The 288,358-nt window shown below is 39.7% G+C and overlaps 2 protein-coding genes across 10 annotated transcripts; one reads left to right on the forward strand and one right to left on the reverse strand.

Moving 5' to 3' along the window:
- Window positions 1–31,610: 31,610 nt before the first annotated feature.
- Window positions 31,611–115,421, reverse strand: DTL (denticleless E3 ubiquitin protein ligase adapter). 9 transcript variants are annotated; one of them, XR_015554343.1, is made up of 20 exons: window positions 115,254–115,421; window positions 110,601–110,726; window positions 109,700–109,798; window positions 108,591–108,652; window positions 108,386–108,506; window positions 97,123–97,188; window positions 95,779–95,891; window positions 94,719–94,792; window positions 93,242–93,345; window positions 92,826–92,930; window positions 89,959–90,071; window positions 84,219–84,308; window positions 81,498–81,633; window positions 71,011–71,843; window positions 69,002–69,112; window positions 45,314–45,424; window positions 45,131–45,198; window positions 43,406–43,520; window positions 40,918–41,085; window positions 31,611–40,464 (listed from the first exon to the last, which is right to left on the reverse strand). XR_015554343.1 is itself a non-coding variant. In XM_087439403.1 (16 exons), exons 1-15 carry the CDS (start codon window positions 115,303–115,305, stop codon window positions 69,014–69,016), a joined length of 2,193 nt encoding a protein of 730 aa, XP_087295529.1. In that variant the 5' UTR covers window positions 115,306–115,421; the 3' UTR covers window positions 67,081–68,658; window positions 69,002–69,013. The 9 variants fall into 9 exon arrangements, 2 of the variants coding, with proteins under 2 accessions (XP_087295529.1, XP_004424948.1); XR_015554345.1 differs by having other exon boundaries at window positions 45,314–45,427; XR_015554341.1 differs by having other exon boundaries at window positions 45,131–45,424.
- Window positions 115,422–115,621: 200 nt separating this feature from the next.
- On the forward strand, window positions 115,622–207,234 carry INTS7 (integrator complex subunit 7). The gene is made up of 20 exons (XM_004424887.3): window positions 115,622–115,853; window positions 128,243–128,372; window positions 129,184–129,330; window positions 135,725–135,862; window positions 142,030–142,076; window positions 145,317–145,516; window positions 146,003–146,125; window positions 162,717–162,834; window positions 167,548–167,682; window positions 170,370–170,467; window positions 173,990–174,229; window positions 175,841–175,978; window positions 176,969–177,175; window positions 186,753–186,947; window positions 187,504–187,607; window positions 188,682–188,750; window positions 194,865–194,997; window positions 200,639–200,737; window positions 202,068–202,253; window positions 205,450–207,234. The coding sequence occupies exons 1-20, from the start codon at window positions 115,760–115,762 to the stop codon at window positions 205,735–205,737; spliced, it is 2,889 nt and encodes a 962-aa protein (XP_004424944.1). The 5' UTR covers window positions 115,622–115,759; the 3' UTR covers window positions 205,738–207,234.
- The last annotated feature ends 81,124 nt before the right edge of the window (window positions 207,235–288,358 follow it).

Below are 288,358 nucleotides of genomic sequence, written 5' to 3' on the forward strand. Positions count from 1 at the left end.
CTATGATATTTTTGTGAAGGGTATAAGGTCTATGTCTAAATTCACTTTTTTTTTTCACATGTTGATTCATGGTTGTTCCACATAATATCTTTGTATATATATGTTTAAATAAATTTTGGAAGAAAAATATTGGTAACATCCTAGTAACTTCTCATGGCACAAAGATGGCTACAGAGCAGTTTGGGAAAAGTTGATCTTCTAAATAAAGACCCTCCACAGTCTTGTCCCTCCCACCTTGGTAGAATTGGCCCTCGAGACTCTCCCTATACATTCAGTCCTCCACCCAGACTGAGCTACAGGCTGCCCTTTTCCATCTTGTTTCCGCCAAAATGGCCACTTCTAAAAACCCCTTCGTCCCAGAAGTTCAGCTTTCACAATGGAAACCTCCCTGGCTGCAGTAATGTCTATTTCCTCTGGGCTAACAGGATCTTCTACTTATACCTCTGGTATAGCACTTTTCCAATTGTATAATGGCTGGTTCTTGATCTGCTTTTGCTCTACCTTCTAGAATCTGTATTTTTCTTTTTTATAACACCCCTTTTCAACTTATGAAGCATATTTCCTCCCTTTTATCACCAACTAGGTAGGTGGGCCATAGACAGATCCATTCAGGTATAGTCCTGCCCTGCCTGGGAAACAGTCAATGTGAGGATGGCCATTTGGCTCTCTCCAGACTTGTGTATTTTGGGTACAACAAAAATATTTGTGGGACGCAGGCAAAAGCACACAGTGTCCCATGTACATATGTCTAAATATTTAAAAGTTATGAATTGAGACAATAAATTGTTAAATATATTTTCCTACCTTGACAAATACACCTTCATAATGACCTGGAAAGCACAAGTTCAAACACAGATTCTTGAACTCCTTTGAGGTCTGCACTGGAATGGAGTGGTGGAGGAAATGATGACTCCCGTTCTGCCCTTACCTGTCCCTGCTTCTCTTCCTGCCCCTGGCCCTCTCTGGGGGGCCTCATGTGCAAGCCTGTGGGTATTCCAGCCTGTAGTCCAACCTCTGTCCACATCCTCTGCAAACGGCTGCCCCGAGCCACCTTTCAGGCCCAGAGATCACACTGGCAGTGAGGTTGGCCCTGGGAGGATGCACCTGGGGAAAGGTCACACAGGTTCTGGAGACAGAATCAGGGAGAGCCATTTGTGCAGAGGATTCTGGTGTCCCAACTACCTGGAGCATGGTCTAGAAGGGGAGGTGGGCTCTGAGTGGCCATGTCTCCTTGCCCCTGAGGATTCCTCATCCAGTGAGGAGAGACACAGCTGAAGGAAGCACGTTTCTCAGACTTTAACGTGCATGTGAATCACCTGGGATCTTATTTAGCCGGTCTGGGGTGGGGCCTGAGATTCTGCATATCTAACAAGCTCCCAGGTGATACCAATTCTGTTGGCACAAGGACCATACTTTGAATAGTAAAGCTCTAAAGCATGGGCCCAAGGCAGGGGTCCTTCTTGCCTGGGCAGACTAATACTTTTAGCAAAAAAAGATATATTTGACAATAATTTAATCACCCATGAATAAATTACCAATAGAACTTAGTACACATTCAAGTTACACAAAAATAATGTCTGCGTAATACAAATTTGAATGTGGCATCAATGCCTACACTCGGGGGATTCTTCAGTCTAGCATGACCAGGTGAGTGTCACAGTGTTCAGCCCTACCAGTTGGCATTTTCTTCCCCTTCTTGTACCCTGTGACCCCTTCCTGCATGCGGCTAGCCTTGCATCACTCACTGACCAGGTACTGACATTTCTATAGGGCTTTGCTGTTCCTTCTGCAGACACTTACAAACACATTTTCTTACTTCTCCTCATCATTTACTCCACTCTTTTCTCCCATGTGCTTCCCCACACTCTCAGCACATTTCTTCTGGCAGTTTCTCCAGCAGACTTGCTGCTTTTCCAGGTCCTTTTGCCCTTTGCCCTCTGCCCTCAAGCCCACTTGATGAGCCCGTGCTGCTTGTCCTACAGCTGCTGCCTCCTGTACCCAAGCTTCCTGACACGCTCCCCTTTCTTGATGCTGGAAAGCCCCTTCCTCGAGGCTCGCCTTCTGGTGTGTGGAGGCATCTTCAGCCCATTCCACCTGGCAAGAGAAGATATTTATGTCTTTCGGAAACCTCATCATTGGGGCAGGAAGCGACCAACTTCCTGGCAAAGAACTCCCAAGAACATCTTTCCAAAGGGAAAAAAGAGAAAACATATCTCTGACGTACATGGATGGTTTCCTCACTTTTAATTGGCCCTGCCCCAGTCCAGTGATATGGCTCAAGGCTGAAGAGCTGCTGGTGGTGACAGAGGCCCACCCATGTGACCCCCTCAGGCTCAGGGCCTTGGATGTGGCAGGTGTTTAGCTTGCCTCGATTGAATCAAGTTGAACTTCCTGGGGCTAGAACTTTGTTTCCTATTTACTCTCTGCTCCTGTTGATCCTTTCACAGGGCGCTGCCAAATAAAGTTAATGCGTAAAATTAATTTTTTGCTGCAACTGAGGATTCAGCATATGTCAGAATGCTGAGTCGAGCAGATCATGCCACAGGGTACAGAGAGAGAGGCAAACTTTCTTTAGAAAGAGGAATGGTGTAACATGGAGCCGCACATCACCCTCTGCCTTCCGCATACACACAAACCCACCAAAAACCGAAAACCAAAAGAATCTTCTGTGTTGACCAGAACACGTGAGATCTTTGTCTCAGGGTTATGTAAGAGATGGCTTTGGGCGGGCAATAAAGAGGCTCTTTCTAAACAGAGACATGTGATGTAAAAGGACCAAAAACTGGTGTTCTGTCTATGGTTATTGTAGATGCTATGACGGCATGCTATATTCTAGCAATGACTGCAGGTGAAATCACTGCTGACTTTGGTGTCATTTTAAATTATTATTATTGTAATAATGTTTTTCAAATGTGCCACTCCAAATTCTAGTAGTCAAAGGTGTGCCTCCAGCTCAAAAACATTAGGAAGCACCACACTACTACCATACAAGACTCCAGAGGACTAGCCCCAAGGGCAAAATTGAAACAGAAGCATCAGTCTTCAGGGTATAATTCCCTCTTCCTGCTACAACCTTCTTGCCCACCATTGCTGGCTTCACCTCCACGCAGAAAACTTACTGCTCACTAGTTCTTTCTCCCAGTATTAGCAGTTCCAAGATATTGTCCAGCTAATCTAATTAACTCATCCATGCTAACATGCAAATAGAATTGGGCCCTCCCTTCCATTCAATGTGCATTTTCTTGGTGGTCTCAGAAGATCCCACCTCTCTAGTGCTTGTGAGGGTAGAAGACTGATACATGAGGAAACCTTGGCAGGGGAGATATTTCTGCACAGGTGTGGTCTTGGGACCCTCTTGTTCTATCCTGGAACACTGGCTCTTCTCTATACACAAGTGGTGCTCCTTGCTGTTATTTGCCTGATGGGTTGGCTGATTGACAGACTTTTCTGGGTGACAAATGAAGGTCAAAGGGTGTTTTCCCTAGCACTGTCCTTTAGGATAGTGTTTGGGAAGTTTGTCCTGGGGGAGTGTCTGGTGTAGCCACGGTTCACATCTAATTCCCTTTTCACATGAGAGCCTGAAGTGTGGGCCTTGCTGAACCAGGTGGCTTTCCTTTCCCCAAATCAGGAGATTGGGAGATGTATTATTCACCTGTACTGGTTGGACAGTTTAAGCTAGTTGATTTCTATGTATCCCATCTGTTCTTTCTTTATTTTCTCCTCTTTGTCTGTCTTCTTTTGGATTTACTGAGCATTCTTTCATGATTCCATTTTATCTCCACTATTGGCTTGTTAGCTGTACCTCCTAAAAATTTTTTGGTTTTGGTAATTGCTCTCAATGGTTTACAACATACATCTTTAACTTATCACAGTTTACCTTCACATAATTTTATAATTTTATATCACTTCACATATAGTGAAAGACATTTACAACAGTATACTTCCATTTCCTCCCACCTATCTTTTGTGCTATATATAGTTTACTTCGACATAAGCTATGAACCCCAAGATACATTGTAATTATTTTTGCATTAATCAGTTATCTTTTAAAGCGATTTAAAAGCAAGAAAATTTTCTCTTATATTTACCCTGCTATTTATCATTTCTGCTATTTATCATATCTTTATTCCTTTGTATAGATCCAAATTTCCTTCACTTTCTGCCTGAAGAACTTTCTTTTTTTTTTTTAAAGATTTTATTTATTTATTTTTCCCCCCAAAGCCCCAGTAGATAGTTGTGTGTCATAGCTGCACATCCTTCTAGTTGCTGTATGTGGGACGCGGCCTCAGCATGGCCGGAGAAGCAGCGCGTCGGTGCGAGCCCGGGATCCGAACCCGGGTCGCCAGCAGTGGAGCGCGCTCACTTAACCACCAAGCCACGGGGCCGGCCCTGAAGAACTTTCTTTAACATTTCTTCTAGTGCAAGTCTACCGGCAACAATTTCTTTTGGCTCTTCTTTGTCTGAGAAAATATTTATTTTGCTTTTGTTTCTGAAAGATATTTTCATAGAGTACAGAATTCTAGGTTGACAGTTTTTATTTTCAGGATAGTAAAGATATTGCTCCACTCTCTCTAACTTGCAAAACTTCTGGCAAGAGGAGTGTTATCATTCTTGTCTTTGCTTCTCCGTACATTGTTTTTTCCTCTGACCACTTTTCATTTTTATCACTAGTTTTTAGCAATTCGATTATGATGTGCCTTGATGTAGTTTTCTTTATGTTTGTTCTGCTTGGAGTTTATTGAGCTTCTTGTGAGTTTACAGTTTTCATCAATTTTGGGAAAATTCCAGCCATTATTTTTTCAAAATTTTTTTCTATCTCTCTTGGGACTCAAATTACAGGTGTGTTACACCACTTGATATTGTTTCACAGATAACTGAAACTTTTTTTGTAGTCTTTTTTCTTTGGACAATTTCTATTGCGATGTCTTCAATTCACTGATCTTTTCTTCCATGATATCTGATTTGCTCTTAATCCCATGCGATATATTTTTCAGTTCAAATATTGTATTTTTCACCTCTAGAAATTTCATTTGGATCTTCTGTTTCTCTCTTCATTGTGTTTCTGTTTTCCTCTATCTTCCTCAGCATGTGAGGCACGTTTACACAGCTGTTTTAATGTTCTTCTCTGCTAAATCCATCATCTCTGTCATTTCTGGGTCTGTTTCTACAGACTGATTTTTCTTCTGGTTATGGATGGTATTTTCCTATTTTGATGTGTGCTTGGTAAGTTTTGTTTGATTGCAGGATATTGTGAATTTTACATTGTTGGGTACTGGATTTTACTGTAATCTTTTAAACGGTGCTCTACTTGTTTTGGCAGGCAGTTGTTACTTAGAGTCAATTTGATTCCTGCAGGGCTTGCTTTAAGCTTTGTTAGCCTGCGTCCTGAGCAACAGCAAGTCACGGGCTAATTTAGCCCCACCACTCACCACTCTGACAATGCCCTTCTCAGGACTCTACTTGATGCTCTATGTATTATGAAGTCTTTCCACTCTGGCTAATGGGAACAGAAATCTGGGAGCTCCAGGAATTTTGAGGACTGTTGCTCTCCATTGTTGTGTGTCTAACCCCTCCACTCCACCGATTTATGCAGCTTTCTGTCACGTGCACAGCCCAGTACTCAGCCAAAGGCTTGATCTGCAATCTTTGGAGCTCTCTCTCTGGGCAGGTCCCTCCTCTCTGATAAGCTGCCTCTCAAACTCCAGCCATCTTGGCTTCCCTGAACTCCAATCTCTCAACTCAGTGAGGCCACCAGGCTCTGTTTGGGTTCCCCCTCCCCACGCTGCAGCCTAGAAACTGCCTCCAGCTAGTAAGCTGAAGCAATCATAGGACTGACTTTTTTTCTTTTTTTCCTTTCTTTCAGGAACGACAGTCCTGTACTGACTATTGTCCAAGGTCTGAAACCACTGCATCATAGTTTGTCCAGATTTTTAGTTGTTTAAGGTAAGAGAGTAAATCCCTGTAGTCCCTGTTACTCTATCATGGCCAGAAACAGTTCTCTCAACACGTATTTAATTATATCATATTTGACATTTTACATATGATGTTTTTACTTAATAGATTTTGGTCATTTTTTCATTTTATTGCATAATTTTGGTAAACAGCATTTTAAATTGTGTATCCATTCATTCACTTATCAAACAGCCATCAGTTGCGTAACTCCTATGCTCTAGGCTCTGGATAAAGCAGTGGGCAAAATAAGTAAGATCGCCACTTCCCCAGCGCTTTTACTCTAGGGGAGGGAGACAGGCAAAAGATAAGAAATAAATGAGCAAACCATAGAGCGATAAGAGCCGTACTACAGGGAGATATGTTGAAGAGTGACAAGAGCGGCTATTGAAGATGAGTGTTTAGGGAAGTCCTCTCTGAAGGATGATATGAGGGCCGGCCCTGTGGCTTGGTGGTTAAGTGCGCGCGCTGCGATGCTGGTGGCCCGGGTTCGGATCCCGGGTGCGCATCGAGGCACCACTTCTCCGTTCATCCTGAGGCCGAGTCCCGCATACAGCAACTAGAAGGATGTGCAGCTACGACATACAACTATCCACTGGGGCTTTGGGGGGAAAAAATAAAATAAAATAAAATCTTTAAAAAAAAAAAAAAAAAAAAAAGGATGATATGAGATCTAGGTCCTGAAGGAATTTAGGAGCAGCCATGTACCGAGTGTTCCAGGCAGAGAGAATGTAAGTGCAAGAGCCTTGGGAAGGTAGCAAGCCTGGTGTGTGGAGGGACAGAGGGGAGACCAGTTTGGTTAGAGGATGAAGAGCAAGGCGGGAGAGTGGTTCCAGATAAAATCAGAGAGGTAGACAGGGGCCAAGGCTTTGTGGGGCAAAGAATGCCATGCAAGTGCGAAATTTATTTACTTAATTATACTATTACATAATTGACTTACTTATTCCTGTCTTGTTGAAACCTCAGGTTTTTGCATGTTAAAGTGTTTTATCATAAATGACACTGCAATAAACATCATTGTTGTTTTCTATACTTAGAATTGTTTCAATATGGCAGAATTCCAGGACTGGAATTAGAGTCAGAGAGTATGTAGCAGAAGCTGTTGGACCTTTGGGATCCCTTTTACAGTCAGGGGTGTCCTTCCTCCAGCTGCTGCAGGCGCTGCTGATGACTCACACCTCAGACAACTGGAGCCACCTCCCTGCATGCCTGGGAACGACACCCCTCCACAGCCTACAGCCAGTGACTGGCTGGTGTGGAGATATAAAAGTGCCCACCTCCTTGCCTCAATGCAGGATAAACTCTGCGGTGCCATTTATACTCTAGAGCTCCTGGAAGGACCAGGTTGAGGCCACATTTCTCCTGAAGTCACATTCCTCTTTAGCGTCTTCTCCTTCCTTATCCTGCTCCCCTCCCTCCCTTTCGGGTGTCTTCTAGAGCACTTCCCACAAACGCCACCTGCACAAGAATCCCCACATTAGGATGCCCCTCTAGGGAACCTGACCTAAGACAGGATATGACCCTTTTGAAGATTCCTGATTTACTTCTTATTAAAAACTCTATTTTTAGAAACACTGTGTCCACTGAAGACAATTTGCTATTTACCCAGTTACTGTGAAGGGTTGGAAGCACTTGGAGGTGGCTGATGGGTAGTTGAAGGATAACTAAAGGTGGTGAGTTGAAGGACTAATTGTAGCTGATGGCTACATGTGGAATGAGGATTAAGATTCCACTGGATTTGGACAGGTTAGGAATATAAGATTGTGAAGACTTAGGAATAGCCAGACTCAACCTCAAATGAGAGTAAGCCATGTGAGAACATCCAGGTGAAACTGTTGCTCCTTTTCTCAGCAACATGGAGAACCTGCAGGTTACCTCTCTGGTCCTAGGGTACATATCCCGTTTTCCCTTAAAGGAATCTGCCATTTGATCCCAGAGGCCCTGTGCCTTTACAACAGGCCAAGAGAACAGAAACACTAAAGCCAGGGGTGGGGAGCAATGGTCAAAAGAAAGAAAGGGACAAACTGAGAGTTGGGAACAAGGATTCAGACCTAGGGAGGAAAACTCAGGATATCCTGACATCCTGACATTTCAATCATGATTCTTCTTTTCTTTCCTCAATGGAGAAGATAGTCCTCTGAGAAAGCTGAAGATGAGCAGTGGCTGTCAAACACACACACACACACACACACACACACACACACACACACACACCCCACTACTCTTCCCTAATGCCCCATCTCCCCACTGTCTCCCTATCCTTTGAAGAAAGGATCTTAGATAAGGGAAGTACCCTCTTATTGAGAGTCTGGGCAGATTCCAACCTGGCTTCCAAAGTAGATGGTAGTTCTACTGCCAAGCATTTCTGAAGAGGCTGAAATCTAGAATCATTAACAAATTCAACCAAATGTCAGGAAAATGAGAAAAGACTACGTGCAAGAAGGCAGTTAGTCTTACCCTGGATTCTTGTGCTATCTCTATATAAGTTGGAATGAGAATAGCAACGATTAAGTACACACCTGAATATACTCTTATGTGCTGAACATACAGTCCTTCAAACTCTAAGGTGGCATGTCCACTGAGTTGCATTTCCAGGACTGTGGATGAGTCTCACTGAGCCAGTCACAGTTATAGTAATAAGTAAAATTTGCACAGGACTTTACAGCTTCCAAAATACTTTCATAGGGCCAGCCCCGTGGCTTAGCGGTTAAGTGCGTGCGCTCCGATGCAGGCTGCCCGGGTTCGGATCCCGGGCGCGCAGAGACACACTGCTTCTCCGGCCATGCTGAGGCCGCGTCCCACATACAGCAACTAGAAGAATGTGCAACTATGACATACAACTATCGCCTGGGGCTTTAGGGGAAAAATAAATAAATAAAAAATTAAAAAACAAAAAAAACCAAAAAAACCCAAAATACTTTCATAAATGTTATTATTTAGCTCCAACTCATCTGTAAGCTAGCTACTCTTATTATTGTCGTTGTTTTAATTTTTTCAGATGAGTATATTGAGGGTCAGAGCAATTAAATAACTTGCCCAAGATCCCATAGGCAACAAGAGGCAATCCTTTTCTTCTGGGTCTGAATCCTGTACAGTTCTCACCCTGTCCACCTGCCTTGTCCCCTACTCTGCTCACTGGAATCTTGTGTCGTGGTCTTCAGGGCTAACAGTTCTAAGATCCTAGAAAGGGCAATAGGGAGTTGGCCATCCATGGGCTCCTGAAAGCCTCCTCTTTCTCTCAAGGGGACATTCCCATATTTGCTGGAAGAGGAGCATTTATCCTACCCCTTTTTTATTTTAGAGTACAGCTCCCAACTTCCTGGACATAAGAAGCATTTCTTTCTTTGCCTGATTTGCTCCTCTGTTGCTTCCAAGATGGCAGGCCTCTCCACACCAATGGGAAGATGGCAAGATGTGTGAACCTACTGCTGGGAACAAAAGCACTGAGCTCACGTAATCCCCTGGGCATGTAAGAAGTTAGTGGGGGTATCTCTGGCCACTGTGAATGTTGAGCACATTGTTTTATAACCCGGCCCCACTGGCTCCCCCTTTCTCCCCCACCTCCAGATCTAACTAATCTGGGATGATAGAATGCCATTTCCTTCTCTCGTTAACCTTAATTAAGTGTCATTAGGAAGGTAAATACTCTACCTAAAACAAATAAATCACTTAACACATTCCAGAGACAAATTTAAATTATTTAAATTATTTTTAGATAATCTGTCCCTTTAGATTATCCAAACCATTACTGCTTTCCCTAGCAGGAATAAGTGAGAACTGACACAAAAAGAAACTCACCTGAAGCCCAAAGCCCTGGGGCTTAAGCTGACTCGCAGACCAAAGTCTTGCCGTGGAAGGAAGTCGACAGTGATAGCTTTTGGGAGAATTTGTCATCATGAGGAACATGGTGGTAGTAATTGCAGCATTTGTAAGCTCTGACTCATAGTAAAGCATGCTGTGCTGTGGGGATAGACCGAGCTCTGGATTGGACGGCTTCCCACAGCAGAGTCACCCAACAGGCCTGGGAAGCTCATTAATCCTCATCAAGGCGTGATTACTGTAGCCAACCCAAGCCATCAGTGAGCAGAAATGCCCTGCTGAGACTCCCAGGCTGGGACAGGTGGGGGCAAGACTTGTCCAGAAATGGGTATAGAAGAGCATCTAGACTACAGGCCCACCTCCCCACGACCCACCACCACAGGAACAGAGGCAGCTTAGTCCAGGGAGGGAAGGGCTAGGGCTGCGATGGTGGCAGAGGAGTGAGGACTGGAGGAGGGCGGGTGGCTTGGCCCTCCCCGGAGTAGTCATGCCTGTCATTCCTTGGCACCACAGAGGTGAGCTAAACAGCCATGCCCGTGCCTGTTGGCCAACCTAAGATGTCCCTTGAGGGTGATTAGAGCTAGAAGATTCTGTTTCTCTGGTTAGCAACACTGAGCACTGACTTGGGAGAACCTGCCTCATTTTTGGAGGGAACCAGGCAGAGATACAAAGAAAAAGAGGCGGATCCCCTAGGAACTGCTGCGGTAACGCGGGAGAGTTCTGGGTCAAATGCCAAAGACCCAGGAGGTATTTAGGAATAGGCTGTGGGAGCTCTTCGTGAACTAGAGTCCCCCATTCCGAACATTCTGTGCTTCCAGTTTATTGGAGGAGACTGGATAAAAATACATTGAAAATACACAAATGCTAAGCCACAGGAAATGTAGTGATGGCATCAAGCCTTGACTTTCTGCCTTGAGCATGGTCTTCGTAGATTGTGGTCCTCAGTCAGGCCCCAGACCACTGACAGCAGGGCTGAAGACTGGACATAGTGGACAGAGGGTGTGGGTGTGAGAAAAGATAGGTGATTCTAACTGAAATTTCAGAGAACTGGTTATAGAGCAGATTGAAAAGAGAAAACTCTATAAAGAACTTGTTTTTTCCCCCTAACCTGAGGCTGAAAAATCTCTTCTCTCCTGGGGAGAGAGGCTCTGCTATTGTTTCAGTCAAGATGTGAACTTCCTGAAGACTGAGAAGATGATTCAGGCACCCCCCTGGAAAGGTGGCTGGTGGTGAGAGAAGGGTAGGTGCAGAGGATTCAGGGCTGATTTGGGATTCACTGGCTCGTCTGCAGTGATTTACGCTGCCCAGGACCCTGCCTTCTGTGGGCCAAAATCCTGAGATAAGTTCCCCCATGCAAACACGCAGGCAGTTGCCATGTGGATGGTCTGACACGCTTCTGTGACTGCTCTGTCTCACGCATGATCTGCAAATGCATCTCTATGTAGCTCACCTCGTCTGCAGTGGTGGTACAGTCTTGTTTTGTTTTGTGAGGAAGAGTCGCTTGGAGCTAACATCTGTTGCCAATCTTCCTTTCTTTGCTTGAGGAAGATTAGCCCTGAGCTAACATCTGTGCCAATCTTCCTCTATTTTGTATGTGGGTTGCCGCCACAGCATGGCTTGATGAGTGGTGTAGGTCTGTGCCCAAGATCTGAACCCGTGAACCCCAGGCCACCAAAGTGGAATGCGCCAGACTTAACCACTATACCACAGGGCTGGCCCCAGTGGTACAGTTTTTAAACATTCAAATTGGTCAAATCTCCTTGGATGGATTGGAGCAAACTGAAGGAATTTACTGAGCTCTTACTGTGCATGAAGCCTGGGTAGTATGTTGGAAAGCGCCTAGGTTCTGGTGCCAGACAGAGCTGGGTTCAAGTCCTGCCTGGGCCACTTATTGGTTTTGAATAAGTTGCTTGAACTTCTCTGATTCCACAGGGTCCTTAATTATAAAGTGGGGTCAACTGACTCCACAGGGTTGGAATGAGAATTAAATGTGACAATATCAGCACTGGACCAAAAGTAGCTCCAGTTATTTCATTTCTGTGCATGTCAGAAACACAGTGGGAGGGCAGGACCTGAGATGGAGACGGATTAAGCAGTTGGATGAACAGGTGTGCCCACTTGGGGCCTTAACTGTGCTTTCGTCTAATGAAGTGCCATCTGGAGGGGAACCCACCTGAACCCAGGGTACTATTCAAGATGGCAGCCCCTCACCCCAGAGACTCCTCCACAGAGAACCCATGACAGGCTCAGGACACACGAGCCACGTAGCCCATGCGTCAGCAGTGTCTTTGGCAAACAGGGCCGCCCCCCAGGAACTCCCACTAAGCCCAGGCTCTGTGGCTATGCCCAGACAACACAACACAAACACAGTATTAAGGCCTAGAGGCGGTGCCTTGGCCCTGTCTGTGGTGTGTCTCCTTGGCATTGACCATATGGGCTGAGAAATGAAAAATAATTTCAAAAGGGGAATTATTAGCTAAGATCACGTGAACAAACTTCCAATAGACAGATTTCCAGTTTTCTTTTCACTTTTCAGTATTATTTGTGTGTTCTTATATGAGAATGTGTCTATCAGGGCTTCAATGTGTCAAATAAGAAAAAGGAATCATAGGGGCTGGCCCAGTGGCAGAGCAGTTAAGTTCACGTGCTCTGCTTTGGTGGCCCGGGGTTCACTGGATCGGATCCTGGGCGTGAACCTACTCACTGCTCATCAAGCCATGCTGAGGTAGCATCCCACATAGAAGAGCTACAACTCTACAACTATGATACACAACTATGTACTGGGGCTTTGGGGAGAAAAAAAGAAAAAGAGGAAGATTGGCAACAGATGTTAGCGCAGGGCCAAACTTCCTCGGAAAAAAAGAAAGAAAGAAAGAAAAAGGAATCAGAAGTTCTGGGTTCCAGCTCCAGCTCTTATTAACCAAGAGAGACCTTGGGCAAATCCTTTAATCTTGTTGAGCTTCAGTGATCTTATCTGTAAAATGGGAGACTAGTGCTTCTCTCAAAGGGTTGTGGTTAGTATCAAATAAAATCATGAATGTAAAAGCCCTTAATGAACTGGGGGCAAAAGTGATAGAAATGGAGGCTAGTTTTTGCATGTCAAATGTCCACTGATCATCTGCTTGAAGCATCTATAATTATCAGGTTGACTTCCTAGGCTATCTAAAGATATCTTGGCAGACATCTGAGCCTGCCCCTTCTCTGCTCATTCTCTCTCTACCTCAGTCTCACCCCTCCATCGGGTCAAAGGAACTGAGACACTGTTGACCCCATTGTGCCTGGGGCAGGTCAGATGCTCCTGGATGGTCATTAAGGACTCTTAGGGACAGAAGTGATGATTACAACTCGCTGGTGTGAGTGTGAGGAGCCTTTCTCTGCTTGCCTTGCAAACCATCTCAAGGCTCAGGTTACTCCAGCCTTTTCCTCAACAAGGGTAACAAAATAAAAGAAGAGAAAAGATTCACAGGACACAGGGAATGGGATGCTGACTGCCATGGCCTCCAAATTGCCCCACCCAGAAACTTTCCATAAAACACTGGAATAGGACAAGAAAGAAATGATCTTTCTCTCTCAAGTTTTCTCTCTTTGCTTTTGTCCTCATGAACTCCCTTTTATTTTTTGTGAGGGAGATCAGCCCTGAGCTAAGATCCGTGCTAATCCTCCTCTTTTTGCTGAGGAAGACTGGCTCTGAGCTAACATCTATTGGCAATCCTCCTCCTTTTTTTTCCCCAAAGCCCCAGTAGATAGTTGTATGTCATAGTTGCACATCCTTCTAGTTGCTGTATGTGGGATGCGGCCTCAGCATGGCCGGACAAGCAGTGCGTCGGTGCGCGCCCGGGATCCAAACCCGGGCTGCCAGTAGCGGAGCGCGTGCACTTAACCGCTAAGCCATGGGGCCGGCCCTGAACTCCCTCTTAAACACTTCAAAGGTTGCAGAGAACAAGGCTATAGCTACACAGCATGAAAGCGAAAGAGTGGGTGCAATCCTCAACCATTTTGCATGAATGTGAGTTTACTGTCATTTGTTCATCTTGCTTCGAGCATAGACTACCTTGTCCTATCAATTTTCTTTCATTAAAAAATTAAAACTAGGGGGCTGGCCCCGTGGCGTAGCAGTTAAGTGCGCGCGCTCCGCTGCTGGCGGCCCGGGTTCGGATCCTGGGCGCGCACCAACGCACCGCCTGTCAGGCCATGTTGTGGCGGCATCCCACATAAAGTGGAGGAAGATCGGCATGGATGTTAGCTCAGGGCCAGTCTTCCTCAGCAAAAAAAATATATATAAATAAAAATAAAATGAAAATGAGCTTTAAAAAAAAATTAAAACTATTTTCTAGCTATAAAATAATATATCCTTGTAGAAAATTTAGAAAATAAAGGAAATGATAAAAAAGAAAAAAGAACTATCCATAATTCCACCACTGCTAACATCTTGGGTATATTTCCTTTCAGTGTTTTCATAGCCACAAAATGTGGGTGATGTGTACATAGTTTTGTGCATTTTTTCTCTTAGTGTTATGAGATGAAAAATTTCCCATAATGCTAAAATTTTCAGAAAAACATGGATTTTAATGGCCGCATTATGTCCATCATACAGATGAATCCTAAGTTATTTAAGTGATTCTCTATTGTTCAATATTTAGGCGTGTTTTTTTCCCATTAAAAATAACACTGCTATTAATACACTTGTACATAAGTGTCCATGTCTCTGATTATTTCCTTCAGATTTTTTGTTGTTAGTGCCATAGAGTCACATCCGACTTCTAGCGACCCTGTGTACAGTGGAGCAGAACCCTGCTGGGTCTTTTTGCACCATCCTTTCACGTTCCTGCGCTATATCAGACAATGCTCCACTGCTATTCATAGCGTTTTCATGGCCAATTTTTTGGAAGTGGGTGGCCAGGTCCTTCCTAGTCTGTGTAGTCTGGAAGCTCTGCTGAAACCTGTCCACCATGGGTGACTCTGCTGGTATTTGAAATACTGGTGGCCTAGCTTTCAGCATCACAGCAACACAGAGCTGCCACAGTACAGCCACCAACAGACCAACCAACAGGTGGTGTGGTTCTCTGACCCGGAAACAAACCCAGGCCACAGGGGTGAGAGCACTAAATCTTAACCACTAGACCACCAGGGCTGGCTTTCCTTAACATAAATTACTAGAAATAGAACTACTGGGTCAAAAGAATAGAAACATTTCTGAAAATCTTGATACAAGGTGCCAAATTGCCCTCAAGAAAATAAGTACCAATTTACCCTTCCACTAATAGCTTATAATTGTACTCATTTCCCCACACGCCCACCAAGGCTGCATATTATCTCTATTTTAATCTTTGTTATTTTAATAAATGAAAACTGATTTGCTTATTTTTATGCAGCTCTCCTGTCCTGTCAATCCAGCCAAGGTACTGATTCATTTGTTTGCTGCCTGTTTGTTTATTGTGTAAGCCCTGCCTACTTCCAAACAAAATCAGAAGTGGTTCCAACTAGATAATAAGCCCTCAAAGCCAGTAATTTTCCCTCTTTGTGGCCTCTGTGACCGGCACACTGGGCCTCACATATTCCATATTGATACATGTTTGGAGGTTATTTTTGAAGCATATAGAGATGTTCACTAACAGAATAGGGTATTCTCTCCTTTGCTGATGTATATGGCTCTATTATGTCCCCTTCTCCCAATTCTCATTGCTCTTACATTTAATCTTAAATGCATATAATTATTTAGTAGTTTTTTGGGAGAAAAAAACCAAAAAACCAACAAAAAAACTCTATCTCCTCAAGTGGATTCTCAGTCACAGGAGAGGAGGGGATATGTCCTTTATTTCTCTTAGAAAAAATGAGTACAGCATTGAGTATATGTGGACATTTAATTTTTCATTCAATAATTCACTCATTTAATAAGTATTATTGGACACCTGTTATATGTGAGGCACTGCACTCCATGCTGAAGAAACTAGCTCACAGTCTGATAGAAGGAGTCAGGTATGGCGGCATGCAGGATGTAGGAGGGACCTCAAGCCCAAGTTGGAAGAATCAAGGAGGGCTTCCTCAAGGAGGTGGTAGCTGACAGGAGTTAGCCAATAAATAATGCAGCTGAGGGTCTGGGTGTTTCAGGAAGAGAGAGCAACATCTGCCAAGTTATAGTAGACAAAAATAGTATGATGTTTGGAGGAATTTACTCTGGTTTAACATATCCAGAACTTAGAGGCGGACAGAGAAAACGCAGGAGATGAGGCCAGAGAGTTGGGCAAGGGCTATTACTTGTACAACGAGAATGAAAGTGACCAGTTTCGGGCTTCATCAGTCAGTGTGTGTAGAGGCAATCTCACTAGCATCAGTACCCAGCTCTCGCAAGCTCTGCATCCCACCAGCTTGACTAAAGGAAGTCAAGATCCTTGCAGGAAATCAAAGTTATTTTCAGGGTTTTTCCATCAAGTATATAGAGGACTCATCGGAGAGAACTTCCATGTTTCAATGAAACAAGCTAGGTTATCACTTGCTACCACGTCTAGCCAGGCTAGAATTCTGCAGTCCCAGGCCTTAATGCTTTGACAAAGGTGCCAACAGAAGGCTGGAACATTTTTCCTGTCATTGGCACAAATACCTAGCAGTCTATTGAGCTTGATGTTGAAATTCGAGCACCACTGCTGCACCTGAAGACCAGAGATTATTGCCACTGCTCTAGCAAAGTGTGAAGGAAAATGCTCTTACTGGGTACAGTTCAAATAAGGGTTTCACAGCAAGGCTGCTTTGACTCCACAGTAACAGCTCTTTAAACTTCCACACAAGCCCCCTTTCTCCCAGGTGCCACACACGCTGCCAAAGTGGCTACGTGAGACGAGTTCCAGTGTTAGCTTCCACAGTGAACCCAGAACACCATTCCCCTTGGGCTCTCTGGCCCAAATGCTGGATTTGATTCAAGGGGCCAGATGCCTTCTTGTCTATGACAACTTAGTTCTCAGGGCCTCCACTACTTATAACCATGCCTCCCTCAGGGCTACCCCAGTCCATCAGATGACTGAAGTTCAACCAGGAACAAGGCTCAGACTCTAATCATAGGCTGTACTGTTCAACTTCTGCATAAATCAATGGATGTAAATGGATACACGAGAAGAAGGTAGTTGCCTAATTGTTCTTATCAAAGGCATCTGAACACAGTTTCCTGACCAGACAACACACCTGGCTTTGTTAAAGTACTTGGATTTTATTCTGTAGGCAAAGAGGATCCATTAAAGATTTTATATAGCTTATTAGTATACTAATTGCACTATACTAATTGATTAACGTCCATAATATACAAAGAGCTCTCAGAAACTGATCAGAAAAGACAAACCTAGTAGAAATGGGTAAATGACATGAATATGCAACTCATAGAAGAAAAAATCAAAATGTCCAATAAATATATGTAAAAGATACTAATGAAAATTAATGTAATATCACTTTATACTCTTCAGACTGGTAAAAATTAAGAAGAATGATAATACCTACTACTGGTGAAAATGAAGAAGAAATAGAAACTCATACATTTCTAGATGAAGTGTGGATTGCTACTAACTTTTTGGCAATCAGGCAAAGACTATAAAATTTTAATACATATGCCCTTCAACCCAGTAATCCCACTGCTGGGAATCTAGCCTATAGAAATAAAAGCACCGGCACGAAGGATATATGTGCAAAGGTGTTTATTGTTGCATTGTTTGTGGTTGGCAGAACACTGGAAACAAAGTGAATGCCCACGATTAGAGGAATGATTGAATAAATCATAGTGTGCACGTACCATAAAGACTTATGTAGTCATTTAAAGGTGTAAGTTAGATCTATACTACTTGACTTGGAGGGCTTTCTATGAAATGTGATTGAGTGGGAAAAGGTATATGTGTACTCTGATCCAATTTCCAGAAAATGAAGACTTCTTCTAATAGCAAACAACAACCCTAAAACCTTTTATGTGCTTATGTGTGTGTGTGTGTGTGTGTGTGTGTATTTTTCCCATCCTGTCTTGTAGATGGGAATGGCCAATGAAATACAAGTGGAAGTTTTGGATGGAGTGTTTGGTGAAGTCGTTTTTTTTTTGCTTCTAGTCTTCCCCTTTTCTTATCTGAAATAGGGATGTGATAGCTGGCACTTTTACAGTCATTTTATGGCTTTGAAGATATGACAGTGTGAAAGATTGCAAGGCAGACAGTTTGAAGGAAGCTGGCTCCCTGATCACTTTGTGGAGCCCTGGACTTTGTACATACAAGAATAAACCCTCAAGTGATTAAACTTCTGTAGTTGGGTCACTATTATGAGGAGCCAAACACAACATATGATTATATGAATATGAAGAAAAGGTATGTAAGTATACATACCAAGTTCTTAGCATTGATTACCTGGGGTAGAGGTGGGGGTGCAGGGAGTAGAGAAAGAGAGAGAAGAGAAAGTACAGAAAAAAAGTATTTAATAAAAGGTGCCCTTTATTAAAATGAAAACAGCATTATGATATTATCCCATTTGTTTACAATTATATATTCACTCTTTCTGGGCCCTCTTTGTTCCTACTTAAAATTATTCCTCCCTTAAGGCTATCCTGTGGCATCTGAATCCCAATGAAGGACAAAGTTCAGATGCTTTTCTCATATGATTGATCAACATAAAAAGGTGACCAAAAGGATGATCATCAAAAAGTTGATGGAGGAATGGGGGTATTTCAGGGTCATGGGATTACAGGTGGTCATTTCTTTCTTCCTTAGATTTGCATGATAGTTTTAATTTTTATATTGATCTTGTATTATTTATATAATGAGGAAAAAAACAACAAAGCAATTTTCATTGTGGAACAACAAAAACAACAAAAGATTGGAGTGAGGCAAGATTGGAAACAAAATCAACGAGGAGGGCATTTTAGTAACCCAGGTAAGAATGATGTGGGATGAATGCAGGTAATGACAATGGAGATGGAGAGATGTCGAAAGATTTACAAAATGAGGTAGAATCAATAGGATGTAGTGATTAATCGGAATAGGGGGGAGAAGGCAAGATTTCCAGCTTAAATAAGTGGATGGAGAGGTATGCCCTTTCCTGAGATGAGAAACACAGGAGGAAAAGCAACTGTTGAGTGGAGGACATGTAGCATCTTCAAAATATTGATGCCTATGCTCCACTCCAAATCAGAACATCTAGGCACATATTGCAGGTGATTCTAAGGCACAGCGAGGGCTGAGAAACACTGGTGAAGACTCCAAAATGGGACCAGAGAACTAGGAACTTTGAGACTAAGAAAACATGGTCAGAGAAGGAGGAGGAAAGCAAAGGAGAATATGTCCTGGAAATCCACAGAAGAGGAATTTCTTTTTTTTTTTAAAGATTTATTTATTTATTTATTTTCCCCCCAAAGCCCCAGTAGATAGTTGTATGTCATAGCTGCACATCCTTCTAGTTGCTGTACGTGGGACGCGGCCTCAGCATGGCCAGAGAAGCGGTGCGTTGGTGCGCACCCAGGATCCGAACCCGGGCCGCCAGCAGCGGAGTGCGCGCACTTAACCGCTAAGCCACGGGGCCAGCCCCAGAAGAGGAATTTCTGATGCTTAGCACTGTGCTTGGTGCATAATTGGTGCTCGATAAATATTTACTAACTAAATGACACAAGGAAGGGACAATGGTGTCAAATATTGCCGAGGACTCAAGAAGGATAAGGGCTATAAGTTGTCCATTGGATTTAGCATCAAAGAAGTTACCTTGAACTCTTGTGGGGTCAGTTTGTGTTGTTGCATGGTAAGGAGGGAGAGCAAAAGTGCAACGGGTTGACAACTGAATGAAAGATGACAAACTATCATCAAAAATCTTGGTTATGCCTTAGAAATCACATTTCTAAAACATATTTTGTGATATTGAAAAATGTTCACTCTACCTATAATATATATAATTCTGAATCTGGCATAAATTAAAGGCTTAAAGAGCTGACTTAAGAGCATATGTTCTTGGGTCCAGCCCGGTGGCGTAGTGGTTAAGTTTGTGCACTCCGCTCCGGCAGCCCAGGTTCGCCGGTTCAGATCCTGGGCGCAGACTGGTGCACTGCTGTCAAGCCATGCTGTGGTGGCGTCCCATATAAAGTAGAAGAAGATGGGTATGGATGTTAGCCCAGGGCCAATCTTCCTCAGCAAAAAGAGGAGGATTGGCATCGGATGTTAGCTCAGGGCTAATCTTCCTCACACATACACACACAAAAAAGAGCATACGTTCTGGATCCAGACTTCTTGGGACTGAATCTAGACTATGACACTGACTTGATGTGCAACTGTGGGTAAGGCCCTCACTGGGTCATGGTGAGCCTGGCACACAGAAAGCACTCAGTAAAGTGTCAGCCATTAAATGTTAGACAGATACATACCCAAAATGAGTGGCAAGATTATATAGTAGTTTGCTGTACAGTTTTGTGCAAATGTTCTGTAATGAACATGTACTACTTTTATAACTAGAGAAACATGTAAAATGATATTTAACCAATAAAAATAAGCTTTGTTGTTGAAGGAAAGATAAAGAAAATGCAATAGCTAATGGGTATAGGATTAATGTTTCATGTGCTCATGATAGGACAGACATTTGCCTGTCCATGGCTTTTGGAAAAGAGCCTGAAAGGAGTTGAAGGTGACAACTGTGGCAGCAACGTTTCTGAGGGGGAGACGGGAAGGGAGCATGAGTGTGGTTTGAGGAATCAACCTTGGACAGGACATGGCTTCCTGTGATTGGGGAGGAAAGAAGTTGTGAGTAGGTATGCAATAACTTGTAGGTGCAGAGACAGGAAATTGAGGAAGTCCATGACTGATAGTCTTGATGTCTATTACAGAAGCCAGCAAGGCTGTCTTCTGAGACAGGAGATTTAGAATAGCCACCACAGGGAATGAAGGAGGAAACTGACACACAGAGACATTGCCAAGTGGCACCAAGCCTCTGGCTTTGGATGGAGACGTGACTCTGCCATGGCCCTGACCTATGTCACCAGAGTAGCAGATGTATCCACTGTTCTGTCACACAGCCCTGGCATGCTTGTGGCTTGCTCTGGATCCTTGATTGAGTTGTTTCCCATGTGAATTCCACTCCTTCTCCCTCTTACTTACAGAAATCCTACTCAGTCGGCAAGGCCCAGCTCAGGCTTGTTTATTCACTTCTTCAAATATTAACTCATCCAATTTCCAGTTGGTCTGTCAGAACCCCACAGCTTCTGGGTTCAGGAACTTTCAAAATCTCCACCTAAGCCTTTTCTCATTGATACCTGTGCTATCTGATCAAGAAAGAGTCATTTCAGGACAGGGGCTTGCCTTGAAGTCTGACTTCCTGATGATTTTTGATTGGGGGCCAATATTATATTCAGTCTGTGTACATGTGCTTCCTTTACTTCTGCTATTAGGGATTTCATTTACTGGAGGGGAAGCACCTGTAATCCCTGTTTGGAAAAATGTCTGCTTAACGGCAATTCTCCCGGATGTGACCCACTTGACAATAAAAGTTTCAATGGAATCAGGTCTGACTGTAGCCCAGTTCATGTATAGATACAATCAGACCTTTGGCTAGCTAGTTGGAAATGACTGGGTTCTCCAGAGACCTTAATCCTCACCATACCTATTCTCCGATTTTATCAGTGCTTCCACCCCCTTTCATTTTCTACCAATTCAACATACCTCCTGGCATATTTTTCTTCTACATCCTGCCTGAAACCAATGGCATATCTTCTGGCATTCTTAGCATCCAAGCTCCCTGATTTTCCCATCACATCTTTTTTATAGATCATCAGCCTTGGATCAATACAAGCATCTCTTCTGCTTCTATGTCAGGCCTACTGAGCCCTTCATCACGGCCCAGGTGTTTGCTCCAACATGGCCAGTAGGGATTAGAGGGGCCAAAGGACAAGGATTTAGCCCTGATGTCACTGGCGGGAATCAGTGGGACTGCAGGACCAAGGACTGGCCTCAGAGTAGCCGAGACACTGGTTACATACAGGGGGATTGAGCAAATATGTAATATATTGAGGATAATGAAAGCCAATTTTCTCAATGTTAGTGAAGGGAGTTACAAATATGGAAAAGGGAAGGCTAAAATAAACTCTGTGATGTTGGATTGGAATTGGAGGCATTGGGGGAAACTCTCGGTTTTTTAATAGATAGATAGGTATGGAAATAGATATAGATGTGCATGCATGTATATACATATATATATTTCCTAGCTCTGTCCACTGAGAGGACGGGGGCCTAGAAGCAATTAATGACACCCCAGTAGCAATGTGCACACTGAGTACCCAGATCCTGGTTTATGAATATCACTTTCCACTAAAAGGAATCAAGTCTTCTTAGAGAAATTGCTGATTTCAGGCCAAGGGCAGGGAAGTATAAGATGCGCCTAGAGGGCTGGCCCCGTGGCTTAGCGGTTAAGTGCGCACGCTCCGCTGCTGGCGGCCTGGGTTCGGATCCCGGGCGTGCACCGACGCACCGCTTCTCCGGCCACGCTGAGGCCGCGTCCCACATACAGCAACTAGAAGGATGTGCAGCTATGACATACAACTATCTACTGGGGCTTAGAGGGTAAAAATAAATAAATAAATAAAATCTTTAAAAAAAAAAAAAAAGATGCGCCTAGAGCCTGTTACCAAAAGTAACAAAGTGCTCAAAGAATGATGGAGACATACCAAAAGGACATAGGAGATAACTTGAAGGAATTCCTATTGGCCAAATGTGGGACAATTTGAAGATCAAAAAATTATAATAGTAATAGATTATATGTCCTTGAATAAAATAGGAATCTATGAGTGCATATAATTGACTTTTAACAAAAATTAACAATTTATGGGGCTTATAACATATGTAGAAATAATTAAATATATTATAACAATAGCACAAAAGCCAGAAAGGTGGTAAATATAAGTATACTATTGTATGTTTCTTACCTTACACATGAAGTGATATAATATTATACTATGATTTCAAGATATACCTGTGATAAGTTATGGATGCATATTATAATTTCTAGAGCAACTACTAAAATAAACAAACAAAACTCCATGACAAACAGCTAAAATGTCAATAGAGAAGATAAAATGGAACACTAAAAAACTTTTTTGCTTTATACAAAAGAAAGCAGAAAAGGAGGTAAAAAGGAACAGAGAAAAGATGGGATAAATTGAAAATAAATAGCAAGAGAGTGGACTTAAACCCAGCTGTATCAATAATTACACTAAATATAAATGGTCTATACCCTACAATTAAAAGGCAGGCTGGATAAATGGTCTAGGAAGGCCTCACTACAAAGGTGGAAATTGAGCAGATACTTGAAGGAGAAGAAGTAGCAAGACATGCAGATAACTAGGGTCAGAGTGTTCCCGACAAAGGGAAGAACACGTTCGAGACTGATACTGACTATTTCAAAAAGGAGAGCTGGTTAGTAGACACTGCTCAGAGGTGAGGCTGCCTGAATTCTCAGTGACTGAAACATCCAGAAATATTCCTAGGATATATTTTGGTAAGTTATCATGGCCTCAGAGCTTTGCAGGAATAGCCCTTAGAACATGACTAGTTCTGATTCTCAACTATGCCCTGTCTGAGCTCATTTGTTCTCTATAACTCTACCACAAGCCCCATTTGGAAAAGGTGCCCAGTCAAGCCTTCAAAATTTACGGTGATAATGATCACAGAGTCATGGAATTAGGAATTGGAAGATATCACTCTTTTTTCTTTTTTTTAAATTTTTATTTATTTATTTTTTTCCCCCAAAGCCCCAGTAGATAGTTGTATGTCATAGCTGCACATCCTTCTAGTTGCTGTATGTGGGACTTGGCTTCAGCATGGCTGGAGAAGCGGTGTGTCGGTGCGCGCCTGGGATCCGAACCCAGGCCGCCAGCAGCAGAGCGCGCGCACTCAACCGCTAAGCCATGGGGCCGGCCCTGGAAGACATCTTAAAGGTAATCTTGCTCCAACTTCACACCTGTGGCATGGCTGACAGATAATGAGTCTGGAAATGGAATCCAATGGAAATGATTTCACACCTCCCAGGGCTGACTCTTCGTCTGAGGGAAGGCTCTATTAGAAAGTTCTTTCTTCTGTGGGGCACAAACCTGCCTCACTGTAGTTGAATTTTTTCTGCATCTAAGTGACCCTGATGAATGTCTTACCACATCTAGTAATTGAAAAACAAAGTGCAAGAGTTTCAACTTGACCATTTGTTTCTTGGCTTTCAACACCTTTACAGGGCCTGTCAAATGGTTTAGGTTTCAAAACTTAAACCCTTGGCCTTCACTAAACCTTGCCAATATCTTCTGTCAAGAGGCTTCCTGGACTGTTGAAGGGAAAGTAAACCAAATGGGCGTTTGTTTCTCATCAGTGAAAGCAAAGTGCTTGCAGAGGCCAGCTGATCTATTTTTGTCTGTGGGTCGTGGATGATTGCCAAGAATGAACAGAGGTGTTTGCCTGTGGTAAAGACCAGAGACAGGGCTTGGTGGAGATGGTTACTGATGCAGGAGAAGGAAGGTTCATGAACAGGATTCAGAACCTGGGAGCCTTGTTGAGATGGTCTTAGCTCTACCATCTTCAATCTCAGACCTCTCAGTCTCCTCCTCACTTGCATTCTCTTATTTGTGGGCTCAGGATTGCTAAGGGATTCATTCCTTTCCTAACAAGAAGTAGATATCAAGCCTTAGTTGGGCCAGGTCTTGTAGTACCCTCGCCTTACTGTATGATGCTCTGATTGCTGGTACCCTGAGTCCAAAGTGTTCCCTCCTCCATCCTCACTAACAGGGCTTGGCACTGCTTTGGCTGGATGCAAAAGGCTGGGGTGGGAGGACATAAACACCCGAAGTAGTGCAGAATGTCAGAGGAGTCAAGTTAATCCGAGGGATTTGGGGACTGACTCAGATTCAAAGACTGAGTGTAGTCCAGAGAAACACCAACTCCACAGGCCCCAAAATGCCCCTAAATGGGGTTTCAGAGCCATGAATTTGGGACCAGGTGGAGCTGGGATTAAATGAAAGCAGTCTGGGAAAGCCAATGCAGGGTCCTGGGTTATTTCAGCATTTGCACCTTCTTTAATGGCCCTTGTGTATTGAACACATACTCATGAATGAGTGTGAATTCAGGGTGGCTTTTTTTTTAAAATAGAGATTTTTAAATACAGATTTTTAAAATATAGGTTAAAATGTAGATTTCTGGGCCCTGCTCTTATAAATTTTGATTCAGTCTGAGGGGGACCCAGAAACCTGTCTTTTGAAAAGTCTCCCAGACTACTCATGTGTGTGTTTGGGAATCATTAGCTTGAAGGATTGGAGGTTGGGCAGACACCTGTGCTGAGTCTCCTGTCTATTGACATCCGGGCTTCCTGCCCTTGGCTGTGGTACTGTGCATGCCTTAACCCTTCTCTTGCCCACCTGGATGCCTCCCGTGACTCGATTACCCAGTCTTTTCAGTTCTCAGGGCTGCTATGAGGAGTTAGTGAGCTAATGTTAAATAGTGCTTAGCATAGGGCCTGGTACCCAGTAATCACTCAGTGAAAGTCAGTTATTCTTATTATTGCTGATTAAAATTATATGACATGCTTGAATTGTATGATTCATTGGACCATGCAATTACATCCTTTGAAGATAGCGGAATTAGGTCAACCCCCTACCATCACTAATCCCTGGAATCTCTCCTCCTCCAGGAAGCTTCCTGTTTGGCTCCATTGGGTTCTCACCTGGTGCAAGTCTTTCTTGGGTTTGCTCTCTATTCTTTTGGCAGAATCTGGAGCAGGTGTAATTCTCTTTGTGTTTGTTTAGAAATGCTCTCCACTGGTTGAGAGGAGTTGGGCCTCCCACTCAGTGTTTCAGTGGTTTGTTTCCATTCCTTTGTGGTTGTGTTTATGATTATGGTGCAACTACTTGGAACTGAAATACAGTTTCTTTGGAGACAGGGGTATTCTATAGACACAGTGTGAAATTCCTTGGACTGGGAGGGTCTCCAGAATGTAATACAATATCTCTACCGGCTCTAGAACTATCTAGAGTGGATAAGATTCTACTGTTATAACTAGAAGTAGGGTAAATGGAGGATTCACTCATTTGTTCATTTATTCAGCTAAAGTTTATGAGCACTTTTAATGTGCCAGGCATTCTACTAATACTGGGAAGAAAAAGAGGGCCCCCACCATTCCAGCCCAGATCTTCATTGTCTCCTCTCTAGTCCATCGATTACAACACTGCCAGGTGAACCTTCACTCACTCATACTCACAGTTACTGACCACCTACTGTGTGCTGGGCTAAAAAGTTGGTAGGATACAGTTCCCACTCCCAGGAGCTCACAGTTTGGTAGGAAGGCAAGCTCAGAAACACATAACTATCCTTATTTCAAGTCCTATTTGGAATAAGTGAAATATGCTTATTCTCCCAAGGGCTTGGTACTAAAATAGAGCTATAATAGAAATGTGTGCAGAGTATGTGAGCATAAGAATTAAATTTACTTCAAAAGTCATTCATTAATAAGCATTTACTGAATACCTACCATATGCCTGGTGTTGTGCTTGGCAATCAAGAAAAACAGCCTCTGCTTCTATGGAATAGAGTTTAGAAGTGTGGGCTTCAGAGTAAGAGAAATCTGAGTTTGTATCCTGGCTCTATCACTTACTAGCTGAGTGACGTTGGGCTAGTTACCTACCCTTTCTGAACCTCACATCTCTCACCTATAAAATGGAGGCAACATATCTACACATACGATTATTGGGAAGGTTAAACAAGACTTGTTTTTTTTAAAGAGCTTTCAGTGTAGTCGCCCTTCATTCTAATCTACTTCCTTGTATAAGAGTGAGTTAGTGCCTGACTGTTGCCCTAGACTGTGAGCTTCCCAAGGGTGGTGACTGAGTTGTATTCAGTTTTATATCTACTGTGATTGCTGCTTGTTGTATTGACTGTCCCCAGCTCATGTCTGGTTTAGAGTCCCTCACAGATGCTGTTCCTCCTCCCATGCTGTGGGCAGCATCCATTGTCCGGGGACCTCTGGCTAGGCTGAGTGATTCTCATCACAGAGGAACGACAGAAATACCTGGGATATGGAGCAGGAAGCTTGTGCCTACTCTCCTGCAGGTTCCTGATGTACTCCTTCAATTTTAACTTCCGCCCACACCCAGGTTCTTGAATCCAGCCTGGCTCTGACCTCCTCTTGCTGTCCATGTTGCACTGCCGTGTCTGCCTGCTGCTGACTTCGTGCCTGATCTGATTCTCCACATCCAAGCTCACTGGCTCTCTGGACCTCACTGATACAGCACTGTCTGCCTCAGAAACCTGTGGTCACACAGGAGCAACCCCAACTGGTCTCTAGCTCTCTTACCCTGACCCAATGCCCTAGTGGACACTTTGCTATCAGCTTTTCTGCCCCAGTTGGACTTCTGTTCCACCCTAACCCACTCAACAAACATGCAATGAGTTCTTAAAGTGTGTCAGGGAACATATGGATGAATGACATGGCCCTGCCCTGAACGACATCTATGACTGCCCCTCTCAACATCCTCAGGCTAAAAATGGAAAAGGATTCTCCAGCCTCTACAATGAGGTTTTCTTGCCCATTTTGATGAGCGGACAGCAAGGTGCCTTCTGGCGGGGCCCTACAGCCACCCCTCTTTACCTGGCCTGCAAGAATTGCCCAGGGCAGGAAGCAGTGAATTGGTAACAGTTATTGTGTACTTCCCATGTTCCAGGTCCTGGGGATACAACAGAGAATATGATATACTTTCTGCGCTCGCAGAGCTGGGAGTTTGTGGCAGGCAGAATAATGGCCCCCAAAGACGTCCATGTCCTGATCCTTGGATGCTGTGAATATACTACACTACATGGCAAAGAGAATTAAGGTTGCAGACGGAATTAAGGTTGCTAATTAAGTGACTTTAAAATAGGGAGAGTATCCTGGGTTTCCAGATGGGCCCAATGTAATCACAAGATCCTTAAATGTGGAAGAGGGAGGCAGAAGAGTCAGTGTCAGAGTGATGTTGATATAAGAAAGACTCAACCAGCCATTGCTGGCTTTGAAGATGGAAGAGGCCACGAGCCAAGGAATGCAGGGAGCCTTTAGAAGCTGGAAAAGGCGAGAAAACAGATTCTCCTTAAAGCCTCCAGAAGGAACATACCCCTGTCAACACCTTGATTTTAGCCCAGTGAAACCCATTTCAGACTTCTGACCTCCAGAACTGTAAGAAAATAAATTTGTGTTGTTTTCAGCCACTAAGTTTGTGCAGCAACAGGCAACTAATCCAGAGTTTAACTGGGAAGATGGGAATTAAAGAGAGATTACAGTTCCATGTGATGAGTGCAATGATAGGAGAAGTAGCAAATGCTGGGGGAGCACACAGAAGGCCCCCCTCCTGGTCTTAGTGGGCACAATGGGGGGAGTCAGACAGTGCTTCCTGGAGGAAGAGGACTGGGCACCCGCACGAGAGGGAAGGAGCCAGACAAGAATCTGCTGTAACCACATGAGGGGGACAGTGACCCAGTCCAGTGAAGAGGTGTGGGAGGGTCTGGGCTATGAGAGTGAAGGAGGCACACGGAGGGCTACTCTGGGCTGGCCCCCTGCTGCAGTTTCTCCTTTTTTGAGAGAAATTTGGCTAGAGTTTTCAAAATGTAAAAAGTGGATGAATAAGTTGTGGTGTATTCATTCAATGGATTATTATATCTCAATTAAAAAGTAAATAAAAATATTATTTTCACAGAAAAAAATATAAAAGGCACAAACCCCTTGACCCAACAATTTTCACTGCTAGGAACTTATCCTGCACCTGTGCCCTCACAGGATTCCAAAGATGAATGTACAAGGAGGCTCTCTGCTGAACTGTTTCTCATGGTTAAAAACTGGAAAGAACTCATGTGTCCACAGATGGGTGATTCACTACATTTGAGGTGTCCATGGTGTGACATTCCATGAAACATAAAAGCAAAAAGGCAGATCCATTTGGCCTAACAAGTAGAGTGACCAGAAGCTTTATCCAAACCAGGATACCTTTGAGAGTGGAAAAGGATCCTACTGACAACTATACTGGGACAGAAGGTGTGAACGAGGACTGTTCCAGGCAAACTGGGACATATGATCATACTACTGATAAAGAATAACCTTCAAGGAAGATTTTTTAGGTGAAAAAATCAAGATGTATAACAATATGCATAGCATGATTCCATTTGTGTGTGTTTTTAAGACAGGATACAGTCTCATAGCTACATGTGCATAAGTGCTTTTTTATAAAAATATACAAGGAGTTGCTTACCACGGTCACATCTGGGGAGAAGAAAAACTTCACTTTAGGTACTTATATTCATTTTATACTCTACACTGGGTACTTAAATTAACTCTTATAATAAAAATACAAAGTTGACTGGGTACATATATTACTTTCATAATAAAAATGCAAATTCAAATAGTCATGGAAAGCCAAATACATTTTAATTAGGAGTTTATTCTCAATCTTCCTCTGGTTCTTAGGTCAGCTCCCTTACGAGTTTCCTCCCTCACGTCAGTCCAGGCCTCACTTCCTCACACACTACTAAGTCTGAATCTCAACGGCTGCAACAGGAGGTGATAGGAAAACAAAATACAGTCATGCGTCACTCAACAATGGGGATACATGTTCTGAGAAATGTGTTGTTAGGTGATTTTGTCGTTGTGTAAACATCGTAGAGTGTACTTACACAAACCTAGATGGTATAGCCTACTACACACCTAGGATATATGGTACTAACCTTATGGGACCTCTATCCTATATGCGTCCGTCGTTGACCGAAACATCATTCTGTGGCACATGAATGTATAGTAAATAAACAAACACATCAATATCACATATGATAAAAATCCCTCTAGGTTTCCAATTGGGACAATTATAAAAGTAGAGGCTAAGTTTTCCAGAGAAGGGCCTCTTTAAAGCTGCAGACTCTCCACTCAGGTCGGAGGGAACAGGTGCCCATTTATAGAAAATATTATTCCTCTATATTTTAAAACCTATTGCAGGGTAGTAAATTCTTCCTCCCACTTTTTTCCTTCTGCACTGAAAAAGGAGCCCATTTTAAAGCTTTCCTCCTTTAGATGATAAGTTTCTTCCAAGAAGGGAAGGGTTGAATTTTAGGTCATTTGTCCACCCACTTCCTGAGAAAAGGTCACTTCCTCAGTCCTTATTATGGACCCCGCCTGAAAGCTAGGGGGAAGGACTGTTCTTTGGTTTGGTGGTTTGGTCAAATGGCCTTAGAAGGGTCAAGTTTGTCTGAAGATCTGTTGATTTCCATGAATTTTTGTTACCCTAGAAATTCTCTCTCAAGGAAAAGGAGCGACCAAAACAAGCAGTTCAAAAGATTGAGAGGGAGGAGGTAGTTGGACTGTTTCCCTGAATAACTTTGTAGTAGCAAGAATCATTGACAGATTCATTCTGTTTCTGCTCTTTCCCCACCCCTCAGGACCACTTAACTTTTCTGGCCTCAGAGAGCTTTCCTTCACAGTGAAGGGGTGGGAGGTGGGGGAATAATAACACTTGCAAGTGGCTGAACTAGGTTTTGACCTAGTCTGTCTGCCTCTAAAGGCTGTGAGATCTCCACACATCTGGCGCCCCCCCCCAACCCCTCTTCTCCTTATGGGGATTAAGCACCCGCTTCAGGCAGGGCTCCTCTCAGCTCTCAACGCCCCTGCTCCTTTCACCTTCCGGACTGGTCTCTAGTCACATCCCACCCCCATCCTTCCTACCCCGACTCCCTGTTGAAATACCACCCATCTTTTCAGGGTAACCTTCCAGTCCTCTCACTTTCATGAAGATTTCCCTGAGCACTGATGTTATGCTAAAAATATACTGGATTAAAAAATTCTTTAGAGGGGCTGGCCCCGTGGCTTGGCAGTTAAGTGCGTGTGCTCTGCTACTGGCGGCCCGGGTTCGGATCCCGGGCGCGCACCGACGCACCGACTGTCCGGCCGTGCTGAGGCCGCGTCCCACATACAGCAACTAGAAGGATGTGCAACTACGACACACAACTATCTACTGGGGCTTTGGGGAGAAAAAGGGAAAAAAAGGAGGAAGATTGGCAATAGATGTTAGCTCAGGGCCCGTCTTCCTCAGCAAAAAGAGGAGGATTAGCATGGATGTTAGCTCAGGGCTGATCTTCCTCACACACAAAAAAAATTCTTTAGAAACAATGTGCAAAAGATTGTTATTATCATTGATAATAAAATCATTGACTTTAGCTGTGGGGCACATTCAAGCCTCAGGCTTAGCCCAGTGGCAGCCTGTGGTGGAAGCACTGCATTCTCCAGGCTGCTTTTCCAAACTGTGACCTAGTTCCAAACTGGGACCTAGAGCAGCAGGTGGCTACTGATGGCCTGAAGGGCCAAGGAGCTCTCCAGCTCAGGGTGAAAGCTAAGCCAGCCAGAACCAGCCTGATGGCAGGAGGTACAGGGAGAAAACAGGTTGTAGTTTGCACATCAAATCCCAAACTGTTTTGCCTCAAATACAAAGGAGTCACTTTCTAAGGGGAAGTCAGTTCTTCCAGCTGCTTACCTGATGCCACCAAAACAACTCTTGTTCACTCTCTCGGAGTACAGCAGGGTATAGTGTGGTCTTAGGACAGAACGTGGGCATTCGTTCCACCAGCTCCTCTGACCAGGGCATTCTGGCCATGACTGCTCAGACCCAGGGGTTCCCATTTCCAGCTGTGTTAGTAGGATAATCTGGGCTTGAGTCAGAGAATCATAAAATGTTAAGAGGTAGGGAAGGGAATCAAGGAAAAATCTAACACCCTCTGATAAGGTACATGAGGCCCAGAAAGATTTAAGAAGTGGTTCCCAAATGTCAATCCTGATATCTGTCAGTCTTCTGAAAAATGAGGAAAATAAGGACAAAGTAGTGAGTTTAAAAAATAAGCTATATTTATTTAATTTAAAAGACATGCCCTTTATTCTGATATTATAGTCTTTCCTTGTTTTTAATGTTAAAATGCCTTTTACGAAATGATTTTAATGCTCAGGTGATTTTTGATGGCAGGTGATTTTAACGCTCTTAAAGAAAGCTCTTAAAAAAATATAGGTACTTGAAATTCCAGTGTTTGGATACCATGGGGTTAGGTTACTCACCAATGGCCGAGTACATCTAGTGAGGGGCAGAAATGAGTTTGAATTTCTATTACTCATTGTTTTCTTCTAAGTCACAGAGACACTTATGTACGACTTGGGGTAAATGATTTTATATCCTGAGCTTCAGATTTTGCATCTGTAAAATGAGGGATAATAAAATCTGCCCTGCGTCGCAAAGTAATCATGAAGCTAAAAGGAGATACTGGAGAAGAAAAAACTTCGAGAAGTAAAATTTTCGCACTGAACAAGGGCTTGGTGTGATTATTATGTCAGTCAATCGATTCTTGAGGCTCCAGCTGTGTGGATTATTTGCTTTGAAGACGATATTAGTTTTCTAGGGCGGCTGGAACAAAGTACCACAAACCAGTGGCTTAAAACAACAGAAATTTATTCTCTCACAGTTCTGGAGGATACAAGTCTGAAATCAAGGCGTTGGCAGTTGTCATGCTCTCTCCGAAGCCTCTAGATGATCCTTCCTTGCCTCTTCCAGTTTCTGGTGGCCCCAGGTGTTCCTTGGTTTCTGACAGCATAACTCCTGTCTCTGCTTCCATTTCCCACAGCTGTCTTCACTCTGTGTGTCTCTGTCTCTTCACTTGGTGTTCTTTTTATAGGGAATCCAGTCATATTGGATTAGGAGCCCACCCTACTCCAGTATGACCCCACCTTAGCTTGATTTCATCTGCAAAGACCCTATTTCCAAATAAGGTCACGCTCTGAGATACTGAGGATTAGGAATTCAATATATCTTTTTTGAGGGGGACACATTTCAATACGTAACAAAGACCATCTAGGTAAATTTCAAGTTGCATTTTAAGTGGCACCAGCTGCCCTGACTTTAAGGAATGCAAATTTCATTCTCCCCACCCTTCCAAGAAGAAACACGGAGAGGCAGAAACAAAGGAGAGTGGGGGGAGAGTTTTGGAGGAAAATTAAAGCAGCTGGTTAATCAACAAAAAGAATCCTTGGCTCCTGAGAGGTGGAGCACAGAGAGCGGCAGCAACCAAAGCTTGAAAGCAAATTCCAGGCTGTGCTCACTCCTTGGAGAGCTCTTAGCTGGAGTGTGGCTCCCCCAGAGCAATCTGCACCGCCAGGGAAAGGTGAAGGAACCACAGCTTCTTGAGTCAACACGCCTGGGCCTGGAGCAATGTTTATTCATGGAGGGTCTGAGCTGGGTTCTGCTCTGCCTGGAGCTGACACACCAGTGGCAGGGGCATTGCTGTGCAGTCAGGCGTTGCCAGGCCCTGGGGCCAGTTGAATCAACACCAGCTCTCTTCTTTTCTAACTGCAGGCCTCCGTTTCCTTCCCAGAGAGCTTTTTTACTTTTTATCCTGACTCAAAGGTCAAAGGCAGCTGTGTTGCATTCCCCCAAGGACAAGGAAGGATATGGTCACTGCTCAGATCTTGGGAGGAATCCACTCTCCATGAAGTTTATGGACTCTTAAACACATTACTTGTGGAAGACAGGGCTGCATTATGGCTTTCACCAGCCCTTGGCACTTAGGCCTTTGTGGGCCCCTTCCTCCATAAAATAATATTAAAAATTATATTTGATATAAGTAGTATAAAGATAAGTATAATCCAGACTGGATTCATTACTATATATCCAATATTATTACATTTCTTTCCTGGTTTTAAAAGAAGTTAAAATATTTTTGTTGGTCCCTAAAATAGCATGGGCTCTCAGCACTGCACCTACTGTGCCTATGGATAGGTTGGCCCTGGAGAAAGGCTATGCTATTTTTAAGCATGTGGGTGTGGGGTACAGTGAGAGGTGTATGTGAATGTGTGAGTGTGTATTAGATCTAGATGATTTAAAATCAATCCAGTCTGGACACAGGAGTATGACCAAGACGACCTTCTGAGACCCAGGTAAGCTGAAGGAATAAAGTTTAAGGTATCACACCCTTTCTCTTTACAGTTAGATGCTCCCTTTCCTCCTATAGACACAGATATATATCCAAATGGAAACTGCATCTACCTTGTCAATGGTTCCCTGATATCCAACCTCAGTATCTGGATACCTTGCCCCACTTTAGGACAAAAATGTGGAGGAGGATGTGCAAACATGAGGAGAAAAAGCCAGGAGGAATTACCTGGGCCACTAGTCTAAATAGGGCCCAGGTTGGCCCTATTATTGCATGTCAACACAAATCCTTCCTTGCTTGGGGTCCCAAAAACCATTTATCACTGGGACCAGAACTATTCAGTTTTGAGCACAAAATATTTAACCTTCCATCTAACCTAGCACTCACCAACCTTCTCCATCAGGGAAAGTTGTACCAATTTTACTGAGTCTAGGAAGCATTTATTGAGTCATTAGACTCACCTGGGAGTTGTTAAACTTCTTCTGTAAAGGGCCAGGTAGTATATATTTTAGGCTTTGCAGGCCTTATGGTCTTTGTTGCAACTACTTAATTCTGTTGTTGTGCAAAAGCAGCCACGGATAACATGTAAATAAATGAGCATGGCTGTGTTCCAATAAAACTTTATTTACAAAAACAGATGGAGGGACAGATTTGACTTGTGGGTTGTAGTTTGCCAAACCCTGGACTACCCTACCTTTCACTTCCTGACCACATCCTGTTCCTTCTTTCCAGAACATTTCTTGAGTGTCTATTATGTGCTATGTGCTGTGTTAAGGACATTATTAGGCTGTGTAATATTTAAGTTCTCCTGTTTTTATTTCTTGTTTCTTCAATGATCTCAAAGGCTCTGTTTTCTTCTGTATCCTCCATGAGGCCTAACACAGTATTGAGCTGAGCATATTTTGGTTTCTTATGATATTTATTTCGTGCATTCTTTTGGTCTTGAAATCAATGGGGCGGACATTAGTTAAATTCACTAAAATCCACCCATTTGTATTTGGTGTTCAATCATCTTTCCTTTCAGGCTTCCTCATGGAGCAACCTTCAGATCTTGCCTGCAAGGTCCATCCTACAGGGCTTTGCTGGCAATTAACTATACTCATCATTCATGAGTATTTGTCAGTCAAATATTTGTCAGTCAACAAATATTTATTGAGCACCTACCAACATACTCTAGACTATGCTGGTAAATGTGAAAATTTCAAAAAAAGTAAAAGGTGCAAGCCCTACTCTAAGTGTCTGTAAACTGTGGTAGACATTGGTGGCCCCCCAAAAACCACACCTCCCTTCAAAACGACCCTTTTGAAGTCCTTTCCCACATTGATTCTGGGGTTGGTTGTGTGACTTCCTTAGCCGATGAGATATTAACAAACATGAAGCAAGTAAATAAGTGTTTGCACATTGAGGCTCTACTTCTTGAAATGCTTCCTTTTGGAACTCAGCTGCTGTGCTATAAGGAAGGAGAACCTGCTGGAGAGGAGGCCATGTGTAGAGGCCCTGGAGAATGAGACACCATGTGGAGAGAAAGGCCAGCCAGCCCCTAGCTGTTCTAGTCTCCTCAGTTGAGGTATCAGACATGTAAATGAAGCCCACTTGGATCCTCCCATCACAGTTGAGCCTCTAGATGACTCTAGCTGCATGAGAGACATCAAGCCAACCAGCAGAAGAACCACCCAACTAATCCCAGCCCATATTGCAGAGTTGTGAGTAAATATAGTCATTTTAAGTCACTGAATTTTGGGGTGGTTTGTAATCAACAGTAGATAATTGATACACATGCTAATTAAGAAAAGGGCACATACCCACACAGAAGAAGCCAACCAATAAGCCACACAAGGCCATACGTGCTGGATCAAAGCCTTGTACCAGCAATACAAAGCCCAAAGATGAGGGCAGGCCAGGCTGGAACAAAACAACTGAGGAAGTGCTCTGGGCCTGAATGACAGATAGGATTTGAATATGTGGAAAAGAGCAACCTAAGCAAAGGAACAGCCGGAGCAAAGGCTCATCTCTCTCAGCATCCCTTAGGACTGACTCTAATGATGGACTCCCAGGAACAGTGACGTAAGGAGGCATTTTAGTATGCAGCTGAGGCACCCTCTCATTTCTCTCAGAACACACACATAGGTGGCAACCTACTGCACTTACTCATAAAGCCAGCCCTGATAAAAATAATCTATTATCATTTTAGAAAACTCCTAGGGCTAAATCCCCAGGACCCTAACTGGGGCTTCTCTCTTAGGAAGAGTAGCCAGGAACAGTTAGATTTATACCTTCTACTTTAAAAAATGGCCAAATTCTAGGTCTCAGGCTCCTATTATTACCTATCCTGGTCCGTCTTGTTTACTACCATGATTTGGTTTCTTGTTGTTTATCTTTGCACTACCTAATCTTTGGAGGCTAATTACTTCTCTACCATCTGACTTTTTCGTTCCCTGATGGCAACTCCATCGACTGAGATCCAGAGCTGGACAATTATTGTATTGTATTGTATTGTAGTTGACTGTTCACTTCTCTGCAAACCCCACTAGAGCACGAGATCCTCAAAGGCAAAGACTTCTTCTGTTCAACATTGTGTTTCCAGGGGCCGGCCTGGTGGCACAAGCGAAGTGCACGCGCTCCGCTGCGGTGGCCCGGGGTTCACAGGTTTGGATCCCGGGCGTGCACTGACGCACCACTTGTCAGGCCATGGTGTGGCGGTGTCCCAGATAAAGCAGAGGAAGACAGGCACAGATGTTAGCCCAGGGCCAATCTTCCTCAGCAAAAAAAAAAAAAAAGAGGAGGATCAGCATCGGATGTTAGCTCAGGGCTGATCTCCCTCACACACACACACAAAAAAACATTGTGTTTCCAATGCTTACATAGTGGCTGACATAGTAAGTGTTCAATAAATGTGTAATGAAGTAATGACAAACCCGGAAATATGACAACCACAAAACCAGGCAAATTGGAATGGAAGGCACATGGGGCATAAAACATCTTTAACATTTATTGGCACATCTATTCCAGATTCTGCGCTAAGTACTTTATGAACCTTTTGTTTGCTCTTTTTGTGTTGGGCAAGTCTTAGTTACATCTGGAGAGGTTAAATTATTTATCCACAAAGCCAGAATTCAATTAGGCCCCTCTGTTCCCAAGTCCATGCTGCACTTTCCAGCTCTCCTCCTGGATACTGACTACTACCCAATTGCTCCTATTTGACGGTTTACCAGATAGGGGCAAATGGAGGGGAGACTGACAAGGGGTCTCCCTTAGAGAATTTTTGCTTGTGCCTCAGGAAAGAACTTACCCCTGAGCTTGTGCTGGGGAGGATTAGGTGCAGAGAGAAGAGGCCCTCAGTTTTTGTAGACCTTTCCATGGGCACAGGGAGGGAGGACTTGGTACCGAGCCTGTGGTGGGAATAAGAAGAACGAGCCCCTCCCAGGCTCATGGCCCTTACTGTTCTCTGGAAGGACTGACAGGCAGGAGAAGGCAGCCAGACTTGCCTATTCATAGGGTGGGGCATTACCACTTGATCCTATTTCTCCAAAGTTTCATGATTAAGATCAGGAGCTAGGGGTGGGGCAGGGACTTGGCATTGGGGATGAGGTAGATGAGGGAAATTTGGGCTCTTGAAGGGCAGGGTGGAGCTGAGGTGACTCAGGGGGCAGGACCCAGTGTGGGGCAGCCTTTGGCAGGCAGGGGCAGATCTGAGGAAAGTGTCTAACGGCATATCTGTGCCTGCGGCTTTGCAGGCACCATTTGGCAGCTGCAGTGCAGTAAGGTAAACAGTGGCTTGGTCTCCGATATCCTAGGCTCAAATCTTAGCATGGCCATTTACTATCTTGATGGCACTGCCAAAATCATTTAACTTTTTGGAGCTTGCGTTCCCCATTTTGTAGCATGGGCCAAAAAACTGGGTTGGGGTGACGAATAAATGAGAAAGCATGTTGAACATCAGTTCCCCTCCACCTCCCTGTCCTGCTGGACCTTGATATTAGCCAGATCCTTAAAGGTGAGTTGTGTCAAGCAGGGCCACACTTTGACTTTCATGGACCCATTTGCCATCCTGGGTTGCTTCCTCCATAACAAGATATTAAAAGTTCCATTTCATGACTGCACTGGTATAAAGATGAATATAATCCAAGCTGGATTTATTATCGTATATTCATTATTACATTCATTTTTCTTCTGATTCTAAAACAAATTAAAATTAAAATATTTTTGTGGGTCCCTAAAAGATCATGAGTCCCTGGCACTGTGCCAATGGATAGGTCAGCTCTGGTGTCATACCATGAGCCATTCCTGCAGGCTGGGGTTTCTTCCTTCTTCCTAAATTTTTGAGTCCCATTGAAATCAAGGTGACTCAGGAGCACGAACTCACAACTGAAGAGACATTTTTCCCCTAAGATGTTTATTGGGTCAGTGAGAGTGCATTACACACGGCTAAGGTGTTCCTGTGGTGGTCTTGGTGTAGCTGCATTTCAGGATGTGGCTATTTTGGAGTGGAGGCAGAGTAGCATGAAAGCCTAAATTATTAAGTCCCTGAAACTTATTGCTTCATCCAACAAATATTTTTTTGAGTATCTACTACATGCCTAGCCCTGTTATAAAAACTGGAGATACAGGGCAATGAACAAAAAAGACAAAGTCCCTGTTCTCATGCAGCTTACCTCCTAGTGAGGGAAATACACAAGAAACCAAAAAATTTTGTCAGGTGGTTAAGTGCTAAGCAAGGTGGGTAGGGAGAGTGGGTGGTGATAAGGTGGGACTGGAGTTTGCTATCACATGTAAGATGGTCAGGAAACATGTCTTGATCAAAGGAGATGATGGAGCAGAGCCCCAAAGGAAGTGAGGGATGTGGCCATCTGGGGAAATAGCATTCCAGGCAGCAGGAAAGGCAAGTACAAAGACCCCGTGGCAGGGGCATCCTCAGCATGCTTGAGGAACAGCATAGAGGCCAGAGGCTGGAGCAGGGAGAGAGAGAGGCAGAGTAGCAGGAGACGAGGTCAGACAGGTGGCACAGGGCCAGATCATGTAGGGCTTTGTAGGCTGTTGTAAAGATTTTAGCTTGTAGTATGAGTGTGATGAGAAACCACTAGAAGAACTTGTTAGAGGAGTGACATGATCTGATTTAGCTCTTAACAGGGTCACTTTGGCTGTTTGCAGGGAACAGATGGGAGGGGGCAAGCGCAGAAGCAGGGAGGCCAGTTAGGAGGCTATATTGTGCTCCAGGTGAGAGTTTATAGGGATTTGGACCAGAGGGTTAGCAGTAGTGGTACTGGGAAGTGGTCAAATTGTGGATATGAAGGTAGAGCCAACAAGATTTGCCGGTATATTAGATGTCTGGGGAACCAGAGAAAGAGGAGTCAAGGAAAACTAGGTTTTACACGGGACAACTGGAAGCAAGGAATTGACATTTACTGAAATGGGTAAAGGGGACAGGTTTAGGGAGGACTATGAGTATGGTTTTGAATGAGTTAATTTTGAGATGCTTCTTAGATAGAGAAGTCCCAAATTGAAGCACCCACATCGACCAGTCTGGATGTGGGTTGCCCCCGGCAAGGGGGTGTAGAAATGAGCCAAGGAAGCTCCCTTCAGCTGACAGCATTGCCCAGAGAGGGACACAGCTGTGAGCCATCGACAGGCAATACTCCTGGATGCTGAGAGAATGCGTGTCTTAGTCCTGAAAGGGCAGACCTGAATGGCGCATCATAGTATCCACCACAAACCACCTCTTATGCTGTTCAAATCCACTCCATCTGGAAACAGCTTCTTCAGGATTCTGGTTGGTCTGTTTCCTTGGGAAACTTATGGAAGGTTAGTGAGATGAACTAGCTACCCCTCCCACTGTCCCCACTACTGCAACTAGTCTGGAGGCCACAACCAATACTCATCATCTCCCTCTTGTACTACCCATTCTAGAGTCCTCTCATCTTTGGCTGGCACCTCCGTCGTTCCAAGTGGCTTACTTGGTGGTGTGACCCAGACCCTCATCCCCAAGGGATCCGAGCTGTGGCTCACCATGCCCTTCTCAGATCCGGGCTGCTGCACTTTTCCATTTACCTTTATAATCAAGAAAGGGAAGATCAGGAGACGTCCTAGTGGATTACATGAGTGCCAAAGATATTCTTCCCTGACCCCACAGCATAACACAGCCTATCATATCCTGATGATCAGGGTCAATCACCTCTGCCAGTGTGGTGAATCTTTCCTTGTCTGCTGATCTCTTGGCATGTAGAGCCTGAAGTGACTAGGCAGCAGCCATGGCTTAAAACTTACTGCAACTCCTATACCTCCTCCTGATAGAAGCATTCTTCCTTTGGGAACCAGGGCCTCTAGAGCCACAAAGCCTAAAGTTGCAGGGACTGGAAGCACAAGGAGGTCACTGGAGGGACAGTGAGTGAGTCCACCTCTTGGTTCCTAGACCTATATTTTCTGCCTATTGGAGACACAGTACCATATGATGGTTGTTGATTAGCATGAGTCCACATGCTAGAGGACAACACCCCAACCTTGCAGGATATCAATTCCAAGTTGGTGTCTCAACTGCATCTTTACGCAGCCACTTCACCATTCTATCAGGCCAGCAGCTTCTGGGTATGAGATAGGACTAGGGGATACCATGGTCATGTGCCCACTCCCATACCTCCTTTGCTGAAAAGTGAGGCCCATGGTCCAAGGCAAGGTTATGCTCGATCCCATGTCAATGGATCTAATGCTCTGTAAGTCTCTGGATTGTGGTGTTGGCCAAGGCTCTACTGGCAGGAAAGAAAATCCAAATCTGGAATATCAACCAGGAATATGTTGTTTTTAAGTTAAATCTATATTTGATAATTGCAAATGCACACGCAGTTGTAAAAATTAAAACAGAGATCCCATGTACTCCTTTATCCAGTTTCTCTCAAGGGTACATCTTGCAAAACTATACTACAATGTCACAACCAGCATATGGACAGTGATACAATTCAGACTGCCCCAATTTTACTTGTACTCGTGTGTGTGTGCTTATGTCTAAACAATTTTATCACAGGTGTAGGTTTGTGTATTTACCACACAGTCAAGATACAGAACAGATCCATCCCCACAAGGATCCCTGTGTTGGCTTTTGATAACCACACTTGCCTCTCCCTCCCTTCCCCCAACTCTAAACCCTGACAACCATTAATCTGTTTCACATTTCTAAAATTTTGTCATTTCAAAATTGTTTTATAAATGGAATCATACAGTACACAACCTTTTGGAATTGGCTTTTTTCACTCAGCATAATTCCCTGAAGATTCATCCAGGTCACGTTCCTCAATAGTTCCTTCCTTTCTGTTGCCGAGTATTCAGTATGAATGTACCACAGTTTGTTTAACCATTCACTCATTGAAGGACATCTGGGCTGTTTCCAGTTTTTTGGCTGTAATCAATAAAGCTTCTATGAACATTTGTGTACAGGTTTCTGTGTGAACATAAGTCTTAATTTCTATGGGATAAATGCCCAAGAGTGCAATTGCTGGGTCATACAGTAATTGTATGTTTAGTTTTATAAAAAACTGTCAAACTGTTTTCCAGTGTGGCCGCACCATTTTACATTCCCACCAGCAATGTGTGAGTGATCCCGTTTTTCTACATCCTCACCAGCATTTGATGTTGTCACTATTTTTTTTTTTTTGTGAGGAAGATCAGCCCTGAGCTAACATCTGATGCCAACCCTCCACTTTTTGCTGAGGAAGACTGGCCCTGAGCTAACATCCATGCCCATCTTCCTCTACTTTATATGGGATGCCCCCACAGCATGGCTTTGACAAGCAGTGCATCGGTGCACGCCCAGGATCCGAAGTGGCAAACCCCGGGCCACCACAGCGGAGTGCTCGCACTTAACCGCTTGTGCCACCCGGCCAGCCCCACTATTTTTTATTTTAGTATATGTGTAGTGATATCTCATTGTGACTTTAATTTATATTTCTCTAATGGCTAATGATATTGAACATCTTTCCATGTGCTTATTTGTCATCTGTGTATCTTCTTCAGTAACATGTCTGTTCATATCTTTTGCCCATTTTCTAACTGGATTTTTTTTTTTTACTATTGAGTTTTAAGAGTTCTTTATATATTTTAGATACTAGTCCTTTGTCAGACATGTACTTTGCAAATATTTTCTCCCAATTGTAGTTTGTTTTTTCATCCTCTTCACAGAACAAAAGTTTTTGATTTTGAGCAGGTCAGATTTATCAATTTTTTCTCGTATGGGTCGTGCTTTTGGTGTCAAGTCAAGGAACTCATTGCCTAGCCCTAGATCCCAAAGATTTTCTCCTATTTTTTTCCCTAAAAGTTTTATAGCTTTACATTTTACATGTTAAATGATCATGATCCATTCTGAGTTAATGGAGTATGTTTTAATCCCAGTCAAGATAAACTGTTTCCTCTTCCAGGTGAAAAAGGCCCAGTGTAATCAACTTTCACAAGTGGTTGGCTTGTGTCCTTGAAGGATGGTGCCATATTGAGAGCTGAGCATCAGTTTATGTTCCTGGCAGGTTGGTCATCTGTGACCAGTAGCTAGACTAGCCTTTGTGATATGGAGTTTGCACTGAGGTGGCCAACGACAGAGGCCACCTGACATCAACTGGCTGAGTCATTCTGTCTATTTGGGTGTTTAGTGCCAGTTGCTTTCTGGTGGTCATTAACACATGGTAAAAAGATCTTCATACTTCATGCCCACTTCCATAGGTCTATCCGTCTCTCCCCCAGCCTCCTTGTTCCTTATCTTCTAATCTTTCCCCTTCCCAGGCCCCTGACCAATACAGCCAAGCCATTCACCACTATGAATTCTTCTATATTCTTTACCTCAGGCAATTTCTCTTTCCTCACAAGGGAATGACAGATGCATGAAAGCCCTGTCTATTGTGAAGATTTCCCCTCACCGGTGTTTTTCATCACTGCCCTCAAATGGGCTGTAACGCAGAACCAGTCTGTGTGTGGCTTGACCCATCCATGAACCAAGCATGGCTTTTTCCTCCTCTATCAGCTGATCATAAGGGCCCCCCTATGTGGCCAAAAGTGTGAGCTGAGGGGGAGGTGGTAGACGACATAGGTGTCTGGAAGCTACAAAGTCTTTCTGACCTAGCCTCAAAGTCAACACAGTATCACTACCTCATTCAATTGGTAGAAGCAGACAAAAGCTTTCCAAGATTAACGGGGAAGGGATCAGATTCTCCCTCTTGATGTGGGAATAGCAAGATCACATTGTAGAAGAGATTGTGGGATGGGAGCTATTGGGTCATCTTTGGAAAATACAGTCTGCCACAAGGTCTCTCTACTCTGGCTGGTGGGAACTTGAATGATTCCCAGCCCTGCACGAGCTCTAGGAATTTTTCAGTTTACAGCTCCCCAGTAATTGTTCTTTCCCCAGCAGTTTTCTTTGTCCTGGACTAGTGAAGTGTCACCCTCTGCACGCACAGACTGGTATTCAGCCAAAGACTCACCTCCTTATACGAAGCTCTTTCTTTGTGTAGCTCCCTCCTTTTTGGCATTTATCTAGCAAATTCTCGCTGACTTGGCTTCCCCAAAATCTAAAGTTTGTCTCCTCAACTCAGCAAGACCACTGGGTTTTTTCAAACAATCTGTAAAATTGCAGTGGTGCCATACTGGGGGCTGAGCAATCTGAAAATTGCCTCCACAGTTGAGGGCTCACCTCATTTGTTTCCCTTCCCTTAGGGACCACAGTCCTACTTACTTACAAGATTACTGCCTCTTGTCCAGTGTCTGGAAATAGTTGTTTCATATCTTTGATCCAGTTTTTCAGTTGTTTATGGTGAGAGAGTAAGTCCCGTTTTTCATGGGTGGAAGCAGAGCCTGAATATATTTTGAAGATAAAGCCAACAGGATTTGATTAGGAGTTGGATGTAGGTTGTCAGAGAGATGTCAAGGATAACTTCAAGTTTCTGGCCTGAAACTGGAAGGGTGGCATTGCCATTACCCTGAGGTTAGATCTGATTTGGTGTGTGGGGGGGGAGAAGGTAAAATTAGCAGTTTAGTTTTTAAAATGGTAAACTTGAGATGCCCATTAGACATCCAACTGGGGATGTCAATTTTTCAGTTGGATATACAAGTCAGGTGTTCAGGTTGGAGGTCAGGCTAGAAATATAAAATTGGGAATTATCTCCGTATAGATGGTATTTGAAGCCATGAGTCTGAATGAAATCACTAAAGAAATGAGTGTAGATAGAAAAGAGAAGTCCAAAGACTGAGCCCTGGGGCACTCCAAGATGAGGACTGACAGAGGACCATTGTATTAAACATGGATATCACTGATGACCATTGCAAGAGCTGTTTCAGTAGAATAATGAAAGGAAAAGCAAGATAGGAGTGGGTTGAAGGGTAAATGGGAGGTGAGAAAGTGGAACTATTTTGAGGAATTATATTGTGTTGAGGAAAAGAGAAAGAAGGCCACAGATGGAGGATGTATGTTCAGGGATTCCTTTTTTATTGAGAGAGATATGAATTTGTTTCAATAACCATAAAATGGATCCAGCAGAGAGGGAGAGACTGGATACACGAGAGACAGTGGATAAATTATAGGTAAGGTTCATGAAAAAGTTGGGGAGGATGGGATATAGAACACAAGTGGTGGAACTGCTCTTGGTTAGTTAGTAGGAAGAAAAACTTTTCAATTGTAACAGGAAGCAAGAAGGAAGGGTGAAGGTGTAGGTAGGTTTAAACATTTGGTAACACAGAGGAAGAACTCAAAGATGATGCCTTGTGTGGCGAGTGAGCGGGGATGTAGGAGCATCAGAGGTGTCAGGAGAGTGCAGAGGGTTTGAAACAGTTGTTGATAGTAGAAGTGTGAGCTGACCAGGGAAATGTAGAAAAATTTTCAACCACTCTTTGGTCTCATGTGGAATTGGTGATCCTGAATTATAGTAGAACCAATCTGCCTGATGGGGAGACTTTCTTCAGTAGTATTTGTTTGCTTGGGTGCAGGTAAGAAGGAAGCAGATAGACTGGTTCATTTGGGGTTGGGATTTAGCCACACAGGAGATGAAAATTTCTCCCAGCTGCTTTCAGGCCTGGGTAGATGGGGATTAGCCAGCTGCCTAGCTCTCCTATGGAAGCACAGTCAGAGGGAAATGGGAAAAGGGTGGTTCCTCTGTCCTTACTAAATGAGTTTCCCTGTAGTTCACCTTCCAAACTTCCTGTCCCTGGGAGAGCTAGCCCTTTGTTAGCCTGACAGATTCCCCACCATGTAGAGCTAAGCCCCGCATAAGCTGTTTGCTGTTTCTGCAGGCTTGTCAGGAACAATCCCTTTCAGTCTTCAGAAAGACTTTCAGTCTTTTTATACATGCTGCTTCTTGATCCACACTGTGCTTGTGAGTACATAGCAGGGATGGGGCTTGACCCCCCGAGGAAGGTCACTGTTAAGGTCTAGTGAGAACAAAACAGCCTTCTTTAATGTTGCAACTCACTTGATACTCCGGTGCCAACACTGCCTATAAGAAGCAATGGGGCTTCTCTTTCCTCTGGCCCTTGGCTTCTGTGGAAAGCAAAATAGAATGGAGATACTTATTTTCTTCAGCTTTGGGCTTTTTACCCAAGGAGGAGAAACAGGGCAGCCAAGTTATAATTTGTGCATGTGTGACATTCCTAACCTGGTCGCTGGGCCAGAGTTGGCACTGAGAAGGGAAGGGCTGGTGGTGGAGGATGGAAGGAGTGGTGGAATCAGGTTCCAGCTCGGGCACAGGCCTCAGCTGTGGCTTCTACTGCTTAGAAAACAGAGGAGAGAGGGTGAACACAGGGGTGAGCCACTGGTGAAGAGTGGACAATGTGCCCCAAGCAGGTTGGCTTTGGGAACGGGCTGGCCTTGGGAAGAGAGCCATCCCCCACGCTGACCCTGACATATGCACTTCCAACCAGGGAAAGGCCAACCCGTGTTCCCTGTGTGTCTTTGATTCCTCTGGGCAGGGAACCCCATTAAGTGATAAGCCAGCTGCTGAGGAGTGGGCGGTCACTTGCCATCTCTGGGCCTGTTACTTCATCTACAACTTGAGACTTGAACAGGATGATTTCTAAGGCTCCTTATTCTGGCTGTATATAAATCTGATTGAACTGGAATATCAGATTTTAATTGTTTTATGGTCATTGGATCCCAAAGTTTTAACACAAATTGGATGATAAACACAGAGTCCCAGCACTGGTCACAGGGCTGGTGGAGGGAAAGAGGGGAGGAGAGAATAACTTAGGATGGCTCCACCCTAAAGAAAAGGTTGAGCCCCCATGGCTCTAACTTCACTTTTTAGGCCTCAGTTTCCTCAACCATAAAATGAGACTCTGAAGCCTAGAAGATCTTTAAGATGCAGTTCTGATTTTCTGTGCTGAATGTCTCTGTCCTCAGGCAATTTTGAGCCCCAGTGGATAAATACTTACTGAACTATTTGCTTGGCACATGTGCAGGGCTATAGTGGAACATGATTCCTATCCTCAAGGAGCTCACAACGTATTTAAAAAATAATAAGCCACACACATAGGAAAATATAGTATAACGTGCAATATCATCCATGGCCAAATGAATAATATAGACACCACAGGATGGTTCTCTCTGAGCATGCTGCAGGCTGGGGGAGCCATGAGTAGAGCTTGCTTCCCTTTTGGCCTCCTGCTACTTCAGCTCTCAGAAGGGGCTTTGTGGGGACCAGACTGCTGGGTTCAGTTCTGGCTTTACCACTTATAAATTTTAAGGAAGTTACTCAACCTCTCTAAGCTTCAGTTTCCGGATCTTTAAGAGGGAGTTAATAAAAGCACCACCTTGCCGGTTGTTGTAAAGATTAAGAGAACTCTTGACAAACTAGGTATAGAGGGAATGTATCTCAACATAATAAAGGCCACGTGTGACAAGCACACGGCTAATATCATACTCAACGGTGAAAAGCTGAAAGCTTTTCCTTTAAGATTTGGAAAAAGTGGGGCTGGCTCGGTGGCACAAACGGTTAAGTGCGTGTGCTCCGCTGCGGTGGCCCGGGGTTCACCGGTTCAGATCCTGGGCGCGCACCGACACACCACTTGTTAGGCCGGGCTGTGGCAGTGTCCCATATAAAGTAGAGGAAGATGGGCACAGATGTTAGCCCAGGGCCAGTCTTCCTCAGCAAAAAACAGGAGGATTGGCATCGGATGTTAGCTCAGGGCTGGTCTTCCTCACAAAAAAAAAAAAAAAAAGATTAGGAAAAAGATAAGGAAGCCCACTCTCGCCACTTTTATTTAACACAGTATTAGAAGTCCTAGCCAGAGCAATTAGGCAAGAAAAAGAAATAAAAGGCATCCAAATCAAAAAGGAAGAAGTAAAATTGTGTCTATTTGCAGATGACATGATACTATACATAGAAAACCCTAAAGACTCCACCAAAAAGGATTAGAACTAATAAACAAATTCAGTAAAGTTGCAGGATATAAAATCAATATACAAAAATTGGTTGTTTCTATATATAATAATGAACTATCAGAGAGAAATTAAAAAAAAATCCCATTTACAATTGCATCAGAAGAATAAAATACCTAGGAATAAATTTAACCAAGGAGGTGAAAGATCTGTACACTGAAAACTACAAGACACTGAGGAAAGAAATTAAAGAAGACACAAATAAATGGAAAGATATTTCATGCTCATACATTGGAAGAATTAATATTGTTAAAATGTCCATACTACTCACGGCATCTACAGACTCAATGTAATCCCTATCAAAGTTCCAATGGCATTTTTCACAGAAATAGAACAACAATCCTAAAATTTGTATGGAACCACAAAATACCCCAAATAGCCAAAGCAACCTTGAGAAAGAACAACAAAGCTGGAAGCATCACACTTCCTGATTTCAAGCTATATTATAAAGCTATTGTAATCAACACAGTATGGTACTGGCATAAAAACAGACACATAGATCAATGGAACAGAAGAGAGTCCAGAAATAAACCCATGCATACATGGCCAATTAATTTTTGACAAAGGAGCCAAGAATATACAATGGGGAAAGGAAAGTCTCTTCAATAAACGATGCCGGGAAAACTGGGCACCCACATGCAAAAGACTGAAACTGGACCTCTATCTTACACCAGACACAAAAATTGACTCAAAATGGATTATACACTTGAACGTAAGACCTGAAACCATAAAAGTCCTAGAAGAAAACATAGAGGGCCGGCCCCGTGGCTTAGCGGTTAAGTGCGCGTGCTAGGCTACTGGCGGCCCGGGGTTCAGATCCCGGGTGCGCACGGATGCACTGCTTCTCCGGCCATGCTGAGGCTGCGTCCCACATACAGCAACTAGAAGGATGTGCAACTGTGACATACAACTATCTGCTGGGGCTTTGGGAGAGAAAAAGGAGGAGGATTGGCAATAGATGTTAGCTCAGGGCTGATCTTCCTCAACAAAAAAAAAAAAAAAAAAGAAAAGAAAACACAGAGAGAAACCATAAAACTCCTAGAAGAAAACAAGCTCCTTGACATCAGTATTGGCAATGATTTTTTGGATTTGACACCAAAAGCAAAGGCAACAAAAGCAAAAATAAACAAGTGGGACTACATCAAACTAAAAAGACTCTACATAGCAAAGAAAACCATCAACAAAATGGGAAGGCAACCTATGGAATGGGAGAAAATATTTGCAAATCATATATTTGATAAGGGGTTAATACCAAAATATATAAAGAACTCATACAACTGAATAGCAAAAAAACAAGCCAATTAAAAAACGGACAGGGGCCGGCCCGGTGGCACAGTGGTTAAGTTTGCATGCTTGCTTTGGCGGCCTGGGGTTTGCAGGTTCGGATCCTGGGAAAAAAAAAAAGGGGCAGAGGAACTGAACAGACATTTTTCCAAAGAAGACATACAGATGGCCAGCAGGTACATAAGAACGTGCTCAATATCACTAATTGTCAGGGAAATGCAAATCAAAACCACAGTGAGATATCACTTCATACTTGTTACTGTTAGAATGGCTATCATCAGAAAGACCAGAGACAAAAGTGTTGGCAAGGATGTGGAGAAAAGGGAACCTTTGTGTAGTGTTGGTGGAAATGTAAATTGGTGCAGCCACTATGGAAAACAATACCGAGGTTCCTCAAAAAATTAAAAATACAATTACTTTATGATCCAGCAATCCCACTTCTGTGTATATACCCAAAAGAAATGAAAACGAGATCTTGAAGAGATATCTGCACTCCCATGTTCATTGCAGCATTATTCACAATAGCCAAAATATGGAATCAAACTGTCAATGGATGAAAGGATAAAGAAGATGTGGGGTGTGTGTGTGTGTGTGTATATATACACACACACACACACACACACACACACGCGCAACGGAATATTATTCAGCTATGAAAAAGAAGGAAATCCTGCCATTTGCCAACAACATGGATGGACCCTGAGGGCATTATGCTAAGTGAAATAAGCCAGACAGAGAAAGACAAGTACTGCATGGTATCACTTATACGTGGAACCTAAAAAAAAAAGTCAAACTCATAGAAACAAAGAGTAGGAAAGGGGTTGCTAGTGGCTGAGGGAATAGGGGGAGGTTGGTAAAAAGGTACAAAGTTTCAGCTGTAAGATGAATAAGGTCTGAGGATCTAATGTGAAATATGGTCATTATAGTCGATAACACTGTATTGCATAATTGAAATTTGATAAGAGAGTAGAACTTTTATGTTCTCACCAAAAAAAAAAAAGACAAATATGTGAGGTGATGGACGTGTTAATTAAATGGATGGGAGGAATTCTTTCACAGTGTATACGTTTATATTAAATCACCATGATGTACACTTTAAATATCTTACATTTTATATCTCTATTATACCTAAATTTAAGAAAAAGAAAGTATGGGGCCGGCCCAGTGGTACAAGTGGTTAAGTGTGCACACTCCGCTGCAGCAGCCCGGGGTTCACCGGTTTGGATCCCGGGCGTGCAATGACGCACCGCTTGTTAAGCCATGCTGTGGCGGCATCCCATATAAAGTAGAGGAAGATGGGCATGGATGTTAGCCCAGGGCCAATCCTCCTCAGCAGAAAAGAGGAGGATTGGCATCAGATGTTAGCTCAGGGCTGGTCCTCCTCAAAAAAAAAAAAGAAAATATAAATTAAATTATAACATGCTCTTAATGAGAAGGCATTCATCTTTTTATCAGCAAGAAAAAACCTTTTTAATTAGAAACAAATAAAAATAAAAAGCTATAATCCAAACAAACAAAAAACATCAGTGAGATTATCCACGTAAGGTATTTACATAGTGCCTAACACACAGTTAGTGCTCCATAATGATCCCTTTCCCACCCCGATCCCCAAAGGCCAGCTGTGGGAATGTGACTCCAGATTAGGTAGGGCTCAGGACAGCTGGCCTGGTCTGGTGTGACCCTGGCTTAATGCAAGATCACCCCATTGAAAGTCTATGTCTGTGTGTACGTAGGACCTGCAGTGGCAGGAGTAGAAGGAGTAGACTATTGTCTGGGACGAGACTATTGTCTACTCCTAAAGGTGATCTCTGCTCTACCAGCAAAAGGCTCCAAGTGCAGGTGGAGTCAGTTCAGGATGAGAGAAGGTCTGCATGCAAGTGAAAGAATGTCAGGGAGTGAGGACAAGGAGCAAGTTGGTGGGGTACACAGGGTAGGGTCAGAACAGGGCCTGGAGCTTGCTCCTGGCACATAAAAGAGCTAGTTCCGCCTGCATTTAGTATGGGATTGTGGCTCCCTTGTTGAGTTTAGTTGTTTAGTCCTAGTATTTGCCCAAACTTTTCAAGTTGCTCTATTTCACAGTCACATGCCCACCCAAGACGAGTCTGAAATTGAACTGGCCATAGGTGGTATAGGACCTTAAAACTGTCTCCTTCCAACTCAGTTCATGGCATGAAAAGACCTTGAAGCCATGGCCAATGGAATCCCTGAGTGTGGATAGCATCTGAATCCATATCTGTGTGTAGTGAGAAAAATATACAGTGTCATAAAAGGGGATGCTGGCACCAAATGTGTGTGTGTGTGTGCATGTGTGTTTGTTAAGGAAGGTTTGAGTCTTATGGTAAACAGTACCTAGTACAGTGCCTGGCATACAGTGGACATCAAATATGTTTTTTGGATAGCTGAATAAATGAGCAGATGTATGATAAACACTCAGTAACTACTGGCTGCCTATCTTGGTTCTTGTCTTTAAAAATGGGGAGAATATAATTTCCTCCATATATAAAGTTGATATTCCTGATTCGCCATTAAAAGACACTTGGTGGGCCAGCCCCGTGGCTTAGCGGTTAAGTGCATGCACTCCGCTACTGGTGGCCCGGGTTCGGATCCCGGGCGCGCACCGACGTACTGCTTCTCCGGCCATGCTGAGGCCGTGTCCCACATACAGCAACTAGAAGGATGTGCAGCTATGACATACAACTATCTACTGGGGCTTTGGGGGAAAAAACAAAAGGAGGAGGATTGGCAATGGATGTTAGCTCAGAGCCAGTCTTCCTCAGCAAAAAAAGAGGAGGATTGGCATGGATGTTAGCTCAGGGCTGATCTTCCTCACACACACACACAAAAATAAATAAATAGTTTCTCAAAAAAATAAAAAAATAAAAGACACTTGGTATTTTTGTGGTGTGACCTGGGCTCTAGCCCTGGCCCTGCCACTAATTAGCCATGTGACCTCAAGTAAACGACTAGTTTTCTCTGTGCTTCTTTTTTTCTTTTTAACCTACAAAAAGAGGAAGTTGAACTGAGCACATGATAACCTCCTTCCAGGTGTGAACTTTTGAGATTATTCTGTGGTTTTGAGATAAAAGCTCTTGTGTGCAAGGTCAACTCAACCACATAGCGACCACACCCATGAACCTTGTTCCATTAGCATTGTGCTGGAGCTGAAATGCCTTACAGTAGCTTGAGTCAGGCATTCTTAAACATAGGTCTCTGGAGCCTCCAAGGTCCATCAATGGGCTTCATTGGGTGTGTAAACTTGCAGCCTCTCCCCACACTCTTATAAGCAACATTTTGTGTATAAGTATCTTGTTAAGTTTTCTGGAGTGTAGGTCCCTAGATTTCGAAGATTCTCAAAAATATGGATAACCCCCAAATGTTTAAGAAATCCTTGAGCTTTTCAGAGGACAAGTGTAGAAACCTATGCTCCCAGCACTATTGCATTTAATCTGATAAATAAGTGAACCTTGGTTGTAGTCACGGAAAACTAATGGAATTCAGAGCAAAGGTCTGGGCATTCCTATGGATGAGACAGTCATTTGGACTACAAGTGAGTCTGAATCCCTCTTGATAGATCAATGACAGGAAAATCCATCAGAAGTCCTGACTGAAGAACAATAATCTTTGAGCTGGGTAGAATTCCACCCAGGTGGGGTTATCACAGAGAGGTCTCAGAAAAGTCCCCCCCAGTGTAATGATAATCTCTACCTGATGTAGTGACATCCAAGACTGTCACAGAGAGACAGGTGGCAGTGATGGAGAAGGGACCCATGTTTGTAGCCATCAACGGTTTGGTTCTTAGACTGGCACAAACCAGAGGCAAGCAGGCAGGGTGGGGGCCAACTGAAAGAGGCAGAGACCCCATTCGGTTCTAATCACAGCTGTGCTGTAAAGTTCTTATGATGATTCAGCACAAACCACCCAACCCTGTTGGATCCCAATTCCTTTACTTCATAGGGGTATTTAATATAAGAAGAGAGAACTTGAATTCCTAAGAAGAAATCCCAGAGAATTAACAGGGTTTACTTTTTAAGGAAAGGGGGAGGTAAATAGGAAGTCAAGATATATATATATTTTTTATAATTTTATTTTTTTCCCCCCAAAGCCCCAGTAGATAGTTGTATGTCATAGCTGCACATCCTTCTAGTTGCTGTGTGTGGAACGTGGCCTCAGCGTGGCCGGAGAAGCAGTGCCTCGGTGCGCGCCCGGGATCCGAACCCGGGCTGCCAGCAGCGGAGCGCGCGCACTTAACTGCTAAGCCATGGGGCCGGCCCTGAAGTCAAGATATTAATGGAGATTCATCTAGAGAAAGACTTGGGCGTCCTGAATGGGTGTCAGAGAGATTGGGGGTTTATGGCAACCAGACCTATTAAGAGCTACAAATGTCCCCAGGGCGGAGTCTTCGGATCTATCTGTTCAGCAGCAACTAACCCAAAGGCTTGTTCCAAAGGCTCTCAGGGCAGGTTAGCTCAAGTTGCCAAAGCCCTGTGCTTATGGGGTCACAGGTTTGATCTTGGTGTATATGCAACTGTTCCACATTAGATTCAGCCCTAGCCCCAGCCAGCAGTCACACATGAGCATCACTGGGGACACACAGGGGTCTGGTTGGGAGAGTGTAGTGTGGATCCCCACCTTTGGAAACCAGCTCAAAGTACAATCGAGCTCAAACTACACACCTTGACACCTCAGGTTGGAGCAGAGTGTTTATATTCTGCATGTCATCGTCATTTTGCAGTAATTTTAAAAGAATATGTAAGCAGGGAGAGAAGACAGGGTTCACTCCTACGGGCCTTTAGGCTCAGGCCCTAGCCTAGAGGATTGACCAATTGGACTGATCAGCGATTCTCCTTCCGGAAGTGAGTACTCAGAATTCCCCGTCTTTGGGGAAATCAGAGCTCTTCTTTCTTGCAGGGCCTGTCTCTCTGGGCACCTCAGCCAGAGCCTGCAGGGCTGGTCACCCAGGCTCACAGTGAGAACTGCAGCTGAGTGTCAGGTACACAGAACTGGAGGGCTGGGCCTTTGACGACAGCTCCCAAAATAAGGTGCCAAGTCCTACTTCTCACTTTCCCCTTGCGCACCGTGAGACGCTGGCACTACCTTTGGAGCCATTACTCAGCAGCCTGAATGTACAGAAATAGGCTGAGTGCGCTGACCCAGGAGGCTACAGCTCTTTCCTCCGCCAGGGTGCTGTCCTGGGGTGGGGGGCCCAGGCAGGGCTGTGCGGGAACATGACCTGGCCTCCCACTCTCACTTCCTGTCAGGATGTAATCCTATTAAAGGACAGGACTTCACTTAAGTGTTTCCAGGCCTTTGAAGGTGTCCCCTTGCCCCTGGGCAAGTTAACTGGTGAACACACTTTCTTACCTTCTCCACCTTTTCCACACTTACTCTTTCCACCTTCTCATCCTAAATGAAAACCTGGCCTGCGTTGTTCTCCACCCTTCTCCAGAGCGGGCAGCTTCTCTCTCTCCCCTGCCTGGTTCTCAAGGTCAGAACAGGTTGGCATTCTCTGAGCTCCTATTGCTTCTCCGGGCCATGGCTCCCCTATCCCTCCTGGGCACAACATCTCATCTTACTAGCCACCCTGTCCATTCGATTGTTTACTGATCTTGAACACTCTCCAACCCTCCTCAGTGGCTTAACACCTGCCTCATAGCTTTCCTGGCCACTGCATCCCCACCACCTGTTTTTTTTTTTTGTGAGGAAGATCAGCCCTGAGCTAACATCCATGCCAATACCTCCTCTTTTTGCTGAGGGAGACTGGCCCTGGGCTAACATCTGTGCCCATCTTCCTCCACTTTATGTGGGACGCCGCCACAGCATGGCTTGACAAGTGGTACCTCGGTGCGTGCCCGGGATCCAAACCCAGGCCGCCAGTCGTGGAGTGCGCGCACTTAACCGCTACGCCACGGGGCCCGCCCCTTTGCCAGCTGTTTTTGATCCTTCTGATATGCTGGCTTCACCACCATTTTGAAAAACTACAAATAACCCTAAATTCTGCCAAACGTGTCACTCACTGTGAGGAACATAATTCGGACATGGGCATCAGAATGACCCATGTCATCTCAAATTCTTACAACTCTATCCTGACCACAACCTACTTAACTTCTACCTGTCAAGGTTTTTCTTCCTCACCCTCCCCAGAATCTCTAGCTTCCTCCATATCCAGCCTGGACCCCTTGGCCTGCGGTTTCCAGGGTGTCCACAGATCCCTCATTCTTTATTCTTCTCTGGGTCCTTCCTTCCTGACTTCCCATCTTGGGTAATTCCTAATTCAGCTTTCTTTGCCTCTGCTCCCAGATTGCTGAGCTCTGCTGGAAATGTACAAGCTTTCTGTGGTGTATGAGCCCTCAACAAACCATTCCATTAAGACCATGTGTGTCTCTTCCCCACTATTTGCTCTTCAAGGTAGGAATTTTGGCATCCCAGAACGATTATAAAAAGTTAAAACTTGTCTAGGCACTTTACATATACTTACTCATTTGATCCTTCAATGACAATGAGGAAAGTACTGTTATTACACTTCTCATTTTTTGATGAGGAAACTGAGGCTCAGAGAGATTACGTAAATTGCATAAGGTCACAGCATTAGTAAGTGGCAGAGTCAAGATTAGGGAATCTGGGTGAGATATTACACTATGTCTCACCACAAGATGATCATAAACTCTGTGGAAAGTTTGTTGACTTTCATCAGAGGTCCTGCTGCAGTTCAGCAGTCTTTTAAATCATCCCTTGCTTACTCCTAATTGGACATACGTATATTTCAATTCTGACTATTATTTCTGGTCAATTTAGACCAGAGACCACAGGCATCACTTCAGAAGTCCCAGTGAGCATCTAGAATCTGAGTATCCTTCCATTCTCTCCTGCCTCATGTCTAAATCAGCTCCCACATGAGCTTCCCTCAGGACAACATATACCATAACCCTGGATCCCTCCAACTGGTTAGCTGGTCTGCAGTGTCCCAGTCTCCATTCTCTAGGGAAGGGAGAAGACACTGCAATTCTCATAATGGTTATTTCAAGCCATTTTCATGTGAACTGTCTTTGGAGGCTAGGACTTAAATCTCTCCTCTACTACTCACTGTCTTCCATGGGCAAATGATTTAAACTCAAAGAAGTTTAGTTTCTTTATCTGTACAACGGGAATAATAATAATAATAATCCCCTTAATAGGGTCATATTATTAAGAGCCTAGCATAGAGCCTGGCACAAATTAGGCACTATAAATATTAGTTCCTTTTCCTTCTCTTCCCCACACCCATCCTTGTTTCCTTTTTTTTTTTTTTGTGAGGAAGGTCAGCCCCGAGCTAACATCCATGCCAATCCTCCTCTTTTTTTGCTGAGGAAAACTGGCCCTGGGCTAACATATGTGCCTGTCTTCCTCCACTTTATATGGGACGCCACCACAGCATGGCCTGACAATTGGTGCACCCGGTTCTGGATATGAACCCAGACCACCAGCAGGGAAGCGCGCGCACTTAACCGCTATGCCACAGGGCCGGCCCCCCATCCTTATTTCTTTATTCTCTACAGATGACTTCAAAACCTTCTTTTTGGGTGATTCCCTCAACTTCCCTTATATCTCTATCAAAAACTTCTCATTTACAGTACAATTTTCTCAAAAATGAGTTGGCACTTTGAAGGCAAGAGACTTAATGTTTTTCAGACCCACTGTCACAATAATTCCACTTGTAGGAATCTTTTAGGAAGAAGTAGTTGGAAATGTTTATGTGCATTCTATGTATAATATTCTATAACATAATTATACTAAATATATTTTAAAATATTCTATATAATGTATAAGATTCTATATTCCGTGTTTATAGACACACAAAGATGTTTGTTGTGGGATTATTTATCCTAGAAAAAAATACATTTTCTCTGTATCTGTGCTCATTATTTCGTCCTTCCCTCCTGCTTCTGAGAAACAAGTAACCCTTTTCTTCCCAAGATTCAACTAAAAGTATTTTTTAAAATAACAAGACTAATATATGCTTATAGAAAATCTGGAAAATATGATAAAAAAAATCACTTATGAGTCTGCTCTCCAGTGCTGACTACTACAGTACATTTTAACACACATAAACATATACATAATTCATTTATACCTTTTAAAACAAAATTAGATATTACGCCAATTATTTTGTAATTTATATTATTTCCTATCTTTTTCCTATCATTACAATAGCATCTTTCCTAATGGCCATATCTTAATTTATCTAACCAACATCCTATGATTGTTAGAAGCATTTAAGCTCTCTTTGTGTTCTCAAGATTATACACAGCACTGTGCTTCTGCAGCTCCATTTTGGGCACTTCCTAAATTATTTCCTTGCCCGTCTCTGTTCCTGATACCATCCCCCACGCCTCCATTTCTATTATTTGTTTTTTTTTGTGAGGAAGATCAGCCCTGAGCTAACATCCGTGCTAATCCTTCTCTTTTTGCTGAGGAAGACCAGCTCTGAGCTAACATCTATTGCCAATCCTCCTCTTTTTTTTTTCCCCCAAAGCCCCAGTAGATAGTTGTACGTCATAGTTGCACATCCTTCTAGTTGCTGTATGTGGGACGTGGCCTCAGCATGGCCGGAGAAGCGGTGTGTCGGTGCGCGCCCAGGATCGAAACCCGGGCCGCCAGTAGCGGAGCGCGGGCGCTTAACCGCTAAGCCACGGGGCTGGCCCCCCACGCCTCCATTTCTGAGACCCTGACCCATTGCTTCTCCATCTCTCCCATAGCATGGGCCTTTGCCTCTGGTCAGGCTCCTGCCCTCTGGCCTACAAACATTATTACAAACCTGCTCCAGGCATATCTATCCTTCAAAACTTTCCCCCTTGATTCTTCCGGCCTTTCTCAGCATCCCTCTGTCCCCTCTGGCCTCACAGGTAGGGCTCTTCCTTCTGCTTAAGGCAAAGTTCTGGATCCCCTTCCTTACTGCTTCCATCAATTATCCCCACTCCTGTCTTTAAACTCTTCCTCTTTCCTGCCTCCTTTCTCCTAGCCTATACATTTACTTAATCTTTCCCATCCACAGATCTTTTCCAGACCATGACTTTCCCCCTGCCTCCCAGCGTCCATCCTTTCTTACTTCTCTTTTCAGCCAAACACCTTGGAAAAGTAAATTGCACTTGCTATGTCCCATTTTCTCCCTGACACTGTCACCTGGCTCCAATATTACCTTCTAAATTGTCAAATGCAATTGACATTATTTGTTCTTATCTTGCCTGACTTTATTCAATTTTACTCCCTGAACTCTGTCCTGGAATGTCTCTTCCTAAAATGGCTCCCTCTCAGACACTTCTGTCAGCTCTTCTTTCTCTAATCATCCTGAATGTGGGCTTGTCACCACACTAAGGGTTCTCATAGTGTGGTTCTCAGACATCAGCATGGCCTGGGAACTTGTTAGAAATGCAAATTTTCAGGCCCCACTTCAGACCTCCTGAATCAAAAACTGGTGGGGTATTCACTCAAGTTTGAGAACCATTGTGCAACACATTCTCCCTGGCCCATTTCCTCTATTAGCTTCACTTTAACTATTCTTTTCACACCTAATACTCCTAAAATTCTTTCCATCTCAGACTGCTCTTGAGAGCTCCAATCCTCTACATACAACTACCGATAGGGCATTTCCACTGGCTACCCATTAGGTTTCTAAAGGAAAATAATCTCCTCCCATAATCCTGTCATTTCTATTGTATCCCTTTCCTCCCAAATGATGCCATCTACCCAGTTGCCAGTGCCAAGATCCTGGGATTCCTTTGATTCCTCTCTCGTTTACCCACCTAAAAAAGCATTAGTTTGCCATTTCAGGAGTCTCTCTCAAATTGGCAATGTCCTCTCACCTGCATTGCGATTACTTTACATCAGGCCCATCCTCCTTACTACTTGGATTACTACAATCACCTTCTAACTAGGTCAATGGCCTGGAGTCTGGTCCCTTTCCAATCTACCCTCCACATTGCTATCAGAATTACCTTTCTAAAATAAAAGTCTGATTGTGCTTGTCCCCTGCTTAGTCCCTCAGTGGCTGTCCAGTGCCTTTGAGATAAAGCCCAAACTTGGTATGGTGGCACTGCAGGGGCCTTGATGTCCAGACCCCTGCTTGCCTCTGCAGCCTCCTCTCCTGCTGTTCTTTACATGTTCTCTCTGCTCCAGCCCTAGGGGGAAACTGGAATTACTCAGAGTTCCTCAGACAGGCTACTCTCACACCCTCAAGCCGTTGTTCATGCTATTTTGCTATTTGCTTTGTGAGGAATGCCCTTCTTTCACATATTATCTGGGAAATTTTTTCTTCTCTAGGGCTCAGCTCTGAGTCAGCTACTGTATAAAACCTTCCCTGGAGGCCCAGGCTGAGTCCCATGTGCTCCCACAGCCCCCAGGTCATGACTTCATCAGAGCCCTTATTACATTGTGTTCTGTTCTCTTGCTGTCTGCCCTAGGCATCTGGGAGCAGCCTGAGGACAAGCCTGTATGTTATCTTGGTTTAGTGCAAGGCCTGACACACAGTAGCTGCTTAACAAGAGGAAGACTCCTTTCTCTTTTCTTGGAAGGAAACTATATTTACTGCCTATTTCCTAACTACCTCTATTTTTTCATTCCCACCCTTGCTAACTGCCTAACAATCTGGCCTTATCTATTTAAGCCTTCATCTTCTTCAACTTCTCTGCAGCAGTGAACCACTCACTTCTCAAAAAAATTCTCTTCCCTGGGCCCCTGAGCTGACACTTTTTGAGTTCTCTTGACTTTCTGGTCTGCACTCTGACCATGCTTCTTCGTGCTTTTTTGCAACTGCTATGCCAGGCACTATGGCAAGCACAGGGATGGGTGGTGGAGGTGGGATATGTGCAGTTATGTGCTAGTAAGCTGGCTCTCTGAGAAGAAAAAAGGTCCTGATTTGTAGCTTTTGTCTATTCCATAATGTAAATACTCTCACTACGACTGATTTCAGGTTACCAACATTTAACAATCAGCTCACGAAATTCCTGAATATTTAATAATTGGCTCTCATGAGTATAAGCCAGCTCCAGCACACCACTGGACATGCAGAAAAATGAATAAGACCAGTTTAACATCCAGGAAGGTATAATGTAGTGGAGGGAACATAGAAATAATTATAAAAAAATGTGATTAGCACTATTATAGTGTTTAAACAAGGCACTATGGGGTTGAGTGGAAGGAAGGCTTAATTAGGAAAATCTGTGAATACTTCCTATAAGAAGGGAGGGGGGTTTGAACTGGACATTAAAAAACGAGTACCTTAAAGGCAGGCATAAGCAGGAAAACGATTCCAAGCAGAGGAAAGTCTTGAACAAAGGCAGGATAGTTCAGTATTTAGGGGAAGGGCTAATAAATCAGTAGGACTGGGATGCAAGGAATGTGGGATACCAGAATGGATTCTGCCACTATCTAGTTTTGTGACCCTGGTGAAACTGGTTAACTTCCCCAGGCCAGTTTCTGATTCTTTAAAATACAAATTTGGGGGCCAGCCCGGTGTTCGCTGGTTCGGATCCTGGGCGCGCACCGACGCACTGCTTGTTGAGCCATGCTGTGGCGGCATCCCATATAAAGTAGAGGAAGATGGGTACGGGTGTTAGCTCAGGGCCAATCTTCCTCAGCAAAAAGAGGCGGACTGGCATCAGATGTTAGCTCAGGGCTGATCTTCCTCACACACACAAAAATATAAATTTAATTTCTATGACCCATTTCTGCCTTGATTTGATGATTGACCCTGGGAAGAGAAAGAAAACACAAGAGTAGGGGAGAAGGACAAAGGAAGAAATGTATATAGTGTGGAGATTTTAGGCAGCTAAACGCTCTAGTGTTGGCAATGCTGCAGGAGCCTCCCTCTGTTAGTCTTCCCTGCTGACTTCCGGCTCAATCTCAGTTATGAAAACCCTAAACCCATGTTTGAGCCATTGCATGGTTTGCTGAAAGCTCAGTTCTTTTCTTTTAAAGTTAATAAATATACTGAATCTTGACAGTATATGTAGAGGCAACTTAGTTCATCCATCTGCTTTGAGAAAACAGAGGATTCTCCTTTTTTCTTAAAAAGTATCAAGATCCCATAGGCTCCCCTAGTAACTTACTCCCTTTGAATAATTATTATTGAGTCTATTTAGAACTCCCCCATCCCCACCTCTTGTGTATCTTGAGAACTATCTGATCTTCATTCCTTTTTAAAAACATTTTGAATCATAAAACATACACAGAAAAGTGCATAAAACAAATGAAAGATATAATTATAGAGCAAACATCCATGTTAACCACCAATCAGAGCAAGAGACAACCTTGCCATAACCTAGGAAATCCTCCATGTGTTACTTCCCAAGCACAACCCTCCAGAGGGAACCACTGTCTTGACTTATTAACTATCATATCTTTGTTTTGCCTTTTACCACCCATGGATGTATCCCACAATACTAGTTTAGCATTGCCTGTTAACACTTGATATGAATGGAATTATATTGTATGTATTTCTTTGTCTTTGCTTCTTTTGCTTAACATTCTAACATTCATTCACAGTGCCATGTATAGTTGGTTCATTCTTTCTCATTTCATGGTTATATATAGTAGAATGAGTATCCCATGTTGTCCATTCTACTGTGGATGAACATTTGGGTTGTTTCTAGCCTTTGCCTAGTGTAAACAATGCTGCTATGAACATCTGTGTACATGTGCCCAGTTACGTGAGCTTCCCTAGGGTACAGGGGTAGAATTATTGGATCATAGAGTATGTGTATCCTCATCTTTATCCATCATTCTCTCCCTTGTTTGTGGGCAAAACTTTCTCCACTTTTTTTCTAAAGAATTTTAACTCCTGTGCCTTGGTTCCTGTTTTTCTAACTTTCAATCACGTTTGTCAATCTTCTTTTTTTATCAGTACTGATTCTAGCTTCTACATCTGTGTACCACCTTCCTCCTGTAGTTAAGAATGGTTTCCTCTCCCAAGGAGTAATTCTTTTTTTATTATTTAAATAGGAAACGTATTTGGGACATTTTGAGAGTTCTCTTTCGAATGTGCACAAAATGGAAAGCACATATTTGATTAATAGAGAGCCAGGGAAAGGCTTCTTTCTGTGAGGCATTATAGTATGGGAATTGGAACTGTGGGCTTTTGAGTCAAACCAAATCCACAAGCTGCCACTTGCTGGTTATGTGTCCTTGGGCAAGTTACTTCTTTTGTGCTTTAGTTTCCTTATCTGTCAAAATGTGGATAACAAGTACACCCACTTATAGGGTTATTGTGTGTATTATAAACATTCTTTATATATAAAACAATCTATAAGTTTGATCAAAGTTTGAGGTTTACAAACTTGATCTTCAGGCAGGATGAAGAGGAAAGACAGGCATTCAGAATGCCTTCAGGTTGTATAGTGAAGATACATACTATGAGTTTGTATCCAGTGATTATACTGAGCCTACACACTCTGTCCACCCTCCTTGTGGGGTGGCTGGCTGGGGTAGGAATGTGAGATGCTGCCTGTGGCCACAGAACACAGAGTGAAGTGAATTGGCTCATTTGGGAATCAAACCCACAACCCTGGCTTCATGCATTATTCAATTGGCCAAAATGACATGAAAAAGGAAAAAGTGAATGAGATTAGAAATGCTGTCAAAGTAAACAGGAAGGCAAGAGGACACCACAGGATAACTCAAATTAACAAGCTGCTCTAAATGCATCCTCTCCTTGTGTAATTTATTGTACAGGAGAGTTGGCTGGACTAGAAACCATTCCCAATCATCAAAAAAACCACATTCTAATTTTCCTTATCCTGCAGGCACTCCATGTATAATTCCAGACTTTGTTGCTTACATTTCTTGGTTTTAGGAGATAGTTTTCCAAAGCCAGATACTTAATTACAGGTGTAACACTTCAAGGCGATGACCTAATTAGGGAGCTGAGAAATGTTTATTATAACCATCTTCTTCCTACTCTCACCCTGAAGTTATTCATTTTGACTTGTCTGCTAGTCAACCCCTGTGAAAACATTGACTTTTGGACTCTGAGTCTCTTATTCCCTTTTTTTTTTTTTTTAAATTTTATTTATTTATTTTTTTCCCCCCAAAGCCCCAGTAGATAGTTGTATGTCATCGCTGCACATCCTTCTAGTTGCTGTATGTGGGATGTGGCCTCAGCATGGCCCAAGAAGCAGTACGTCGGTGCGCACCCAGGATCCGAACCCAGGCCACCAGCAGTGGAGCGCGCGCACTTAACCACTAAGCCATGGGGCCGGCTCTCTTATTCCCTATCTTATTCCCTATAAAGCTATCCAAATCTAAAAAGACTTTTGATGAAGCAGCACTTCCAACTTGACATTAACTGTTGGGCCAAATGTTGACCCATTACAGAGGCAGCAATGTCTACTGGATTTTAATTTTTTCAGTTCCTGAGCCACTACTAAATTATTTCACAGTTACACTTAGTAAATCCTCCTATTATGCTTCTTTTCAAATAATTCTTGGAAAATTTGTATTTGAGTATATTGTAGGTGATGGGAAAAAGGTGGAAGAGAAATTAAAAAGAGGAAAAGAGTAGTGCTGAATGATTATCGAATGATGTGGCATGACAATATTTGCTAACTTCACATCAAGATAGCAAGGCCAGATGATTTATTGTTTGTTGTTTCACTAACATATATAATCTGGTAATATATTATTAGAGGGAAGGGCTCTATAATTACTTTTAGACTCTGACTTTAAAGTAAGGCTGTTAACAGGAAAAAGAAAATCAGGGCCGGCCCCGTGGTTTAGCGGTTAAGTGCGCGCGCTCCGCTGCTGGCGGCCCGGCTTTGGATCCCGGGCGCGCACTGACGCATGGCTTCTCTGGTCATGCTAGGGCCATGTCCCACATACAGCAACTAGAAGGATGTGCAGCTATGGCATACAACTATCTGCTGGGGCTTTGGGGGAAAAAATAAATAAAATTAAAAAAAAAAAAAAAAGAAAATCAGCCCTTAACATTTCCATTTGAATTGATAACTTTGGCACAAACCCATGAAGGAGATCCATGGTGGTGGGACTGTCTGTTTGGAGAGGTGCAGATGCCAGCTCCTAATAAGAGAATGCCACATTCTGTAAGTTCCCATAAATTGGAAACCAGGGTCTTGAACAGCAGCAGTGACAGCATAATTTCGTGCTCACATGCCAACGGAAACCCCAGTGTTGGGTTTGTCCACCAAAATGTCAAAGAAACCTTGATGGCGGGTATTTTGGCATTGCTGTGACAAAGGCAACAAGTATTATTGGCATCAAAAAGGAGCCCAGGGAAAAATCTCATTAAATGCAAGAAAAGACTCTAGAGTCTACACAATACTTCTCAACTGAATATTTGAATCTTGCATCCTACAAAATCAGAGCTACTAAGAGAGCAACATGGCCTGCTTTGAGATTCACCTCTTATTTTATTGGCCTACTCACTGGCCAGGGAACACAATAGCCTAACAAGTGATCAAGAGTTGGTGCTAAAGGCCAGCCAGCTGCAGCTTCCTCTGTAAAGGTGAACACATCTTAAACAATGTAGCAGAACTGGGGGCAGCAGAGAGGAAATGGGAGGGTGGGCTCTGTGTGAGCAAAGGCTTTGGCTTGCTTAAGAGTTCAGGTTAGACTTGCAAATTAGAGCTTCTTTAAACAGTGGCTGAGGCCACATATGAAATTACCTCTGTAATTTTCATGTGTCCCTGGTGGAAAAAGAGTCATGAATCTCAAACACCTGGGGAATTGGAGATTTTTTTCCAGAGGCCTACTTGCTCCTTTTGTTTTTTTTTTTTTTTTTTAAAGATTTTATTTATTTATTTTTCCCCCAAAGCCCCAGTAGATAGTTGTCTGTCATAGCTGCACATCCTTCTAGTTGCTGTATGTGGGATGCGGCCTCAGCATGGCTGGAGGAGTGGTGCCTCGGTGCGCACCCGGGATCCGAACTCGGGCCGCCGGCAGCGGAGAGCACGCACTTAACCGCTAAGCCACGGGGCCGGCCCTACTTGCTCCTTTTGAAAAGTGCTACCAGGACTGGGAGGCCCAGGCAACATTTGCTAAAACAACAAAACAAAACAAAACTTCCCAGGTGATTCTGATTTAGTTCCCATACCTTTGAGGGCCACAGCTCTAGTGGAATGGGAACAGGAATGAGTCTGAAGAACTGAAAAGTCCTTTAAATCCTTATGTCCCTTTATCAAATATGGATAATACCCCTGCCCTCCCTACCTTATGAGAATAACAGCTAAGAGTATTTGTTCAATAAATCTTAGCTCTTATGTACCAGGCACTGTCCTAAGAGCTGTGCATGTAATAACCACCTAATCCCATTTTACAGATGAGAAAAATGAATCACAGAGAGGTTCAAGAACTTGCCCAAAGTCACACAGCTAGGGCTTGGATTCAAAGCCAGGCAGTTTGGCTCTAAAGATCATGTTTTTAACTAATATTTATAATGTAAAGAATATAACAAAAACATGCATGAGAAAAGCATCTCATTTTGAAAATTTAAAGGTGCTCTAAGCAGCAGTTGAATGAAGTTCCTGGAGGGAAGAGTCTGCATCTAGATAGCACTTGCCACATAATAGCTGCTCACAAACAACTTGATTCAAAGGACTCAAAAATCTGATCTTTGCCTGTTTCTCTCAAAGGCTGACTTTAGCCTACTGACGTGCCATTGGATAAAGTGACTCCTTTGACAACCAAAAATAAAGGGAAGAACTCTTTGCAGACCAGGTGCCTCACACAGGGCTTGACACCCAGGTGAATAAATAAACGTTGGTTGAACTGAACACCTTCCAGTCAAAGGCATTTTGAAATGAGCTATTCATATTCCACCAAACAGTCCAAATACAAATTATTTAGAATGTCAAAACAGGAAGGGGCATGTGACAAGTTAAGGAAATTAAAAAGAGGGCCGGCCCCGTGGCTTAGTGGTTGGGTGTGTGCGCTCCGCTGCTGGCAGCCTGGGTTCGGATCCCAGGTGCGCACCGACGTACCGCTTCTCCGGCCATGCTGGGGCCGCGTCCCACATACAGCAACTGGAAGGATGTGCAGCTGTGACATACAACTATCTACTGGGGCTTTGGGGGAAAAATAAATAAAATAAAATTATAAAAAAAAATTAAAGAGAAATGGAGCATAAACAGAATAGTAAACAGAATAGTAAAATATTGGGAATTTCAAATTCCCAATAAAGAACCTGGTTAGATATCCTTGAAATCCTCTCTCTTGGCTTAGCAGGGAAGTGGGAGGGAAGAGCTTTTGAGATGGAACAAGCCTATTCTTTAATCTAATACCTCTCATTTGTGTTGTACACATTTGCTGTATATATACTGATCTGAACAAGCTACTTAATATGCTCAGGCGATTTTTTTTAAAGGCTGACTTAAGACCTTACATCATTCCATAACAACCCCTACACATTTTAGCTTGTATGCAAATGTAGCCCAGAAATAAAACAGGTTTTTCTACCACTTTAGACAACAAAATGGGTCCCTTATAACAAGCTGGGCTTGTATTCCTGGCATCAGATCTAATGAAGCACTAGATTCACCTCATGTTCAACAAAACGCTGTATTCGGCCTGCCTGTAATTTCCAACTGATATCTAAAGAGCTAATGCATAACGTAGGTTTTTCCATAATCTCCAAGAATTTAATGAGTAACTGGTTACTCTGTGGTGTGGCATGATCCAAACCTAGGGCAGGCAAATAATCCATGAAGCCCTGTGTGAGAAGCAGTGAGATCTGGTGAGCAAGAGCTCACCCGGGCCTATATTCAGCACTTGATAGAATCATGAAGCAGAAACCACCCATGCCTAATTGTCATTAGGAAGACAAAAACTCAGTTTCTCTAGTATGACATTCTCACCCAGTCTCTCTTATGACACACATCTGTAAAATGTTGCCCACATTACATAGCTGTGGAACGGATTCTCTCTGTGAGACTACTTGGCCTTTGCTTTAAGAGCAGTGTGAAAGGAAGTCAAGACCCTCTTGGGACTAGGAAAAGCAGAAAAACAGATCTAACAGCAGCACGCATCTGCTATGATAGGCTCTTAAAAAGCATATGTTCAACTGATATCTGACCTATACAAGATCACGGCTATGGGCTAATTTTAAGCTGGGGATTAAAGCAACATATATATACACACCCACACATTATTTCCAGGCATCCATATTGCACAGTTGAGGTTTTAAAAAGTGCCTCCTATACAGGGTGTGCCAAAAGTCTTAGTGAAGTTGTAAGCTATTAGGGCTGGGGATGGGGGTGATGGGCTGAACATGCCCTCTGCAGTCCAATAGGGCTAGCTACACATGATCTTGATTTATCATCAGTTAAATGTGCAGCCCAGATTAAAAGAGACATTTTAAAGGACCAATTAGTCAACCCTCACAAAAGTAAATTAAGGGCTTGTGTTGAAACAGCCAGAAGGAAACTCTAGTACAGCACTGTAGCAATAGTGCTTGGAGTATATTCAAATGGAAAAGCTTGGGCTGGAGACACTTGTTTAGAAAAAGAACTACACTCCACCCTCCTTCGTCAAGTAATCCAAGCCATCTTAAATGCTCAAGACTGACCAAGCAAGATGTATTTTAATAAAACTTCTTTCAGCTTGAACTAGATGAATAAACAAATTTTATTCAATGAACAAGTAGAAAGGATTCTTGAATGCTACTACAGTTCTTTTGTGTAGACTGCTTCTAGGATAATGCAAAAAGCTCAGAAAAGGACATCAGATAAGGTAAAAGGCTTTATTAGTCAGGATCAGCTCAAAGTCTGACACTGACACAGTAGGGATAATTATTATCTCATTACATTTGACCTTTGGCACCCATCTAAAGTACTAGTTTTCCAAGTGGGACATGTTTCACCCAGTAGACTCTCAGCAGTTTCTGACAGCCACATTTACCCCAATTTCAATGAGTTGAGCTGTAAGGAGATGTGCAGGGATACAAAGAACAAAATCATCTACTTTAATTATCCTTTTCTTTTTCACGAATTCTTTTTCCCATTGGCTTTCAAAGCAAGAGCAATAGATAGCATTATTGGCAGGTATTGGTCATAAATAACACCTTCCCACAGTCTAACACACAGAAATCAAACACTAAATATAAGAGTTCCTAAATATTCAGTTAATGCTATGGTGTGCTTTGTTTCAAAAACAGCAATTCTATAGCTTCCCTTTATTTTTCTTCTTGGATAAAACCATGGAGAATCCATGTTTAATTGACCTACGCAGTTAGTTCTGGTTGTTACAAACTTAACTTATAAAATCAGAGGAATCAAAGAGCTATCATTAAGAATAGATTTTAAAATTATGACAAAAATACAAATAAAGTCTACATAGTCCTCAGGGATATGGATAAAACGAATCAAGTTTCATGATTGGAAGGGGACTGGACTCTCTTTCAAGGACATAGTACATAGAAAGTATACGGAGCTTGTTTCTATGAGGTTACAAAGGGGAAAAATATAAAACAATGGTTCATTTCAAGATGATCGATACATAATTGTTGATTAAGGGAAGAGATGTTCAAGATATTTTATACATTATTAACTTAGAGTCAGCCTATACACTCTCTATATTAAATATCGAGAGAATTCCATGTCTTTTTGGCTCAAGTCTATACCAGAAGGTCATTGCTTATTATGTATATGAAGAGAATCCAAAAAATCAAGTTAAAGCCAAGATTTATTTCTTCGGTTCTAGATTTTCAGTTCAGAGCTATCTTCTTTTATAAAAACATCACTAAGAAACCATTACATTTTCTTAAAATCTGATGACTTATTTTTTAAAAAGTTGCAGCCCCTAGAGAACTGAGGACTGAATTCAAACCTCAGTTTCAGTGTATGACTAATGATTTTATAAACATCTTCCTCTAATAAATGGCAAAACCCATAACCTTTTATAGAATGTGCTGTGGGGTTGGTAACATAGTAAGATTGCTTGGTAAAAATACGGGGACCTTAAATCTCATATGGGAGATATATTTGGGGGAAAGAGACAAACGTTTCTAGTGTTGTTCTCCTAGTTTCTCCAAAGAGTTGACATTTACCACAGCTTTTAAAATAAAGATGATTTTAACTTAAGAGACTGTATTGTAACACTGAATCAATATAAATGTACTTATGTGAACATCACATTTTTACACATACTTAAGAAAAACCCACAAAAGTGTAGTGAAAAGATTATATATTTTAAATGAAATTATATTTGAGGCAGCATAGATCCAGGGGTCTTCAGCAGAAGACTTCTTCAGCAGTTGGCCTTTATAGACAGGCCTTCTGTGTGGCTAGCAGATACTTCCCACTGTGCACAGAAAGTCTCAGTGTTAACAAGAGACAAGTTTTGTTTTCTGCCTCTACAAGCTGGGATGTTATTATTGTAGAGAATATGCATAATTTAAAAAGTGACTACTAATTCAAAATGTTACAGAGTGACAAACTTAACTTTATGAAATTTAAACACAGCATGCATCCTGAGGAAGCTGCGTATACACTATGGTAGTAGCACCAGACAAGGTAAACTTCAGAGTTGAAAGGAATATCTCTAAAAATGAAAAAAATGGTAGCTTTCCTAAAGACCAGAGTTATAGGGTCACTCTGCTGTATTTTTTATCTTGTTTTAATGGGCCAAAGTTCAGTTAACTCACTCAGATTAGAATCTATAATTCTGTTGACTGTTCAGGACTACAGAAGTCATCTTGGGATTTTCTGTGGAAGTATGTACAGATTTTCCTCATGGAGCTGGGAGTAATGGTGACCTAGAAGAAGAAAATTTAGGTTTCAGAGATTTTCTAAGATAAAGTTCAGCTGTTACCTCAGCAAGTTATCACTAAAGAGTATTTTAAGTTAGGATGCCTAGAATTTTGATTATTTAGTCAGCCAGCTTTCAGTCCCAAATGTTTGGAAAGCAATGTCTCTTTTGGCTGATTTGTACTGAATATAATAAAAACTTAATAGACAGTATGCAACGAAGAAAGCCACAGACTTTTCATGTGAACAGAAAATATTTACCACTTAAACCTCCTAATAGGAACCAAAGAGGTTACAATTACCATCCTCTGAAATAAATGAGTAAACCACCCTCCTAAATTTACAAACGATAGGTATTTAAATGGCAAGCTGCTACCCTCTTCTGAAGAAGTCTACATTATCATTGTGTACACAAAGAAAAAAATTCTTTTAAAGAAATTTTAGCTTCAAAGATTGAAATTATAAAATCAGAAATATTTTGGACTAGCACATTATTTTTTAAAGCTTTTAAGATTTACACATTAGTGAAAACAATTTTTCATTGAAATTGCTTTTCTGCTAACATATAGCTGAGACTAGCTCCCCTGAAAAAATAGGAATTTTAGCTAGAAACAAAGAGTAGATGCAGTGATGATTTTGAGAGAAGAAAGGAAAAGACTCCTAATAGCTTTTTTTCATATTCTGTAGCAAGGTCTTGGTTGGAGTTTGTGTTTGAAGTAATCTTTAAATTATTTCTAGTTTATTTGTCCTAAAATTATGGGATAGGTTTCACGATAGTAGGTGTGGGATATGAACACTTATTAAACTAGAACTGGCCTAAGGTTATCTACCTTCTACCCTTTAAAGGGCAGATGTTGCTGCTCATGATTCCTGGATTGGATTTCAATCATTCTACCCCCTTCTCCTTAACACAGAGCAAGAGCTACTACGAACCACGGTGGAAATTTCCTTAACTCCCCGCCCCCCTTAACTTGCAAACTGATTAAGAGAAGCTTTCTAGTCCTTTTAACTGGTGCCCATAGCTCACCCATTGCTCACAGCTACTTCTGTCTCCACCATTATGAGTCACTAGCTTTTGATTCAAGGTTCACAAACCTATTTCTGCCAGCAATATCTGTTTTTGAAATTATCTAACTTAAATATTAGTCAACCAATGAAATACGAGTCCTAAAAAGATAAGTAAAACTAAGTTGAATGTTCAAAAAAGTATAGATATAGGTGAGTTGCCAAAAATATTGGTGAGCAAGGTGACTACAAAAGATTGGGGAAAAAATCATAAAAATCTAGAAGGATTCTGCACTGAAATTGCTTTGTAAGTCTGTAAGTTTCACTTTATTTTAAATAATCATAAACTGTAATTACAAACTGGAAATCTATATATGGATGTTGGCAACTTGCCCACAAATGGCAGCTTTATCTATAAAAAGGGGAGGGAGTCTATAAAAAGAGGTTGCTAGGGGGTGGGAGAAATAAAAAAAGGGGTGAGGGAATAATGTCAAAGGAAAGGGAAGATATTTTTGAATTGATATCCTGGAGGATGAGGAAGGCTTTGATGAATCAGGCAACAGGGCTGAGGGGTACAAACCTTGACAGAAGGGATTTTAATGGGAGTAAATAGAGTTGCGAGATAAAATACAGCACATGCCTAGTTACATTTGAATGTCAAACAAACAACAAATAACTTTTAGTATAAGAAATTTTTAGTATAAAAATGTCCCATGCAATATTTGTCCTGTATTTTTATGTGCTAAATCTGGCAACCCTAGGAATAAATAGATTTGTTTTTTTAAAAAAAGCATTCTGACTTCTGAGAAGAGATCTGTGCCTGCCTCTCTGAAGTTAGGGAATCTATCTTACTGGCCCCCTTCAAGTTAAGAAATGCATCTTCCCACCACTGCTGACTTACCGGGCCTGGAGAAGTCTTTCCGCTCTGTCTCCTAGAATTGGGGGTCTGGGATGATGGACTTCGTGGAGATGAATTCTCAGCCTTCCGTTTGGCTGCCATGGCCAATAACCAGTTTTTATTCTCTGGGGAGCTATTCTCTTTGCCTACCACTTCAGATCCTTCTCCACAAGATCCCAAAGGAAGAGGTAGTGTTCCACAGCCTTCTGAAGCATAAGGACTGGCAGGAGAAGGAGGCTCTGAGATACTCATACTAGCTCCTTCAATCTTGCTTGGTTTGGTAGGACCTAGAGGGTCCTTACCGAGGTCTTCTTGGTTACCAGCAAGGCAGCACAGATCCAAATGAAGCTTTTCAACTGGGTCATCAAGCTCAGTCACACAGTTGCAACTCTTTACACACTTTTGTTTCACGTTCTCCAGACAACTTGAGTCCAGCCTCCTCTTCACTCTATTTCTAGACTCAGAGCAAGCCACTGCTTGGGATGATTTCAGGCTCACAGGAATGAGGGCTTTTCTTGGAGACATAAGCTTGGTCTCAGAAGCAGGTGGAGTGATGGGTGGCGATGAAGAAGGTGTTCTGGTCATCCAATTTCTAATGGACATCTTGAAAGATGAAGGTGGCTTGGGAGAGACAGAGGAGACCGAGCCTCTTCTGCTGATGGGAGACCGGGCCTTGGCAGGAGGGGTTTTAATAGAGAATGTGGGAGTATTTGAAGGAAGAGGGAGGTCTCCAGCACAGCTTGGAGCACAAGCTGCTGATGATGGGGAGGAAATGGATGGACTGCTCTTTACTCTGGGGGCTTTGGCAGGAGTACTCTGGCTACTTGTCACTGTTACTGAAAAAGAAAAGAGGGTCATGAAAATCAGAAGTGAAAGCCATAGAAAACTCCTAAATTCTCATCACCAAAAATTATAGCTAACTTAATCATTCAGGGTTGATTACCCAGTGAGTAGATTACATAAATCATTTGATTTTTACCACACCCTCTTAGCATATTCCTTCCCCTTTCCTAACTGCCAGCCTCCCAACTACCCCACTGTAAAACATATACTTGTAAAAATCTAGAAAATACAGAAAAATTAACATAAGAAAAATTTAAAAGTATCCAGGTGAACCACTTTTAGTGTTTCTTCTATACTTGCGCATGTGACATATATTATATACCTTAACTTTTTCTACACAAAAATGAGACCATAATGTATATACTATTTAGTAATCTGCTTCTCAACATTATCATGAACATTTCCCACATTAATACAAATTTATATTATCATTTTTAATAGCTACAAAGTATTCTAAGGTAACAGCAAGACATTTAGTTTGTTAATGACATTTTGTTTTCCTAAGTTGCCATTATCATTCCCATATATATTTTTGAGCAATGTTAGGGCAGAGAGCCACCGCACAGTGGCTCTCAAACAGGAGCACACAGGTCTAAAATCTGACACGATATCTACGTGACTTGAGCACAACCCTTTACCTCCTCTGGTTCCGTTTCCATATCTTTTAAATGGAGATAGTTTTTAATCTCCACAAGAAGTAATTCTATCAATTACTTGTTAAAGTTATCAGGCCTCACATAGCTTTCCACCTTAACTTACAAATGGCTACTATTTTCCACAAGCCAAAGAATGCCAAAGAACATTTCAGAAACTCAATTCTTGCTCTCTGTAAAGCAAATCAAACAGTGGATAGAACTCTTCTCTATGCATCCTGTCCCTTATTTACAGACAATGGCAAGTAGTTCAGGCAAATTCTTATAAACTTCATGATTCTTCCCCCTCAGGCCCCACCACAGACAACACTGTATTTTCTCACTTTCCTTCTGAGCTTTCTAGATTTCTGAAATAGTGTTCCTGTCTTCAATTAACAAGGAAAGGGCATCTACTTATTTCTCAGTCACAAAGTCTTTGAATTATAATCCTGATATTTAATTCAGTTTATTATTATTGATTGATTGATTTTTTTGCTGGGGAAGATTTGCCCTAAGCTAACATCTGTTGCCAATCTTCCTTTTTTTTTTTTCTTTTTTCTCCCCAAAGCCCCAGTACATAGTTGTATGTCATAGTTGTAGAGTTGTAGCTCTTCTACATGGGACGCCGCCTCAGTATGGCTTGAAGAACGGTGAGTATACTGGTCCACGCCCAGGATCCGAACTGGCGAACCCTGGGCCACCGAAGCAGAACGTGCGAACCTAATTGCTACACCACCAGGTCGGCACTACCTCCTTCTTTTTTTAATGTGAGCTGCAGTCATAGCACAGCCACTGACAGACGAGTGGTATGTTTCCATGCCCAGGAACCAAACCCCGGCCGCTGAAGAGGAGCGTGCTGAACTTTAACCACTAGGCCATCGGGGCTGGCCCAATTCAGTTTAATTATTGAACTGCATTTATATGCAACTGAATTTAGGATGGGCTGACATAAAAATACAATCTCTCTTTTAGCTAGAATAAAGATTTACAAGTACTAATTTCAGTCATTTAGTTACTCTGCACATTTTACCCTGTGCTTTTCACCACTTAAGCCAAACTTTTTTCATCAACTATATGTTTAGAAGTGGCCAAAGTGATACTGCTCCTTCAATAAAGATCATTACTGGAAAACCCCATTTTCTCACAATGTGCTACAGAAGTGGAGTTAGTGACAGGGACCTGTTCATAGAGCAGCCGGTGACAGTTCTCAAACTCATGTTCTAGAGCCTGATTACAGTTATTATTTCAGGAGGAAGCTTTTCATTTGCCTCACTCCTCAGTGCACAGCCCCGATAGTCATTAGTTCATTAAAGTGGGTTGACATGTATACTTAGAGCAGAAAGTACTAAAATAGTATTGGTTTTACAACATGCAGATTCTAAGGCAGGATTAGGGGAGAAGGAAAAGCTAGGCCACGGACAAAGCACACATATAAATTTCTGATACTTGAGCGGCAGACATTTGAAGAGTTTACTGAAGCTCAGTGGGAAATCTGATGTGGTGAAAAGTTGGGGTATTTCCTCTTCCTTTAGGATGTTATAATGAAGGAAGAAGTGGACTATGGAGTCAAAGAGAAGATTTTGTTAACTTTGAATGTTAACAAAACTCTGGGTCAAATTTAAATCTTTCCTTTCTTTTTTAAAACAGTAAATAGATTATAAAAGTAATAAAAGTTCATGGTAAAAAAATTCAAACAGAGGAGAATAAGATGGAAAGTAAAAAGTCCTCTTTTCAACCTTTTCATTTCACTCTTATTTTCCTGTGCATTCCACAATTTTCTATGTGCCTATTAGTACACACACAGTATAACATATGTTAAAAAAAACAATGGATTATTACACAAGTTCTGCAATTTGTTCTTTTCTCTTAACAGTGTATCTTTTTCTCTTCATATAAGTACACTTAGATGCACTGCATTCTTTTTAACAGCTGAATAGTATGTCATTATGTTGGCATATAGATTTAAATACAACATGCCATTTAGTACTTCATCTACTTAAGTGCATCAGCCCCTATTGAGCCTAAGCACTGCATGAGATTTGATGACACAGTAGCATCGACTGGGTTATTGCCCTAAAGGCTTCCTGAAAGTCAGTTGCTTTGAGGAATTACAGAGAGCTTACCAGTAATCAATTTGTAGCTTCTTTCTATATAAGGGTTTGTCACCTGGCCTCACCTTACCTTTTCAGTCTTATCACGTACTATGCTACTTTAGGATCCTATTACAGGAGACTACTCACTGCTTCCTGAACAAGCTGTGCATTGTCACCTCTCTGTCTTTATTCCTGTGGTTTTCTTGCCAAGTCTGCCCCTTCTTTGCCAGGCAAAAATTCTCCTCATGTTTCCAGGCTCTGAGGACAATGTTAACTCCATTGTGAAGAATTTGCAAACTTTTTTCCTCCTGTCCCATAGAGCTCTCTCTCCTCTTCCACAGGGAAGAGATTCTCAGAGCTTTTCTTTATACAGTTGGGAGAAATGTTTACAACGTACTATAGCTTTTCCATCTGCCTCCTGGACTAGAGTGTGAGCACCTAGAAGGCAGGTGATGATGATTTACTCATTTTTAGGTCTACCTAAAGAATCTTTGCTAGTGTCTAGCAAAGAATTATTCAACAATGTTTGTTAAATTTCATTACTGCTGAGAGGGATGAGGGTGAGGTTCCAGACATCAAAAAACAGACTCTGGGGGCCGGCCCGGTGGCGCAAGCGGTTAAGCGCGTGCGCTCCGCTGTAGCGGCCCGGGGTCCGCCGGTTCAGATCCCGGGCGCGCACTGATGCATTGCTTGTCAAGCCATGCTTTGGCAGTGTCCCATATAAAGTGGAGGAAGATGGGCATGCATGTTAGCCCAGGGCCAGTCTTCCTCAGCAAAAAGAGGAGGATTGGCAGATGTTAGCTCAGGGCTGATCTTCCTCAAAACAAAACAAAACAAAAACGGACTCTGTAAGTGTTTTGCTGACTTGTGAGACTACAGCAAGCACTTTAGATAGAACAGGTAAGGTTTCCTTCTCTTTAAGATAAGGATAATCATCTTTGTCACTCAACAATGTGCAGACCAGAAGAGGTTCTCAATCCCGGCTGTATACCAGACTTACTTGGAGCTTTATAAAAATACAAGTACTTGGCCCCCACCCCAGACCTACTGAACAATCCCTAGGGACACACAAACTTTTAAAAAGCTCCACAAGTGGTTCTGAGGCACAGCCAGGGTTGAGAACCTTGGCCTCGACAGTGCTATGAGATCTCTGGCTGAAATAGTGCAAGAACAGTAGGTGACAGAGCAGGTGCTGGCTGGGAAAAGTAGGGCAGAGGGAAAAGGGGCTGTGCCTTGGGATTTAAAGCCTTCCAGTTGCTGTGTTAAAAGGGCCAGAAGAGAAGATATGCAGCCCAGAGTAGCAATGAAGGGCTGGGGTGGCAATTAGAAGCTTGGGAAAGCAGAGGAACATAATTTTCAAAATTGCAATGTGATTAGCAGCAGCAAGTCTGTTGCTGGAAGCTGGCTTACCAAGTCCAATGGCCAGTGTGTCAACCTTTGGTACTTAGTCAGGTTGTTGTTTTGTAGTGCTCTTCAGAGTAACTCTAGCATCACTCAGAAATGGAGAAATCTAGGTATAACTCTTGGTCTGGTCTTAACTTGAACTTTGCTTTGATGTGTTGGTTCTAAAGGAGGCAGTACTGCAGAGTGCTTCCAAGCATATGCTCTAGAATCAGACTGCAAGGGTTTAAATCTGGTCCTTCCCCAAACAACTTCATAGCTGTGTGATGTCAGGCAAGGCTAACTTAATTGAGCTTCAGTTTTGGTTGTTTGGGGAATTAAATGAGATAATTCAAGTAGGTCCTTAGAACAATTATGCTAGTACTCAATAATGGCTAAATGCTGCTGTTATTATTATGATCCAAATTTGGTCAACATGTGTAACTTTTTTTGTGACTTAGCTTCCAAAACTAAGAATAATTAATGATACACTAAAAATATCTACTTAAAATCAACATACTTTTCATCAAAAATCTTAAAATGGTTATAGGCATTAACACAGAAATTCTACCTCTGGGAATCTATTTTAATGGGAGGGGAGGACCCTAAAAATAGAAAAAAAAGATAAGATTTTCACAAAATATTGGAAACAAAATGGCAAACTACAAGAAAATAGCTAGGTAAACTATGGAACATTTACTCAAGGGACTATTTTAAATGTTTTGCTAAAAAGATAACATAGAAAGTGCTTGGAATATCAGGTTCAGTGAAAAAAGTCCCCAAGAAATCCAAATGTACATACAGTATAACTAATACTCAGTTAACAAGAATCTCTATGGATATGGGGGAAAAATCTAAAAAAAAAACCTCAAAATATTAATTAAAATTATGTATGAGTGGTGGAAATACTGATGGCTTTTTCCTCATATAATTCTTTTCTTTTATGTTTTCCAAAATTAGGGAGACAAAAGTATATACAAAAATAAGGCAGCAGATAGACATCCCATGTTCATGGATCAGAAGACTTAAGATTGTTAATACTTAACAATCTTAGTTTTGGGAAATACTCCCAAAACTGATCTACAGATTCAATGCAATCTCTATCAAAATCCCAGCTTGCTAGTTTGCAGAAACTGACAAGTTCGTCCTAAAATTTGTATAGAAATACGAGAGACCCAGAACAGTCAAAACAATCTTGAAAAAGAAGAAAATTGGAGGACTCAGATTTCCCAATTTCAAAACCTAATACAAAGCTACAATAATCAAGACAATGTGGTACTACTATAAGGATAGACATATAGATCAATGGAATAGAATTGAGAGTCCAGAAATAAACCTTATGGTCAATTGATTTTTCACAAGGGTGCCAAAACAATTCAAGGGGGTGAAGAATAGTCTCTTTAAAAAATGATACTGAGAAAGCTGGATATCCATGTGCAAAAGAATCAATTTGGATCCTTACCTCACATCGTACACAAAAATAAACACAAAATAGAAACTAGCCCTAAAACTAAAAAACTCCTAGAAGAAAACATACGAGTAAATCTTTGTGACATTAGGTTAGGCAATAGTTTCTCGGATACAACAACAAAAGCACAAATGACAGAAGAAAATACAAAGAAATTGGACTTCATCAAAATTAGAAAATTTTGTGTGTAAAAGGACACTATCAGGAAAGTGAAAAGACAATCTACAGAAGAAAAAATATTTGCAAATCATTATATGACAAGGGACTCATATCCAGAATATATAAAGAATGCTCACAACTCAACAGTAAAAAGACAACCCAATTAAAATATGGGCAAAGGATTTGCAGAGGCATTTCTCCAAAGAAAATATACAAATGGCAATAAGCACATGAAAAGATGCTCAATATCATTAGCCATCAGGGAAACACAAAACAAAAATGGGACAAATGGGACTAGGATGGCTATAATCAAAAAGACGAACAATAACAAGCCTTGGTAAGGATATGGAGAAAGTGGAACCCTCATTTTGGGTGCTGAAAATATTCTAGAATTAGATTGTGTCGACGACTGCCCAATTCTGAATATAGTAAAGACTAGTGACCTGTATACGTTAAATAAGTGAATTTATTGTATGTGAATATATCTTGACAAGCCCCACCTCCAAAAAAAAAAAGCCTCAAGAGAAAAAAGTACAGGAAATAAAAAGTAACAGCAGTTTACCACATAGCTCTATTCTGAATAGAAAACACAGTAGTAATAATAATAATAATAATAATAATAATGATAATAATAATAATAACTCTATAAAACCAAAATTATGACCCTGTACCGGGAAGATAGAGGAATGTGGAGTGCGCAGAGGTTTGGTAATAGTGGGGACACAGGAAAGACAGCTAAATCCTCATTTCACAAAGTTAGAAGTCAATAGATAATGTTGAAAACTGCAAAAACACCCCCCAAAGAAACAGAAATGCACAAATATTATTTAGATACAGACATATATATCAAAGAATCAGCTAAAAGATTTGAAAGTAGTTGCTCCTGGGAACTACTGGAACCGAGGACTATTTATCTTATTCACCCTTGTAGAACTAGTTGACTTGTTAAACTATAACACTAAATTAAAAAAAAAAAATTTTAAAGAAAGTAAAGACCAAAAACCAAAAATAAAGGCATCAAAGACTACAGAAGTGGACCCTCTGGAGTCCAGCTCTGCTTACAACATCTTGTAAGAGACTAAGTCAGTCATTAGAAAAATGAGCATATATCATCTCACCTTCAACTGCCCATTACCTTAGGCCTTGATGGCTAACATAAAATGAATCTTTAAGCTTGAATTTCAAGCTTATTACTGTACATCTGTTGATAACATCAGGATCCCCTTTGGCTGGCTCAGTGCTTGGAAGATTTTTGCTCTTGGTTCACTGTCATTCTCTTCAGCACTATCCCTGTCAATTCATGGTTATTATAAAATCCACATACATGATCTTTCCAATACCGCGGTTTCTCAGTTTCTTAACCTCCTCCTTCTACAACAGCCTTGTCCTTTCACTCACTTAAGCCACTTATTCCTTGACCTTATTATTACCGACACCTGCAAATCCTCCATCATCTCAATTTCAATCATCACCTATTTTCCCAGCTCCCTTTAGTACTCCAACTCCAATAATCCTTCATCCCCAGGGGATCTTCAATTCATTGATCTTACCACTTTTACACCATCCCTCAGCCCCATTATATCCTCACTTCCCTCCTTATCCAATTTAAATCCTATAGTCAATCATTATAATCATCCTCTCATATCTACCCTCAACTCCCTTAGCCCTCTTCTCACTTCATCCTCACATACTTGTGGATCTAAACATCCCTGGTTAAATCCAACTCTCCACCTACAGTGTACCTGTGCAGCAGACATACAACCACGCTGACTAATCACTTTCAATTAATGACTGCTAGCCTCAAGTTGACTCTTACCACCCAACAATCATATGTCCCTGGTCTCTTTACTCTTCTATTCTGTGACTATTTCAGACTTTCTCATCTCTCCTCAAATCTCTACCACCTCCTCCCTTATCTTTATTCTCAGTTGATGATCCTGATTCCTATCTCAATAAGAAAATAGAAGATATCAGAACAGAAGGAAACTTCCACAAGTTCTGACCACCCCATCTATCCACCAACCTTCACTGTGCCTATGTATTCTGCCTTTTCTCCAATTACTATGGATGAACTATCCACGCTCCTGGCAAAGGCCTACCCTTCTACTTGTATATTAGATATCATCCCCTCACATTGACTTGAGGACACTGCTCTAGCCAATTTCCCTGTATCAATTTTCCCCCTCTCTACAGGATCCTTCCAATCACATACAAAATGCTATAGTCCCATTAAAATAAAAAAAATATATAAAACAACAAAACAAAACAAAAACAAACTTCAACACTTCTTCCTTCAGCTACCACTTCATTTCTCTCCTTTCCCTTCTAGCAAAACTCCTTGAAAGAGCCTTCTATACTTGTAGTCTCCAAGTTCTCTTCTCCCATCCTCCTAAACAAAACCAATCAGACAACAGATACTCCTCCAAAACTGCTCTCACTAAGGTCGCCAAATAACCCTCACATTGCCAAACCCAAAGGTCACTTTTTAGCTCTCATCTTGTGGCATGCCAAAAACATTTGACCAAATTTATCCCTCTCTCCTTTCTTTACTGGGCTTCTGGGACACAATACTCTGGTTTTTCTTTTTCTTCTGTTTGTGCCTGCTCCTTCACCTCTCCAATCTCTAAACAATGGGGTGTTCCAAGGCTCAGGCCCCAGACCTATTCTCTTTTATATTATAGCTACCTTCAGTGTATGATGATGAATCCCACATTTACAACTCCAGTCCTGAAGTGCAGAATTAAACATCTGCCTGCCTCTCTGACATCTCTATTTGGATGCCTGATAATCATATCAAACAACATATCCAAATGGAACTTCAGCTCTTCCCTCTCAAACCTGCTCCTCCTGCAGTGACTATCTAGGTTAATGGCAACTCTATTCTTCTAGCTTCTCAAGCCAAAAACTCTAAAGTCATCCTTGATAACTCTCCCTCACATTCCACATCTGATCCCACAGTATATTCTGTTGGCTCTATCTTGTAAATATACCCAGAATTTGAAAACTTCTTACGCCTTTCTGCTACCAATCTGGTCCAAGTCACCATCATTGCTTCCTGGATTATTTCAATGGATTTTAAAATTAGCTTCCTGCTTTTACCCTGATCCCTTTACAATTTTTTTTCAACACAGGAGTAAGAATGATCAAGTTAAGAAAAGTCAGATCATGATATTCCTCTATCAAAACCCTCTGACAGCTTTTTCTCTATCAGAATAAAAGCCCAAATCATACCAGTACCTCATTTTCCGCTACTATTCCCCTCCCTCTCCTTCACCCGCTCCAGCCACAGGAGCTACACCCACATTAGCCTCTTTGAGGAACAGAAAATATGCCAGAACTGCTCCTGCTTCAGGGCCTTTGCACTTGCTCTTTTGTCTGCCTGGAATATTCTCCAGAACATCCACATGGCTCACTACTTTACTTTCTTTATTCAAATGTTGTCTTTTCATTGAGGCCTCCCTGGGCACCTAATTTAAAATTTTAACAGAACACTTTGCCGTTCTCCCGTTCCTTTTTTCCCTAAGCACTTATTGTTATCTGACAGAGTACACACTTTACTTCTTTAGCTTGTTTATTGCCTCTCACACTAATAATGTAAGCTCATTTACATCTTTGGGATTTTTGATTCTTTTGCTCATTGCTGAATCCCCATCAACTTAGAACAATGCCTAGTACATAGCAGGTATGCAATAAATATTTTAAAAATAAATCCACCACTGTATTCCTGTGCCTTGTGTAGATGATAAACATAGTAGTGCTCAGAAAATATTTATTAAAAAGAATGAATATCAAGAAGATGGTGCTTTCCTTTAAAAATATACCAAAACAAGACCAAATCTAGCTTATCACTTTGTACTGCAGAACTGAACCAATCAAACCATAAAAAACTTTTAGAAAAATGCATGGGATCCTTACCTAGGTCGGCTCTTGCCTCTTTTTTCTTCTGAGAGGCCCAACCCACTATGGAGAGTTTATCTCCTCCTGATTTCTCCTCTAAGCCTCTATTCAAGCGCCAGATTTTCAGTGTATTGTCATCAGAGCAGGTAGCAATCTAAGGAGAATCAGGAAGGGAATTAAGAAGTTTCAATCAAAGATTCACAACAAAGTATAGATGTGTCTTAAGGACTCATGACTGGAGAACTCTGATACAACAAGATATAGAAAATGATATCTGAAAGATCACATACTTCCATTCCTTGCTTTCAGGAACCAATCCAGATTTCCAAAGAAGTGGACTCACTAGTTTCTTCTTTATATACATTCTGCTGGTATGTCTTTCATCACCAGTCATTTCTTACCTAGCCTAAAGCTCTACTATAAAGCCAAGTTCATTTCATTTTATTCTCAAGAAGTTGAGCAAGTCATTATCTTTATCACCTTCTATATAACTATGAACTATGTAATTAAGATACGCTTTTACTCTCTCTTTCTCTTAAATGATCAATCAGTGTATGTCACCAACATTCAATTTCTATGACTTTCTTCTGAATTCCCCATGTTCTGGCTTATTGCTAAAGTAATGGGATCATTTCCAAGATCAGACTTAGTCCACAACTCTAGTCTACTCAAGTAGAATGAAACCATTCCTTTGAGATTCTTTTTCAGATAGGTAAAGGAGCAATCTGGGAAAACAAGTTCATTGGGCTGAAAGAAGTTAAAAACAACCTTTGCCCCTTTAAAAATATCTGACCATTCCTGATCTTGGTCCCAAGCCTTTTATGGCAGAGAAAGTCCAGCTTGAAGAGCTTGTGGCAAATGGCCACTGGTACCAGAGCATTTGTTTATATAATTTCTCTATTTCAGTCACTAAAGAGAGAGAAAAAAAGAACACACGTTCTCTTAAGTCTTGGCCCCCAAGAGACTGGTAGCTTTTTCCTTTCCTTACTGGGAGGCCGAAAGAAGACACACATATTTAACTGCTCAACAAGAAATGCCTGGAATCCCCAGTTACTCTATAGTTTATTAACAAGAGTTAATAAACTGTACTGTATGTCCTACTGTATGTCTAACAATTTACATTCTTCATCTTATTTAATTCTCACAATTTAAAAAGCCTTGTACTCAAATAACCTCATCTACAAACTGAGAATAAAGTTATTTGCCCAAGGTCACCATAAGTAAGTGGCAGAGCTAGAATTTGAATCCAAGTTTTTCCAATTTCAAATGCTAGATCCTTTTTTTAAACCATATTTTACCTTCCTAACTCTAGGCTAGGGGAAAAATAATTTTAAAGAACCTTTTAGAAAGGTGGTCATTAGACTAATATAGGTAAACAGCCCTGCCATTTCTTTTGAGTCTTTTCTGTGCATAGAGATAAGGATAATGTATGATGGTTTAAAAAAGATGACATAATTAACTGAATAATTAGAAAAAAATTCATCTTAGTAAGTTCTATGAAGATACAAAACTCCACATTAAAAACAGATATTTCACTGGAAGTTACATGGAATTTCAGATGAAAAATGTCTTTGGGATGTAATTATTGGTGATTAACACAATGATTTCAAAAAAAGGTCTATCATGAAGCTGACCACAGAAATGGTTATACAGCCAGCCACGCGCCGTATGACGATGTTTCAGTCAGCGACAGACTGCATATACGACGGCAGTCCCAAAAGACTAGTACCATATATGTAGTACCCTCTAGGTTTGTGTAAGTACCTTCTGTGATGTTTGCACAACGACAAAATTGCCTAACAACACATTTTTCCCATTGTAAGATGAGACATGACTGTACAAGGACATAGAAATAAAAAGAAATCCACAGCAGTCCTGGAAAGCTAGATCAGACCATGAGAAGTTTCTGGAATATAAAAAACAGATGGGAACAATAGGCAACAAAACCTCAAAACATCATACATGAAAGGGGAGATCTCCACAGAAGTGAGACTTCCTGTAAACCCAGAATAACCCAGATGCAGGGGAGCTGGGAGAGTGAATGGAGCTTGGGCTCCTATTATATGAAATCCTTACATATACATGGAGTTTGCTTGTTTCTGGCCTTTCTACATTTCAGGGTTTTTGTTTATATTTGTTTTAAAGTATCACTATTTTAAAAAAACTTAAAAGTGAGCTTCTTTTCAGAGTGCCTAAAACATTTTGGAGCTACTTATGTAGTTTAACCAGAGAAAATCTAACATGTTAAGACTTCACAGTCTTAACATGTTAGATTTGAATATGAAATCTGAATTTCATATGAAAATATGAATATGAATATGGAATATGGAATATGAAAACCCAAAGTGGACTGTGAAGAACAGTCAAGATATTACCTTTAATATACCACATTGATAATATGCAGAAAGTTAAGAAGACTAGTTCTCACCTTAGGTTTTTTTTTTCATCTTCGATTTTAAGATGAAATTTTAATTATGTTAAAAACTTAATTCTATCCTTAGGAAAGGAATGACTCTAGGGAACCAAGAAATCCACCTTTATTCTTTAGTGTCTAATAGTTTCTCTGTTGGCAGAGAAAAGTAGAATATGTATGATTAATGCTGATATAGATCCTGGATGGCCTCTAGATCTTTTAAATCTCTATTTAAACATAAAAGTCTACATAATTCTCAAACTAACCTTGGGAAAACCTACAAATCTGTAATCTACTTTTTTAAACAAACTACAGAGTTTACAAACCTTTGTGAAGTCTGATGGACACCAGCACACAGAGGTGACCTCTTGAGAATGACCCAGGAGCACAGTAGGAGGATGCCAGGGTGTGGAGACCTACACACCGACAAAAAAGAAAAAAGCAAGTCAGCAAAGCAGTGTTAGGTCTCCCAGATATAGGCTTTGAATCTCTCCATATTTGTGCCTTAGAGAACTTTAGGTTTGTTCCCAAAGACCCCTAGACATGCGTAGTTACAAGTTCGGAAAGAGTCCCAGTGGGCAATGAAAATACTTCTATCGTTGATCTGAGAAAACAGAATGAAAATAGCCAAAATAAGTAAATAATATGAGCTTAGATACCAGGACAGGTCTTATTTCAAATTAGGACTACCTAGCTATACATATATTGACTAAAATTCAAGACTGGTATTATCTCTCACTTTTTAGCTGGTGAACTTTCTGTAAGGATGAGGTTCAGCTGCTAGGTAGTGCACCTCAAGTGGAGTCTTGTTTCTACATAGCCTAGACATTTTCAGATCTTCTCTAGTCAGCTGCTTTCCAGGAACTAAATCCTGAAGCTACGTGAGACATGCTACCAGCTCTCTTGGGACAAGATAGGCTTTCTTCCAAAAGAACACTCACTGACTTTTACCAAAGTCCAAAATTATATCCTTTCATTTTGAAGGGGTATAAACTATAATAACATGGCACTTTGGTCTCTTATCTGGAAAAAAAAAATTCCTCTAAAATTTTATTTCAGTTAATTTGCTTAAAGAAATCTTGAATTTTCAAGTAAGTATTACCACATTTTAATAGATTTTAATGTATAAATGTATAAAGAAAGGTCACAATGTGCAGTACTATACAGGTGACTAAGAATCATATTTTCCCCCTCATTAGATGCCACTAGTGACATGCATTTGACAGCTGACTCATTCAAGAGCTGTCAATTCCTTACAGAGGCCATGGGAATTAATCAGCACAATATGGAGTATAAGCTCACTTAACTATTATTAGTACATGTGCTTGAAAAAGAAATTATTCTTTTCATTTTCCTGAGGCTCTGAATCATTGCTCATTTGTATGAAGAAAGTGGAGGCGACTCTGGAAGGAATATTTGTGAAAATGACTAAGGAAACTTAATAGATCCCTCAGATTGTAGTTAACAGATTAGACACACTGATTCATAAGGGTATCCAACTCAATTATTATTACTCCTCTCTTGGGTTAAATGGAATATACGTAATGATTCAAAAAAGCAAAAGAAGACACAGAGCAGAGTCTAATTTGCCTTGCTGGGTTAATTAAAGTTTAACAGAAAAGGAAGCTTTTTCCTGAGTATTGTCTAAAAGGATTTACTTACTCCCTACTCCTGCAGCGCCGCAGAGAACAACTCAATTCTCTCACAAGGTAGCATATTTCAGAAAAGACTTTCAATATAGTCTCTCTAACTATCTCAGTAGTCACAGAAGTTCTCCTTCCTCCTCCATTCGGGATGGCCCCAACCCATTAAGTCTCTCTTCACGCAAGGTCCAAGCAGGACTGGTAGCAGCAGTTAAAAGGAAGAAGAAATCCGGGGCTGGCCCGGTGGTATAGTGGTTAAGTTCAGCGTTCCGCTTCGGCCTGGGGTTCACAGATTCAGATCCCAGGTGTGGACCTATATACCACTTATCAAGCCATGCTGTGGCAGGCGTCACATATATAAAGTAGATGAAAATGGGCATGGACGTTAGCCCAGGGCCAACCTTCCTCAGCAAAAAGAGGAGGATTGGCAAGAGATGTTAGCTCAAAGCTAATTTTCCTCACCCCTCCAAAAAAATAAATAAATAAAAAGGAAGGGAAAAAAAAAAGGAAGGAGGGATCCTCATGTCCTGCCTGGTAGAAACACATTATTCTACCCCATTGGCTTACTCTGCTTGTTGCCTCCAGCCAGCTTTTGATTTCATGAGACTGCCCCTGCCTCAGTTTCCTAGGCATTACAATACTTAAGAGAACCTAAATGTGTACACAAAGGATTAAAATACATTTCAAGAAAAACCAAATATCCACCAATAGAATATACATACATTTCTGCATTTATCTATAGGATCTAAGAGAAAAAACAAAAGATAGATCCCTTGAAAAAACTTTTAACAATTTGATAAGGTAAGAATAATAATAATGACAATAAAAGTCAGCATTTGTTGAATGATTACCATGAGCCAGGCACTTTACACAGCTTTAAAAGGGGGGGAAGATTCCTCAAAAAGTTAAATCTAGAATTAATTACCATATGACCCAGCAATTCTACTCTTAGGTATATACTCCTAGGAGAACTGAAAACAAATATTCAAACAAAAACTTGTACACAAATGTTTATAGCAGCTTTATCCATAAAGCCAAAAAGTGCAATAATTCAAATGTCCATCAACTGATGAACGAATAAATAAAATGTGGTCTATCCACACAATAGAATATTCAGCCATAAAAAAAGTACTGGGACCGGCCCGGCGGCATGGCGGTTAAGAGTGCGTGGTCTGCTGCGACAGCCCAGGGTTTGCAGGTTCAGATCCTGGGCACGCACTGATGCACCACTTGTCAAGCCATGCTGTGGCGGCGTCCCATATAAAGTAGAGGAAGATGGGCACGGATGTTAGCTCAGGGCTAATCTTCCTCACAAAAAAAAAAAAAAAAAAAAAGAAATGAAGTACTGATACATCCATCAACATGGACATACCTTGAAAATCTTAAGTGAAAGAAGTCAGACCCAAAAGATCACATATTGTGTGATTCCATTTACATGAAATGTCCAGAATAGGCAAGTCCATAGAGACAGAACATAGGTTAGTGGTTGCCAGGGGCTGGGGGCGGTGGGTAATGGAGAGTGACTCTTAAAGGGTATGTGGTTTCTTTTCAGAGTGATGAAAATGTTTGGGAATGAGACAGTGGTGCACAATATTGTGATTACACTCAAAATCACTAAATCGTACGCTTTAAAAATGACTAAAACGGTGAATTTTATATTATATGAATTATATCTCTAAAAAAAAAAGTGGAGGAAAGGGCATGTTGTCGGCTGAAATGAGAACTAATGTCCAACAAGGTTTTATGAATGTTAGTACCAAGTGTTTTCACAGTTTAGGACTATCTTAGTACAGTATAGTATACTTGATAACTACTTCAAAGAAGATTAATTTCCTCTAATGAAACTCAGGTAGTTTTTAAATCTTTCACTTTTATTCAGATAAGTTTTTATGTATTGTCACTTAGTTATTATAAAAACATTACCACAATGACACGATTTCATTATTTTAAAAGCCTCCCTCTACTCTGAAGTAGGAAGAGGAGACTACTAAGTCCAAGAGACATTTACATCCTTGTATTCTGTGGATAGTCAAAATACAAAAAATTCTCCTGTCTTACATAGCCTATTCATTATAGAATAAAGACTTTTAATTCAAGGCACAAAGAATCCCAAGGTTAAAACTCCCAGAACTATGAAGGTACCTCTAGAAGTAACTGGCTCTAACCAAGAGACCTCATAAAACATTTTGTATACTTAAATATGCAAAAAAGATCAGCACCTTTCCTCAAAAAATCTCCTTACTCTGCCCAGTTAGAAACCAAATCTAATCTTTATTTCTGCCATGAGATCATTTACACTTCCTAAAGTGTCAGGCTCAATGTTTCGCCAGTCAGCGGTAGAATGACTGTGCCAAATCAGTTTATTTATAACCACTTCGATAGTATTCAGCGGCTTTATCAGAAATGAACCAGGGAAGGGTGGGGTAGGGAAGGGGTGGGATGGAGGGTTAGATATTAAAAAGAAAAAATATAATATCAAATCTTTTGATTTTTAAGTTTTGGGCCTCAGTATCAGAGAGTCTAACTTTATTACATCTCCCCTTTTTTGGGCAGTGGTGAGGATTAAAAGGCCATTCTTTTTTGTCTTAAGGTCTAAAACTCCCTTCTTTCACTGTTTTCTTTTTCCCATGGGCTTTTTAGTACAGGAAAAATCCGAACATGAGAGAATTCTGTCCTCTTGGAAACATAGCAAAGTTGTAAGACAACCTAATAGCCTGGATACTCAGCTTGCATGGAATTGTTTTTAAACTAAACCTCACCCCTTTTTAGCATGGAAAAGAGAAACTGAGCCACCTCACTAGGCAAATTCAATTTTAGGAGCAGTAAGCTTGCCAGGATCTCAAATATCAGAGCCTGAGTTATGTGTGGACAGGCAGGAGAACATCATGTCTGAACCACGTCATTCAGCACTAACATGTGACCCAGCCTAGGAATTCAGAAAGGGTCACCCATGTATGTGATAGCCACTGATTGCATGTCTGAAAATGGGTTACGAATAGCAGCCAAGTATCTTTACTGCAGGTCTTTAAAGAGACGACATCTCTCTCAATCCTCATTCCTTGAAACAAACAAAAAGAAGGGCATTGTACTAGACAAGAGGGCTGGGGGTCTCAAGTATATATTCTATAAGCAAATTTTCATTTAAAAATACAACAAAGAAAAGTGCTTGTAGAAAAAGAGGCAAGACCAACACAAAAGCATCTTGGATAGACAAATATCTCCATCTTGTGACCATTTAGGGTATTGTTACTAAAAGCTTTTAATAAGGCAATGTTGCATTTTTGCAACTCTAGGTATACAGAGAAATCATTTTTTAGTACTTCCCCCAGAACCAGATGAAATTAAGCTGAAGACTTATGCTTCATACCTGACAGGCTCTACCCCTATCGTAAGAAAACATTAAAGATATGACTTCTTAGAGGGTGGCAGGACTAAGAATGATAAAATTTTCTCCTGAGAAGGGATTTGATACTATGGAATCTACATTAGACATTATGAAGTTTTAGACATTATGACTCTAAAATCCAAAATGTGTGAACTCTCATTCAATTCACCCATGTCAAGGACATTTCTGAAATTACAGGGCAATCTAGAATATAATTAATTTCGAGCCCTAGAAAACAATGCCTTAATGCTCTTCTTTCTCTGAATTTCCAGACATTTCTACAATTAATTATTCCCACGAGAGCCATTTTTTAGTGGTCAGCAAGTGTACTTGAGTAATGTTTCAATTTTTTCCACTGGACTTCAAATGCATAGCTTTAAATTTCTTAGCTCACAGTAGTCACTTCAGAATCACTGTCATTTAAAAAGTAAAAAAATATATATATATATAAATTTGTGTAACAGAAATGAGAAATCTATAAAATTTAAAAAAATTAAATGCTATTAAATATATATATATGAAACTGATAAAGCAGCCACATCTATTTTAGTAGCCTAAAGATGAGCCACTTATAAGAAAAGAAAGTAAAGAATACAATTATTATACACATATTGTTGAGTGAGTGTTTTGTGCAAGGCTTTATGAGTGATTTGGGTGTAGGATCCCCGGGATCAAAATACTATATTTTGAATGAAAGTTTGAAAACACAGGGCAGAAAGGCAGTACAGAATGTTTTTCTAGGAAGTAGGACAAAGCAGTTAAGATTCTTCCAGTCTGAATTCTCAATTTCTTGATAATCTGTGAAACTGCTGGAGGATATGGGTTGTCAATTTCTAAGAAGCTCTGGTCATGAACGTATATCTTCTGTGACAGAGTGAGGTTTTGGCTATATTAAGAGGCAAGAAGCAACTTTTACTGAACATTTGATGTAGAAAAAGATATAGAATACGTTTATATTAAACTTACCTGATCTTGGCCAGAAGAAATATTTGCGAGAATATTTAGTCTCACTTTTGTGGGGGAAGTTTGGCAACTTACCTTCCAGATGTAAGCAGCTTCATCACTTGAGCCACTGACTAAAAACTGGTCATCTGGACTAAGACTGGATTTAACATAAAAGGTAGAGTTCTGATGTCCACTGAAGACAGCCACTGCCAGAGGAAAAAAAATCAAATTACTTGGTTCTTGTTATTTCCAGTGTTCAAATAAATGCAATCAGTATACATGTTCTAACAAGTTTTATTAGTGTATTGACTATTGAAGCAGATGGTCAAGCTATATTCACCAAATAAAAGGGAACTGGACATCGGTAGAAAAATAAACGAAATCCTAGAAAGAGGCTTTATATTAGACTCAATCTCATGATTAAACCCAAATATTTGGTATGGAGCTGGCTATAGAGAACAAAGTGATGAAAAACATTCTCAAAGGACAAGAATGGAGCCAATGTTCAATCTGTCACTAAAATGCCTTTTATTAGACCCTCTCTACCCACCCCATGGTAGGGCTTGTCCCCTGCATAACACATTGGTCTTTCTTCCTCGACTTCAAATCTCTTGAGGATAAATTTCATCTTATTCTTCCTCACTAGACCTTACAGTGCTTTGAACAGAGTAGATCTTCAAACATATGTTGCATGAATAGGTAAAAATCAATAAAGAGTCAAGATTTATGGATAGCTTATCTGGAATGTGGGAATCTTTTTAATCCAGCTTTAAATAGGTTGAATAGTAGAAACAGCTAGTGGGGTAAACTCTATGTTCATATGTAAGATCCTCCAGCTAGGATAGGTTTAGATTTCTCACCACCCATGGTAAAAGGGCAAGTATTCCAATCTGGCATAATGTGCCCCACAGGTTCTTTTATCCTAAGACGACAAAAACCTGAGGCCTCCAGCATCAGAATGCCACGAGGAAATAAAAGAAAAAGAATCTCAATTATTAGAGAATTTAAGAATACACTTAGGCAGGAAAAAAAAAAATTCACTCCAATCTTCTAACAGAGGGGAAAGAAGAATTATTAAGGGACTTAACAGCTTTCCATAAGTGCTAAGAGAAATCGCTTCCTTTTGCCAGAATAACACTGGAAAAAAACTTTGTATTTACAGATTTTCAAGAAAAAGCCTACATATGAGATATTCTCCATATCAAACACTTTTACTGTGAAGCAGGATATAAATCAATTCAGATACACATATTATAGACCTACTACGGCAGATAGATCTCCACAAAATAAACAGGCTCTTTTATTCTGAATACAGCTCCAAAACTGTAATTGTTCATCTTTCTCAACTCTAAACAATGAACGGAAAACTACAGGCCAAATTTCCCACTAAACTTGTAAGAATTTATTGCCCTCTGCTGGTCTAAGAAAGACTAGCATAAAGTACACTTGTAAATGTTTCAAACCATGTGAAAAATCCTTCTAAAACCTATATTGACTTTAATTAGCTCAATTTAATCTTTCTTTGATGATTTAGATTCTTAAAATGCTTCATTAAAGTGCTTCCGAGTCATCCTTATGAACATCACTTAGCATAATAAAATACTGTGAATTAAAAGTATGGGAGATCAAGTATTAAGCCCAGGACCCTTTCTGAAGTTTTGAAAAAGACAAGCAATTACCAGATGTGACGCACACATGTCTGTCTGTCATTCAATTTCTAAGGAACATTATCTATCTACCTACCTACCTACCTACCTACCTATAAGAGCCAATCAAATTATTTTAGGAGCACAGGACAAAGGTTACTAAATTATTAGTAAAGTGGCCTTGGGCACATTTGTTTGATGGCAGAGGGATAAACTAAACACAAAGGCTCTTTTAGTGTTACACTATAACAAAATGATATAGAAAGAGCTCTTGCACATCTGATAACATAATGAGGATTAGGTTTTTACCTCTTGGTGAAAAATTTTTAAAAGTATATTTTACATGACTAGCTAAATTAGAAGTTGTCCAAGTTCTGATTCCATTCAGGAAAATAGCAAAAGAAGTTATAAAACACCTTCTCTTTTCCAAATGCTCCTGCTCTTGTTTAGACAACACCAGACCTAATCCAGGGCACTGGCAATGTGATGCTGCCACAGATATCAAAGTCCTAATAATAATGGCTTGGGGGCAGTCTTTGGAAATTTTTGTAAGAGTCTTGCTAAGTTCTGTACTATTTTGAGATTTCTTGTTTATCAGTACATCTTATTTTAGCGGGAACTGGGTAGCTCTGGAGATTGGTTATAGAATTCAAAGTCTGTTTCTGACAGAGCTGTTTCTTAGGAAGAACTAGGTTACAAATACGTAGCTTGCTTAGGTAACTGATGATGTTCTTAAAATTACGTAATCCAAATAACCCTCTTAAAAGTATGCTTGAGAAACTTTGGTTTTTTTAAAGTGTCATTTATCAGCTTTAAAAATCAGATTCCACTTTTAATTTTCTTAAAAAAAAAAAAAAAAGGTGAGGTTAGGGGAAACATCTAGAGATAAAATAGCCTCTGTCCAACATTAAGGAGAAAGCTAAGGTAGATAGAAACTATTTTGGGGGCTTAAAAAATTCAGCCCCCTAATTTTAACGAACAACCTCCAAACAGGACAAAAGCTGAGCAGAACAGCCTTCTCTATTCCAAAAAAATTGAGATAATTCTAAATACATCCAAAAGGGCATAATTCTAGGATAGACTTACTATTAAAATAAAATTAAATCACCATATATAGAGCAGGATTCTGTTTACTTATGAAATCATCACAAGGAAAGTACAGCTATGAAATCACTGGAACTAATCAAAGACCCCAAGCTCCTGATATGTCTTAATTTGGTTTGGAAAAAAAAAAAAATCAACATTAAATTATCATTAACAAAAAAGCCTGTAATAGTTTCAGGGTAAGAGAATTTGAATGAATTAAGCTCCTACCTGGAGAAGTCTTTAATCCAGTCATATTGAACATGTAGATATTGTCATCTGTGCAGTTAGCGAATAAAGTAGAGCCAGTGGAATCCAAAATCAGACTTGAGTATCCTGGAAAAAGGAAACTTTAGTTAGCATGCCCTGGTGACAGGGAGTAGAACTGAGGTGAAAATGTTGAGGCAAAAAGATCATTCCACAAGAAGAATCATCAGAATTCTTCTTCTCCAAAATATATACAAACCAAAAATATTCTTCTGAGGTTTTTATCTTTTGAACTTCAAAAAGATACAACCACATATTAAGAGTTTCTCAAGTATATGTTGCTGAAAACTAGCTTGACATTTATTTTTAACATTTTAACAAAAACTCACCTCTCCCAAAAAGTCCTACACAAAAGTCCTACAGTCTGTGCAAAGGCTTACCTAGTTTTCGAGTGCTGCTACCTGGATACAGGAAAGACTTGGATGCTACGGGTTCTTGTCGATAAGCAGTATAATTCTTACGTAAATCCCATATTTTGATTATCCTAAAAGCCGAGGTGAAGAAATAGTTATTTTGTAGTATTTCTCCAACTCCAACCAGTTTCAACTACATTGAACGAGAAATGACTTTTAATCTAACTCCTCTGGCATGTCAACCAGGTACAGTGAGGATGGATATCTCATTGGGAAACAGTTTGAGCTATCTCACACTGTTGTCTGTAATGTCAGGTTTATGATTCCAGCAGAACGGAAACAGATGTGATCTGACCCAGTGATGGGTTACCTTGAGTTTACTCCAAGAGAGCGGAAAAGGAAGATGAAGGTTGGGTGCTGATAGTCATTGTTCCATTGTTTTCAGGAAAAAAAAAAGGTTCCTAAGCCTTTAACACTCTGCATGTAACCTCCGACATTATAAGTAACAAACTCTGTCCTTATGGTTATATCTCTATACATAACTCCTTAAGTAATCTGGTCGAAACAAATTTTCCTATAAAATATTTTTTTATTTCATCTATTGGGATAATTGTCTTAATCTTCTACATCTAGTTTGTAGGCAACACGAAAACACAAGCTTGGTATAAAAGGGCACTATCCGTGGAAACAAATAGAGTAAGCTTTCATAGGCATTCACAAGCATTACTAATAATCTTTAGATAATCCTTTATTTGTGCCTGAGAATTTGATCCACAGAAGAGTTTTAGTGTCCAGAGGACACAATGGAAATCCTAGTTTATCAAGTCATCATCTTTTTAAATTACATTTTTTGAAGGGAGGGATGTCTTGGGAGATATAACAAGCAAATAAGGGCACAAAGAAGGGCACTTAAAAAGAAAGAGTTCCTACACTCAAAAAACTTATATTCTAACAAAGCAACCAATCAAAAAGTATCACAAACTTATTTGGAAGCCAAAAATTCAGACCAATCATGAATGGCAGGTATGTGAAAGTCATTAGGCCTTACTATCAATCTAGTTAGATTACTCCCAGAAATGCCAATTACATGCCCAGAATCAGATTCCCTCTTTTAGGATATTACTAAACCTGAGAAGATAAAATCCAAAATAGAAATTTTACTCCTCAAAATAAGAATCATTGACTAAATTATACTGCATAGACAAGCAGACTGCATAGACAAGCAGGCTACCTATCCAGCTTTTCTGTAACAGCAGTGGCAGCAAACACTGCTATGTGTTAGACAATGTGCAAAGTGTGACACATATTATCTCATTTGATTATTTGAGCAAGAGTCCTAACTAGGTATTTCCCAGTGTGATCTGTAGTTCCTCGTCTCAGCTGGGTACTCACTATGTCAAAAGTTAAAAGCATACACATTCAATTATAGTGGGACTAGGTGACTTCCCCATCACAGTTCACAAAAGTGATCTCATCAAAAGAACCAAGAAATAAAGACTCTTACCCATCCACAGCTCCTGCTGAGACTAACGTATTCTCATCTTGAAAGAGGACCACAGTAACACTCTGCTGGAAATCCTAACAGCACAGGGAAGAAACAGAAAAGAAGGAAATCCTATTTTGGGTATATCTTCACGTCTTCACCATCAAGGGACCAAGATGCTAAAATGATGGCTTTTCCCCCCAAACTCTGCGTTAGACTAGATCTTCCCTCTCCAATACTCCTAATCAGATATATATGCTGACCAATAAGTAATTTTAGCAAGGAAATGACCTAAACATCATTAAGTTATAGTATATAGTGTTAACACTTTGACTTGTACTCAAGAAACAAACTGGTGATTAAATACTTTACTTCTCTAAGCCTAATGGCTCAAATTAGAATCAGCCCTACCAATAAGTGTATATTCTTAGGAAACTCATTTAATCTTCCTGTGCCTGTTTCATCTATAAAATGTCACCACCTACCTAGATTATCTATAGAAGTCTCTAAAGAATTATGGATGAAAGATGATTACATGCTCTGAAAAATTTAAAGGAGCTTTCAATGGAGTTTTACCTCTTAATTGCAGTTAAGTTTTCTTGGTTCAGAATCTGAATAAATGTGTGAAATTTTACTCATTTTAACTTCATCTGGCCTCCAAAGACCACATGGTAACCCTGTCAGTTTCTACTCAGGCCTGCGTCTTGTTCAGGGTATGCAATTTTAAGTCCTGACGTAGCAAACTGTATCATAGTATTTAATATGCTTCTTCAAACTACCACCCCTTTCCTAATGAAACATATTATACTGTAGATGAGTGTATGCATGGAAATCTCTAGGGATGAGGCTCAGGAAGATGAATTTTTAACATGCTCCCCAAGTAACTCTGTTGCACCCTAGAATTTGAGAACCACTACTGTAGGTATTAAGTATTAAGCAATAAACCACTAACATCAAGAAGAAATGAACAGTCTCATTCACCTAATCTATCGTTCCTGTTTTATGCCCAACAAATTCCCTAAAAAGAGATTCTATCCTACTGTTAAGATCTGCACACATGTACACAGCTATAAAACCTTACCACAGAAGGAGCAAGTCCTTTTGAATTCTGTTTCTTCTTAGGTTTTGAAGGGGTTTGCTTGTCTAAGGTATTGTGAGCTCCACTGATTTGATTCACTTGCCTATAAAATCCATCTGAAAGATTTTCCAAGGAAATTGATTTAGGTTTCAGAATTTTATTCCCATGCTGAATGTAACATCTGTACATAAGACCTCAAAATTAATTTATATTCTTTATTAGATTAATGAAATTAGAAGCCAGCAGAGCTATTGTACTACATCTCTTGTGGTGACATAATAATGTATGAAAAGGAAATAAGCACACAGATATTTATAGCAGCTTTATTCATAATTGTCAAAACTTGTAAGCAACCAAGATGTCCTTCAGTAGGTGAACATATGAATAAACTGTAGCATATCCAGACAATGGAATACTATTCAGTCTTAAAAAGAACTAAAGTTACCAAGACATGAAAAGACATGGAGGAACCTTAAATACATATTACTAAGCGAAAGAAGCCAATCTGAAAAGGCTACATACTGTATGATTTCAATTATATGACATTCTGGGAAAGGCAAAACCATGCAGCCAGTAAAAGATCAGTGGTTGCTAGCGGTTGGGGGGAGGGCAAGATAAACAGGCGGAGCACCGAGGACTTTCAGGACAGTGAAACTATTCTGTATGATACCATAATGGTAAATATATGTCATTACACATTTGTCAAAATCAACAGAATGTACAATACCAAGAGTGAACCCTACTGCAAACTACAGACGGATGTTGGGTGATAATGACATCTCAGTGTAGGTTCATAAAATGTAACAAGTGTCCAACTCTGGTGCGGGATGTTGATAGTGGGCGAGGCTGTGTGAGGATAGGGGGTAAATCAGTACAGAGAGAACATTCTGTACTTTCTGCTCAATTTTGCTGTGAATCTAAAATTGCTCTAAAAAATAAATAAATTTTTTTAAAAAAGAAGTATGCAGGGAGATGATCGTTGCTTTCTGCTTAATGGCATCATGGGGCAATGTGAGCATAATTATATTTAGTACAATTCTTTAAAGCTGAAAAAAAATTTAAATTAAAATAAAAGATCATTTACCAGTGAGCCTATGTATTAATAATTTCAATTTCATCAATAATTTAGGTAAACGGCATTACAGTTCAGAAGACGCTATGAGGTAAATACAGATAATACTCGCAATAATCATAAAGATTCTGAGAACTGGAACAGCGAGCAGAAATGGGGGATTATGAACATGTGCCCCCTGGTGGTAACTGGATAAAATCACTAACCCCTTCATTCAAAATAATTAAGTATGGGGCAATCTCACATTTATCAAATTTACAGTGGAATTAGACTACCTTTTTTGTTGCACCTGGTGTCCCAGACCATAATATTGCCGTCTCTTCCACCTGTACAAAAGACAGCTGTGGGGAAACGAACAGTTTATCAAGTAGTTAACAAAATCAGTCAATGACATATACATTTCAATTTAAGTTTCCTAGAATACCTGTTATATGCTAGGTACTACTGTAACTGGCACTGGAGATTAAAAATGAAAAACATATGGCTCAACAACAAATAAGAGAAAACAAAGCTATGAAGGAAAAGGATTAAAAAGAGCTCAAAATGCTTGTGTTAAACAAAAACTTTATAGAGAAAACCACATAAAATACTATAGTTATAGTAAAGTTATAGTAAGAATAACCAAAATATACTGAGTGTTTACTAAGTGCTAGACACTATCTTAAGTGCTTTATATAAATTATCTCAATCCTTGTTATCAACCCTATCAGGTGGGCATTATTATCCCTTTTTTACAGATGAGAAAACTAAGACACAGTTATAAGTTATAAGTTACAAGTTATAAGTAACTTGTAAAGGTATTCTTGGCAGTATGAATCCAGAGCCTCTACTCCAAACCTCCAAGCTGTATTGCCTCAGGATAAAAATATGGACCAAATCCATACAAAACTTGTATGGATGGAAGGAGGGCAATGGGATTGTAGAAGGGAACATAGGGGAACTTTAATTTACCTGTAATGTTTTATTCCTTAAAATTAAACCAAAAAACCCTGCTTCCTGTATGGAAGAATGAGCACTTAACAAACCAATCCATCTGCATTAGCTATAAACTCTGGACAAGATAAAAAAATAACTACCTGAGAGCTCTACAGAGATTAAACAAAAACATGCAATTTTTGGAGGGAAGTCAACACCTGAAGCAAGCGATTGGCCTAGAGTAAGTAACTGTTTTCTTGTGGTTTTACTTTGAGGGCAGCCACAATTGCAGCATTAGTACCAAGCAGCTAAAATGCCAAGAGAAAAACCTACCATCTTTCAAGCCAGGGGAACTAGGACACAGAGACCTGGGAAAACAAGAGCTGCCAGAGGGAGGGGGGAACCCTGGAGAGAGCCAGAGAAAGAGAAAACCTAATTCTGTATTTAAACTTGGTGTAAGTCTCTGGCTGACCCCTCAACCATATACAGTCATGCATCGCTTAATGACAGGGATACACTCTGAGAAATGCGCCATCAGGCTATTTCATCATTGTGCAAATATCATAGAGTGTACTTACAAAAACCTAGATGGTATGGCCTACTACACACCTAGGCTACATGGTACTAACCTTACGGGACCAACGTTGTATATGCGGTCTGTTGTTGACTGAAACGTCGTTAAGTGGTACATGACTGCATGCCACAGAAACCTAAATGCAGCTTATAAATGAGGCTTAAATTAAGAACTGAATTGAAATCTGACCCACTGCCCTCCTGCAGGTTTGACAGTCTGAATTTGAGTCTGAGTTAATTGCCTATTAAAACAAAAACATCAACTCTTTTCTGAGCAAATTACAGAATCCAGAGTCACAATGCCCAGAATTTAATCCTAAATTACTCGACATATAAAGAGCCAGGAAAACAAGTCGTTCTCAAGAGAAAAGAAATCAATGGAGGCTAACCTCTAAACAACTCAGATGTTGATTTATCAGATAAGGTTGTAAAACAGATATAACTAAGTCAAGTGAAGTAAAGAAATAGACTCTCATAATCAAAAGACAGCATGAGAAATCTCAGCAGAGAAACAAACAGAACTTATCAAAAACAAATGGAAATTTCAGAACCAAAAAACACAATTGCTGAAATGATAAAATTCACTGGATAGGCTTACGTGCAGAATGGAGAGAATAGAGGAAAAAGTCAGTGAACTTGAAAATAGATCAATAGAAATTGTTCACTTTGAAGAAGAGCAAAAAATAAGATGGAAAATTATGCTAAGTGAAAGAAGCCAGTCACAAAAGACCACATATTGTATAGTTCCATTTACACGAATGTGCAGAATAGGCAAATCTAGAGACAGAAACTAGTTTAGTGGTTGTGTAGGGCTAGGGGCAGATGGAAAGTACTGCTAATGGGTTCTGCTTACTTTTTGGGCTGATGAAAATGTTCTAAACTTAGATTGTGGTAACGGTTGCACAACTTTGTAAGTAAATTCAAAACCATTAAAATGTGCACTTCAAATGGTTGAATTTTATGGTATGTTAATTATATCTCAAATTTAAGAAAATTGAAAAAAAAAAATGAACAAAGCCTCAAGGATTTGTGGGACAATTTCAAAAAGTCTAAAATATGAATAATTGGAGTACCAGAAGGACAGGGGAAAAAACTGGGCAAAAAAATATTTCAAGAAATAATGGCAGAAAACTCCCCAAATTCAGTGTAACATATTTGTAAATTTACAAATTCAAAAAGGTCAGCAAGCCTCAAAGAGGATAACTTTGAAGGGAAGGATGCCTAGATACATCACAGTCAAACTGCTGAAAACCAAAGACAGAGAGAAAATCCTGAAAGCAGTCAGGAAAAACAACACATTACATCAGGGAAATGATTCAAATGAATACAGAGTTCTCAACAGAAGCCATGGAAGACAATGAAACAGCATCTTCAAGTAATGAAAGGAAAAAACTGTTAACTCAGAATTTTATATCCAACAAATATATCCATCAAAAATCAAGAGGATATAAAGACATTTTTAGATAAAAGAAAACAAAGGGGATTTATTACAACCAGACACAAACTATAAGAAATGTTAAGGGAGGTTCTTCAGGCTGAAGAGAAATGATATCAGAAAGCCAGGGGAAAGATGGTATTGCCAGGGGGAAATTGTGAGTTCAGTTTTGGATATGTTGAACTTGAAGTGCTTGCAGGAAAGGTTAAGGATGGAAATATAATCTGGTTCAATACACATGGAGTGAAAAACAAAACGAAACTGGAACAGATGAAACTGTCCAGGGAGAAGGTATAGACTGAAAGGAAAGGAAGTCCAAATACTAAATCCTGCACCTTGCCGACACTGCAAGTTAGGTGAAGAAGTGGAGTTCACAGAAGCAATTATGAAGGAATAAACAGAAAAACTGAGAACCAGAGGGTTCTCAGTAGGAAGAAAAAAATTTTTATCATTTTTTTTTTTTTTTTTGCTGAGGAAGACCGGCTCTGAGCTAACATTTATTGCCAATCCTCCTCCTCTTTTTTTTTTGCCCCCAAAGCCCCAGTAGATAGTTGTATGTCATAGTTGCACATCCTTCTAGTTGCTGTTGTGGGACGCGGCCTCAGCACAGCTGGAGAAGTGGTGCATCAGTGCGCGCCTGGGATTGGAACCTGGGCCGCCAGTAGCGGAGCACACGCACTTAACAGCTAAGCCATGGGGCCGGCCCTTATGAATTCTTATAAATGGCCACAAGTGTCAAATGTTGCACAAGTAAAAGCAAGGCTGACTTCAGGAAGAGAGCTGGGAGTGGAAAAAAGATTGAACCAAATTGAAATGAGGAAATTTAGCCAGCTTTTGATTACTCTTAAGAAACTTAGAGGAGATAGAAAACAAGAAGGGATGATAGCCAAAGGAGAACACAAGGCTAAGATGTTTTTTAGGACAGGCCACAGACATGCTTGAGTCTTTCCTATGGAGAAAGAGCCAACAGAGAGAGAAAGATTGAAGCTATAGTAGCTGTGGGGATTAAGTGATGGTGTAACATCTTGGGGAGGATCAAGATGTTTCTTAACCTTAACAGCACATTGGAATCCCTTGAGTACCTTAAAAAAAAATAGATGCCTGGCCCACCTCCCAGAGATTCACATTTAATTGGTATTTTAAAAAATCTCCCCAGGTGACTAATCTGCAGTCAGGGTTAAGAACCAGTGGCCTAAGGAAAGAAGGATTGACCTTAAACTGGAGAACGAAGAATGAGAAAGAAAGTGCAAATCTGAAGGTAAGTTTGTAGAAAAGGAAATAGAAATTTACTTACAATCATTTTTAATTATCCACCAGAAGTTCTAGCACCCCTTTTTACACACAAAATACACATCTGTGTGTCACTTTTCCTGGTTTTCAGATGGTCGATATTTAGGGAAGGCAAATTCTACTAGTATGACTATGTCCTATTAGGATTATTGGTAATCTGGCCATGTAGGGCTGAAAGAACTAGATCAATGATCTTTTCTACCATGCTACCTACCAAAATAACCACCAAGCATTTATATAGTCCTCAGGGTTTTTTTTTCAATGTATTCACATCTTACCTCATTTTTATGCTTATAAATACTTTTGTGAGTTAAATAGAATAGGTTTTTCTTTTTTTATAATTTTATTTATTTATTTATTTTTCCCCCAAAGCCCCAGTAGATAGTTGTATGTATGTCATAGTTGCACATCCTTCTAGTTGCTGTATGTGGGATGCGGCCTCAGCATGGGCGGACAAGCGGTGCATCGGTGCGCGCCCGGGATCCAAACCCGGGCCGCCAGCAGCAGAGCGCGCGCACTTAACCGCTAAGCCATGGGGCCGGCCCTAGAATAGGTATTAATCTCATTAAATTAGGAAATGAAGGTCCAGGGAGATAAAAATGACTTTGCTCAAGAATTCAGAGGCAGAAACCAGAATAAAACACAGGGCTTCTATGTACGGTTGTAAAAGTGTGCCTTGAACAAGGGCATCTGGCTGAGGACGTAGGGGCTAAAATCTAATCTACTTTACCAATCTATGTGGCTTTGGGAGCAGTGTCCAACCAGACTAATGGGCACCTGTGGACTATTGGAGCCATGAAAAAAGCCCCTGCCCCAATATCTAACTCAGTGCTTTTTTCTACTAGACCACACTGGCATAGCTTCAATGTACAGAGTTTTAAAAATTAAGCAAAGGGGCCAAAAGATACAGTGTTTCCCTTTTCTACTACCCTATAAATAAATCACCTTTAGTAGGGTAAATTTTCATAATCTTTTTTTTTAATCTTAGTTTTTTTGTGAGGAGATCAGCCCTGTGCTAACATCTGCCAATCCTCCTCTTTTTTTTGGTGAGAAGACTGGCCCTGGGCTAACATCCGTGCCTATCTTCCTCCACTTTATATGGGACGCCGCCACAGCATGGCTTGCCAAGCAGTGTGTTGGTGCGCGCCCAGGATCTGGGCGTTGAACCGAGCGAACCCCGAGCCGCTGCAGCGGAGTGCGTGCACTTAACCGTTTGCGCCACCGGGCCAGCCCCCATAATCTTATTTTTATAAACTCAGAGTGAACTCTGACACAGGAGTGTAGTAAACTAGAACACAAGCATACCTAACTTTATACAATAGATGTGTTAATGAAAAGTTACACAGAGAGAAGAAACTATGCCATATATTTCCTTTTCAAGGTTCCAGTCTCAACAGCACCCATAGCAGATTAAAATTGAACTTTTTTGATTTTAGGTCTAAGATGGTGGTATAGGAAAACCCTGAACTCACCTCCTCCCAGGGACATACTGAATTTACACCTAAATATAAGAGCAATTCTTTCTGAAGAAGAACTGAGGGCTGATCAGCTTCCAACCATTCCCCCCAAGATGGCCCTGGCATGGCACACCCAGGGACCCCCTGACCCACGCCTGCTCCAGTTCCAGCCATCCCACCAAGGCAACTTGAACGCAAGGCACCCCAGGACACCCTCAGCCCACACCTATTCCAGCTGTCCTGCCGAGGCAGCCCTGGTGTGTTGCAACCTGGGACCCCGTGGCCTGTGCCTGCACCAGCTCTAGCCATCTTGCCTAGGCAGCTCTGGCACAGCACACCCTGGCCTTTGCCTGCTCCAAGTCCAGCTATTTTGCCAAGGCAGCCTGGACGCAGTATACCCTGGGACTTCCCTGGCCCACGTCCATTCCACCTACAGCTGGCCTGCCAAAGCTGCCTGGCACACACAGTCTACACAGGGGACGCTCCTACACGAGGCCACTCCTTCAAGACTGGGAGAGGTAGCTGTTTTGCCTAATTTATAGAAACAAACACAGAAGTAAAACAAAATGAAGAGACAAAGGAATATGTTCCAAACAAAAGAACAAGATAAAAATCTCCCCATAAAACCCTAATGAAAAGGAGATAAGTAATTTACCTGATAAAGACTTCAAAGTAACAGTCATAAAGATGCTCACTAAACTTGGGAGAAGAGTGGAGAAACACTGTGAGGACTTCAACAGACAGTTAACAAATATAAGAAAGAACCAATCAGAACCAAAGAATATAATAACTGAAATGAAAAATACACTAGAAGGCATCAAAGCAGATTAGATGATACAGAAGAATGAATAAGTAATCTGGAAGATAAAATAGTGGAAATCACCCAATCAGAAAAGCAAAAAGGGGGCAGCCCAGATGGCCTAGTAGTTCAAGTTTGGCACACTCCATTTTGGCAGCCTGGGTTTGCTTCCTGGCTGTGGAATCACACCACTAGTTTGCTAATGGCCACACTGTGGTGGCAGCTCACATTAAAAAAAAAATAATAATAAGAGGAAGATTGGCAACAGATATTAGCTCAGAGCCAAATCTTCCTCAACAAAAAAAAAAAAAAAAAAAAAGAAAGAAAAGAAAAAGGAATTTTAAAAAATGAGGATAGTTTAAGGGACCTCTGGGACAACATCAAGTGTACTAACATTCACATTATAGGGGTCCCAGAAGGAGAAGAGAGAAAGGGGCAGAATGCTTACCTGTATAAATAATGGCTGAAAACTTCCCTAACCTGGGGAGGGAAACAGACATCCAGCTCCAGGAAGCAAAGAGAGTCCCAAATAAGAAGAACCCAAAGAGACCCACACCAACACATATTATAATGAAACTGGCAAAAGTTAAAGATACAGAGAGAATCTTAAAGGCAGCAAGGGAAAAACAAGTCACATACAAAGGAACCCCCATAATACTACTAGCTGATTTTTCAGCAGAAACTGCAGGTCAGAAGGGCGTGGCATGATATATTTAAAGCGCTGAAAGGAAAAAAACTTACAACCAAGAATACTCTACCTGACAAGGTTATCATTCAGAATTGAGGGAGAGTGAAGGGTTTCCCAGACTAACAAAAACAAAGGAAGTTCATCATCACTAAACCAGCCTTATAAGAAACGATAAAGTGTCTTCCACAAACAGAAAAGACAAACTGAAATAAGAAGATATATAAAAGAAAAAAATCACACTGGTAAAGGCAAATATTTAGTAAAGGCAATGGATCAGCCGCTTAAATAGCTAGTATGAAGGTTAAAAGACAAAAGTAGTAAAATCAACTGTAACTAAAATAAGTAGTTAACGGATACGTAAAATAAAAAGATGCAAAATATGGCATCAAAGACATAAAACACTGTGGGGGGAGTAAAAATGTAGTGCTTTTAGAATGCATACAAACTTAATTGACTATCAGCTTAAAACAGGCTATTATACATACAGATCAATATATATGAACCTCATGGTAACCACAAACCAAAAACCTACACTAGATACTCAAAAAATAAAGAGAAAGGAACCCAAATGTAACACTAAAGAAAACCATCAAACCACAAGGGAAGAGAACAAGACGAGAGGAACAGAACTATAAAAACAATCAGAAAACAACTAACAAAATGGCAATAAGTACATACCTATCAATAATTACTTTAAATGTAAACAAACTAAATGCTCCAATCAAAAGACAAAGAGTGGGGGCCGGCCGGCCCCGTGGTGTAGTGGTTAAGTTCGTGTGCTCTGCTTCTGGTGGCCCAGGGTTCACAGGTTCGGATCCCAGGTGCGGACCTACATATCGCTTATCAAGCCACTCTGTGGCAGGCGTCCCACATAAAGTAGAAGAAGATGGGCACGGATGTTAGCCCAGGGCCAATATTCCTCAGCAAAAAAGAGGAGGATTGGCAACAGGTGTTAGCTCAGGGCTAATCTTCCTCATCAAAAAAAAAAAAGACAAAGGGTGGCTCAATGGATAAAAAGACAAGAACCATCTATATGCTGCCTACAGAAGACTCAATTCAGATGTAAAGACACACACAGACTGAAAATAAAGGGATGGAAAAAAATATTCCATACAAATAGAAACAAAAAGAAAGCTGAGGTAGCAATACTCACATCAGAAAAAATAGACTTTAAAACAAAGACTGTAACAAAAGACAAAGGAGGGCATTAACTAATGATAAAGGAGTCAATCCAAGAGGATACAGTCACGTATTGCTTAACGACAGCGATACGTTCTGAGAAAGGCACTGTTAGGTGATTGAGTCCTTGAGTGAACATTACAGAGTGTACTGAAGGGGAATAAAATTTGCACCCCAAAAATTGTATCTCTTTAACATAAGGATTATTTTAGGCCGATTATTTTTAAGAAACAAAAGACTCAAAGCTTTTGTTACCTTCCCCTTAACTGCCTAAAAGAATTCAGATAAAAACCTGTCTCAGGAAGCGAGCTATCACCTTAGCGTAACATGAACTAAGTGGTACACAAGTAGGAACCTTGTTGAGCTCCCCTCTGTTCTTCTGTTTCTGTGTGGCCAAACACTTGTTTTCTAAACATTTACTCCTTTTCGCCTACCTGTGAATTGCCTTTCTTTCCTTTGAAGTCCCTGACTCTCCCCACCCTCAACATCTTCTTTTGTCTTTAGCTGAGGATAGTATTTAAGGTGAGGGCTTCAGTCATTTTGGTGAGTTACTTGATCTTCCTGGTTTTCTCCCACATATACATCTTATTAAACTTTTGTTTGTTTTTCTCCTGTTAATCTGTCTCATGTCAATTTAATTCTTAGACGAGCTGGAAGAACCCAGAACGGTAGAGGAAAATTTCTTCCTTCCCTACAGTACTTACACAAGCCTAGATGGTCCAGTGTACTACACAGCTAGGCTATATGGTACTAATCTTATGGGATCACTGTTGTATAGGCAATCTATGATTGACTGAATTGTTGTTATGCAGTGCATGACTATGTAACATTTGCAAATATTTATGCACCCAACACAGGAGCACCTAAATATATAAAGCAAATATTAACAGACATAAAGGGAGAAATTGACAGCAATACAATAATAGCAGGGGACTTTAACACCCCACTTACATCAACGGATAGATCATCCAGACAGAAAATCAATGAGGAAACATTAGGCTTAAAAAACACATTAGACCAGATGGACTTAATAGATATATACAGAACATTCCAACCCAAAACTGCAGAATACATTCTTTTCAAGTGCACACGGAACATTTCCCAAGATAGGTCTCATGTTAGGCCATGAAGCAAGTCTCAATAAATTTAGGAAGCCTGAAATCATATCAAGCATCTTTTCCAACCACAATGGTATGAAACTAGAAATCAATTACAAGCAGAAAACTGGAAAAAACACAAAGATGTGGAGACTAAACAACACGCTACTAAACAAGCAATGGGTCAACGAAGAAATCAAAGAGGAAGTTAAAAAATACCTTGAGACAAATGAAAATAAAAACACAAATTTCCAAAAGCTATGGGACGCAGCAAAAGAAGTTCTAAGAGAGTTAAAAGCAATACAGGCCTACCTCAAGAAACAATTATACACCAACAACTTAGAAATTGGAACATATGTTCAGCATTATTTACAACAGCTAAGATATGGAAGCAACCTAAGTATCCATCAATAGATGAATGGATAAAGATGTGTTGTGTATATATATAATGGAATATTACTCAGACACAAAAAAGAATGAAATCTTGTCATTTGTGACAACATGGATGAACCTAGAGCGTCTTATGCTGAGGAAAAGTGAAATTAAGTCAGACGGAGAAAGACAAACACCATATGATTTCACTTATATGTGAAATCTAAAAAATAAAACAAATGAACAAACAAAACAAAACAGAAAGAGACTCATAGATACAGGAAACAAACTGGTGGTTACCAGAGCAGGGAGTGGTTGGGGGGGCAAGTGAAATAGGTGAAGGGACTTAAGAGGTACGAACTTGCAGTTATAAAATTAGTAAGTCTTGGGGATATAATGTATAGCATAGGGAATACAGTCAATAATATTGTAATAACTTTGTATGGTGACGGTAACTAGACTTATCGTGGTGATTTCACAATGTATATAAATCTTTAATCACTGATGTACACCTGAAACTAATAGGATATAGTATGTCAATTATACTTCAATGAAAAAAAATTGACCTTTCTTTAAGTCCAAACCAGCTCAACAACTGAGTTTAATATTCCTGAGTGCTCAGATGAATAAATGAAACTATTTCTTTTAAAAATAGAATATGTTTTAATGATAAAGGAGACAGTAATGTTTGTCTCTATTATTCTGAGACTAAAATCTCATTAATTCAGCCACTTTGAGATGAATGTTTGCTGGTCTATTTGTAAAAAAATATTTGGTGAGGAACAAATGGAGGAAGGAGAAAAGAAAACAAAAAATCAGAAATGAAAAGTTCATTCAGACACCTCTGCTAAGTTTCTCCTAGCTGCTGTAGTACTGTTCTGTATTATGACTACTCTCTAAATCTTCCTTCTCCACTACAATGGTAAAATAAATACAGAAAGATCAATTGTGAATAAATACTAGTTGGAAATATACTAAGAAATTGGGCCATTTAAAGTAATTACATGGTAAATTTTAGGTAGAGAATCATGTCCAGTTTAGCAGGTCTCCCACCAGCCTCACATCTCATTTAAATTTTATAAGTAGAGTTAAAGTAACTATTTTACAAGTAGAGTTAATCAGTATCCAGAACAGTGTTTTGACTTCAAAGGACACTCAAAGTTGAACAGAGGTATTGTGGCTGTTTAAAATTTTGACCTTATCTGCAAGATTATACAAAAACATTACCTGAAGATGCTTGACTTTCAGGGACAAGCTGGAGATAATGTCTATAAGAATGGGACTAAACCCAACTTAATTTCATTGAGGTTTTCAGTCATATTAGAATCTCAATTATTAGGCCAGCCCCGTGGCTTGGTGGTTGAGCATGCGCGCTCCGCTGCTGGCGGCCCGGGGTTCGGATCCCAGGTGTGCACCGATGCACCACTTGTCAGGCTATGCTGTGGCGGCGTCCCACAGAAAGTAGAGGAAGATGGGCATGGATGTTAGCCCAGGGCCAGTCTTCCTCAGCAAAAAAAGAGGATTGGCATGGATGTTAGCTCAAGGCTGATCTTCCCCACCAAAAAAAAAAAAAAAAAAAAAAAAAAGAATCTCAATCTTCTATGTAGGTAGAGTTGCAACTTTGACAAGGGAAAGGGTGGAAACAATTGCAGCTGCTTATTACCTCATTACCTTATTACCTCACCATAAAGGAGGATACGAAAGAGGAGATGAAAGGATAGGCGCAAACCTACCTTTCTCAAACTTAGAAAAGGCAACTGACTTGAGGCTGCATTGATGACCTTTGCACGTTCCAATGAGCTCACCAGCTTTTACATCCCAAAATTTGGCTGACTGATCACCTGCTGCTGTAACCTTTCAAAAATAAGGTATCACAGTTTAATAAAGCAACCCTTTACTAGTATTTACCCAGATCCCAATAAAATAAGAGTCACTTACAAGTTTAAGTTCACCAGGGACCCAGGCCAGGTCAAAGACAGCATTCCAGTGAGCCATCCATTCTAAACAAAGAAAACAGTGAATGTGAAATGTCTGAACTATGTTCTACGGTAGCCATATCAATAGCAGTTTAAATGCCTTGAAAGCTGTAGTGAAAAGATCAGTGGTCAGCACCCTAAGGTCCACCGGCCAAAGAGCATTTGTAGACTCACAGACATTACACATTCCCTTCATTAGCACAAAGAACTACCATTTGATATCAAGTTCTTTTCTGTGAAATGACTAGTAACATATCCTCTAAAATGGAATCTTTCTAAACATTCTCTGGTTCAAAAATCTTCATCTCTGAATAGGGTCTAAAGTACTTTAGTTTGACATTCAAGGTTCTGCACACTTTGGTCTTTATCTCTGTCACAAGGCTTATCTATCACTGTTTTCCATGTCTTATTCCAACCAAACTGGATCATTCTCTATTTCCTTATTACATCCTATCTCTAGGCCTTTGTTAATGCTTTTCCTTCTGCCTGGAGTGCCCTATTCCATCTCCATTGGTCTAAATGCCACAATCCAACTCAGATGTCCTATCCTTCATGAAAAATTTTCTTCTCCTTTGTTACTACATGAGAGCTTTCTCTTTGACACTTGTGGTGCTTTCTTTGTACTTTTCTTTTACATCACTTACAGTCTTGTTTTATTTTAGTTATTTCAACACTTGACTTACTAGTTCCAAATTACCAGCTTCTTAAGGTCAGTAGAATTTTGTCTTATGAATGGAAGATGCTTGGTCAATATAAATATTTTAAAACAATGTTTCCCCCAACCCCATTAAGTATAAAAGATTTAACTTTTTAAAAGAAGAACTGTTTTTAATCCTAAAATATATTTTTCTTAACTTTCAGTAAAGGCATTGCCATAGTTAACCATTATTGACAAAGAAAGAATTGTCAACATTATTGACACCAGAAAGATAGTCCACCACTTATTTCTGGCCTGGTCCCTAAACAGACTTAATCAGAAGGAAATAAAATTGGGAATGCATTCAAATAATTTATTTGAGGCTTTATGAATTAAAAATAATGTTAAAACAAAAATTTTTGATCTAGACTTACCTTTGACACACTTCTTTCTACTGGTTTGTGATTCTGTGTTATATAATCTAACGAAGCCTTCTTCATTGGCAACTGCTAGTATATGCTCCATATTGGGAGCTAAATCAGAGATAAAGAATAAAATATATAGAGAGTAACACAAAAATTTTAAAGCTGAGTATAAAGCTATATAAATAATATATTATAGATTAATTGAAAGCTACAAGGCAAACACAAAGAATCTGTTTGAAAAGAGGCAAGATGATTCTACCCAAATACTATCTGATATGGTAGAGAGAGGTAATCTGAACTAAAGATTGCTTAAAATTTGCCATAATATCTAATTCAGTGAATGACTTAAAACCACCAAAATTATCTTCAGATAATCTCTTACTTAGAGAAGGGTTGAATCAAGGGTGGTACTTAAACAAAACAAGAGTGGTACTGGCCAATGACAAATAAAGGTATATGATACAGGCCACCAGCAGGCTGAGTCTATTAGTTTTAAATTCCCTTTTCACAACCTTTTACTTTTCCTGTCTTAAACCATTAACAGCGGGGACAAGTACTTCTATTTCTGCTCATATGTTCCCCAATGCATTACAGAAAGAGATAGATTCAATCAGGCCAAAAGGGGTATCCATTGGGCAAAACAGTTTACATGATGGCTGAACCTTTACAACCCTTTCCCTATAACAGTTAAAAGAAAAATGGTGCTATACTAGTCCTATGCTTTAGAAATATATAATTATGCACAGAGATTAAGAAAAGTCTACTTAAATCCAGAGAGAACAGTTATTAGAAAAACTCTACCATCTATCTAACTTACTTTTTCTTGAAAGGGACACCTCAGTATATTTTTCCTCTAAGTGTGAAATAGCTCATTTCTGACCAAGCCTGGCTTAGATAGTAATTCTCTTACCAGAAGAGAAGGTGCATCCAAAAGGAGGAACTGGGACTCCTGTTTCTCCATAAGAAGTGTGCTCATCATTATTGTTGCACTGATAACCAGTTAGAAGGGACTGCAGAGGGTATTGTGAAGACCATCCTAAAACAGACACAATTCCTTATAGAAGTCCAATATATCATCACATTTCAGTACTTTTAATAAATGCAGAGGTAAATATTTGTTTTAAAAAGCTGTATATACTTCATATAGATCCACTCACTATTCATGGTCCTCTGGAATAGTTTCTGGTATTTTCCTAAGGAAGAAATGAAAGAGTACTCCCAACTTATGGTGAGGTATAGGTTTGGGCTTACCATCTTAAACGAAGACGTTCACTAGTACATTTAAGATTGCAAGAAACAAGTGGACTTTGCACATTTAAAAAATTATACCCCTTCTCTCACATTTTGGTGACAACCACAAAGACTACCACAACCATTAAAAGTGCCATTCTCTTCGATTAACATCTTCTGTTTTTAGAGTTTCTAAATCAACATTACTGCAAACTCTTTAAGTTACTAGCAACATCATACATAATCCAATGGGCAAGGAGTTAAAGGAAATACTGTATGTCAATGTGCCTAGTATAGCCACTAACATATTCACAATACTAATTTCACTTCCTCTCTTCTTTCCATTGCTAAAATTCTAGGATTCTAAAATGTCAACAGCAACAAGTCATAGTATCTTAAAGTACATTAGAGCAATTTTAAAGTAAAGCGTTATGTACCTACCCCAAGAGTACAATCAGTTAGCCCTGGCTAGTAGTAGTGGTAAGGTCAGGGAAGTCTCTAGAGGAAGTGAAATCAAACTAAGTCTTGAAAGATCAATAGTTTTCATTGAATATATGAGAGAGGAAGAAATTCAGGGTGGAGGGAAAGTTTACTCTGCTTGGGCCAGAGACCTAATGTGCACTATGGTCCTAAATAGTAAACCATCTTCAAAGATTTGTTTTATCATTTTGATATGTGGGTTAACACATTTTAAATATGTAAGAGAAACATTCATTCAATAAATAATTACTGAGAACCAAATGTTTACTAAGCATCAGAGGAAACAATAAAGTTACAATCTATTGAGACCTGTCTAAATAATTAAAACACTCTTTCACATTTTAGGGTACTTTCAATTCTCACTTTTCATTAAAAATACTGTTTGGAGAAGACATCTTAGCCTGACAGAATCTCAGATAAATCTAGTTTTGGATGTTTATAGAGATAACTTGAAGGAATCAGTACAAAGGAGGCAAAGAAATTCAATTCAGATTGAGTAATTATTCCTCGGGGTATTACCTCTAGGTCAGATATCACTGTAAACAAGCCACTAAAGACCATTAAAAGAATACAATTAGTTATGTTGTAGAGTTCACAAACATCCATCTACAGAAGGATTTGAAAAACAAAGTCTCTGTTTTAAAGTTAATGACTGCAACACAGGAATTCAAAGGGACTGAATCTTGAACAATTTAGGTGGAACTGAAGATCACATGCTCAGGATACCTAATTCTTTACAATTAAACAGTGACCCCCTCATTTCTGCCTCATTGCCTACAGACTAACATCCCACCACCAACAAATGGCCTAATGTGGCTTAGTAATGAGTTCCTAACTACCCCTCCATTTCTGCACTGCCCACAACACACACTTCATGGACCAGCCCCTTAAGCTACTTTTGGATCCTTATTGTGCTATGCTCTTTCCACCAAGAACCTGTAATGCTTTCCCCCTACAATACTCTTTTGGAAAAGCCTATTCTTTCCTCATTGTACAGATTAAGCCCCTGGGGTTACATGCAGATTTTTCAGGGAGTATCTGAAGGCAAGAGAGTTTTCAAAGAATCAATTTCTGGATACTCAACTTCCATATATATGCATTTCTAAAATTGATCTGTGGCTGAGGCTCTCTTTTCCCCTTTCTCTTCATCACTGCCTTTCTTCCAGTTTTCAAAAGAAAGGCATTTCCATACCCCAGTCTTACACCTTGCATTCACCCAAGGTATGAAAACTTCTGAGACCCCAACTAAGAGATAACTGGATAATTCCTTTAATAAAGGGATTATAAACACCCAATTTCATCTCTTTAAAAGATATACTTCCAATAAAATTTTACTTTGCTTAATAATTATTTATCAAAATTAGTAACCTAAGTTGCTTTTATCAATTGCATACTAATAATTGTAATGATAATTTAATCCAGAAGAAACTTTTTAACACTTGGAGCCTTACGATCACAGAAAATTTCAATTTAAATATATTTTTTTACACAGAGGAGTATGATAGAGTGATCAATAAAATAACTTTTCAAGGTAATTTAAAATCAAATTACCTTAGGATAAATTCTATGGGAGAAATAAAGTGGTATAAATTCAAGGGGAAAAAGCAAGTATGTACAATATCTAGCAGTTAAAGAGTTTGTTTATATTTAAAAAAAATGATTCATGTGATTATCAAATCACTATAGTATTTATATTCTCTTAGATACATTTTAAAGAATGATGTAGCATTTTTATTTTAAAATGCCAATATTCACAATATGGCCAGAAATAATATCCTTTGCATCTGTATAAACTTATGATAAAAACTTTTAAAAGCCAATTTAAAAATACACAGAAGAGTAATCAGATTTCCATTTTAGAAAGATCATTGGCAGCAATATGGAGAATAACCTGGAGAGAGAGAAACTAAGAGGCCATTTGGGAGACTTGTTATAATCCAGACAAGAAGGTATTAGGCCCCAACTTAGGGAAATAGAATGGTAAGCATAGAACAGATCCAAGATATGATGAAGAGGCAAAATCAGTGGGAACAGAGAGGAGGATGGATTCAAGAGATTTTAATGGAACTTTCTGAATGTGTATCTTGAGGAAAATGGAGGAATTTTGATTGACTCTCAGGTTTCTGGCTGGGGAAACTAGTTTAAAATAATGGGACCACTTCCTAAAGTAGGTAACATAGCAGGTTTGGGGGAAAAGTGAGTTCGGTTTTGGGTACGTGAGTTTGAAATGCTTGTGGGACTGACCATCTGGGTGAAGATACTCATCCAGCTTTTATAGGAATGGACATAAAGTATAGGGAAGGCAAGGTTGCAGGTAGTAGTGGAAGAAGCCCTGGTTACGGCTATGATCATCCATGGGAGTAGGTAGAAGAGAAAAGGGGCCTAGGATGGAACACCAACACCGAAGGGGAAAGGAGAAGAAAGTCCTACAAAGTTCAGTGCATAATTTATAAGAATGAAAGAATTTCAGTGCCTAGTTCATAACAATGAATGAGTTTTTGTAAAGGAACGAGAGAGGGGAAGAAGTAGACAGACAGATTGGAGAATTAGGAGAAAATCTGTCACAAAACAGAAGCTAAATAGTTTGCTCTGGGTCACACAGTAAGGAGTGGAGCTGGAATTAAAACTTAGGCAGTTTAACTCCAAAGACAGAGCTCTTAACCACCGTACATGGCACTGCCACTCATGACACAGAGGATAGACAAGTTACTCAAGCAAGGTCCCAGGAGAGACAGAAAGAGGGACATTTAGAATATAATTTAAAAGATTATCTAAGAGGGAAGCAGGTAAGGATGGCATAAAGTTTTAGACTGGGGGCAGGAAGGTGAGGGACTACTCCTCAGTCTCCTCAATATCCTTTCCCTAGACCTATGGCTTAAACATAAAAAGTTCCCTTCTCAGATTCTTTTCTTGATGTTTTCCACATGGTTTCAAGGGGAAAGAAGACCTAGTCCATCTTTAAATGAATGAGATTTCATTTCTATCCATGCTGGTCTGTGTAGTAACTCCCTTACCAGAAACTTAAAACGTTTCAGGTTGATGACACCCAAACCTAAGCTTAAAACTCCTATTGCCAATGCTTTAACCTAAGGAACCTCAAGAACTGTAGAGAATAAGTTAGATTTCTACATACTAACAAGGAAATATTTCCAAGTTATACCGCTAAAGTGAAAAACAAAACAAAACCATTTTGATCCCATTTCTGTAAATAACGATACATGTTACCTTTGGCATTGAAAAACATTTGGTATAATACACTCCAGTCTATTAACAGTGGTCCTCTCTGGGGGATGTGGTTATGGGTATTTTCCACTCTGTAATTTCCAATTTTTATGCCCATGTAGTAAACAGGGGGAAAAAATTTTGACCACGCTAGAAGCTTGTGTTCTCTGCTTGACTGAGTTCCTTAGCAGCGAGCGGATCCTATTCACTGCTGTATATAGCAAATAGTAGGGCTCACTAAGATTCTACGACAAAGGAATGAATTAATCAATGAGTACGAGTCTTGACGACCTCACATGGCTGTTGAGAGAACCACAAACCCACAAAAAACGCATGCGTTTTCCAGTTAATGTGCAACACAGATCTACGCCGTAAAGGAGGCCAGTTAGTTCAACTTCCCTCCCTCCGTCAACCTACATTACGATTAAAAAAATCCCGATTACGATTAAAAGTGTCCCGAGGGCATATAAGTGCAGCTTTCGTCAGTAGTTCTCGCTAACACGAACTCGTGGCCGTGGGAGAACGGCCACCGGGGCTGGGAAACAGAAGCGGAGTCGGCCTTGGTCCGAGGTGTTGTTTCGGGGGAGGCGAATCCCGCCAGCAACAAGCAGCAGTTATGGCCGTTACTCACCATTTTTCGGGACGCCAAACTGGGGCTGGCGGAGCACCGAATTGAAGAGCATCTGGGCCGCAAGAGCAGGCTCAAGTGAGGGAAAAGCCGTGGAGATGCCCCCAGGTTCGGCAGAAAGCGTAGCTTGCGCTGCTCACAACACGATTAGTTATTGCCTCCAACTCCCGCCACTGTAAGCCCCGGCCACCAAACTCCCCGCCAAACTGACGTCACGCCCTCTGATTGGCTCCCGCCGCGGCGTCCGGGCGCCTCCAAGTCACTTCCCCCTTCGAATCCCCGCCTTCTTTTCTCCCAGCCGCGGGAACCTAGAGTTCACGAGCTCCCTGAGCGCCTGCGCAGGGGGCCGCAGAGGAGCTGGCGAACGGCAGGGTGACCAGGGCGCATGCGTAACACGGCTTGACAGAGCGCGGAGGAAAAATCCGCGAGAAGGTGGTGGAAGAAGATGGCGGTGCTGGGGCAGAGTTTGCAATCTCTCTGAATAGACTAGTCGAGTAACTAGTCGGGTCATGGCGTCAAACTCAACTAAGTCTTTCTTGGCAGATGCCGGCTATGGCGAACAGGAGCTGGATGCTAACTCTGCCCTTATGGAATTAGACAAAGGTATTCGAAAGAGCGGGCTGAGCGGGTGAAACGGGCGTGGGGGAAGTGGCGCCACCAGGCGGTGGTAGCCTCGGGAGAGGCCGGGAGGGCGCATGCGTATAGCCTCCCTGGGCGGGGCCGGCTGCCTGTGCTTTGGTGAGTCCAGCGCTTTTGCTGCTTCGGGAGATTGCAGGAGAGTTGCGGCGTTGCTGGATTGGCCTTGCACCAGCTGAACAAGTAGCGAGCTCCAGTGGTGGGCCCGTTTTGACCGCCTGAGGGCACAGTTCCCCGATTTTCCAAGCAGTTTCTAAAAATCCTAAATTGAAACTGTGAAATTATTTTTCAGTACGTTCAGTTGAGACCAACTCGTAACCAAGAGTGCTAAATAATAATCTTGCACTGATAACAGCGATTCATTTGATTTCTGTACCTCTGTTACCTGCTGGTTACTAGGCGGATTAAATACGGCCAAGACCCTCGGAAAAGCATAGCCCCTGCTCCTTCTCTGCAGACAAATTTCACGAGTTCTGTTTCCTTACGGGGGCGAGGGCGGGGGTGGTGCTGGAGGGCAGCTTGGTGTGGTTGAAGAAGCTTTGGAGCTAGACTGAGTTGAATTCCAGTTCTGCTAGTTTTATGGTCTTGGGCAGGTTACTTAACTTCACTTAACCTCAGTTTTTTGTCTGCAAAGTGGGTACAGTATCACTGAGCTGACCAGATTGTTGTAAATATTAAGTGATATAATGATACGCAAAAGAAGCCTTTATTAAGTCTAAAGAGATATGCCTTCTTTCTAGGATATGGATATGGGAAGCAAGGGCAGATATTTGTCAGTAAAGAACTCAAGTATTAAAATGAAGCCTTTGTTTCAGTGTACTTCAGTGGTCTTTATTGAACGCGGGAAGCATTTTGTCACCTGGTATACAGTTAATTCTTGATTAACCATAGCCAGTGTATAATGTATTGAGAACTGGATTAGGGGTTAGAAGGATCTTTCTTTAAGTCCACTTTGAGCAACTCCCCAGCTCTCTGACTTGGAGGTTCTAGTAACTTTTTTGGGACTCTGTTTTTTGGATTTGTTTGTTTGTTTTTTAACCTGTAAACATATCTAGTGGGTTGGTCTAGATAAAGTTTTCTCAGACTTTTTAAAAAGCTTTTAACTCCTTTTGATCAACATGAAAATGTCACAACACTCCAGTGATATAATCGTTTGGTTGAATCACAGTATCTTTAGCGCATCCCCATCTGCCAAGAAAATGATGTTGAGCTTTGCTTTCTCTTGCCAAAGCTGTAGGATTTTTTCCCTCTGAAATATAAAATTGTGACTTTAAATGTGTTTTTTAAACACTTCGTAATCTTTTCCTTCCCATTCTGATAATTCCTTCCTTATTCCCCAGTGAGAGTTGCAGGTCCTGATATGTAATATCCTTACCAATTCTAAGATATTTTCTACCACCTTGGTGGGCTCGTCTCATAATGACAGTAAAACAGTGCTTGTAGAACAGAGATCACAATGGGACTCCGAATTAGAAATCTAGAATTGTTTAATTCCTAAACATTTGCAATTATGGTAAGAAAAAAATACATCACAATTTTTCATTCTTAAAAGTTGAAATAGATATATTTCAGATCTATAAGAAATAAATGGATGGCTATTGAGCATTTAACTGTAAACCAGGTGTCAGTCCTAGATACTAAGGAAGTGATATATTGTTCAGTCTTCTCAGCAATGCCCTGGTGAGTATTTTTCAGATGAGTCTCAGAAGGATAGATTGGACACGACAAGAGCAAAACTTTTGTTCTTTTTCACCTCAGCATGCTATACCTTTTAAATCTGTTAAGAGATTAGATTATAGAAATAGCCAGTTTCATTAGAATATAGTTTAGTATTTTAAATATTGAGTCATTTCATCCTTTACCTGTTAAAGTATTTCTGTTTTGTGAGCCAAAGTTCAGAGGGTCAGAAGGCTACAAATTCCAGCTTTCTTTTAGTTCCAAAACTTACAGACGAGTTTCAGAAAGTGCACCCCAAGAAATACTATTTCTGAAGTATTTTATAAAAGGAGTTTCTTCCTCCGTATCCTCTCGCCCTTTTCTTCTCTCTCTCCCTCCCTCTCCTGACAACATACAGACACTCAGACACGCACACTCACATACATCACTTATTTGATCAGGCTTTGTGCTAGGGAAACAGCAGTGAAACAAAACAAAGCCCCTCCCCTTACTGAGTTTATATTCTGGACAGAGAAAACAGACAATAAACAAATATAGTAAGCATGTATTGTGACAGATAGTGATACATATTATAAAGAAAACAGAAACAAGTGAAGGGAGCTGGAGAAAACTGGGTATGGGGTTGGAATTGGTTTGTTAATTTTATATAGGATAGTCAGGAAAGGCCTCACTGATCAAATAAAGGAACAGCAAATGCAAAGAAAGGCCTTGAGATAGGAGCCTGCTTTGCGTGCTGTACCTAGAGCAGAGTGATTAACAATGAAGGTAGAAAGATAATCAGAGGCCAGTTCCTGTAGGGCAGTGCAAGCCATTGAAGAGACTGACTTTAATTCTGAATGAAATGGGAAACCATGGAAGGTTTTCAGCAGAGATGTGACATGATCTGACTTACCTTTGAGAAGGATCAGTCTGGTTACTGTGTTGAGAGTAGACTGAGAGGACAGCCAGGGATAAAAGGAGGGAGACTAGTGAGGAGGCATTTTTGATAATCCAGGGAAAAGAAAATAGCGGCTCGGGCCAGGGTGGTTACAGTGAAGCTGAGTCAAGTGCTGAGATTCTGGATATATTTTGAAAGTAGAGCCAACAAGATTAGCTAATGAATTGGATACGAATGTGAGAGTAAGTGGTCAGGAAAACGTAGAGGTTTTTGGTCTGAGCTACTAGAAGTACTTATTGCCTTTTACTGAGTGAATGAAAATGAAATCAGTTTGGGACTATTAAATTTGAGACGTCTCTTAGATATCCAAATGGAGATGTTGAGTAGGCAGTTAGGTATACAGATAAGACACTTGAACTCCATTATAAAGAAATATCTCTTGGCGCTAGTCCTAAGAAACACACTTGGGAAATGCTGCCATTTATAACCTTTTATATATTTATAACCTGTTGCACTTCGTTCTGAGCCTTCTGAGCAAGCATGGCAGTAAGCTACTTGTTTCTAATCTCTCTAGGAATAAATGGATGCTATTTTGAAGCTGACTGCAGTCCATTCCTTCAGGAAAATAATCATTCCTATGATAGCCATTCATTAATTTGACAAATTTTTAGTGATCAGCTACATTGTGTTAGGTGTTTTACTCGGACTTGGGCTGTATTAGTGAACAAAACAGTTTTAAGAAGCTTGTGCTCTAATGTGAGGAGACAGACAAGACTAGATCAACTATAGCCTTGTTGGTTAGGACGAGAAGTTTGGAATTTATGCAGAGTGCACTGGGAAGGCATTGAAAGTCTTTAGGCAGAGGACTGACATGGATTGGTTTACATTTTTAAAGATCACTGTAGCTGCTATATAGAGGTCTTTCTATCTGTCCCCTTTTTTTTTTTGTGAGAAAGATTAGCCCTGAGCTAACATCTGTTTCCAATCCTCCTCTTTTTGCTGAGGAAGATTGGCCCTGGGCTAACATCCATGCCCATCTTCCTCCACTTTATATGGGATGCCGCCTCAGCATGGCTTGACAAGTGGTGCGTTGATGCGCGCCCGGGATCCGAACCTGCGAACCCTGGGCCGCTGCGATAGAGCGTGCGCACTCAACCACTCTGCCACCAGGCCAGCCCTCTGTCTGTCCCTTTTTTAGTCTTAAGCTGATAACCGTGCTGACTGAGCTTTTGTGAAAACTGAGCATATATAAGCAGAGTTAAGTATCATAATCAAGTAAAACTTATATTTATCTGACACACTTCACAACTTATATTTATCGGACACATTTCATAATATGGATAATCATTACTGTAATATAGGCATTATAAAGGACATATCTCACATAAAGTACTCTAATAGTGTAAGTTTTTCACTAATGTAACTTTACATAGTCAGTCTAAACATTTTTAGGTCAGCTGATAGGGAAGTTGTCCCGATGATTTAGGAAAACTTATGCAAGGTCTCCTTCACCTTGGGTGTAAAGGAGAGAGTCTCCCTTAAGTGACGTCGTGCAGCCTGTCTGCTCTCTGTAAGGCTGGCCTTGGAAAGGATGAGGTGAAGGAGCAATAGGGAGGAGAGTGGTTTCCTTTCTTGCAGCTGGGTGATGGGAAGTGAGGAAATGTAGAGTGGAATTGCTGCTCAAGGTGTTGGTGAACTTAATATTGCCTGAAAAACTTGATGATGTCCTCAGTGAAATGTAATTTTGAAAGAGAAAATTTATATAATTCAGGACAACTCTCTGTTCTCCCTTATTTTCCTCTTATATGCCGTCACCTCAGCTATGTTCCAAACATATGAATTCTTAGACTGTGAAAGAGCCCACAGATCACTATCACACTATCCATATTGGCACAGATGTAGTTGTTGTTATGATAAACAAATATGAGGCCTTGGATGTATCTCCATATCCCCTACTAAAGAGAGAGGCCTCTGCAGCCAAGTTTGTACCAGGTGACTAATTCCATGCCATAACTGATAGATTCAGAAGTGGACATGTGACCCACACTGAGTCAGTCAGATTCTTTCTCTTGAGAATCTGTGCTACCAGATCAAACTTAGTCTGCCAGTGTTGAGAAGTGGACTTACAAGATCATGTAGAATTAAGGCTAGGGTCAGACTCTTTAACAACTCAAAGCCACATAAAAACTAGCGTTAGAAAGGACTGATTCTCAAAGCCTGGTTGGTGATCCCTTGATCAACCATGAACTGATCCAAAAATCTAAGGCCCTTCTTCAGTTCTTACTGAAATCCATAGACGCATTTTTATGTATGGCTAAGAGCTACTATCTTATAACTTACAAAGTGAATTATTAAATATTCCTAAAAGTTGGTATTCATAAAATGAACTTAATTTGTTTATGATTCTAAATCAGTATTCTATGTGTATACTGCACAATATTGCATACATCCCGCCATGTACATTTACAGACAATTTTTTAAATTTGAGGGAAGGATTCTTTATTATTAATGCGTCATCAGTTGAGTTGACTGTCATTTCAGTTGCTTCTATTCCTTCTTTTTAAATATAATTTACTGAGACTTTGCCATTAGCAATTTATGAAGCTATGGGTTGTTAGGTTACCTTATAATGTGTAGTCCATACTTGTGTTTGTATTCCCCCCCCCTTTTTTTTTGGTGAGGAAGATTGGCCCTGAGCTAACATCCGTTGCCAATTTTCCTCTTTTTTGCTTAGGGAAGATTGTCCCTGAGCTGACATCTGTGCCAATCTCCCTCTATTTTGTGTATGGGATGCTGCCACAGCATGGCTTGATGAGCAGTATGTGGGTCCATGCCTGGGATCTGAACCTGCGAATCCCAGGCTGCACTGAAGCAGAGAGCGCGAACTTAACCACTATGTCTCCAAGCCAGTCCCTCTTCTCCCCCTATTTTTAATGAATATATTTTAAGATGTATGTGTGTTATGGTTCCATTTCGAATCATTCTCACTCCTTAGCTAAAGCAAATGTATACAACGAATCCTCCTAAAATGTGCTTGTATGGCAATGTGTATTAGCAATGTTCTTTGTAATGGATATTAATCATGTTGGTGGGTGCTTGGCATCATTTGAACACTCTTTCTGTGCTTGAGGAATGTCCCACATTACGAGCCCTGTCTCACTAAGGTGGAAGCAGAAACTCACTTTCCTAGTTTCCCTTCCAAGAGTGCAGGATGTGAACTAGTCTCTGCCAGTCAGACTAACCTCCTCTAGGCTCTGTGATTGAGGATTTTAGAGATGCAAGAAGGCAGAGTTGAAGAGTATACTCACAGTTCCCTGCCCTGGCAGCATCAGTGGCTGCAGTGTTCCTGGTGTACAGTAGCAGCAGCCATGGCTACAACATTCCTAGATGATAGCAGAGCCAGTTGTAGCATCTGGTGTTTCCTAGCAACAACAGTTTTCCTCATCTAATCAGTTTGGCATTGTGGTATTAGATGTTCTAGGAAGTTTAGCCTTGAAACTGTTAATTGGTTTTTTAATAAACTCATTTTCTGCCTAATCAGCCAGAGTTAGCTTCTGTTGCTTGCAGCTTAGGACTCTTGACTGATACATGGTACCTGGAAAAACTTGATTAATGTACATCACAAACCCCAAGTTTACCATCATTTATGTTATTCTTCCTCAATTCCCTGGAATTTGTCATCCCTCAGAATTACAGCACTGAAATCACTAGTTCAAATATCCCTTCTGTAATCTTAACCTCTATCCTCTAGTAACTTGCTAGAGACGCATTTTAGCAAAATGGATAGGACCAGACACTCTGGAGCCAGATTGCCAGGATTTGGATCCCATCTCTGCCATTTATTAGCTGTTGTTTCTTAGGCAAGCTGCTTAACTCTTTGCCTGTGTCCTCATCTTTTGTTTTTTTTTTGGTGAGGAAGATTGACCCTGAGCTAACATCTATTGCCAATCTTCCTTTTTTTGCTTGAGGAAGGTTGTAGCTGAGCTAACATCTGTGCCAGTCTTCCTCTATTTTGTATGTGGGATGCCGCCACAGTGTGGCTTGATGAGCAGTATGTAGGTCCGTGCCTGGGATCCGAACCTGTGAACCCCAGGCCACCAGAGCGGAGCACACAAACTTAACAACTAGGCCACCGGGCCAGCCCTTGTGTCCTCATCTTTAAAATGGGGGTGATAATAGTACCTAACTTCTATGATTATAGTGAGAGTTTAATACATGTAAAGTGCTTAGTAGAGTGTCTGGCATAGAATAAGCACTTAATATGCATCATCAAGCCAGTCCTTGTGGTCTAGTGGTTGATTCCATGCTCTCACCTCCATGGCCTGGGTTCGTTTCCGGTCAGGGAACCACACACCTGTCTGTTGGTTGCCGTACTGTGGTGGCTGCATGTTGCTGTGATGCTGAAAGCTATGCCACTGGCAAATACCAGCAGGGTCATCCGTGGTGGACAGGTTCAACAGAGCTTCCAGACTAAGACAGACTAGGAAGAAGGACTTGGCCACTGACTTCCGAAAAATTCGCTGTGAAAACCCTATGAATAACAATGGAGCATAGTCTCATACAGCAGTGGGAAGATGAGAGCATGGAGCAGAAAGACCGGACAGGGTTCTGCTCTGCACTCTGCTGTGCGTGGGGTTGCTAGGAGTCAGAATCGTCACTAACAACAAATGCATCATCATCATCATCATGATTAACTGCTTTTGACCGGTCTTTATTTTCATTCAGACTTCAGCATACTCATCTCTCTTTCCCTTACCTATCAGTCCCTTCCTGTTTTTACTTCCTTATCCAGCTTAGATTTCATGGTCCCTCATTTCATTCACTTCATTATCTTTCTTACCAGTACTTTAAATTCTCATCCAAGGTTCTGTTCTAGTCATGTGTGCCCAAAGGCAGCCAAAATTGCTGGAGAAAGTCATACAACAGGGTATGTGGCTATTATCAGAAATGGTATCAAACCCAAACTGGCCTTCAGCACAGACCTGCAATACTACAGTGTCTCTTTGGTCAAGACTCTCCCACTGTCTTCAGTAGCATTTCAGATCTTGAAATTTTTTTTTTTTTTTAATTTTTTTTTTTTTTTTTTTAAGATTTTATTTATTTATTTTCCCCCCAAAGCCCCAGTAGATAGTTGTATGTCATAGCTGCACATCCTTCTAGCTGCTGTATGTGGGACCCGGCCCCAGCATGGCCGGAGAAGTGGCGCGTCGGCGCGCACCCAGGATCCGAGCCGCCAGCAGCGGAGCGCACGCACTTAACCGCCAAGCCACGGGGCCGGCCCTTGAAATTTTTTTAAAAAGCCAGAAATCCTGGGATTTATGTGAAATCTCAATTTCATTTTTAAAATTTGACAATGGATTCAAAACCTTTAAAAACATTGTATCTATCAGATAAAATTATTCTGAGGGCCAGATTCAGCAGCCTACTGGTTTTTTAACTCCAGTGTAGTCAGGCCAGTCAAGTAAGACTCAAGTGGCAGAGGATAGCTTGAGGATCTAAGTGCCTACCTTCTCAAAGCAGCTACACAGATGCCTGGGCCCTGCCTCAGAGATTCGGTAGGTTTGCAGTGGAACCCTAGCATAGGTGTTTTTGAAAAGTTTCAGAAATGTTTCTGTTGCAGAACCAGAGCCTGGCAAAATGTTCTGCACATTTTAAGTGCTAAATAAGTGTAGAATAGGGGCTGGCCCGGTGGCTTAGTGGTTAAGTGCACGCGCTCCGCTACTGGCGGCGCGGGTTCAGATCCTGGGTGCACACCGACGCACCGCTTCTCCGGCCATGCTGAGGCCAGGTCCCACATACAGCAACTAGAAGGATGTACAACTATGATGTACACTATCTACTGGGGCTTTGAGGGGGGGGAAAAAAAGGAGGAGGATTGGCAATAGATGTTAGCTCAGGGCTGATATTCCACACATAAAAAAAATAAATAAATAAGTGTAGAATAATGAGTTTCACTGCTGTCAAATGAATTTTAAATGAATAAGCAATTTATAAGTTGCAACTGAGTTAAGCACTGTTTAACTACAGGCGATGAAAAGGAAGAGAGCTTTGTTTTTTTGGTGGGAGAATAAAAAGTAAAATGTAGAAACAGCAATCACATCCCTTTGCCTTAATCTCTGGTTTTACTGTGGCATTCTTATGATCATTGGTCTTCTGATCGGGGCATTCTTCCTCAAGTTGGTTGTAGCCAGCAACAGAAATAAAAGTGAATAACCCCTCTTAGAACAAGATCTGACTGTGCCGAGTGCCCATTTTCAGGTGCTTGGCTTATCCGGGAGTTGAAATTGGCCGAGAGCAAGCAAGATGGGTACCATACTGCCCCAGCCTAGGATTAATGCTAAATTAAAAGCCTTAATGCATTTCTCTCTTCTCTTGCACCCTAGCTTCTGTCCCTCAGAGCCAGCCTAGCTTCTCATTTCCTCTCTCCTGAGGCTCTGACATCAGAAAATAAGCAAGGAATTTACTATTCTTTAGCTCATTTACCTTGATGGCCCTGTTATAGGAATGAGGATCTACTTTATCTTAATAAAATAAAATTTGACAAAACTAGAGAAATCAAAACATTTCTCTGGCCAGATTCAAAATTATCTTTGGTACATTTTAAATCAGCGTGTTTAAACAAATCAATGTGGGCTGTGGTTCAGTTTTTCAAGGGAAGGAAAGCAGACCATATTCTGTCAAGGAAACTCCCTGTACGTACGTGGACTGCTTCCTGCTTTGCCTTTTTCATCCCAAGCAAGATTAATTCATTACAAACAGAACTTTACTAGCCTTTGCATCACTCAGCTACTAGCAGAGAGAAGAGAAGGAAAAATTCCAATTACTGTGGATTTTCCCAAAAACCCCCTCCCTCAGCACACATACATAAGCACACATCTGTTCTTCTGTGTTCTCTCACTCACATCCTCAGACTTGCCCTTCCTCTTCTCCCCTTCTCTGTGTCCTTCACTGCTCTGTGTGTCCCTTGACCCCTTTTTCAAGTCAGGCCTTTAGAAAAGCTTTTAAGGCTACGTGAGTCACTGCCAGTCACTTAGAATGTCCCTATTGGCACTGTGTGTTTGGTGGGAAGAAAGCCTAGAGCTTCAGTGGTAGTTCTTGTGTGTATGGAAGTCGGAGGTAGAGGGTGGGGGAAGAAGCGAGCAGGCTCTAAAGGGTAGTAGGGATATGTTCTAAATATCTCAATTTGAAATTTGAATTAATTTTCCCATAGGAACTTTTATTATAAGTGGTTATTAGATTCTGGAGTACTCTGAGTGCTGATAGTACTATTTTTCTCTGTGAGAAAATATGTTCCAAGTACCAAATAACTAACCTGAGTACGTTTACAGAACTTAACCCATTAGTAAGTTGTAAAAATTCCCTGTGCAGAAGATCTTGTGGTTGTCTTTTGTAGTGATGCATAGTAGCAACCAGTTAAGAGCCCTCAGACAAACATTTCCTTTGTCATTTTTTAACAATGAACAAAGGTAACTGAACAGAGATATTCTAGGGCACTTATTCTTGTGCAGATATAATTGGCATTTTGTGAATGGTAAAATACTAAAAGAAATATTTGAAGCTGATGCTATTAATTCCATAGCAAGATATTCATTCTTAATGAATTTTTTTAAGGATTGAACAATAACTCTTTGTTGTTTTTTTTTAATTTTTAAAATTAGATTTATTGGGGTATAATTTGTATATAATAAAATTCACCACATGTAAGTAGTCATGAAACCACCACCACAGTCAAGACATAGAACATTTCCTTCACTCTAAAAACTTTCCTTTTGCCCCTTTGCAGTCAGTCCCCTCTCTCCAGCCCCTGGCAACCGCTGATCTCTTTTCTGTCCCCATAGTTTTCCCTTTTCCAAAATGTCATATAAAATAGAGTCATACAGTATATAGTCTAACTGTTTTGGGTTAGACTATATACTGTATGTCTAACTTGTTTTGGGTGTAACTTCTTTCAGTTAGACTAAAGATTTTGTGATCCACCCGTGTTGTTGCATGAATCAGTAATTGGTTCCTTTTTATTGCTGTGTAGCACTCCATTGTATGGATATACCACAATTTGTTTATTCATTCACCAGTTGATGGACATTTGAGTTGTTTCTAGTTTCGGCTATTATGAATAAAGCTGCTGTGAACATTTGCATGCAGATCTTTGTATGGACGTTACTAGGATAAATATTTAAATAAATATTAGTAATAGGATTGCTGAGTGTATAGTAAGTGTATGTTTACCTTTTTAAGAAACGACCAAACTGTTTCTAAAGAACTGTTTGGTTTTACATTCCCACCAGCAGTGTATGAAAGTTACAGTTGCTCCATATCCCCATTAGCACTTGGTATTGTCAGTCTTTTTAAATTTTTTGCCATTCTAGTGGATGTGTAGTGGTATCTTATTGTGGTTTTTAATTTACATTTCCCTGATAACTAGCAATGCTGAGCATCTGTTCATGTGCTTATTTTGCCATCCATATTTCCACTTTAATGAAATTTCTTTTCAAATCTTGCCCATTTAAGCAATTAGGTTGTCTTATTATTGAGGTATAAGAACTATCCTTTATCAGATACATGTTCTGTATCTGTTCTGTAAATATTTTCTTCCAGTATGTGGCTTGTCTTTTCATTCTCTTCACAGTATCTTTTGAAGAGCAGAAGTTTTTAATTTTGGTGGAGTTCAACTCATCACTTTTTTATTTTATGGTTTGTGCTTTGTGGGTTTTATGTAAGAATTCTTTGCATAACCCAGGCTCATAATGATTTCCTCTATATTTTCTTTTATATGGTTTATAATTTTAGCTCTTACATTTAGGTCTATGGTTCATTTGGGGTTAATTTTTGTATGTGGTGCAAATTAAGGATTGAGTTTCTTTTTTTTTTTTTTTTGCTTATGGGATATCCAGTTGTTCCAGAGTCGTTTGTTAAAAAGAGTATCCTTTCACGTTGAGTTATCTTGGCCCCTTTGTTAGATCATTGATTTGAGACGTATCTTCTTTCCTAATATAAGCATTTAATGTTATAAATGTTCCTTGAAGCACTGCATTAGCTGCATCCCACAGATTGTACTTTCATTTTCATTCAGTTCAAGATATTTTTCTAAATCACTTCTGATTTCTTCTTTCACCCATGGGTTATTTATAAGTGTGTTGTTTAATTTCCAAATATTTTAGGAATTTTCTAGATATTTTTCTTATTGATTTCTAATTTAATTCCATTGTGGTCAGAGTAGAATTTCAGTCATTTTAAGTTTGTTGAGATTTATTTTATGGCCCTGAATATTCTTAGTTAACTCAATTTAAAAAAAAAAAAAAAGTTTCTTTTTCATTATTCTATATCTAAAAGTGGCAGTTTACCAAACTACTGTTTTATATGTTATTTTTATTTTTAAAAAGGTAATGAGTTATGGGGGGCCAGCCTGGTGGCATAGAAGTTAAGTTCTTGTGCTCTGCTTCGGTGGCCTGGGGTTCGCAGGTTCAGATCCTGGGCGCGGACCTACACACTGCTTATCAAGCCATGCTGTGGCTGCGGGGTCCCATGTAAAGTAAAGGAATATGGGCATGGATGTTAGCCCAGGGCCAATCTTCCTCAGCAAAAAAAGAGGAGGATTGGCAACAGATGTTAGCTCAGGGCTCACCTTCCTTAAAAAAAAAAAAAAAGATAATGAGTTACAACTGTACTTTACCTAATTGTTAAGAATGATTGTTATTTTACTGTGTAAATAATTTTACTGTGTAATACCGTGTTGATATTTGCTATTTTTGCCTTATAGCCACAAATTTGTAAGCTGTTCTTCCTTTTTTAATGCTTTCTGTAGGTCTAAGATCTGGCAAACTTGGTGAACAGTGTGAAGCAGTTGTTCGCTTTCCCAGGCTCTTTCAAAAGTATCCCTTCCCTATTCTCATCAATTCTGCGTTCCTAAAGTTAGCTGATGTTTTCAGAGTTGGGTAAGTCTTTATAAAGCCTGTGTCCTTAAGCACTTGGTCCATATTTCTTTGTTTTATGTTATAGTCTTTATTCTTTTTGCCTTTTAGGACTTCCACATAGTTACCATTTTAGTGGATGCACATGGCAGTTTGCAACACTTTTTCGTGTCAAATTTAATGGCATTTTAAGCAAAAATGAAGAGTATAAGTCAGTACTTATTTTTGGGGGGACCAGGATAAATCAAATTAACACAACCTTGATATATTATTGTATATTTTGGAAATATCTGTGGCTTTGTGCAGATTGTTTTGAGAAGTTTCTGATTTAATAGCTTATTTTGTGACATGAGATTGCATGTTACTGTGAATTGCCTGAAATATGTAAGCACTGAATAAACACCTATTTCTTTTTTTCTCCCCACCAGTCCCTCTCCCACTACTTTCCACCATTCTTCATGCACTCATACACACACCAAATCAGACTTGAAGGAGAAAAGGTGTTGTAGACTTAGCTCGAGAGAGGAGGAAGCCGTCTGACCTCCTCGCCTTGATTATAATACGACTGAGGAGGTTTAGTTCAGCTCCTGGGCTTCTCTTTCTGTCACTGCTGTTTTGGTGTCTTGCGGCAGGACTGCAGGCATTGTTAACTGCTTATGCTTAGTACTCACCTCAAGTATAGACTTTCACTCTTTTAGTGATAAGACAAATAATATTAAGATTGCAAAACATTGGCCTGTTGCTAAAATTTAATATTGCTAGTGTTGCTTTGATTCCTAATTGAATATTACTTTCCTAAAGTCGTCTAATTGATTTTATCTCTGGTTTTTCATAGAAACAATTTTCTGAGGCTCTGTGTTCTCAAAGTTACTCAACAAAGTGAGAAGCATTTGGAGAAGATTCTAAATGTGGATGAATTTGTGAAGAGAATTTTCTCTGTGATTCATAGTAATGATCCTGTAGCAAGAGCCATCACACTCCGGTATATTCTGTTGCTATAATGAGTTGCTATGAAATTGTTTGAGTTGTAATTATGTACCTAAAAAGGCAATGTATTGACTTTTTTTATTTTGAATATTAAGAATTTATTTTTGTTTTTTTCAACTAAGACTCAATGCAAAAATATAGTAACCATGCCAATCTGTAAATGCTTTGCACTTATCATCTGTGATAATGTTTTGGTTGTAAATTGTTGCCTAGCTTGTGTTTGAAACATTCCTTTTTGTAGGTGGGTGTTCTGATCAGATACCTCGGATCTGAATATAGCTTAGCCTCACTTCATTTTGAACTTTTACCTTTCTGACCTTGTTGTTATTGTTTCATGTCACTTTTCTGTATTCATCCTTGGTTATGTGTTCATTTTTGTATGCGATAATTATATTTGAACTCCTTGGGGAATGCCAGATATAACCATTGTAGTTTCTTCAGCCTTTCCTTTTCTTTCTTGGCATTAGAAAAAATTTTGTTAGAATTTCATTTTGTAAGCCTTATATCCAGCTTGAACCATATTGTCTTTTTAGGTTTGCTGTCTATGGAATCATATGTATAGTTTTTGAGTTTGTGAAATTCACTTTCCTAAATTATAGGGCTCATTTCCGACTTGCCCTGCCCAAACAGTCCTCTTTTTTTTTTTTTTTTTTGTGAGGAAGATCAGCCCTGAACTAACATCTATGCCAATCCTCTTCTTTTTGCTAAGGAAGACTGGCCCTGAGCTAACATCTATTGCCAGTCCTCCTCCCTTTTTTTTTCCACTTTTTTTCCCCAAAGCCCCAGTAGATAGTTGTATGTCATAGTTGCACATCCTTCTAGTTGCTATATGCGGGACGCCGCCTCAGCATGGCTGGACAAGTGATGCGTCGGTGTGCGCCCGGGATCCGAACCTGGGCCGCCAGCAGCAGAGTGTGCACACTTAACTGTTAAGCCACGGGGCCGGCCCCCAAAAGTCCTCTTTTTAACCATTAAGTCAAGGATGTCTGTTCTTCTCTAAGTTTCCATTTTTTTGACATCAGGAACTAGTTCTTCCCTCTTGTTCAGAATTAACTGCTTTTTGTCATTTCTCTGCCTTTTGAGTGATTAAATTGTGAGCCGTGTTGTATTTTAGTCAGTTAATTGGCTTTATCTTTTAAAAACTATATGTAATAGAACAGAATTTAATTTAAGGTGTTCTTACCCTTTGATTCAGCACATTCACTTATAGGAATTTTTTCTATAAATCATTTTTATTTATTATTATTATTTTTTATCCTTTTTTTTTTTTTTTTGATGAGATCAGCCCTGTGCTAACATCTGCCAATCCTCCTCTTTTTTTTTGCTGAGGAAGACTGGCCCTGGGCTAACATCCATGCCCATCTTCCTCCACTTTATGTGGGACGCCACCACAGCATGGCTTGCCAAGCAGTGCATCGGTACGCACCAGGGATCCGAACCAGCGAACCCTGGGCCGCCACATCAGAGCGCGAGCACTTAACCGCTTGCGCCACCGGGCTGGCCCCCTATCAATTATTTTTAAAAGTTGATGAATATATGTATACAGATGATCATAGTGTCATTTTTGTAAAAAGTGAAAAATTGGGGAAAAATCATGTACCAGTATAGGAATAGTTAATTTATGGACTACTGTATAACTTTTAAAGAATGAAGTAAGTCTGTGTATTAACATGGAAAGAGATATTAAGTTAAAAAAAACCAGTAGTCAAGTGATATCCATTTTATTAAATCATTTTTGTCAGTAACACTAATATATGTGTTTGTATAGGCTCAGAAAAAATCTGGAGGAATATATACTGTTAACAGTGATTATTTTTGGCAGAGGTCATTGGGTTATAGTTGACAAGGAGACTTTTCCATGTAGTTTTGTAATGTTTGAATTGTCTTCCACAAGCATAGGTTATTTTTTGATCAGAAGACAACAATAAAAAGAAATAATAGAATTTAACCAGTGGAATGAATTTTATAAATAATTTAGAGCTAGTTTAAATATTTGAAAAAATGTAGATTAATATTTGAATATGCCATTCATTTTGCATGCTTGCCCTTTCCTGAGTCGTGGCAACTGAGCTTTTTCTCAATTCTTCCTATTGGAACTATTGCTGTCAATAAAACCAGAGATTTCTAGAAAGCTTCCAGAAAGAAAAGATTGATTAATTGATAATGATCACTTTAAAGGGAAAAAAATCAGATTCAAATTGTATTTTTCAATAGTAACACTTGATGCAAAAAGTATTAAAGGAAAAGAAATTTGAGCTGAGAATTTTATAGAGTCCAATTGCCTTTTAAAACATAGTGTAATAAAAGGATTCTCAAATACACAAGGCCTTAAATAGTTTGCCAAACAGCAACCTATTTTGAAAACATTCTTGGAGTAGGTACCCAATTAGGAAGAGAAAAAAGATTGGAAGATATGGGAGTAAGAGGTGATCACATAGTTCTATAAAGTTCACAGATCCGTAAAGTAAATATCAAAGGCCAAAAATAGCAGGTGTATTTATAACAACTCAAAACTAAAATTGTAGAGAATAGCAACACAGTATGAGAGTATCAAACCCCTTTGACAAGATTATAACATTTTTGAATAGCCTTAGAAATTTTTTCATGATTTCATAATTTTTGCATAAGAAAATGACTTAAAGTAAAAAAGTATTTTTTAATTTAGTATATTTAACATTATAAAGTATTTAAAATGCAATCTTGTAAAAAGTATAAGGAAGACTTTAATTTTGCCATTAAACAAGTGACAAACACTGTATCATTTACTACTTTAAATTAATTATGTGAGAAAAAGCATGATTTGTCTTTAGAAGTTTTTAAATGGCATGTTTGGCTTGGGGCTAAATATGTTAAAATGTAGGTTAAAATTTTTTTCCAACATTTTGAAACATTATTCTAACATAATTCCAACATTATGAAAAAATTTTAACAATAGAGCAAAGTTGAAAGAATTTTCAGTAAACACTTGAATGCCCACCACTAAATTCTACTATTGATCTTTTATTAAACTTAAGTTTATCACATATCTGTCCATCCCTCTATCCATTCATCAATCTTATTTTTTTTAATGCCTTTCATAGTAAATTGCAGACAGTACACTTCCCCTTAAATACTTTAGCTTGTATATCATTAGGTAGAGTTCAGTTTGTTTATAGGGTTGTTTACAGGATTTTTTAATATCAAATTTACTTACATTGAAATGCACAAATCTTATGTGTACATTTACGGAGTATTGACAAGTGCCTCCAGTAACCCCAGCCTCTATCAAGATATAGAACTTACCATCACTCCAGAAAGTTCCCTTATGCCCCTTCCTAGTGAGTTCCCTCATCCACCTCCCCAGAGACCACCATTGTTCTGATTTTTTCCCATCAACAATAAGTTTTTTTGTTTTCAAACTTCATATAAGTGGAATCATACAGTAGGTATCCTTTTGTGTAAGGCTTCTTTCACTCCGTGTTTTTGATATTAATCTCTTTTGTATGTCAGTAATTCAGTCCTTTTTATTGATGAGTAGTTTTCCATTGTGTGACTATAACAGTTTATTTGTTCTTTTATTGGTGAACACCTAGGCTGTTTCTAATTTTGGGCTATTATAAATAATGCTGCTGGGAACACTTTTGTACAAGACTTCTTGTGAACATACTTTCTTTTCTGGCAAATATATGCCTAAGAATGAAATTGGTGAATCATAGGGTAGGTATATATTTAGTTTTGTAAGAAACTGATGGACCTTTTTCCAAATTGGTTTTAACCATTTTATATTCCCACCAACAATGTGTGAGAGTTCTGGTTGCGTCATACCTTTGCCAACCTTCAGTGTTGTCAGTCTTTTAAATTTTAGCCATTCTAATGGGTGTATAGGGGTTTTCATGAGCATTTCCCTGATTAGTAATAATGTTGAGCACTTTTTCATGTGCCTTTTGACCGTTCTTGTATCTTTTGGGAAGTGTCTGTTAATCTTTTGCCCATTTTCTTTCATTAGATTGTTTAGATTTTATTATGTTATTTGTCTTTTTATTATAGAGTTATAGGAGTTCTTTATATATTCTGGATACCAGTCCTTTGTCAGATAAATGTTTTACAAATCATATTTTAAAATAGACAAAAACTTCTTTCAGGGCCTGAAAGCCATGAACGTAATTCCTACCATTTTTATGCTCTTCATTAAGTGATATTTCAGTATCATCGTTTCTTATGTTTTCTGTCTGTAACTATAAATTAAATAATATATGCCTCAGAATAAAACCAGTTTCAAAAAGTGTGTCACTGTCAAAACCACCCCAGATGCTGGCGGTGTGCAAGAAACCAGGTGACTGAGCTGTGAGTGTGCTTCTGCTACAGCCACCAGCCACTGTACACGTGCTTTCAGCTTATACTGCTACGAGATCTTCCAGATGTTCTGCTTTAAAGGGGGAAAATAAGTAATTGCTTTAGTAATTAAAAGAAAATTATGTTAGCTTTTTGAAACTCCATTTGGGAAGCAGTGGCCTAGTCAACTGAAGAGAAGTTCAGCCGGGATGTATAGGAAGAATTGTTCCAGTCCTAACTCACATTCTAATGAGCTGACATGTAATAAATCACTTTTCTTGATGTTACACGAGAAAACTAATACCTGCCTTAACAGATTCACCTATTTCCTATATGGTAAAATGCAAAAATCTGCAAATAAAAGGTTTTAAAATCACCATAGAAATGTAAAGAACCTGGCTATTAAAATGCAACTTTGAAAAGGTATTGGGCATATAAGTGATTGTATTTTCATTCCTTCTATAGTGAAATATTTGACTACAATACTGTTTTCTGTAAAGAAAAGATATGATACAGAAAAGATCTAAATGTTTATAGGAATATGATTTTTCATTGAGGTGTATTATAGTAGCACTAAGAAAAAACAAGTCTGTTAAGAAGGAAAACAAGGTCTACAGAGAAAAGATGGGGCTGATAAATGATAGATCAACATTAAGTATGTCTTTCATTAACGTTTTAAGTATTCAATGAATTAAGTATTCATTGAGTAGAAAGTTTGGTATAGTATGTTTTAAGGAAGATAGATTCAAGTGGGAACTCTGACCTTAAGGAACTTGCTTTCTAGAAGAATGTATTAATAAGATTCAACACATGAAGAAAAGCCAAAGGTGATGCCTTTCAAACACTAAGCAGTTTTAGAGTCAGAATAATTTAAAGAGGAGAGAGGATAGGGAAGAGAAAATATTTTAACGATGTTTTACTTTTTACCTGTTGCTTTAGACTTATAAATTAAACAACAAATGGAAGAAGAAGCTAGAAGATAGTCATGGTATTTGAAATGTACTGCTATGAATTATTTATAATATTACCAGAAATATTTTGAGAAAGTGGTGACCAATAGGATTATGCTTTTTTGCCCGTTTATATTACATAGTAACAAACTATTAATCAAGATGTGTCAATATTAGCCTAGTCTAATCTTTTCTTGTATAAATATTAAAAGCCATTTGTTATTTTTTTTTGAAAAATAACTCTTCTAAGTAGTTTCAAAACTTTCTTTTCAAATTGAAGATAAATGACATATTTAGCCCATTTTAGCGTCTTCTTTATAAGAACTCTAATTCTTACGTCCAGTTGATTATATCTCCATAAGATAATTAGGTGAAGACATGTCAAACTGGGAGATTACTTAGGACATTACTTTGAGGAAGGTTGTCATTGTAGGAACTCTGTTTTGTTTATTGCAATGTTTTGCAGCCTTCCAAAATGCATGCCTTTCTGAAGAAAAGATTTTTCAAGCTTTACTTTCTGTAGTTTATATTACAAACAATAGATTTTTTCCTTTTCCAAATTTGTAATTTTATTATAAAGTAAACTAAACTCTACCTTCCTCACCCTTGCAGATTCTGATATGAGCCCCAGGGGGCGTCCTCTACCTCTGTTCTTGTGATGTTGAGGAGAGATTTGAAAATCATGGTACCAATATTTACTAATGTGGAAAAAAAGACTGAGAAGTCTGACTTTTTTTACTTTGAGAATCTGCTTAATAGCAAAATGTTAGACTCTTAATGCTTTGATAAAATGAATTTCTTTATACAACATTGGAGAATTGATATTTTGGTGCTTTAATAATTCAAAAGTTTCTTCTCTGGTCTCTAGTACCTGGGATGTACTTCAAGGTGATTTTTTAAAAATTTTGCTTGTGTTAGATAAGTTAGTTTTTCTGACATATTGAAGTATGGAAAAGTGTTTAGAATTTGAGTCACTGCTTGATTCCTAAAGTTGGTGCTTTATTAACCTGAGATTTATGTTATTACCTGTAGACTTTAGTTTTGGTAATCTAGCTTTGCTTTGCTTCTTCCTTTCTTCACCTTGGCTTATTATATTTCCATTCTTCTTGGGTTTCTCTATTTCTGTAGGATGTTGGGAAGTCTGGCCTCAATAATTCCCGAGAGGAAGAATGCTCATCATAGTATTCGTCAGAGTCTGGATTCACATGATAATGTAGAAGTTGAAGCTGCTGTTTTTGCTGCTGCAAACTTCTCTGCACAGTCAAAGTAAGCATAGACCTTTTAATAATTTGGTGTCCCAAGAAGAGATTTTTAAGGAATAATTAATTCATCAGTATATGTTAAACACTAAGGGATACAGAAAAATGTAAATGGCAGGGTGTATTTTCTAAGAGAGTTTACATCATGTTGGGGAAGCAAAACTTAAGTACATAAAACAGAAAAGTTAAGTACAAATGTTGGCATTAACTGTAAATGAAATAAAGAGTTTCCCGAAGGATGGAATCAGTGTAGTTTAGAATAGTTGGGGAAGGCCTCACTGGGGAGCAGAACAGCTTTGTCCACTGGAGAGTCTTCCCCAAACATATACAGCCCTAATACTGAATTGCTGCTTTCTTATTGTCTTCTCAAGTTTAGCTTTTTGGCGTTAGAGCCTTGCACGGTTTGACAGGACGGTAACTTGAGTTGAAACCAATTTTAACCTATTTGGGATGTCATATCCTACACTATTATCTTACAGAACAGTATTTTTTTTTTGGATGAAATGTTGACCATGGTTTTATTACTGAGTTTGACTTGCTTGATTACCATCTCTAAAAATATATTTTATCCCCTTTATTGACTGATATCAAAAGTAGCATTGCTTTCTGGAGGGCATTTTTTAAATATGTGCATCCCTTTGACCTAGAAAATCCACTTCTAAGAATTTATCTTAAGGAAACAGCAGCGTGTACTGGTATTTATTTGCAAGTATGCTAGTTGTAGTGTTATAATAAAAAAAATTAGTAGCAACCTAAATTCCAACCAATGTGCTTAGATAAATATGATCGTACAATGAAATACTATATCAGCTTTTAACAAAAATATTCTAGGAATATATTTGGAAACAGGTCACATAATAGCTTATATGATATTACAGATTTATTGAAAAAACAAATATTTGTATTTATGGAATAGAAAAAAGACCAGAAGGATATATATCAAAATGTTGTCTCTGAATGGTAAGAGATCATCTTATTTTTATTCTCTTTTTTATAAATTTCTGTATATCCTGCCAGGAGCAAGTTTTGGTTTTATAATGAGATGAATAATGTATTATTTTTTAAATAAAAAATAGCATTTCCATTAAGAGCCTCTGCTAAATTTAGATAAACCTTGAAATAGTTTATCACCACCTGTCTTTCTTCATATTTTAATTACATGCATATTCATCTCTTTAGCTGCTCTTATCAGACTTTCAGAATTCCAGGATTACTCATTGGAAAAGGAGAGTAGAGAATAGAAAGCATATAATTTTTAACTTGCTGCTCAAAGTTGGTAGATGTGGCAGTAATTAAAGAAGAGGAATATCTGAGTAAATACAATTCCTATTTGTGCTTTTAAAAATTGGCATTTTTTTCTTATTGAGAGTCATTGGTTGAGAGAACTTTTTAAAAATTACTTTTATTGGATAGGAGTTAAACTTAGTGAATGTTTATCATCTGATTACCACTGTCAAGGTATCAGTATTGTATAATCTGTCAGATTAAATATGTACTTCCAGTAGCTCCAAAAATAGTTTTCTAAATTTAGGTGGTAAATTTGTAATTTGATGATTAGATTTTATTTATGAGAATCATTTTTGGTTCAGTTTTTCTCTTATGTTGTTATCAGAAGCTAATTTTATCAGCTGTGGAATTTCTGATCTGTTTTAGAAAAGATTAAGACTAAGTAACATAGAAACAACGTGATTCTTCATTTATAAAATTCATAACCAATAAACATTTAAATTAACAGCCTATGTAGAAGCAGTTTTTAACATGCCAGGCCTCAATATGATATATTTGTCATTTGGGATATTTAAAAATACCAAATTAATGTAATAGGAAAGTCTGAGGAGCTATCTAAATGTATCAGTGTGAAATTAAAGAAATATATCTTTTTTGAGATTAGCATTTACCTCTTTCCCCATCAATGATGACCTGATTTGGGATCAAATATCTTAACCAATACTGATAGATTTTTGTCTTAATATCTCTATTTATCAATTTTAGATCTTAAACAAATTAGAGTAACTGGCCAAATAAGACCTTGTGAATTTATTTAATCCTCTTTCCCCGTCTGCTACCATAACCACATCTACCTTGTTTTAAAAAAGGTTAAAATTTTGTATTTTTAAAGAGCTAGTCCCTGGGTCACAAAGCAGGAGTTGCAAACCCAAATGTCTTCAGGGACAGGGAAGTATTGTCAATGAAAAAGGTGTCCTCTAGCGGCAATTGTGGTGAACTCACCATCTAAAAGGGGTATCTGCCCCTTAGCACCAGCCGATTGTGACAGTGCAGAAGTGTATGCCCAGTGTTGTCAGATCTGATTTTTTGTGGGGAGGAGGTGGGGAGTGGCTGGAAAATCAGATTATTCTGTTTAGTCTCACCATATGAGACTACATATTCTTAACATATATTCTTAATGTTGACATTTAGAGTTTTTAAAAATATTATTAGACAAAAAAAAAAAGAAAACTGCAGGCTTCTAATTTTCGGTTTATTGACCCTAAAAGCCTGTAACAGATTTTTAAATTTTGAGTTGTTATAAAAGTTGTTGTTTAGTTAATGAAGCAATATTTATTGAATATCCATCACATCCAGACACTATTCTAAGCACCAGGAATACAGGGTGGAAAAAATTAAGGCCCTATTGTTATGTAAACAGAAAATACTTTCAGATGCTTGTTAATGTTATGAAAAAACAAAGCAATTTTGTGATAAAAAAATAAGACAATTTTGTCATTGTGATAATGACCAAGTGAGCTGCTTTAGGTAGAGTGATCAGGGAAGGCCTCTCTGAAGAGGTGACATTTGAGCTGAAACAGTGATGAAGCAGCAGCAGCAGTCTAGAGGAAGATTATTCCAAGCAGAACGAGTAAGTACAAGAGTGCTCTGAAATGCAAACAAGTCATCTATATGGACCTGATATACCTCTTGCCTTAGAGCTGAAAGACATTTGTAACTTACTTTTTCCTATCGAATGTGAGGCTGATAGCTTAGAGCAGTATTTTCAAACTGTTTGGGGTCAGAATCCCTTTACACTCTTCAAGCATTATTGAGGTCTTCAAAGAGCTTTTTTGTTTATGTGGATTATATGTTATTTTACTATATTAGAAATTAAGATGGCTAAATATTTAAAATATTTATTTATTCATTTTTAAAATAACAAATCCCTAATACGTTAACATAAAAATATCTTTATGAAAGTAATTATTTTCCAAAACAATTTTGTGAGAAGAGCAGTATTGTTTTACATTTTTGCAAATGTCTTGAATGTCTGGCTAGATTCTCATATCTGTTTCTGTGCTCAGCATTTGTGTTGCAATATGTTATTTTGGTTAATGAAGAAAATCCAGCCTCACACAGCTATATAGTTGGAAAAGAGAGGAGTATTTTTAAAGGCTTAATAGGTAGTTAATGGGTATTTGTCTTTGATACTGTACCAAAACTAGACAAGCGGTGGTTTCTAAAAGGTTAATTGCAGTATGGACTCTCAAACCATATCACTGAACTTGTACTATGTTATATTGAAATTCATTGGAATCTCTTACCCATGTGTGGTTTTATAACTTATGTGTTGGTGTTTTGGAAAATATTGGTTCACTGTGTTCTTCAGGTCTTCCAAATGTTGACCCATTTCATTGTATAGTATCAAAGGATCACATTTGTTACTATCACCACCAGTCTCATCAAGAAAAGTCTTTAAAAATTAAGCTGCCAAGCTCATGATGACAGATACAAATTTTTGAAATTCTAATCTTTGCTTAGAAGCTCAGATTGGCAAAAAAATTTTCCCAGTTTTGGGAAGTTACAAGCTTACTTTATTCTTTTGAGAAAATGTCTGCCAAATAGCCAAATCTGAATAACCATGGAGTTTCATGAAAAAATGACTAGTTCATCTCATAACTCAGATGATTGTGTGGAACTTTTCCTGGAGACAACCACTGTGTACTTAATATGTGCTTTGCGTTTTGTCAGAGAATATTAAAAAGACAGTTACTCAAGGGTTGAAATTTAATATCATTAGTAATTTTCACTGTTCTATCAAGGGCGTTTGTAAGTGCAACTGGCTTTCTTTTTTTCTTTTTTAATGTGAGTGCACAGTGGTGAAGAATACAATGACTGCTAGTGCAGTTTGGTGACACTGCCTTGATTCTTGCTAAGGTGCCAGCAGTTCTACTCATCTTGGCTTTGGCACCAGAGGTGAAGATATCAACACCATTGTTCCAGGATAAACCAGGAGATGAAAAAAAACATTACTCACTTTGAAAATTTCAGCACAAATAGTGTTTGGTGCCAAGAAGTCGCATAAAAGAAGATGTTCTATGATTAGATGGTGCTGATACCAGACAATTACAGGCAAAAAAACACATCTAGCCATGTCTGTAGATTGGTTCATTTGTAAGGCAGAAATAAAGTCTGCAGATGAGCTATTAACTCAGTCTTCATGTTTGCAGCTAAATCTTTTATTTGATAAGTTACTCTAATGGTGAAAAGTGGCAGTGCCTTGATTTCTTTTACTGACTTTTCATTCAACAGATATTCGTCGTTGTCAGTGGCACAAGTCTCAACTGTTACATGCACTCCTTGAGGCAACGCATTGCGATAACTTATTATTATTTCTAGTTTAAAAAGCTGTAGTAAACAATTTTTTGCTTTTAAAGAGCACATCACATCTACATTTAAAATACTCAGTCTTTTTTTTTTTTTTAATTCTAATTTATTAGTCTCAAAGTGAAACTGCAGTTTAACTGGTACTGTAATACTTTTTGGAATGTTTTGTCTCTTAAGGCACAAGTTAAATTATTAATGCCTATAAAGCCAAACGATAGTTTTAGCCATATTTTTGTTTTTCTTATTTACAGTTTTACCATTTTCTTAAGAATAAATTCCTCCCTTCCATGAGTTAGAAAACTGTGATATGTCATCCTTTTCAGCATCTTTAAACCTACACGGTACAGCTGTGGGTTGAGAAAATGGATCTTCTAATCTCTTTTTCAAGCCAGTGATTCATTCTGAAGTATAAGAAAAATACTTTGCAAATAAACTTTATTTTGGAATAAAATAGTGTTAAATCCTAAAACAAAAGCAATTTTAGAAAAATCTTTCAAAATCTTATTACAAAGTATACTTCCTGATAGATTTCTGCATAAGTACAAGGAAAACCTCAGGATTTCAAAACATTGATGTATTGGATGATAATGAGGTTACAAAGGTTATAATAGATATAGTCAAAAATAGTAAGAGCACAGGAGAAGAAATGAGAACAAACTGTTAATCTCAGAAAACATTTATACACTAAACCTACTACCTTAGAAAATTCAAGAAAACACAAGAATACACAATCACATTTCCATTAGCTGTGAAGAGATCATATATCGTGTAGCCTCTGGAAGACTCCACTTGTGAGAGAATGAAATTAAAAATGGCAAATGATTTCTTAATGGCAGGAAATGTTTTATGTAGACATCCATTGAACTGCAGAGGGGAAGTATTTCATGTCTTATGTATCATTTATCATGGCTAAATGAAACAAGTTTGATCATATTATCTTTCCTTACGTGTTATATAATGTTTTATAACAAATATTCATGTTATTAATAACTTTTGCAGCAATTAGTGATATTTCTGTTGCAACAGAATCAAAAACAGCACCTTGGAAAATAGTTTACACGTATATAATATAAAAAAATGTGGGTAACTTGAAATAGTTTGGCTTTTAGTAAGATTCTACTCGTATTTCCTACTGCATTTCTACTGCTTCATACTTACTCTATTTTTCTAAAATTCAGAATATTCGCAATATATTTTATTGATTATGTAGTCAGTTGTGTGTTAAAAGCGTTTCTTAATTAAAAGTATATCATAAAATATTGTAGATGGAGATAGTGACCTTAAATCTTTCAGACAGTATCGCTCAGTGATGCCAGTTGCAACAGCACTTGTAAATCAGAGCACCTTTCCTTGAATACCCTGTGAGAACAGTGTTGGCATAAGCCCATTGCTGATTGGAGTTTGGACATTTGCGTTTCTTACACCACCCCCAGCACCTGACCGCTGGAATATTAGTTACGATTTGGAGTATTGCGTTTCTCCTGTGCTGATTGTGTTCTGTTTCTTTTAAGTCCTTAGAAAACTTAAGCAGATTTAATTTTTTGATTTTAAAGTTTTTGCTGTTCTCTCCTTCCACAGGGATTTTGCTGTAGGAATCTGTAACAAAATCAGTGAAATGATTCAAGGTATGTATGCTTCATTTAGTATTATGAAGTGACTTAATGGGATTTATATTAATAATAGCTGCTAACATTTATTAAGTACTTCCTATGTGCTGGTCACTATTCATTCATTTGTTCATTCAGATAATATTTACTAAGCATCTTGTAAATGCCAGAACTATTCTAGGTGTTTAGAGTACGGTAGAGAACAAAACAAAGTCCTTGCCCTTGTGTAACCTACGTTCTAGTGGCAGAACAAGGGGAATGACAATAGACAAATGAAAATATGACATATCAGGTGCTATGGAGGAAAAGTGAGATAAGAAGGATAGAGTCCTCAGAGTAGATGGCAGGGTGGAAGGGGGTACTTCTCTATTTTATATATGTTGCTCAAAGAAGGCGTCTGATGAAGTGATATTTGAGTGAGAAAGGCAGATACTTAGGGGAAGAACATTCTGATCTGGGGCTCTCTCTTCACTCTTCTAATGTCCCTCCAGTGTCTTCCAGTTGCAACTAAAATCAAATCCAAATTCCTTACCGTATCCTACAAAGCCCTAGTTTTCTAGTCTCCTCTTCCATGCTATGCTTCATGTTATTAACCCCATTTACCCTCATAATATTCATAAAAGGGAACTCTACGGCTACAGTATTGCACAACTGTAGAGAGCACTACTTTCTTTATATTTTTCTAAATGGTATTTCTTTAAATTGTGCAACTTGGCAGACTTGGCAGGTAATACTGTTATGTCTATTTTACAGAAAAAGAAATGGAGCCAGAATAGAATCACTTAATTGAAGACCAAGATACAGTGCTTGAGATTTGTCCTGTTCCCCTTCATTCCTTTGTCTTCTTTTCCCACCACCAGAAAAGGGCTATCCTACAGAAAGCTATCATTAGAAGGAAGCATCAGTCATTCACTGAGCAGGTTTTTATTGAATGCCCGCTGTATCAGACAAGATCTCAGCAGAAAACAGATGTCATACTTGAATTAAGATAATCCAAGGAGAGTTTAATGAAGGAGCCATTTATGAAGGTGTGGGCACGATAAGCTATAGGAGATAATGTAGTGCTGTACCCCTCTAGGGTGCAGGGGAATGAGTGGTACCAGAAACCTGGAGTCATGTCAAGAGGGCCACTTGGGAAAATTGACCTTCAGTGTGATGTGGCTTGATGTGACCCTACAGAGAGAGAGAACCAGGGAATGAATACTCTGACCTCATTCTTCTCCCTCCCATCTCCTACTGGGGCTCCCACTGGCTAAACCCAAACAGGGCAAATAGCAGGGGAGTTGATGTAAGCTATACAGGTGAGCCTCCTAGGATGCTGGAGTATTCTTTTATCAAGATGATGGGTATATTCATATGTAGAAATCCATTAATATGCGCACTTAAGATCCATTATTGTTCCTTACATTTAATCTATGAAAAAATTAAAGCAAAAGAACAGGAATTAGAAAGTTGAAAGAAAGAAGGAAAGAAAAGCACAAGGGTGGGAGTGGGGGCAAGGCAGAGAAAGATGGGAGCCCAGCATAGATAAGTGGCAGAGGAGTTTTAGGAATAAAGTATCCTTACATTTAATTTTAAACTGCTTGTGTTTTTGCGAAGTAAGATTTCTGAGTCTCCCTAAACCTTCGGTAAAGATATCTATAAACACAGACAAAGAATCCCTCTGACTACTTGGTTGAGAAGAGACTTGCAGAGAAGGGGGTAGGGGGATATGAGATAGGAGTCTTCCATGGGGAAAGGCCTAAGTAGGGAGAATACTTTTGCAATAATCCCGTCAAGAGGTGGTGGTGGAAATGGACCAGTGTGGTAGCAATGGAGTTGGAAAGACATAGTCAGATTTGGGTTATATTTTGAAGATAGAACCAAGAAGATTTGCTAATAAATTTGAATGTGGGTTTTGAGAAATAAAGGAATCAAGAAAGACTCCAAGGTCTGAGGAGCTGTAATGATAGAGTTGTCATATACTGAAATGGGAAAAATTTTGGAGGGCTAATTTCATGGTGAAGATCAGAAGTTCTCTTTGGGCCCTATTAAGTACAGAATGCTCTGAGATATCCCATTGGAGATAACCAGTAGGTAATGGGATATATGTAGCTGAAGTTGGGAGGGGTGGGAGGCAGTCTTCAGCGTATAGCTGATAGTGGAAGCCACGGGATTATAGCAGCTCGCTCAGGGAAAGTACATTGGGTGAGAAGAGAATTTGTTACCAACCCCAAGGAATAACAGAAATTAAGGTACAGATAAAAGAGGAGAATACAAAGAGGTTGAGAAGGAACAGCCAGAGAAAGGACAAAAAACAGGAAGAGTGTGAAAAAGCTGAAGCCATTGAGAGAGACTTTCAAAGACAGAATGGTCTGCAGTGTCAAATGTATTCGGTACCTTAAGGATTGAAATGATAATAACGTAAGCATGATATGACCCTGCAGACAGAAATCCCAGGGAGTAAATAGTCTGACCTCACTCTTCTCCCTCTCCATTTCCTGGGGGTCTCTGCTTTGACCAAACCCAAATGAAGGCCAGCTGGCAAGGGAGTTTGTTGATGTAAGCCACCGCTGGAAGTTGTAATGCTATCATATATTCACACTAACAGTTATTTCACAATGGGAAAACCACTGATCTTCGGAGTATAAATTAGCTTTTGGCATATATGCAGTACATTATGATTGACAATTTTTTGTTCTTTATCACTGCAAAGCCATGCTGTAGAAGAGAAGATTTTTTTTGCTTTTTAGCTCCAATGTTGAAGGAAAAGATGCATTGGAGTGAATCTTCATGGGATTCCAGCTGCAGTAAAGAAAGGCATGGCTACACAAAGTTTGGAGAACTTCAAAAGCACTCCACATACAGTCTTTTCACATCCTGATCTTGACTTAGTATTGAAGGAAATAATTAAAATTGCAGATATAATCAAATTGTAGCTATTGAGTGTATGTGTATATGTATATCTTTTTGGTATGCTGTGCGAAGACATAGGCAGCAAATACGACTTTGCTTTCTCTTTCACTTTAAGGGCATTTTCTACTATAAGCATGTAGTTTTATAATTACTGAAAAATTAATGTTATGATAAATACTTCTGGAAAAAAACTATTGAACTTATTGATTAGCTTTAGTATAAGTATCTTTAATGTTATGAGCATAGTGTTAGTATACTATTTGTTTTTAAATGGCCGTTTTGCTAATTGAATCATACCTTTTAAATGTGAAGTACTATAAAGGATGGTAATCAGAAGTCTCTAAGAATTCTTTCTGTATCTAGGTTTAGCCACACCAGTAGACTTGAAGCTGAAGTTGATCCCCATCCTACAGCACATGCACCATGATGCGATCCTGGCGTCCAGTGCTCGTCAGCTTTTACAACAGCTAGTCACGTCCTATCCTTCCACCAAAATGGTGATCGTTTCTTTGCACACTTTTACTCTGCTTGCAGCTTCATCTTTGGTTGATACACCTAAGCAGGTAATTTCAGTTTTCTTTAAACTGCCTTTTCTTCAGTAAACTTGCCTATTAGTTATATGCTAACAAATAAGTAAGTAATCCATGCGTTTTGATAATATTAAAGTCTCTTTCTCTGATAAAGATCAGTTTAATTTCCTTTTGCTTGCTTTTTCCTTCTCTATATTCATAGTACTGATTTTTGGGAGCCCTTGAGGAAAATGAGGTGGGGGTGAGGTACATGGCAGAGCATGGAGTTGGCAGTAAAGAAAAGAAAGAATCGAATGTTAAAGGCCAGGCCCTATGCTGGAACCTTACAAATTAAATGATAGTGTATTTTTATACACGAGGAGAAAGAGGTCCAAACATGGGCGCATAGCTGATGAATGACAGGGCTGTTATTTGAAACGAGCCCTGTCTCAAATCTAAAAGTTTCACTATACCACACTGCATCCCTAATGATAATTTCAGTGACAGGATTGTTCATGGAGTGACTTATTTCCTTTATAGATTCAGCTTCTATTGCAGTATTTGAAGAATGACCCCAGGAAAGCAGTAAAGAGACTTGCTATTCAAGATCTGAAATTACTTGCCAATAAAACACCACATACTTGGAGTAGGGAAAACATTCAGGTATGTAGAACTTTGAACATTAATATTTCGTATAGAAAAATAATATGATTGTAATAGAGTAGTTTTGCTGTACATTTTAATATCATCTTTGTCATCTTCTAAGTGTTTGAATATGAAAAATTTCTAAGAGCGTTGTCGATATTTGTGGCAGAAGTTATTTTATAAGTGGCAAAGTAAATACATAAAACTTCTATGGTTTAAGTTTGTTTTAGTGAATTACCCTTGTCTTTCAATATCTTGTTAATTTTCCCATAGCAGCACTAAGGATAATTGAAAAGCCCAGTTAAATTAGTTATTTTATTTCTGTCTCCTTTACTCAATTTAGGGAGAACAATTTTGATGCTATGATTTATTAGGGAGAAGGTGCTGGATGGGGTAACTTGACAAAGTATATTTCTCCTTTTCATGGAGAGGGAAAGACGTTTTTAAGTTTTCTTTTGTAAATGCAAGAGTAGATCTCGTCTGTCTCTAGACTTTTACTGTGACATCTTTTATAGCATTTCTGAGGTTAAATTAATATTTTATATTTATTTTTTCTCAAAATGGAACCCTATTTGTTTACCCATTACTGATAACAGATGTACCATTTTCCAAAAAAATGCTGTTTAAAGTGAAGTGGCAGATTATTAGAATTCAACCTTTGTTTTCATGGATTTTTTTTATCTCTCAGTATCGTCATAGCTACAGTATAACAAAAACCTTTGAATTTCAGATTATGGAAAGTAGGCTGCTTTGTTAGTTTTTTGTTTGTTTGCAATTTTTAAACATTTCAATGTGTTATGACTGTTTAGTCACAAATACCCCAAGAGATAAGGGTAATTCTTACTATTTGCATTTAGCAGGTGAGCAAATTAGGGTTCAGAGAGACTTAATATGCTTAAGAGAGCTTCTTGAGAGGACTTAATTAAGAATTTAATTAAGAGAGCTCTGTCCTCTAGTGCTTTTTCTACTAAACAGTATTGTCTTTCCAAGAAGAGAATGTGCTTAGTCACTTTAGGGAACCAAACCCAGTGAGAGCACTGTATTATTTCTTCTCATTTTTTTCCTTCGTGTGAGATAGATCACACATACGGAAAAGTATGTAAAAAGGAAATTTAATAGTTTAAATAATAATTGTAAGTGAAAATCCATGTAGCCACCATCTAGCTAGAAATGGAACACTGTAGGATCACAGAATCCTGCCTCCTTCCCTCGTGCAGTCCTTCTTGATCAGAACCTTAACACCTATCCAAAGGAAACGACTATTGATTTTTGTGATAATCATTTCTGTGTTCTTTATAGTTTTACCATCTATATATGGCTGCCTAAAAAATATTGTTTAGTTTTATTTGTTTTTACTTCTTTTGCTCGACATTCTACTGGCAAGAGTCATCCATGTGGTTGCATATTTTTTCCCTTTAATTGCTATGTAGTATTCCATTATATGGATGGACCACAGTTTATTTGCTCTTGATGGGTTATTTCCAGCATGGGGCTCTTGCAAACAATGCTGCCATGAGCATTCTTCTATGTGTCTCCTGGTGCACGTGTGCAAGAATTTCTTTAGAGTGTATACCTAAGAGTGAAATTGCTGACTTACAGAATATGTATATCTTCAACTTTACCAGATAATGTCAATTTGTTTTCCAAAATGATTGAAGCGATTTACATTCCTAACAGCAGTGTAGAGGAGTGTCCATTGATCCACATCCTTGTCAACACATGGAACTATCAGACTTTTGCATTTTTACCAGTTTAGAAGTTGTAGTTTTTTGTTTTTTGTGGGGTTTTTTTGATGAGGAACATTGGCCCTGAGCTAACATCCATCGCCAATCTTCCTCTTTTTGCTTGAAGAAGATTTTCCCTGAGCTAACATCTGTGCCAGTCTTCCTCCACTTTTTTGTATATGGGACACCGCCGCAGCATGGCTTGATGAGCAGTGTGTAGGTCCATGCCCGGGATCTGCCCAGGAACCCCGGGCTGCCAAAACAGAGCACGGGAACTTAACCACTATGCCACTGGGCCAGCCCCTAGAAGTTGTAGTTTTAATTTGTAATTTCTTGATTACCAAAGAAGTTGAACATCTTTTTTTGTTTGTTTGTTTTGTTTTTTGGTGAGGAGGACTAACCCTGAGCTAACATCCGATGCCAATCCTCCCCTCTTTTTTTGAGGAAAATTGGCCCTGAGCTAACATCCATGCCCATCTTCCTCTACTTTATATGGGACACCGCCACAGCATGGTGTAACAAGCGAGGCATCAGTGCGCTCCCGGGATCCGAACCTGCAAACCCCGGGCTGCTGAAGCGGAGCGCGCACACTTAACCGCTAACGCCACTGGGCCAGCCCCTGAATATCTTTTTTTTTAATTTTAATTCTTTCTTTCTTTCTTTCTCTTTTTTTTTTTGAGGGAGGTTGGCCCTGTGCTAACATCTGTTTCCAATCTTCCTCTTTTTTCTTTTTTCTCCCCAAAGCCCCAGTACATAGTTGTGTATCATAGTTGTAGAGTTGTAGCTGTTCTATATGGGACGCCACCTCAGCATGGCTTCATGAGTGGTAAGTAGGTCCGTGCCCAGGATCTGAACCGGTGAACAGTGGGCCACCAAAACAGAACGCACAAACTTAACCGCTGTGCCCGGGCCAGCCCTGGACATCTTTTTAATATGTTTATTAACCATTTCGATTTCCTCTTTTGTGACATGACTATTCAAGTCTCTTGCTTATTTTTCTGTTGATTTGTAGTCATTCTTTATATATTCTGGGTACCCGTACTTTATTGGTCTTTGGCAATTTTGAATACATTTCAGAAGCAGCTGGTAAAGTTCCACTTAAAAAAAAAGTTGATAATTTGATTGGGATTGCATTTAGTAGAAAGATCAATTTGTAAGAAATTGATGTCTTTGCAATGTTAAGTCTTCTAATGCATGAATATGTTATATATTTCCATTTATTTAGTTCTCTTTAATGTATCTTTTGCGTAAGTCTATTTTGTCTGATATTAATATAGCTACTTAGCTTTCTCCTAGATGTATTTACATGGCAGATTGTTTGCCTTCTTTTTACTTCCAGTCTTTATGTTTCAGATATGTCTTATGTTAATTCTGCTACTAAGATCTTAGAGCACATTTTAACTCCATTTACATCTCTCTAAACTATTATATATTGTTGTAATGTGTCTTAATTCTATCTTTTCTTATCAAACAGTTCTGTTATTGTTTTATAAACTCAGTGATCATTTGGATCTTCCACTGCCTTTGCTCTTCTTTTTTTTTTTTTTAAAGATTTTATTTATTTATTTTTCCCCCAAAGCCCCAGTACATAGTTGTCTATCATAGCTGCACATCCTTCTAGTTGCTGTATGTGGGACGCGGCCTCAGCATGGCTGGAGGAGTGGTGCCTCGGTGCGCACCCGGGATCCGAACCCGGGCCGCCGGCAGCGGAGCGCACGCACTTAACCGCTAAGCCACGGGGCCGGCCCCACCTTTGCTCTTCTTGAATCTCAAACTTTCTCTCTGGAATACTTTTCCTTCTGCCTTTGGAAAGTCCTTTAGTGAGGGTCTGTATGGTGAATTCTCCCAATATTTGTTTGCCTGAAAATGTCTTCATTTTACCCTCAGTGTTGAAAGATACTTTCTCTAGGAATAGAATGCCAAGGCATTGAGGATACCATTCTGCTGTCTACTGATTTCCATTATTACTGCTGAGGAGTAGCAGTACTCTTTGAAGGAATTTTTTTTTTCCTGCTTTTAAATTTTTCTCTTTAATTTGGTCATCTGCATTTTCACTATGAAATGTCTGGTTGTGGATTTCTTCTGTTTAAACTATCTAGATTATTGATTTTTTTGAATCATAAGATTGGTGTCTTTCAGTAGTTCTGGAAAAGTGTCAGCCATAATTCCTTCAGATATTGCCAGTCTCGCTCACCTTTCCTTCTGGATCTCCAATTAAATATATGTTAGCCCTTCCATTAATCCTCTATGTTCCTTATCTTTTTATTTTCCATCTCTTTATCTCTTTGTGCTGTGTTCTGAATGATTTCTCCTGATATATGTTTTAATTCAATAGTTATCTCTCCAGCTTATCTAAGTCTTTTCAGATCTGTCTCTGCTGTCTATTTCTATTTGTTCTCTAATGTTGTACCCTTTTCCTTGTGTACTTGGCTGTTTTTTACCTTGAAGTACTCATTTTCCTTGGAAAAGTACGTGTGGGAATTCTTTATGGCCCAGAATGGTCTACACAGAAATCAAAATATAATGATGTACACTTGAAATTTATGTAATATAAACTAATGTTACCTCAATAAAAAAATTAAAAAGCCCAGAATGACAGTGCATTCCTCTGGAGAAGATTTGCATTTGCTTCTGTTAGGTAGAGGGGTCAGATAGTGATATGTGCTGTGGGAAAAAATCAAGTCAGGTGAGAGGATTAGTGAGTGTGGGAGATGGAGGTTGCAATTTTAAATAGGGTGGTCAGGGGAGCCCTCATTAAGAAGTTGACATTTGAGCAGGGCCTGATGGAGGGAATGCCAGCTTCATGGGCCCCTGAAGGAAGAGTGTTACCAGCAGAGAGAACAGCAGGAAAGGCCCTGCGGTGAGAGCATTCATGATTGTGAGGTCAACGTGACTGTAAATAAGGGGAGGTGAGTAGGAGATACTGTTAGACAGATGGTTGGATGGGAGGAGCAGGTCATTTAGAGCCTTTGAGTCCTTTGTAAGTAAGGACTTCTGTTTTTTATTCTGCGTGACGTGAATTGCCATTGGAAGATTTCGAGCAGAGAATATTATCTTTTTTTTTTTAATTGAAATATATTTGACATATAACATTGTATAAATTTAAAGTGTACAACATGTTAATTTGATACATTTATATATTGTAATATGATTGCCATTGTAGTGCTAATTAGCACTTGTATCACGTTATGTAATTATTGTTTCTTTTTACTGGTTGGAATAATCACATTCTAGTCTCTTAGCAAGTTTGATGATTATAATACAATATTGTTGTCTATGTTCACTATACTGTGCATTAGATCTCTAGGACTTATTTACTACTCGCTGCAAGTTTGTATCCTTAAACAATATCTGTCTTATCTCCCCACCCCCACCTCCAAGTCAGACAGAGAAAAACAAATACTATATGATATCACTTATATGTGGAATCTGAAAAGACCAAACTGCTAAAAACAGAGAGTAAAATGGTGGTTACCAGGGGATGGAGGGTGAGGGGTCGGGGGCAGAGGGCATTACTTGACTTGAGTTTTAAAAGACTCTCTCTGGTTTAGCTATATTGAGACTAGATTGTAGGGGCGCAAGGGCAGAAGCAGGGAGAACGTTTAGGAGGCGGTTATAAATAATCCAGTTAAAAAATACTAGGTTCCTGAACCAGGGGGGTCCTGGGGGTAGCAGTGAGAAGTGGTAATATTCTGGATGTATTTTAAAGGCAAAGCTGATGGATTTACTGGCAGATTATATATAGAGTATAAAAGAAAGGATGACTTGAAGGTTTTTGTCTTCAACAAATTTACTTGGAATGGGTAAGATCCTGGGAGGCTTATTTCTTGAAGGGAAGATCAGCAGTTCAGTTCTGAGTGTATAAAGTTTACAGTGTCATACATCCAAATGGAGATGCCAAGGACATATGAGTCTGGAGTTTAGTGAACACATCTAGCTGAAGTTGTAAATATGAGAGTCATGCGTTTATAGATGGTATTTAAAGCCATGAGACTGGATGAGTCATCTAGGGAGAGAGTATAAATAGAGGAGATTTAGGGATTGATGAAATGAGAAAGAACCAGCAAAAAAAAAAGAAAAGAACTTGTGAAAAGTGTTTTGTGATTGTTTTTATTTTGATTTTTGTAGTTAATTAGGAAACATAATCACAAGGTGTGGGTGAGAATGGAGGATGCAAAGCAAGATTTGAAGAAACAAAGAAATGCAAATAAACTAGGGAAATAGAGGACTGCCAGGTAGTTAAGATATTTGAGTGAAGCGATATATATGGTGTCTGGCATATACATAAAAATGCTTTTTGAAGAATAGCTCTAAAAAACTATATTAAAGGTAAGATTATTCTATAGTTTTCCTTCTTGTACGCTTTGACAGATTTTATAGTTGGGATTATGCTGTCTTAATAAAATGAATTGAGAGCTTTCTCTTTCTATGCTCTGGAATAGTTAAGAGCTATGACATAGAAATTTTCTGTCTCCTGAAGGTATAGCTTAAAAAGTGCCATAAGTCCATCTGAACCTGGAACTTTTTCCAGGGATAGTGTTTTGAGAATATTTCCAATTACTTACATTGTTATTCCCCTATCAAAGTTTTCTACCTCTTCTTGAATCAGTTTTGATAATTCGTTTTCCATTTAATACATTTCTCAGATTCGTTAGTATCAATATGAAGAACACTTTATAATTTTTAGTGTCTTTGTATTTGAAGTTTTATTTTTATTTTATTCTCATTATTGTGTTTGTGTTTATATCCCCCTTTTCTGGACTAGACTTGCCAGAAGCATGGCTTTCTTATCTTTTTCAAGAGTTTGGTATATTTATTTTTATTCTTCTTGTTTAATGATGAGAGCACTTAAGGCTATCAGTTTTCCTCTTAGTGCAGATTGGCCATATTCCATAAATTATATCTTCTAGTGTTCTCATTGCTATTAATTTGAAATGCATTTTTTAAAAAGTCAGATTTATTGTGGTATAATTTATTTACAGAAACCTTTCTAGGTATACAGTTGGATGAGTTTTGACAAATGTATATAGTCGTGTAACAACCACCACAATTGAGATATAGAACATTTTCATCACCCCAGAAAGTTCCTTCAAGCCCACCTGTAGTCATTCCTTCTCCCACCCCCTGACAGCCACCAATCTGATTTCTGTCCCTATAATTTTGTCTTTCCAGAATATAAATGGAATCATACAGTATGTAGCCTTTTAGGTATGGCTTCTTTTACTTAGCCAATGCTTTTGATGTTCATACATGTTGTTGCATGAAGCAGTAGTTCACTGCTTTTTATTGCTGAGTACTATCCCAATGTGTGGACACACCACAGTTTGTTTATCCATTCACAAGTTGTTGGACATTTGGATTTCCATTTTTGTTTTTGGCTCTTATAAATAAGACTGCTATTGTACAGGTCTTTGTTGGACATTTCTTGGGTAAATACCTAGGAGTGGAATTGCTGGGTTATGTGGTAAATGTATGTTTAGCTTTGTAAGAACCTGCCAAACTGTTTTCCATAATGGCTGTACTATTTTACATACCCACCAGCAATGTATGAGAGTTCTGGTTATGTAACCTTGCTAGCACTTTTCATTGTATGGTTTTGTAAGTTTACGTATTTTAATAGGTTTGTAGTAGTATCTCATCATGGTTTTAGTTTGCATTTCCCTAATGACTAATGATGTTGAGCATCTTATAGACTTGTTATTCATATCTCTTCTTTGGTGAAGTGCCTATTCTAGTCTTTTATGCATTTTTTTAGATTATCTTGTTATTGAGTTTTTATTATATATTCTGAATCAAATACTTTATCAGATGTGTATTTTGCAAATATTTCCTGTCAGTATTTGCCTTTAATACAGTGTCTTTTGAAGAGCAGAATTTTTTTATTTTGATGAAATCCAGTTTATCAATTTTTTCTTTTTTGGGTTGTGTTTTCTGTGTTTTATCTAGGAAATCTTTGCTTAACTCAAGGTCACAAAGATTTTCTCTTATGTTTTCTTCTGGAAGTTTTAGAGTTTTTAAGTTTTATGTTTAGCTCTGTGTGATTGATTTTGAGTTGACTGTTATATATGGTACAAGGTAGGGATCAAGGTGCATTTGGATGGCCAGATGTTCCAGCACCATTTGTTGAAAAGATTATCCTTTCTCCATGGAATTACTGTAGCATCTTTGTTGAAAATCAGTTGACCTTATCTATATACGTCTTTTTCTGGATTCTGTTCTGTTCTGTTCCTTTGGTCTGTGTGCCTATCCTTAAGTCAGTAGTACACTGTCTTGATTACTGTAGCTTTATGATAAGTCTTGGAATCAGGTTGTGTGACTCCTCTAGCTTTGTATTTCTTTTTCAAAATTATTTTGGATGTTCTAGCTCCTTTGCTTTTCCACATAAAATTTAGAATCAATTTGTCAAATTCTGCAAAAAAGCCCACTAGGATTCTGATTGGTATTTGTATCTGTAGATCAATTTGGAAAGAATTGACATCTTAATAGTATTGTTTTCTGATCCATGAATTTGGTGTATATCTCCATTTATTTAGACCTTCCTCAATTTCTCATCAGCAGTTTTTAGTTTTCGGCACTATACGAATCTTCCACATATTCTATAGATTCGTTCCTAAGTGTTTCATGGTTTTAGTGGTATTCTAAAGTTTGGGTTTTTTTTTAAATTTCCATGAGAGCAATTTTGATTTCCTCTTTGACACTGGAATTAGTTTAAATGTTTTCTTTTTTTGTCTTTATTCTTATTCTTTTTTTCCAGTTTTATTGAGATATAATTGACATAACATCAGTGTATAAGTTTAAGGTGTACAGCATAATAGTTTGACTTACATATGTTATGAAATGATTACTCCAATAAGTTTAGTTAGCATCCATCATCTCATATAGATACAATGAAAAGAAAAAACAAAGAAAGAAAAAAAAGTTTTTTCTTATGATGAGAACTCATAGGATTTACTCTCTTAACAACTTTCGTATATATCATGCAGCAGTATTACCTATAGTCATCATGTTGTACATTACATCCCTGTAGTTATTTATCTTATAACTAGAAGTTTCTATTTTTGAAGTGATTAGCTTTTTATATTTGTTGATGGAATTTTTGTTGTTGCTAACCTTTTGTTATTAAAGTTTCTTTGTGGCCCAGTATAGGATCCTTTTTGTAAATAGTTCATAGAATTTGAGAAGAAAGTATATTTTCTATATAATATTATTTCTATATAATATATTCTGAATAATTACATAGAAAATATTTCTGTATAATATAATTTTATATATAACATACAGCTATATGTTATATGTAATATGTTATATACAATATATAGATAAGCATATACTATATATTATGCATATATATATGTATTATATATTATAATGTAATTCAATATAAAGCTATATAGAATCTACTTTATTAATGATATTACTCAAGTATACTATATCTTAAGTTAATTTTTTCTCTTGATCTGTGAGGTTTTGATAACTCATTAGCTTCTCATGCCAATTTATATCTAACCATTTTAACTTAAAAATCTTGATGCTATCTTGTTCCACAGACAGAACTTTCATTAATGTAAAAGAATTCTCTCTCTTTTTTAAAGCTTTTTGCCTCAAATTCTTTATGTATTGTTAGTATTGCCACTTGTTTATTTTTCTTTGCATGTATCTATCAGATGTTTGCCAATTTTATGCTTGACCTTTCTCTGTCGTTTAGGTTTGATTCTTATAAAGAGCATATAGTTAGATTTATGTCTTTAGACTTAATCTGAATCTTTTTTAATAGTGTAACATAACTTATTTACATTTATTGATACAACTGAGGTTTTTTACTTACTTCTTCCATCTTCTCTTCTGCTGTTTATAATGCATTCTTTTTGTTTCCTTTGTTGCGTTACTTTCCTGTTATTTTGATCATTTTCTTTGTTCCTTTATTCTCTAGTGAATTAAAAGATTTTAACATGCTAATTAAATGTTATTTTTACTTTCCCTATCTATATTCAATATATATTAATATAAGAACTTGTGTATCTCTGTTAAGAATGGAAAGTATGGTGGTTGAAATGTTGTAAATTTTAGCAGGCTTAAATTCTCTTTTCTAGTCCCCTTCATTCCCCTCCCCCTACACATCTTATTAAAATAATCTGGAATTTAATTTCCAGTCATCTTTTTATACTATGCAATTTCTTGTTCATAATAAATTTTTTCATATTTGCATTGAACTTTACAACCACATTAACAGTTACTTAAACATTAACTATTTTGTAGATTTTACAGCTTACTAATATTTATTATACCACATCATCCCCTGAATTTTTTATTCTGATTTATCTTCCCTGTGGCTGTTTTGTTTGGTTATGTTTAATTGAAAATATGTATTTTTTAATATTTGTCTCTCCCACAAAGAATTTTTTCCCCTGTGCCTGAAACCTGAGTATATTGATTTTAATTAAATGAATGTATTGATTATCATTTTTCAAAGCCTAGATATATTTTTGAAAATATTGAAATAGAGCAGAGAAAAACAGTTCTAATGATTTAACCTTTACAAGTTAATACTTTGTTGATTTCAAATTTGAATTTTACTCTCAATTACCAAGAATAATTATTTTTTTCCTAGGGCTTCCTCTCTCCCTCTTTTCTTTCTTTCTTCTTTCTTTCCTTCCTTCCTCTCAGTCAATCTTATCACTGCTGATTGATTTTTGAGTTTTGGTATTTCGAGTACAAATTGTGTCCATTCCATTGCTACTTTTACTGGTGTGTTGGTAGGTATTATAATTTGTATAAATGCTTTCATTCTGAATGTTTCAAAAACCTGAAGAAAGGAAGGGCCTAAATCAAGGCCCAAGTATAGTGTATTATTATTAAAGTAATCAAAAACAGAATTAATTTCATAGGAACAAATATATTTTTTCAGGTATATTTTTCTTTGGGTGTTTTTTATGCCTTGCTAAATATCCATTTTACTTGGTGCTGATCTGTGTTAATGTTTATACTATTCTGATGATATAGTCTTATCTGAAGAGGTTGATTTATGTAACCTCTCTGTTACAAAGCAAAAGATTATTTGTTATGGATATTCTCAGACATAATTTTATTTTTGGCTTTATCTCTCCTGAGAGTTCTGATTTGTACCTTACCTGATACTAGAAGGAATGACAAGTTAAGCCTGAGAATTCGTTCTTTTAATAATCTTTTTCTTTGCAGTTAGTACAATAGAGATGAACGTTTAGAGGTGTTATATCTCTGACAGAGTACTTTTAAACAGAACATCTTTCTTTACTTTAAAGATCATAAACTTTTTTCCTTGCTTTTCCAGAACACATCCCTGGTGGCCAGTCCCATTCTAGGTTAGAGGAGAAGCCCCTATTTAGGAACTGACCCAGAAAACAGTAATTCAGGACAGAGTCTTGGTTGAGCAGTGAGTTAAACCAGCATAGAGATAGAAATTCAGACCAAACAGTCAGTGCAGAAGATAGTGGCGGTGAGTGAGAAAGGGAGCCCCATTTGAAGTGTCAGATTTCTCCTTTTTGTTGATATCAAAAATGGTTCTGGTAAGAACAATTTTGTAATAGGTAATGTCCTTGAAACAGAAACTTGAACCAGATTTCATCATTGAAATATGATTGATGTGCCATCTCTGGGGAACTTCATGATGTGCTCTGTTAAGCTTACTAATTTGAATTAATGAACCTTTAAATCAGTATGTATTTACTGAGAGCATTTTAGGTACCCAGTACTGTGCTAAGTGACGGAAATTAGAAGATAACATTGTAAATAACTTTATCATAAGATTTTCTAACATTTTGTTTAGTTTTTCAAATGGTAAAATTCTTCTTCCTTCTTCAAAATTATTAATATCATTATCTTATATAAAATGTCTCAACTTTCCTTCTCGATTATTCCAAAAGGTTAAATGTCTCTTATACACAGAGCACTTTATAGGGCATAATTTTGAATACATATAAATATGGGACATAGTCCCTGACCTGTGGAGCTATTTGGTTGAGGATTTTATTCCTAACTATAAGCTAATTAACAGTATAAAGCAGGACAGTTTAGGGCCGGCCCTGTGGCTTGGTGGTTAAGTGCGCACGCTGCGATGCTGGGGGCCCGGGTTCGGATCCCGGGTGCGCATCGAGGCACCACTTCTCTGTCCATCCTGGGGCCGAGTCCCACATACAGCAACTAGAAGGGTGTGCAGCTATGACATACAACTATCTACTGGGGCTTTGGGGGCAAAAAATAAAATAAATAAAGTCTTAAAAAAAAAATAAATAAAGCAGGACAGTTTAGGCAATAAAAAGTAGATAAATGGAAATGGCCTGAGTATGTGAATGAATAAATAAAAATTATGGTATTACCCAGTCACAGTTACTTTTTAAAAAATGCTTTCTTTTGAACTTCAAAAGCAACCTCTACATCTGCGTTTATTTCTTCATCCCCTACTTTTTGTTTAACACACTTGCATTTAGATCTGTTTCTCTGTCACTTTGCTTAGGCATTTAAAAGGTCACTAGTGTTCTTAATGCTAAATCCAGAGGCTTCTTCTGCCTTTATCATCTTTTCTTTTTTTTTCTTTTTTGGGGCAGGAAGATCGTTCCTGAGCTAACATCTGTTGCCAGTCCTCCTCTTTTTGCTTGAGAAAGATTGGCCCTGAGCTAACATCTGTGCCAATCTTGCCTTATAATTTTTTTTATTTTTGTATGTGGGTCGCCACTACAGCATGGCTTGACACGTGGAGTATGTCTGCACACGGGACCCGAACCCACGAACCCAGGCCACCAAAGCAGAGCGCGCCGAACTTAACCACTACACCATGGGGCTGGCCCCTCATCTTTTCTTTTAAAACATTTGACACTGTCAACCTACCCTTCTCTTGGCTTCTTGGCACTCAACTATCCTCACTCATTCTTTCCACTCTCTAATGGGTACCTTCTCTGTGTTCTTCACTGCCCCTTTTCCTTTGAGTTGAATTGAGTCTAGGTGCTTTCTTCTCTTTATTCTCTGCTGTTCTAGTGGCTTCCCTTAACAGCAGTACGTGCATTCTCCAACATTCTAGTCCTTCTACCTGAGCTTCTGAATTGCTCTCCAGCATAGTCGCTTGTAGAGGTTGCACAGTGCTTTGACTCTCCATAGCTATTTAATCTTACAAAAATAGATGTTGCCCCTGCTTATATTTTATTTTAAAATCTAATTCATTTCTTTTAATGCCAATACATTTGTGTGTCAAAATTCACAAGCTACAAAAGGATACATAGTAAAATATTTCCCACTTATTGTTCTGCCATCCACTCAGCTTCTTTGCCTTTGGCAACCAGTTTCTGATTTCTTGTATGTTTTTCCAGAGAGGTTCTATATGAAAACAGCAATTCTGTATAAATCTTTACCGCATTTTACAAAGAAGTTGAGATTCAAAGATTTCAGTAATTGGCTCAGATCACAGAGATGGTAAGTGGCAGAGCCAGAATTCTAATGCTGGTCTTCCAATTAAAAATCTGCTGCATCTCCGTTTCCAAATGCATAGTTCTTCTTGGACTTCCTATCTCTTCCTATTTTCTGTCCTTCCTCTGAAATTAGCTTATCCCCATAAATTCTCCATCTTTGTAAGTGGAATTAACATTCTCTGATCATCAGGTTTGGAATTTTGTAATAATCATTGAATCTTTCTTGTTCGTTCCCGCATATATAATCTCTTTCTTTTTTTTTTTTTTTAATTTTATTTATTTTATTTTTTTCCCCCAAAGCCCCAGTAGATAGTTGTGTGTCATAGCTGCACATCCTTCTAGTTGCTGTATGTGGGACGTGGCCTCAGCATGGCCGGAGAAGCGGTGCGTTGGTGCGCGCCCGGGATCTGAACCCGGGCTGCCAGTAGCAGAGCGTGCGCACTTAACTGCTAAGCCACGGGGCCGGCCCTATAATCTCTTTCAAAATGTCTCTCAAAACGTATCCTCTACTTTTCATTCCTACATCCAGGCTCTAGTTCAGGCCATCATCATCACCACCTGCATGGATTACTGCCATGGGCTGTAGGTTGGCTCCTTAACTCAACTCTTTGTTAACTTGTTCTGTTTACTATTGCCAGAATAATCTTCCCTAACACTTCAGGTGACATTATTCCTCTCCAGTGGCTTCCTTTTTCCTTTCTCATCAAGTTTAAATTACTCTGCCTTATTTTCAAGGCCTTCTATAATCTGGCCTAATCTTCCCTATTCAGTGTTTCTCTTTCCTAGCCTTCATGCCTTTTGGATGTATCTCCTCTTAGGCCACTAATAAACACTCCAAACACAGTTTTTATTTGCATCACCTAGACTGTCTTCCCTTCCATTGTCGGAAACCTACTTTATCTTTCAAGTTCATTTCCATTTCTTCCATGGTAACTTTTTCTACTGCTATTTTTGTTAGTAAGTAGGTCTTTCTTTCAATTGAGAAAGTATACATAGACATGATAAAAAATTCCCCAAGTTCAGAGGTGTAGAATGAGTGAAATATAAGTGTGTCTTCCATCTCTTCCCTCAGGTCTCCTCTGCAGAGGCAAACACTGTTAGTAGTTTCTTACGTATCCTTCCTGAATTTTTTCATCCATATGCAAGCATGTATATGTCCCATCTTTTTTCCGTACAAATGAAAATATACTATATGCAAGTTCTGAACCTTTTATCACTTAACAATGCATCTTGAGGAATATCTCATATTAGAACATAGATCTGTATTCTTTTACCAGCTGTGTGATACTCCCTTTATATTCCCAGTCCCCCACTGATGGACATTAGAGTTGTTTCCAATACTTCTACTGTTACTGTTTACATTGCTACATTGACCTGTTTGAAAAAAAAAATCACCTTTGTGGACATAAACTTCTAAAAGAGGAATTTTGGGGCTCAATGATACATACTTTAAAATTTTTTTATATTTAATGCCAGTTACCCACCGATGAGGTTTACACCATTTCACCTTTCTATCAACAGTGTGTGAGAGCACCTTTTCCCCACACTGTTTTCAGTGTTATGTATTATTAAACTTCAATCTTGGCCAATCTGATTGGTGAAAAGCAGCTCTTATTTTAATTTAAAATTTTCAGAGGCCAGCCCAGTGGTGTAGTAGTTAAGTTCACGTGCTCTACCTTGGCAGCCCAGGGTTCACAGGTTCGGATCCCAGGTGTGGACCGATGCACCACTCATCAAGCCATACGGCGGCAGGCGTCCCACATATAAAGTAGAAGAAGATGGGCGCAGATGTTAGCCCAGGGCCAATCTTCCTCAGCAAAAAGAGGAGGATTGGCAATAGATGTTAGCTCAGGGCTAATCTTCACCAAAAAAAAAAATATATATATATTCAAATTATGACTGAGGCTTACCATCTTATATTTAAAAGTCATTTTTATAAATTTTATCTGCGAACTACTAATTTTTCTATTGGGACTTTTATTAGTAAGAACTTTTCATAAATTAAGATTATTGGGCCTTTATTGATCTTATATGATATGAATTTTTTTTTCCAGTTTTGTCAGTTATCTTATTTTACTTTTTCTTTTCCCGTGTTAACTCTTAGTACTTTTTACAGTTTTTTTATTTGCCATAAAAAAGAAACAAGGATCTAGTTTTGTTTTACCCAGGTGACTGGCCAGTTGTCCTTGAACTATTTATTGAATAATCCCTCTGATTTGAAATGCCATTATCATATATTCTGTGTGTGTTTGAATCTATTTCAGGGACCAGTTCTCTCTCATTGATTTCTCTGTCCATGAGTAGGAAAATGTTCTTTGATTTCTATAGGTTTATTATACATTTTAATATTTGGTAGAGCTTCTTTTGTCTCATTATACTTTGCCAGAATTTTTCTAAATATTTGCTGATTTGTATTTTTCTATATGATCTTTAGAAGCAGATTGTCTAAGGCCCCCCCCCAAGATTTTGTTGATATTTTTATTTGGGTCATATTAAATTTATTGTTTAATTTAACCCCTTGTGAAATTTTATTTTTAATTTTTCTGCTAGTCTTTAAATTTTGCTTATTTTCTGAATCTTTCTCTTTGTGGGAGAATGGGAATTAGTTTAATTTAACAGGGTATTTGTATTATATTTAATTTGACCCTTTATATTACATACAGTAATGTCATAGAGTCATACGAGTAAATATACAGGATGAGGCAAGAGTCACTATACTATGAGCATATATTTATAGTTGACTGCATTGAAATAAGAACTAGCATCTTGTTTTCAGTAATACTTCAGACCACCTTAGTCAGAAATAGAGTAAATGACCTGAAATGGAGGAGGATAGGTAGCTCAGTCCCTTATAAAGGAGATAGGATGCCACACTCTCTATTATTTTAAAAAAATATACATACATGAACTAATATTCATATCACTCAGGTAAGCAAAATATGGTGGAGGTTCTGCTTGTGAGGACTAAATAGTACATAATTCAAAGTGGTCTTAATAAAAAGTCACGCATGAAGACTTTTTTTAAATAGGCTTTATTTTTTAGAACAGGTGTAGATTTACAGAAAAATGGAGAAGATAGTACAGAGGATTCTCACACACCCCATACCCAGTTTACCTATTATTGATATTTTACATTAGCATGGTATGCTTGTTATAATTAATGAACCAGTATTGATACATTATTATTATTAACCTAAGTTCATACTTTGTTCTAGTTGCTTTAGTTTTTACCTGGTGTCCTTTTTCTGTTCCAGGATCCCATCTAGGATACTGCATTATATTTAGCTAACGTATCTCCTTAGGCTCCTCTTGGCTGTGGCAGTTTGACTTAAGTTTTTTATCGTGAAAAAAGATACAATTTTTCTAAAAGCTAGAAAATTTAAAAAGAGTAGACAGTTTCAAAGTCTATTGATGTTTTAACTTTGTGTTCCTTTCTCCTCTGCATTTCAGGCACTCTGTGAATGTGCCCTCCAGACTCCTTATGACAGCTTAAAACTTGGGATGTTGTCTGTCCTCTCTACGCTGTCAGGGACCATCGCTGTCAAACATTACTTCAGCATAGCTTCGGGTGAGGAGAAGAAAGGAGATAATGTGTGGATAATGTGCAAATCCCTTTATTCATGTTGATGTTTTAAGTTGTTTCCTCTGTTAAGCTTTAGAAGCAAGAAAGGTTTCAATCTTGTATTTGATTATGCTAGTGATTTATTTGAAAATGATTTCTTAACTGATGCCTATAGTAATAAAATCTTGCATCCTTGATCTTAAGGATGTTGTTTTTCTAGATTTGCCCTTTTTGAGTTATATATGGGTGAAACTATTTTTGAGGAGGCTTAAAATATCTGCTTTGCTTTTGTATGTCTCTGACTCCAAGTGCCCTTTGGATTTAAGTACGTTTCAAAGGCCAAATGGTGGTAAATCTTAAGAGCAAATGTCATATGCTTCCTTTTAGGGATGTTATCTCTCTGGAAAATGGTTAAAATAAAACTTTACCCCAGTTCCACAATGCTTTCCTAGTTGCCTATTCAAGATGATTTAACTCCAAAATGCCTTTGTTAATGTCCAGTGAGGAGCTTGCTGACTTAACAGAGTTAAGGCTGAAGTTTTTTGTTGTTTTGTTTTAATGCAAGTTCTATGGAATCTCTGTTGCTTCCTTTTCTAGTCAGTTAGGATTGAATTAATTAAAGAACTACAGTGTACGTTTGTCCTTTTTATGGCTTCACAGCATATGAACTTACTGGGTAAAGGGAATTCCCCACCATCTAAGTCTTCATAGCAAGCTGAAAAGACCTGATATTCTTTTGCCAAGCCTCGCTGCCACCTAGGGTGCACACATGTGGCCTGGACTCAGCTAGTTATTTTCAGACCACAGATTGAAGTGTGAACCAGTAACAACAAGAATTAGGGATGCGGGAGAATCCATTCTAGCGATATAGCAATGACCACAGCAACATCCGGTTTCCAGGGTTCACTCTAGCAGTGGATGTTTGCTATATCTGGTACCTTGGGCAGCATTGTAAGCTGTGACATCACGGAATCAGTAACAATGGCAGTAATGTCTTCACTGGACTAATTCCATGCATGGTTTGGGCTCTGATCTTGGTTGCTGTCTAGCCTTGCCTTTTTCCTGTCCATTTTCTGAGCTTAGTTTTCCAACCTTTCCAATAATTCTATGAGGAACTTCTATATCAGTTATCTATTGCTACATAATAAATCATATCCAAACTTGTGGCTTAAAACTATGACCATCTTATTTGCTCTGATTCTGCATTTCAGCAGTTTTGATGGCCTCAGCTAGGCAGTTCTGCTGGTCTCACCTGGGCTCACTCACATGACTGCAGTCTCTTGGAGCTTTGACCAGACTGGATGGTCTAAGGTGGCCTCATTCATCAGCTAGAGATTGAAAGACTTTCAGCTGAGGCACCATAGTTCTCCTCCATGTGGCTCTTGGCAGCCTAGCCTGGGCTTGTTTACATCATGTTCTCAGGAGTCTAGCTGCAGCCAAAAGAGGACAAGCCACCAACACACAAGACTTCTCAGCCTTTTGCTTGCACATGTTTTTTAATGTCTCATTGGCCAAAGCAAGTCACATGGCCAAGCCCATAAAGGTAGAGAAATAAGCATCTCTTAATGTGAGGAATTGCAAAATTACACTGCAAAGGGGCATGCCTACAAGGGATGGGAGAGATTATTGCAACCTTTTTTATCAACAATCTACTATACACCCATTATGCTTTCAGTAAATTCTTTTTCTGCACAAAGCAGCCTGTTTCAGTTTCTTAGCTTGTAGTTAATATTCTTGACTGACATCACACTTAGAAAGAGCTGCAGTAGACAAATTATTAATTGTATCTTAAAATTTATAAGAGCCTTCCCATACGACATCTCATTGCTTCTGTATAAGTAGTCTTTCAAGTGAGCACATGCAACGGAGTTGATAAGTATTGAAACAGAGGCTCACAAAGTTTCAGTGATATATCCAAAGTCACATACTGATGAAGTGCCTGAGCCTAGGCCTGAACCCAAGGGTCCTGACTCGGGATTCTTTTTTATACTAAACTGACCTAGATGCAAGAGGACTTTCTTTTTCTTTATTTTTTAGTTCCAAAGACATTTGTAAGTTGTGTCGGGTCATAATAGGCAAGCACTTCTCAAGCTAGATATTTTATTTGTCCTTTTATTGAATTTTTTAAAATGGCACTTTGTTTATGGAATTAAGCAAAAGGCTTAAATAACCAGACTAGGTGATGTTCGCAAGACATGAAAGTCAGGGATTTTCCAAAGTTAGATTATTTCCATAGATATTAGTAAATGTTTAAGTATATTTTCATTGATTAGATGTTTTTCTATATAACCAGGATAAATAGTTTGTAAAACAAACTTAAATTTAGTGTGTCTACATTATTGCTAGCAAATGGATCTTAAGCATGTAATATGTTCAGTATCACACATACCTAAGAAAAATGCAAATTAAAACAACACTGAAATACTTTACCATTCCATCAGATTGGTAATATGCTGTGTTGGCAAGGGTCTGGGTAAACAGGTACGCTCATTCATTGCTGGTGGGAATGTAAATTATTAAACCTCTGCATGGGTGATTGAGAAATACTCATCAAAATTATAAATGACCCAGAAATTCCACTTCTAGGAATTTATCCTGCTAGTATATTTACACATTTGAGAAATGACATATATACAGGGTTATTCATAGCATCATTGTACGCAATAGCAAAATATTGTCCATCAGTAGGGGATGGATTAGCATAAAAAGGTCCATCATTAAAGAAATTATGATACATAACTGCAATAGAAATCAGTGTAATTTATTTAACAAAATATATGGCATGGAATAATCTTCATGATGTAGTGTTTATTTTATTTTATTTTTTAATTTTATTTATTTATTTCCCCCCAAAGCCCCTGTAGATAGTTGTATGCCATAGCTGCACATCCTTCTAGTTGCTGTATGTGGGACGTGGCCTCAGCATGGCGGGAGAAGCAGTGCGTCAGTGCACGCCCGGGATCCGAACCCGGGCCGCCAGCAGCTGAGCGCGCGCACTTAACTGCTAAGCCACAGGGCCGGCCCTATGATGTAGTGTTTAAAGAGAAATAAAGCAAGATGCAAAACTGTACAAAAAAGGAAAAAGAAAGAAAGGAACATGTATGCTTAAAAATCTGTAGACTCTCTGGAATGATACACAAGAAACTGAAAACATTGGATGGGTGAGGAAGACTTTCACTCACTAACTTTTACCTTTTTCTTTTTGTTAAACCTTTTGAACTATGTGAATTTACCTTAGTAAGTAATTTCTAAATAAATAAAAATTAAATTGAAAATAATAATTTTATCCCTGAAAAAGTTAACATAGAAAAAAGCTCAAAAATATATTTTAAAGATAGAATATTAGCCAGTATCTACTTATCCTGATTATGTATGAATTTTTAAGTTATATTGCTGTACATAAGGGGAAAAAAGATTTAAAATAAATTTTCCAGAAAGGTAACAATAAGGTCATGCTGATTTGTGGGATTTGGGATGATTTTTGTTTTTTGCTTTGGATTTTTCTGGGTTTTTTCCCAAGATTTCCATGGTGAGTCTTGATAGGAAAAATGCAAGTTGCAAAACATGTTTGTAGATTTATTGATGAGTCTGCATTGTCCATATCACATGGACAAGAAAAAGCATGGAGGAAATATAGTTTCCATAGTTTTGAAAAAATGGACATGTAGTTTCATCTTTCTAATGCTTTGCCTATTTTAAAAACACTGATGCTTTGCCTAAGCTAGTGCTATTACGTTAAACTGGAAATCAGTAAGGTGACCATATGTCCCACAGTGTCTGAGATAGTCTTGGTTTATGCCTGATGTAATTAGTAATAGTGTCCCCTTCAACCTCAAAAAATATAATCACCCTTGGTATGAGAGACAAGGTTGAAGTTGATAGGAATCATGGAAAAATAAGCAGAAGAAAGGAAGACAGAAATGAGAGACTGCCAAGAAGTTGAATAAGCTTTCATCTCCTGATTCTTCTTAAAGTTCACTCACTTATAACTGAGAGCTGCTCTACTATAAATAAAAACATTCACAACATAAACCTTACGTTACAGAATTTCAAGTGTGAATTTAAAAAGTTGCTGCCATCTATAGCTTAGAACTTAAGGTATAAAGCACAAGGGTAGTGCACAACTAACAAGTTTTATGACCTTGATGGCAAGATGCTTAAAATCTTTGGGCTTCAGTTTCTTCTGTAAAAATAGGGTGTTGAATTAGATGATCCCAAAATCCTTTCCAGCTCTAAAATCACGAATTCTTGTATAAACCTTTTGAGATATCACTATATGTCAGCAATTGAGGTGGGAAAAGCAAACTTAAAATTTTTGTTTCTCTTTTCTTTCCTCTCTTGAAGGTGAGGTTTTATCTGACAAGAAGCCTGTAATGACATCCAATTTAATGAGAATCCATTTGAACTCCCAAGATACAATCTATAGTTGTTTTGGCTTTAAAAACTAGTCAGTTTTTATTAATATTTTTGTGGGAATGCCCTATATTGATTTTAGATCTTGACCGTTACAAACCTATTAGCACATACCTATTCTGTGTACCTTGACAGGAGACAGAGACATGATGATGTATGTTGACAATGAGATAGAGGTAGAAAATTTTGTTAAAGTATGTTGTTAGAGATTTTCTTCTGAAAGTGAGAGAAATGAACCTATAAGCTGAACTGTTTCTGAACTGTATAAATGAATTAAATCTGTACTACTTTTCTCTGCTTGTTCAGGAAATGTAGGTTCTTCCCCCAGATCCTCTGATTTAGTCAAATTAGCCCAAGAGTGCTGTTACCATAATAACAGGGGCATTGCAGCTCATGGAGTGCGAGTCCTAACTAATATAACCGTCTCTTGTCAAGAAAAAGGTAAGTTTGACCAGGACTGATATGATGTAAAAACTTTGGGATTGGAGCTTGGGCAGGATTCTTTGTGTGTTTGGTTTTTTAATCCCTTATTTTTAGCTTGTGTGCTTTTCTCTATTAGTTACCTCCTTCTGAAGTGTTCTTAGAGCAAGTTTTCTCAAGACTATTTAATCCTCTGAAAAAGAAAAGAAAATATACGAGGACCTTGGAACTGAGATTGTGGAATTGAAAGGTTTTAGGGAGCATTGCCCATTTCCTCCCACTGCCTACGTTTGCATGTATGGTGCTGTGGATAGGAATTATTTATGACTCTACCCTGTGGTATAAGACACTTTGTTCAACTTGGAAAATTTAGGAAAAAATATCTTAAGTTACCAAGGGGCTTAAATAACAAATAGTTTTACCTAGGGGCAAGTGAATTAACAGAGTGATGTGAATTAAGTTTTCATAGAATTTATCTCTAGATATCTATAGCATTAAACTGACTTGCATAATTAAGAAGGACATGCATAGAAAATAATGCATATATTTTATTGTATTCCTAACATCTTTTGACCTAAAGACTTAAAGAAGTTCATACTAGTGTTCAAAACCAGGAAGTGCATTTTGGATGTTCCATCTGTTTCTGTGCTTATTTTGATCTTTAAGGATCATAAGCTCACCAGTCCCTCTTATCCCCACTAGGCTTCAGCACTGCTCGTTCCTAGTACCTATTTTTTTCTAGCACCCTGACCTTCACTAGACTTAACACTGTTTGCCAAGCCCCTACACTAACTCAGGAGACATTTCTTTAAGTTGTATGTTAATTCTGATTTGAATAATTAAACTTGTTTTATTTTTGTCATAGTGATGAATGTTTTCTACTGTGTAACATAGAAAACTGCTTTATGTTCTCAAAGCTGACACATATTAACCTAAATATGATTAACTAATATATTTAGAACTTTCTAGAACCTCTAGAGAAATTTTAGCCCTAAGGAAGTGAAAAGATGCTGTAGTACTGCTATTACATGAGACATCTAAGGAGTTCGTTCTTTATGGTCCTATTTAAAACTTTAATAAGATTATATGTAGTCTTCATTACTTCCTGAAAGTGGTTCAACTTTCGATAGAAGGTTACATCCTAGGTGAAAATGGACGTGCATAATTTATATCTAATTAGGAAGATTAACACATACTACATGGTTTGCTCTTCCTAGTATTTTCCTTAGCTAAACTGGTGACGCTGTTTCAGTTATGCTTTATTTGTACCTTTGTGGCTTTAGCTCTTGATTTAATAAATATATATATGTCATATATATATTTTAATATTAGTTTCAGGTGTACAATGTAATTATTTTATATTTCTATATATTGCAAAATGATCACCACAGTAAGTCTTGCTAACATCTATTACTATATATAGTTATAAATGTTTTTTTCTTATGTTGAGAACTTTTAAGATCTACTCTCTTAACAACTTTCAAATATACAATACAGTATCATTAACTATAGTCACCATGCTGTTCATTACATCCCTAGGACGTATTTATTTTATAACTGGAAGTTTGCACCTTTTGACCCCCTTCCCCCTTTTCTCCCAACCCCCACCTCCCACCTCTGGCAACCGCCAATTTATTCTTTGTATCTATCAGCTTGGCTTTTGTTTGTTTATTTTAGATTCCACATATAAGTGAGATCATACGGTATTTGTCTTCCTCTGTCTGACTTACTTCACTTAGCATAATGGCTCAAGGTGCATCCATGTTGTTGCAAATGGCAAGATTTCCTTCTTTTAATGGCTGAATAATATTTCATTGTATATGTGTGTGTGTGTGTGTTTATGTATCACATTGTCTTTATCCATTCATTCATCATTGAACACTTCGGTTGTTTCCAGATCTTGGCTATTATAAATAATACTGCAGTGAACATGGGGTGCATATATCTTTTTGAGATAGTGTTTTCATTTTCTTTGGATAAATATTCAGAAGTAGAAGTGCTAGATCATATGGTAGTTCTATTTTTAATTTTTGAGGAACCTCCATACTGTTTTCCATAGTGGCTATAGCAATGTACATTACCACCAACAGTGCGTGAGGGTGCCCTTTTCTTCAGATCCTAGCCAACACTTCTTGTTTCTTATCTTTTTGATAATAGCCATACTAACAGGTGTGAGGTGATATTTCATTGTGGTTTTGATTTGCATTTCCCTGATGATTTAGTGATATTCAGCATCTTTTCTTGTACCTTTTGTCCATCTGTGTTTCTTCTTTGGAAAAATATCTATTCAGATCCTCTGCCCAGTTTTTAATTAGATTGTTTGGTTTTTTCGCTATTGAGTTGTATGAATTCTTTATATATTTTGGATATTAACCCCTTATCAGATATATGATTTGCAAATATCTTCTCTCATGTGTAAGTTGCCTTTTCATTTTGTTAATGGTTTCCTTTGCTGTGCAGAAGCTTTATAGTTTAAGTTAATGTATATATTTTTATGTTCTTCAAAAAAGTAGTGGAAATATAAAAGTCTGAAGATAGACTTTACATTTCAGAAGTAATGCCACATGTACTTTTTCAGGAAGGTTAGCTTTACCCATTGAAGTGTTTCGTATATTCAGACCTCTTAATGTTTTTTTTCCTAAGTGTGTATGTGTGTCTGTTTAATCTTCTGTACTTGACCACTATCAAACTTAGTATTTTTCCTCTAGACCTTTTGGCACTGGAACAAGATGCAGTCTTTGGCCTGGAATCCCTTCTGGTACTTTGTAGTCAAGATGATAGTCCAGGTGCTCAAGCTACTTTAAAGGTGAAAACATCAGTTATTTTAATATAATGTCTTTTTTCATTGCCTAAACTAGTAATTGGCAATCTCTCTGTAAAGAGTCAGATAGTAAGTATTTTAAGTTTTGCAGGCTATGCACTCTTTGTCACAGCTACTCAGTTCTACCATTGAAGGACAAAAGCAGCCATGGACAATGTGTAGAAAAAAAGGAAGGGTGGTGGTGTGGCTGTGTTCCAAAAAAACATTATTTACAAAAAACAGGCAGGATTTGGCCCAAGGGCATTAGTTTGTTAACTCTTGCTTAAACAAACATTTGCCTTGATCTTTACTTTCAAAAATAGCATTTTGACTGTTGTTGTTCCAAAAGATAAACAGAGTAAAACTCTGAGCTTTGGCCTATTTTGCCATCAGTTAACAGTGTTTATTAAGTTGTAATAGATACATATGATAGTCCTAGACAATATAAAGCAAAGTTCAATAGGCAGAGCTCCTGCACTTTGGGAAGTTTATAATCTGAGGTAACACTGATAAGGTCACAAAAATCTGATGAAATAACTGCAGCCAAACTCATAAATGTATAAGTGTATATTAATTTCCTGGGTATAGAAGCCTTAGTTTTTAAGCCAAGTGAAGAATTACTGTAAAATTTTCCACTTTCACTTAATTATAGAAGTCATCTTAGAGATATTTAAGACTTTTAAAATGTGAAATGAGACTACTCTTATTGGAGTGAAACATGAAATATAGTTTGTGATAGTATAAAATTAATAATTAAGAAAAATAGTGTTAATAGAAGTAAAAGTTAAGTAGACATTGGAGAATGTGAGAACTATAGCTTGTGTAAGGTATGGTTTGAAGGAAGTCATGACTTATTTTAGCATGTTAAGAAAAGGTATGATGTGGTCATAGTAATAAATAATAAAGATACTAGTACTATTAAATAAAAGCTGAGGGGCCAGCCCAGTGGCCTAGCGGTTAAGTTCATGCACTCCGCCTCAGCAGCCCGGGGTTCACAGGTTCGGATCCCGGGTGTGGACCTATGCACCACTTATCAAAGCCATGCTGTGGCGGTGTCCCATATAAAGTAGAGAAAGATGAGCACGGATGATAGCCCAGGGCCAATCTTCCTAAGCAAGAAAGAGGAGGATTGGCAATGGATGTTAGCTCAGAGCTAATCTTCCTCAAAGAAAGTAAAAGTAAAAAAAATAAAAGCAGATAATCAAGAAGTGGGAAAGGAAGTAGGCAACGTGTGTTTGGCAAGTGAGTCATCCCTAGAATCCCTTTGGAACCATAATACATTTACTTAAAAGTTTAAAAAAGAAAGAAAGAGAGTAAACCAAATCGTTTTCCCACCAATTGTAGGTGTCAATAAAACTCTGGTCCCACAGCACAGGGACATACGTAGACGGTCAAGAAAGGTCCCTGTGTTAGAGGAGCTCCCATCCAGAGAATACTGACAATTATATAAGGAACTCTAATCTCAAGCAGAATGCAGTAAGTTCTCTGGTAGTACAAACAAAAGTGCAATTCTAATGAGAGGACAGAGCTGGGAGCGATTAATTTCAACTAAGGATATTAGGGAAGACTTGAACAAGTAGATGTCATATGAGCTGAGCCTTGAAAGATAGGATAGAATTTCAGTACAGTCATGCACTGCATAATGACGTTTCAGTCAATGACAGACCTCATATACAACAGCGGTCCCATAAGGTTAGTACCATATAGCCCAGGTGTGTAGTAGGCCATACCATCTTGGTTTGTGTAAGTACACTCTGTGATGTTCACACAATGACAAAATCGCCTAATGATACATTTCTCAGAACATATCCCTGTACTTAAGCAACGCGTGACTGTATTGAGGAAAGATCATTTGAACCTGAGGGACCACTGTTACAAAAGACGTGAAAGCAGAAATGTACCTGTTATGTTGGAAGAATGATGAGTAGCCCATTTTGCCTGGAAGACATATGAGATTGGAAAAGTAGTTTGCAGCCCATTCATGGAGGATATCAAATATCATGCTAAGGAGCCTTGGCTTGATTCTATAGGTAGTGAGGATATATTAAAATTTTGAAGTAATGAGTGTTCTCTAACCTTTGTTGTAATTATTAATGTTATTTAAATGTGTCTATTATGTGTCAAACTTCGTTGAAGGCTTGTATATACATTTCTTTAAATCTTTACAATAACGTTATCTAGTGAAATTTGTCCTTCTCGTATTCTCATGAGGAAATTAAGACTCAGAGAGAGAAAATAACTTGTTCAGAGACCTGGCTAATAATAGGCAAGCTGACTTTAACTCTGGGTCTGTCAGACCCTAAAGACATCATTATGTCTTTGTAACACTTGAAAACCACATGGTTATAAGGTGAAGGATGGGTCAATGGGCCCATCTTCTCAAGCGATTAGAATTAGGGAGAGAGGGGCCGGCCCCATGGCTTAGTGGTTAAGTGCGTGCGCTGCGCTGCACTACTGGCGGCCCGGGTTCGGATCCCGGGCACGCACTGACGCACCGATTGTCCAGCCATGCTGAGGCGGCGTCCCACATACAGCAACTAGAAGGATGTGCAGCTGTGACATGCAACTATCTACTGGGACTTTGGGAGAAAAAGGGGGAAAAAAAAGAGGAGGAGGATTAGCAATAGATGTTAGCTCAGGGCCGGTCTTCCTCAGCAAAAAGAGGAGGATTGGCATGGATGTTAGCTCAGGGCTGATCTTCCTCACAAAAAAAAAAAAAACCTTTAAAGAAATAAAGAATTAGTAGGGAGAGGTTTGTCTTGTGGTAGCGAGAATGGGAAGGAGCTAAAGAGGCAGATGTTAGAGACTTGACAAAAGTGGAAATGACTAGATTTAGCTATCAGTTGCCTATGTAAAAGTGAGAGGACTTCTGGGGTTCTACTTTGGGTGGTTGGGATATTAGTGATGCCATTAACTGGCCTGAATAGAAAGTCTAAAGCCAGTTGGTTTTTAGATTAGAGTTGAGAAATAAGAGAGGAAATTAGAAGCCTCTTCCCCACTTCAGTGTGCTTAAGAGTCACCTAGGGCACCTTTTTTAAACTGAAAACTCTCAGTAATCCAAACACCCAAAAAAAAAAAAAAACAAAAGTTAATCCATTAAGTTTGGGATGGGTAGGGGCAGGAATCTATTTTTATTAGCATCCTAGGAGATACTGGCATAGGTAAGTTTACAATTACCCCTTAGAAGCAGTTCTTGAAAAATAATGAAAGTGCAGTAATGGTGACACTCAGTTGGCATATATTTTGCCTCTTCAGCATTATTCCTTTTGATTTTCACCTCAGGTCTTTTATTTTAATAGTCTTAGATTGAAATGAGTGGTTAATGTACACTCCTGACGTTATTTTGGTTTTGAACATGGTACACTTTGCAGATCCTAATATGGGATTCAATATGTCATGTGTTTCTTATGAATAAAAATGTTATGCCTACAGAAAATCTTTCCTAATAACTTGTACAAAGTTCTTTTCTTTGAAACTTCACTTAATACCTTTAAATTGTAACTGGTCCATTTTCTATTCATTGTGCAGATTGCTCTGAATTGTATGGTGAAGTTGGCCAAGGGTAGGCCCCATCTTAGCCAGTCAGTGGTTGAGACCTTGTTGACTCAATTGCACAGTGCTCAGGATGCTGCCCGGATCCTGATGTGCCATTGCCTGGCTGCCATTGCCATGCAGCTGCCGGTGCTGGGTGATGGAATGCTTGGTGACCTCATGGAGCTCTACAAGGTGATCGGCCGATCAGCCACAGACAAGCAACAAGAACTTCTGGTAAAGAGCCACTTTTTGAATCTGCTGTAGATGAATAGGATCTGGTTTAGTTGGAATTACTTTAAGGAGTCAACATTACTGTTTGACTTTACTTAAAAAGCAAAACAAACAAGTTAAAATAATTATCTAAGACCAAGAGCGTTTCGAAGTCAAAATAGAATTGGAACCATGAGCTTTTTTACTATTTCCACTTTTGATTTAGAAAGCCCTATTTAGTTCAGATCTAAAACTGCTTTCTTCCTAAGCCCTGTCAAGTCAACTTAGTGTAGCCAAAGTCTTCAATCTGATGTTTTTGTTTTAGTACAAAGAACAAAATGAAAATGAATTTTTTTTCTTTCTTATACGAAGCAAATAAATAATGAACTAAACCCTGTTTTGTACTTCCAAAAATATAAGTGAAAGACCTAATGATAACAGTGACCACAAATTAGCCCAAATTCTTCTTTTCCAATCCAGGACCTCTAGCTGTTTAGGATCCAATTTAGGTTTTGGTATAGTTCTAGGGTTGGGAGATGAACGTGTTTAGAAAGAAATAGAAGGCATGGAAGTTATATAATACTGTTTAGTTGAAAGTTCTCCAGGGCTGAGAATAGGCTACATTCTAAATAGGCATAAATTAGATATAAGTCTTAAATTGGCCACTCTGTGTTGTTTGTGATCATCTGAATTTAGGGCTTGGGAAAAAGCGTAATGAAATTACTTACTCAAGCCTGTTTTATATTTAATCCTCCAGGGGCATTATGTAAAACATTGCCACCATCTCATTTGCTATCAGGAAAGGTTGCCCTGATGATCAGGTGGCAGTGGTCATGGGAATGACATCATTCAGTTATCACAATATGTGTAGGTCTTTGTATGTATTGGCTTTGGAATACTAAGAAGCAGTTAGGCGAGTTTATTTTTTATTGAATCAGCATTTTCAACTAATATTCTTTATCCCTTTTTTGTTTGTACTAGTTTAAGGCAATTTTAAATTATGAAACATAATATTCAAAAAATGTCAGGAATAATATAATGAAAACTCTTGGCATCCATCGCCTAGCTTAGGAAAAAAATATTACCAATACCGTTGCATTGTATCTCCCCGTGTACCTCCCTGAAAGTATCTTACTCCTTCTCCCAGAGATAACTACTTATCCTGAATTTGGTGTTTATCATTCCTATGCATGTTGTTATATACATTTACTGCCTTAGTATATATCCTAAGTAATATGCAGTATTATTTTGCATATTTTTAGTTATATAAATGTTATCATACTACATGTAATCTTTTGCATTTTGCATGTTTTGTGAATCATCTATATTGATAAGTGTACCTCCACTTTATCCATTTCACTGCTGTGTAGTATTTCATTGTGTGATTATATCATAATTTATTTATCCATATTTATGGACATTGTTTCTAATTATTTGCTATTATAAACAATGCTCTCAGCAATGGAATAAATTAATGACTTCAAAGTGAAAAATTAATAAATGTGAAAAGAAAACAAACTTTGTTCTTTTTTGATGGGCTCTTATTAGTTTTTCTCCCTTTTGGGTAAAGTTATCTATGACACTGGATAGAATTATATGGTTTTCTTGATTTTCTTACTTCTTGCTCAATCTTAGGTGAGTTTGGCCACTGTGATTTTTGTGGCCAGTCAGAAGGCACTGTCTGCTGAAGTAAAGGCAGTAATTAAGCAGCAACTTGAAAGTGTCTCCAATGGGTGGACTGTATACCGAATTGCCAGACAGGCATCCAGAATGGTATGTATTATCCTTCGGTGTGAACTGGGTTGGTGAAAATGGCAGATTACAAACCTTAGATTGTATGATTGTTACTCCTCATCAAAACTGAAAATAAAGATGGAAGTACTTTTTAGTTATGGGGTTGAAAGATGATGAAAGGACCTATTTTTATTTTTAACTTTTCTCATATAAGCATGGTATATATGTTGTTATGGGAAGTTCCACAGGAATTCCAAAAATATGAGCCCTTTCTGGCTCTAGGTTGTTAGCACGACTTTCATTTTGCCCTATGCTCTCATAACCACAGTAAATGGGAAATGTTCCCTTCTCAGCCACATGGAAAGCCTAACAGTTTTTATTCATTTTGTTTGAGAAGAGACGATAGAACTTGGATAGTATGGAAATCCTTTGAGGATAAGTCCAGAGAGCAAAGTTTCAGAAGCATTATTCTAGGTGACTGAAGCACATGTTTTCATTTTACAGTGTTTCTCAAATGGGAGGAAGAGCACTGTTGACAGGACAGTTCTTCATTACACCCAACTGTCCAAGCATCCAAGCACTGCAGGCCATGGAGCATCCCTGGCCCGCAGGCATTAAATGGCATTACATTCCCCCCAACAACTGTCCCTCCCCAGTCATTTCCAGAGGCAGGTGCAGTTCTCCTCCTAGTAATCACTTGATGGAACTTGCTGCAGCTCCTCTACCCCACTAAACAGCTCATACAGAATGACATATAATAAGTATTTATACTTCCTATGTTTTGAACTAAAATTCTCGACTTGGGTTATAGTTAATTCCATTTATTTTGTCTTTGGAACTGTTGTAGTAAAGATTTTCAGGCATTGTGTTACATAGAAGCAGCTCCGCATATTTTCTCTGAAGTCTCAAAGGATTATGTAATGTGAGGAATGATTGTTAAAACTTAGCCACGGTTTGGGTTTGTCTTTTAGCTGCTACGTCAACTAATTCAAGTGTAAGAACTTCATCATGTGCCTCTTTTTTTTTTAGGGTAATCATGACATGGCCAGAGAGCTTTATCAGAGTTTGCTGACTCAGGTTGCCTCAGAACATTTCTACTTCTGGCTGAATAGTTTGAAGGAGTTCTCACATGCAGAACAGTGTCTCACTGGGTTGCAGGAGGAGAATTATAGTTCAGCACTTTCTTGCATTGCTGAGTCTTTAAAATTCTACCACAAAGGGATTGCTTCCTTAACAGTAAGTCCTCTGAATTCTCCTTTGGTGATGATGACTTGTGTGAGAATGGTCTCCCTTGTCTTTTTGAGTTATCATATTTTAACTACCTTGAAAAATCTGCTGATAAAAATATATGGCAATATTAAAGTAATAAATAGGACAGAGAAGTAAATCCTTCACTCCTCCTCACTTTTTAACATTTATTGATCGATGAAAGTTTATCATTTTGTTTTGATCAAGTACCAGGTAACACGTGTGAAGAGGATTGCTGAATCCATACAGAAAGGATAAGGGGAGATAGGATCCTACCTTTCTAGACTCCTATTAGTAAGACTCCAATACCACCATCAAATGTAAACCACCACCCCGCCCCAATCTCATACCTGGCAGCTACTCACTAAGAAACTACAGTTCTTGCTTTGTAGATAAAGAAGAAATTATCAAGGATGCTATTGTCCCACTTTTTACCCCTCTGTGATATCTTCCTATTCCAAATTAACAGTCAGCCAGCTAACTGTTTCCATTTTTTTCTGCCAAAAAAGTAAAGGAGTTGCAGAGAGGACAGACCTTTAACATTTCTTATGTTTCCTTGAAATTAATTATATTCCTAAGTAACAACCTATTCCCTAAAATTGGCATTTTCTGCATTAATCCAAGGACTTTTTCCCCTTACAAGTAAAGACTTTATATAATCAACATTAAACATTTTTTAAGTATTGTCACACAAAACTTTTAAAATTGTATATTTTTAGATGGGGCCATAAAACTTTTGGTACCTATTTACATACATTTATCACATAATCTAAAATATTTTTAATGGTGGGCCATCCCCAAAAAAATGCTTCAAAATAGAACAGAGAATAAACAGATGTCACAAAAGAGACAGACTATTCAGACTACTGTGGGTACATATCTTTTGAAGTATGATTTTTTTCTTTTGGCTAGGATTGATGGACTGCTGTTTTAAAACAGAAATATAGGAATCGCTCCTCTCCATTTTAAAGGGTAGCATTGACTACTGTGATTCTTCCCTCTTGATTATTCTAGGAAAAGATTGTTGTTGCCTATATCAGGCTAATAAATGCCTCAGAAAATCAAAAGATACAATTATTGGTTCTGGTCAGTAGAATTACTTCATTTTCTAGTTTATGTGGAGCAGAAAATTGTTAATCATTCAGTACAATAAATGGTGAGAACTGTGAAACAGACAGGCTCACAAAACAGTGAGGCAGATAGAACTGATATTATGAAAAATCCTGTTGAATATTTAATAGTCTTGTAATGATTTGTGTGGTATGTGTATTTAATGAGTCTTGGCAGTAATTAAAGACTGAATTATGACATAGGAAGAAAGTACTTGATTGACAGACAGAAGGCCCTTGTTTTAGTCTCCACTCTGCCATTAACACATTGTGACCCAAGACAGGTTATTGGGCCTCAAATCATCTTTTTTCGAAATGGAGTTCTCTTATTCAACAGACTGTAAATACTTGCTGTGTGCCAGGCAATGCTTTGAGAATACAAAAAATCAGGAAATGATTCTCTAGTTGAGAATAGTACAGACGGGAAGGCAGTATGATCCTTACAGTCGTTTGGAACTTCCCACATTTCTGATTCTAATGTACTATCAGGGCTTTTTAAAGATTTTTTTTTTTAATCGTTCATTGACAAGTGTGGATTTAACGGTAGCTTTCTGTTCTTTTAAATGAGAAGATATGAGTATGGACTGCCCTTTTACTCCCTGACACATGAATGATCTAACCTGAGATTGTACAGCTGTGAGGATTATGCTTTTTACCTGCTTCAACCAAACTAAGCAGGAGAAGTTCAAACTTCTGTGCTAATGGGCACCCTATGGCAACACTGGGTGTCTGATTTCCCAACATGGTGATTAATGATAGAGTTATCTTGCTTCTTAGGAATAAAAGTTGTAAAAAGTGTTTGTATTAGTTTTCTGCGCTGTGTACCAAGTTACTGCAAATTTATTGGCTTAGAACAACATTCATTTATTATTTCAGTTTCCATGAGCCAGAAGTCCAGGCATGGCTTAGCTGGGTTCTCTGCTCATATTGTCACAAAGTTGCAATCAAGGTGTCAGCCAGGACCAGTCTTGTCTGAGGCTCAAGGAGGCTCAGGGTCCTCTTCTAAACTCATGTAGTTGTAGGCGGAATTCATTTCCTCACAGCTGTAGATCTTGTAGAAGCTTCAAGGCCAGCAAGAGAATCTCTTACCTTCAAGACCCTCTTTTAATGGGCTCACCTTGTTAGGAGAGATCCACTCAGAATAATCTCCTTTTTGATTAGTATAAAATCAATTCATTAGGGACCTAAAATCCATCACCTTTGCCATATTCCATTAGTTAGAAACAAGTTATAGGTTCTGCCCACACTCAAAGGGAAGAGATTACCCAAAGTGTGGATACCAGGGGATGTGTATCAGAGGAACCATCTTATCATTCTGCCTACGATGGTGGATTTTTAATTTATTTTTAATTTTTGTTTTTATTAAATATTGAATAGATATAATATCTACATATATATTATGTAGGGTGTATTAAAAAATACAACAAATATCCAGGTAGACTTAGCACCCAGTTTAGGAGATGAGACATTACCATTGCCTTTAAAATCCATGCATGCTCCTCCATGTTTGTCCCTTTCCTACCCCACAGAGGTAGCCACCATCCTGAATCTTGTGTGTACCGTTCCCTTGCCTTTTTAAATAATTTTAGCATGCTTTTTTGTAACTCTAAACAAGGTACTGTTTTGTGTCACTTGTTTTTGAATTTTTTATGAAAAGGAATCATATGTATCTTTCTTTGACTTGCCTTGATTATCTAAATTATGTCCCTAAGATTCATCCATCTTGTTGCATGAAGCTGTAGGTCAATTTCACTGATGTATACTCTTGTATCATATGAATATACATCAACTTATTTTTCCATTCTAGTGTTGATGGAAATTTTAATTTTTCCGGTTTTTGCTATTATAAACAGTACTGCTGTGAACATTCTTGTACATATCTTTTGATGCACCTGTGTAAAAGTTTCTCTAGGACAGTGATTCTCAACTGGGGATGATTTTACCCCCCAGGGGACATTTGGCAATGTCTGGAGACATCTTTGGTTATCACAACTTGCCAAGGTGTTACTGGCATTTAGTGGGTAGAGGCCAAGGATGCCGTTAAACATCCAGCAAGGCAGAGGACAATTCCCCTCTACGAAGAATTATTCAGTTCAAAATGTCGCTAGAATATGGAGGTTGAAAACCCCTCTCTAGGGCAGTAGACCTCAGTCAGAACTGTGTATCTGCCGCCTGCTCCAATTTAGAAGTGTGTGGGGATGTTTCTGTTTGTCACAGTGATGAAGGGACGGGGGACTGCTGCTGACTTTAGTGGTCAGTGACTAGAGATGATTAATCTCCGGAAATGCCAAAGACACTGCTGCCCCTATTAAGAGATGCCATTCTAAGATACCACCTAGGAGTGGAATTGCATAGGTTATGTGCATCAATTGACTAGCTATACCAGGGGGTTTTCCACAGTGGTTTTACAAATTTACAATCCTCCCAGCAGTGTATAAGAGTTCCTGTTGCTCTACATTTTCCCTTCACTTGGCATGTTCTGGAGGTGCTGATGGGTATTTCCCAAAATACTAGTACAATTAAACTTTTTTAAAAAATTTATTTTATTGAGGTATAATTGACATATAACATGGTAGTAGTTTCAGGTGTACAACGTAATGATTCAATATTTGTATATATTGTAAAATGATCGCTACAATAAGTCTAGTTAACATCCATCATCACACATAGTTAAAAATTTTGGTGTGTAATGAGGACTTTTAAGATCTATTCTCTTAGCAATTTTCAAATATGCAATATGGTATTATTAACTTTAGTCACCAGGCTGTACATTACATCCTTATGACTGACTTATTTTATAACTGGAGGTTTGTACCTTTTGACTCCCTCCACCCATTTCACCATCCCCCGCCTCTGGCAACCACCGATCTGTTCTCTGTATCTGTGAGCTTGGTTTTTGTTTTTGTTTTACATTCTACGTATAAGTGAGATCTTATGGTATTTGTCTGTCTCTGTCTGCCTTATTTCACTTAGCGTAATGCCCTCAAGGTCCATTCATGTAGTCACAAATGGCAAGATTTTGTTCTTTTTTATGGCTGACTACTATTCCATTTATACCACATTTTCTTTATCCGTAGGTTGTTTCCATATTTTGGCTATTATAAGTAATGCTGCAGTGAACATGGGGGTGCATATATCATCTTGAGTTAGTGTTTTTGTTTTCTTTGGATAAATACCCAGAGGTAGAATTGCTGGATCATATGGTCATTCTATTTTTAATTTTTTGAGGAAACTGCATACTGTTTTCCATAGTGGCTGCACCAATTTACATCCCCACCAGCAGTGCACAGGGTTCCCTTTTCTCCACATTCTCACCAATACTTATTTCTTGTCTTTCTGGTAATAGGCATTCTAACAGTGTGAGGTGAAATCTCATTGTGATTTTGATTTGCATTTCCCTGAAGATTAGTGATGTTGAGCATCTTTTCGTGTACCCGTCTGTATGTCTTCTTTGAAAAAATATCTATTCAGATCTCTGCCCATTTTTTAATTGGATTGTTTGGGGGGTTTTTCTGTGTGTGAGGAAGATCAGCCGTGAGCTAACATCCATTGCCAATCTTCCTCTTTTTGCTGAGGAAGATTGGCCCTGGGCTAACATCTGTGCCCATCTTCTTCTACTTTATGTGAGACGCCACCACAGCATGGCTTGACAAGCAGTGTGTCGGTCTGCACCCGGGATCTGAACATGCAAACCCTGGGCCGCCGAAGCAGAGCACACGAACTTAACTGCTATGCCACCGGGCTGGCCCTGGATTGTTTGGGTTTTTTGCTATTGAGTTGTTTTAATGTATTTTGGATATTAACCCCTCATCAAATATATGATTTGCAGATATTTTCTCACATTAAATAGGTTGCCTTTTCATTTTGTTGAAACAGTTAAACATTTGTTTCATGTTTGGCCGCTGTGCTTTGGTTTTTTTCTGTGAAGTACCCATTGAAGTTTTTTGCTCATTTTCCTGCTAGGTTGTTTGTCTTTTTCTTACTATTTGTAAGAGTTTTTTATATGTTCTGGATACTAATCTTTTGTAGGTTATATGAGTTGCAAATATTATCTTACGATTTGGGGCTTTTTTTCCACTTTCTATCTTTTGGTAAACAGCAATTCTTAGTTTTAATAGAGTCTAAGTTATTGATCTTCCTTCATGGTTTCTGTTTTGTTTAAGAAATTTTTTCCTACTTCAAGCTCCCTTCCAATCACTACCTTCACCCATCTCCCCAGAAGTATCCACTATTTTGATTTCTAAATCTATATATTAGTCTTGCCTTGATTTTCATCATCATTTAAGGAATCGTGTAGTATTATTCTTTTCATTCTAGTTTGTTTAGTTCAGCTTTATGTTTGTTATGATTCATTCATGTTTTTTATTGCATATTGCAATAGTTCATTTTCATTGCTCTGTGATATTCATTTGGATGACTGTAATAACAATCTGTTTATCCAGTTTATTGTTGAAGAATATTTGGATTATTTCCAGGTTGGGGCTATTAAGAATAATTCAATGATGAACATTCTTCTACACATCTTTTAGTATAGGTGTGCATTGCTTCCAGATGGTAGTGTTGTGTCATAGGATATACTTAGGTTCAGCTTTCATAAATACTGCCAAACAGTTGCCCATGGTGGTTTCCAATTTACACTACTATCAGTATAAATGCCTTTTGGGGTTCATAGTGCTTTTTGAATTTATGGCTTGATGACTTTGATCAGTTTGGGAACATTTGGCCATTATCTCTTCAGCTATTGCTTCTGTCCCTTTCTCTCTCATTTGGGACTCCAAGGGCACCTATGTTAATTCTTTTAACCGTGTCTCATATATCTCATACATTCTCTGCTGCATTTTCCATCTTTTTATCTCTACATACTTAGCTCTAAATGTTTTCTTTTGACCTATCTTCCATTTCAGTAATTCTCTCTTACATTGTCTCTAATCTGCTGTCAAATCATTCAATAAGTCCTTAATTTCATTTATTGTGTTTTTTCAGATCCAGAATTTTCATTTGGCTATTTTATATTTTCCACTTCTCTGCCAGGATTCTCTGTCTTGTCATTTAATTTCTTTAACATATTAATCATAGTTCTTTTAAAATTCATATCTGATATTCTGTTACCTGGATCTATTATGGTTTGACCTTTTTTTCCCTCTTGGTTTGAGGAATTTTGTCTTTTTTGTATGCTTGGTTGTTTTTTATTTAGTCTTGAACAATGTGTATGAAAAATTATAGTTATTACATCATCCAGAGCCTTAAATTATCTTTCTTTGCTTTTGGCAGGCAGTTAGGCTAAGGGCAGACCATCTTTAATCCAATCAAGGATTGAACTGACTCAAAGCTAGTCTTCAGTCCTTGTGAGGGCCAGTATATTTTGGGTTCTCCTGATTCCTAGGGTATAGCCCTTTGAGGTTACAGCCAAAAGCCTAAGTGTTTTCCACAACCCTCCTCCTAGTCTTATGAGACTGCCGAAAGCTCTTCTCAGCTTCTCAGACTCTCAGGAGCAGCTTTCAAATTAGCAATTATCTCAAGGGGGAAAATGTCACCAAATGTCAATCTTACCTCCTTGGATTTCCTTTCTTTCCATGCTTTCGGCTCCACAAATCCTTGTTGCCTGAGTAGCTCTTCAGTGCTTTCAAATCAATGTTCTCAGTGTTGTATTCAGTTTTCCCAGTTGTGCTTAGCAGGAGGTCTGGTTTAAAACAATCTAATCTACCATTGCTTTAAGCTTGGCTTATTCTTTCAAAAACTGAGCTTATACTAGGTGAAATAAGCCAGTCACAAGAAGACAAATACTATATGATTTCACTTATATGTGATATTTAAGTAGATTCACAGAAACAGAAAGTAGAATGGTGGCTACCAGGGGCTTTAAGTCCATACTTTACATTACGGTTCACTCTTGGTTGTTATGTGTTCTTTACCACTATATATATATATATATATATATATATATTTTTTTTTTTTTTTTTTTTTAAATGAGCTTGTCAGGTAGCTTTCTTTTCAGCCACATTGGTTTCTTTAGCTAGATCCAGTTAGAAAACAGGATATGTACTACAAATCAGAAATTCAGTGAAGTAGCATTATATGCATGTTTAACACAGATTTAACTCTATATGTTTAGGCAAAAAAAAGAAAAAAATAAGAATGAGGAAGAAAAATAGCTATATAAATAATGGAGAAGCAAAGTAGCAATTGAAATAGTAGAAAGAGTTCTCAATTAGCTGATACCCCAGAGTGAACAGTAGAAGAGAGCTCTGAGTTTGCTGTTCCTTCACCTGACTATGTTGAATTTAGTAGAAATAATTCCTTCCTGAGGAATTTTCAGGGGTAATTTTGATTTTATACAGTCTTGTTTTACCGGCGGACCTTAGAACCCAACCTCCTTTTAAGCTTTAGCCCCAGTGTAAAGAAAAATAAATAATATCCCTTTTATTTCTCATTGGCATTACAGTCTAAATTTATTTCTTACACATTTTCTGTCTTTCATGGATGATAATACCTTTTAAAGTCTTTGACCTTTATGACAAACCTATCTTTTCTGTGTTCTTTTTGAACATGCATACTATATCTAGCATTGCTTTCCTTCCATATAACATAATCCAAGATGCGTAGTCACTTTCAAAGTTGCCATCTTATATCATCAAATATTCAGAAATAAATCCAGAGTATCAGTACATCTCCCTGATTATAACTACATCTTGCTTCTCTTTCAGTCTTATAATACATGTTAGGACAATGTTACCAGTGTTTTTTGTCTGGTAAGATGGTTTTTACTGTATTTATCTAACAGTATCCTATACGCCTACTTGTATTCCTAACCCTTCTAAAGTTACTGACAAGCAGTAAATTAGAAATAGCAAGTAGCAGGTTAAGGGGTAGAGGAGGGGGGTTTTACCTTCCTGTAAGAACAAATCACATCTCTAAGAAATTAAAAACAATTGAAATGGTCTCTTTAATATCCTAATCTGTGCTGTTTCATGATTAGAACAAAACAGCTCAAAAGTTTGAAAACCACAGAATTCAATATACGAGTACAGTTATTACCTGTAGCTTATATAGCTTTATATAGATGTAGCTTATATATATCGTCAAGGGCCTTTGCAGTTTGAGAGGGATACTGGAGCAAGTGTATGTTCTTATAAAGGATACAGGGTGTGGCTCACTATTTCATGGAGTAAAATATGAATGCTACCAAGTAATAAGAATTATCATTTGACACTTAAAAGTAGAGAGAACTACACTCAGGTCAATATGTGATACTTGGCCAGATGGATAATCTTGTAACTGACTTCTGGAACCCCAAGTCACATGCCTGGCTTTGAAGAATAGTGTGAGATAGTATCTAAGAAACAGCATCAGCATGTTTTAAGCTAATCATGTCAGAGAGGAAACTTAATTTCATTATGTCTCCACTTAGTGTTAAAATAGCATTTTTTTAGTATGCCTTTTGTTGAAAGAACCATGCTAGATTCTCCGCTAGTGTAGTTGCTAAATAGTTAAGGGTTGTCTTAGTTTTCTGCCTACACTAGCTTGACTTAGCATTCTTTGCCCCCTCTACCTAACTAATGCTACTCTTTGCTGTCCAAGACTTATCCCTGACACCTCTCCGTCCTCACTGAAACTTATTTGTGTGTTATTACCTATTCTTCCTTGGTGGCCTCTCTGCATTCTAAAGTGTCTACTCAGGGGCCGGCCCGGTGGCGCAAGCGGTTAAGTGCACGAGCTTCGCTGTGGCAGCCTGAGGTTCGCCGGTTCGGATCCCAGGTGTGCACCGATGCACTGCTTGGCAAGCCATGCTGTGGCAGTGTCCCATATAAAGTGGAGGAAGATGGGCACGAATGTTAGCCCAGGGCCACTTTTCCTCAACAAAAAAAGAGGAGGATTGGCAGATGTTAGCACAGGGCTGATTTTCCTCACAAAAATTAAATAAATAAAGTGTCTACTCAGAAATTCTTTTTAAAATTAGTCTGAGCTGGCAGTGGAAGAAGGCAGCCGTGCGACAACGTGCTTCTTTAACAGTGGCTGTCTAGCAACATATTTCTTCTGCCCTTCTACCCTTCTCCCTCCCAACTTCTAAAAATTCTATTAATGATTTCAGCAATAGGAATTATAGGTTAGAAAGGTAGGAAGGTGATAAGGGAATTTGGGGGGAAGGATGATGTCCTTGAAGCATCTCTCATGATATCTTAATGATGGTGAACTAGCCAACTATGGTGAACTAGTGGAGTCTTTGTGAATGTAGGAAGTAAGGAACCTGAATGTTGATGGAACATAGTTTTTCAGAGCTGATGCTAAAAGCAGTAAGTTTTTCTTTCTAATATGACATCATTTCCCTTATAATGTAGGTGTTTATCCATCAGTGTTGGAACTACTGCTCTTTTGCACAAACCATGACAAATACTTTGTACTGCACCATCTTGCTGTTATGTTTACTTTGTCTTAAATATATCTTTTTTTTTTTCTAGGCTGCCAGTACACCTCTGAATCCTTTAAGTTTTCAGTGTGAATTTGTAAAACTCAGGATTGACCTTCTGCAAGCCTTCTCTCAACTTATCTGTACTTGTAATAGCCTAAAGACAAGCCCCCCACCTGCGATTGCCACCACAATTGCCATGACCTTAGGGAATGACCTTCAGAGATGTGGTCGCATTTCCAATCAGGCATGTCTTAACTTTATTTTCAACATAGTTTTTATTTACACTTTAGAGGTTTTTGAGGTTAGTTGTGAGATGAAAAACTCTGAAATTTAAAAGATCAGTGGTTTGACTCACAGCCTTTAAACGTCAAATGCTTTTTAACTCAGCCATCTAGCCAAAAATAGGCTGATGTCTTATTAGAACGGCAAAGTGATTGATGATGTCTCACTAATTGCTACATATTTATGTAGAGAGAAAAGACGTACATTTGAAAGAAACTGGGATGTTTATAACTATATTATTTTAGTGGAACTTAAGCTAAAACTGCAATGTTTTTTGTTTCTATACATCATATATAAATTATAATCTTGTGCACATTTGTAGTTTCATTTACCATCTATGTTAATTTTATTTAACAAGGTTTATAAAAATGAATGGAATGAAAATGAAAAAGAATTGAAATATTTTTTGGATTTTTTTATTGTTTGAGGATAGATTTTTTATGTTTTGGGTTTTGTGTTGTTTATACAATAATGATAGCATGTTTGTTTATCATAATTGGTATTTTTCTTCTTTATAGATGAAACAGTCCATGGAAGAATTCCGAAGCCTTGCTTCCCGATATGGGGATCTTTATCAGGCATCTTTTGATGCTGATTCAGCAACTTTGAGGAATGTAGAACTGTATCCTAAGCCTGCCCCAATATTTCTTGTTCTTTAAAAGTACTCTTTTAAATGTAGAGTAAATACTTCAGATATGCTTAACTAAAAAGTACATATTAGATAAGCCTACTAATACTATAATTAATAATTTCTCCTTTGAAATCTAGTATGAGCAGTATAATTTTACTTTTTAACTTCAACCAGGCTTTTAAAAAACTTTGGTGACTCAATGGTGGTCTTTCTCTACCTCTAGGAAGAGCATCCAAAACCCAGGTCCTACCAGTGTTGCATACTTTGTGTGCACTTGAGCTACAGTGAACAACACAAAACATTTTCCCACCAGAGAACCATTTTCTGTTTTGCCTCACCTTTCTTTTCTTTGTAGCTAACAACCCTAATCCCCATCACGTATATTAATGATCTATTCCGTAGTTTCAGTTGTCACTTTTGCTCCCTAAGCCCTCTTTAAGTTCTCCATATTTCCTTAACTAGCAGCCTCAAATCATTTTTGAAAGGAGGGAAGAGATAAATTGTTTTTAAGTTGTAGGACCTATAAATCAGTACTTCTTAGCATTTTGATTTACTGATTGAAAACTAATGAATGCTCTGGACCCAATGAATGCTCTGGACCCTATCCCCTACAAAATGCATATATACACATACCCCCAAAAATTTGTATAGTTTCAGGATGGTAAACAGACCTCTTTGGCCCCAGCCAAGTAACCTCTGGGGTAACCACTCTACAGACTATTGCTGTTGTCGTCATCATTGTTTTTAACTTTTATCAGTGAAACCCCTATATCTGAGACACATAAAAACAGTTTCTTTGATTGAACCACAGGGCCTGTTGCTTGGTTGCCCCTTCCCACATTAGGCAGCCTCTGAAGTACCCTTCCTGGAACAGAATTGAGAATCACTATTAGAGACAACATATATCCCTTAAAAGATAGAAATAGAACCCTAGACTATTTGAGTTGATAACATATAATTACCTTCACTAAAAATACGATCCTCATCTTGACATTTAATATTCGGATAATATAGAGCTGATAGTAGAGTTGTCTATTTTCATTTGTAACCTTAACATTAATCCAGACAGCAGCAGAGCTGTTTACTGATATCTCACACAATAGAAGCCCTCATTTTGGATCCAGAATCAGCAAGGTATTTAAACAGTTTACATTACAGAATACTTTCAAATATGTAATCTTACCTAATCATCACAGCAGTGTTTTGGAAGAGGTATTATAAAAGAAGACACAAAGAGGAAGAGCTTCTCCAGCATTTGCTTAGGGTCACATAGCTAGTGAGAAAACCTTGATTTTCTGACTCCATTGTTTACTTACCTCCTGCCTTCTGTTTTTAAAACATTGACTTGGAAAAATAACTGAGAAGAAATTCTTTTGAGTTTGAAGATTTTCTTCTTATACACTATAACTAACCTTTGGTGTGAAAAATTGAGTTATTAATATAATTAAGCTTGAACTTGAAATTTTTATTCTTTGCTTTCCCAAACAAAAGATATTCTTGTTTTTGCTTTATTAAAATTCTAAATTATTTAAAATATTTTTATTAAAGAATGATCCATTGTTTTTTCCCATTATAGTATTCTGTTTGGGAATATGCATTTGCAACTGGGCATTTCAACTATAATTCCCAATCTAGTAAGGCCTGTGATTCCAAGGTCAGTTTCCTCAGAGAGAATATAATCAACAAAGCATTTAGTTTTCTCTATCCTAAAGTATTGACCCACCACTCCTTTTCAGGGCGATACCAAGATCCTTGCCTTCTGTTTTAAAGTGTTACCTATGCTCAGACTAGGCCACATGGCTATTTTTTCCCCACTCATCTCATCCGTTTTAATATTTTTATGACATACTTATTTTTCCATTTATCCCTTTCTCATCTATATTCATTTTCCCCACAGACTTGCAGTGTTTTTTTTTCAACTCCTCGCTTGTAAATTTCAAAATGTTCTTAAACTTCCATATTTTTCACAGTCTTTGCCAATTAATTGATACTTCCAGGCGAACGCCATTTCTGATTGTGCCATACTCAGTTTTACCTCTTAGCACACAAATGTCATTGTACTGTTGGTTGACACAAGAGAAATTAGTATTTTTCATGATTGACTTTTTAAGAGAGATAGGCACATTGTCAGCAGGGGTGGGGTGAAGGGAGTTATCTAGCCAGCTTACACATGCTACTCTGTCTCTCACCTTCTCCCCTTTCCACCACCTTTCTTCACTCTTCTCCATCACCTTTCATACCCCAAACCCATTCCCTTAGCCTTTGCCCTTCTTAGCAATGAAAAATTGGAAAAGACAGCTTGTACCTTGAAGAAGAGTTCTCTGGATTTCATTTGTAATAGTGTACAACTGCAAGGAGTAGATTCCTTATAAAACTTATGTTCTTGATGTTATACATTTTGTGCCTTTCAAGTAAAGAAGGATGTACTTCTAAAAAGAACCTCAAGAGAATGAGGATGACATTGATATCTCACTGTAGTTTTTACAAAAATCTGTGTATCTCCTTCATAGCCCAGCAGGTTTTTGGAGAGAAGACATCTATTCAACTTTATATCTCTAGCAACTAATACAGTTACACTGTATTAGTTATAATATACTGTATATAGTTATAATATACTGTATATAGTTATAATATACTGGCCTGAGCCAGTATTAATAAATGTGGGATAGGATGGGGTAGATGTTTATAATTATGAATGTTATTATCTACCTAATACCAACTTTTCAGGATTATCAAGAAAAAATACTTTGATATGCTTGTCCATTATATTTTATCTATTCTAGTTTCTTCTTCACTCTGTTGTGATTTGTTTGCACTTAACCTTTATTTCTACTGCCTAAAAAATAAGGGAATGGCTTCTGGCCTTGAAGGCATTCTAGTACAGGACTTTTCCTACTACTGTAAACAGCTAGAAACCTGGATAAACATAAATTTAAATATAAGTTTAACTGTTTTCAGACACTGAACAGTAGGCAGCTCAGGAATGTAACCCCTCAGAGAAGGGACACAAATAAGGTAAACCCTATAATAGTCCTTGCTTTCCTCTACCTGAAGGCACATTTTAGACTGCCTCTTCGGGAGGAGTAACCAAAGCAGAATGTGGTGGTTTTGCTTAGTTGAAGAGAGAGAGATCAGGGTTCAGAGAACCAGAGGAAGCTAGAATTTGTAGGGCTGAGTACAGGAGAGGGGGAAGCTTTCAGAGAAAGAGCTCTAGAAATCTGCATAGGCTGTGAGTCTTTGGCTGAATGCTAAGCTGTACATAGTGTATGGTGAAACCCCGCAAGGCTTGGCAAAAAACAGTTAGTAGGGAAAGAGTAATTACCAGGAAGCTGGAAGCTGAACAATTCCCAGAGCTCATGCAGGGCTGAGAAATGTTTGAATTCCAACCAGCCATACTGTAGAGACCTTGTTGAATACCTAGGGCATTCAGAAGAGTCATACCAACTTAGTTGTAGGGCTAAACTAGCCCTAATGTAAAGACTACTCTAGACCTGTCCTAACAAAGCTTAAATAATCCTTGAAAGATTTAGGTTTATGCACAAGCAACTTGACTGTCTACTAAAACAAAGTCTAATGTTCTTTAAAGACAACAAAATCCAAAAACTCAACAGTATAAGATCGACAATTATAGCAACCAATCAAAAATTACTAGACATGAGAAGAAGCAGGAAAATGTGACAAATGACCAGGAGAAAATTCAGTTAGAAACAAGACTCATAAATGACAGATGATATAATTAACAGACTCAGACTTTAAAACAGCTACAGTTAGTGTTTTCAAAAATTTAAAAGTAAAAGATAAAGATGTAAAAAGAACCAAATGGAACTTCTAGAGCTGAAAAATATAATATCTTGATTTTGCTTTTATTTTTGATGAATATGGAATTCAAGGGTGCTTAGGTTAGGCTTAACAGTAGATTAGATACTACAAAAGAAAAGATCAGTGAACTTGAAGACATAGCAATAGAAATTATCCAAATTGGACAGTGAAAGAAAAAAGGCTGTCAGGACCAGCCCCGTGGCATAGTGGTTAAGTTTGCACGTTCCGCTTCAGCGGCCCAAGGTTCATGGGTTCGGATCCTGGGCGTGGACATGCTCACTGCTCATAAAGCCATGCTAAGGCAGTGTCCCACGTGGAAGAGCCACAACTCTACAGCTATGATACACAACTATATATTGAGGCTTTGGGGGAAAAAGAGAGGAAGATTGGCAACAGATGTTAGCACAGGGCCAATTTTCCTTAAAAAAAAAAAGATCAAATTAAACTCAAAGTAATTAGAAGGAAAGAAATAATAAAGAGTGCTAATCAGTGAATTAGAAATAAACAGTAGAGAAAATCAGTGAAACCAGAAGCTGGTTCTTTGAAAAGATCAATAAAATTGATAAAACTAGCTTTTTGGGCTATCTTGAGCTATTTGAGCAAAAGAAAAAAAAAACACACACACACAAATTGCCAATATCAGAAATGAAATGAGCATTAATACAAATCTGATAGACATTAAAAGCATATTAAAGGAATAATAGCTTTGTGCCAATAAATGTGATAACTTAGGTGAACAGGAACAAATTTCAAATATTCTTCATGAGCATAGACATAAAAATCTTTAACAAAACATGTATAAATTGAATCCAGTAATATACAAAAGGATAATACATTAAGACCAAGTAGGGTTTATCCCAGAAATGCTAGGTTTAACGTGTGAAAACCAATTAGTGTAATTCACCATATTGCAGAATAAAGAAGAAAAACTAAAGTGGAGGACTTATTAAAGATTTCAAGACTTAGTATAAAGCTATAGTAATTAAGACAATTTGATTTTGGCCTGAGGGTTGAATGGAGAGTCCAAAATAGACACTCAAACGTGTGTGATGATCACTTGATTTTTGATAAAGATGCTAAGATAATGCAATGGGGGAAAGGATAGTCTTTTCAACAGATTGTGCTGGAACAACTAGTTATTATATAGGGGAGGAGAAAGAATCTTGACCTTATGTCACATCATACACAAAAATTAATTCCAAGTATATCATAGACCAAACCATAAAAAATAAAATTCCAAACTTTCTAGAAGACTACATTGGAGAAAATCTTCATGACCTTGAGGTCAGCAAAGGTTTCTTAGGGCACAAATAGCAGTTACCATAGGAGAAAAGTTTGCTGAATTGGATTTAAATTTTTAAAATTCTGCTCTTTGAAAGATGCCATTAAGAAAATGAAAAGACAGGTCACAGGAAGAAAATATTCTCAAACATGTTCTATCAAAGGACTTGTATTTAGAATATTAAGAAAACCATACAACTCAAGGTAACCCAATTTTTAAGAATTGACAAGAGATTTGGACACTTCAAAAAAGATATATTAATGTCCAGTAAGCACATGAAAAGGTGCTTAACATCTTTAGGCATCAGAGAAATGCAAATTAAAATCACAATGAGATATAGCTAACAACCACTAGAGTAGCTAAAATTAAAAAGACCTTCAATACCAAGTATTAGTGAGGATGTGCAGGAGCTTGAATTCATACATTGTTGAGAATGCAAAATGATTCAGCAACTTTGGAAAACTGTTTGGCAGTTTTTTAATAAAGTTAACCATACAGTTAGCATATGACCACCAATTCTGTTCTTACTTATTTACCCAAGAGAAATGAAAACCTCTTTCTACACAGACTTGTACATAAATTTTCATAGCAGCTTTATTTGTAATAACAAAAATTGGAAAGAGCCAAATGTCTCTCAACAGGCAAATGGATAAATAAATTGCACTATATCCATACAGTGGAATACTACTCAACAATAAAGAGGAATGACCTACTGATATATGCAAAACACATGAATGACCCTCAAAAACATTCTGCTGTGAAGGAAACCAGACACAAAATAGTACACATAGTATGACTGTTTATATGAAATACTAGGAAACATAAATCTCATTTATAGTGTTAGAAAGCAAATCTGTGGTTGCCTGGGGTGGAAAGTGGGGATTGAATAGGAAGAGGTATTTCAAATGGGTACATTTTTGTGATTTTTGTAACTTATCTCTCAACAAAGTTTATTTTTACAGTACATAAGGAAATACTCCTTTTGTAGAAGGTAGAGGAATGTATTCTCAATTTAGACCCTTTTATTAGCAGTTCACTTTGTAAAAGACTTGAACTTCTTTATGCTTTATTTGTGTGGTAGAGTTTTCCTTAAAGTCCATTATATAAATGAGGTTTAGTTCTTGTCTTAATGGAACTTAAGATAGAGTACAGAGCAGGGAAGAAAGCTTTGGAGCCAGGCAGATAGAAACACGAATCCCCTATGACTCACGCCTAGCTGTGTGAATATATGCATGTTATTTCATCTCACTAAGCCACATGTGCATTAACTATATGGAAATAATGATGCCTGTCTCTTAGAGTGGTTGTGGTGATTAAATTAAATAGCCTATATAAAGTACCCAGCTGAAGTGCCTTGCACGTAGTAGTATTAAAAGGATAATAAGGGAATAATAACAACAGTGTTATGCCCAACATAGTTAAATTACCTACAGTGCCTTTTCAAATAGCCCTCTTGAAGTTTAGTTAGAATGCAGGAGTTTTGCCTTCTTTTCTCACTTAGAAACGTTCAGAAATAATCTTTGAGTTTGAGGCAGTAGAGGAAAAAGAAAAAAATCTCAGTAAAATTCTTTCTAACATCTCTGTATACTAGCTCTCCCATGAACATTCCTGTGCATTTCATCTCCATGCTTTCGATTGATTCCATTTCTCCAGGCATGAATGCCCTTCATACTTTCCATCTTTCCAGATATTATCAATCCTACTTGTCTAGTGATTTGTTCAAGACTGACCTCTTCTAAGACATTCCTCAGCTCCCTCCATATTCTGATCTATTGTTTATATATCTTTACTGGTTATTTGGCACTTATCTGCTGACTTTGTTGGTAGGTGCCTTTTCAAATGTCATATGTCTCTTTCCCCTCATGGCAGGGACAAGGTTTAAACACTTTTATACTACCTAACAGGCAAAGTGATTAAGTGAATAACTTGAAGTCATGTCTAGGTTTGAATTCCAGCTTGTCATTTACTAGTTATGTGTCTGAAGGCAAATTGCTTACCCTCTAGAAGCTTCAGTTTCCTCATCTGTAAAATGCAAATAACAGTGCCTACTTCATTATTTTAAAGATTGAATGGAATGTGTAGAAAGTATTTAGACATTAAAATAGTGCCTATTTTGGTTGATTAATTGATATTGATTTTAACTTCAGTTTCCAGGAATATGGATCTACTGGAGCAGCCCATGCTGATAGTGAATATGAGAGAAGAATGATGTCTGTATATAATCATGTCTTGGAGGAGGTGGAATCACTCAATCGGAAATATACCCCTGTTTCTTATATGGCAAGTGGCATTTGTTCTGTTGAGTTTTTATTATGTGGAAGTGGATTTTTATCTATCTCTGGTCCTTACTAACTGTGTAACTCCAACAAATTACTGTGCCTGTTTCCTCTGTGCCTGTTTGTAACAGGGCTAATATAGTACCTACCTGGTAGCATTGTTGTGAGGATGAAATGAGATAATCCGTGAAAGCACTTAGCACATCCATAGCTGCAACATAGTCGCATTAACATGTCAAATCTGCTCTACCGTGATGCAAATAAAATTTTTTTTTCTTTTTTAACAATTTAGCTCAAGTCGCAATAGTTCTCAACCCTGGCTACATATTAGAATCACTTAGGGAGATTTAAAAAAATACAGTGGTCCCGCTTTGTCCACAGGGGATACGTTCCAGGACTCCCAGTGGATTCCTGAAACTGCGGATAGTTCTGAACCCTATATACACTGTGTTTTTTCCTATACATACACACCTATGATACAGTTTAATTTATGAATTAGGCAGGTTAACAACAATAACTAATAAGAAAATAGAACAGTTATAACAATGTGCTATAGTAAAAGTTACCATAGATCTTAGCAACTTCAGCATACGATTTTTTTCTTTCTTATTAAGTCAAGAACTTTCACCTTTTCACTTAAAGGAAGCACTTCACAGCTTCTCTTTGGTATATCCGAATTGCCAGCATCACTACTCTTGTGCTTTGGGGCCATCATTAAGTAAAATAAGGGTTACTTCAACACGAGCACTGTGATCTTGTGATCTGATAACGAACACGGCTACTAAGTGATTAATGGGCAGGTAGTGTATACAGCATGGATACACTGGACAAAGGGATGATTCACGTACCGGGCAAGACAGAGTGGGATGGCTGGAGATTTCATCAGAACAACATGCAATTTAAAACTTATGAATTGTTTATTTCTGGAGTTTTCCCATTTAATATTTTTGGACTGTGATTGATCATGGTTAACCAAAACCACGGAAAGAGAAACCATGGGTAAGTGGGCACTACTGTACATCAATATCCAGGGGCCTCCCCAGACCAATTAACTCTGAATCTCTGCAGCTGAGGGCTAAGCATTAGTATTTTTAAAAGCTCCCAGGTGATTCTGTCATGCCACCAAGGTTGAGAACCACCGGCCAATTGAAACAGGAAGAACCGGGCTTGTTTTCTGACAGGTGATGCCATTGATGTCTTTTGGTATACTTGTCCACCATTAGCCTGCTGAATCTCTGCTGCCTTTGGCACTCTTGAGCACTCACTCTGTCAAGTCTTCTCCCCTGACTTCCCAGTCTGACAGACGGACACACTCTCACCCAGATTTTTCCCTCCCTGTCTCGCCATTTCCCAGTGTCTTAGTCACCTTGGGCTCCTATAACAAAATATCATAGACTGGTTGGCTTAAACAACAGACATTTATTTCTCATAGTTCTGGAGGCTGGAAAGTCCAGGATCAAGGTACCAGCCAATTTGGTTCCTGGGGAGGACCCTCTTGCTAGCTTGCAGATGGCTGCCTTCTCACTGTCTCTCTGGTGAGAAGCTCTGGTCTCTCTTCCTCTTCTTATAAGGACACTAATCCCGTCATGGGGGTGCCATCCTCATGACTTCATACCTCATCTAAACCTAATGACCTCCAAAAGGTCCCACTTCCATATACCAACACATTGGGAGTTGGGGCTTCAACGTATGAATTTAGGGAGGACACACACATTCAGTCCATAACACCTAGTCTTTGAACTTGACACCTTGGAGAGTTTCTCTTGCCCTGCCCTCACATTAGATGCTGGTATTTCCTGTAGCTCTCTTCTGGCTTCTGCTGTTCTCATTCTGTACACACGTGTTCATCAAGTGTTTTAGAAGAAATTGGCAGGCTGTGTCATTAAAGAATTAGATGAGATTTTAAGGACAGATAGTTTCCTTGACATACTGCTTTCTACATGAGATCCTCAATACACATTTGCTGAATTGAATTGACACAGGTAGCTGTTTGACACTGCCTTTGGTTGCTAAGGGAGATTGTAAAGATTATCTTTCAAGGAAATACATCTGTGTGAGACATTGATTAAGTTATTTCCGCATCCCTCTAAGCTCCACCCTAAGAAATTAAATAGATGCCAAACAGTAACTCACGTTTGATGGAGTTGAATCCACTGAATATAGTGGAGAGAATGGGAAATTTCAGTCCAGTAGGAGACACAGTACAGAGAAAAGAGCCCTAGGTTCAAATACTGCCCCTGCCACTCAGCAGGTGTGTGATTTTTAGACAGATTACGTAACATCCTTTTCTTTTCTTTTCTTTTCTTTTTTTTTTTGCGAAGATGATCAGCCCTGAGCTAACATCCGTTGCCAATCCTCCTCTTTTTGCTGAGGAAGATTGCCCCTGGGCTAACATCCGTGCCCATCTTCCTCTACTTTATATGGGATGCTGCCACAGCATAGCTTGACATGCAGTGCGTTGGTGCATGCCCAGGATCCGAATCCGCGAACCCCAGGTTGCCGAAGCGTGGCACGCATACTTAACCGCGTGCGCCACCCGGCCAGCCCCCTTAACGTCCTTTTCTATGATATGGGAAAAATATCTACCTCATAAGGTTACTGAGAAGTTTAAATGAAATAATGCCTGTTGGCTAGCACAGTGCCTGGCCTGGCACATATGGAGTGGTTAATGTTAATTCCCTTTTTCTCCCTTTCCAAATTGTATTTCATAGATTTGATATTTTCTGAGCTCTGGAAATTCAGTGCAGCAAGTATTTATTGGATCCTAGGAATAGAAAAATGACAAAGACAGCGGATCTTCCCTCAAGTTGTCCGTATTCTGATAAGAAAGAAGGATTTTGTAAACAAACACAGTACGGTATATGTGCAGTAATAGAGCTCTGCACAGGGTAGGATGTAGCACAAAAGAGAAAGTAATTCATGTCGAAGGATAGGGAAAATGGAGTGAGGATGCAAATCAGAGAGATGTCTTTGCATATGAGTTTTCCAGGCAGGTAAGGAGGGGTAGGGAATTTCAGGCAGAGCAGAGAACAACGTGTTCGAAAGCAGAGGCGTGAAATAGCATGGTGTCTTCTGGGAACAGTTTGTTATTGCTGCAGCATAATGTACAGGCTAGGAACTGGAGAGATGAGACTGGATAGGCAGAGGCCTGACGACGAAAGGCTTTGAACACGGTGGTAAGCAGTTTGGACTTGATCCTGTAGGCACTAGAGAACTTTTTAGAATTTTAAACAGGTGGAGGAGAGGGCCGGCCCCGTGGCTTAGCGGTTAAGTGCGCGCGCTCCGCTGCTGGCGGCCCGGGTTCGGATCCCGGGCGAGCACCGACACACCGCTTCTCCGGCCATGCTGAGGCCGCGTCCCACATACAGCAACTGGAATGGATGTGCAACTATGACATACAACTATCTACTGGGGCCTTGGGGGAAAAATAAATAAATAAAATCTTTAAACAGGTGGAGGAGAGAAGTGGTTAAGATTTTACACTATTTTATGTAGAAGCAGAGCAGGTGATGGCTTGGAGGGCATAAAATTAGAAGAAAGAGTAGTTACAGGCTTTTGCAGTAATCCAAGGTAAGGGCCAAATTAATATAATGGCTGAAAAGTATCTATTGGATTTGGCAGAGGAGAGAGTCGGGGTGATGCACTAGTCCTCCTGCTGGTTTTCTAACCATGATATGTGATTCCACATCTCCAGACTCTTACTTTAATAGCTGTCTGCTACTAACATACCTGTGGAGGTGTGCCCAGGGGCTAATGGCCTCAGAGGCAGTCCACACTTTCCCAGTGGGGAATTGTACAATCTGCATCCATTCTTTTAAAAAGGAGAATGGTGCTTTTTTGCCCAGGAAACAGCCTGAGGTCGCTTGGAGTCCTCTAAGTGCGTCCTTTAAGGATGGTTCTCTCCTTAAATACTACTGTGGCATCAGAGGTTCCATCACAAGTAGGATGTTCCTGCAGATGCTTCCCAGATTGCTTGCTGCAGGAAGATGAATAATGCTGTTTTGACAGTTAAATCTGAAGGAATAGAACCAGTGTCTTTAAATCTGTGTGTGGTTATCTCAAGTAGTAGACCTGGCATTTTTATTATGGGCCTGTCAGGCGCAAAATGGTCAATAGCCTGAAAGCAATGAGGAGTGGATTCTTCTGCCCAACTTTTTAAAAACATTTACAGCATGGGCAACTAGGTGCACCCTGCTTGCAGGCAGGAGCTTAGGACAGACAGCATACTATATACTGCAGTGGTTTTCAACCTGTGGTGCTTTGGGGGCCTCTGAGGGGGGAGGAGACTGAGGAGGGGATTGTAGACCAAGCAGGATGGTTCTGGCTCACCCAAAGTTATAGATGTTCTGATGGTGCTTTAATGTATTTTTTCCTATTAAGTTTGCAAATAATTGGTGAAGTAGAACAAAATCAATGAAGTAAGGGTCACACAACCTAGGTTCTAGTCCTAGTTTGTTCCATCACCTGTCTGGGTGACCTTTGTCACCTGAGTGACCTTTAAAATATCTTTGATGGTCTCACAGGAGCATGCTTATCTCCAAGCTCATCAAGTTGTATACATTAAATATGTACAGCTTTTTGTATATCAGTCATACCTCAATAAAGTGGTTTAAAAAAAATAAAGGGGCCGGCCTGGTGGCGTAGTGGTTGGGTTCGCGCGTTCCACTTCTGACAGCCCGGGGTTCACAGGTTTGGATCCCAGGCACAGACTTACGCACTGCTTGTTAAGCCATGCTGTGGCAGGCGTCCCACATAAAGTAGAGGAAGATGGGCACGGATGTTAGCCCAGGGCCAGTCTTCCTCAGCAAAAAAGAAGAGGATAGGCAACAGGTGTTAGCTCAGGGCTAATCCTCCTCACAAGAAAAATAAATAAATAAAATAAAATATCTTTGAGCTCTTAAATTCTGATTCTATGATCCTTTCACTGAGACTCAAAGGATTCACTGTAGTGTTTCTATTTCTCTGCACTTATGCTGGGATTTTCAAAACTCAGTTAAATTTGTGAAATAGATTTTAGAAATAAGGTATTTTATTAAGGTTTGAGAATACCATAGAATTGGACCGTATAGTCATCCTTAATCTGAATTCCAGTGAGTTTCCACCATTGCTCACTCTCGGGGGACCCGTGGCCATAGGGACAAGGAAGCCACCTAGTGGAGAGGGATGAAAGAATGAGGCAGCTCGTAGCAGAGGTTCCACTTGGAATTTGGTGTCGGGCCCCAGACATTGATCTGCTGTTCTGGATTCTTTACCATACTCTTTATCATACTTTGCCATATGATAATTACTCTATAATTAGTATATAAGATAATTATATAATAATATTTCTAGTATCTCTAAGCTCTTTAGAAATGCAAATTTTGCATATTGCTTGGCCTTGAGGAATGTGAATTTTCTCTCTCCTGTCATTTACTTTTTATTGAATATTCAAAATAAAGTAAAGATCTGTAATTGTACTCCTTGACATGAAAGATTTGACAAATGTATGCAGTTCCTGGGTGTTAGACCTGTTTCCTGATTGGTGTGTACTTTTGTAATAATCACATGAGCATTTGTAGTTTTTAAACTTCTTCCTGAAAGTACCATTTGTTGATGAAATTTGGAAATTTATTTTCAATTGATTCAGTTTCTTTTTTTCCCTGCAGCATACAGCATGCCTCTGCAATGCCATAATTGCTTTGCTGAAAGTTCCTCTTTCATTTCAGAGATATTTTTTCCAGAAACTGCAGTCTACCAGCATCAAGGTAATATAGGAAGAATACTAAGGTTAATATAGATGAAAAACCCAGTTATCTTCTGAAGATTATGTGGTACATAGCTCTGCCTCAGGATCTCACCTTTGGTTTTGATAAAACTTATACCCTTTAGTTGTAAGTTTTTCCTCCCTTCATCAGGTGGTATGGTGAAGGGAATGGGATTTGGGAGTTAAACCCCCTCCCTTCTTACCTGTCAGTGCCAAAGGCATTTGAGACAGGCCTGGAGCTCTGCCTCTTATCTCCAAGAATAAGTTGAGGGGTTTTCATCATAGTAGCATACAAGGGTTTCGAGCTGAGTCCATGTCCAATCAGCCTATTCAGGCCCAACTAAGAATGAAGCAGGTCTAGCAAAACATCACCAATCCTACCTCCAAAGCACTTTTCTCTTGAATAACAAGTTTTGAGGAGCTGGCCAGTGAATAGAGTTAGTGTTTTAAAATATTTAAGCCACTCAAAATTCAAAAGCTATTTTCATTTCAAAGAATGGAATTGTTGGGAAAAGGGGAAAATTGTGAGATTTCCTGGATTATCCCTGTCAGTAAATGTCTTCAATGCACTTTTGATCCATTCAAATGCTTTTGATTGCAAATAATAGAATATTACATTTCAAAATGACCTGAATCATAAGGAAAATTGATTATCTAGATGAGAAGTCTTAAGGAAGGATGTCCCCAGGGTTGATTAGTTCAGTGACCCAACAGCATTATCAAAAAGACCCAATTCATCCATCTTTTCATTTAGCAAGACTTCAGCTTTCTGTAATTGAAGTGTATTTGGGATTTGAAATATGTTTTTAAAGAACAACTACTTTAATCAGAGGTTAAAAATGTGATTTGGTGCATTTCTGGAAATGACTTTTATACCATGATAACTTGACTGTGTATGTAATCCTAGAATTTTAAGTTCATTTTTATTTGTTTTTGTCTATTTAAAATTACCTGAGACCAGAGAAATAGCTGGACATGAAAATTTACGTAGTGCATTTCCCTACTGAAATTGGTTCATTGTCAAAGAAATGCCCCACCACAGAAATTGAAAGAACAGTGCCTTCTCTATTCTCTAATCCTCTGTTACCCTCAAATAGAAGTGGGATTTGGAGTAAAAAACACAGTGGTATTTAAAAGGAGGCATTAAGGATAAGGAACCCTTGACTTGAAGGGTACAGCTATCTGGTTATCCCAGCACAGTCAGATCATTAGGTGTGTGCGTGTGTGTCTGTATAACATGTTAACCTGTAACCAGTGATGAGCACAGACATGTTTTTTGGAAGGAAGCTTGTTCTTGGTTGTTAGCATTTATTTTAACGTTGGTATTCCAGCTTGCTCTGTCACCATCCCCCCGGAACCCTGCAGAGCCCATCGCTGTCCAGAATAACCAGCAGCTGGCGCTGAAGGTAGAGGGAGTCGTTCAGCATGGATCTAAACCAGGACTCTTTCGCAAAATTCAGTCTGTCTGTCTGAATGTTTCTTCCACTCTACAGAGTAAATCCGGACAAGACTACAAGGTAATTGAGAAAAGAGGCAGAATGGCCGTGCAAATTTTAGCAACTCATTGCTGAAGTTTTCTAGTTCTTCACAGTTACGCAGATTGCAGTTATACTTCCCAAGGGATCAGATGGACATAAGTTAAAAGCACATGTTGGAGTTTGAGGGGGCTGATAAACAACGCTTCTCTCTTCCCTGCCTGAGCCGGTTGATAGACAAAGCTTGCAGGCAGACAGAGATCACAATATGAGTGTTATTACTGTTAGAGCTGCGGGCACACCTAGCCCAGGTGCCTGGCAGCAAGGACTTGTACCTCTGAATGGAACTTGCCCACCCACTCTCAGCCAGTACACATAAGAGCCTGTCCCCGCAACGCTGATGGTAGGGAGGAGCACCCTCATGCCCAGAGAAGAAGGGAAAGAGAAGGTGCTTAGCTCCCCATGCCCAGTTCCCACCCGAAACTTACCATTCGGTAGGATTCACTTCCTCCCCTGGAGTCCAGCACTGTTCATCTAATGAAAGGTCCCTCCACTTGGGGGGAAACATCAGGAGTGGGGAATGTCTCCCTAACACCCCTGCCCCGCCAAAGCACACATCTATTTATTTTTCTCTATTTTAAGTAAATTTTAACAAATTCAAAAAAAGAAAAGTATATAGCATTGACATACAATGGTCAGGTAAAGTAAAATCATTCCTGAAGGGAATAATTTCAGGGAATAAACCTAGAATGTGCTGCTTTGAGAAATCATGAGGTAGGTTAACCAAAATCATGTTTACTTTGTTAGCCAAAGCCAAGCTTCTGAATGTGTGCCCATGAGATACTGATGTTCCACAAGTAGAATGTGCCTTTCTTTAGGCATCTCTTTACAGTTCCTTGGTTTATTCTCAGTGAATGGAGCAAGGAAACAAGTACACAGCTGTATACAAAGAGTTGTTCAAATGCCCAAATTGGTTGTGTGCAGGTTTATTGTGGGCATACTTAAACTGAGGTCCTTAGCAAGGAAAGGAGTATCAGATATAAAAACAGAGCATTTTATTCTCTGGTGGTTTTAGGCCAAAAAGCCAAGGGAAGGTCTGGTTTAAGCCATCATTACTTTCTTTTCTTTGGTAACTTACTCTCTCTGGCACTCTGCCCACTCTCTGATAAAGCTTAGCCTTCATTCTCTTCTCTTCCTCTCTTTTACTGCCATAACACAAAGCACGGTGCCTTATGTAGCCACTCAGTAAATATTTGGTGAGTGATGGGAAAAAAAATCATTTACTGTATTTAAAGTAGAGCTATTATGTTTGGATGATCTCTCTTGTTACAGAAGATTGTATTGAGAATTTACATAGTTAACTTATCCCTATCTGCAGTTCTCTCCTCACTCTGAGTATAAAAGAAGAGTAACCATAATTCTATTTGTTCCTTGTATGTAATGATTTCTACTGTTAAGAAAAAACCATTGTAACTGAGAAGTACTGGTCTTTTGCTTGTTGACTTTACCTCTCAAGAGGTATTAATTAGTCGGGAAGCTGACATAATAAGCCATGGAGTACATGATTTCTTTGTAATGTTACTTGCAGTGAGTTTGCAACTTAAAATGCATCATCCATTCAGAGTGATCAGATTCCCTAGGCCTATTTCTGGTCCTTTTAAGGAAGTTCTTGTTTGGTAGGCATATTCTTTAGGAAAATAAAAACCCTACAAAAGTTGAATGTGCAAACAAAAAACAAACAAGGACCTATAAATAATTCTAAGATCTTGAATTGGTTGGCGACTTCATTTCGTTAATGTCACAGATAAATGTTTGTGGAAAACTGACCTCATGTTAACTGCTTATTGCAACCCAAAGCTTTAGGGCACATTTATATAATTAATTATGCAACAGAAACTCACAGAAGCATAGAGCAATCTGGTCAACCATTCATTACAATTACCTTTATATTCATTCTCGGAATAAGTCTCTTGACATACTTCATCTTGGGTACCCGTAAGGGTACACTAACAGGTGTTTTTCTCTTCTTTGAAAGACAAAGGCACAGTGTCTGGCTAAATAAATGAACAAGCCCATAAATCTGTGATTTATGCCAGTCTGAACAAGGCACTGATTATTAAGTGAACAGTGTGCAAGTTCTAAAGTGAATTTGTTAAAAGAGGGAGGAATTACTGCATTACTTAAGTAATATAAAATCAGGCTAGCTAGGAGGAAAAAACCTAACTTATATTTACTTAGTATTGTTCTTTTTCAGTCTCTTAGATTGCAAACTCTCTGAAACAGGTGGTTGCATCCTGTTTCTTTGGCTTCTCTCCTCACAGACTAAAGAAAGAAGGAATTGGAGTTGAGGTGGTGTAAGCAAGTGTAGGGGAGGATAGTGTCTGTCCTACTCTCTTAGGGTCTCTAACTGAACCTAAGATTCAACTGAAATTAAGGCAGACTAACAGGAGAAAAGCATACAGGTTTTATTAGAATTTTACATGTGTATGAGAGTCTTCAGAAGAGAATGAAGACCTGACCAGAGCAGAAAGCTTATATACCTTTTAGACACAGAAATGGTAAATTTGTGACAAAATGACAAGATAAAGAGATTTGGGCTGGGGCACTAAATTGTGGGGCAGTGACTAGGAGATCTAGTGGGGCAGTGGGGGAGACTAATGGAAGGTAAGGGTTATTTTAGTAAGTTTGTTTGTACAGATCCATTTCAGCATCGATTCCCAGTCTCTAATGATAAGGATGTTTTTCTCTTCCTGGTACAGGAGGCTACCTTTCTCATGGAAAATTTTATGGCCTGTTTTAAGTAAAAAGGGGCAGTTCAGAGAGCCCTTTCTGCGTCTGTTGTTTCTCAGGTGCTTTTAGCTCAAAATAGTCAGTTTGCCAAAGCAGCATATTTTGGGCATATCTTGAACTCCTTCACAAGGAAGAAAGAGTGGCATATGAAGGGGTTGAGAAAGGCTCTGGGAGCTCATTCTGCTCAAGGATAGAGAGGAGGCAGTATCGCTTCATGATTAAGCCTTCCTGGGTTCTGATTCCAGCTCCACTACTCATTAGCCATGTGACCTTGCAGAAATTACTTAACCTCTCTGCTTCGGTTTCCTCGTCTGTAAAGCAAGGATAATAGTACCTACCTCTTGGTTGTTTGCAAGAATTAAATAAGCACTTAGAACAGGGCCTAGCTCGTAGTAGGCACTCAATAAATGTTAGTTATTGTTGTTATTTAACAATTCTTTCATTCCAGATACCCATTGACAATATGACCAATGAGATGGAGCAGAGGGTTGAACCTCATAATGATTACTTCAGTACTCAATTTCTGTTGAACTTTGCTATCCTTGGAACACACAACATTACAGTGGAATCTTCAGTGAAAGATGCCAATGGTATCGTATGGAAGACTGGTCCCAGAACTACCATATTTGTAAAATCCCTGGAAGACCCTTATTCCCAGCAAATTCGCCTACAACAGCAGCAAGCCCAGCAACCATTACAACAGCAGCAACAGCGAAATGCCTACACACGGTTTTAGCCGTGTGATGAATGCGCTACCGACTTTACAGGGATTGATCAAATTGGCAAAAATAATATGTTTTTTCATGTGGATTAAGACATGAAAGTTATAATGTGGAGTCCATTTGTTCCTTGGTTTCTATAATGTAATATTCTGGAAATTTTTTTTTAATTTAGTTTGAGAAATAATTGGGTTCCTAGCCAGAAAGATTTTTTTTCCTCGTCCTTTCTTTTTTTGTTTTTGTTTTTGTTTTTTTTTGTGAGGAAGATCGGCCCTGAGCTAACATCCGTGCTAATCCTCCTCTTTTTGCTGAGGAAGACTGGCTCTGAGCTAACATCTTTTGCCAGTCCTCCTCCTTTTTCTCCCCAAAGCCCCAGTAGATAGTTGTATGTCATAGTTGCACATCCTTCTAGTTGCTGTATGTGGGACGCAGCCTCAGCATGGCCGGAGAAGCGGTGCGTCGGTGTGCGCCCGGGATCCGAACCCGGGCCACCAGTAGCGGAGTGTGCGCATTTAACCACTAAACCACGGGGCCGGCCCACCTCATCCCTTCTTAAACCAAGACTTTTATCTCATATTTAAAGTTTTTATTGTTTCTTTTTTTGTTGCTGAGCCTTTTTCTTTTAAGAAAAGTCACATATTGGGGTCACTGAATTAGTAAATTTGACTGCTTCTCTATCAAAATACATTACTTACTAGCTGGCAGAGACCTCTAATTCTGAGCCAGGCTTTGGAAAATTCTGACCTGGTAGGTGCAGGGTTTACCCATGGTAGTAGAAACTGAGTTCTCCCGTAGGTGGACCCGAAAGTGTTCCCTGAAACATCCAGTCTTCTGGATTATGAGAGCATGCCATCTAGCAGAATTAAAGTATTCTGCTGTATTATTTCAACTACTTACCTATCTCTTCTATGCTAAAGCAATCTTAATTTATTGTTTTAGTATTTAATTGACCCAAAGAGCAGCTACATAGAAAGATTGGAGATTAATAGTTTGTTTTGTCTAATATGTGTGTGATTGTGTATAATATACTTTTTATATTGTTTTTAAAAGTGAAAAAATCACTCACATTTAATATCTTATTAATGTTTTAAGTTGTGGGGGGCAGATCTTTTCCTTTAGTTTGGTTTCTTCTTGGCAAGTTATGTAATGTTAGACTTGATGGTCTAGATAAATAATCTCTTTATAACACAACCTCAATTAGTTGGGATGCTCAGGGAATAGAAGTTTTCTGGTTAGCCAGAAAACCCCTTTTTTTCTATTTAAATACAGGTTGAAAACCATTATAAAATAGAATAATAATATACTTTCTTGTCTCAACACAGTATACTAGATATAATTTCACTGTTCTTTCTTAATTTGGGATCATTCAGTGCTTTGGGATCATGATTTCTAAACATCAGGGATCATAGGGTTGCAGGCATTGATGACGTGGGCAGTTGGGCTGGAAGCAGCTTGTGAGATGAAGCAGGGCACATTCCCTGGAAGTTTCCTTTTTAAATAAATCTCTCAATTTCTTTGCTTGTGCTTTGCCTTTTTCTCTTTAAAGTTGACATTGGCTCAAAGGAGGGACAGAGTTTAAGGAAATAAGGAGTTTTGTTTTTTTTTTTCTTGTCATGTGGCCTCTAGGGGTGAGAAGGGATTGAACTCAGGTCCCTCTAAGGTCACTTGGCGTTGTGAGCTGTTGTCCCCACACAACACATTCTATGGCCAACGGCCAGAGCATTGTCACAAAACGCGTGTAAATCTAGTGTTCACTGTGGATGACGTCCCTTTAAATGCGGCCCGGTTGTACCCAATGTACGATGTGCACAGTCATGAGAGCATCTGGGAACATAACCCTTAGGGAGAACTGCCGGAGTGGGGTGGAGGACGTGTGCAGGACCCTTGCCCTTTTACCAGGTGTAGAAAGAGCTGAATCAGAAAGCCCAGGTTCCGTTTCTCACTCTGATGAATTAGCTCTGTGACCTGGGACAAGTGCTTCATCTCTGTAGACTTTAGTTTCCTTGTCTGTAAAATGACTGAATTAGACTGAATCTCTTGACTCCAGGCTAGAGTTTTGTGATCAGGTGACTGAAAGACTAAAAACAAAAAAAGATTCTTAAATTGGGAAAAAAAATTTTTTTTTAATTAAGTTGCTGTTTTCAGAATGAAATTTTATATTGTCACTTTCAGGTTTCTGGTACTGTTTCAAGGCAGAATTCTCCAGAATTCTGGAGCAAATCTTGTAAGCCACCAATTCCTCTAATTCCCTTTGAGACCTTCGCAAATATTATGTTCTTAAAAGATATGCTTTTGATAGCTATAGCTCTGATTTGCTGTGCTGTAGGGCCCCTGGCACAAATTTGGAAAGGAATTATTAAAATAAAAACAAATACAAATAGTTCAGAGTATGAAAATTATAAAGCAAAAAAGGCTATTTTATTTCAGTATGTCCATTAGATCCAGGAGTGGAACTCTTTGATTTTGTGTTTGGTATAATATATACTGCATTTTTGACATCAACTGTTAAACAATTATTTGAATGGAGGGAAACTTTATAATTTTAACACTACATTAATGAGTGAAAAGAAAAAAAAACACTCAAGGAAAGATGCAGAAAGGAAAGATACACATACTGATTATGAATGAGCATGTTCCCTGATTTTAGAAATATGGATAAAGGGCACTGGCTGATTGATTCTAGGAAGACAGGACTAATTTTTCTCAGTGTTGAGTGACTCTGCAGTATAACCCGGTGGCTGTGAACCTCTGGAGCCACACTACCCGGGTCCGAATCCTCTCTCTACCTAACTTTGTAAGCTTGAATAAGCTGCTCCATCTCTCTATGCCACAGTTCCTAAAATCAGGAAGCATAATAGTGCTTCATGGGGTAGATGTGAGGATTAAGTGAGTTAACATAGAATTAATATATGTAAAGCACTTAGAACGTGCCTAGCATGTAGTAAGCAGATATATAATATTTTTACTGCTGTTATTATTATCCTCCCTAGTATTATTTTTCACAGTGTTAGATCAGTTCTTAATCTTAGCATTTTATTTATTCAAAATAAAAGTTACCTTTTCTCTGCTACTAAACACACATTTAAGCTATCTTCCCTCATATTCAATTTGGGTACATTGAGTAATAACAAAATAACTTCATGCTAACCTAAACAAAATGGAATTTATGTCTACTACAGTGCTGTAAATCCTATTTAATTAAAATATTTAAAGACAAATGTACAAAGAAAATTATGAAAATATTTTCTAAAGCTACTGCTTGCCTTCAATGGTGATAGCAATAGTATATTGATTATTTAGAAATTAAAGGTTGTATTCCAGCTTAAACTAAGAGATCTTGTGAAATGACCTTTCTAGCTCAAACCAATCAAGATGGCAGGTAATTTGCATCTGGAGCCTGTAAGTCACTTGTCATGTTATTAGGTTCAGAGAAGAACAAACCAACCAAACAAGATCCTCAGACAGGGTTCCAGAGATGTCAGTTTAAGTTCTGTTTCTAAGACTCACTTGCCATGGATCCTTGGATAGATCACTTGATCTTTCTGTGCCAGTATCTGCCAGTGGTATATAGGGATAAGATGACCCTGGCACCTGGTATGTAGGGTATATGCAGCGCTGTGCAATAGAACTGTCTGTGATGATGGAAATGTTCTAAGTCTGCGTTATGCAATACAGCCACCAGCAACATCTAGCTACTGAGTATCTAAAATATGGCTAGTGTGATTGAATCTTATTTACTTTTAATTCAAATTGAAATAGGCTCAGGTGGCTACTGCCTAGAGAATTGGACAGTACAAGTGTGAGAAGTGAAGAAGTGAGATTCACTATTGCCGTAGGACCTAGATAACTCTTAAGTAGGTTTCTAGATAAGGGGTCTACGTTGGAATTCTTAGACACACCAAAAGTTTCTCATGGAAGAGTGTGTAGATGACAAGGAAGTTACTCGTTTGTGTGTTTGCTTTGCTCCTGGTAATATAATGCTGTGTTCCTCAACCAAACACCCACCCCTCTTCTTTCTATAATGCACCCTTAGATTTAGCCTTCATCAGTCACCAACATTAAAAGTATGGTGGGATGTACTGAGAAGTCCAAAATTCTGGTGAATTGGCTTAGATTTCTTACCAACAGCACTGCAGGAGGTTATGGTCTTCCTTTCCATTTCTTGCCCAAGAATGCAAAGACCTTTAACACATGGGTTGTGTATTTTATTGGCTCGACTAGAGCCAGTTCATTATCCTGTGTTATCTCCCAGTCTAAAGTACTCATTCTATGAGCAATTTAATTTTTATATATAATTGAGATTTAAACAGAACAAGTCATGTCTTTATCCTTAAATAACATACCAAGACCTGGAGCCATTAATTTCCACATTCTAATGAAGAATGCTGAATGTTGTAAATTTACTGTTTTCCAATCTACTACAGTTACAAAACATTTTTCCATCTATATTTTTTCCCTTATCTTCCTGCTTACTTGCGCATCTCTCCCGGAGCAGTTCTCTCCTGCACAGTCACGTTTGTGGTACAGTAATGGTCCTCTTTGTTTGTTATTTAGGTCTGGTTAAAGATTGAAACTTGGTGAAATGAGTTTGGGATTGTCTTCCTTATAGATCATGTCTACAGACTAGCTCTTGTCTAGTGATACCTAGCTGGCAAACTGAGACTAAAAATATTTTTATTGTATCCAGATAGTTTTCTTTAGTAAAATTATAAAAGTGAGATAATACCAAATGAATTAGAACAATCAGGAAAAGGAACATCTACCCAATACTCTCAAAATTCAGGATGAGTTAAAGAAAATCAGATTGTATGCAGAGAAGAAATAGTCTCTACTTCACCTTTTGGTTGTCTGGGGAGGTTTCATTTGTGGATTTTGATGAAGCTTATTTGTGGCTATGAATCAAAAATGTTTAAAATAGAGGACTAGGACAAATAAAATAGAGCTGAATTAGACTGAGGAATTATGAGGCGATATCAATGGCTAGTTCTCCTGTTTCCCAAGACCGTGGAAAGTGAAAATAGGTTGTGTTGCCTGGAGTTCCCTCCCCCACTGGAAGCAGTGAAAGCTAATGATGCTTTTATGTGTCTTCTCACCCTGAGGAGATGAGCAAAGTGAGAGCGAATTGTTAACACTGTGTCCCCACCCTGCTTTCCCTTCCCCACCCCACCCACCAGTAGAGACAGACATCAGGTGATTAGGAGAGTCAGCTCTGAAGTCCCCTCCACAGATAGGAGAAGCAGATGAAAAGCCTACTGAAGAAATGCAAGTGGGGGAGAGGGACTTTCCTGGCCTGAGCTGATGCAATGCCAGGCCCTGAGCCAGGGGTGGGAAATGGAAAAGGAAACTGACAAGGAGAGCCCTCAAGCTACTTAAAGACCTCTATTTTTAGAGAATGTGGAGAGGGCTTTATCAAAGCTGTTGACAGAACACAAAAGACGTCATTTCTGAAATTCTAATAGTATCTCCCCTTGTATGTAGCAGTCAGGACAGGTTATTAGAAAACTGGCCATCCTTTGGCATTTTCTCCTTTTGCAGCACTTAGATTGCAAGCGTCCCTTTCTTCTCAGGGAGACTCTTCTTGACATAATGAGAAGCAATTGGGTATCTACTACTTGAAAGCCAGAGAGGAACAAAGAGCATTTGGAAAAAAGATACACTCCTAAAGTGTAAAGTCAATATTTAGCCTTGAGGAGATAGGAGTTTACACTCAAAAAGAACTCAGTATTGTCTCATGTTGCAGAAATTACTGCTGCTTCTGGCCAGGCTGCTGGATGACACAAACCCCTCAATGTCACATTTCAAAGTATCAGGGCATTCAGGAGAAATGACTGTAATCATGGAATCACTTAAACAACATCAGGTCTATCCTACTTAGCGGTTACAGTGTCCCCCGGGTTGCTCAAAAGCGTATTAGTCCTGGCTAGAATTGTCTCTCACAGGGAGTGAGCGTGTCTGGAATCTCTCCTTGAGGGCCCTTGACACAGGAGAGCACCCATGAGTCTGTCCGAAGCACTTCCTCCCGCTGACCCCCTCCCCCGAGTGGCTGACCAGGAGTAGCTGATAGAAAGCCCCTTTCCTTCCCCCTGAGCACTGAAGGTACCTCTTCTTACATTACAGAGGGCGCTGTAGCGCAGTCAGCAACATGCATCTGAGCAGGAGTTTGTGAAGTCAGATTTCCTGGATCTATGCCAAAGGCCTTGCGTCTAGGCCAATAAGGACACAAACAGTTTTGAAAACAGATGACCTTTTATTTATTCACCAAATGTTTATTGAACGCATACAGGGTACCAGGAACTGGGAATACAATGATGAACAACCTCCTTGGGTTCACGGCCATGCCACTCCTTGTTTTTGCACAGACTGTGGGAGGGAAGGCTGTGAGAAACCCACCCTGGCCTTGATTATGCTGGGTGGGGGGCCTGAGCTTCCTTTGTGGTTGATTGTTTTCACCAGTGAAAAGGGAAAGGAATGGGTTTGGACAGAACTATCCAGGTCAGAGTCGCTGCTGTTTTCTGTGTGGCCTTTCAGAAAAGCTTTCTCACCCTGAGCATCTGCTCTTTTGGTATCTAACCATCTTCACAGCTCATTGTTTTTTCTTATAACCAACCTAAACCCCTCACGGCAATCTTAACCTCCTTCTTCAGTTGAGGGAGATGGAAAACTCCACAACCTTCGTCATGGAGAAATAGCTCTAAAGAGTATACAGTCTCCCCTGACCCCCAGTTACACCACATTGAAAAATTCATCTGTCCTTCCAGACCCAGCAGAAACACCCTCACCTTGATTTCTCCAACCAGACGTGATACTTGGTATCCCTCTGCAGCCAATATCAAATCCAGTCTTGTGTACGGTTCGCTGCCTGACCCTCGGAGTTGGCGTAAATGTGGGCAAATGATGGCTAAAATTACCATAGTCTGTTAATGGGAAGAAACAGCTCCCTCCACTGTCCCACACCCCACATCAGCTCCCTGGCTATCCTCTGAGTCTCAGTTTCCTCTCATAACATCCCTGTGAGCCTTGGCTTCTTTATCTGTGAAATGGGGCTAATAACTGCCCTGTTGAAGAGTTGTGAAAGTTAAATGTGATAACTGTGCACAAAGCCTGCTGCTTCTGGGGTCCACCCAATGGTGGTTGCTTTCCGTCTCTGTGGTGAAGTGGCCAGCACAGCCCCCAAAGAACAGTGGGGAAAGAAACTACAGCCTTATAAAATAGTGATGTTCCAGGTCATTTCTGCCTCAAAGGAAGATGATTTTCCAGGTCATTTGCGGACCTAAAGGGTCTGACATTTCTTACACTCAAGAGGAATTTTTTCTCTTGGGAGGAGGCATATACATCCATCAGGCTTCCTTGTCAGCACAAGCCTTGAGCACTGGGGGGAGGAAAAAACGGGAAGTGTTACCAGCACAATGAGCCAACCCAGGCTTCTCTGTCATTCTTTCTGAGTTATTTAGCAACTGCAAAATAAATGGGCTATTATCCAAAGTGAGTTCTTGCCATCAAATCTATTGGACACAAGCCCCATGATTCAATGGACATTTTCTACCTGACTGATCAGAACTGTTTCCCTACTGACAAGGTTTTGGAGAGTTGCCATCTTCCCGAAACACAGACCATGAAGCAAGGAGACTTAAAATTGCAATAAGAAGTTTAGGTTGGGTAAAAGGAATAACTTAGTGAACTGTGAAAATAATTAAATACTAAAGGAAGGAGGCATTTGGACTGTGTTAGCTATTCTGTCCAACCACAGAGATCTCGCGTTTGCTGACGGCCTCTCTGGGGGCAGAGGGATGGACCATCTGACCTCTTGGCCCCATTCCATCAGCAGGACCTCATGCAGGCTGCAGACTCCCCAGCCAAGGTCTCTGCCTGGAAGATGGGATGTGGCCCTACTCCCCACCAAGCACATGCCCTCCAGACAGAGGGCTCAGGCAGTGCAGCTGCAGATATAAATAACCCCCACATGACTCTTTCTGTCCTTAGAGCAAATGCCTCTGGCCATTGGCCAGAATGGGATAGAGGGAACAGAAGAAGTGGGCGTTAGGGGCTTGACAGCTGAGAAGAGAGAGATGGTGAAGAGGTTGTGTTTTCTCTCACCTCCTAAATGTGTATCTGGGTTTGTTTATATGAGATATGTGTCTAGGCAGGAGAGGAGCTGTCCTACTTCTGAGGAAGGGGAACTGTCCACAGCGTTTTCTCCGTTCTGTTCCTGCTCTAGTCACGTAGTTCACAACCTCATCATATCTTCCTGGAACATTGCTTTCTCTTCCTGTTTTCCTTTCTTCTAGTCTCTTTCTCTTCTGAGCAATCCTTACTTCCCATTGCTTCCCAATTCACTCATCTGGTCCAAAACTTTTATTCCCATTGGGTTCCCGCTACAGCCTGAATTCTTCAGTCTTATCCTTTAAGACCCTCCACAGTGAGACGCTGACCTAGAGCCAGGCCTCACCTCCCACCACACCTCTGTGAATATTCCAGTCTGTGGTAAAACTAGCTCCCTCAGCGTCCCATGAGCTCAGTTTGTACATTCTCGCCATCAGGGCTTTGTTCCTATTTTCCCTCCACCTGCGTACTCTTCTCTCCATCACTGAAAAACCTGTCCCATCCTCCACATTCTGATTCTCCAGCCAGGCACAATAGTCAGGATTCCCCCATAGCCTGTATCTTATTCAATCTTGTGTGAAGCAGTGAGGCTGCCTGGCCCTGAGGGTCAGCATAAAGGTGGACGTGTGGTGGCTAAGGTTACTACGTCCTGCTGATGAGAACAAACAGCTCCCTCCACTTTCCCACCCCTCCTCAGCCTCTGACTATTCTCTGGCCTCCAGCCCTTCGTTCACATCCCTGCATGGAGCAGTCCTGACTGATCTGCCTGCTGAACCGATGTTCACCTCGAAGACAAGAGCCGTAGAGCAAGCTTTTTACTATTTCTGAGCTCCGAGCAGTGCACAGGCAGGAGCACAGCCCACTGGTATTGCAGAGGCCCAGTGGGGGCCTAGCATGCAGCTCAGGCTCTGACCTGAGGTCTGAGGCTGGAGCGAGTGGACCAGTGCCTAGAGCTGGCAAGAAAGTTAAAAAAAAAAAGACCATTCATCCATCTCTTTCCTTAGAATCATCTTCGCTCTCCTCCAGCAACGACCTTCTCTTGTCAGAATTTAGAATTTGTTGTGGCTTTGGGTGATTTGGGTTTCGCTGTTTCCAGCTAGCTTCTTCCTTGTCCATCCTTCCTCCCTCCTTCCCTTTCTCTCTCCCTGACCTTCTTCTTCATGGACTGGTTGAGTGCCTGTTCTACACAAGCACTGCAGCAGGTAGAGTCCTGCTTTGATTGTCACGTGTCAGGGTAGTCAGTGTCCGTCCATAGTGCCAAGGCCTAGCTGAGGTGCCAGAATTGCACTGAGGTGAGACTTGAGAAGTACACCACATTATTGTTCTCATCGACTGAGGAGGTATGTAAAGTGCTGCCCAGAAGACCCCATGGGAGGCAGAGTGGGCAACGAAAGATACCAAGGAAGAGAGAGGCAAGGAGAGGAAGCCAGAGGTGGCCTTTGGTTTCTCACCACTCCAATCCAGCCTGACTCCAGAGCCAGCTGCAAATCACACTCATAGAGCTCAATTCTGATGTTTTCACTCTTATACGGATCATCTATTAGATAGCTGACCAGCTCATGTTCTCCCCTTGCATCCCCATCCCCATCTGCTTTCATCGACACCTTCTACTCCACAAGCTTTGAACCACAGGACCTCCCTCTGGTGCCAGACCTGTGACAGGTAACCTCGCAGTCATCCAAGACCATGGTTTTGCTATACAGATGGTAAAAGAAGATGGCCCAGCTGAGTTCCTGCACAGAGTTCCCTGAGATCCCCAGGTGTCTCCTGGAATACAGTGAAATTTTCACCTTTTGCTTTTCTTTGGGGCGCTCCCCGATACAAGATCTTTCCCTAGTCAGAGGCGTCCACAATGCCCTGAGGAGAAGTGGAAGGTTAAAGCAATAATGCAAAGACAAAAAAAAAAAAGTGTTCAGTCTTTTTAATATCCCAAATAAATTATTGAGAATAAAAAGATATTGAGAATAAAAATAGAGTTTTGGCTACAAAAATAGAAGAGAGAAAGAACAGTGGGATAACCATGGCCACTTTAGACCTGTTGACGTTCTCACTGTTCCCTGAACCCCGGGAAGCGCATCTCACACCTCCAGGCCTTTGTACGCACTTGGCCTCCAGCACGCCATGCTTTTCTCCCCCTAGTTCTGCCTAGCACGCTCAGTCCATCTCTGAAGATTTACCCAGGTGGAAAGTCCTCCTCCAAGAAGCTTTCCCTGAAAGCCCCGCAGAGCTAGGTGCTACCCCAGCCTTCTCGTCTACTGTCTGTTAAAGCACCCAGCTTCTTACAACTCTCTGCTTACATGTCTATCTCTTCTTCTATTTAGGCTGTGAACATCCAAAGTGAGGATTAGGAGTGCATCTTTGCATGCCTGGTGTCCAGCATGGTGCCTGGCACATCATAGGAAGTCGATTAAGTTTAATTACTTAATGCAGAATTCAGTTTCAAATGACTTAGCCTTAATACAGTTTCTGGTCCTAGGAGCCTAGCCGCTGAGAATTATTGCCCAACCAATACCAGGCATTTCTAGTTCTCAGTCCTCAATTTAATAGCTAAACTTCCTAGGTGACCCTGACCCTCCAAGTAGGAGTCATACCTGGCCTTGGCCCCTTTATGACCAAGGTGAAGCTTTGTCATCCCTGTCTCTGGGCTTCAGTTTCTCCATCTGTCGTGTGGTCATAGGTCCTAATTAGAAAGCTCTTAGAGATTCCTGAAAGGACTGTGATTGTATAGCCGCACAAAGAGTATTCTGTCACTGTGGTATAAGAGCACGGCAAATAATGTGAACTAGGAATAATAAGGGCACTTATTCCCAGAAGCACATTGATTGAAACCACAAAAGCTCCTTGGAATAGGGCTTGAGGATTATAAAAGCTGGAGCAATCAACAACCCCTGTGGGAGGGGAGCCCGTGCCAGGCTATTGCTGGAGAGTTCATTTGGTGGTTGTTGGTGGGCAGTTTCATCCCGCAGGTGATCTCACTTTGGTGAAACCTCCCTGCTGTAATAAGCCCAGCCTATTTGCTGGCTTCTGGGGAGAAACAACCATTACTTCCACTCCTTGCATAAGAAGCGAAGAATTGGCACTAGCACAGCTCAGTTCACTCTTCATTCTCTGTATGATGAAGACAGGTCTCCAGATAATGGAAACTTCGTCACCACTTTTGCTTCTAAAATGTGCAGAAAGAACATCTGCGTCACACGTTGACCCAGCCATTGCTACCTCTGGTCAGCAATTTTGGAAAACTATCCAGATGCACCGTGTCTGTGAAAAATAAAGTCACCTTAACAAACAGGTCATCCTGGAGTGGAAAAGTAAGTTTAAGCGTGGCTAAGATAAAAACATTATGCTAAGCATTATGTTAAATGAAATAAGTCAGACAGAAAGACAAATACTGTATGATCTCATTTATATGTGGAATCTAAAAAAACAAAACCAAACTCATAGATAGATAGAACAGATTGGTGATTGCCAGAGGTGGGGGATGGGTAAAATGGGTGAAGGGAGTCAAAAGGTACAATCTTCCAGATAAAAATAAATAAGTCCTGGGGATGTAATGTACATATATGGTGACTATAGTTAATAATACTGTATTGCATATTTGAAAGTTGCTAATAGAGTAAATCTTAAAAGTTCTCATCACAAGAAAAAAAGTTTGTAATTATGTGTGGCAATAGATGTTACCTAGACTTACTGTGTTGATCATTTCGCTATGTATACGAATAGCGAATTATGTTGTACACCTGAAATTAATATAATGTTGTATGTCGATTATATCTCAATTAAAAAAAACAAATTGTAGGGAATATATTTGCAACGTTCATAACAGACTAACAAGTGCTGTCCTTAATATATAAAAGTCTTTAAAAATCATTAAGAAAAATACTAGCAACCCAACAGAAAAATGGATTAAGGATACAGAAAATCCACGAAAGAAAAAATACAAATGGCTAATGAACATCTTTAAAAAAACGTAATAGTGCAATAAATGTAAGGAAAGCAATGCCAATTTTAAACAATGAGATTTAAATTTTTACCTATTAGATTGGCAAAGATTTTTATTTTTAGTGGTAAGTGGTGAGTTCACATCTGACGTTACCTAGTAAAGCTAACAATAACTATATTTTATGACCCTGACATTTCATTCCTAATTTTTCCTAAAGAAACCTTAGCATTTGGACATAAGACACATATGAGAATGTTTATAATATCCTTGTTTGTCATAGCAAACACTGGAAGAAACCCAAATATCCATCAAGAGGTAAATAGATATATAAATTGTAATATAGTCATATACTAGAACACTACACGGCGATAACAACAAATGATTATGGCAACATGCAGCAGCATGCAGGAACATAAATTGAGTGTCTAAAGTTAGTCACTCTGATTCCATTTATACAAATTTTATGATGTTTTAAGTCAGAATATTGGTTTCCCTTGGAGGGACATAGTAACTGGGAGGGGGTCAAGGAGGGCTTCTGGGGTGCTAACAGTGTTCTGTGTCTTGATCTGGGGGTATGTTCATGCTGAGAAAATTTCATCAAGCTGAACGCTTAATGACCCATGCGCTTTTTTGTATGTATGATGTACTTCACTGACAAATGATTTTTAAAAGCAAGTCATAAAAGAATACATACAAAGTACAATTTTATTTATGTAAAGGAAAAGCATGCAAAACGAAGTCATATATTGTTAAAGAATGCAAGCTTATGTGGTAAAACTAAAGAAAAACAAGAACTGATAGAGACTCAGCTCAGGAAGGTGGATTCTTCTTCTGAGGAGGGCTGCAGGGAGGGGTTGGAGGGCGGGGGCTTCTAGGAGATCGTGATGGTCTAGCTCTTAAGCTAGGTGGTAGATTCACAGGTGTTTTATTAGTCTTTATGTCCTTCATATGTTAGAAATATTATCTTCAGGTATTTAATATTTAATAGAAACCAATTTAAAGTTATTTTTAAAAGACTTTGATACCACTGCTGTTGGGGGGCGGGGTACAAACTGGTACAATTTTTCTAGACGGAAGAATGTCTCTGTGTCAAAAATCAAGTAAAGATTACACTTTTAAGAAGTTATCCTAAGACAATGATAGAGAAAAGAGAGAAGAGATATTATAAAAGGACCTTTATCAAATGTGGTTTATTATGACAAAAATTGGAAACAATATAAAGTTTTAACAATAGGAATTGATCAAATTATACTAACTCCATAGAATAGAATACTATGTAACTAGTAAGATGGATGATGATGTACATCTGTTGATTACCGTGGACATATGTTCATGATATATTCTTGAGTAAAAAAAATAAGGTTATGAAATAACATGTATGGTATAGTATAAGCTCATATATATTTTTTTTTGTGAGGAAGATCAGCCCTGAGCTAACATCTGCCAATCCTCCTCTTTTTTTGCTGAGGAAGACCGGCCCTGGGCTAACATCCACGCCCATCTTCCTCTACTTTATATGGGATGCCGCCACAGCATGGCTTGACAAGTGGTTCATCGGTGCACGCCCAGGGTCCAAACCGGCGAACCCCAGGCCGCCGCAGTGGAACGCGCGCACTTAACTGCTTGCACCAGTGGGCCAGCCCCAAGAATCTATTTTCTTATCACTGAAATCCTGAAACATGAATGGAAGCCCCCCAAAGTGCAAGGCCCATTTTTTTTTTCACATTTATATCATATACAGTATTTAGTATAGCAAAACAGTTTTATAAAAAATATTTTTTAAGCTGTCTGGGTCCATCCTCCTCTCTGTTGTCCAACCACTTTCTGGGATTATTCCAGCAGAGAAGGCGTTTGAATGTTCAAGATCTTCAGCTGCATCCACATTCACATCTCTGTCAGCATTCCATAGTGTTGACCAGGGCAAGGCCAGGGAGAGGGCAAGAATGGAGGGCACTGGCCAAGGGATGCCTGACTGGAGGGCAGGGGTGTTTTCCACATCCTGAATGCTCTCAGTGTCTGAGACTGTGGTCTTGACTCTGCACCTTTCTCCATCTCACCAAGACCATCACCTGGTTCTTTATGAATGTTTTTAGGTAATTAGGTGACCAACGCAGTGGACTAACAAACCCTTCAGACAGGAGGCTACTCCCATAGTCACCAAAGGACTCTACAAAATGTTTCCTCAGGGTCGAGCTGTTGTCCCCCACATTCACCACCTTATGTCTGAATTTCTAACCCCAGCTCATTCTTGGCTCCTCCCTAAGCCTCTCAACTGTCCGTGTCCAAAGAGTTGGTTCTAAAGCTCAGAATGGCAGCCAGGGCCCTGGAAAGAGTCTGCTCGGTGATGTATCCATGAATGGCAGCCGTCCCTCCATTGCCCTCTGCACCCTTTCCTAACTGCATCTTAGGACACAACTCACCACATCTAGTGTGGGATCCCAGAGAGGGCATGGCCCCAGAGCTGGGGACATGAGGCGATGAGGAAGGCTGAGGGCAGAGAAAGGGCACCAAAATGTTCCCCAGGAATTTCCCCTTTCGTCTTTTTTTTTTTTAAGCACATGTACTTACCTAATGGCTACCTATTTCCTTAATTGTAACATAACACCTGGACACAAAGAAGGACAGGTGATTAAATGTGAGTAGAGTTTTAATATTGTTTACCCCAGAAACATGCAAATTCACTACTACTGTCAATACGGTCAATCAAATTTAATTCAACTTCGTCAACGTCCATTGAATGCCCGAGGAGGGTCAGGGATCGGTTAGTCCTGTGGGAAATACAAAGGTGAATCAGGCACATTCTTGCCCTCCATAGGCCCGCTCATGGGCTTCTAGAAGTGCCTGAAATAGGAAATAATGCAAGCTGTGATGACTTCACAGAGGTTCAGGAAGCAACAGGGAGAAAAGATTAATTCATTTCCAAATTCTATATATTTATTCCTGAGAACTAACAAGTTTTCTGATTCCATCTGTGTGTGCGTGTTTGTATGTTGTTTAATAGAGAGTCTAATTATTTCCATGTTGTATTTTTCTGTGTTGTACTGGCCCCAGGAAGGGCGATTACTGGGGCTGATCTTGGGTCTGCAGCAGCAGGTCATGGTGGATTTCCCCTCCAGGGGGCTGCCGTTGATGGGCCTGCCTACCCAGACAACCCCCTTTCTTTGTGTCTCTATATTCCAAATTCCAAATTCCTGGAAGAAAGAATCTGGTCAGTCTGATCTGGGCAGATCACAGCATAAACATGGCTGCCTGGAACCACTGAGCAGTGTGGTTATGGCGTGTGTGTTGGAAGGGGAGTGAGGGGAGGTTGAACTCTACCCAGAGAAAAACAGCTGAGCAGATAACCCAGTGTGTGTCCACTGCAATTCTGAAGTGTGTACTGGCCTTTCTTATCAGTGTTTCTTTAAGTCACTAAAACGTGCAAAGCAGAAGGGTTGGAGGTGACCAGTGATCGCCTTCAAATTTTACATTGTATTGCAGATCCCATTTGGTTTACCTCTCTCTGGTAGTAAAAAGCGTCATGTAATCACTCGCTGTTAAGTGACATGACAGTACAGTCTGACTTCCAGGTCGCTTTTTCAAATAAGGTATGCCACCCTTATATTAGGTACTATAAGGATCACGTATCCAGATTCTAAGTCATTCACTCAGCAAACACTAAGTAGGAACTACATGCTGACACGTGGTTGCTTTGCTTGAGGAATCCACAGTCTAGGGTGGGAGTCCATGACATATAGCAGCAAAGTGACATGAACCATAAAAAATGAAAATGATATGATGCATTGGCTTCCAATTCCCTTCTTACCAGAAAACTGGAAAAGACTCTTTAATGAAGCATGACTGAGAGACGGGTATAGAGGTATAGGGTTATACATGGAAAGAGAACAGAAGTCAGGGTCACTCCAAAGTATCTGGCATCCCAAATCTGCCACTTACCAGTTGAGCAACTCGAGGCACATTACTGGAGATCACGGGATCTCAATTCCCTCATTTGTAAATTGGAGATGACACAACCTGCGTTGTAGAGTTGCTGTGAGGATTGAATGTTAACACAGATATAAAGTGTGTAGCATGTACTAGATGCCCAATAGTGGTAGCTACTCTCTTTATTCTTGTTTGTAATAAATTATTCTTCCTCTTGCATGTTCCAAGTTCTCTCAGTCCTCACCTAGTTATACTCTGCTGTTCATGTCTCATGTCAAACTGGACAATAGTGTCCTTTTTAAAATTTAGGGTACCTAATTCCATATGAAGAAAATTCTGCTGTTAGACACTTGTCCCGACTCTTGGAGAGAGTCCCAGCAGAGGCCTGAGTCACCATCCCCCGCCTCTGCCCGCAGTGGTGGGACAGTGGCACATGGCCAAAGGGCCCCAGCTGAGGGAAGGGTTGAGTGACGCTGGAAAGTCTAGATGGAGATAAGCAAGGGTCAGCTGCCTGAATTAGGGTAACCCCTAAGGTTGCTTCCAAGCCTGAGATACCGTGATTTTAAAATCTTTCTCTGTTTACTTCATTGATCCAGATAGACTAGCCAAAGCCTGGAAAGGCCAGCTGACTCAACCAAGGTCGCACATTGAGCAATGGCTGGGCTGGGATTAGTGGCTCTGGCCTTTGAGCCATTATCACAGAGCTGGAAGAGACCTTGATCCCATCCCAGTGGAAATTTTATACTCATGAACTCAGCATTCAATCAACAGCATACCATGTTGATTTTTAAAATATTCCTTGATAATTTTAACTCAAATAGTTTTTAGTATGTTAATTCATTTAAAAATATTTATTTGGCATCTACTATAGGCCATACTCAGTGCCCGTTAAGTTCTCTTTGAGTGTATTTGTTTCCTTGTCTAATGACATTTCCTGATTGGAAATCAGGAGTGGGAGGCTCTGGGCAGGACAGCCCGGCATTTGCCTTAGCTGGATGCCTGTCTGTGTTAAATCTCCAGGCTGCCAGCCAGCCATTCTTGTGATTGGAATGGAGAGTAGGAAATAGTGTGAAAGTGAACGAGGCAGAGGTCGGAGAGAAGAGTAGCTTGAGACAGCAAATAGCGCAATGGTGAGATGAGCGGGAACAGCATCAGATCTTCCCACAAACACATGGAAGAGATATGAAAAGATGAAAGAGATGCAGTGAACAGAGAAGAGAGCTACAGAGACAGAAGGACTAGGTGTGGGCATAAGCAAAGAAAGGAAGCATGAATCTTCCTTGTCAGGGTTCACCCAGTACCATTTGTGTTAGGGTTAAACTATGCCAGCAGAACCACTATGAGTATTATGGAATAAGAAAGTTATTATAAGAATTAGATCTTGCACAATTGTGGGAGGAACTGGGAGAGTAAAGATCTGAAAAGAGGAATTGAAAGATGGCAGAAAAGTTGCCAACCAGCCCTGGTGCAGGTGAACAAAGTAGAACTTACAGAAAGCAAGGCGGGTCTGGCTATTGGAGTGGGGCCACCAAGGGGCTAGTGCAGAATCTTGGAAAGAACTTTGGCTCTTTGTAGCTACTGCCTCTGTGAGTTTGCAGCAAAGCATGTGATGGTGGGCATGAGGTCACTGTTGGTCAGCAGGGCCAGTGGTCATGGAGCAGAGCAGAGGGGCGACACACAGGAGCCTGGCTGCATTTCTGTGTCTCTCGCCAGCTCCAGCCAACAGCAGCCTTCAGAGAGAGCCTGATGGCTGCTGCTTCACTGCTGCCTCCCACATCTCACGCAACCTCACTTTTGGCCAACTCTAACCAATCATTCAGGGAAGTGCGTGCTGGGAAATATAGTCCCCAGCATAGCCAAGGTGACCATCAAACAATCCAACACTCTGACCGAGGAAATGCTGGAATGCACTCAGTTCTTAGACACACGGAGCCTCAAATTTTTGAAGTTTCGAAAAAGTATACGATAGAGAGGAAAGCTGTCAGAGTGTTTCCGTCCTTCAAGGCTCTGGGTTGCAAGTGACAGAAATTCTAAAACAAACTGGCTTAAGTAAAAAAGAGGCTTTGGGGAAAAATCTTGGGGTAGCTCAAAGAATCAGAAGAATAGTTGCCAAATAATGCCAGGACAGTCAGATGGAACTTGACACCATAAAAACATGCTCTCTTTCCTTGTTTCCATCTCTGTCTCTCACAGCCTCATCTCTGGATGGTGGCCCCGTCATCCCAACCTTCTCACTTGGCAGCTCTGGTGTCACAGTTATATAGAAACTTGACCAGAAAGAAAAGTTAGTTTTTCCCACCAGCTTTATTTAGAAAAAAACCCTGATTTTTTTTTTTTTTCCTTTGGCTTGGTCCTTGGATGAATCCCCATACCAGTTGCTGTGGCCAGGTGAGTAGGATGTTATTATGGTTAAGCCAGGGTCACATGCCCATCCCTGTGGCCTCAGAGGAATGGGCCAGTGTCCTTTGATCAGCAGCCCAGCACCATATGGAGGAAGAAAGGAGCAGTTCCCCCAAGGAAGAAAGTTCTGTCCCCAGAGGAAGGGAAAGAGGTGCTGGGCAGACAGCAGTAACAGCTGTCTACATTGGTGTCTCAGGGACTGAAAGAAATGTTCCTCAAATTTGTTCTCACTCTTACCCATTTTCTTTAATGTTATGGCCACTGCAGCAAGTTTCCGATCACACTCAACTGGCACTCCCAAGAGAACTGCTACAAGGGAGGAAATATTTCATAAGGGGTGATGATCAGGTGGTGATAATCATCTCAGAGACTTGGAGAGACTGAGCAGCTTGCTCAAGGCCACTCAGTTCTTGAAAAAGGAACAGGAGGACTCTGACAGAATAGCCTCACGGAATACATTCACAGTCTGCGTTATAGATCACCCATGGAGATTTGGGCTACATGAATCCATTTCCCAGGACCTAATCAGATTGTTTTCTTGGACCTGAAAGGACACACCAGGGCCAGCGTGATTACTCAGATGTCAAAGAATAAAAGAAGTTACTTGGATTCTGACTTCAGGATGGAGGCAGGTCGAGATGCTTCCTGACACGTGTGTCAGAAAGGTAAGAGTGTGACTGCAAGGTAAGAGCAATGTCATTGAAGTAATATACATATTTTCTAGGAGAAGGAAAGGTACCTGAGATTAGGGTTTTGCGTGCCCTGAAAAAGGTAGGCAATTTCATTGTTGTTTAGGTTGGCCCTTAGTTATCCACTCTAAACAGAGTTTAAAATGTGCAGGTAGATAATCTAAGACTTCTTTTTAGCCAACAGTGTAATTTATCTCCCCTCTCCTGCTTGTCTTTTATACTTTGTCAGTGGTTTCCACACTTGGCTGTGCATCAAAATCACCTGTGGAGCTTAAAAAAAAACTTCCCAGACACCAGGACCCTGCACCCCCTCACAACAACCACCCACCCCTGCCATTTCAAGCTCCATGGAGGATTCCAGTGCACAGGCAGGATGGAAAATGGCTCCACAGGCTGCAAAATGCTCTCCATCTTTCAGAGAGATTTTGTGTGCTTTATCTGGCTGATACCCCACAACTGTGGGAGCAAGGCCAGGCTGGAAAACTAAGGATATGGCAGTTAAATGGTGTTTTTAAGGTCAGAAAACTCGTAGCTGATGGAACCAGGTGGACTAGAGCCTGGATTCTTTTGCTCCTGATCCAGTAAAAAAGGGCACTTAGGGCTTAGTCTTGACCCACTGTGGAGGGATAGCAGGTAAAAGAGGCCTGACAAAAAAGAATAGGTCCATTTCTGTAAGTAATCAATTAAAGTAATACTCTGAGGCAGTATCCAGAAATGAGCACCTCCCACAGGCAGAGCCCTTCCTAAAATGTACCATCCATCTACTCTTTCCTTGCCAACTGAAGCTGCCTTCTTTTCCTACTCCGGCAATTACTGCTGTGTGACTTTGGAAAACTGCTCAACCTCACTGTTTCTCATCTATACAATGAGAGTGTTGGGATTGGGTTGTTTCTGCTTTTATGCTAGATTGTTAAATCTGTTCAATGAAGAGCCCTTGGACGTGATGTGATTGCAAAGGGCTGAAAAGAGCCCTCTGCTTTCTTAATGTCTGCAGATGCCTTGTCCTTGTCCATTGCACAAAGCCTTTCATGTTGCAATAGGGTATAAGAAAAAGCTTAAAATGTGATGATCCCTGGAAAATGTGCATTATGACTCAGTCTCGTTCAAGTGAAAAATAATAAAAAATGAAAATGATTGACAGCAAAGGGAGGGGGAAGTGTGCAGAAGAGAAAACAAGGAGGCTGCAGATCCATGGAAAGGAGTGGAGAGAAAGAGCTGAAGAGTGCCCTCAGGGGCTGGAGTTGACAAAAGAGAGGGGTGGCAACAGCAAATGTGGCTGATTTATTCGTTTTGCCTGAGATAGGTAGTTCCTAGATGGATTGTTGGATGAAAATTTGAACTCTGATCCCTTACTCCTGCCCCAACCCTTCTGGAAGGCCTTAAGATCCTTTCCCATAGATTTTGCACTACCCCAAGCCCAGTAAGCATGAAATAGACAATAGTGTCCTAAATGAATGAAACATTTATGCTGGCCCTTGACCAGCCTGGCTACAGGAGCTGGAAGGGAATACAAAGAGACACAAACCCGTAAGAATGGTCCCAGGAAGGTTAAAGCACCTACAAAGAGGGGTCTTGCCAACCATGACCAGCAATAATAAGGCCCATTGGGTCATGTTCAGAGCAAGAAGATGGGCTAGTCCCACAGCCTGGGTAATGGTACAGTGTCAACAAATGACAAAGAAACAAAGGAGCCATTCATCTCCTAAGTGCTTACTCTCTTTCCACTACTGGGGACACGGGCAAGTCTCTGATTACCCAGGCTGAGCTCAGGGCCTGGCACATAGTAGGAGTATAATAAAAGTTTGCTCAATGAATGAGGAATGAATGGAAGGAGGATGAAGAGGAGAATGCTCTTCAAGCTGAACAGAGAGCCCAGGATGGTCAAAAAAGTCCTGAGAGGAGAGTCTGTGCTGTCAATTCAATCGAAATCAGGAGCAAAATGTCATTGTGGTAATCGGTTCCTTAGGAAACAGACTGAGATGGAGATTGTGTGCAGGAAGTTTGCTGAGGAGTGTCCTTGGGATCCACACCTATGAGTGAGTGAAGGGAGTAGAAATTGGGCAGAAGGATGAATTGCACTTTGAAGCAGATGTGACAAAGTTCTCAGGTCAACCTCATAGGATTGCTCTTCAGATTGGCTCAGCTTGAGGCTAGGGGCTGGGTCTTCATACTTCCTCATCAACCAGTCACTGGATACAGGCTACACTCCTAGAGGAGTTGTGACCTTGGACCACCTGTAAACTGTCAGCAGCCAACATTCCCAAAAGTTGAGGGAATGAGTGACTCCATCTTGAAAAATGGATGTGTGGGCACACCACAGCATCCACTATAATAATTAATCCAATCTCCTGGATGAAAAAAGTCCAAAGATGAACTCATATAACTGATTAAGAGTGGAGCCAGGACATCTCTCAAATGACGACCAGAAGATTCTCACAGACTTAGTGTACGTGGAATTTGGTATGGGATTTGACAGAGCTATCAATATGGAGAAGGAGAAATGGAGATTAGATCAATGGTTCCCAAACCTAGCTGTCTTCAGAATCATATGGAGGACCATTAGAATGCAGATTCCTGGGCCTCATTTTCAGAGATTCTATTACTGGAGAGTTGGGGGCAAAGCCTGAGAACCTGTATTTTAACAAGTGCCCACATGATTTCTATGTGGCCTATCTCCCAGCCTGTGCTTGGGAACCAATGGCTAAGACAATAGAACACTGAGCAGATTCCAGATTGTTGAACAATCTGTACTTAAAGAGTATTGCTAAGTGATGTCACTCTGGAAGGAGATGTCAGTGGGTTCAAGGGTGCTCACTCCTGAGATCTGTTCTATTCAACAAATTTTATCAACAACTTGAAGACTTTAATAGAATATATATCCACTGAAGAGAATCCCAAAACTAGAAGCGATTGCTAATATTTTGGATGATTGAATCAAGATTTCAACATGTGGCCCTTAAGTATGATTTTGTAGATTGCTATTTATTGACACTGAAAGTTGTTCGTGATATCTTAAATAAGAGAAAGCAGCAGAGAAGTCGTAGGGTATGGTGGTCTAGAGCACAGACTCTGGAACCTAATAGACTGCGTCGGTTCAAATCCCAGCCCCATCACTGACTCACTGTATACTTACCTGAGCAAGTTTCTTATTTCCCTGTGTCTCAGTTTCCTCATCTATAAAATGGGGACAATAATATATAATCACAGTACTTACCTCATAGGGTTATTGCGAGGATTGTGTGAGTTAATATGTATAAAGAATTTAATAACCATGCCTAGCACATAGCACATATGCCTAGCGCTGTATAAATATTTGCTGACATTATGTGTAATTATTTCAGTTATCTATTGCTGTTGTAACAAACTACCCCAAAACCTAGTTGTTTAAAACGATGATTTATTACTTCTTATGATTCAGTGGATTGTTCTGCATCACTTGGTACTGACTGGGGCTCTGGGGTAATTGAAAGGTCCAAAAGGACCTCATTCACGTAGTTGATGGTTGATACTGGCCGCCATCTGGGAGCTCTGTGGTGTTCTCAGACACAGGCTTCAGTTCTCCTTGTGGGCCTCTCCATGTGGCTGGTTAGGCTTCCTCACATGGTAGTTGGGCTCCAAGAAGGACCTTCCAAGAGATTAAGGCAGAAGCTGAGATCTCTTAAGGCCCAGCCTTGGAAGTTACCCAGTGTTAGTTCCACAATTGGTTAAAACTAGCCTCAGGCTCAGCCCAGACACAGGTGAGAGGAAATAGACCCCACCTTTCAATGAGAGGAATGGCAAAGAATTAGCAGCATAGAGGTTTAATCCCACTTTTGTAAAAGTGTGTGTGTTTATGCATAGAAAATGATATCTGGAAGAACATATAACAAAATGTAAACAATAGTTAACTTTAAGAGGAAGGGTTACAATATGGTTGTTATTCTCTTCTTTATCCTTTCATATTTTGCTTTTTTCCCCCTGAATTTTCATAATAAATGTATACTACATTTATAAGAAAAAGTAATTTTCATATTTTGAAAAAATATATGAAGAGTTAAAAACCAATATGAGCCAAAATTGTGATAGTTCTATCAAAAAAACAAAAAAGAAAGAAAAAACTAGCTCAAATCCACACAGCATGAATACAATCACAGTAGCTAGATCTAGAACACAGTTCCTAATCCCGCTCCCCTCAGCAGTCATACTGGGCTGGAGTGTTATGCGCAATGTTGGATTCTGTGCTCTAAGAAAGATTCACAAAGGGAAACAACATATCGGGTGCGGAAGGGGAAACAAAGAGTCTGTAAACTGTCTCTTGTGGAGAAGGATTTAAGGACACTTGGGTTGAAGAGAAGAGCCTTAGAGGGGACACGATATAGTGAACTGGGCCCTCATTCCATGTACGAGGAGGGCTGCCATGGGAAAGAGGCATTAGTTCTGGTCCTACAGAATGAGGTACATTTAGTGGAAGTGACACAGGGGCAGATTTGAAATTCTTCGTACAAAGAAGAACTCTCTAAATCGTAAAAGAATGAAGCTGGGGTGAGCTTCCTAGGAAGGCAACAAGCTCCCTATTCAAGCAGAGACCAGATGCCCATGTCTCAGGGCAGAAAGCACGCCTTGGAGAGGTGCCTGACCTAGAAGACCTACCAAGTCCCTTCCAAATCCCAGGTTGTATGACTGTCGGCTTAAGTGAGAGTAGAAATAAAATACATGGTCATTTGTTTAGGAAACTTAAACTTTATCCCGGCTAAAGACAGTGGCTCGAAATAAATGAGTTCTTGAAATTCCTGTTATGAGTCTATAAATGGACATTGCCCTTGCTGTGAAAACATGGTGAACCAACAAATATTATCAAGTGAACACTAGATGCATGGCAATGTCCTGGGTATGAAGATGTGGTCTCTCAGCCCACAGGTTTTAAGTTTAATAAAGAAGAAAGACATATAATCACCATAAAATGTGACACTCCTAAATATGGTCATTATGGATGAGTACCTGTGGGGGGACAGGTGCCCAAAGAGTAAATGATTGATTTGTAATAGCAAAGAAAGCTTGGGGAGATGTGGAGGTGGGAGCTTTAAGTTGTAACTGAGAGATGAGAGATGAGAAAGATGGGGGCTGAGGCAAAGGAAGAGAGGCCTTGCCCCAAGTCTTTATGTTAATATGAACAGCTTTGGTGGAGGAAAGAAGGCTGCATGCCAGTCTCCTGGATTGGGCTTTCCTAAAAATAGATCACATTCTATCTTTATTGACTAATATAGTAATTATAATCACCTCCATTTACTGAGGACCTACCAACTATGGTAGTTGCTTTACATATATTAACTCATAAAATCTATTGAATAAACAGATAAAGCAATGACTGTTATCTTCAGGGACAGGGTCCAGAGATATGAAGAACTATGGTTGATCCCCTTTGAGGTACCTGCCTAACTCACAAGAACCCTCACAACTGCTCCTTGCCCACAGTGGTAGCTTCCAGCAGCCATCTGTTCAGCATGAACCCTGCTCTCCTGTCCTCAGCTGAGTCATAGCCTCCCCCAGGCATCTGGAACTATGTCCAAAGAGAGATCCAGGCTTTCCACGGGGTGGGAGCTGTAAGGTGGAAACAGGGACACTGTGGGTGGCTGAGACAGAGAGAGGGAGAGAGACAGACAGACAGAGAAAGCAGATGCCCAGAGAGAAGCAGAGACAGGGAGAGTGCACCACGTGGTTCCTGGTGGGCAGCCACCCACTTCCCTGCTTCTGGTCCTTCCTGAGACCTGGATGCCTTCTTGCCCTCCAGTATTAAGAGCAGCCCTGTGTCTTTACGTTAAATGGACCATTTTTACTTATATTAGCTTGAGTGTGTATTACTTGCAACCAATACAAGTGTTTTGTCCATCTGTTAAATAAAGAGCCATGCTTCCAACTTAGGTTGTCTACCTCCAGAGTCCAACCATGGGGACCTCCCAGCTGCTTTCTGTCTGCTCCAGGGTGGCAGTTTTAGGATAACATCTCCTAAAAGGAAGTTTGGTGGGTGAGCTTGCTCTTTGCTTCATCAAGGTGGTTCCTGTGCCAATTAGGCATCACCAGTCTGATAACCAGCTGCCCGATGAGGGCGGGGGGCTGCCCAGCAGCTTTCCAACTAGTTCATACAGTTCAATAGTTCCCCATCATCACCTTCTCCCTAGAATATGCACCTTTCCTATTAAGTTGTTGCTTTCCAGGTTTTACTGGCATGCCACAGAAATAGTTGCTTTAGGAGCTTAGGTTTCTAAGACTATAGTGACTGCCCCAGCACCTCAAACCCTGCACCTGCTCCCTACACGCTGCTGCTCACTGGCTCATCAGAGCTGTCCCCTTGACACCCCTTCTCAGAAGCCTCCCCTTGGCCTCTGCCCAGACTTGCCACCTGGTTGGAATTGCCCTGAACCTTGTACAGATATTATGATAGCTCTGATGACATATTCGTGCTTGCATTTGCTTAGCCATCTGTCTCCCAATTCTAGCTGGGAGGACGAGGTCTGTGTCCTATTTGTTTTTGTGTCTCTAACCCCTATCACAGTGGATGGTACAAGCTGGTATTTAATAAATGTTTGTGGAGTGAATGATTGAATAAGTGAATCATTAAACAAACTCATTTCTTTCCCAGATTCATTTCATTCACTGTCTGTTCACTTTGACATATTGACTCTGCTGTGTTTTACTTCACTAATAATGTTTCTTTTAGGACAATTTTGTCTTCCCTGTTTTTTCCTTGTCCACCTGAAGGCCTGTAAAATAAAGGCCTTCCTCCCCCTCTCCTTCTCATATCTAGCACAAGGCTTTACAAACAACTGGTGTTGATTCATGGGGTTTTGTGTGTGCGTGTGTTTCATGTTTGTTTTACAGAGCTCAAAATAATAATTCTAGTGCTTATTCTTCTACAGGGAATTTCTCAAATGGCATTTTCTTTATTGTCCTGTCCTTTTCCCTCCTTTTCTTGTGACTACCATCTCTTGACAGTGGACATAGGTCAATACTGGGCTTTAGATTCAACATGAGTGACCTTTGGTTTAGGCCACCTAGACAAGAATTTGCTCAACTATCCAGAAATAGAGGCATCTGTAATTGTCCTGATTGAACTTGGGGAAATTTCTCACATCACATTTCTGCACTTTCCTACTTGTCTGAACAAAACAAACAAGAACCTGAGCGGCCACAGGGAGCTCACCACTCTCCTTGTCTGTAAGGTAGCAGGCGCATGTGGCGCAATGGGTGAACTCCCCTCAGGGCCATACACACCTGCCTTTGCCCCTGATTGCCACAGCTCTTACAGGCTGGGTTTCCTTCCCACTGCAAGGCAGAGATAGTGGCCTAACAAGATGGAATTGGAGCAGTTACCGGGGCTAGAGAAGCGAGGTGAGAAGAGGCTTGCCAGCCAGGAAAAGTCTTGATGAGTGAGAAGTGGCTCTTGGGTGTTATATGGGCCACCACCACCTCTTGGTGTTCAGGATACCACAACCCAGTGGGCAACCCTGGATGCTATCTTGGTGCTCCTGCCTTTGCCCTCTGAGTCTCTGGGCTCTCTGGGCTCTCTGGGCTGCAGCAGCTCCCTCTGCTATCCTGGATCCCATGACCTTTTCTTAGGTGAGCCAAGACAGCCCCTGGAGAGAAAAAATATGCTGCAAGTGAGGGATACTGACATTTAAGTGCCTACTTTATGCCAGGCACTATGTTAGGTCTTCCTTTCTTTCTTCCTTCCTTCCTTCCTTTCTTCCTTCCTTCCTTCCTTCCTCCCTTCCTCCCTTCCTCTCTCTCTTTCTCTCTATTTCTCTCTCTCTCTTTCTCTCTATTTCTCTCTCTATTTCTCTCTCTCTCTTTCTTTCTTTCTTTCTTTCTCTCTCCGTTTCTTTCTTTCTTTCTTTCTCTCTTTCTTTCTCTTTCTTAATTAAAGAGCTTATCTATGAAATTTTAGATATCTTAAGTTAGTAATAATGAGTCCTATACAATTGATTTTCTTTTACTATGTCTGGCTTGCTGGAAATTCCTTAAAATCTCAATGCTTCACTGTTCCAGCAAGATGCTTGTGAAATTACTTGGCTTTTTAACAAATAATTGACATGAGAAGAGAATTTCCTCTCGTATTTCTGATCTTCCATGTAGCTCTGATTTTATGGTCAATGTCCGGAGTCTCATTCTATTCTTGGAGTTGCAAAGTAACTTGAAAGCTCCAGATTGAAAATTTGGGGGTAATATAACTCTAATTGTCCACCAAAATTTTTTCTTTCTTTTATCCTGGTCATATCTCCCAGCCTTCTTTGAAGTTAGATATGTCCAAGTGGCTAAATTTCCACCAAAGGAATGTGAGCAGAAGTGCTGTGTGCCACCTTCAGGCCTGCACCCTAAGACCCAGAAGTGTCTCCTCCCTCTTCCCAAACACTGGGACCCAGACAAGGCAATGACTCAACCTTGACTATGCAGATAACGTCAAGGCCTAGAGGGTAGAGGATCAACAAGGTGTAAGAAACTTGGATCTCTGAATGACCAGGTGGAGGAGAGCCACCTACTGCCTAAACGCTCACCTTGTACTGTTACCTGAGAAAGAACTAAACTTCGGTCTGCTTTACAATGTGGCATTATTGATGGGTCTCTCTGTTAGAGCAACCTAACCTTACCCGAACTAATATAGAAATTGGTACTCAAAGTATGGTATTGCTGTTGCAAAAACCCAAAACATGTGGCATTGACTTAGCAGAGATAAGAGATAAGAAAAGATAAAGGAGATAAGAAAATTGATATTGTTTACTGGAAAGCCAGTGTCCTTGTTATGATGAGGCAAAAACATTTGGCAAGATGGTCAACTACAATAATTTGTAGGACAGACCACTTGCCTACTAAGACCCTAGCTCTAGGGGAAGAAGTTGCATAAAAACACACTGATAGAGTGTACTAGCTACCCCTTCCTGTGTTTTAGCAAGATATTATAACAGAGTGCAAGCAATTGGTGAGATTGCAGAGAATGTCTTGAAGTGTGGACACTTACAGAAGTAGAAAAGTCAATTTCTTCTGTACACAAAACAAGAAGAGATAAAACTATAGTTACTCAAAGCGTTTTTCAAAGGCCCATTAAAACTTCTCAAACAAACCAAGAGCCAGGCCTGTGGCAAAGATGAGACTGAGGGTCTAGGATTTGCATTGAAGCCTATTGTTTCTGGGGGACTCAAGGTAGCCATCATTAAAATGAGAGAGAGTCATTTGTTGATCAAGGAAGCAAAGAAACAAAGCAACTGTAAGAACTATATTCAGAAAAGAACTTTGGGAATGGTGACTAGCTCATGGAACTAACGGAAGCCTTCTCAGTTTTTGAGTCAATTAGACTGCCAAAGAAACTATAAGCCTTGTCAAAAAAAAAAAACCCCTTGGTGCGTAAGGCATAAAGCAACACTTGGACCCCAACATCTGCACCAGCAGGAAGCCAGCTGTGAGATTTGTACAGCTCCAAAGAGGGCTTAATCCAAAGCTCTCTTTAAATGTTGCAAGAGAGGAAGATAGATGAAGAAGAACCTCCCAGAAGGCAAAATCATCCGCCATGAAGGACAATGGACATACCTCTTCCATAGTCTTTTACCACTTCCAGCCAGCTTGGGTTAACCATGTTGTTGTGTGTAGCTATTTGTCATTTGTTTTCATTGACCAATAGTACTCCATTCTAAAAATATACCATAATTTATTTATCTATTCTATTGTTTATAGATATTTAGATTGTTTCTGTTTTTTTGCTATTATCTTATGAACATTCTTTTACATATTTCTTGCTATACACATGGACAGATTTCTCTGGAGTATATTCTTAGGAGTGCAATTGATGGGTGGTAAGGTACTTAATAATGCCAAACTCTCTCAAAATAATTGTACCAATTATACTCCCTCCTGCAGTATATCTGTATTCCCTTTGTTTCATACCCTTGTCTACATTTATTATTTTCAGATATTTTAATTTTGCCAATCTGGTGGCTATATAAAGGTGTCTTGTTGGGGTTTAATTCACATTTCCCAATTACTAATGAGGCTGAATATCTCTTCATATTATTTATTGGCCACTTGGATTTTCCCTTTTGTGCCTATTAAAAACTTCTGGTTAGCGCTATTAGGTTGTCTGTCTCTTTCATATTGATTTTTAGGAATTCTTTTATGTAACAATTAATCATATACATACGTTGCAAATATTTTCTCCCACTTTGTGGCTTATCTTTTCACTCTCTATCTGGTCTTTTGATGAACAGAAGTACTTAATTTTAATGTGGTTCAGATTAATTTTTCCATTCCTCAGTCTATATTCATCCCTATCTATGGTTCACATTCAGAATCTCTGAGAGATGAGATCAGTTGGCCAAGCACAATGTAGGGCAAGGTAGTTGGATGATACTCTCATGCAAGACCATTTCCTAGGTCCTGGGCAGCCTATAGATGTCTGCTTTAGGATCACTGCCAATCTCTGGCCCTATTTGCTGTCCCCAAGGTAGGGGAATACCATTTAAAACAATAAATGTTCGGGACAGGAGGAATTAGACAAAGGATAAGATATTCCAGTCAAGAAATATTGTTCACTGCCAATAAAGCTCTTACTAATCCACAGCCAGAGATGGAGAAAATAAACAATAGGAAGCTTCTTAGAAATTATATCATTCCATAGTATGGGACTTTGCAACTCAAATATTTGGTGATTGAATATTTAATAATGATAACCCACCCTAAAATGTGATCTGTAGATAGCTTATTGATTAGATTATGGTGATTCCAAAGTTAACACCAGGAAGTAATAAGCTTAAGACTTCATGAAAGTATGTTGAAATGATAACTACAATTGAAATCTAAAACGTGGCAGTGCAAAGTCTGGAAAAAAGAGAGTCAGAGAGTTCAGATTTGCCAGTGTTCATTGAAGAATTTCCAAGAAAGAGCTGGACTGGATAGACATAAACATTCCTGTCACTTCAGGAAGCTCTGTTTCAGTTTTAGAAAATAACTTACTCCTACCAGAAACTCAAATGGGGAGAGGAGATAACAGGGACTTGTGTGGAGAAAACTGTTCTGCAGACAAGATCCAGAGAACCAGAAGGGAACTGTACTAGAATCATGGGCTCACCCAACTCAACAAGCATTTATCGAAGGTGCACCATGTGACAGATACTGTGGTGGATACAAAGTTGAAAATAGAGTCCCTGTGTTAGTCAGGACTCTTCATGTTGCAAGTTACAGAGAACCAGCCTCCAATTTAGTAAGCAATTCTTTTGGCTCATGTAAATGGAAGTTCGAGGTAGAGCAGGCTCCAGGGTTGGATTAATTCAGTGGCTCCTGGGTCATCTCCCCTCTGTGTATGGGCCTTATCTTCAGGTTGCCTTCCCACATTGCAGCAAATGGCTCTTCTAGACACCAGGGTTTATAAAAGATAGGAAAGCTTTTATGGAGGTTCACTTTTAAAAGCAAAGACACTTCTTTCCCAGAAGCACCTAAGCCAAGTTCACCTCATTTTTCGTTGGTCCAACAGGGTCACATGCTCCTTTCAAAATCAATCCCCAAGTCAAATGAAATGTCATGCATTGATTGGTTCAGAAACCCAGGCCTATGCCAATTGCCTCCACAAGCAGCATGAGATTACCTTGAGGCAATAAAAACTCACCTCTTTAGCTGGAGGGTGGGGTCATCTTTCCCCAAAGCCAATAGGCCAGAGGATAAATACTTGAGTGAAGATTAGAGTACTATCAGGGAATGGCAGAAAGGATGTTGTGCCATCATCCTATGACAATCTCAGTCTGCAAGGAGCTTCCTGTTTAGAGGGGAAGACAGGGGAATAATCTACTCATAATGAAAAGTGACAGAAGACATACGAAATGGTATGGGAAACCAGAGGAGAAGGCCTTTTACAGCACCTGAGGGATCAAGGAGCTGGGTGGTGAGACATTCACTTTTGAAAGATACTGAAGTAGAACTACATTCTAGGCTAAGGGTGTTGGATCCAGAGCATAAGACAGGAAGTGTAGTTCACAGGAAGGAGGCAGGAAATTAGTTAAATTTATAGTAACATTGAAACATCCAAGTGAAAATATCTGGAGAAAATTTGGGACCAGACAAAGAAGGAGAGGTTGTGTTGGAAGCCATCAGCGTAACAGAAACGATGATAATAAGAGCTACCTTTTATTAAACATATATATTTATATATCTAATTTTTATTTTATTATATGTTAAATATAATATATATGCCAGATGTGTTGTAAGCACTTCATTGGTATTATTTCTTTTAATTCTCACAATCCAGTACAGATATTCCCGTCTCAATTTTACTAAAAAGGAAACTGACACTCAAAAAAGTAACTTACCAAGGCCATCTATCTGATTGATAGATGAGTAGGATTCAAACCCACATACTCCAGAGCCTGGGGGCTGGAGCTATGAACAAAGATGAGGTTATTCAGGAATGGAAGAATGTGTTTCCAGTCGTTATTTCCAAAATGCAGTGATCCTCAATTATGTGGATAACTTGACTTTTTATTAATATATTTGTTCAAAATTGTTTTGTTGTCCATAGCTCTTTTTTTCCCTCCATAGCTCTTTTTTCCCCCTGACATCACCTGGGATCCTTTTGGCTACAAGTAACTGGAAGGTGACTCAGCAAGCCAAAGCGATAAGAGAAAAGTATTATCTCATATAACAGTATGTCCCAAGGTAGGGCAGTTCCAGGGTTGATTAATTCAGTAACTTTGTGTCATCAAGAACCTTGTTTATTTCCACCCATTCTGTATCTTCAGCATGTCAGTTACGTCCTTTAGCTAACTCATCTGATGGACAAAAGATAACTGTTTAGGTAACACATCTAGACCTGATAACATCTAAGGGGAAACGTTAGACCATCTCTTCTGGTGTGTCCTTTTTTGTTAGTGAAGGAACCTTTTCCCAAAGCCACGGGCAGATCAGCCCTCACATCTCATTGCCCAGAATTGTATCACATACCCATTCCTAACTAATAACTAACAAAATCGCTAGCAAAGTGGACAGGGTTACTTAATTGGCTTAACGATGTACATGACCACATGGAAGATGGTGGATTAACCAAAAAAAATGAGAGTTCTCTTAGAAAGGAGAAAGCAGGGCGGGCCCCGTGGCTTAGTGGTTAAGTGCGCGCGCTCTGCTGCTGGCGGCCCGGGTTCGGATCCCGGGTGTACACCGTCGCACCGCTTCTCCGGCCATGCTGAGGCTGTGTCCCACATACAGCAACTAGAAGGATGTGCAGCTATGACATACAACTATCTACTGGGGCTTTGGGGGAAAAATAAATAAATAAAATTAAAAAAAAAAAAAGAAAGGAGAAAGCAGTGGGCTAGGGGTAGGTGGTGGGGTAGTGGTGGGGAGATGTGGGGCTTTGGCGATAAGGACATTGAACTGGCAATCAACATGTCTGCTACATTTTCATCTACATCATGCATTCTCAGCAGCAATGATATCCCCCCAAAAGGACAAGAAATTGGTTGGAGGAGGCCTTAACTCCTTTTATGTGTAAAATACAAATATACATACAGTACATGAACAGATATACAGTATATTTATGGTATTAAAATTTCATCGGGGAGTTAATAGGGAAAAGATGTCTAAAAAGGCTCCTTGGTGAGGGGGATAATAATGAAAAAACAGTTGAGAAATACTGATGTACATCAGTGTGTCTTTATCCAGAATTGGAGACTCCTCGAGTAAAAGCTGTGCTGAAATCCTTCTGTGTAGTACTCAAGGCAGCATTTTAAGGAAGTGTGCAAACAGGAATTGCTGTGAAGCATCTTATGGTAGCTGTGGTGATTATTACAACACATACTCTGTGACCTCTCAGTGTCTTCTATCTCTGTCTGGTCCAGATCTGTAAATATGATAACAGCCAACATTCATTGGATGTTTTATTTATGTCATTCACTCTGCTGAGTACTCAACAGGCATTAACTTGTTAAATCTTCACAACAACCTAGCAAAGTGAGTGCTCTTATTATCCCCATTTGACAGATGAGGAAACTGAGACACAGGAAGGTTAAATAATTATCATGAGAAAGTGGTCGAATGGGGATGAGAAAAAAACTATTCAGTATTGAAAATGTCAGAATGGAAAGTCCTCACTTTCCACAATAGCACAGGACTGTAAAAATCACCGTGCAAGCTGAAACCATGCAAAGCGATCTTAATAAACAATGAGAAAAATTACAATTGTTTTGTGACTTTTAAACATTTTTGTCAAAACATTTAAAATTCTCTTACTGTCAGTTGTAAATGTGTAGGGAAATGAAAAAAAGAGTAAAGCTAGTATTTATTTAGTACACTGTAATTGAAACATTAGACACATTGAAAATAAAAGTGTTTTATTTCTTTATAAAAAACTTATCAAGAATAGTTTGGGGCCAGCCCCGTGGCTTAGCGGTTAAGTGTGTGTGCTCCGCTACTGGCGACCTGGGTTCGGATCCCGGGCACACACCGACGCACCGCTTCTCCAGCCATGCTGAGGCTGCGTCCCACATACAGCAACTAGAAAGATGTGCAACTATGACATACAACTATCTACTGGGGCTTTTTGGGAAAAAAAGGAGGAGGATTGGCAATAGATGTTAGCTCAGAGCCGGTCTTCCTCAGCAAAAAGAGGAGGATTAGCGTGGATGTTAGCTCAGGGCTGATCTTCCTCACAGAAAAAAAAAAAAAAAGAATAGTTTGAACAGTGCTGGCCCAGTGACATAGTGGTTAAGTTTACAGGCTCTGCTTCAGCGGACCGGGGTTCACGGATTCGGATCCCAGATGCGGGCCTACGCACTGCTCATCAAGCCATGCTGTGTCAGCGTCCCACATACAAAATAGAGGAAGATTGGCATAGATGTCAGCTCAGTGACAATCTCCCTTAAGCAAAAAGAGGAAGATTGGCAACAGACCTTAGCTCAGGGCCAATCTTCCTCACACACACACAAAACAGTAGTTTGAACAGTGCTTGCCTTCTTATCACATAACATGTGATACAGACTGAGGATCTTTTCTATGCCTTGGTGAATTGTCATACTCCTTTCTAAATTTGGATTAGCTTCCAAAATTCTATCCTTTGAGCTTTCAACATGAAACACCTCCCAGAGTGCCTTTAATGTGAAGATTTTTCCTGGGGTTACTTCCTCTGGGACATCATCATCGTTTTCATCATGACCACTTATATCCATGAGTTTGCCTTCACTCAGTTCCTCTGGCTGCATTCATAGTCTTGAATGGCAACAATATTGACATCCTCATAGCTGTTTATAATCTATCTATAACCTATAATTCTATCTATGTTCAGCTTGAATTTCACTTTCAATGTTATCATTTTTCATTTCTTTGGTGCATTTTCATTTCTGTTAACCAATTCTCACCTTTGACGATCCATTTTTGTAAAATGTCATGTGAATTTATTACTAGGAGACAAGGAGGCTACTCAGCACGTGCTTTCCTGTCTGCATGTGAACACAACAACAGAAGGGCAGCGACCAAGAACCAACCAACAGACTTTGAAAGAAGTGATGTGATAGATCGCTGATCATGATGTGCATTTTTATGCAGTGATTTGTGCACTAAGAGCTAACAGCAAAGTTTGTACCTTATGCAATTACTCACAGTTAATGTACCACGGTAACTGAAATTTGAACTGCATTGTGGGGAGACTGGTGTTATTTAACTAAACCATGGTAACTGCAATCCAGGCATATCAGAACCTGCAAAGTGGGAATTGCCTGCATATACAAGGTAGGCAGATTGGTCTGATAAACCCCCTGTCTTCATAACTTAGCTTCAACCATTATCAACTCATGGCCAATCTTGTTTCTGCAACACTCCCACTGGCTCTCCCCTTCCTGCATTATTTTGAAGCAAATACCAGACATCTCACCATTTCATACATACATATCTCTATTTGTAATTTAAAAAGGAAGTTTGAACCCAGCTCTGTTAAATTCCAGAGTCTGAGCTCTTAACAATTATTCTCTACAGCTTCGTGGAGAAGGTAGTAGACCCAGAGAGATGGAATGGCACGTTAACAGTATTTGCTTTTTCATCCTGACAACATACCCCGTGAGGTATGATTGTCTTCATTTGTTCCGATAAGGAAACTGAGGCACAGAGGAGCTAAGTAACTTGTCCAAGACCACACAGTGAGTGAGTAGTTGAGTCAGGCTTTAAATCCAGATCTCCTGATTCCACATCTTGTTCTTTCCTGTACATCACAAATGCATGGAAGGGGTCCTTAAACTCCCACCGTTGACTTTCTCCTGTGCGCAACCTCCTGCACCAGGTAGCCTCCTGAGATAGCCAAGAACTTAGGAAACCATTATTACTTACTTCTCTCTGCGTCTCCAGTCTTATTGAAATATGCTTTCAATGGAAAAAAACAAAAAACACACAAGGAATCAGCACAAATCCTTGTGCAGGTGTTGACTTCTCCCAATCCTGGGAGAAACGGTTCCTACTGGCACTGAATCCATCGCCAGGGCCACACTTGCTCCACGCTCAGGAGCCCTGGTCTATAAACAGCCCTCCCCTGCAGGTGTCTTCTCTGCCACTGACTTGAAGAAAAGCATCACAGAGCAGGTTACTGGATGGAAACCTGATGGCCTCCCACTCCCGGGCCTTATCTGGACCTGAGTTCAATCACTCTCTGCTTCCTGCTTAAACACTTCAGCTCTTGACCCTAGAACTCCCTGTCCTGAGCCTCTGGCAAGGGAAGGAACATTGCCTGGAGTCCTCTGACACTGTGGAAACAGCATAGAAGAGAAAAGGCAGGAGGAGAGGGAGAAGGGGAAAGAGAAAAGAAACTCTGCGTGTCAGTCTATCGGCACCTCTCTGAACCCTGCTACTAATTCTAATGGGACTTGCTGTGCCTCGGCTCGTAATTCCTCAAGCACGAAGAGGATAGGCCTTATAATGGCCTCTTGGTGCTCCATTTCCTTTTTTTTCTACTACAGCTTTCTGATGTTCCTGTGAACCTTCCTTCTATTCCAGAACAAAAGCATATTTTCTCTCCTGCTCCTGGAGGGAGTCAAGCAGGGCAGGGTCCTCTCAGCCCTCTTTGGCTACAGTTCCCCAACAGCCTCAGAAGTGACTTTGGGTGTGGCTGGGACAAGGATATTTAAGGAAGGAGGTAGAGGCACCAAGAACAGAGGGATTGGGAGCTGCCAAAAGAAAGAAGAAATGGGTGGCTCAGTTGAACGTCTATTTCAGTACCAGGCACTGTCGCCTTACATATGGCATCCCATCAATTAAAATGAACAGTTGCTATTTTGTTTGCTCAAATTGAGCTACCCACCCCTCAAATCCTTATTTTTGATAACAGCATTTACAAGTGCCCTTTCTTCTGGGGAATTTACTCTCCCCACGTCACCAGTAGATTCTGGTGGGACTGCCAATCACAAAACCCTTTTTCCCTCCCAGGGGTGGGCATGCAACCCAGATCTGGCCAACCAAAGACTTCCTTGGGCTTGTATATACTGACACAGGGAAAGAGAAGTCCTCTTTCCCTCTGAGTTGCTAAGCAAAAATTAAATAAAATAAACTATTTACAACTATCGCCATCACTAGTCTGAAATCTCATTTGTAGTAGGAGAAAATGAGGGCAATCACAGAAAGAAGCGGAGTTGATTGTGTGTGTGTGCGGAAAGATTGAGATATATATTTCTCTCTCTCTCTCTGTCTGTCTGTCTACCTTTCTAACTACGCATTCATCCATCCATCCATCCATCCATCTACCTATCGATTTATGAGAGAGAGATTGAGAGAGAGAGATCTGAAACTATTTTAGTCTCTGGATTAAGTCATAATGTAAACTAACAATACCTCTGTGTATCAATACTTCTGTGTGTGTGTAAGCTTGAGTTGGGTTTTCAGTACTTAGAGCAGAGAGAATCTTAATAGACTCTTTCCATTGTCACAGCAACCTTAGTCAATCTGAGCGAAGGCTCAGAAAATTAACTTGTCCAAAAATCATTTATTTAGTCAATCACTGGTGAACCAAGAGTCACTCCAGGTCTCTCTGATCCACCAGCTCTGCTGCTGGCACTCTGCCAAGCTGCCTCCTAAAGATAGGCAAAACCTGGTCCTGCCCCAAATAAACAAAGTTTGGGAGGAAATTAGACCTTTATAAACCACTATAAGGCAAGACAGAACACAATGCTATAATAGAATACAAATAAAAGTCATGGGATCCACAGAAGAGGGGGTATTTGGGACCACAATTATAAGCCCAGGCCCAGCTATGGGGGATTCCTGAATGCTTGGATGCCCAAAGAAACCCCAAAGGGACCAATTTACCAAAGTCACTTTGGGTTTTCATGGGCACTGGCCATTTACTGATGTGCAACCAGCAGTTATCACAACCCTGAACAGAAGCTTAATGCTGCGAGTTGTGGCCACTATTTGCAGAGTTGGTGTTGTATGTGACTCTGCCACTTATATTTACAGTTGCCTTGAAACCTTTGCTCCAGAAAGCCCCACACAACTCCCATTCCTCTGCCACTGAACACCTGGACTCCATTACTCCCTGCTACAACCATAGTGAGCCTGCAGCTGTGTAGGGTTTGGAAAAAGGTAAGTGTGGATATTTATTTCCCAGGCATCTACCAAGGGAAATGAGTTTGCACATGCCATTTACAAGCTATTTGCAAAACATGCAGTGCATTCAGTTTTTATTCCTAGAGTCTAAAACAGTGGTTTTCAACCTTTTCTTTTTCCTACTTGAGGCCGCTTTAAGCCAGGCAAAATAGCCCACAGCCAATCATCCCCATCCTTTCTCAGGTACCAATGGAAAAATAATTCAACGATATCATTGAGGGGCCATTGCAAAGTATATTTTGGGGGATTAAGTGCACATGTGCTTTAGCAATTAGGGCATAAATGATTCATATTCAAATTGCAATGCATAATTGTCTTTAGGTATAATTACTGGACAATTAAGGGCCAAAAAAATACAGCTGAAGCAAATATGCAATGGTAGTCACTTTAAAATTAACCAAACAAATCACAACTAACTTGATAAGGATGAAGCTAAGTTAATAGTAAATTATAATTAAAAGCAAGAACGGCAGCAGTTGAAGACCCTGACCCACACATGGCAACACTGACGGGAGACTAATGACAAAGCGCTGGTCTAGAGAACATCAGTGTGGGCAAGGCTCCATCAGAGCTTTCCCCGGAAGCCAGACTTCTCGGTGGAATATTAAATCAGAATCTTCAATAAAATTTGGTAGCTCGTTAATTTTGGTTTATGAATTCCAAATTAGATTAACCTTTAATAATTCACTTAGCATGGGGGTGGCCCAGTCGTGTAGTGGTTAAGTTCGTGAAGTTCGTGCGTTCCACTTTGGCAGCCGGGGGTTCACGGGTTCGGATCCTGGGCGAGGACATACTCACTGCTCATACTCATCAAGCCATGCTGTGGTGGCGTCCCACATACGAAAAATAGAGAAAGATTGGCAATGATGTTAGCTCAGGGCCAACCTTTCTCACAAAAATAAATAAATAAATAAATAAATAAATAAATAAAGCGACCTCCTCAAAGCAATGAAGATGGATGTTGGCGACTCACACAAGAGTTATGATATTTTATTTCTGGCTAAAAAAATTAAATGAAGGAAAGAGTAGGAAGGATTCTGCCAGAAAACGTAGGAGCACCACTCTCCAAAGGGTACACTGCCTCAGTATTTCTACCTTAGAAAGCTTTATCTTAAGAACCTTAGAACATTTCTACCTTAGAACACTTTACAATTGTGTACCACTTTTAACCTTTCAAAACATATTTGCATATGTTACTTGAATCTCCAGCGAGGAGGTGTAATTTCTGAGGTGATGGGAGACAGTTTGTGGCTCCCTGATTTCTTTTTTCTTTCCTGTTTCCTCAACACTCTCCTTCCTTCTCCTTGGGTTCACATCCCTCCTAAGTTATCCTTTCTCTCTTGTTCTTTCTGTCCAGTTTCCCAGTTATTGCTTTAGTAGCTGGCCCAGGCCTTGCTTATTCTTGAAATGAACCTACAGGACTTTTCAGGGTTACTCAGAGTTAAACAGGTGGCTGACCTGGAATCAAAGTCTAATGCAATCTAGATCTTTTGCGTCCTTTTTTAAAAATCAAAATATTTGGCTTTTCAATGAGTCAGATAGAACCCTTCATGTAAAGCCCCTTCACTCTTGGATAAATTATCGTAGGTAAGTGGCTTTATAAATTGTGAGTGACTCATGTATACCATAGGCTATCTTGTGTCTCTAGCCTCACTGACTCAGCCAACACCAGGTTCTGTGTGTCTTTGTTGTGAAATCTAAACTTTGGTAATTTGGGGAATGTTCTGGGTTGAACTGTGTCTCTCCACCTCCCCACCCTGCCCAATGCATATGTTGAAGCCCTAACCCCCAGTGCCTGTGAATGTGACCTTATTTGGAGATAGAGTCTTTTTTTTTTTTTGTGAGGAAGATCAGCCCTGAGCTAACATCCATGCCAATCCTCTTTTTGCTGAGGAAGACCAGCCCTGAGCTAACATCTATCGCCAATCCTCCTTCTTTTATTTTTCCCCAAAGCCCAGTAGATAGTTGTATGTTGTAGTTGCACATCCTTCTAGTTGCTGTATGTGGCACGCTGCCTCCTCATGGCCCGACAAGCGGTGCATCGGTGGGCACCCGGGAACCGAACCCAGGCCGCCAGTAGTGGAGCACACGCACTTAACCGCTAAGCCACAGGGCTGGCCCCCAGAGATAGAGTCTTTAAAGAGGTTTCACTTAGCATAATATCCTCAGGTCCATCCATGTTGTTGAAAATGGTGGGATTTCCTTCTTTTTTATGGCTGAATAATATTTCACTATATATATATATATATACACACCACATCTTCTTTATCCATTCATCCATAGGTGGACACTTAGGTTGTTTCCATGTCTTGGCTATTGTGCATAATACTGCAAAGAACATGGGAGAGCAGATATCTCTTTGAAATAGTGATTTCATCTCCTTTGGATGTATTCCCAGAAGTGGGATTGCTGGACCTTATAGAAGTTCTGGGGCCGGCCCCATGGCTTAGCAGTTAAGTGCTTGCACTCCGCTACTGGCGGCCCGGGTTCAGATCCCAGGCGCGCACCGACGCACTGCTTCCTCGGCCATGCTGAGGCCGCGTCCCACATACAGCAACTAGAAGGATGTGCAACTACGACATACAACTATCTACTGGGGCTTTAGGAGAAAAAAAAGAAGTTCTGTATTTAATTTTTTGAAGACCCGCCCTACTGTTTTCCATAGTGGCTGTACCAGTTTACATTCCGACCAACAGTGCACAAGTGTTGCCTTTTCTCCACATCTTCACCAGCACTGTTATCCTAGTGAGGCATTTCTGATCCACCTTTTCCCAATGCCCTTCCCTTGTTCCCCAATTACTAGTTCACTCAACAATCAGGTATGGAGCATCCACCAAGAGTCAGGCTCAGAGCCACCTCTTTGGGATACAGGATACATACGTCTTGGTGGTTCCTACCTTCAAGGACCCACAGTGAGGGAGACATGGAAATGCAAAGATGGAAATACCCATTTAAGAAAATAGAAGAGGAGCTCCAAACCAGAGGAGAGTGGCCTAGGGAGGTTTCCTAAGGGAGAAGATGCCTGTTAGGTCTTAAAGGATTAGTAGGCAATAGCCTGATGAAGATGAGAGGATGCAAATATGCATTTAAGATCCATCCAACGAGTGTGTATTGAGGACCTGCCATGTGCCAGGGAAAGTTCTAGGTGCTGGGGAGACAGCAATGAGCAAAACAGAAAGTCCTCCCTCATGAAGCTCTACTTCTAGTGGGAAGAAACAGACAATCCAAAAAAATAAGTAAAATGTATAGTATGTTAGAATGTGATAAGAGTTATATAAAGAAAAGTGAATTAAGGAAGGGGATTCAGTGTGTATGAGTGAAAGGCAGTGATGTTTAAAATACGGTAATTTTGAATGCGGTAACCAGGGGCTGCTACTATATTAATCCCAGTAGAGTATTATGCTAAATCAGACAGAGAAAGCCAAATACTGTATGTTCTCACTTATATGTGGAATCTAAAAGAGCCAAATTCATAGAAACAGAGAGTAGAATGGTGGTTGCCGGGGCCGAGGGTTGGGGGAAATGGGGAGAAGTTGGTCAAAGGGTGCAAACTTCCAGTTATATGATGAATAAGTTCTGGAGATCTAATGTACAGCATGGTGACTGTGGGTAACAATACTGTATTATGTACCTGAAAGTTGCTAAGAGAGTAAATCTTTAATGTTCTTACCATAACCACAACCACAACAAAATGGTAATTATGTGAGGTGATGGATGTGTCAATTAATCTTATTGTGGTAATCATTTCATAATATATATGTGTACCAAATCATCACCTTGTACACCTTAAACTTACACAATGTTGTATGTCAATTATATCTCAATAAAGTTGGGGAAAAAAAAAAAGAAGTGGCTCACCAGGGGTGCTGACCTTATAGCCTAGGCTGTGCCCAGGACCAGTCAACAGTACTGAGCACTCAAAAGGAAAGCCACCCTCACATGCCGTTTTGGGGGCCCCAGAAGAAACCACAAGTGAACAGTGAGGCAAACTGCGAGGAGGGCCTCATGGATTTGAAAAAAAAGAAATAAAATTAAAATCAATAAATCAGAGCAGAGATATGCAAAGCCACTTGAAAGATCAAAAAACGAAAGACTCCTGGATATACAAAACAGTCTCATCTGATTAATATATTAACATAAGTGAATACAGAACAAGTTCCCCTGGGACTGGGATGGGGAGAGGGGGTTGTCCACCTAGAAACTTTGGTTAGGAAAGGGAGAACTGAGGGGCCTTTGCCAGCTGAGCCTGGCTAAGAGTGCCCGGCCTGCGGATGAAGATACCAGACTTTCCCAGGAGGTCTTTGATGGGAATTAAACCCCAGAGGTGGAGGCAGGGCGCGTCAGGGAATGGGAGGGCCCTGTGTGACAAGAAAGTAGTGCCAATGTTGGGCTCAAACATAATAGAGTGATTCAGGGTAAGAATCCCTTGCCCCTGTGAAGCACAGGGGTTGCTGTTTGCATTTAAAAATGAAAAAGTAGGGGCCGGCCCGGTGGCGCAAGCGGTTAAGTGCATGCGCTCTGCTGCGGCGGCCCGGGGTTCACTGGTTCGGATCCTGGGCGCGCACAGACGCACTGCTTGGCAAGCCATGCTGTGGTGGCGTCCCATATAAAGTGGAGGAAGATGGGCACGGATGTTAGCTCAGGGCCAGTCTTCCTCAGCAAAAAAAGAGGAGGATTGGCAGATGTTAGCACAGGGCTGATCTCCTCACAAACAAACAAATAAATAAATAAAAAGGAAAAAGTACAGGAAAGAAAATCTATAAACGTCATTGTGCTTTGAGTGAAGAATTAAGGATCTCAGGCTGATTGCTTCTTGTCTGCAAAGAATGAGGAAAGGCATCATAACTGACAGACTAACCCATCTTTGGGGTTTTGCAGTTCTGGGGAGCAATAGTCATCCTTTTGTCTGTTCATTCATTCTTTCAAACATTTTTGAGCCAAACTGTGCTAAATCCTGAGGATACAAAAATAAATGTTAACAATCAGTCCAACTAAGAACCTTAACCTCCTGGATCTGTGTAATCTGTAATCCAGTTCAGACAAGAGGCCTCTGGCACCCCCCCAGGGGTTTGGAACGGCAGCTATAACGGGGGGATCACACGGTTAATCAAGCAGAGCAGCAGGCCATGAGAGGAGTAAAGTGCCCATCCACCTGGGGACCTGGGACCAAAGCTTCACAACTTCTTGCTGGGAACATTGACTGGGACCCATTAGAGCAGAAAATATAGCCCAATTAGGCCACAGGCACTGCCACTGATAATCACTTAGCCAAAATTATCATTGGGCTAAAGGGAAGATTTTAGTTAAGCAGATCTTTCTAGAATGCTGGCAGAGTCACTGGAATGGGTTGTTGACTTTCTTCATCAACAGTGAAAATTTTACCAGGGTGCCTGAGACAAAACAGATTTATATGGTGCCTCTCTTAACTCCCCCGAGACCTGCTCACCTGAAGCAGAAAGATTAAAGTGAGCCTGGGCTATACTTCCTCATTTTAAATATAAACAAACATTCTCCAGGCTTTAAAAAGCGAATTTCGGGCCAGCCCTGGTGACCTAGTAGTTAAGTTCGGCACCCTCCACTTTGGAGCCGAACCCGGGTTGGGTTCCTGGGTGCAAACCTACACCACACGACAGTGGCCATGCTGTGGTGGCAGCTCACATAGAAAATAGAGGAAGATTGGCAACAGATGTTAGCTGAGGGCAAATCTTCCTCAGCAAAAAAAAAAAAGTGAATTTCCCTGGGAAACACTTTCTACAAGTAATTCCCTAGACCACATGTATTTTGTATTCTCTGTAAATTTGGTAAATATTTAGCGTATTAGGGACAAGAAGATATTCGATGTTTACTTTGGATGTAAAGGGAGAAGGAGAATAGACAGTCCTTCTCTGATCTTTGTCCAAGACATCATCTGTTTCCCCATCCATCAGAAACCACACTGTTGAGGGTTTACTCTATTCAGCACTGTGCTGAGTACTGGGGAGATGGAGCAGGACAGAAGGGGAAAGTAGATACACAGAATGCAACAGCTAGTCCTTAATAAGCTTCCAGTCTCGTGGGGGTGTTGTAGGTCAGGTCCCCTGGGCCTGAGATGGAGATTTGGGAGCAAGAAGTTTATTGGGGAGTGTTCTCAAGAACAACATCTGTGTGGGACTGAGAAAACCAGGATTGGGCAGAGCGGGGTTGAACTGTAATGCAAGAAAAGCCTCAGCCCATCCCACAGGGAGCTCTGAAGCTGAGATGGCCCTTTAGCGATGTCCCAAATTGAGGCAAAGGAGATGTGTCTTTGTCCTCTTTATTGAATGTCATTGCGTGCAGGCTTCCCCCCTGGGAGGGAGGGTAACCTTGGACAAGACAGCTCCCTTCTGTGCAGGGAAATTCCTGGGGAGGGACTGAGCTACCAGCTTTCAACAGGTAACATCCGCAGAAGCTGGAGGAATTTGTACCTTGGTCTTGAAGGTGGGATCTGGGTGGCACAACACAGCTCCACCACGAGAGAGTATAACACAATAATACGACGTGTGGTATGACATCCTGGTGCTATAATGAAGGTACAGATGTAGTAGAATGAGCATTCGGAAGGTGGAGGGACTGCATCTGATGGGGAAAAAGGAAAGCTTCCTGAGGAAGGTGAGGTCCCCAGGTGTGTGCAAGCCCCCGCCCCTGCCTGGAGAAGAGCTAAAGTGATGGAATCACACATTCCCACCTGACGGGGAAGGAGAATGGAGCAGATGAGAGGAGTTGAGATAACTGCAATCATCTCCTTCCCCAGCACTTCCAGAGTTGCAGTCCCAATTATCAATCACTTCTAGCTCCAACATCTAACAATCTCCTCAGGGTCAGGAAGCCCTTCATAAGACTGGTTATCAGGCCCACTAGACCTCTCTGATATGTTCACCGACTGCTCTGCTGATGGACTGGCTTACCTGACTGACCCTATTTGGGGTCAGGACTGGACCCTATTTGGTCCAGGAACAAAACAACCCAAGGTCACCCCAGAATTCTGAGTCCAAACTGCACTTTGCTAAGACAGTACCTCCCATTTTCAAAATTTTTTGTTCCGATCAAGCCAGGCTGTTCACCCCTTTTTCAAGTAGGGGTGTTAAGACGAGTGAACCTAGAGCCACCTTTCCAAGATCAGAGTGGATGGAGAAAGTGTAAGATGCTCTACTCTCTGGCAAGGCAATGGGTATTTTTATCAGTTTTGAGATTTATTTTTCTGTTTGAGATGCCTCCAGACTAAAAGAAACAGCTTTGGGGGCTGGCCTGGCGGTGTAGTGGTTAAGCTCGCGTGCTCCACTCCAGTGGCCCAGGGTTCACAGGTTTGGATCATGTGCGTGGACCTATGCTCCGCTCATCAAGCCATGCTGTGGCGGCGTCCCACATATAAAGTAGAGGAAGATGGGCAGGGATGTTAGCCCCGGGCCAAGCTTCCTCAGCAAAAAGAGGAGGATTGGCAACAGATGTTAGCTCAGGGTTAATCATCTTCACCAAATAAATAAATAAATAAATAAAGGAAACAGCTTTTCCATGGATTTACTCCCCAAATAGCAACAGGTCCCCTTCCAGTTTTATAATTCTGCTCAGTTACATCCCTTGAAATTCTCCATCATAGGCAAGGCAAAAAGCTGCTATTTAAAAGCTGAATAACGGTTTCCTTCCCAGTGCTTTGTGGAAATTTGTATACTCCAACACACACTGTTCTAGGCCAAGGTTCAAAAGCATTACTTCATGTAAGCAAAATTAAACAAATAAAGCAAAGCACTTCAGTCCTATTCCAGATAGGGCCTCATTTTCCTACCTATAAGATACAGACATTGGTCTTACTTAATAATCTTTATTGCTGGACCCTTCCATGGGGAGAGCCGCTGAATTGTATTGACCTGAAACAGCTGAATTGAGACCTTTTGGAAGGTATAATAATCTATTGCTGCATAACAAATTACCACAAAATTTAGTGGCTTAAAACAATAAACATGTATTATCTCAGGTACTTTAGGTCAGGAATTCGAGAGCAGCTAACAGGATGGTTGTGCTCAGGGTCTTTCATGAGGCTGCAGCCAGGATGGTGACAGGGGCTGCACTCATTTTGACTGGAGCTGGAGGATCCATTTCTAAGATGGCTCAACTTACACAGCTGTTGGCCAGAGGTCTCAGTTCCAAGCCACACAGACCTCTCTTCACAACATGGCACCTGGCTTCCCTGGAGCAAGTGATCCCCTAGAGAGTGACCAAGAGGAAAGCCACAATGTCTCTTATGACTTAGTCTCAGAAGTGACAGAGTGACTTCTGCCATATTCAGTCCATGAGAAGTGGTCACTAAGTCCAGCCCATGATCAAGGGGAGGAGAATCAAGCTCCCTTCACAAACTGAAGGGAGGCAGATCCAAGAATTAGTGGACATTATGAAAACCTCCATAGAAGGGAATGTCAAGGAGCATTACGTAGAGCTACAGAGTGAGCTCTGAGCAAAATTGTGAATTAGAATCTCATCTTGTGGCCAGTGTCCCCCCAGTGCCCTCACCCTGCCCATCCTCACTTCTTTGGCTCAGCTTCTCAAATGTGTTCTGACCTCTCCTTCTTAGTCCATCCCAGCCAGTTGTTTTATCCCTCCCTAGGCTTTCTGTGCCTCTAACGAGATGGTCAGATAAGCTATGTACTAATCCCCTCCCAGCTAATGCCGGCATTTCATTATTGGAAACTGCCTCTGCTGTGAAAGCGAAAGCTCTCCTCTTGGAGAAAGAATGAATTTAGAGGCAGCTCCCTGGAGAATATTGTGGGGTGATGGCACAATGTACTCACAAACATAGGGTCTCTCCTTTGCATGCAGCAAAGAATCAAGAATAAATGTCCAACATGCTACATCCCCTCAAGCCTGCTCCATTCCCTTCTAACCTCTGAGGAAGGATAGACTCCAGGCCTGGTGAGTGCTCCCTCCAGGGAAGTCCTTCCTGTCAGCCTCTGCTTCTGATCCTGCGTTGGGACCACAAACCTAGGAGAGATGCTTCAAGCCCTTACTGAGAGAGCATAGTCCTACTGCCTGAGCTCCCCCGTCCCCTTTCCCCTGTTACATCTATTAAGCTAAACCACCTCCCATCCCAGAGTGGACAGCAGACCCAAACCAGTTTCTTGGAGTCCTTCTGCGTTGGGCCTCCAGGGCCATCGTTAATAACTGTGTACTCTCTGGGGCCAATCACCCAGGCCTAGACCCAGCAGGAACACAGGGAGCTGGGCCTACAGCTGATCAATAGTTCTCAGATTTGCCTTCAGTGGTCGGTTCCAATCACCATGATGGAAAAAGTCATGTTGATGTTTTTCAGATATCCAAAGAGAGTAGAGCTCACCTAATATCTAGGTTGAGTCCCAAGGGCTAGATCTCCTCCTCCATTTCTTGCTCCCTCTGCTCTCCCTTACCATGTCCAGGTTCAGGCTCTAGTGACCTCTAATCAGACAACTGCAAGAAATTCCCTGCTGTCCTCCAGGTTCTGCTTGGTGCACTTCAAACTACACACTACTTCTGGCTTGCTCATCTGGTTATGGCCCTCGACAACTTTCAGTGGCTCTTTATTTCATCTCCCAAATGAAGGACGCATTCTACTCCCTAGTTTTCCAGTTGCATTCCCCACCACTTGACTTCCTATGTATGGTTATCCAGCCAAATTAAACTCTGGATTGTTCTCCAAACCTATTCTGACATTTTCCCACCTCCACTTCCATTGTTTGCTCATCTGTAATATCTTCCTTTTTCACCTTACTTCCATACTTTCTCCTTCAAATTTCTTCTCACTTTCACTTTAAGCCGTGTCCCTCATGAATGTATATAAACAATTCTGACCAAAATTTGAGCAAATCAAATCCAACAACGTATAAAAGGGTAATACATCATGACCAAATAGAGTTTATCCCAGGAATTGTCAGGTTGGTTTAGCATTAAAAAATCAACCAATGTAATTCATTGTATTCATTATCTATTGTTGTGTAAAAAAATTACCACAAACTTAGCAATTCAAAACAACACAACTTTATTATCTCACAGTTTCTGTAAATCAGAAGTCCAAGCATGACGCAACTGGATGCTCTGCTCAGGGTCTCACGAGGCTGACAACAAAGAGTCGGCCATAGCTGTGGTTCTCGTGTGCAGCTGGGGGCTCTCTTCCAAGCTTGGCATAGCCCTTCATCGTATCTCTTTTCAGGGCCTATTTTATTGTAGAAATACTTGCGTCTTTGTCTTACCCCCACCACATCCCCACCCTGAAGGCACAAACTGTCTTCTTCATCTTGGTTTTGTGAAACTGAACCAAGAGGTCCAAATGTGCTGGCACTTTCTGCTTGAGCATTTTATAACAGTGAATAAAGAGAAAGTCATTTCAGGTTATATATTTCTACCATTTTGCCACAGAACTTGTCTGCATTCCTCCCACTTGGCAGTACCTTCCCCAGTCTGGTAGTCAGCATTTCTGACAGCTGCTTGGCATGGTTTTCCATTAAAGACAGCCATCTGTAAAAGGTACATTGCCACACGGCCCATTACTGCTCTAGAGATGGTGATGGTAGCAACAATTACTGCTACTTATTTACAGTCTAATGGGCCAAGGCACTTTTTTTTTAGACCTCTTACCCAAAAATGAGTCTACCATTTCTGGATAAAATTTTCATTTCAAGAAATTACAGGCAGCAAATTGAACTAGACATAGACATATCTGAGAAACTGGAACAAATACCCATACCCTCAACTAGGGGACTATCCTTTGGCACACAGTTCAAAGTGGTTCTATACTTCTCCCCCCATCTCAGCTCTACCTACTTTGAGTCCTTTGCTCATTTTCATTTCCAGGTGATGAGGACAGAATTGTGGGTAGGGGAGCCTTCAGGGACTCTCCCTCCCTTCTCCCATAGAGATCTAGCTGGATGAAATAAGTCAGTCAAGGAAGTTCGGGTATGCAATACCGATTAACAGCTCAGGCTTTGGAGCCCAGCTATCTGGGATCAAATCCCAGGACACGTTTCTTAATATTTTGTAACTCAGTTTCCTCATCTGTAAAATGGGAATAATAATAGTACTTATCTCATAAGCTTATTCCAAAGACTGAGTTAATTCATTTAGAACAGTGACTGGCACATAGTAAGTGCTTAGGAGCAAAGGTTAGCTATTAATATCTGTAGAACTGTTGTTCTCAATGCTGTCTGTATAGTCAAACTAATTGGGAAGATTTTGAAAAATGATGATGTTCAGAGCCCTGTCCTAGATCAGGACTTCTCATCTGTGACACTATTGACATTTTGGGTCAGATAATTCTTTGTTGCTTGGGGCTGTCCTGTGCATTGTTAGATGTTTAGCAGCATTCCCGGCCTTTACCCATTAGAAGCCAATAGCAAAGCTCCCCTGTCAGCTGAGATAACTCTGTCTATGAAGTCCTCATAGTTGTGATAACTGAGAGTCTCCAGACATTGCTACATTTCCACTAGGGGGAAAAATTGACCTCAGCTGAGATCTACCACTCCAGATTAATGGAATTGTAGTCCCTGGAGATGGGGTTTGGGCCTGGGTCTTCCCAAAGGCAGATCTAGGTTTTATGGGACTTGAAGCTTATAAAATTTGGAGGTCCCTCTTGTAGAAAAATAAGACAAATTACAAAATTAGGTATGGAAGTAAATATTCATTTAGAATGAGTAAAGAAATCATAGTAAAATACTGGTGACTTGGAGATTCACATCCCTTTCTTTTGAGATCACTGCAGGCAATTTACCGGCAAATATTCTTCTTGATAACAACCTGGCTTTCTCTCCCCACCTAGAATACTCTACCCCTCCCAGCATTCACAGGTGCCCTGAAGTTTAAGCATCCTGAGCAAGTTTTACAGGAAATCTACCTCCGGGTCTTCCCTTTCTGCAGCACACTGCTTTGGATGGAGGCCAAGCTGGGCAGAGCAGGCACAAGCCCACAAGGCCCGGTTACCTGAATGACAATGTGAGAAAACTTGGCACTGGAAGATAGGTTGGAGGCAGGCAGGGAGCACAGCAAGAGGAAATTGAGATTGTAGCCAAAACCTGGCGTCTGGAGAACTATTACCCTGGTCACGGAACAAGTAGTTCCAGCAACTGTGCTGAGCTTTGGTTTCAGCGTCAGCACTGAGATCCTGGGCAGGATAACTGATCAAAATTCAGGATGGGGTGATGGAGGCCAGGCAGCCAGGAGAGGTGCCTCACAGGTCAGCACAATCACCTTCCATGCATTCCTTAGTTCCTTTGGTTTCTGGGCAATGGGTAGGTTACACAGGCACCCAGCAGCCATAACTGAGGACCCAGACGCCAGGGCTTACAGTGTAGACTTACTTCTCAGCTCCATGAGACGAGGTTGTAGGGAGAGACTAAGCCTGCAAATACTGCACTCAGCTATAGACTGAATGTTGTATCCTCCCAAAATTCGTATGTTGAAATTCTAATCCCCAATGTGATGGTATTAGGAGGTGGGACCTTCGGGAAGTGACTAGCTCATAAGGGTGGAGCCCTCATGAATGGGATTACTGCCTTTATAAGAGAGACCCCAGAGAGCTCCCTTGCCCCTTCTGTCATGTGAAGACACAGCGAGAAGATGGCAGTCTATGAATCAGGAAGGAGGTTCTCACCAGACACTGAATTTGGACCTGATCTTGGTTTTCCTGATCTTTGCACCTGATCTTGGATTTCCCAGCCTCCAGAACTGTAAGAAATAAATTTCTGCCATTTATAAGCTACCCAGTCCATGGTACTCTGTTATAGCAGCCTGAATAAACTAAGACAAATTCCCTGCCCTGGTTAGGAGGGCTCCAGAACTGGGTGTGAGGAGAAGCAGCTAGAACTGGGTATAGGGGTAAGCTATGAATCTAGCTGTGATGTGCTGGGAACTACGGGAGAAGAGAAAATGAGCCCAGGGCTGACACAGGGTAAAGGCCACTAAACAGAGGCTCTCTTCATCCTGCCAATGGAAAATGGGGCTAGGTGGACCTTCCAGCTCTTCATGACATCATTGAGGTTGCCCATGGAGGCATCATGGAATGAGCTTAGATAAAGGGATGAAATTAGGGGTTTTCTAGACCCAGAAATCAAAAGAGTTGAACACTGAAGTCACCCCCACAATTTGGGTTGGCCAGATACTCATTTTATCAAAACTGGGATGAGGACTACTTGACTATGAACTTTGCTCCTCAAGGTTAGACAGATATTCCAAGGATTGCGTGGGCTATTTCCATGAATTGTCACCTTTAGCACACTTGGTAGAGACTGTCTATATTATCAATATTATTACTGCTATCATTTTAGAACCAAGACTCTTGATAAATACCGTGCCTTCATTCTAGAAGGACAAGTTTCTTTTCATTCAGAATTCCTCTGGTTTAGAGGTTTGGGGTAAGGTCTTGGAGGATGTTGATTACAGCATGTGTGATGGCATGAGCGACAAGGTAGAAGAGGGGGTTTTCCAGTCTGACTCCCCTGGATAAGTGTACTCATCTCCTCATCCTACCTGTGTTCCAGTTATCTATAGAGTATGGCTGCATGTGCTCTAATCTTTATATCATAAACCATCAGGGCCAAGGCAATCTATAAACTAAGATGTGTTTAGCTGATACCCTCATCAAACAAGTCATCCTAATGAACCAACAGAATCCCCATCCTGGCTCCAAGTGTTTTTCTAACAATTGGGGTTTGAATCGTTCAACTAACCTAGAAAACTAATTTTAACCAGTGATTTCATCCTCTTCCATAGTCTTCTTCTTTTTTTTTTTTTTTGTGAGGAAGATCAGCCCTGAGCTAACATCCGTGCTAATCTTCCTCTTTTCGCTGAGGAGGACCAGCTCTGAGCTAACATCTATTGCCAATCCTCCTCCCTTTTTTCTCCCCAAAGCCCCAGTAGATAGGTGTATGTCATAGTTGCATATCCCTCTAGTTGCTGTACGTGGGACGCGGCCTCAGCATGGCCAGAGAAGCAGTGCGCTGGTGCGCGCCCGGGATCCGAACCCGGGCCGCCAGTAGCGGAGGGCATGCACTTAACCGCTAAGCCACAGGGCTGACCCCTTCCATATTCTTTTATCAAATATTTTATCAAAATTTCTATTGGGACATGAGTCCATCCTCCTCTCCTTTTCCTTGTCCACTCATTGAGAATCTCACAAATGGATAATGAAGTGGTCCAAAGCAGGCAATGGTAAGAGAAAAAGCAACAAGTCTGAATAATTTTCAAACTAGAATTTCAAGCCATCCCTTAAGCAGTGAGGACAAGTTGTGTAACCTTAGAAGAATCTCTTTTGTTTTTCCCCCAAATAACCAAAGTCTTTCCCGTCATATTCCATAATTCTAGGAACTCATATTTCCTATGGGAAGTTGCTGTCTTATTCTTTTGAGTTTTCAGGTTTGTTATTTGCAAAGAACAACACTTAGATCTTTCTTAGAATTATGTTAATTCTCTAACACTACCTCTTTCTATGCTTTCTCTTTTAACCTCTCTAATACATGTTAGAGGCCTGAGATTTCACCCCCTTGCCCCAGAAACAAGCTGCTATATCCACAGCACTCTAAAAGGAAGGTCACAAAGGAGTTAGAGCATCAGTTGTGCTCCTGATAAGAAGGTCTTTTTAGTTGCTGTTTTCCCAACTGTGTTGAGATCTGATTCCAAGTCTGTCAGAGCCAGGCCTGTCTGGCTTTGATGTCCACACTCTATCCACTCTCCCTCACTGCCCATTCTCACAGGGGAAGGATATGGAGAAGGAAGAGGAGAAGGAGGAGGAGGAGGAGGAGAAGAAGAAACAGAGATGTTAGAGATGGTTTGCTTGTGAGGGAATTCAACATCAGCTTTTCATACTTTTGAATGTAACTCTCCATCAAGATATTGTTAATAATTAATAAGGTAATATCCTATAAATACCTGTATAGCTTCCTCACAGGATTGTCGTAATGCTACTGTTAATATTTAATACGGTAATGATACCTTATTAATACCTAGGTATTATTTAAATCGACTTCACAAGGTTGTAGTGAGAAATAAAGATTAAGTATATAAAATGCCTGACACATAAGTGATATTTATTAAGTCGCTGTTATTACTGATACTATGAATTTGGTAGAAACACATGCTCCAACTCCGGAATCAGACAGACCTAGTTTGTGTGACCTTGAGTAAGTTATTTAGTCATAAAACCTCAGTTTCCTCATCTGTAAATGGTGGGAAATAGTTTCTGCTTCACACTGTTGCTGTGAAGACTAAATATGATAATGCTATATTTAGTATTGTGCTTGTCATGGAGTAAATGCTGAATAAATATTAGTTATTATATTAACGTTATTATGGGGACCTTATCGTTCTGTTTTTGTTTGTTTTTTCCCTGATGCCATCACAAGTCCTACTTCCTTGTTAATGACTCCACACACCTTTTTGCCCCCTTTTGGAATATAAATGTTTTTGAAATTCTGAAATCAACTTGGAAGAATTCCACTGGATTCCTTCCTTCTGATCCTCATTGAGCCTACTTTGATTACTTTCTTTTCTCTTAAATTCTCTAGGTCATCTCTCATTGCCATTATTTCTTTAATTTAGGACACTCGTGATGCACAACCCGTTATTCAAACTCAGCACATCTTGTAACTTGGAAACTCTTTGTTCAATAACGGTCATACCCTTGATTATAACCATGGTACTAGATTCATGTCTGCAGCAGTTGACATCCAATCCTGCACCTGCCTGCCCTTAAGCCCTTCATTTTTTTTTACATTACTTTAGCAATACCTTTCCCCAGGTACTTGGATGGCTTTTCTCACCTGTGGCTGGCATCCTACTTTGTCTCTATTTGTTGTCCAATCATTCTTAAAGCCTGTTTTCTTTCTGCTTATCCTCCTCTTCTTTGCAGTTTCCACTTCTTTTTGAGGCTATAATAATGTGAGTTAAATATTTGTCCCGTTTATGAAACTCCAGCTTCCAAATTAAAGAATATACTGAGTGACTTGGCTAGCAGAAAGATAAGAGTACTCCATATTATATATAACGATTATGTTCATATAAGCTATAAGTTGAGTTTTTGTACATAAAATTTTACTTTAAATATCCTAGGGGAGTTAACTATTTTCCATAGTAAATCCGTTTGTAAAGCAAATAAGTACCCATTAATTTATGTTTGTACATAAAAATAGGAGAATACTGATATTATGTCAGACCCATAAATCATTTTCAATTTTGTCTCCAGGAAGAGTTTATGAAGATCACAGCTATTAGACCTACTTAACAGTTGAAAGAGATCCTACAATTTACAGCTTTTTTGGTCCCTTAGCCATAACTTTTTAAAGTGATAATACATGAAAAATAAATAGACTTCTGGGTAGCCTAATGAATTAATCACATCTATTTATCTCTGTTCTCTTACAAAATCTCACTAAAGTGTTAAAGTTGGGGGTGGGAGGATAAAAAAATACAAATCCACTAGGAAAAAGAGAGCAAGTGAGGAGACCACAGCAAATGAGAGATGTCAACAACATTTTGGAAGATGGAAGGTGGTTAGGTGATGATAATTGACTTAGTAGAGAGGAGAAAGCAGAAACACTAGTGTTTTTTGGGAGGTAACAACAAGAAGCAAACCATCACACATGCTGTACTCCAGAAAGAAATTGGAGGTACCTGATGGGGTGGATCCGAAAACCAAAGGATTGAAAGAAAGTTTTTATAAAGAAAAGTTCCAAGATTGCCTGCTATCCTTGCCTATGCACATCCCAGTGGAAGACTAGATGGAGGTTTATTCTCTGGAGAGGCTGAATCAGAGAGGTTTTAGACTCTGGGATCCTTGATGTGGGTGAGGTCAGATGGTGAAGTACCTCACTAAAAACAGAGGAACTAAGTGAAAGTCTATGTCCTGAACAGTGGAACTCCAAGTACTCTTTTCCGCTCAGTTGCCAAGATGCTGACAGCCATTCTTATATCCCACTAGGCAGGAGATTGGAGAATTTCTTGCCCTGGGAGACTGACCACACCCCCCACCCCCTAAACTACAAATCTTGATATTTGGGAGTTCCCCTCAAATCAGCTGGATCTTTTCTCAGCAATTCAACAAGCAAACCAGTCATCAATTACTCTCTCTATGTACACACATAGACACCTAGAGTTTCAATTAGCACTTTAGTGCCTCACTCTTATATATGTGTGAATGGCCAAGGATCACAAAAAGGTGAGAAAGGGACGTTCTAAAATGAAAGACAGATATCAAAAAAACAAAAAACCCCTCAAAAGACAGAAAAAGGAAACTTGGAGGAAAGGAGACAATTCAGGAAGCATGAGAAAAAATATATGTATTCCTCAGAAAAATAAGAAAATACCCATGAAATAACAAGAGGATACTTAATACAAAAGATCAATAAGGGAATAAAAGTTCTTGGATGTAAAAAACATAACAGCAGAAATGTAAAATTTAAATAAACCTAAAGTCAAGGAAGTCTCCCAATAAGAAGAACATACAAAAAATGAGATAGAAATAGGAGGGGTGAGGTAAGAAAAGTAGAGGCTCAGACCATAAGATAACAACAACAGAAATTCCAAAAAGGGGAGGAAAGAGAAAAAAATACATATACATTTAATATATTATAATATTATATATTAAATATATATTAATACATTTAATATATTATAATATAATATATTAAATATATATTAATACATATATATTTAATAAATATGCACAGAATATATGTATTATAAAATACATATATTATATATTTATATAATAGAATTATTATATTATATAAAATATAGCATAAACCTATATTATATATTTAATAAATATAAGTACATATTAAATATATTTAACAAATATACAATAAATATTAAATATATTTAAGAAAATTATATAAAACATGTAAGAAGATAAATCAGAATTAGAAAAACTCAGAAATTAAGTGACAGAATCTAGGAGAGAATCAAATATAAAAAAGGAAAAGAAAATAATTTAAATCAAAAAGAAATGAAGGAAGAGTTAAAAAGAATTTAACCATAAAGTAACAAATATTGAAGATAGGCCAAAAAAACGCCAACATATGGATAATAGGGATCCAACATATGGAAAGAGAAAATCTAAGCAAAGGAATAGAAGAAATACTAAAAACTATAATTCAAGAAAACTTTCCTACCATTAAAAAAATTGAAAGTAGATATTGAAGGAGCACACTGCATATCTGAGAATATCAACCCAGAGTGACCAACACCAAAATATATCTATTAAAATTACTGGACTTGAAAGAAAAAGAAAAAGAAATTGACTTATAAGGGAAAGAAATCTAAATTGTCATCAGAATTTTGATAGCAATGCTTTATGCCAGAAGAAAATGGAATACCATATTTGAGATACTTGAGGAAGGAAAATATAAGTCTAGGATTTTATGTATCAGCACACTGATTTTCAAGTTTGAAGCAAACCAAATGTTATACTCAATAACTAAGGGAATATATTCCCCACTGAGTCTTTCCTGAAAAATATACTAGACAACAAGCCTCAGACAACCAAAATGACTAGAAAGATATCAGCATAAGGACTGATGGTTACTTGTAGAACTAAGACTAAATGAGAGTTAAAAGACAGAGAGTACAGTATATAATGGCTATATGTACAGGCAGTATAGATATGGTACAACTTCAAAAAAATGGGATTGGGCAGGAATAGAGAACACATATGTCAAAAAGTATTTTTAAAAACTGTTTTCAGTAATTATAATTGTAATGTTAGTATTAGCATTCTGACACTACATGTGCACAATATTGAATAAAGTAAATGAGTAATTATGAAATTTCCTAATTCTATTATTCCATGTGTTCTTAAGAAGCAAGATTCTTGGTATAGAATAATGAAAATACAAATATAATAAAGATGTAATGTAAAAAATATAAAAACACACAAAAACAAAAAACCTGTAGTCCTGAATTTGAATGGAAGTATCAGCAGAAACTTCTGAGGCATAGAGGCCTAGAAACAATGACCAACCCAATAACAAAGCACACCCCTAGCAGCCAGATTACAGTCTTAAAATTCCATTTCCCACTAAAAGAAACAAGGCATTTTGAGGAAATGGCTGATTCCAGGTCTGGGGCAGGAAATTTAAAAATGAGCTTGGAATATATGAGGTAGCAGGAATCTATTAAATATTACTAGAGTCACGTCAAAAGGACTTGGGAGCCAACTTGAAGAGGCTCCCTCTTACTGGCCAAGGATGGGATAACTTGAGTTTCAAAAAGGATAATGTTGGGGACTTCCAGCTTCTGGTCCAGTGTGTAATGAGCTTAGAAGTTGTCACTACAGCCTAACAACAAATAAAAAGATGAACAAATTGAAAAATCAACAACTCTTCTTAGATCTATCAGATAAGCAAGGTCACAAGGAAAACTGCTGCCCCCAAAACTGGAGAGGAAAAGAGGCAAATACAGAGATTCATTAACTTGCCAGAGCAGAAACCCAAGAGCAGAAACCTTCAGAGCAACCAGTACTGGGGTAGGAAAACCTGAACTGTAACTGATGAATTGCTGGAGGCTCAGTATGGACACGTCTGAGACCCAGGGGGACCCAGTCTTGGGGGTCTGCACACTTTTGTGAGTTTTACCTCTAGTTGCTCTACCAGGGTCTCACAGTGAATATCAAAGAAAATACCCTCATGCTTCCAGCAAGGGGAGGGGAAAAAGAACCATTTAAAAATATGCCACAGCATTCTGTTCTTAACAAGGCCTGAACTCAGGAGAAACTATTTTATCAGAGCCTAACCTACTGGGGTTTTATCCAAGCCTAACTGACCTGGCAGAAGGGAAGTACCCAACTCTAGCCTCCTCTAGCCATTTGGTCCCACCTAAAGGGTGGAAAAACAAAACAAAACTGAGAAGCACTGGTGAAGTTCCCATTCCAGGAGCACAGGCTCACCAAAAGACTGAGATCAAATCATAGGACTATAGAAGACTTCTTTTCCCCTCACACCTTACTAGTACATTACTAAAGCCCATTTACCACAATTTCTTTTACCCAATGCATCATATCTGCCTTTCAAGAAAAAATTACAAGGCATACTCAAAGGCAAAAAAAAACAGTTAAAAGAGATTGAACAAGTATCAGAAGTAGAGTCAGATATGGTAGATATGTTGGAATAATCAGACCAGGAATTTTAAAAAACTATGATTAATATGCTAGGGCTTTAGTGGAACAAGTGGAAAGCATGCAAGAACAGATGGATAATGTAAGCAGAGAAATGGAAATTCTAAGAAAGAATAAAAATGAAATGCTAGAGATCAAAATACTGTAACAGAAATGAAGAATGCCTTTGATGGCCTCGTTAGTAGACTAGACATGGCTGAGGAAAGAATCTCTGAGCTTGAGGATATGACAATAGAAATTTCCAAAACTGAAAGGAAAAGAGAAAAGACTGAGAAAAGAAACAGAATAGAATATCCAAGTACTGTGGGACAACTACAAAAGGTGAACATATGGGTAACAGGAATACCAGAAAGAGAGAAAGGAACACAAACAATATTTGAAGCAATAATGACTGAGAATTTCCTCAAATTAATGTCAGACACCAAAACACAAATCCAGGAAGCTCGGAGAACACCAAGTAGGACAAATGACAAAAAAAACTATACCTAGGCATATTATAGCCAAACTTCAGAAAATCAAAGATAAAGAAAAAATTTTGAAAGAACCCAGAGGGGAAAATAAACCACCTTACCTATAGAGGAGCAAAAATAAGAATTTCATTCTATTTCTCCTCAGAAACCATGCAAGCAAGAAGACAGTGTAGCTAAATATTTAAAGTGTTAAGAGGAGAAAACCATCAACCTAGAATTCTGTACACTGTGAAATTATCCTTCAAAAGTGAAGGAGAAATAAAGATTTTTCTCAGGCAAACAAAAATTGAAGTAATTTGTTGCCAGTTGACCTGCCTTGCAAGAAATATTCAAAGAAATTCTTCAGGAGGAATTATTTAGGTCAGAAATGGATCTATATAAAGAAAGGAAGAGCATTAGAGAAAGAATAAGTGAAGGAAAAATAAAAACTTTTATTTTTCATATTCTAATTGCTCTATCAAATAATGGTTTGTTCAAAATAATAGCAATAGGGGTGGTCCCGTGGCTTAGCAGTTAAGTGCTTGTGCTCCACTGCTGGTGGCCTGGGTTCGGATCCCAGGCGCGCACCGACGCACCGCTTCTCCGGTCATGCTGAGGCTGCGTCCCACATACAGCAACTAGAAGGATGCGCAGCTATGACATACAACTATCTACTGGGGCTTTGGGAGGGAAAATAAATAAATAAAATTATTAAAAAAAAATAATAGGAATAATGTATTTGATTATGTATACTTATGTGATGTGCGTATATATATTATATACATATATTTGCATATGCTTATGTATAAGTGAAATGAATGACAGCAATAATACAGGGACAAGAGGGAGGAATTAGGAATGTCTTGTTATTATAATGTACTTGCACTACCCATAAAGTGGTATAGTGTTATTTTAAAGTGGACTTGAATTAGTTGTAAATGTATAGTGCAAACTCTCGGACGACCGCTAAAAAAAGTTTAAAAAGAAGTATAATTGATATACTAAGAAAGAAGAGAAAATAAAATCATATAAAATGCTCATTTAAAACCACAAAAGGCAGAAAAAGTGTGGAAGACAAAAACTGGAACTAAGAACATGGAAAACAAATAGAAAACAGTAACAAATATGGTGGACATTAATCCAATTGTATCAATAATCACTTTGAACATCAGTGGTCTGAATGCACCAATTAAAAGATGGAGATTGTCAGAGTGGATCAAAAACAAGACCTAACTGTGTGTTGTCTACAAGAAACCCACTTTAAATACAAAGACACATATAGATTAAAAGTAAAGCTATGGAGAAATATATACCATGCTAACACTAATCAAAAGAAAGTGGGAAGTAGCTATATCAACTTCAGACAGAGCAGATTTCAGACCAAGAAAACTTATGAGGGATAAATAGGGACACTGCAAAATGATAAAGAAGGCCAATACTCCAAGAAGACATAATCCTTAATGTGTATATGCCTAAAAACAGAGTGTCAAAATATGTGAGGTAAAAACTGATAGAACCACAAGGAGAAATAGATGAATCCTCTACATAGACTCTAACACCCCTTAATCAGAAATGGATGAATCCAGCAGGCATAAAATCAGTAAGGACATAGTTGAACTCAACAGTACCATCAGTCAACTGGATACGATTGACAACTATAGATTATTCCATCTGACAACAGCAGAATACACATTCTTCTCAAATTCACATGAAACATTCACCAAAATAGACTGCATTCTGGGTCATAAAACACATCTTAACAAATTTTAAAGAATAGAATTTACAATGTCTGCTCTCAGACCACATGGGATTAAACTAGAAATCAATAACAGAAAGATAGTTGGAAAATCCCCAAATATGTGGAGATTAAACAATGCACTTCTTGATAACACATAGAATCAAAGAAGAAATCTCAAAATAAATTTTAAAATATTTTGAACTAAATGAAAATTAAAATACAACTTATCAAAATTTGTGGGATGCAGCAAAAGCAGTGCCTAGAGGGAAATTTATAGCATTAAATGCATGTATTAGAAAAGAAGAAAGATCTAAAATCAATCATCTAAACTTCACTTTACAAAACTAGAAAAGGAAAAGAAACTAAATCCAAAGTTAGCAGAAGAAAAAATAAAAATTAGAGCATAAATAAATAAAATTGGAAACAGGAAATCAATAGAGAAAATCATCAAAACCAAAACTGGTTCTTTGAAAAGATCAATAAAATCAATAACACTCTAGCCAGGCTAACTCAGAAAAAGAGAGAGAAGACACAAATTATTAACATCAAAAATTAAAGAGGAAACATCCCATTAAAAGGATTATTAAGGACATTAAAAGAATAATAAAGAAACACTATGAACAACTCCGTGCCCACAAATTCCATAACCTAGAAGAAATGGACCAATTCCTTTAAAGATGGTCTGCAAAAACTCACACAAGAAGAAGTAGACCATCTGAATAGGCCTATAACTATTAAAGAAATTGAATCAATCATTAATAACCTTCTAAAACAGAAAGCACCAGGCCCAGATGAGTTCACTGGGGAACTTTACCAAACATTTAAAGAAGAAATTATACCAATTTTCTACAATTTCTTCCAGAAGATAGAAGCAGATTAAATACTTCCTAACTCATTCTATGAGACCAGCATTACTCTGATATCAAAACCAGTCCAAGATATTACAAGAAAAGAAAACTCTAGACCAATATCTGTCTTGAACATAGATGCAAAAATCCTCAACAAAATATTAGCAAATCAAATCCAATAATGTACAGAAAGAATTGTATACTATGACCAAGTGGGATTTATTCTTAGTATACAAGGCTGGGTCAACATTTGAAAATCAGTTAATGTAATCCATCACATCAACAAGCTAAAAAAGAAGAATCATATGATCATGTGAATAGATGAGGAAAAACATTTGACAAAATCCAACACCAATTCATGCTAAAAACCCAGCAATCTACGAATAGAGGGGAACTTCATCAGCTTAATAAAGAACATCTTCAAAAACCTACAGCTAACGTTATAGTCAATGGTGAGAAACTCAAAGTTTTCCCACTATCATCAGGAACAAGGCAAAGATGTCCCCTCTCATCACTGCTTTTCAACATCATACTGGAAGTCCTAGCTAATGCAATTAGATAAGAAATAATATCCCAATCAAAAAGTCCCAATCAAAATCTCAGCAAGTTGTTTTGTGGATGTCAACAAACTGATTCTAAAGTTTATATGGAGAGGTAAAAGACCTAGAATAGCCAATTTAATATTGAAGGAGAAGAATAAAGTCAGAGGACTGACACTATCCAAATTCAAGATCTACTATAAAGCTACAGTAATCAAGACAATGTGGTATTGGTGAAAAAATAGACGGATCAATGGAACAGAATAGAGAGCCCAGAAATACACCCACATAAATATAGTTGATTGATCTTTGACAAAGGAGTGAAGACAACACAATGGAGCAAAGATAGTCTCTTCCACAAATGGTACTGGCACAACAGGATGTTGTACAAAAAAATGAATCTAGACACAGACCTTACACCTTTCACAAAAATTAATTCAAAATAGATCATAGACTTAAATGTAAAGCATAAAACTATAAAACCATAGAAGATAATGTAGGAGAAAATCTAGATGAATTTGGGTTTGATGATGACATTTTAGATACAACATAAAAGCCATGCTCCATGAAAGAAATAACTGATAAGCTGGGCTTCATCAGAATTAAAAACTTCTGCTCTGTGAACGACAACGTCAAGAGAAAGAGAAGACAAAACAGATTAGGAGGAAATATTTGCAAATGACACATCTGATAAATGACTGTTATCCAAAAATATACAAATAACTCTTAAAATGCAACAATAAGAAAACAACCCAATTAAAAATGGGCAAAAGACCTGAATAGATACCTTACCAAAGTAGATATACAGATGGCAAGCAAGCCTATGAAAAGATGTTAAACATCATATGTCATTAGAGATTTGCAAATTAAAACAATGAGATACCACTAACACCTATTAGAGGGGCCAAAATCTAAAACACTGACAACACCAAATGTAGATTTACCAAGGATGTAGATCAACAGGAACTCTCATTCATTGCTGGTGAGCATGCAAAATGGTAGAGCTACTTTGGAAGGCAGTTTGGCGGTTTCTTACAAAACAAAGCACACTCTTAGCATACAATTCAGCAATCATGCTTCGTGGTATTTAGTCAAGGGAGTTGGAAGCTTATGTCCACATGACACCCTGCACACAGCTGTTTATAGCAACTTTATTCATAATTGCCAAAACTGGGAAGCGACCAAGATATCATCTTTCAGTAGGTGAATCAATAAACAGTGATACATCTAGACAATGGAATATTATTCAGCACTAAAAAGAAATGAGCTATCAAGCCATGAAAACATATGGAGAAAACTTAAATGCATATCACTAAATGAAGGAAGCCAATCTGAAAAGGCTACATACTATATGATTCCAACTATATGACATTCGGGAAAAGGCAAAACTGTGGAAACAGTGAAAAGATAAGTGGTTGCCAGGGGTTGGGAAGAGGGAGAAATGAATAGGCAGAGCACAGAGGTTTTTTAGAACAGTGAAACTATTCTGTATGATACTACAATGGTGGATACATGTCATTATACATTTGTTAAAACCCATAGAATATAAAACATGAAGAATGAATCCCACTGTAAACTATATATTTTGGGTGATGATGTTTCACTGTAGATTCATCAGTGGTAACAAATGTATCACTCTGGCGCAGTATGTTGATAGTGTGAGAGGCTGTGTGTTTGTGTGAGAGAGGAGTTATATGGGAACTCTCTGTACTTTCTGCTCTATTTTGCTGTGAACCTAAACCTGCTCTAAAAAATAAAATTTATTAAATAAATAAAAAGGATAATGTGTACATGTAAGAATACATATAACATTAATTAGTCTTTAATATACCATCCACTCTGACATTTGTCTCTTTTTCCTAATACATAGGTATTGTTGAAATAGTATCTAGTTCTGAAACCCCTTTTGAGATCTTAAGACTCAAGCCAAAGTGTCTTCATTACACCAAATGCCAAGTCCAGGTATCCTTTATCCTCTTTGACTTTTGGGGCTTTATTCATAATGCTAATCTCTAAAGTTAAAGGCATTTTCCAACCAATCCTAGCTTCCCTAAGAACCCATTATAAACCCAAATATTTTTCATTAGGAGAATATATAAACAAATTGTGGAAATTTATATCACTTGGTATATTCACACTATACAGTCATTAAAATAAATGTATTAGAAATGTGTATTTAGACGTTATGTGTTAGACAAATGTTTATTAGAAATGCTAGATCTTGAAAACATGTTTAGTGACAATACCAAGTTGCACAATATTACATATAGCATACTGTTTTTTCATTTATTTGTATTTATTTATATTTTTAATGACATTTATACAAAGTATAAAAACACAATAATAGTAACCAATTGGAAAGGAAGAAGGAGTGTGGGTGGGACAGGGGAGAGAATATACGGATTTCAACGTTATTTTTAAAATTTTCAAGAGTCTATTATGAAACTTCTGGTTTTCTCCCAAAGGGCCCTGAGGGGTAAAAGTCCTTTAAGTTTCCTGGCCATTTTGTAAGGTAGTGCTTTCATTTGACCTTAAGTTGCACTTTCAATTTTGAGAGGCATACCTAATTCTGGCATTCCGAAATTGGTGAACTTAATTTTGTTCAGTCTATCTTTACCACTGCAATTTTATAGGCAGTACCCATAAAGAGTATACTTAGAGTTAATCAGACCTAGGATTAAATCTCAGTTCTATCACTTGTTAGGGATTTTGTGTCAAGTAGGGTATTTAATTCCATTTTCTTGTCTGTAAAATGGTGGTAACATAAACATTCCTCTCCAGTTGTTGTGAGGTAATATATATAATAGTGGCTGGCATAAAGCTGGTACTCAATAAATGCTAGCTTCTTTAATACTTAAATCATATTCTTTCTTAGTCTTTGGACTATTCGTAGAATGAATGAATGAATGCCAGGAGAATTATATAGTCAACAATGAAGTAGGTACACTGAGACAGTGGGCTAGAGATTTTACAAGGAAATATAAGTAATAAAGTAAAACATCAGTTACAGTCCGTAGATAAGTGTGTTTTAGAGATAAAGGAAGAATAAGTGAGTAGTTTCAAGCATACCATTGAAGACGAGGCTGATATATCATTGTAAAATGTGTGATGCAAGAAATTAAATGGTCTCTCCTAGCCTCAAACTACCACCAATAGCATGGACAGGTCTAGTTGTGTCATATGATAAATCACAAAGATTACCTGTATTAATGACAAAATCAAAGTCATGATTCAGAATTACTAAGAATGAAAGGGGGGTGGAGGTGGGGAATTGTATAAATTAGACATGAAGGTGTCCTCTGGGTTTGAACGTAATAGTAGCTGTGGTTAATATGTGATCTTCTGAAGTAGCCAGGTAATAGACAGATAAGCCCCTTAACAAACCAACAATCAACTAGAAAAGTCAGAATAGTACAAATCTTGTTTCCTTTTTTGACCGCTTCCGGTTCTAAGGCCTTTAGAACAGAGAGTGGCTAGGCAAATATTTCTCAAGGTAGTCAAGTATTTCTCAAAGTGTGGTATATCACATCAATAAGAAGCAAATGGATATCACTTATCTCCAGAGGGGACAGTCTGAAAAGGACACATCAGTTACGTATGATTCCAGTCAAAAATGCATAACTCAAATCTAATCACTAGAAAACATCAGCCAAACCCACAGTAAGGGATGTTCTATAAAATAATTGGCTTGTATTCTTTAAAAAATGTCAATGTCATAAAAAACAAAGATAGGCTGCGGCACTGTTCCAGGTTAAAAGAGACAAAAGGGATATTATACTCAGTACAATATGTGATCCCTGGATTGGATCCTGTATGGGGGAAAAAAGTTGTTATAAAAGGTATTATTGAAGCAATTGATAAAATTGGAATATGGATTGTATATAAGATAAAAGTATATTACCAATGTTAAATTTCCTGAATTTGATAAGTGAACAGTGGTTATACAGAGAGAATATCCTTATTCTTAGGAAATAAAAAAGTATATTATCTTTTAATACATATTAATTATACATACATTATCTTTTAATATCTTTTACTTCTTAAAACAATAAAGTTTTAAGAAGTAAAGGGGCATGATATGCAACCTACTCTCAAATGCTTTAGAAAAAAATTTTATAGATAGAGACAGAGATAGAGAAAAAGAGAGAGAGATTGATAAAGCAACTGTAGCAAAACATTTAAAATTGATGAATCTTGGTGGAGAGTTATTTGTGCTATTTTTGTAACTTTTCTGTAAATTTGAAATTATATAAAAATAAAAGTTTATTTAAAAAAGTGCCCGTGGGGCCAGGCCCAGTGGCCTAGTGGTTAAGTTCCGGGTGCTCCACTTTGGTGGCCCGGGTTTGTTTCCCAGGTGAGGACTTACATTGCTGGTCGGTGGCCATGCTGTGGCAGCAGCCCACACACAAAATAGAGGAAGATTTGCAACAGGTGTTAACGCAAAGCAAATCTTCCTCAAGCAAAATGAGGAGGAGACGTGATGGATATTAGCTCAGGCCGCATCTTCCTCAGCAAAAAAAACAAAATAAATAAATAAATAAAGCCCATGGATCACTTGAATCAGAATACTGGAGTACACGACTTGCTAAAGACACAGATTCATAGGCCCTGCTACGGACTACTGAATCAGACATTCTGGGGGTAGAGCCTGGGTATATTCATTTTGAAAAATCACTCTTGGTGATTGTTACGCATACTAAAGTTTGTAAACCACTGAGGAGGACTTCAAATAATTTTATTAGTTTAATCAACTAAATGCCTTGAAGAAGAAGACTACTATTATTGCTCCTAATATCTAAAATATATCATGTGCTTATCATATAGTAAGGACTGTATATATTTTACTCAATTCTCACCATAATTTCTATGAATTACTATAAACTCTTTTACAGATGAGGAAGTGGGGCATAGAGAGGTTAAGTAAATTGCCAAGGTCACATCCTATTAAGAGATGGAGCCAGGATTTGAATCTAAGGACAAACTGATTCTAGGGCCACACTCTTGCCACTATGCTATTGAGCCTAGCTGGGAAACCACACGTTAAGATTCCTGGCTTCAGCTATCATACAACCAACATGTTGTTTGTCTCTTATGAAGCCAGTCCTTAACTGCATATAAAGGAAGGAAGCAGTGGTGCAGCTATAGCAATGAGTGTTATGATAAGGCATGTAATTCTCCCTGCCAATCCTCCATCCTGGTGACAAAGCCTTGGTTCTGTGACTCAGATAAGGCCACAGCCTGTTTGTTCTTCCTGATCACTACTGTGATTTTTCCATCCACCTTGTGGATCCTTTTCAGCCTGCAGGTCTCAGGCTGGGTGAGGTCTGGATATATCTTCACCAAGGATAGATCCACCCTTAGTGTGGGAGGGTTTCCTCAAGGAGGTGGAATGTTAGCATAATGTTAAACTAGGAAAGGAATTATCCCAGATAAAACCAAGGAAGTGACTCAATGGAAAAGAGTTAGGCATTTCCCAAGGGTAGAGCTCAGCTGGTCCTGCCTCCTCTGGTCCAGGGCACTGCCACACCTCTGAGGCCTAATCCTCTGCAAAGGAAAGAGCCAGCCCACAGAAGAAAGCCTGAAGAAGTAGTTCACTGGACTCTCAACAATAACCCTGTGAAGTGAGTTAGGCAGGCATTAGTCTTACTGCTAATATAGACAGAGCTGGACTGGAAACCAGCCTTCCAATTCCAGACGCCAAAGTCTTTCCATTGAACCCTGCTGCCATCTGAATGAGAGAGATCAATACTGACACTTTTTCGGAATCATGATCTCATGTATTTATGCAGATTGATAAGTGCAACCTTTGAGGTAAAAAGGAAAAGTGTGTTCTTCAGCTGCATCTAGTTAAAATGTAATGTATAAAGAATTAGTAATGAATTTTGTTATTGAGAGACTCATTCTTTATAACAAGAAAAATGAAAAGCTTTCAGCAAAAAACACATCACTATCTTGAAGGGATTGAAGAAACTCCCAGCTCATCTCTACCACAGTGCAGTTATTGTAGTCCTTAAGAATCTTCAGATGGATAGTAGGTGACATGATCTTTTGTAGAGAAAATCCTAAGGAATCCACTTAAAGAAACGATCACAACTAATAAATGAGTTCAGCAAGGTTGTAAGATACAAGATTAACATGCAAAAATTATTTTCTATATACTTACAATGAAAAATCTGAAAACAAAATTAGGAAACTAATTCTATTTATAACAGCATCAAGAAGAAGAAAATACTTGGGAATAACTTTAATAAAACAAGTGCAAAAAATAAAAAATAAAAATAATAGAAGATCTTAACAAATGAAAAGCCTCAATATTGTTTGGATGGCAATATTCCATCTACAAATGCAACACAATCTTTATGGAAATCTCAGCTGGCTTTTTTGCAGAAATCAACATGTTAATCCTAAAATTCACAAGGAACTTCAAGGGACCCAGAATAGCCAAAACAATCTTGAAAAAGAAGAGCAAGGATGAAGGATTCACACTTTCCAATTTCAAAACTTACTACAAAGCTGCAGTAACTAAGACAGCATAGTACTGGCATAAGGAGAGACGTATAGATCAAGGGACAGAATTGAGAATCCAGAAATACACCCTCACATTTATAGTCAGTTGATTTGATGGTATCGGGTCCCAAGACCATCTAATGGGGAAAGAATAGTCTGGGATGACTGGATAGCCACGTGCAAAAGAATGAAGTTGGGGGGCTGGCCCAGTGGCCTAGTGGTTAAGTTTGCATGCTCTGCTTCAGTGGCCCAGAGTTCGCAGGTTTGGATCCTGGGTGTGGGCCTACGCACCACTTATCAAGCCATGCTGTGGCAGGCATCCCACATATAAAGTAGAGGAAGATGGGCACGGATGTTAGCCCAGGGCCAATCTTTCCCAGCAAAAAGAGGAGGATTGGCAACAGATGTTAGCTCAGGGCTAATCTTCCTCACCAAAAAAAAAAAGAAAGAAAAGAAAAAAGAATGAAGTTGGATCCTTACCTCGCACCATATAATTAACTCAAAATTTAGGAGTCAAAACTTAAACTCTTAGAAGAAAACGAAGATGTAAATCTTAGATTTTACAATGGTTTCTTGGATCAAGCAACGGTTTCTTAGTTATGACACCAAAAACACAAGCAACAAAAGGAAAAAATAGATAAATTGGACATCAAAATTAGAAACTTTTGTGCTTCACTATCAAGAAAGTGAAAAGAATACTCACAGAGTGGAAGAAAATATTTGTAAGTCCCATATCTGATAAGGAACTTTTATTTGGAATATATAAAGTACTTCAACAATTTAACAAAAAAAAAACCCCAAATAACCTAATTAAAAGAGGACAAAATATCTGAATAGATATTTCTCCAAAGAAAATATACAAATGGCCAATAAGCACATGAAAAGATATTCAACACCATTAACCATCAGGAAAATGCAAATCAAAACTAGAGTGAGGTACCACTTCACACCCATTAGGATGGCTATAATCAAAAAGGGGGAAATAGCAAGTGCTGGCGAGAATGTGGACAAATTGGAACGCTTATACATGGCTGGTGGTAATGTAAAATCATTCAGCCATTTTAGAAAATAGTCTGGCAATTCCTCAAAAGGTTAAACACAGAGTTACCATATGACCCAACAATTCCACTCCTGGGTATACACCTAAGTGAATTGAAAACATGTGTCCGTGGGTAACATATATATATATATGAATGTTCACAACAACATTATTCATAATAGCCAAAAGGTGGAAACAACCCAAACATCCATCAACTAATGAATTGATAAATAAAATGTGGCATATCCGGATAATGGAATACTACTTGGCAATAAAAAGAAATGAAGTTCCGGAGACAGCCCTGATGGCCTAGTGGTTAAAGTTCAGTGCTCTTGCTGCTTTGGCAGCCTGGGTTCGTTTCCCGGTCGCAGAACCACGTCACCCATCTATCAGTTGCCATGCTGTGGCGGTGGCTCACATAGAACTGGAAGGACTTACAACTAGGATGTACAACCATGCACTGGGGCTTTGGGGAGGAAAAAAAAAAGAGGAAGATTGGCAACAGATGGTAGCTCAGGGGGACTCTTTCCCTGCAAAAAATAAAAAAAAATGAAGTTCCATTACATTCCACAATATGGACAAACCTTGAAAACATTATACGAAGTGAAAAGTTAAACACAAAAGGTCACATATTGTGTGGTTCCATTTATATGAAATGTCTAGAATAGGCAAATCCACAGAGACAGAAAACAGAAGAGCAGCTTCCCAGGGTTGGGGAATTGGGGAGGAAATGGGGAATAATGGCTAATGGATACAGGGTTTCTTGTTGGAGTGATGAAATGTTCTAAAATTGATTTTGGTGATGGCTGCATAACTCTGTGAATATACTAAAAATTGTTAAATTGTATACTTTAAATGGGTGAACTGTATGGTATGCAAATTATATCTCAATTAAGCGGTTAATATATATCTCCATATATTTATATATATGACCTTATATTTACCTATATATAAAAAGAACTTTTAGGTCTGTGTCTTTTCCTCCCTTCTTCTCAGAAACAGCAGTTGTTCAATAGATGTTCTTCACTACTTAGACGTTTGATTGTTTTTAAATAGTAACACAAAATGAGGAAAATCCTAGTCACTCTTTTACGTAATGTGTCTAAGAAACGTGAATTAAAACTTCTCTAGATGATGAAAAGTACATAAAGATGGCTGCAGATAGGTTTTCATTTGCGGGGGAGGGCAGAGAGACAAGGCCTTCTCTTGAGACTGAGGGGAGAGAATGCAGATCAGAAGTTTAAAGTAAAGAGAATATTGTCTTTGAAATGAGACAAATGGATAGGAAGCTGACCAGAGATATATAAAAGGACTTCTAAGGGGCTCAGATGGCCTGGTTGAGTCTGGAAGCCATATTATATTGTGTCACTCTTCTGTACAGAGCTATGTGATTTTTTCAACTAAGCTTATCAGCCCCAATATGGGTACAACAAAAAAATGGATTCAGGGCCCATCCTGGTTTTGCAGGGCAGGTGTAACAGGAAGACTATGGGAAGGGCAATTTGAGGGGAATAATGAGAGCAATTAAAGTGGCAAGTAAGGTAAGAGAAGCCCAGTGGAGAGAGATGGAGTGGGAGAAAAGAGAAGAGTGGGGAGTTTCCAGGGAGCAGGAGTGAGAGAGTGAGAGCTGGAAGACCAGGAGGTCATGGTCAGAGGTGGGAATATGGAGTCTAAGGTTTCAAAACTGAAGCAGTTCTGGGTGGTGACAAGGTCCAAGGTGACACTGCAAGTGGGTTGACAGGTGGGTGCTACCTAATCCCCAAATCGGCTTCCTTGGAGCTCCTAGATGTTGGGGCAGCCTTTTAGCTTTTTTGACTGAATCAGTTATCTTCAGGGATGGAAGCAGAATTTATCATTACCTTTAAAAGGTAGACAGAAACATGTCTGCCCCTGCCACACACGCATTTGACCCCCAAATCATCTAAACTCATTCTGATCACCGTCAGAAGATTTTTAGAATTATTTCATTAACATTATTTTTAGTGTTTTTATAATGAAATTAATTTAAGTTAAAATTGCTAAATACCACAGAGTAAAAATAATTGGGCTCCTATAGAGTAGAATTTAATAATATTAAGATTTTCTAATTGTTACTTTGCAAAGAAAACATTTTTATACTTTACAGATGTAAAAAACACTAACAAAGAAGTTTCTGCAGGTTTATTAGAGATTTTAGATTGAATACAAATGAATAAAAAGAAAGCAGAATGGTGTTTAAGTGTAAATTTTGATTCTGTAACATCAAGCTTTTTTCATCATTGTTTGCTTGGCTCACAATCCTAATCTGTTATTTCTAAATCCACCAATTAGTTTTATGGGTGCAAAGCAGAGTGCAGCAATTAAGAGGTTATATACACTGTTTGCTATTCCTACTAAAAAGGCAGAACATCTTGCAAGGAATGTTAAAATTATCGTAAAACCACAATGACAATCATAAGTAAATAATAATTCCCTTAACTATCTTCAGTTTAAACATATGAGTTCAGATATAAGAAAGAAGCAAATGATTATTTGGAAATACTGTCAGAAGCACAGTTCTCATACCAATGGAACCTAGATAAGTAGCTCATGGTAACTAGTGGAACACTTTCTCATAGGAGGAAAAACATTGTAGAGCATATCCAGGTGAAAGAGTTCCGAGCTTCATTTACAGCAAGTCTGTTTGGGGTTAGGAGTGGTTGTTAGGCTGTAAAGATTGTTTTCCTTGTGGAACACATTGACCTGAGGTGATTTAAATGACCCTTGTCTAAACGCAAGAAGTTATGGAGCCATAAGTTTTTCTTTATTGCCTTTGATTCTTGAAACTAAGGCCTAGACCAGACAGTTTATACTTTTGCTAAGATGACATCCTCCTGGGCCTACCCTAGTGTTTCAGTGCTTATAAAAACATAACTAGAGTAGTCCCACGTCGGGTATGAAGTCCAGATTTCACTTTTTTTTTTTTTTTGGTGATGAGGATTGGCCCTAAGCTAACATCCGTTGCCAATCTTCCTCTTTTTGCTTGAGGAACATTGTTGCTGAGCTAACATCTGTGCCAATATTCCTCTATTTTGTATGTGGGATGCCACCACAGCATGGCTTGACAAGCGGTATGTAGGTCCACACCCGGGATCTGGGTCCGTGAACTCCAGGCCACGGAAGTGGAGCACACGAAATTAACCACTACGCCACCAGGCCAGCCCCTAGATTTCACTTTTACACTTGAGTTAATCTATGTGATCTCTGAAATATTTCCAACCTCTCACCATGTCCTGCCAATTTTACCTCCTAAAGTTCTCTCAAAGCCATCCTCTTCTTAACTCCACTGCCACCACCCTAGCCCAAGTTGTCTTCTCTTGCCTGGATACTCCAACAATCTAACTGGTTTTATTAATTCCATTCCTGCCTTCCTACACTTAGGTTTTCACACAGCAGCCAGAGTGTGATCTTTAGAAACAATTAAACCATGTAAAACTACTAGGGTGACCAACCCCTTGGTTTGCCCAGGACTGATGCAGTTTTAGCATTGACAAGTCCACATCCCTCAGTCCCAGGCAAACTGCAATGGTTGGTCACCCTAGGATTCTGCTCAAAACCTGCCATCATCAAAACCAAGATGAGTTGGTCACTGTAAGACCACACCAGCTTTATTTCTGATATATTCCAATCATCCTTGGGATAAATCCTTTATAATGATCTACGAGGCCCTGTATGACCTGTCTCTTGCCTTCTTCTCCAGCTCACCTCATCCTAGGCTCCCCTTGGGCTCACCAATCCAGGGACACTGGCTTTCTCTTGTTTACCAGAACTCATTGTGTTCCTTTTCACCTCAGTGCCTTTGCCTTTCATTTCCCTGCAGGGAATGTACTTTCTGCATCCCTTCACTCAGTTAACTCAGGTTCATCCTCAGCTTAATCCTACCTCACTATGTTAGGCCCCTCTGACATAAGCTCTCAGAATATTCTGTTTGTTTCCTTCATAGCACTTACCACAGTTTGTCATATACTTACTCATTCATAGATTAATGTCTGATTCCCATGCCAGGCTGTAAACTCTATAAGCGTAAGAACCATGTGTGTTTCTGTTTACCATTGTAGCTTTAACTCCTAGAATGTGCCTGGGACATAAAGGGGCTCAGAAAATATCTGCTTAAGTTCCACTGCTAATGCCATAGGCCAGACTTGAGATTTTTGAAGCATTTCCCTGCATCTAGTCTACTCACCTTCCAAACCATGAGGTTCACTACTGCCCTGCTGATCTCAATATGGGTAACATCTGAATCTCTACAGCTATCACTGTGTCCCGTATTGGTATGTTGATATTCCCAGTATATAATTAGAAAGAGCACATTTATTAAGAGTGTACTGTGCACCAGAACTGCACTAGATACTTTATATAGTTAGTCTAATTTGCTCCTCACAACCCCCCTTGAGGAATGTCTTCCCTATTTTACATGTGAGAAGAGAAAGTTGTAGAGAGATTAGGTAACGAATCTATTAGGGTCATAGGGTTTATAAAAGATGGAACAAGGATGGTGCCTGATGCATAAACCCTTGTGTTTTTGACTTTCAGTTCCATGTTTTAGTAGTTACAGTTAGGTTTGGATGTGCATGACAGAAAAGTCCAAAGTACAGTAATAGTGACTTCAACAAGATGTAAAATTACATCTTTCTTGTGTTAAAGAGACCAGACAAAGCAGTCTGGGGTGAGGATGGGCTGATCCTCAGGGACTCAGACTCCTCCAGGGATTCCGTTTTCTCACCCTAGCTTGTGACTTCCATCTTCTGGTGCAAATGGGCTACTTGAGCTCCAGTATCCTCATCCCTACTTAGGAGAGTGGAAGGTGTAATGAAGGATGTGCTCCCATCCTTTAAAGATCCTTTAGAGAAGTCACAGCTGACACTTCTGTGTATATCTCATCGGCCAGAATACAGTCACACCATCACACCTCCCTGCAAAGTTAGTCTATGTTTTGGTCAGCTATGGGCCCTACTTTTTTTTTTTCAGATTATAATTTATATTTATTTTTAACCATTTTCACTGTGAATATTGCACACATACAGAAAGTACACAGAATATAAACCCCTTGGTTATCGCTAAGCAAATGCCTATGTATCTATCACCCAAATCTGACTGTTCTCTAAAAGGTTACCCTAGAGATTATAACATGCATCCTTGACTTTCTAAAATCTATGGGCCCTACTTTAAAAAAATTCTCTTACAAGAAGAAAGAAAGAATGGATATGGGGAAAATAACCAGCATCTTCCAAACACATGCTATAGCAAGCTCTACTTCTGACTTTCAAACTATCTACAATTTAGTTTCATCCTACGTAACCTGTTTTCCACCCTTCACTCACCCTAAACCTTTGCCACAATAGGGCCATTCACTTCTCTCTCTCCCAGACAAATCAAACTCATTTTAAGTGTGCTCTCTCCCCCTTGGGAAGGCTTCCCCACACTTTACCAACCAGCTCACTTCCTTCCTCCATGGAGGTTCTGCTGACTCCTCCACTCAATGTAGTTTCCCCTTTTCTGAACTCGAATTGCAAACAACAAATACCCACGTAGCGTAGAGGCATTTCATTATCTTCTAAAAGTCTCCTCTATATTAACTTTCTTTCCCCCAAATAGAAGGGGAGAAGCATAACTCTGGGCACATAGCAAACACATAACAAATAAATACTTGTTGATTAATAATTAAAGTCTCGTTCATATACTCTAACACTTATCTAGACCCCTGGTTTATTCAGGATTTTGTCAATGCAAGTTAGTTTGCACAATGGGACATTCATCGTCTCCCTTCCATGAAAGTATATCCATCTAATGGATATTCAATATTGAGTACATATTAAAAGCCCCCACAGAAGAAGGCTTGCTCCAGGTTATCCATTCACAGCTCTCACCGGCTTTCAAGTTTTGAGTTGATGTGATGCTGTTCGCTGCATTGTAGTGCACTGCTTATTAAATCTTATGTGCACACAAATCACCTGGGGATCTTATTAAAATGCAGATCCTGATTCAGGAGATCTGGGGTGGAGTCCAAGATTTTGCTATTCTAATCCACCCCAGGTGACACCGATGTTGGCAGAACACAGAGTAAATATCAAGGCTGTAGAGATCTTCAGAGTCTCTGCCTCAGATCATCTGAAGATGCTTTTCAAAGCTGAAGATCCCTCAGCCCCACCCCAGACCCACTGACTCAGAATCTCTGGGACAGGGCCCAGGAATCTGCATTTTAACAAGCTCTCCAGGAGATTCTGATATACACTAAAGTCTAAAATTAAAAAGAACCTCAGATGATTCTTGTGATTGAGCGCATTTAAGAAACATTGAAATAGAGTAGGCACCTTTTTGGAAGAATGTCATTCAATTCAACGTAACAAGGAGTTACTGAAACTTGACTAAAATCTCATATAAGAACTTCAAGTATATAATTAATATAACTTGAATGGCTTTGAACTTTAAAAATCCCGTACTTTAAGAAGCAGCATTTTAACATCAGTGTTTTGTCCATAGCTTTGTTTAATTCATAGTACGTAAAACAGGAGCTTGTGTCTAGAAGACTATCCAATAGGCCAAGAAATGAGGCATTCTTTATTGACAGTTCCCAATTTACAATCAGGTTATATTTTAAGAGAATGTTTGTCAGTTTGCATTTCCCCATAGAAATAATATTCCGAGTGAGAGGGGGTAGAAAGGCAGAGCCTGCGAGCTTTTGGAATGACAGAGGGTGGGACCCTCACTCCAGGGCCTGCCGGTGGCTGTGTTGGGAGGGAGGAGCTGGTTCAGGATCCTCCCAGCCCTACTCTGGGGTTTCTCAGGGCTTGTGTGGTTGCCAGCAGCTGATTCCAAATAATTTAGATCTCCACTTCAGTTTACGCTTTGAAGGAAAAGTTTAAAGAAACACAGGATTTGAAAGTATGTTTTATAAAATATTTCTGGAAGACATTTCAAGAGAGAACTACTTGTAAAGAAATTCTTTCCTTACCCTTCCTCTTACTTCTTTCAACCGATAAGTACCTGCCTCCCTCAGGGGGTTATTGTTAGCATCCAATGAGGTGTGTGTGTGTGAGAGAGAGAGTGAGGTGTGTGTGTGAGAGAGAGAGAGAGAGAGAGGGAGACAGAGAGAACGCTTTGTTGACTGCGAGGCACTAGAGAAATGCAAGGTGGCATGATTTTCATTTCAACAGAATCTCAGCCAACAGGCTCAGTCCCCAAGACGACAAATTAACCTTAAATACACAGTTGGAAGAGGAGCAAAGTGAAAATTTCTGCTCAAACCCCTTATGATTTAAGCTGATGAGAACCACAGAGAGAGCCAAGCTGCACTGCAGAAGGCTTGGACGAGAGGGGGAAATTTGACTCTAGTAAGGACAAATAGTATGCTTTAGAGAAAACATTAAACACACCATCAGCCCTGAATGGCTTGTTACCCTCTGATGTATTAGATCATCAGGGAGCAGGTGTAGCAAACAAAAGCTGGGGTGGGCAGGGATGCTGGACATCTGCAACCTGGCGAAGGGACTGCACGGGGACCCAGGAGTCAGGAGACCACATAGGGTCACCAACCATTCGCCAGGACTGAGTAGTCTCCTGGGATGTGGGACTTTGAGTGCTGAAATGATGAAAGTCCAGGGTAAAGCAGGAGGAGTGGTTCACCTTAAGACCACACCAGCTCTATTTCTGATACACTGTTTGATGACTTCTCCACACCTTATTTCCTTTGTTCATAAATGAAATTATCCTGTGTTCCCTTTCTACAGGGGAATTCCTCTCCCTTATCAAACATCACTAAATTCCACCACCCCAACACTGGAACAAAGATGCTCCAGTGGTTTTTTTGTTTGTTTGTTTTTAATTTGTGGGAAACTCAGAAACATAGGATACTTATGAGATAAAAGGTTCTAGAACAAGTTAGGAGCATGTCGTCAATGGTAGGACTTGGAGTTGAGAGAAAAAGTTTGAGATATGAGATTCAATGGGGTCTCCTGAGGAGGGAGATGAGAGCAGAGGACAGAGAAAGAAGGTAGTTCAAAGCAGCTAATCAGGGTACTGTTCTCAGAAAGAAATCAGTGCTGGGAAATTCTGTGGACAGTCCAGGGAAGTTGCCAAGCTGAAATTCAGGTAACTGAAGAGAGCAGTTTTGTCTGGAAACTAAGGGGAGTCCAGGACCTTGAGAAGACCTAGCTTTTCCAAAGGGCTAGAGAGGCTGAAGAAAGGGGATTTGGCTTTAAACTGAAGGATGGAGCGTGGAAGGACAGAATGATTGAAAGATCAAGCTACTGAAGGACCAACAGATAAAGAGGCGAGATGGAGGAGCTGGAAGTTGTCTGCAGCCTGAGTGGAGCAGCACGAAACTGTGCACCTGGAACTTCTCAAATCTATTCAGTTTATATGCTGAGATCTCTTTGAGCTGCAGGTTCACATTGGGCAGTTAACTGTGGCTATACACTGCAACAAAGGAGTGAACATACGCACCGCTCGTCAAGCCGTGCTGTGGCAGTGCCCCACATACGAAGTAGAGGAAGATTGGCACAGATGTTAGCTCAGGGCCCATCTTCCTCACACACACAAAAGACAAAAACAAAAGTAGAGCAGGCTGGTTGGGAAGTAAATGAGAATTAAAGTAGAATTTGACAATGTTTCTTAATCTTTAACTTAATGCACTCATTGGATGGTAAGAGTAACAGTATGAGGTAAGTGGAGGCAACCAGTCTGCTACCATAGTGGCACCAGGCTCTGTCACGTGAACTTAATTGAGACACGACTGCGTGGCCCATTGGCTGATAAACTCTTGAATGAGTGAGGAATCAGGTATTGAAGGCCCTGAAGCAAACCAGATAGAGACATTCTGACTTGATTTGTTAGGACATGGAAAAACAATGTCAAAACTTGAACAGGAAAATGAAATGTTAAAAATGGTACATTAAGAAAAATACTACGACCACATTATTTAGGATGAATTGGGAGTAGGTGATAGCTTGAGAATGGAGGAAGAAAGATATTCTAATAATTAAAGGAGTGATATTATTTTGTATAGTTAGTGATTTAGCTGAGATACTTCTAGCCACTGACTCACTCAAAGAATCATTTTTAAAAGATTGAAATAAATTTTAAAATGAAGTATCAGCAACATTATTTCTTCTGGCTATAGTTTGGATGATGATGATGTCACTATTCAAGGTATCCTATTGTCAACTTAAAAAAAAAGAAAAGAAATTATTTAGTCTGAATAAATTAAACAAACATTGAATTCAAAAATTTGTTTCCTACCACATACAAGGCACTAAGCCAGACACTGGGAAAACAATAACAAGAAGGAGAGGTGATCTGGAACCCCTAACCTCAGCAGAGAACCTGAAATAGAAAACATCCAGGCTAGTTACAATGTAGTAAGGACTGAGACAGAAGCATACATATGGAAGAAGATACAATGAATTCTGAAGTTGGGGTATGGATCCTTTGATATCTTAGCTGGACCCCAAAGGATGAGTATGATCAAATAGACACAGAGAAGGGAAAAGCATGAACAAAAAAAGCATGAGCCTGTATATGTGAACTTGCACAGTGCATCCTTTCAAGTGGGCGAGTACCTTAGCGTGGCTAGTATAATAGTGCACTGGGGCACAGGGCACCCGGCACGGGGAGTGTTGAGGAGGGGGTGGTAAGAGATGAGACTGGAAAAGAGTAGCATCTTCTGAAACTTCCTGTCTCTCTCTCGGTGGACAACAGCTTTTCTACCAATCTCTTCTAGAAAGGCATTGTAGTGTGTGGTCAAGAGCATGGGCTCTGGAGCCTGAGAACTGGGAATCAAGTCCCAGTCCCACCGCTTGCTAGCTAAGTGCCCTAGGGCAGATTGTTTAATCTCCTCATCTATAAAATATGTGTAACAATATGGTCCTTGTAAGGTCTTTGTGAAGACTGAATGAGTTAATGCATGTGAAGCAGTGAGAACATGGCCTGGTGTATTGAAAGTGATCGATAAATGTCAGCTATTATTATTTTAACATAATCAGCAATAATATGTCATTATTTTAGTTTTTATGTTAGGAAAATACAATTTTAAATCAGAATTTGTCTTATTCATTGGTGTACAACAGGACTTTATAGGATCTGTCAGTGGAGGAACTTGCTGAAATAGCCTTCTCTAAAATATCTTAAAAGTATACTCATCCACTACAGTACCTGAGGATCTTCCACTAGAAATTCATTAAAGCTTTGGGGGTTTTAGGAGGTTCTTTATAAAGTTCTCATACTTTAGGAAGAGGGAACACGGTTTGTTTGTAGCCATAAGCACCTCAGCATGAATTAGTTTACCACACTAGGCAGGAAAGACAGGGCTGAGCCAGGGAAATGCAATGTTGGACAGGTGAGAAAGAAGGTTCTAGCTTAGAGTGTTGTCTATTGGGAGAGTGGGGGTCATAGGTGGGGTCTTCAGTGCCCTTTGGAAACTGGGGATCATTTTATCATTAAGAAGGGAAAAGGGGGGCGCTGGCCCGGTGGTGCAAGCAGTTAAGTGCACACGCTCTGCTGCTGCGGCCCGGGGTTCGCGGGTTCAGATCCCAGGCGTGCACCGACACACCGCTTGTCGACCCATGCTGTGGCGGCGTCCCATATAAAGTAGAGGAAGATGGGCACGGACGTTAGCCCAGGGCCAATCTTCCTCAGCAAAAAAGAGGAAGATTGGCATCGGATGTTAGCTCAGGGCTGATCTTCCTCACCAAAAAAAAAAGCGGGGGGTGGGGAGGGGAATTTGTTAAAGAGAAAAGGGGCACAAAGAAGAGAGAACTGTTTGCTTCACAATATTGTTTAGGGTCAACCTTGTTAATAAAAAGTTGCTGAAATGGCTTAAATAAATCTGCAGTCAAGTCTTGATGATTTGACCCACTTTGTCTAAAAAATTTTAAGGTTATAAGCCCTAATATATTTTATATACAATCATGCACCACATAACGATGTTTCATTCAATGACAAACCACATATGGCACGGTGGTCCCATAAGATTAGTACCATATAGCCTAGGTGTGTAGTAGGGTATAGCCTAGTACATATAGCCTAGATGTGTAGTAGGCTACAAGTACACTCTATGATGTTGCACAAGGACGAAATAGCCTAATTTCTAGGTTGCAACTATTTCTAGTGATGTGGAAGGCCTGTGCCAAGTCATTGCACATTTACAACACTGCTGATGGAGTTTCCCCCAGAGAGGAAATAGTTCATTGGAGCTTTCCGTACAGAAACCTGCACAGGTAGATGAAACGTTTTTATAATTGCCACTAGGAAAAAGAGAGGGCCCCAGGGGATTCTTCTGCCCAAGGGAGCCCCTCCCTGGTTATAAGTTAATTTGTTGTGTGTATGTGGACCAGATGGGTGGAATTAAACCTTCTAAGGTGTGGTGGTTAGATTGTTTTAACATGTCTGGAGACTCTCGGAAACATGAGAAGTCATATTTCTCTTTCAAAAGACCATCCTCTTGTGGTTCAAATGTGGGCTTTTGAAACTGAAACTATAACACCTGTGGCTATAGAGTGGGGTCTGTTTGTTTTCCCTGTACTCCTATTGGGGTGTATATGAAGGCTCTGAAATTCTTGACTTAATTAATGTTTGTGTTTTGATGAACATGGCTCTAAGGTAGCAGGATGGGGGACTGGAAGCTAATTAGTTATTGAAGAAGGTCCTCACTTTCAACAAATCTGTGTACCCTGAAGAACTGGCCTTCTCAAACTTCCTGTTACAATCATTCAAAGCATTTATATATCTGTCTGCCTGTGACGTGGTGGAAATAAGCTACAGAAAAATCTCAGGAGGCTACCTAAGCGGGTTGAAAGGTGGCAGGGTAAAAAAAGAAGTACAGGCAAGAGGAAGGTATTATATGTAATGTGGAAGAATACAAAATACATATCTAAAATGAAGTCTGAAATACAAGAAATAAACATAAACATCATCTGAAATTGTTCCCTAAAGAAGTCAGCCCAAAGGCAGTTTCTTCTCCATTGTAGGGACTGAGTTATCTTGACACTGAGAGTGCAGCTGTGGTTAAGAAAGTTAAAAAGATAAGCCCCTTCATTCACCCTGGGCAAAACAAAAAAAAAAAGAAAAAGAAAACACACAAAAATAGGGCATATCTACATTTGGAACACGACATATTGCTCTGTTTGCTTATCTTCAAGAAAAGTCTAATGATGTTGGAGCCAGTCAAGAGCAGAACAGCTGAAATAATCAACTTCCATATCCCTTCCATAAGAGCTACTGCACTGGCACAATTCTGCAGTGTAAACAGCAGAAGGATGATGTTATGGCTGAATTGTGTCCCCCTAAAATTCACATATTGAATCCCTAATCCTCGGTACCTCAAAATGTGACTGCATTTGGAGATAGGGCCTTTAAAGAGGTAATTAAGTTAAAATGGGATCTTTAGGGTGGGCCCTAATCCAATGTGACTGGTGTCCTTATAAGAGATTGGGAGACAAACAAAGACAGACACCAGACACATGTACTCACAGAAAAGACATGTGAAGACACAGGGAGAAGGCAGCCATCTACAAGACAAGAAGAGCGACCTTGGCAGAAACCAACCCTGCAGACACCTTGATCTCAGACTTTTAGCCTCCAGAACTGTGAGAAAATAAATTTCTATTGATTAAGCCACCCAGTCTATGGTACTCTGTCATGGCAGCTCTAGCAAACTAATACAGATGAGAACAGATATGATCAAATGGTTTAAAGTTATGAAGCGTCTAGAAAAGGATGTGATTATCTCAGGATACCTCTAGGTCAGATTTCTTAAAGCAAAGTCTGCATACTATCTGCATCAGAACCATCTATGATACATTTTAAAAAGCAGGCTCCCAGACCTCTCTGGACCTAGCATATTAAAAATTTCTGGTATGAGGCCCAAGAATCTATCTTTTCAGTAGACACCCCAAGTGATGTTTTTGCACACTAAAGTTTGAGACCCACTTTGCAAGGTCCTACCCAACCTCTGGCTCTCTTGTGTGCTTGGCTGGCTGGTACTAATTACATCTCAGCAAGTACTGATGTGTCTGGCACTCTGGCAGATGCTCGGTGATCCAGGAACCTGGTATAAATCTCATTGTAGGCTATCTCTCTCCAGGTGTCAGCAGGCGGGGAGTGCTGAATGGGATGGACTGAATGGAATCCTTAGAGGAATCCTCTTGACTCCCGGAAGAAATAAGTGCCTCACTTACCCTACTCACTTAAGAATATACTGATATATTTTGAGCAGTAATCTATAGTACACATATTATTTCTCTCATGAGATTTATTTAAAGATGCTATTACCTCAGCATCTAAATTCTCAGAGGGAATACAAGGAACAGAAAGGGCATATCTAACTTTTATACTGCTATACATTAGTTGAACTTGTGAGAAAAGTTTTCTGACAGGGCCTGTGCCTTTTTATGCCCTGTGCAGATAAAATATAATATTAGTGAAATAGATAAATAACATATATAAAGAAAAACAAATTAATAATAAATGGAAAGGAATCTAATAAATTATTTCACCCAGGCTCTGTGCTTTCATGTATTTCCTCATCACCAAAAGGAATTGGAATAGAAAGTATTCTTTCATAAAGCATGAGATGAATTTTCTTTCCTTCACCTGTGGGCCAAAGAGGACCTGAAGTTAAAGAGCAAGAAAGAAATAGTTCAGAGTCCAAAGCGAACACAGTGACAAACATTTTCAAAGTAGGCAGAATAGGTTGTATTCTGACTTAAATAGGGCAGTTCACTAGAGACATGT

This window comes from Ceratotherium simum, chromosome 2 (genome assembly GCF_057802395.1).
Source record: "Ceratotherium simum simum isolate JZ-2026a chromosome 2, ASM5780239v1, whole genome shotgun sequence".
NCBI classification, from domain to species: domain Eukaryota; kingdom Metazoa; phylum Chordata; class Mammalia; order Perissodactyla; family Rhinocerotidae; genus Ceratotherium; species Ceratotherium simum.

Bases quoted from the DNA above. Each gene is read 5' to 3' on its own strand.
- DTL (XM_087439403.1), bottom strand. From the start codon at position 115,305: ATGCTCTTCAATTCGGTGCTCCGCCAGCCCCAGTTTGGCGTCCCGAAA. The intron at 108,653-109,699 runs GTAAGTCTAGAT...TTCTTTGTTTAG, and splicing joins TAGAAAGAAGTGTGTCAAAG to AATGGATGGCTCACTGGAAT. The intron at 90,072-92,825 runs GTAGGAGCTTAA...TTCCTCTGGCAG, and splicing joins TGGATTAAAGACTTCTCCAG to TGGCTGTCTTCAGTGGACAT.
- INTS7 (XM_004424887.3), top strand. From the start codon at position 115,760: ATGGCGTCAAACTCAACTAAGTCTTTCTTGGCAGATGCCGGCTATGGC. The intron at 170,468-173,989 runs GTGAAAACATCA...TTCATTGTGCAG, and splicing joins GTGCTCAAGCTACTTTAAAG to ATTGCTCTGAATTGTATGGT. The intron at 177,176-186,752 runs GTAAGTCCTCTG...TTTTTTTTCTAG, and splicing joins AAGGGATTGCTTCCTTAACA to GCTGCCAGTACACCTCTGAA.